The sequence below is a fragment of the Cyprinodon tularosa genome, unplaced genomic scaffold (genome assembly GCF_016077235.1).
Source record: "Cyprinodon tularosa strain WSP-4 unplaced genomic scaffold, ASM1607723v1 ctg494, whole genome shotgun sequence".
Taxonomy (NCBI): domain Eukaryota; kingdom Metazoa; phylum Chordata; class Actinopteri; order Cyprinodontiformes; family Cyprinodontidae; genus Cyprinodon; species Cyprinodon tularosa.
Genome location: NW_024039223.1, coordinates 150,793 through 439,150, shown reverse-complemented (window position 1 = coordinate 439,150; position 288,358 = coordinate 150,793). Strand labels below are relative to the sequence as shown.

The 288,358-nt window shown below is 38.2% G+C and overlaps 1 protein-coding gene and 2 long non-coding RNA genes across 6 annotated transcripts; 1 reads left to right on the top strand and 2 right to left on the bottom strand.

Moving 5' to 3' along the window:
* Window positions 1–48,607: 48,607 nt before the first annotated feature.
* zfhx3 (zinc finger homeobox 3) lies at window positions 48,608–285,712 on the top strand. 4 transcript variants are annotated; one of them, XM_038302537.1, is made up of 14 exons: window positions 48,608–48,889; window positions 68,370–68,404; window positions 97,045–97,116; window positions 135,936–136,287; window positions 193,528–196,044; window positions 196,217–196,796; window positions 198,398–198,891; window positions 225,665–225,896; window positions 257,406–257,513; window positions 266,573–266,709; window positions 267,179–267,379; window positions 270,266–270,389; window positions 270,665–276,166; window positions 279,055–285,712. In XM_038302537.1, exons 5-14 carry the CDS (start codon window positions 193,564–193,566, stop codon window positions 280,785–280,787), a joined length of 11,592 nt encoding a protein of 3,863 aa, XP_038158465.1. In that variant the 5' UTR covers window positions 48,608–48,889; window positions 68,370–68,404; window positions 97,045–97,116; window positions 135,936–136,287; window positions 193,528–193,563; the 3' UTR covers window positions 280,788–285,712. The 4 variants fall into 4 exon arrangements, with proteins under 4 accessions (XP_038158465.1, XP_038158464.1, XP_038158467.1 ...); XM_038302536.1 differs by lacking the exons at window positions 48,608–48,889; window positions 68,370–68,404; window positions 97,045–97,116; window positions 135,936–136,287 and adding an exon at window positions 148,962–149,367; XM_038302538.1 differs by lacking the exons at window positions 48,608–48,889; window positions 68,370–68,404; window positions 97,045–97,116; window positions 135,936–136,287 and adding an exon at window positions 158,307–158,327.
* Window positions 98,969–102,305, bottom strand: LOC119794831. Its single transcript, XR_005282263.1, has 2 exons — window positions 101,825–102,305; window positions 98,969–101,551 (listed from the first exon to the last, which is right to left on the bottom strand). It is a non-coding gene; the product is annotated as an uncharacterized LOC119794831 (long non-coding RNA).
* On the bottom strand, window positions 102,657–150,339 carry LOC119794832. Its single transcript, XR_005282264.1, has 3 exons — window positions 149,570–150,339; window positions 103,326–103,443; window positions 102,657–103,080 (listed from the first exon to the last, which is right to left on the bottom strand). It is a non-coding gene; the product is annotated as an uncharacterized LOC119794832 (long non-coding RNA).
* Window positions 285,713–288,358: the final 2,646 nt, after the last annotated feature.

Below are 288,358 nucleotides of genomic sequence, written 5' to 3'. Positions count from 1 at the left end.
TGGTGGTGGACCAAGCATTCTGAAACCCATGGACAGAACGCAACATACTTGGTGCAAAACCATTCCATTGTGGATCTGACTGATTATTAAAGGCCAATGCCCTGCTGACAAGGAAACTATACTAGCCCTTTGTCCTTTGTAGCCTCTAATACTGTACATGTTCTTCAATGTTTGCTTTCTATTGTGCTTAAGAAGCACATAGCTTTTTACATGGGATAGCTCCCTCATCCATGTGTTTACTGTTTTAACTACACAGCATCCTGTAAACTGCAAGTGAGACTCCATATGGCTTTAATTGAACAACAGTTGTCTTCTTAGGTCTCTTTCACAAAGACCAGATTTGTCAAGCAAAAGTATTTTCCCACCTGAGTTATGAATGTCTGCAGCTCATCCCTAGTTACCACACCTCTTGGATGCTCTTTCATTGCTATTTTTAGGTGGAAAGTGATACAAGTTTGGCTAGTGAAACTGATAAATCTTTTAAAATCGTAATTTGTAAAAGCTAATTCTTGATTTGGAACTACTCAGGCTTCTTTGCACATCTTAAGTTCTCCCATTATAAATGAAGGTATCATTTGAAAACTGTTTTGTTAAGTTTCCAATGCTTACTTTTTTCAGTTTAAGATGATGGATTGAGTAGTGTTTTGTGAGATTTTTTTGTGATTGGTATATTTATTTGTAATCTAACTGTATCCCTTGGTCCTCATTGTGCTATTTTTTTCCCACTAATATTATCTAATAAAGCCCTACAGCTTCCACTTAACAGATGAATCTCTACTGACTTATACAGGTTGACTCCACTAATTAGATGACATAAAGTAATTGGCAGCACTGCAATGAATCCAGGGTGTCTGGGTAAAGGGAATTAAATATATAGACATGCTAAACTTTCTAGAAATTTAAATATACAAATTTTTTTTGGGTACTCTTAATTCTTTTTTTTTAGTTTTTATTTATCTGGTAATTTGTGAGTATAAGATCCTATTATGATAAAAATACCATCCTTATTAAATTTGATACAGTCTCTGCTTAAGATGAAATTAATGAAATGATAGTGAGACTTTTGTAAGGCAGTGATAAAATGTAACATCACAGTTTAAACATCTTGTGCTCAACTGAATAAGATTATGTAAATAGTTCCCTCAATTCACAAGTTCTTGTGATACAGACATTAGGGCATTGGGTGAATTACAATAAAATGGGAAAAAATGAAATTGAGTGTAAATTGAAAAGACAGATAAAAACATTTTAACAACTATGTGGAATTGACTTCATCTGTTTTGAATGGAATCTTCTTATCTCATTTTCTCCTTTCTACGTTGTCCATCTCTGCTGCAGTTAAGATGGATGCATCTAAGCGGAGGCAAGAGGCAGGAAACATTTCTATAGCTTCTCGATGCCGCAAGCTCATTACATCCCTTCCCTTCATAATCACTCCCACCCTCGCTCAATCCCGCTCCCACTTGCCTAAATCTGCCCACAGCCTCAGCCTGAGATCCAGCCCCAGCCTCCATGACAGACAGGCCCAGTTAACAGTCCCTGTAAGCGGGAAAAGAAAGCCAAGCATTGAGGTAAAATGACTGGACCGCAAATGACAGGTGTAGTTAAAATAGTGAGGTGGAGAAAGGCTTGAGGACAGAGAGCCAGGGCAGTGCTGTAATAAGCAGGATGAAGGAGCTCAAGCATTGCCTGAGTTTTTCTCTCTCATCTACTAACATCCTTCCTCAGGCAAACAAAGAGAAAATAAGACAAAGTTAACTTTTTTTCTTTGGAGTCCTCATTTCTTTATTCAGGTATGCCTTACTTGTTAGCCCTATCTCAAATGAAGGAGGCTAATGAGGGGTGAGTGACATAATACAGGACTTTTTAATCAAATTTAGCATCTGGGTGCGGCTAAAGGGTGGCTTAGTATTTGGTAGACAGGAAAATGAATAAACACAATACTGAAAATAGGCCTTAAGGCTTGCTGTTAGACCATAATTGAATGACAATTTAATTCACTTTATTTATATAGGGCCAATTCACAACTGTTGGGAGCTGGAGAAGTTCCACCTTTCTCCAGCAGAGTCCGCCGTGGATCCTTCTGAGGGAGCCTCCTGCACAGCTGCAGCCCATCAAGATCATCAGAGGATCCACTACTTAAACTGTCTTCAGACCTTGCCTCAACGCCGCAGTGTTGATCCAGTTGGTCAGCGCCTAAGCCTAGATCCTTAGTGTAACTTTGTGACTTTGAATCCAACCTGGATTCTAACCGTTGTCTCTGTCTTCCAGGAAACCAGTGTCTCCTCTGTGAAGCTCAGGAAGAGCTACCTGCCGAGCCGACCCTCAGAGCCAAACCTGAAGAATCATAGAGAACCTCCATGCAGCTCAGGACTTAGAGCTGGAAAACCCAAAGCCAAGGTCTGTTCATTATAAGACGTGAGACGCTGAAGCAGCAAGCGGACTCTGCTGATGAACTCCTCTCCAGATCCAACAGTGACTCTCCCAAAGCTAACCTCAAGAACCCTCAAGGTACAATCAGTTATCTTCAGGAAATCAAGCTCCAGCTTGCAACGCTAACCGAACTGTCTCTCACGTAGACTCCGGTGAACCAGTGTCCAGGCCCGAACCAGAACCAGTACATTCTGTGTGCTTGTGCTAAAATAAACTTGTTGAACTTTTATCCCTGTGTCCGTCAGTGGTGTTCTGCATACTTGGGTCGCTATTAGTGAACCCATCATGACAGAACACTGCGGCCAAACTCAAGGCCCAGCAGATCACCTCACCCGTCGATTGGAGGAGCAGGATGCCCAAATTCAAGGACAAACCCAAACGCTCCGTGAGTTATACCGCCTGGTTGATACTCATAACCATATGCTACAGAGCTATGCTAACTATTTGAACAGCGCTAATGCTGCACCAGCACCACAACCATTTCCGGGTCCAGTTCCACCTCCGAGGTCACCAGCAGTGACGTCATCAGAGTTCCGCCCTAGTCTTCCAGAAAGATTTTCTGGTAACATGAAAGATTGCAAAGGATTTTTATTTCAGTGTCGTTTGATTTTTCAGAACTCCCCTGGCAGCTTTTCCACGGATTACAAGAAAATAACCTTCATCCTCTCTCAGCTAACAGGAAGAGCCTTGGAGTGGGCTCAGGCAAGATTTGCCACCGACGATAGCTTAAACTGCTATTACTCCGACTTCATCTCTGAATTTACTCAGGTTTTCAACCAAGAGACAGATCAAACCATTGACTCTCGAGCTCTTTTCAACCTAAAACAGGGAAATTCCTCTGTGGCTGAATTCTCCATCAACTTCCGGGTTAAAGCGGCAGCTTCCGGATGGAACCAAAGCGCTCTGAAGGGAGCCTATTTCATGGCTTTAAATGAGCATATTAAAGATGAGCTTGCAACCCTCGACGAACCAGCTACCCTCGAAGATCTAATTCGTCTTACCATTAGATTGGACAATAGAATTCGTGCCAGAAACAGTTCTAGAAAGCAGGGGACACTTTCTTCTGCCTCACATAACGTGACTGTTTGTTCTTCCTCTACAGAGCAGCTGCCCATTCAGAGACCTAAGTCCCAGCCTCTACCGTTGCCCATTCAGGCCTCTCATTCGGGCGAAAGAGATGTCAAACCCATGCAGGTGGGACACACGAGGCTCACCCCAGAGGAGAGACAAAGACGTTTTCTAAGCAAATTATGCATTTACTGTGGTGAGAGTGGACACTTCATCGCTTCCCGCCCGGCTAAATCAAAAGCCTGGGCCCGCCAGAGGATCTGAGGAGTCTGGCGGGCCAAATTAACACAAAGAAATCTCCTCGACTGTTACTTCCTGCCACGTTGTTTTGTGCTAACCAAAGCCTCTCCTTTTCTGCATTCATCGACTCAGGCTGTGAACGGAACTTAATCGATTCTAACCTCGTCCAACAACTCCAAATTGAAACCATTCCTCTGACTCAGCCTCTTAGTGTTTCTGCGATTGACGGAAAAAGACTTCACCAAGTTACCCATCAAACTCAGCCCCTCGAGCTACTTCTGTCAGGTAACCACCGAGAGACAATAAAATTTTTTGTTTTTCCCTCTGCATGTTCCCCTCTGGTGCTTGGTTTCGAATGGTTGGAGAGACATAATCCTCACATTAATTGGACAGAGCATCACCTGGAATCGTGGTCCATCTCATGCCATGAAACATGCCTTCGTTCAGCTGCCCCCTTGGTGGGGTCTCCTAGAGGTGGGGGGGAGATGGACTCTCCTGACCTTTCTTCAGTTCCTTCCGAGTACCATGACCTAGCTCCTGTCTTCAGTAAGGTCAGTGCGACGTCCCTACCTCCACACAGACCATATGACTGCGCCATTGAACTTTTACCTGGCGCACTACTACCTAGCAGCAGGTTGTATAATATTTCCAAGCCTGAAAGAGAAACCATGGAGAAATATATTAACGAATCATTAGCTGCAGGAATAATCCGCCCATTTTCCTCTCCTTTGGGCGCCGGGTTCTTCTTCGTTGGAAAGAAAGATGGCTCCCTGAGACCATGTATTGATTACCGTGGTTTGAACCAGATCACAATTAAGAACAAATATCCACTTCCTCTACTCGCCTCTGCATTCGAACCCGTACAGGGAGCCACAGTTTTCTCGAAACTGGATTTAAGGAACGCTTATCATCTTCTTAGGATCCGAGAAGGAGATGAATGGAAAACAGCCTTCAAGACTCCATTGGGCCAATTTGAGTACTTGGTAATGCCTTTTGGTCTAACTAACGCTCCAGCCTGCTTCCAGGCCCTCGTGAATGATGTTCTCAGAGACTTTTTAAATGTTTTTGTTTTCGTTTACATTGACGACATACTCATCTACTCCAAGAACCTCGATGAACATAAGAAACATGTCCGCCTTGTTTTACAGAGACTGCTGGAGAACAAGCTGTGCGTAAAGGCAGAGAAGTGCGAATTTCACCAGCCTTCAGTCACCTTTTTGGTGTTTGTGCTCGAGGGCGGCCAGGTAAAACCATATGAGGACAAGATAAAGGCAGTTTTAGACTGGCCAGTTCCAGAGAACCGCAAACAGCTACAGAGATTTCTAGGTTTTGCAAACTTTTATCGTCGGTTCATCAGAAACTATAGCCAGACCGCCCTTCCATTAACTTCTCTGACCTCTGTCAAACGCACCTTTCAGTGGACTCCTGAGGCGCAGGCTGCGTTTGATAAATTAAAATCTTTATTTTCCAGAGCACCAGTGCTAATGCAGCCTGACCCAGCTAAACAGTTTATTCTCGAGGTGGATGCTTCAGATTCTGGAGTTGGAGCAGTCCTATCCCAGAGACTACACTCGGATCAAAAGATCCACCTTTGTGCATTCTTCTCCCGTAGACTTTCTTCCGCTGAACAGAATTAAGATGTGGGAGACCGAGAGCTGTTGGCCATCAAACTAGCGTTCGAGGAATGGAGACATTGGCTGGAGGGAGCTGAGCATCCGGTTCTTGTATGGACCGACCACAAGAACCTGGCTTACATCCAGTCAACCAATCAAGCCAATCCTCGCCAATCCAGGTGGTCCATTTTCTTCTCACTGTTTAATCTCATCATCTCCTACAGACCCGGATCCAAGAATGTCAAACCCGATTCTCTCTCTCGTCTTTACTCCGTCGATCATCCCGAGACGCCTGAACCTGTCCTTCCGGCTTCCTGCACAGTGGGAGTGGTTAACTGGGAGATCACTGACCTAATCAACTTCGCCCTGGCCACTGAACCCGATCCAGGTAACGGTCCCACTAACCGAACCTATGTACCATCTTCCGTCAGGTCACGTCTCATCCATTGGATTCATGCCGCCAAGTTTTCTGCTCATCCAGGAGTTAGCAGAACAATAGCTCTGATCTCGAGACGCTTCTGGTGGCCCACCCTCCATAGAGACGTCAAGGAGTATGTGTTGGCTTGCTCCACATGTGCCCGTAATAAAGCCTCACACCAAGCTCCTTCTGGCCTGCTTCAGCCGCTTCCTGTTCCCTCGCGTCCATGGTCTCATATCGCCATTGACTTTGTCACCGGCCTCCCCGTTTCTCGAGGTATGTCCACCATTTTCACCATTGTAGACCGTTTTTCGAAGGCCTGCCATCTCATTCCCCTTAGGAAACTCCCCACGGCCTTCCAGACAGCCCAGCTCCTCATCAAACACGTCTTCCGTTTACACGGCATTCCCCAAGAGATCCTCTCGGACCGGGGTCCTCAGTTCATTTCCCAGGTTTGGAAGGCTTTCTGTTCTGCCCTCGGCTGTAAACCCTCTCTGACCTCTGGTTACCATCCCCAATCAAACGGACAAACAGAGAGGATGAACCAGCAGCTGGAATCAACCCTTCGTTGCCTCACCTCAAACAATCCCGTGGACTGGAGCCAATTTCTCCCTTGGATCGAATACGCGCACAACTCCCTCAGATCTGCTTCCACTGGTCAATCTCCCTTCCAGGTTAGTCTCGGTTATCAACCTCCACTTTTCCCCGCAGATGAGAGAGAGATTTCGGTCCAGTCTGTAAACCAACACATCCGCCGCTGTCAGAAAATCTGGAGAGAAACCATCGCCACCCTCAACCGATCTTCAGAGACCAACAAACGCTTCGCCGACTCCAGGAGACGTCCCGCCCCCGAGTACACTGAAGGCCAGGAGGTATGGCTTTCCACTCGAGACATTCCCCTCAAGGGGATGTCTCGAAAACTCTCTCCAAGATTTATAGGTCCCTACAAGATCACCCGAGTCATTAATCCTTCAGCCGTCCGTCTCCAACTACCTCAGTCCCTCCGAATCCACCCTACCTTCCACGTGTCCCAAATCAAACCTGTCACCTCAAGCTCTCTGTGCCCACCTTCCGACTCCCCACCACCCGCCCTGGAGGTCGATGGTCATCCGGCCTTCACAGTTAGTCGCATCGTGGACTCCCGTCGACGAGGTCGCGGATGGTAGTACCTCGTCGACTGGGAGGGCTACGGACCGGAGGATCGCCAGTGGGTTCCGGGCTCGTACATCCTCGATCCTGCCCTTATCGAGGAGTACGAGCGTTCCTACCCTTCGACCTCTTCCGGACCGCCAAGGGGCGGTCGTTGAGGGGGGGGGTACTGTTGGGAGCTGGAGAAGTTCCACCTTTCTCCAGCAGAGTCCGCCGTGGATCCTTCTGAGGGAGCCTCCTGCACAGCTGCAGCCCATCAAGATCATCAGAGGATCCACTACTTAAGCTGTCTTCAGACCTTGCCTCAACGCCGCAGTGTTGATCCAGTTGGTCAGAGCCTAAGCCTAGATCCTTAGTGTAACTTTGTGACTTTGAATCCAACCTGGATTCTAACTGTTGTCTCTGTCTTCCAGGAAACCAGTGTCTCCTCTGTGAAGCTCAGGAAGAGCTACCTGCCGAGCCGACCCTCAGAGCCAAACCTGAAGAATCATAGAGAACCTCCATGCAGCTCAGGTATATAATGAACAGCCAAGGTCTGTTCATTATAAGACGTGAGACGCTGAAGCAGCAAGCGGACTCTGCTGATGAACTCCTCTCCAGATCCAACAGTGACTCTCCCAAAGCTAACCTCAAGAACCCTCAAGGTACAATCAGTTATCTTCAGGAAATCAAGCTCCAGCTTGCAACGCTAACCGAACTGTCTCTCACGCAGACTCCGGTGAACCAGTGTCCAGGCCCGAACCAGAACCAGTACATTCTGTGTGCTTGTGCTAAAATAAACTTGTTGAACTTTTATCCCTGTGTCCGTCAGTGGTGTTCTGCATACTTGGGTCGCTATTAGTGAACCCATCATGACAACAACACATGTCATCTCAAGGCACTTTACAGTTCAACCAGATCATACAGTAAAATTGATTTAAAGTTTTCTATCTAAGGAAAACCAGTTGATTGCATCGACTCATTGACTCAAATGCAGCCCCTCACACTAAGCATAATTGTAGGCTCAGTGTGAGCGTCCATCTGCCGAGGTCGACTGGGGTTCAAGAAGACGGAAGCAGAAATAGAAAAAGCAACTGTAAAAGGTGGCCCAGTCCAGGAAACACACAGCCAGGCAGACAAGCTCTGAGCCAACTCCCATGTCAGAGGATGAAAAGAGCACATCCAGCCAGTCACAGTCAGAGAAACAGGACTACACTGGAAAAACGGGCCGATCTCCACATCTATAAACAAAGGTGTGAATGGCAGTAGCACAGCTGATATTTCTCTCCAGGATGGCGTCACAGATCAAAGAACCTACTATGAGAAAAGGCAGAGAGAGCATAACGTTAGAGATTCTGACAATTAACAGATTCTACATTTTGGAGAGTTTTGCATCTCATAAAATCTTGTTTGAATCTAATGAAAAATAATATACCTTTTGTAAAACATACCTGTGGAAGTTTGATGGTATTCAGTTATTTATTTTTTCAATATTCTATGCTACTTAGCATAAATGACCAAATCATTTATTCTGCTCTGTAGAAACCCCTGAGAGAATGAATTGTTATAAGTAACAGAAGATAAAAATTAAGGTTTTAGGGAGACCTGTATTGAAAGTCTGATTGGGATGCTGTGGCATCACTTTATACTGGCTGGTCACACTAGATAGCCTCCAATGTGTGTGAATCAAAAAATACATGTTGCTGCTATATCTTTTTGTTTGAAAAATAAAATTTTCATTTCAAAATTAGATTATGTAATTATTGGGGCATAGCATTTTAGGTGTTGTTTCTAATCTAAAACATTTAAGTGTCAAAGGAGGAACATAAAAAAAAAACTTTAACGGGGAAATTACTCATTCACACCCCTGTTGTTAAAAATATTCCATGTGATTTATCCTTGGGCATTTATAGATAGCTTCACAAAACAGTCTTTTTAAAGTGACTGGCAGTATAGTGTAATGATTTTGATACTATAAATGAAACATGATAAACCAAGAATAAATAACCACAGATTTATTGTATTATCTATGATACTTTCATAATCTATGGCATTAGGCTTATGTTGTGCATTTATTATTTTCTCTGCAATTTCATTTGATGAAGTTGCTTTTTATACTAAAGTGTTTTTCTCCCTCTCCTTTCTCTTTCCCTTCTTGACACAGATTCCCCTGCTTTTCTGACTGGTTTTAACAGGATTATCAATGCTGCAGTCATAATGAAAAGTAATGCACCACAATTACTGATATAGATCTGGGGGATTCAACTTCATAATGCAGAGTTTCCTTTAGGGTAATACATCTAATGCGTTTGGATCTTTGGCTTAGTTGATATCTGTATGCTGCTGCTGTTTCCACAGGACTTATTAGACAATAATTATTGGCTATCAGCCTTGGGTTTTAACCTCACAGATATTGTATAACTTAGTAAATCACTCTATTGTCATATCTGTGGCTGATTTCTAATAAAAGTGTTGTCACACTGACAACTATAAAAATACTCTGATTTACATAGGCTTTTTATTTATTAAAAAGCAAATATTAGAAATAGTATAATGGCCCCATCCATTGTCTTTACTCTACTCCTCCTTGTAGGATTGTATGCGGGTTGCCATCTAGCCCCCATGTTCATCAATAACTGATACACTCTGAACCGGTTGTGGCTTTATCATAGGGCAACACAGAGACGCTGAACATGAAACCATGCAGACATACAAGTATACTTCAGGACAATTTAAATATACTGGACAATTTAAGGATACAAGATCACCTATGAATATTCAATTGATTTAGTTAGGGGTTGTTAACAAGTTTTTTGCATTTTAACAAGTGCGTAAACCATACAATTTTGGAACATCAACTTTGCTAACAAATAAACTGCACATCAATCAGAAAAGGGATTTGTGTTTGTCAGTTTTCCATACACTTTTTTTATGTTCTCTATTTCCATTTTGTTTCTCAGTCTCATTATGTTTCCTGCTCTTATGTTTCAATTTCTCCATATCCTCAAAGTCAATCGATTAAGTACATTGTAAAGGTTCTTTCCCTTAGCGGATGCATTTGGTATCCATAGTTTGCATTCTGACCCTAGGCTAACCCCTCGCTTCGCCCTTTGGCTCCTTCCGAAATTTGATGGCAGTATCCATATCCATGTCACCAGTCTAACACTGTCTGGTCTACATCAATAAACATTTAGGGAGAGAAAATTTTTCAGGGCTGAATAATTTATTGTGTATGATTAGAAACTTTATCTCGAATGAAGTATCTGGTTGCTTGTATGTTTGTCTTGGATCTTTACAATAAAACTTAACCCAATCTGAGGGGTATGTTTTCAAATGTAATGATACAGTATGAGGAAACTCTTTTCAAATCATGGATTATTTTTTTTATTTTTATTTTTTCTTTGTCCTTTCAACAAAGCGAAATTTCTGTGAGACTCCCTTATTATAGTCAACTTAAATGGAGAAACAGAAATAAAAACGACTTTAAATTATTTAATTAATCTCTTTTAATCTATTTGATAATATCCTTTCCTAAAAAATTTGTATTGATGTGCTCTGCACAGTGCCTTACAAAAATGTAGGCCAAAACAAATTAGTGCATGAAGTGGAGGGAAAAGTATAGTATTTAAGGGTCTCCATAGAATCTCTGATTTTATAAACAAGAAAATTACAATCCTGTTATTTTCCTTATACAGTTCCTCACAACACTACTCTTCTCCATTACTCTTTTACATTTCTTGCTCCACAAACTGCACTGCATGTTGTTAAGACTGTACGAAAACACAAAATGGAAAACAGGCACACTTTACAGTGCAAGTCACAGCTTTTCTTCTATGTCTTTTTACTTACTTTGCTAATCTTAACATCTTTTGCCAAACTTTGCTTAATACTGTGTCGGCTTAGTCAAATCCAAATGGGAGCATTGGTGGACTTCATTTCTCTATTGTCATCAATTTTCTAATAATTTAGATCTTGAAATGAACTGTACCATTGCACAAGGATATGGTTTGATCAAATCCAATTCATTTCAGCCCTGGTTGTATCTTTAGGTCCATTATACTGTTGAAAGGTAACCCCCAGAAAAGGGAATGCACTTTTTTTTTTTACCAGATTTTAGCCATGCATACATCAACTGTCTCTTGTCTTTTTTTTTCATAATTTCCACTTGAGGACTTATTGAGGACTTTCCATTTGTATTTTTTGCAAATACAGCACCTTTGTCAGTGTCATCTTAGACTTGTTCTATGGGCTTGTGCATGGTGTGCACAGACTGATGCAGGCAACCCAATGTGTGTTTGGCTGAGACTCGCTGACAGATTATGTCATAGCTCTGCGCAGTGTCCTCTTCGGATTCAGAGACTCCGTATGTGGCCGACAAATAGAGGAACAGTTCCGGTGTATCTTTCGCAGCCTATTAATCCAATGATTCTTTGCGAGTCGAAGCAAACTGGCTCCGTGCTCAGGGGAACAAGGGTAATGGTGATGAACACAGGTGAATATTGTAGGTGCAGTTTAAAAAATAATACAAGTATATGGATGATTCTTTCTTAAATGAATGAAAAAAGTTAATTTAAATGTTATTGAGTCAGATATGTCTTGGGTAATGTTTCGTTTATTGAAAGGTTTTATCTGTCCCTGTGCGAATGGGTTTGGCAGACATTTAAGCACAGATTCCAATATTTGTGCAATGTGGATCGCACTGCAGCTGAATCTTCTCAAAAATGTAATTAGGACACAGAACAACAGTAAGGCATTCGGCATCCATTTTGTGTCTGTGCTTTGTAAATCAACTGTCCCAGTTGCTAGGAGGCAGAGCGTACAGTGAGCGAGTGGCGGTGACAGCTGGGGAAAGGTCGACATGTTTGAATCCATAGCTGAACTTTTCCGGTCTTATTTTAATGGCAGTTGAAGAACCCAACCTACCTGGACTGGGTCCTTTAGAAGACCCAGCCGCCAAAATTGAACATACCCTTTATCTTGGCTTTTAGTAGGTTTACAGCTATAAAATAAAGCCTTTACATAGAGTACCTCTCCATGTTTATGCATTTTAGCTGCTTGGACATTGCAGAGTTCCCTTATTTGTTCCCTTATTTAAAATATTTTAGTATAGCTGAACAACCACATTCTACACAGAAATGAACAATCTCAGCAATCAGCGATGTTAAAACAAAGAAGACAAAGAGAAAGAGAAGCTGAAAAACTTGCAAAGAATTATATTCATTATATTCTTGAAAGCATGCAGTTCTGTATCCTTACTCTTGCTAGCCAGACCGATACGACGGAGTATCAGTCTGGTAAAACGTTAGAAGAGCTGGATTTTAAAGGCGGAACCAGTGGCGGGTGGTGGAGTTTTCTCCGGGGGGGGCTATAAATTTAAAATATATGTAAACCAAAAACCAATCAAATGTAAGTTATCACACCAGTATATTTATATGAATGCCAACAACAAAAACATTATTAAAAACAAAAGATAATTTCATGTACAGGTTTACTTTTCGGACATAAATTTTGCCCTTCTGAGGCTTTGGGAAGATAAACCTGTGTTTCGCATGCTCCAGTACACCAGTTTGATAATGGGGAAGCTATTAGTCAGCTTCATAATTTTTTAATATATAAAAACTATTAATTTTCTGAAAATGTGTTTATTTAAGAGCAACTATGCAAATTAACAAACAACAAGAAAAAGTACACTATATTGTTTTCCATGTGAATCCCAGATTATTCATTCTTCTTTGCCTTCTTTTAAAAAGTGCTTTAAATCAGTCCTACCTGTTTCTATCCATGCTGGGTCAGATCCTGACGTTTGAAAAAGGATGCAGGGAAAGCAGAATAAAGTGGAAGCCTTGCTACATGCTGCTAGCTAAGCCTTCTTATTAAACCAGGTCCTGGAAAACAACGTTTCTTGCTCCATTTCTCTCTCTCTCTCTCCAATGCGTCTTCAACTCCCACGACTTGACCTGTCAGTCACCCGCAAAATGTCTGCGCTGTGGCCGGAGATAGTGAGCAAATACACTTCCTGTCAGCTCTCCTATACCTTTGTATTGCAAAGGAGCCACTGCACATGTACAACTTTTAACTAGAGTCAATTGGCTAAGATTTTTGCGCCCTAGGGCGGAAATGCCTCACAAATCCGACAAAAATTGAATGATGCTTTACTAGTCATTAAGGATTAAATATGTGTCTTGCACATCTAAGAAATGCATATTAATATATTTCAAAATATTATAAATGTTTATTTAAAATTAAATTATTATATATATATTTTGTATGTCCTAATCAGGATCATTAGGTAGATGGAGCGGCACTCTAGTGCCCTCTATTGGCCAGCCGCCACTGGGTGGAACTAACAGTGTCACTCTCATCAGGTTAGAACCAATCAGTCAACCAATCGATAACTCCGGATGTGGCGTAAGCAACCCTTTTTGTTTTTGTGATTTTTTAGTCCGTGAAACATGTCAAGCCATCAAAGAAACTCTCCAGTAAATGATTTCTGCCAGTTTTGCGTAAAAAAATATGAGGTTATAAGGTTTGCTCTCTATTGCGTTTCCTAATTTTTATTTTAGCATTTTTCCATTGTAGTTACCAGCTTGTCGCTATGCCAGCAGAAAAACTCTGCTGCCTTATGGGTAATTCTTGTGCCGAGAGTCATGAATAGTCAAGTTCCGTCTCCTGCATTGTGATTGGTCGGGCATGATCTGGCCGGCGTCAATGGTGGTTTACTAGACTGAATTAAGCTCCATGTAATTCAGTCTCGTTTGCCAGGCTAGTGTATCCTTGTTGTCCTTCACTGACAATTTATCCAAATATGGAAAATAGCAAATCTCTCCTAACTGGTTTTTATGAGACAAAATGTTTTTTTTTTTTACTTCTGCTCATAAGACTTCTAAGATTTTCTTCATCTTATGTGTGTTGGGTACCGTCTCTGTCTGCAGGTGTTTTTCAGTGTATCAACCATAAAGATCTGGGCTGCACACAGAAATCGACAGAGTAAATAAATGAGAGGCACAAGTGATAGTATTTATGTAATACATTTTTTTGCTGTCAAACTGGCAGAAGGGAGGACAACGGAGTAAGATTTTGGCCCCTTTGCTTTTCATATCCATATGAAGGATTTAACAGTGCACCGTGAGAAAATGTGTATTATTGTTTTAGAATTTAGTTCTGTTGTAACTTTCTCAAAAACTAAATCCTTGACCTGTCTGCTTTGTATTTTCTTCTCCATGATGCCTCTTGTTCTTTTATGTTCTCCGATAATTGTTTATGGCCTTGTTTCATAGAACCATTGAGTGAGTAGGGTACTTCATTTAGGGTAAAAGGAATAAAAGGGGTTGAGTTGAAAACTTCTCCTAAATCTTCTTTACAAATATGAACAACTATTTCTTGGTGTAAACGCTAAAATAAATCAGTTATAAGTAAAGAGAAATCTTGTGCCATTACTTTTAACCCAGGACTGCATTTTTACAATTTGTGAAAACCATTTGTCTTTACTCTCACTGTCTGACCTTAAAGATTATGCGTTTGTACAATTCAAGCTCTCACATCAGGTTTCACATAATAGAGAGAAAAATTCAGCATGTTCTGAATATAAAAACTTTCATTTTCATCCAGCTGATAAAAGCAAACATAAGCAAGAGTCTGGCAGGCATTTGTGTCCTTCACTGTGGCCCGCTCTTCTTTGAGGTTCAAAGGGACAGCGGCAAGAGCTCATCATGGATGTCTCATCACACAGCATCTCCCAGTCTGTGTTTTGGGTGGGTAGAAGGGTGTTATGTTCATTAGCACAGTCAAAAAGCCTGGGGGCATAAGCAGAAGGGTAGTGAGTGAAGGGGAGCGGGGAGGGAGGGATGGCTTGTATGGAAATTGACCAGTGTGCTGTAACTGTTCATCTGGTGTAGGACTTTGAAGTGAGCTGTTCAACGCTGCAGCCGGCCTTGTTCTTGATAATTGCCTAAATGATCTCCGTGGAGCGTGGGTTTGTGTTACAACTGAACTAATCCAGGGGCAACCCACTGATTTGACAGAGAGCTCCTCTGTGCCCACCCTGTGCACCCACCCCTTTCACCAAAACAACATGCCTGCTTCAATTCTTTCTTTTTTTTGTTGTTTATTGGACTAAAATACCAGGGGGTGTCATGCTTGTGTTGCGGGTTATGGCAATGGGGGCTCGTGGGGACTTGTGATGTTCTGTTTGTTGTAGGGTTGAAGGCCTCCACAGTCCCATAGGTTAGGCACACGCTTAACCCGCTCTTCTTGACATACCCTACTCATTGATATGGAAATGTAGAGAGGGTCTTATTTGCAAATCAGGGAGGAATAATTAGTCTGGAGCACTTAGTATCAACAACAATAAAACACATGTCTGATCCAAACTGAGCTGCTCTCTCTTTGTCATTTTAGCAGCTTTGGCAATCTGACAATCTTCCATTCACCCTGCATAACTTTCAGTTGCCAAAAACGCTGGTGGGTGGAGGGGCATCCACATCAACTACAGTGTTTGGCCTTTTAGAGCCTCAACAGGGTTTAGGAAGCCACTAGAGCATGGAGGCCAAGCAGAGCCCTAGGCCAAGAGCATGGAGTATAGAGTGGAGCCTGGGTCGGAGACCTTTCTGGGAATCAGCAAGGTCAGAGCAGAGAGCAAACAGCAAGGAAGTAATGTAGGTATCCCGAGACCTTAGCTTTACAGGTCCTGGAGGAAGAAAGCGCATGGTCGTATACTGTAGGTCCATGAAAAGACTTTAGCTTAACTGCTGAATAAAAGTTCAGTTAAAAGTATTAAAGGAACTTTGTTATTTTAAGTTTCTATTGAGGAGAATGTAAATAAAGATGTAAAGAAAAATGGTCATTGAGTAGGAACAAAATGCATTCATTTTGGGAACATGACTCTATGCCTTGCCAGGGAAAAATAGATTATTATGTCCAATTTACATGCAGTGATAGTGGTTCAAAGAGTGGGTGTCATGTTAGGGCTCTGGTGCCAGGCGTAATGAAGAGCCCCCCTCCCACTGTCCCAGGACAGGCCCAGTGGCACAGTATCAGGTAAATGGAGGTCCCATATAAAAGCGGCCTCTATGAATTATAAATCATAGGCCACTGAAGCCACAGCCTCTGGGATACAGAGAGGGTAAGATGGACCATATTCCCGGAACAAAGGACAAAAATGGGTGGGGCTAAGGTGGAGAGGTGGAGGATTATACAGTAAAAGCAAAAGAAGGACAAATGATTTGAGGGCATGTGTTTGTCTGATGTGATCTTATTATTATTATTTTTTTGGATGCCGGCAATTGACACTTAGCAAATTGCATATGTTTTACCAAAAGGTTCTCATGCATAAAGATTTCTGAACCAGCAGGAGTTTGGTCATCCTAACTGGCCACCAGGTTGCAGGCCTGGTTCAGTCAGAAATGATTGAAAAGAAATATTGTTTTTTCCAGTTTTTTTTAGGGGTGGGGGGCATACTGATGAAAGGTTGATTGATATGGTGTCAGGCACTCTGTGATGGATTAAATTGTGTGTGCAGACGTAGTGGCCCTGGCCAGTCATGGCTGTTGCTGCCTTTTCCACCAGCGACTGCTGCGGCAGCTTTAAGAAAATTTGATTTTCGCAGCTCAGAAACACACGGCAGCCCCTTTCTCTCCGCTGTCTGACTTCCATTTAGTTTGAGAGTGCACAAGTGATTCTTTATTGGATGAAATCTGCACCGGATTGGATAAAGTGTTAGGGCGCTGAGCCATCTATCACTATCACCGCCCAAGCTCCAGTTTCATTTAAAAAAAAAAAGAAAACCGAATGAAAGGAGAAAAAAAGACAGCCATAGGATGTTTGAGATTTCAAAATTAACTGTGGCAAAGAAAAAAAGATCTATCCTCCAACCACTAAACATGTTTCCTCTGTTGGAGGATACCAGGGTTTTCTCTGTAGAGATGCCTTCATGACTCACTAGTCCCCCAAGCTCTCATGTCTCTCTGCTCACTTAATGTTCCCTGACTAGCTCAGACGAACACTTCTTTAAACCTGGCTCTTTAGGTTTTGATCACTTTACGCCATTCTTGTGTTTGTTTTGTAGCCCTGAAGTTTACAACATCTTGTGTTTAATATTAAACATAATTTGTTTGTGACCTAGGCCTTAACAAGATAAAAGTAGGCTTATTTCTTCAATCCATGCCAACAATATAATCATCAGTTACTGTGTGATCAGATTTTCTTTTTTAGTTTTTTAAATAATTTTACCAATTCATTAGAAAAACTAAATTTTATTTGTTACAATGTTGATTTCCAGTTGTGTGTGATGAATCGATAGAAGTTGATTTTAAAACTTGCCACGAACATAGATGGGTTATTTCATCCTGTTTGCAAATGTTGTCTCCTGCTTTCTATTAGAAAAAATGGAAATAAAAGCTCTTGTCATATTGTTGCTCATGATTGTTGCTCAAATGATTGTAGCAATGACTAACAGCCACATTCTTCAATTTGTATTGTCTACTTAAACTTTACAAATAGCAGCTTGTCAGAAAAATGTCTATACCACTTGAAGTTGTCCATATATTTTATGTTAAAACCACAAACTTTAATGTGTTTAATTAGGATTTCATGTGTCAGACAAACACAAATCAGTGCATTATCTATATAAAAGTAATATATGTGTACCAGTCAATATATTTAAAAAATGAAAACCTAACCAGCTGCTCAGCGAAGGTCTTAGACATTTTGTTTGAAGCACTGGTGGACAGGGAAAACAATCATACAGTCCTTGGAAGGATCTAGCAGAACACAGCTCAGTCTTTTATCAGAAAAAGAAATGTGTTTATTGTACCTACAAACCTAAAAATACTTGGCCTGCCACATGACATGCCAGTAACGAAAACAAATAATCAGTAAGCATAGAGGAATTCTAGACTTCCTCAGTGCAAGACACAAATTCTGCTGTTGGAACATTGCACATGACACATTTGCTATGTAAAGAAGAGCGGTGAGAAAAGAGCTAACATTAAACAACATTAACAACTTAAAAAAATGAAAAAACAAGGAAAAAAATGTTCTGGTCAGATGAGACCCAACTTAACTTTTTGGCCTGCAGGCAAATTGTTGCGTACAGCAGAAAAGTTACACTGCACATTACCTTAAACACACCATTACCATGGGGAAACATGATTTCAATGGCATCATGTATGCATCATAGCAGTGCTTTTCTTTACCAGAGTTGGACAAAGTTATTGCTATACAACAGAAAGATTCAGATAAAAGTAGCACATGTCTTAGAATGACCTAGTCAAAGCCCTTCAGGGATGTACAGTTCATAAAAATTCTTTGCCATCCGACATTAATGAGTTTTTTTTTTTTTTTTGCAAAGAAACTATCAAATTTGATCTGATAGGGATAAGACACCAAAGTCCTTTACGTGCAGCAAATGATGCTTTTATGTAGTGTTAAATCTGGAGAGCTACATATTAGAAAAATATTAACACCACAGTCATGCATAATTTTCCAATAATTCAGAACTGTGCACTATTTGTGCCAGTTCCAAGATTTCAACCACATAGTTTTCATATTTTTTTCATAGATCATTTTCTTTTTCTTCTTAAATGAGAAAAATGTCATCGGATATGTGTACTTTTGCAAGCAAGTCTAAGATGATTTTCCTTTGAGTATAATTATAAACCTTTTGCACTGTTGAAATGTACTAATGGATACACACGCTATAATGAGTGTTGCAAATTAGAAAATATTTTTATGCATACAAAATAAGCTTTAAAAGACCAAGCAGCAGTAACACAATTTCCTTCATACTTCTTTAAATGAATCTGAAAGATTTCAGTGTCACTGCAGCAGAACAGAGTTTAGTCAGGTCTAGAGTTATGAGTTTGTCGGACTTGTTTGTTTGTTGACCTTTGACCATCCCAGTTCCATCTATATTTAAACACGTTACTTATGTCCCTCTGTCTATCCATTAGTGCCTTGCTGTCTGAAGCACATAGCCGTACATTTGCCTCAAGGCGATGCAGACTATAGCTCTGATGGAAGAAAAAAAAGAGCTCTGGGCAAAATGAATAAAAATAAATAAATAAAGAATCAAAAGTCAGAATAGAAAATGCAAGACATCTATGTATTTCATTTCATCTTACATAATTCAATATGATATGCATCTTGGATGATGTAAATCTGTTCAGAGGCACCTTCTGTTTCAAGTCTTTACTCTTAAATGTCTCTGCGGGTAAAGTGTCCTGAGGCGGTTTGGACCCACCAGCCTTCTCCTCCTCTATTCTTGATAAATCATTATGGGGCAGGGCTGCACTTATCAGAGACCTCTAATGAGCACAGAGACCCCAGACTCTAACCAACCCCAGAAATATTTTATCATGAGCACATTTAAGCAGCCACCGCTCAGGATGTATAACCACACTTGTAAGCTCCCAGTATCATATCTGCATCATAAATAACTTGTCAAAAGAATATGGAGTGTATGTAGATATATGGTCAGTTTAATGTAGCTGATGTTCACTGCACTTGACTTGTGAAGTAGATAATACTGGCTGGTTGCTTTATTGAAAGGTTTTTTAATGCCTATTGTTTCAATGGGGTCTTATAACCTTTGCTTCTTAATATTATAATTAATGCCCCAGTAACAACAATTTAGTAAGTTAAGTTTCAGTTGTATTCAAGAGTTTGGTTCTCTCTTTGGTCCAAAACTCAATTATAGAAATACAAATATTGTCCTGAATCAGAAACCTTGGGCAGAATTTGGCATAAAGGGAGAACCTCAATAAGTGAAGCTCATCATCATTACTCATTCAAAGTTTTGCTGAAATAGTGGCACATTGAATAAAAGGGTTTTAGCATAAGTTTAATTTGCTTCTATCTTACATAGGCTACTATATCAGTATTTAGGAAATATTTGATTAACGGGACAAACAGATTCACCCTTTTGCTTTCCAGTGAAAATGTGGTATTTAGATGGAGAACTTTCAAACTTAAAACTGTCCACATGCACCAATTGTTTCATAAGTGAAAAGTACCTATAAAAGATTTTACTTAGAAAAATTAAACTACACTTGAGAATCTCATTCTTTACATCATCCTTTTAAAGTGAAGTGCCTTCTTGACTGACAGGATTGTGGTCTACATTGTATGAGTGAAGTTTCTGCCATTGTACTTACAAAAAACCCATTTGCTTTAGCTTTTCTATTTTTTCCTAATGAATTATTGCAAATTAAGCCAGCCAGTAAGGCATTTAGAGGTATGATGAGAAGCATAGAAAGATCATATTACAGGTTAAGGCCAGTCTCTTTGATATATAGGCGGGCTATCATTAAAGAAATGCTTTGGCTCTTAGCAACGATTCCTCCATTCAGAAACACCTGACCCAGGATAATGGCAAGTACATTGTTAATGCTTCATTTTATTAATAAGATGGAAAATTGCCTAGACCAATGAACAAAGGCAGAATGAGCAAGAGCTAACTGCCAGTAATAATAACAGGTAAGAAAATCTTTCTTTTACATTCCTTTCAAGTTTTCGGATTGAAGAAAACTGGTAAAAAAGAAATCATTACTCGGTTGTTTCATCTGACTCTTTTCTTTGCAGCTGCAGATACACTGGACTGATTAGAGATGACTAAAACCTATCACTCTTTGTACCTCCTCTCTTTCCTCCTACGTGCAACTTTTATATTTAATGGAAAATGGACCCTGAGCTCGTTTACTTAGAAACAGAAGGGTATAAATGTTTTAAAATTGTAAGTAAAGTATAAAAAAAAGAAAGGAAAGAAAATGGAATGGAAGGAGGAAAGGATGGGTAATATGAAAAAGATTTTAATCTTAATAATGCATAGAGCGGTCTTTCAATCCCCCCCTTTTTTTTCTCTCTGCTGCCTGCTGTTTGATGAAGATACAAGGCTTCCCTCTGCTAAACTCCAGCAGGGTAAACGTTGTGCAGTGAAGATAGGTGTCTGATAAGGCCTATATATGAGACACACACTAGGGGGATCTGGAAACCAACATTACTCTGTCAGAACATCACAGAACTGGATCAGAAACAAGGTTAGATGGCAGGAAAGGCCCCAAGGGAGTCCATTTAAGGCAGACACAGACAGTGGGACCAATAGTGAAAAAGGCCATTAAGGTGACAAATACCATTTATTTATGCTTAAATTACATTGAATTACATTGATTTATATTGTCTTATTAAGGAAAAAAAAGGTTATGTTCACAAACACATACACTTTATATACAGTTATATATAATTCAGTTTAATCCAAGCTCAGTCTTGATCATAAAGTCACATTCACATCCAATGCAATTATTTTTATTTGATCATATATGACTAGTAAGCATTGAGATTCATTTTCAGGGGAAATAAAAATGAAAATGTTTAATATCTTTATGCGTTCGTCATTTGCGTAAAGGAAATGTGATGGGAGAGAGGAAAAAAAGGAGGGAAGAAAAATGGAAACAAAGCAGAAAAAGGAAGAGGAGCTCAGAGGAACAGCCTTTTTTATCCCCTTTTAAGTTGGGGCTCAGCATGCTTCACAGCACAGCGAGTCAAACCTGCGGGTTCCCCAGGGTTCAGGATCTGCTCAAGGATCTCTCCTCTGTGAGTCTCCTCTGCGTAACTGCCAGGCCACAGCTTCTTTTCCATCTCAGTGATCACATGCACACTCCCCCCTAACGGACTTGCATGTTGACACTGAGTTTGAGGAAGTGTTTTGTGATAATGTCCCAGTATTGATCAGCTTACTGTGGTGATAACGGATGGGAAACAGACCTGAATTGAATCAGTTAATGATTGTTAATACTAGATGCTGGTTGGGTGGATAAGCACGTGGTTGGTCATATTGGTGGTGAGTGTGTGTGCGTGTGAGTGTGTGTGTGGGGGGGTTCAAGGTTCACCAAAGGGTCCCTCCTTTCCATCTGCACTCCTGACAGTCAAGTTCAACCACAGGGTCTATGGGGCGCAGAGGTCAGGAAGCCATGTCCATCTGCCTCAATCTGCATAGTTGTAGTCCTATTTGGGGGCAGAAAAAGAGGACGGTACATTTAGAAAGAATATAAAGATTTTATTAAAACTAAATTCATTGCAAATTGTTTTCTAACATAACTAGTTCCTTACATCTTACAACTCTATGTTTATTTGACCAAAATCGTAGGTGCACTGGAAGGATGCGATAAGTGTTGATATCATTTTGAAATTTGTCTGAAAATAAAGTGACTATGTATCCTGAACTTGGAGACATGAAACAATTACAGAAAGCAACTCTCTATTTTTTAAATCATACTTGAATTTAAATGTCAGTGGTAATATTTCTCCTTAAACCACAGATTCTTGTAAATGTTCTGTGCATGTAAATATAAGGCATTCATGAGATTAGCGTGAACCTTGTCCTCCCTGAAGGTGCAAAGGCCAGACACATTGCTGATGCTCATATGCATGTCTTTTATAGTCTATTGTATGTAATCACAGTCTTCTTGCTGCTCAGCACCAGACTTTTGACCCCTTTTATTTAGCTGTCCATTTTCAGCTGCTCCACCACATAACAGGCGTTAGACTGCGGAACAGATGTGAAGGGGAAGTAGGGGGAAGCTAAGAAATGCTAATGAATGCTTGTAAAACACCAAATCTTTAGAAGGGATTGAGAATAGGAGACGCAGTAATTTGAGGTGCAGTTTTGCAAAAAGCTTTCATTTGGGTTCAAAATCAAAAACCAGAAGCGTGCCGAATGAATGTGAATACAAGTGTGTTCTGTCTATCCAGGCTAGAAACACCTTGCCACCCCTTTGGCAGTTCCACCCTGTCACAGCAGAGGCCTTAGTCCGCGTGAACATGAGTGTGTGTGATCAATCTCACATGGACTCGCCATGGTGTCAGGCCAGTAGTGGATCCGACTCTCCCTCCCTCTCTACCTCTCTTCCCCTCGTCTCTCTCCAGATTCTCTCCCACTGCCATCCTCCTTCCTTCTCCTTTACTTCCCTTTGACTGTGGGACAGTGGGAATGCCATGCCAGAGCATTCATCTTTGTGGACGATAATTAATGCATGCCGAGCTGGAGAGCCAATGCCACCACCAGACTACTCCAAACAGGTACCTTTCTGTGAAGCTAGCCTGCTCTGCTTGACTTTGTCAAACTAAGCTGACTGATTTACTGACTGCCACTCAAACAAGCTTTCACTTTCTCCTATCCTGGCTCACCTTCCCTCTCTAACTCACCCCTCTTTCTCTCTCTCCCTCTCTCTCTTCCTAACGCACACACTCCAAACACACACATTTGTACTGTACACAAGGTAATGCTCTAGTGTGTATGGTCCCATCACTGAGCAACTTTTAATAGTATTTGCTGGAGTGAGAATACACAGCTCGGCTTCCCTCTACACCATGTGGGTTTACAGGTTTACAGGTGTAGAGTCAGGGAGGCTCATTTTATGCTCTGAGGTGGCAAATGTCATGTGTTTGAAGTTGAAGTTGGTTGTCTTTACTGCTCTGGGCTGTACCAGGCGCTTCTGCACCTCTGATCGCCTCTGATCGACTTCCACAAAGGTTACAGCTCCTCTCTTTACTGTGATTTTTGTGCATTTGATGTGTTATTCCTTGCTGAGATGAAGACCAAAGTATGTGGCAAACTGTGATGATTTTGACGCAGTTAAATCTGTTTGACTGCTTTGCAACATTGTTACTTTGTAGCCCGAAGTGGTTACTGGAGTGTAGCACATTCTTCAAATAATAAAGAAAAAGTCGCTGCAAAAAGATTATGTTCTATCTTGTTTTCTTAGAGGCTGGGAATGTTGTTTTCTGCCTTTTTTATGGTTAAATTATTTTTTTGTTATTTTTTTTAGTTTGGTTGCAAATATAGTTGCTTCAATGTCTATGCAACCCAATTAAAATAATTGTTTCAAGCTTGTCTTAAAATACTGAAACTTCAGTTTGTTAGTCCAAGTCACCACAAAGGCCCCTTTTTGCAAGCCCTCACACGCCACGACTTTTGATGGACATAAAGGATCAACTTTCAGAGTTCTTTAGGCATGTAGGAAAGCAAAAACTTCACAGATCGGAGGAAAGAGGAAGAGGTGTTTCCTCTAAATGTCACTCTGAGTTTTAGATGAAAAGATATTTTAACTGGAGGGTCAGCAGGAGAATTTATATGCACTGCTGCTCTGAGAGCAATTTGAAAACCACATGCTCCCCAAAAACACCACACACACACCCACATACACACACACTACCACCATGTTCTCTGATATATCTTAAATGCATTGCAATTATTAGATGAAACTAAATAACCCATTTAGAAGTTGTTTTAAACTGAATTTACACTTGGATCCACCGATCCAAAAAGGTTAATGGGTGACAAATTAACCCCTGCAGCATTATCTTACAAATGGCCCACAGCATATGATAACCTATAATCAATATCACCAATTATGTGTCTGACAGAGGCTGTTGGCCATGACCTGTCTCTCATGAAGAGACTTTACAACGAAACAAGATCTCCACTATGCATATTAGAGATACTGTCCACGCTGATGTCATTAGAGACACCTGGGACCACCTATCATGCTCTGACTGCATCTTCTCATCTGACTCTGTTGCTTCGCTGCAGAAAACCACTCTGCATCTTTTTTTTTCCCTTGTTTTCTTTGTCTTTGTGATGTGTAACCTTTTTCGAACCTTGTCCTTTTTCTGATTACTATCTTCTAATTTTATCTGAACTGATATGTATTTGTTTTTCGTTTTGTGTTTTATGCATGCTTTGGATGTAGATCAAATACATATTAGTTTAGTTAAAATAAGGAACCCCTGAGAGATATTTACGAGTTTTCTTTTCATAAAATATTTGAGGATTGTATACATTTGAACATTTGGATCATTCTAAAATTGTTTGACTCAAAATATCTCAAATGCATATGTTTAGGAAGGTAAATCATACAAACTGATAGGTGAATAAATATCTAAAATGTTTCTAAATAAAACACCCTAAAAACGGAAGTCTCTTTTATTTAAAAAAAAATGTAATTATTGTCTCCAAATATATGTGATAATAGGCTCCATCTGATCAGACTTTTTTTAACAAGCCTTGAAGCAACTTAGCCTCTGACCTTTTTCATCCCCTGAAGTCTGAAACTATATAATATATATATATATATATATATATATATATATATATATATATATATATATATATATATATATATATATATATAAACTCATCGTTATTTAGACTTTAACCCCTTTGGAGCAGCAAAATAAATTAAACAAATAACAATGTACAATATCTGAGTACTCTTTGCGCCTTTTAAATGAAAACTTTTCCGTCACATATTATTGATTCTCAGAGTGAAGAACTTCAAAGGAAAAACTAAAATAAAGCTTTTTTTTTTTTAAAGAAACAAAAAAAAAGACTTAATCATAATAAGTTTTTAAATAATAAATGCACAAAAAACTGAAAGGTTAAATAACTCTACCCATTATTTACAATTTTCTTATTCAAATAATGTCTGTTAATATTTAAAATGTTTATTCATAAGTTTAAATGATGTTCTTTGAGTAGCTATAGATAATTATTTACAGGATAATGTTGTAGAATCAAAGATTTTGAACCTAAAATAAAAACAATACCAAAATTAATCATATTAACACCAATGATAATTATTAATTAGTAATAATAACAATTAATTATAGAGAAACACAGTGGAAAAAATACAAAAATAATTCTCCCTCTGGTCTTCAACAAGATGCTGATGAGGATTTCTACATGAAAATTAAAAAGTGAGTTATTCTTATTATCAGTCAAAACTTAAAGAAATATCTGGAAACGTATGGTGATTAATTATTTGTAAACAGTGAAATTAGGTTTAATTCGAAGTTTCTGCTCGTTGAAATTCACCAAACAATGTATTTCGAACATCATAATAATAATAATAATAATAATAATAATAATAATAATAATAATAATAATAATAATAATAATAATAAATTGTTCGTTTCTTAATTGAATCGTGAATGATGTGGAAGGGTCAGACAGAGGGGCAGTGAACCCTGCATTCAGCAGACGCTGCATGTGTCCCCTCTCTCCCTTAATGGTCACTGGCTGCAGAAACCTTGAACTTCACCGGAGCTGACTGGAGCTTCAGACACGGGGGGTAGCGCACAGCCATATGCCTCCAAGAGACTGTTGTTTGGCAGGGGGAATAATGCTCTCTGGATATTTATTCCCCCTCTTTTATTATTATTATTAATATTATTAAGTCCAGAGCTCGTCGGATCCCCCCATGTTCAATTTGACTTTTTATAAACATTCTATTCGCGAAAATTATTCGTAATTATATGCATAAACAACGATGATTATCTTTAGTTTGAAAATATTATTATTGGAATTGTCAGAACACTAGAATTAAATAAACGGGCCTCCATTCGACATGTGGTTAAAACTATTATTCTAATTGTAATATATTTAATAAATACCTCTGGCCTTTAATTTGCCCTTCATGATAGTTAAGGCACAACGATCAACCAGAACATAATTATTTATTATTATCATTATTATTTTTTTTTCAACAAGATGATAGAAAATCTACTTTCCGCTGTTGGTTTTTCCTCCCTGCGCTATTTTGTTACACGACTGTTAATTGATTAATGATCAAAGATTCTCTGTAGTAGATCATTTTACATCCTGCATTGATGTTTCCAGACATCTATTTTTGTTACGCATCCATTTTTTTTTGTCCATGTAAGACAAGGCCCTGCATCCACTTCTATGTCACTGCATGTCACTTTTTTTTCTCCTATGAATATAATGATAGATGTGTAGAACTATGAATAACGCAAATAAAAATTAGTATTTCCCTGTTGAAGTTAAAAATCAGAATATAATAAATAAGCATTTTTATGAGGCAACCTTATTGCCTGTTTAGCTGCTAAATATATGAAAACAAAAACAGTATAATTCCAGCTGTTTTATTATTCAAAACTTATTCTGTTCCTGAAAAAGATTTTAATGTTTTGTGGGCAAGAAAATTTGTAATATATACAGAACAGTTTGATTGTGTAAAAAATAACTGTCTATATTTAAGGAGTGATTTATTATTATTATTATTATTATTATTATTATTATTATTATTATTATTATTATTATTATTTCCCAAAGTTAAATTTAATTATTTTAATTCAAACCTCTATAGATGGATCGCAAAACAACATGTGGGTCCCACCGTGTTGATGTCCCCTAATTGGTGTATTCATGCTAACAAGTGTCCTATTAGAATATAATGAATATTAAATAGACAGAATGAACTTGTCAGCTTCAATCGGATCACGCGCCAAATTCCTTAACAGTTGGCCCCGCGAGGCAATTAATACACGCTATTACCGCGTGATAAGGCCTAATTAGTACCGATTAGCCCAGAAGGGGAGGGGTGGTGGAGGGGGAGTAGGTGGGCTGGGCCGCTAATTGAAAAATCCTGCTTGCATATTGTAAACTTTGGCTTTTTTTAAGCAGCTCTCGGTGTTAAATGCCATTCACATTCAAATGAGAGCCGAAATATTTGGCACAGGAGCACAGGCACACGTCCGCCTCCCTGCCCTTCAGTACACACACACACACACACACACACACACACACACACACACACACACACACACACACACACACACACACACACACACACACACACACACACACACACACACACACACACTCCGCCTTTTGTTACCAAGACACGTGTTCTAGAGAGCTGTTTTGTTGTGAATTCTCCTGGAAGATGGCACTGTGCCCAACAGCATATAGGAGCAGCCCAATTAAGTTGACTAAGTGACAGTAATTAAAATCCTATCAGATCACCTCATTTTTTTAAAATCTTTTTTTTTTTTTTTGACCTTGCAATGTAAAGATCTGAATTAAGCACAGCCAAGCGCGCAGATGAGCCAACAAAAGCAGAACAGAAGAATAATCTCATTGAAATAAAACGAGGGGGGAAGAGTGTGTGCGTGTTAAGAAAAGGACTTTAAATGCGTAAAGCTACAGTGTGCAGAGCAGAGCCTTGCACCTGTCTCCCCTCTCGCTTGCAGATCCGCACCCCTCCTTCTGCCACTTGCATTGAGGAGTCGTGTGTGTGTGTGTGTGTGACTAGTCATGCATGTTATATTTCTGACCGACACACACGCAAACAACGCCTTTCCTGCGGCATCTGTCTCTTTCTAGCGCGTTACAGTGAATATGTGACCTAAATAACCACTTTGTCGTCTGTTCTCCCTTTTAGACTTCTCATAAGAATAATCTGTAACTCTGCACGTTTTGTTGCGTTTTGACATCCCCCCTCCCACTTTTTTTTCAACGGTATGTTCTTTGATGACTGTAATATTAACATGATAAGGAGATGTCAACGAAAAGATCTCTATACCTGACTGAGCAGAAGGGCCTGTGATATACTACCTCTAATGTAATATTAATGCATACAGGGCCTGTTTCTTATATGGAAGGATCTCTCTAAAAGTGTCCTCCACTGGGACCCACTTAGACTGAAGCTGACATAATAGGAAATATCAGTCTCCTTTAGCACGTTTCTGAAAATGTCCTTCCAGTTTCAAGCTTTTTTTTAATTTTAGTGACAGGGATTTAAGAAAAAATTAAAAGAAATATGCTTTTTTTTTCTTTGCTCCATTAAGCCTTTTTCTGTCATAGAAATTTATCTGGTTCTAGTTGTATCCCATAAAATTCCTAGTTCAAATAGGGCGTCAGGTTAAACTGATCATAAGCAACACTTATTAAAATAAATGTGAATTGGAAGCAGAATTAATCTAAAGACGTTTTTCTCTTTTCTTTTAAAATAGTATTAAGAGGTTTAAAACATTTTAATAAATATGAAATTATCTAGTTGTTCTTTTTGTTATTATTTTATTGATTAAACAACAACAAAAAAAGCAGTTAAAATAAATTGAGTTACTGGACAAGACTTGATTTTTGAAGGGATTAATTAGTTGATTTGTGATTGTGTATTTTTGTGCATAATAATTAAATTGTTTGCATATGTAAAATATTTTGTCTCTAATAAGATAAGCATATTAATAAAAAAAAGAAGACCACTTAAGTGTTTTAAGAGATAAAATGAATAAAAATCAGTTTTCAATCTCATTACTCACAACCATATTCATGATGTTTATATTCTTAAGTCTCAAGAATTTTACTTTCTATTTTGCATATGCCTCAAATGATTTTTCTGGTTATTCTTCTCCAGGTTAAGACGGATTTAAATAGAATAGCTCTGCCAAATATACATATAGATCTGTCTTAGTGCCTAATTGTAAAAAGTATATATTAAAAAAAAGTGTTGTAATGCATCTGCCCGGGGAGCAAAGAATATCTAGGGATAATGGGACATATCGCTGCCTGAGACAGGGCCCTCCTGCTGAATGAATCCCAAATTATTCCCCAAACTCAGCGAACATTCTCCAAGGGGCCACAAGGTCAAGTCCAGGACCTCTGACCTCAGGGAGTCTGGGTCTGGAGCTGAGGTGTCGAAGGAGACTGAAGATGGCCATTCATGCGGCTGATGCTGCAGCTGATGATGGTGTTGGCGGGGGAATGCTCAGCACCTGCTTGTTGTCACTGTAGCTCCACATCCTTGGCCCCCATATTGCTGCCTGGACTTGCATTTTAGACAAAGCTCCATCTATTATTTAGCAGGCTTATTAAAAGTGATTTCAAAACTACCAGTACCTGTCAGATAACCCGAGAAGAAGGGGGCCTCCTGAGTGGCCAGACAGGAAATCCAGACAAATAAAGTAAAACTGCTAAAAAGGTATAGGCTTTAAATTTACATTTAAAAAAAATTATTAACAGGCAAAATAAGTGGAGGAGAAATAACAGTTTTTCTTAATGCATAAAAAAAAGGATAAATGACTGCCAGCTTTTGCACATGAGGAAACACAGGTTTAATGAGATGCAATAAAATCAATTAAGAATGCAAAACATTTTAAGATACATATCTAAAATAATTTCTAAAGAAATTATTTTAGATATTAAATCATTATGTTTTAGTAAGAGATTGGAGCAAAATGACTTTGAGAATCAGTCATTTACAAAGCAATAAAATATTTCCTAAATCTTGATGTAATGTATGGTTACATATTTGAACTATTGACATCATGCGGGAAATTATATTGATGTTGATCTAAGATCTGATTTGAACATTGAATATGAACTTTACAACATATAAAAGCCAGCCACATCTCACAGGTATTTGAGCCTCCTTTAGAGCCTGACCTAACCTGGCACAGATTTTATGTTGGCCTCTTTTTGGTTTCTGAATATTTAAAAATTTGGTAAAAAAGCATGACATAACCTTTTCCCCCTTAATGAGATGTGTTCACATGCACTTCCCATCTGTGTCCAGAGAGGGCAGGACTATCATGGGGGTGGGGATGGATAAAGGAGCAAGAACTGGTCGAGGCGGAAAGGTCAGCGGAGGCAGGAGACAAGCAGACTAGTCGACTGCTAACACTTTGAACCTAACAGATGGCGAAGGTTAGGTGACGTCCCCTTGCCTGGCCTTTCCCCAGTAATTGAGGATAATTTGAGTACCAAAGAGAGAAGGGCTGTCCACTGTCAGGCCCAGAGAGGAGAGACGAGGTTAATATGAAAATGATTTTGCATTATAGCTGGCTTTGTGGGCCTGGGTGCAGTCCTAATCCTGGCCTCAGGCAGCAGGAATGAAGAAGTGTCACCCTGGGTCCAGGCGCCACGCCACGCACATGAATACATCTCAAGCCCATCGCCCTGTGCCCTCCATTAACCAGCCCTCTGCCAGGACCGATTACACACTCCCACTCAGGAGCTGGGTAGGCTCTGGGGGCATTTAGGGAGGCTTGGGAGTGAACTGACATCACCTCTTATCCCAGAAGAACAATAGAGGTACAGAAAGACATCAGTGGGGATTTACTAACTCTTACTACAGCTAGTGTTGCTCTGAACCTGGATCAGGATAATCTATATATTATTATCTATATATTATCTAAATATTTTGTTTTTTCAAAAAAATATTCTTTGTATAAGATACAAAAAAATTTTATACTCCGCTTTGCAGCAGTTTTGCATCACAGCTTTAATACAGCACAATTTGCTCAGCTCTCAAATGTGCTGTCTAACCTGTTTTTGCATGTTTTGATGAAATCATTTAAAACTATTGCTCTAATAATCACGCCACACGTCTGGAAGAGGCTTGGAGAGAGTTTCTGTGAACATTCAAGGTGCCATGGGGAGCAGCTCTAAAGGGAGTCGCAGCAGACAGAACTCTAATCAAAAATGTGTTATGTGTCCTAAGCATGATTTTACTCAAGTCTACTTTAACAATTGTTTTTAAACGTACAGCTTCCACCTAAACACAGCAAACCATTTGCATTAATCTAGAGTACACTGTGAAACTAATCTATATCATATATTAATCTCATTGAATGCACAATAAAATAATAATATATATTGAATTTAATTTATAATACAAACTTAATTTAAATGGGGATTAAAGATAGCTACCGGTACCTACAGATAAAATTGAACCAATCACCTACCCAAAAAACAACAACAAAACAATACACTGCTTTTCTACACTGAGACCTAATATTTTCATTCTCTTTGCTTGATTTGTGTTTAATTCAAAATGTGCATCACACTCTATCAATTATTATCTCTGTGGCGTGAGAGGATCTGCTGCTTATTTTGTTTATCTTATTTCTGTTAAATCTGACATATAAAGTGTGTAGTGTTCTGCTCCCACACCGAGACTGAAACTCCTCTTTTTCTAAAAGTGTTACTTAAGTCGTTACTGTGCCATGGAGCTGGGTGGCCCCTGGGCTTCCCCAGGTGTAGTCCAGATGTTTGTGTGAACACATTGTCGGATAGTCCCTGCTGCAGCGCCCTTTGCTAGTCCAACTTGCTCCCCTGAAGCAGCAAGCTTCAAACTGGCCCGGCCTGAGTGACCCCCCACTCTCTCTCCCTGGGCTTTGAACAGACCCTCCCAGCCCTGGAGGATAGTTTCTGGCAACAACTCTTGTCCTCGTCTTTTTCCACCTATCATTTCACTATCTTTGCACACGGGAGCTGACTTTTTTTTTTTTTTCATCAAAATTGAAACAAGTTCAGGTTCATGTACTGAATAGGGCAAAATAATGATTTATTGGCTCGACTTACACCCACTGATTTTGTTAAAAGAGAATAACTGTCGGAAAGATGGAGTTTGTCCCTCTGCCTGGAATGGAGATGCTCTCTTCCTCCATTTTCGTCCTCTTGTCACACCACCCCCTTAGCTTCATGCGGATTGGTCAGTCGGCAGGTCAGTCGCTTTCTTAGAGGGAGAAGACTGGAAAAAAATTATGTGCTGCTTCCCTAAACAATGAGCAAAGCAGTGGTTTTATGCAATTTTAAGCCTTTTTGTTTTAACCAGTAAACACTTACCTGTTTGCCTGTACATACCAATGTCATCATTAAACTTGTTTTTTACATCTTTTTTGAAAATGCAAATACAGATTAAAGAAAAATTACAAAAGCTAAATGCCAATGACATTTAAAATGTTTTATTGTTGAATAACACAATTTTTATGCTAGATTGTTGGGTTTGCATCTGTTTTTCAAATTGAAATTTGGGAAGTTGGAGATGTGCAAGCACAGGTTTAGCTGAGTCTTCTGTTCTAAGAATTTTTAATAATTTAACTATTTTTTCTTTTAGTTTAAAGAAACAAAAAATAATGCTCATTAGTTTCACCACCACAATCAAGGCAGAACATTTGCCTTTGAAAGCTAGAGCAAGAAAAAGAAAACACTTGTAATAAGATCAATCAGTAACAAACCCGGGGTAGTCCTTTGAAAAGCCCTGTCGAGAGATTTACCTTGCCCTGTGGCAAATAATATGTCTTGAGCTTGGTTTATATTTATAGTGTCTTGGGTTTATAGAAAGCTGTAACAAAAGAAAGCCAGGCTTTGAGCAGCAAATATTATCTGCTGGTTGGGCAAAATGTCAGGGCTGCCTTATTGTTAACTCAAACACAGAGCTGAATCTGGCATCTAGCAAATTCAACCTCACGATATACATCACTATTTACTTGAATTTAGCCAGATGCATGTGAAACTGTCTCCATGTTGGTGTCATATATTTTCTGCAATTTCAGTCCTTTTTTCTTTCTCTAACATTTGGTCAGTTCAGATTTAATTGACATACAACTGAGTTTTTCTTCCTGGTCTTCAAAACCAGTTAAAACATTTTTTTTTTAAAGCTACATAACTGAGGTTCAGAGTAATGTTGCGTATTATTACAATAACTTTATTTCTAAAACTTTCCACATAAAGTTGGATTTATTTAATGATCAAATTTATGTAAAAGGAGATGTGCTTGCCTGCTTTCTCTGCAATCTTTCAGGATGATAAACACAGCAATAAGTATTTACCCTTCCTGGGTAATAACAGCACTTGGAAACCAAGTAATGTCCTGTTCCCTTGATCAGTCTCATCCAGCAATGATAAAAGCATGTGGGAATTTGTTACAGGGGCCTGGTGTGACATCCATTACTCTTTAATATCCTGCAATCTTTCCTCTCTCCTCTTTCATTTTTCCTAAAATCCCTATCTCTGCAAGTCTAACAGGCCACCTCAGCATGCATGTTTTCTCTTCTCCATTCTTTTAATAATTCACATTTGGTCTTCTGTTTGTTTGTGTGAACACATTAGAGCTCCGCTGCCCCACTGCTGAGTCACTTTTCTTTTAATTGGATGCAGGTTTTTCCCTAAACTTCCCTTTCTGAATCCAGGGAGGAACACCACTGCTTCTAATTTGGCTTTCCTTTGTAGTGAGACCTTGTCAAAGCCAAATAAACTTACCGAAGCTCACTGACTGGGCAACCCTTACTTGCAAACCGCTGCACCCCAGCAAGAGATCCCTCTCTGTCATCTGATGTTCCACTCTGCTTAAACCAGAGCTATCAGGGCTAGAGGTGGGGGGCATATATAAGGGGTGCAGGGGAGAAAAAAAACTCAGAAAAAAAAGCCAAAGCCCTGCTATCATCATTTTATTTTCATTCTTTTTTTTTCATCCCTTTCTTTAATCCTTCTGATGAAGTCTGGACAGGCAGAGGCATGCTCTCGCAGACAGCAATTTCACTTCACCATATGCGCCTCACACAGAATGGCAAGGAGAAGAGGGGTCTGTCAGGAGGTTTGCCAGGAGAAAGAGGAGAGACAGAAAATGCATGACATGGAATGGAGAATGGACAGCAATTGTGGTGCACTGATATCACATGAGATTCTGTTTGCAGCATCCCCTGATTTTCCTTCAGCAGCCTGCCTCTCAGGGAGTCATAATTTGCAAAAATAAACAAAAACAAAAAAATCACCTCAATATGAAATGCTGCTGAAATGGCACCTGTCTTACAGCTAATGTTAAGGATGTAAATAAATAAAGCAGATACTCACAAAAAGAAAGCCAGGTACTCACACAAAATGGTGGTGAGTGTGGCGATGCTTAGCCCCTCCCTGCACTGTGAATGCTGTGCCGACACCCTGATCACATGACTGCAGAGGATGGGAAATTAGCAAGTCTGCGGTGGCTGCTATCAGTTTGTTCTGATGTACAAAGGTGTTTACTTGAAGATGCAGAAGAAATTCATTATTTTAATAATTTAGATTAAATATTCAATTATATATATTATCATATAGGTTTTTGACTAATATTTCTAACTAGGTCAATAGTGTAAAGGGATATATGTTGCAGAAAATTTCTAATAAATGACAAAAAGGGAGAGAGAGAGTGGTATTGAAGTCATTGTAAAGGGGGGCATGAGGGGGAAAGGTACTGTAGATGGAATGTAAAATAATATAATTTTGATCAATAGACCTTGACTAGTGAAATAGTAGCAGATCTCCATAATCATCAATGTTGTTTGATCTGTTTGCATTTTTAGTAGCGCCCAAGCAGATTTCTCATTAGATCTTGCTTTGGCTTTCTATATAAATAAATAATATATTTATCTCATATATTCCAGACCTGTATGTGGCAACCTCTGAATAAGGTCCAGGCCCCAGGAGAGATGCATCACATTTGATCCCGAGGGGATGGATGGATGAAGGGCTGAACAAACACTAGGTCACACACTTGGAATGGCTGGTGTGTGATTAAGGCTGCATTTGGCAGTTTTCAATTTGGGAGAGACTTGAAAGGGAATTAAGTTGGTCTTGTCTATTACTAAACTCACCTGAAAATCAAGGGACGTGTATCAGTTCCCTGAAACTCAAATACAAGCTGTATACTGTCTTCACACTGATTTCTTTGTTATGCAACTTATTTGAATGATTAGGTTTGATGATGAGGTTTTTGACTAAAAACATACAATGGACTATGAAAGGTCCCATCTGTTTCTGGCTAAACCATTACTGTGAGGCATTGTTCATAGCAACACATAACTATTAGTCTCTATGTCGAGTTGGACACTGGCTCCGGTGAATCGTTTCAAATGTATTTTAAATGGCAGTAATAGGACCCGCTGAGTGATTGATGTTGTCAGCAGATAGCGTGTACCTAAGCAATCCCTAGCCCAGCAGGTGTAGATCAGCAGCACATTAGACAAACAGGGGAAATGTCCCACTTACATGATGATTTTTTTTTGTTTTTTTATTTTTATTTTTTTAATTGTAAAAGGACGTATAATAATAATCGTCCCTGAGCAGTTATGTTTGTTTGCCTACAGTAACAAAGTACCTGTGCCTGGCGATACGACCAGGAAGACTAATTTAAAGCTTTTCATTTGCTCCAACGGGAAACTGAGACATCCAGAGAATATTGATCTAGTTATTGACATAATCCGATGGTGTCTTTTAAGCATATTATTAAGCTGTCAAGGAAATAGAGGGGACATATTTAAAGCTAATTTCCCTGTAATCAAAGAGAAATCTTTATTTTAGAGGGAATTTTCAAAAAGCAAATAAAAACCATTTCATGTCAAAATTCATGTCATATATTTATTTAAATTTTATGAAATTATGATTTATCTTCTTATGCCTGCACGACGGTCTCAGCCGTGTTCAGAATTCCTCGTAGCTTCTGTTACATTCAAACTATTTGTCCGCTCAGGTGCAGGTGCCGACCTTGACTTTGAGCCAGACTCCAGCTCCTCAGCGGCCACGAGGGGTCCCAAGGGGGCAGCTATGTGTGGTGCGCAGACAGCAGATGTTATTCTGCATTTTGTTGTGGTCAGTTTGGCATGCTGTCTCTCAAGACCTGACCCTCTGACCCTTTAGGTTTAACAAGCTGCCCCAGCAGGACTCCAACTGGAAATCTCCCAATCGCAATGCAGTTTGGTACCCGAGTTGGAGAAAAACAGAAAACTTGTATTATGCATATTAACACTTTTTTTTTTTTTTTACATTAGGAATGCATGAGGAATTTGAAAATTCAGCAACAGGAAGATATTTAAATCAAAGGGGATCTGGGTATTTCTTCCTTCCTAGTTATATTTCTCTCTTTAATTTTCATTTTTCTCTTTTTTTGATTATACGTATTTCCATATTTTGTTGGTGGTACCAGTTAGGATTTAAAGTGCAACACTTTCACTCAGAGAGTTTCACCCTTGTCATAGGCAGGTGCTGATTTTGAGATTGCACCTCAGTTTTTAAAACAAGGGGTCTTCTCCTTTAATTCATCATGCATGGTACAACTATGAGGGGCTCAGAGTCAGCTCCCTGCTGACCAGTTTCAGCCCCCAGGGCTTTCTGAGGGGAATGAGTTACTTGCTGACCACCTCAATATATTTCCATCATAGATATCATTCGAAATTCCAGTAACCACGTTCAGACTTTATAATGTGACAGCCTCTGTCAAACCCTATATCAATGTAACAAAAGTTTAACCAGAAATCTTTCCTCATGCAATCCTTTTTTTTTTTTTTTACTTGGTGAGTTTTTATGAGGATAGAGGCTGTAAGAGAAATATGTCCTATTATTATATATATATAAACTTTATTTCACTTTATTAAATTAAAGGTAAAACAAATGAAGACATTTTTGACTGTTTCATCAGTCTGGTATTTGAGTCGAAATAATTTTTCACATTAAGATGTTTCTCATACTGAATAATCTGTAGCTTTTTAATTCTGTGGAAATATATTCAGCAACAATATAGAGTTTAATAATTTAGCTTGAAATGTAGAACATTAACAATTGATTAGTTACATTTGAGATAATTTAATATGTTGACAATATATTGATGTTGGACAATTTTCTGTCCTTTAGATGTTATTTACCTTTTAACAAACACCATAGCATCAAGCGATAAACAAAACAAAACAAAAAAAAACTATATTTATCTGTTCCTTGAAAAGGAAATTTGACACATTTTCTTTCAAGTCTGAAAAATTAGATTTGATAATGAAAGAAAATAGAAACAATTGAAAAAGATCAACAATAAGGCAATAGTTTTTTCATCTTATTTAATCTATTGTGTAGAACTAGTGTGGAATTAAATGTATGGGAACAAAACACAGTTTAAAAAGAGGTGTAGCAATTGAAAAAATATTTTCCCCCTGGCATTAAGGCAAAAATAAAAGACAAAAACAGGAAATGGCAGAAAAATAATACCTAACTTTATCTATAATGAGGTGAAATTATGAACACTGGTTGCATTTCAAATTAAAGGGAAAACTTCTGACTACGAAAAAGAAATACCGTCAACTCGTACTGATAAAATATTTATAATCTCTGTATTAGCTCCACCTGGGCCTATGAGTTATAGTTATTGAAAGCATACATCTGGCTGATTCCCACTTTAAAATGTCTGATTGACAGCAGCTCATGGATGAGCTGTAGCAGCTCTGAACGGTCCCTCCCCTTAAAGACATGAAGCACAGGCTCAGCTTTATTTGACCTCAGCCACTTTGTTGACTTTTCAAATATAATGGGAAGCATCTTATTGTGCTGTCTGAGACTCAGTGATTACTGCTTTCCCCAGGATCAAAGACTTTCTCATGCATTAATAAAGAGTGTTTTGTGAGGCTCTTATTAGCTGTAATGTGCCTGTCTGGTAATTCATGTCTGGTGGCAGCACGCGTCAGTTGTAGGCGGAAGAATGAAAGAGCATAGACAGTGTTGTATTTCAATATTGCTGCCTTTCAAGCATGCTGGGGCTAAATTTATATTGATCTGAATTTGATAATGATTCTATTAAGTCTATTAAATCTGTATATATTCGGGGGCTCAGTTACACTGAAACAGAAAAAGAGGCAAACAAAACAAATTAGTGTGTAAAGGTGGATTGTGTTGCATGTAATATAAGAGGGAACCGATGTGGAAGATCAAGACCTGTCATAAAGTTTGAATGGGTGGTGCAAGAGGCTGTGTTTGTGTGTGTAAATACCTAAATAACCTTCTCAAAGATTGTGGTTGGGGTTGTTTATTTTAACTGTAAGCATTTTTTTAAACTGATTTTTTTTCTGTTTAAAAAAATCCACACAGCAATTAATATTCGATTTTTTTTTATTAGGTTATAGGTGATTGCACTGATTTGAACAGTCGTTTAATCAAAGGACCTTACACAAACATTATACAGTAAGTAAAGAGCACTTTATGGAAAAAAACAAAAGAGGGACAAATTCCGCTACAGTCATTAACACTGAGCTAGGAGACGTTTTTAAAGAAAAGAAAACAATAAAATAAAAAAGAAAATAAAAATTAAAATATCAGAATGTGTGTTTTATATATATGTATATAAATATATTACACATTGTGATATTTTCAATATAAAATATCAGAATGTGGAAAATCTCAATTAAACTAAAGGTATCAATTTTTGGAGAGATTAAGAGAGACTCAGATTTACCTAACTAACTGTAACCATAACTTTCACAGAAATTCATCAAATAGGATGGCTATCAAAAGATTTTTTTATTAAGCAGGAAATATCACAGTTTCATAATCAGCCTCATAATCTATCAAAAATCAAGCTGTAAGATGAGTTTTTGCCTTCTTCCCAAAATAATTCTTTGATGTAGGGTTATCCATGTAGCTCTATAAATTCAAATTTATTAAGAAGCAATAAAAGTTTCCCTAAAAATCAACCAGGCCAGAAGGAAAACCCAAAATTAAAAAAAAAAAATCATCACCCAACAATAGCTGTAAATTCCAATATCTTAACAATATATGTTCAAAAAAAAAAAAAGTAAAGACATACCACAAACCTTATTCTACAAACTACTACAGAAAGTTAAAGGGGAATTTTTCTTACCAAGCAGACAGGAAAAAATTCTACAGTCTTTATAAAATGACTTTTATCTATAGTTTTCTGGTCTTTCAAAAGGCTAAATCTATAACCTTTAAACTTTAATCTGAGAGGTAGAGGAAAAAACGTTGATTCACCTTTAGTATCTCACCATAAAACAGCAGAACTGTGACTAGAGTGTAGACATATACATCGGTAAAGAAAAAACTAGTTTTGGGAAATCTCTCACTTCCAACCCATCTGTACTAGTGGAATTTTGGCATTTAAGAAATTTCCAAGATATGCAAATTAAATATCAGATTTGAGTTATTGTTGTTCTCTGAGATATTTTTTTAAATCTCCTTTAATTCACTTTTTTGTGAGTTTAAATATATTTAAGATGTATTGTTGCTGTATAAAATCAGTAGGTAAAGTAAATAAATTTATCATATTCTCCCTTTTTCTGGGTCATTCCATTACCTCAATAAACCTAAGTTTTCTAAAGAATCTTAGCTTTAGAACCTTTGTTTTGTCAGCAACTTTACACATTTTCCACGTGGATGATGGATGCAAACACACCATAAAAAAAGGTTGTTTTTCCAAATGTTTATGTACATTTTGACAAGGCCCATCCAGTTTTTTTCAACATCCTTTATTCAAAATTAAACATTTTCAGCACCCAGAATTAAAGGTATATTGGAAGATGTTCTTTTTCTGGGTTAATCACCAAAATAAGTGCTCCTCCTAAATGTGAATCATTCTGGTGATATGATTATGTAAGATCATCCTATGTGCTTACTCCCATTTTGACTAAGTGGTGGTGAGTCTGACATAATGGAGAAATTGCAAATCTTCTTTTAGAAAGTAAGCTTTTATGAGTGATACAAACAGCAACTTTTCAACAAAGTGTGAACGGTGAGAAATGGGCTTGTGCTCATGCAAAAAATTGTGAAATTCCTCTACTATACCTTTAAGTTTAAAAGTGACAGCACCTCAGCATTAGCTCAAAAATCCATTAGGCTTCAAAGGCCAATTATTGGCACCTTTGTGCCAGTGGTCAGCAGGTCTGAAAATATTTATCTGCTACTGTTAGACAGAGGTCATCATAAGAGATCTGGGTCACAGTGAGGAGCTTAGGGCCCACAAGCTCAACAGGCCACAAGCAGGGACAGGTCAGGTCCCTCCCAAAAGTGTGCCTTAATAAACTCAGCTTCTTCTTCTTTTATTCTAAACCTTTAATAAATCATCTTCAGTTTCTATAAAGAACACAAACACACACTGATGCTTTTTTGTTTCTGGGTATGCTTTCTAAGATCAGTTTTATAGTGGTATAGGTTATCAGCACTGAGGACCTTACTAAGCTTTGCCTGTGGCTTTTGCATTTACCACAGTCAAAGCACAACTCATCCTTAGTGTTTTCACTTGAACAAGCAACATGAGGCTGATAAATCTTTAAGAAAACCCTTATTTAGAGAGTGTACATACATACGTATACATGCTTCACAAATAACAGCAATGGTATACTTGGGGGAATTACCATCAGACGTTTTGCAGTCTAAGAAAAATATAATTCATGCATAATTGATCTCCAGCACGATTGCCTGAGTTTACTATCATTTTTATGTGCTGATACAAAGTCTTTCCTCTGGCTGTTTAGCCTAATGCAGTTAGCGGATTTTTTTTATTCAGGGCTGTTGAGGAATAGAAACAGGGCTTGGGACTTTTGTATAACATATATGACCAGTCTAATTGCTTTTCATCTTCGACAACTCTATCAAAGAATTTAAAAGTTTTGCCTCACATCTTAGTTTTAGCTGCAGAGAAGAAGAGACCACATCTATATTAAGAGTCTGATTTGCTGGATAATTTTATGTTCAGTGTTTTTTAAGTTTTTTGTTTTTTTTTCTAACACTGACACAGTTTTTCAGGCTAGTTGTTGTTTCTCTCAAGGAACCATAAAATTCTATAGTCCTAAATAGACATTGGCTGTATTTGAAGAAGTTCATAATCTGAAACCCAAATGTTACAGATTAGAAGTACTTTCCCTGGTGCCAGAATGCCAGAAAAGGTGCCATAAGGACCAAAAATATTTTCTCCCACCCTTCCTCTCCTCTTGCTTTTCAAAAATATTTTTTGCTAAAAAAAAACAAACACAGTTATAGCATGACAAGTAAACCACATACAAATAACTATGTATATGTCTTAAAAATACATATATTTCAAATCTACAAGTCTTGCTTTTCATTAGTGATTAGATTTACATCTCAGGATAGTCTTGTTTGAAATTGAGAAATGTCTAAAAAAAAGTGTTTTTACCTAATTGAAAGTCATGAATTAATCACAACACAGTGATCATTACTTAAAAACACAGAATATGTTGCTGTTGGGTCATCTTCCTTCCCTCCTTGTTGATTCTCTTGTTTTGATAGAACTGCACTACAGTAACATGGATGTTAAAACACTTTCCTAAAAGATACTGTCAAACTATTCAAACTATGCAAGCATACAAGTCCTTTAGAGCCTTTGTTTCTGCTATTTTATTTTTTCCCCAACAAACATCATGTATGCCCTAGAATACCACTGTAAGCAAATGTTAGCAGTTTGAGTTTACTCATACCCAGTCTCAGATCTATTTGGCTTATATGGCTCAGACAAAGAAAAAAATAGTTTCTTCTTCAACTGTCTTTTATGGATAACCATGTAGGGGGTTGTTTGAGGAGATCTATTATTACTTATTTATTAACTTAATCTGTGGACAGAAGCAGTGGTATTGTACTGAGACAACACACACAATAGTTAAAAACCCCAGCAATTAAGATTTTATCTTTAAAAACTTCCTTCCAATTGTATATCTTATTGGTCTGGCTGTTAACTCCCTGCTCAAGTTTTCTGTACAGTAATTATGATTACTTTCCTTCATTCCAGGACTGCAATTGTTAGAAATAATTTATATCATTTATAAATGTCATCTTTCATTTAGAGTGTACCTATTTTGACAGTGTGATGAGACTGCTATTTTTGTTTTTAGAAAAAGCTTGATTTTAATTAAATGTTAAATGCTTTTTCTTTTAAGGGTTAGTGACCCTAGAATATAATATGCTGGTTTTATTAATTAAACTAATGCTTTTATATTTTAGGTTTAAGGTTGTATGGAAATGTTTTGATAGAGTGAAATAGTGATATTTAACTACTCTTATCAAGCAACTGGAATCACATACTGGCCTATGATTTGTCTTAACATTGATAACTATACTTTTGAATTCTATTAATGCTTTAAAGTTTTTCCTGTAGCAAAAAAAAAAAACATTACATTAATAATCCCTGTTTCTACTCTTCTTTGTGGAAAAGCCATTTATGTTTTAAACTATTATTTCTTTGGGATTTAAAGAAGTGTATCATTCACTTGTATATGTCTATATTGAGAAAAATTCTAATTAAAGACAAAATATCTTTTGCTACAGCTGATAAAAGCATTTTGATGTTGTACATCAGGGGCTATTTGAATCTCATGGTCATAAAATATGCCCGTATTGGAACTGAAGCAGGGCGTTGATGCCCTTCTTTGGTCTAAATACGGCTGTGTGCTTTGAACAAAATTGTTTGTAGGTTGCTGAATTTGGTGGCCAGGTTGTTAAAGTAATTTATACCTGTTGTGAACCAGATAGGCTTATATTGTCAAAATGTCTTTCAGGAAGAGAGGCAAGATTAAAGATAGGTAATGCGTGGTTATGGTAGTCTTGAAAGGCTCTTTCTGAGAGCTTTGAGGAGTTGAAACAGGCTAGTGTCTAGTAGCAGACAAATAAGAAGATAAACAGAACATTAAAGGCTGATCATTTTGATGTATTTTCACACTTTTCAAAGAGCATATACCTTATGTTCACTCACATTTAACAATGGCCCTATTACACCTGCCTGGACACGGTGAACGAAACATAGCCAAACCTCTGGCTGGTCGCTGCTTCATTATTCCCTGGTAACCATACACATCAGCAGCCACCACAGCCTGCTGGGGCCACCACTACATTGACCACTCGCCCGAGACGAAATGCAATGAACTCCAAACCATGCCATTTGTCTTCCAAATCGGGGGGACTTACCGATTTAGAGCAGGGTCTCACCCTTGAGAGCCAATAGAACATTTCCCTCTCAGCTGAATATACATTTATAATCTTTAACTTGATCTTCTGATATTAAAGAACATAGAAATCAAGCAGTCACGATGCATTTTGAGCTTTACCGACTGATATTTAAAATTGAGAAAAATGACACTGGGAGAATGTTGAAAAAAAAACAAATATAGCTGATCGGACAGGACAACTTGTAGGAGATTTTAAATCCTGATGAGGAGGAATGGAATTAGAAGCTACAGCTTTTCCTGCTGCATTGCACAAAAAGAGGAAATGCATACTTGCCCCTGTTTGCATTTCCTTCCACGACATACAGTTGTCTTAGAAGCTTGACAACACTTATTAATGTCTTATTACTCTGATGCAGCTATGTATCTCTTCCATTGTCTCTTGCATAATATGCCTGCATACAAAGGTAGCGCCGGACAAGAAGAGTGACCAGGAGGGGAAAAGAGAAAAACAAAAGGTGCTTGCATTGTGCGTGTGTGTGTGTGTGTGTGTTGGGGTGGGGGTTACATAGGAGAAAATAGCTGCAATAGAGATATGCGAGGGGGAGGGAGGGATGTGTATTAAATGATGAGAGAGGTGACCTTTTTCTCCCCCAGCTTCTTTGTGGCCAACGGTAAGCAGCCATGTTTGAGAGGGGACGCCATTTTCTTGCGGCACTTATTACAGCATTATTTTTTTTTTCAGCGATTTTGGGATTCGGTGGAAACTGTTGAAGCACGCAGTCATGTGAGACATCAGTTGATCATGTGCAGAGTGTGTCTGTGTCAGGTTAAAGTGACGGGCCGTACGGGGGGGGGTTGAGTCAGGGATGGGTGGGTTTGTGAGTTCAGATTAAACAGACTTCCTTTCTGACCACTGCTAACGTTCATAACAGCCGACAGTCGAAAACGTCTTTGTTTTGGGATATATTTTTCCGCACCTGCTGCAAAACTGATCTTACATCTAACGTCATGTCCATCTTCTTTTGGGACACCTGTGTTGACCAGATTTCTTTAGCCTCCAGTCACAGGCTGTTACCTTGACCAAACGGCATGCTAACTACATGTATGGCTCCTGGTGCTGTTTTTTCACCTGTGAAAGATAGAGGCGCTGTTTTACTGGGCATGTGCACCATGTCAGACTGAGCTCTGAGCACAATACAGAGTGACAGAACAACACACACACACACACACAAAACACCAAAACCCTCAGTCCTCCTCCCTCCTGCCCTACTCCCAACACAACCTCCTCCCTCTTTACACTCCTTCACGAGGACATCTGCTCCCCAAGCGTGGCTGCCATTGTGGCACTCCAAACTAACAGAGGTTTTAGCCACTGGTGGTGTGAAATTAAACAGCCACCTCGTCCCTTGATGATAAGTGGCATCCTGTCTTCATGCTGCGGCTATCTCCTGTCACACAGCACAAGGTCATGCTTTCAAGGGTGATCATGGGAATTAAAGTTCACCCTTGTAGAAAAAAAAGTTAAAGAAAGAGTTTAACAGAAGGGATAATAGTTGTGGAAGCTGTCATGCAAGGGGAGATTCTGACTGTTGAGTTCTTTTGAGTAAACCTCATTTAATACTTTGCTGTTCAACAGAAATGTTACCTTAATACATATCTTCATACACCACCCATGTTCATTTCATGCTCAGAGTTGATAAAGGTAAACACACACAGGGCTTGCTGATACTTCAAGGTACATTTTTTGCAATTCTATTTGATTCACAGGTACAACGTAATTACACATTATTCATTCATAGAGCAGTACACTTAAAAAAGAAAGAATGTAATAGAAGTAATGAAAAGGCTTCTTTTCCTTTCTTTGGCAAATTATCTTTTTGAAATTAATACTTAATATTTCAGTATTGTTATATATTTTTAATTCACTCTTTGCATTTTTGCAATCATAATGTATCCTTCCACATTCATTGCGGTGCTCAGCCTTGATGAGTACTTCAAATGTGAATTAAGGCACTCCATTTAAAGAGGAAAATGAGTAATAATTCAAAGATATTAATAAAACATAATAATGCTATTCAGGAAAATTGAAAGTTGAAAAACAGGGGAGAGAAGGAAGGAAACATGAACTCTTTGAGTGTTTAGTGATGTTATACCGTTGCATGCCTTGAATATGATTTACGCAGCTGGTGAAGCAGGTCACTTGAGTAAAGGATGTTGTCACTGTGTTCTGATGGAGAGGATGAGGTCAAGGAGAACTCCTAATACGGCTACTTAGTCAAACCATATAACCCATTAATATAGATGCTGTAGTTTATATAATCCCTATTTTCTGACTTGATACATGATGGGAAAAAGACACGGTGTAGACAGACAGAAAAGCTGAGCAGCATGAACATAAAAGTGGACAGATTAAAGCTTACTTTTTCTATCTTTACCTCAAAACTCTGACTTTCCTCTCCTTTCACTCCCTAAACGTAGTCTCTTTCAAATTAAGATTGTTAAACAATGGAAATGAGTTTTTTCATACTGGGGCTTTAAAAAATAATATTAGAAGTTTTTTATGATCATTATGGTGTTAATATGAAATGCCCTGGCAATATCTGAAGTAATTTTCTAACTCTACTTAAGCTCTGATGTCAGTGATATAATGGTTTGTTATGGCCTTGGCTCGTATTATTTCCCCTTGCACTTATAGACAATAAAAGTAAAATGCAACACAGCATGAATCAACCGATAGTGGATAAGTTGTCCAATATTTGTAATGAGGTTGAATGTACAGTACAGTACTGTATTGTGTAAACTTGCTTTTTTGAAGTACTTGGGGTGTTGTCATACATTTTAGATACAGCACACTACATAAGGGTTATTTTCCAGGATAGATGTATTTCTGTCGCGTTAGGCTGCTACTCCGGCTGCAGGAGAAGGGGCACTGCTGATGCCCCTGTCATGACTTCTGCCTTAACGTTTACTCCCACGGGGTACCACTGCAGCAGCCTGTTGACCAGTGGGGCAACTCAAGCTGAAGTAGCCGCTTTAAGCCTGCGTGAGCTCCCATTTTTCAATGTTCAAGTCTATAAATGATGCTGATAAATATTTGTCAATTCCCATTTTATTTTATTGGGTTCAAAAACTGTACACAATTATTACTTTAAAAATGTTTCATATTTCCTTCAGAATCCCATAAATACCAATTAATAACAAATGGGGGTTATTATTCAGAAGATAGCCTGGTTCTTGTTATTTCCTTGTTGATATACACAGATGAATTAAAGATTTAATTTTGAATTTAACTACATGCATTCAGTTTAGGAAACTACTTTAACCAGTTTTTGCACAGTCCTAATGCAGCCTTTAACCACCTTTCTTTATTCTAAATAGAAAAAGACAAAAATATAAGCTTTCCAAAAGGTCATAGGTTTTCTTTCACCTCTGTTCTAATCTTAAACAGACTAAGCCAAAATAGTAAATAGTTGGAAAAATCTGTGAGTTGTTTTTCTGCTAACAATAGGGTTATCTTAATATGCTCAAACTCTTCAACGTTGTTTCCTCAGTGTTCTAGATTTAAACATAGTTGCATATATTAAAATAATTAATTAACAATAAAACACCTACCATCTTTGAAAAAAAAAAAAAACCCTATAAGAATATTAGGAATGAATTAATAAATCGATTACAGGGATAAAGGCTTAAACATTTTGCAGATTCCCTTTTCACCAATAAGAATTCCTCGTGGAGACAGTTGAAACCTCATTAACTTTAAGAGATGTGTAAATAACGTTTAGACTTTAAATCCATAAACCAAAAATCTGCACTTTGTTAATAGGAAATTAAATTTACACAAAAATATTCACACAGAAAATGTAAAACTATATGTTGATGTTTAGTTTACTTTGATGCAAGAATCAATGTGCTCAGTTAGCAAGCAGGTGACTTTTTTCCCCATAACTGTTGCTCACTGCCTTTCTCCTTCTGCAGTCTAGCTTTCGTATCCACTATGTTTGACATATGACATAAAAACAGAATACAAGGGTATTTTCTTCGAAAATCTTTTATAGACTGAAATATATAGACTGATACTTAAAAATGGAATTTTGTGCCCAAGTATAGATTGATGGCTTGCAATGCCTTGGGCTGTAGCTGCAAAATGTAAAATACATATATTTTTTTCATTTTGACAGTGTTCATAAACCTTTAGCTAAAACTAATGAAAGTGTTTACTTTCTGAAATTAATATTTAGATTTTGACAAACTTTATTGTTTAAATAAGAGTCTTATATTCTGTGATTTTTATTTTATTTAAAGTCATTTTTAATAGATATCATACATTTAAGATTAGAAAACATAATGTATAAAAAAAATCTCTTTAAGAAATAAGTGCTTTTTCATTTATTTTTAGGACACAATAGCTTCTCTTTCACTTTATCTTTGTTTCTCTGTCACTCCAACAGCAGCACACAAACATATAATCAGTCACAGATCATTCGAAGTCATTTTGATGAAAAATGAGTAGCAGTGTAATTTGGGATAGCTGGGAGCCAGTGCTGATGTCATTAGGCAGCACCTTGGATGATAAGGCAATCCCAGCAACTGAATAACTAAATAAATTAAAATCATTCCTTATATATTCTTTTCACTTCCCTTCAGAACCCTCCTCTTCCAAATCCTGACCCCTCATCCCTACCCCCTATTGCTTGCCTTCCCTAAGTACACATATCACAAATACACCCCTGATGCAGTCGTCCCCACTGCTCCCTTCCCCCTGCGTGTCCACCGGCATATCAGGGGGAAAAATGAATGCAGCTTTCTAATAAATAATGCATTCTACTAATACACATTCAGGTGGAGACAGTCTTTGGCCCATCTTGTGTATACCCACAGAGGGGAAAAATATAAAATCCAAGATGGGAAAGCTTTCCTCCTGATCTGAAATCACTGACTGCTTGATAATAGGCTAAAACAACGTGCACAAAAGTGAAAGAGTGAGAGAGGAGGATAGTGATGAGAGAGAGGGAACCGGGGAAGAAGAGGTGAAGGGGGGGTAAGAGAGAGGGAGAGAGTGGCAAGCATATTATAACTCATCCATGTGGATCACCCTAGTAGATTGGGAGCAATCCCTTGTTGAAATTGTCTTCTAAACACTTAGAGAGAAGGAGACAGAACGGAGCGGCCAGCCCATCTCAGTGTGCCTGTGTGTGTGCTCTCACACTGCCTCCTATCCCAGCCAAGGTAGAGAGACCTCTGACAGACTGCCTGCCTGTGTGTGTGTGTTTCACCTTGCTTCAGTGTGTTTCCTATCTTGTCAGCCAGCCAGCAAGGGTGTGAGTTTGTGTATGTGTTTGAGCAAGATGGAGAGAGTAGACGGATCTGTGTGTGGGGTGGTGGAGGAGGCGGTGGGTATTATGCACACTGGATGTTGACTCGTGCTTTAAACAGTTGCCTACGAGCCCAGGTAGGGTGTGCTGGCTTCTAAATAAGCAGCACATTCACCGTCCCCTTCAGGACGGGAGGCAAGGCTGCAGAGTGTGAAATCAGACTAATACAGTGGCGTAGGACTGAGCAGGAGCAGGAAAAAGCTCCCGCATGACTTACTTAGACTAGAAGGGTAGAGAGAGAAAGACAGAAAGAGGGGGAGAGAGAGAGGACAAGAACCAGCAGAAGATAAAAAGGGATTGGACATCAGAGATAAAAGGGGAAAAAAGGCAGTAAGGTCAGTATTTTATTTTAATTGATTTTATTCAGTCATTTCTCTTGTATGGATGATTCCTTAAAATCTTTACACTTTAGTGGAGTTAGTGTGGGACTGGGACCGAGTCTCTGACTGTTGTGATTTGCTGGAGAAAGTATTGATTGTAAGTTTGTGGGAGGTGAGGGCAGATGGAGAGAGTAGAGGTAGGGGGACTGGTATAGAGTGGCCTAACTTTTTATGTAGTATATGTTTATGTAAGGGTGGAGATTATATATATTTTTGTTTACATATCGGCTTATGCATTTATATTTGGTTTACTGAGCAGGATGTGAACTTGCATTCTAGGTAGTTTTGCTTGCTTTTTGATATATTTTTTTTTAGAATTTTAGTTAACAGAAAAGGTGGGTGTTCACACAACATGTAACTTTAATATGGCAGGGTATAAAATAGGTCATGATCAGGTGCAGAAAAATACTTTTTCACCTCCAGTTTGCATAGATGACGTACTGTAAAGAAAAGATTCTAGTGACAGACAGACAGAGTAAAGCTCCAAACACAGTGAACAGTCACTATGTCATGCGGAGGCACGTTATCCAATCAGACACTGCGTGCATGGATACAGGAAGATCATGTGACTATGGTGCACACATGAAATGGGGTCCAAAGCCTCAGTAAAGAAATCTCTGCTAATAATATTGTCTTGAAATGGCTTGTTTATTTACTTAAATGTCTGATCTCAATCTTTTTTACATTCTAAACATCATCATGAAATTGACCATGTAATAATAGTTAATATAATCCCCTTTTACCTAAAAACATTTTAATAAGCAGGAGCAAAACATCGTGCTAAACCACACACAGGCAAAGGAAAAGTGAAAAAGCCTGGACAACCAAATTGTCAGCAATACTAAAGACATCAACACAAAAATTTCAGCCATCCATCATAGCTGTCGGCCTTTTTCTGTGGCGACAGTGATTTATTCCAGGGCTGAAATCATTTGGAGACTCTCGCTCCCTAACTCACCGGCTTTCTCGCTTACATTCACTGACAAACACACACACACAAATCTACAATGCACAGCAACTCCTCCAGTGTCTAGGTGTTGGATGTGTCCTGTTGTACATATCTAGAGTTGAGATTGGATGAATGTGGAATTATATCTGACTTGGCTTATATATTCTATGGATTGTTAAATGTTTGTTTTCAGCAGTGTTTACTTCCAAAAATATGTACTTCATATCAGTGTGTCACATCAGACAATCAGAAGAATCACAATGTCTCTTTGAAGAAATGCTTGGTCAATTTTTACAATTCATAACAGCCTATGAAACACCTTTAAGTTTAGATCTCAGTTTCAGGGAAAAATGTAAACATTTTTAGCATTAATATGTTAAAAATCATATTCTTAAATAGAATTAGTTATGATGCATAACATGACTTATATATTTCTTCAGTTGGTCACAAAGAAAAAGATAAATATTAAAAGGTAAAATATACATAAAACATATTTCATGGATGTTATGGTGGAAAAGGTTAGACTTTGTCCCAAATTGAAAAAAAGATTAAAACATGTTCAACTATATTTTATTTAGCTTAAGTTACACCAGAATTTATGAAAAAATCAGTCAAGTTTAATCACTGTCAATGTTTTTCTCTTTTTTGTAACACTTTAATGATAAATTAGAATAAAACTGTCAGACGGTGGTGACCCACATTCTAAACGTCCCTATAAATTCCACACAGGAAGTGGCAGGAATTTCTCTAAGACTATTTATGACATGTGTATTAGCAATGCATCTAGCAGAGTAGATGTGGAGACATTAATTAAAATGGATATACTGTGTTTTCTTTTTTATAATGTCTGTTTATTTGTGAAAATTATGAGCAAAAATGCCTACTTGAGGCAAAGCTATTTTGACTCCCTTCTTTATTTTTAATACACTGTCATTTCATTTCCTTTGCTTTCTCCACCACTTCTTTGGTGTTTTTTTTAATATGTTGGATGATAAACCAGTTCCTTTGTGCAGGGACATTTATAAGTCAGTGAAATGCCAGTAATAACCCCACTATTTTCTTCGCCTGTGCTTTACCTCTAAGCCTTAGTCAATTCCATATAGCTGCATCCTTAGATTGGCACGTGCATTTCTTTGTTCAAGAGAGTGCATGCATACAGTATGTAGTCACATAATGTTGAACTTACTGATATTGTTCCTGGGGGATGGGCATATTGTTTGATTTGCTTGAACATAATGATGTCAGTTTTGCAGATGCATGGTCAGGAGCTCTCAGCTCTCAATGTTTTCATCTTTGTTGCTGGTTTGAGTTGGTCTGTGTGCTGCTGGAGTTGAGCAGAGTAGAGAACGCTTTGTTTTGTGTCAGCTCTGCTCTGGCCTTTTGCATATCTAGAGAAATTATGTTTGTGCTGGCATTGAAATTGGCCAAGGAGGTCACTCTGGCTCGAAGACAAAACTCTGAACGTTTCTTAAGTTAACAGAACCAAATGCATATTAAAATTGAAAAATTTGGTTCCTCCGTTAAGCAAACTACATTTATGGGGAAAAAGTAATTACCAGAAGATGGTCGTAAAAAGGTGGGTAATTAAAATTTTTAATTTATCTTGATTATATGATTTAATCTTGAAGTACATTAACATTCACTGATATGAATTTAAAATGCCAAATACGCCCATAAAGATTGGATTTAAAGTATAAAATAAACAGGTCAATCATTAAAGCCCAGTAGCATTGGAACTTATACATGTATGAGGCATTTGTGACCAAGGCTGTCAGAGCTTCTGCATAATGATTGAACAGAGTCTAAGGTATGGCCCTTGCCATGATAAGGAGCCAAACTTAGCTTTGCTTCTAAAATCCTGGATTAATGCTGGCTTTAAGAGCTTAACATGGTCATTCATTCAGACATGCACTGGATTGACTGGCCTACCCCTGCTGCCTGTTATCTTCTTTGAAGTTTTACAAGCACAGTAGCCTGTGAAGAACCATCACTTACTATGGGTCTCAAAAGTGTCCAATGCTAAGGCTTTTTACCATACATAGTTTCTAATTAATCTATAATTTTATCAAAAAAAAAAAAAAAAAAAACCCCGTCATTTTAACATTTCATTTTAATGCCAATAGACTGATTCATGAAGTTATGCTAAGTATTGTACCACTACCAGCGGTGTCCAATTTAGGAAGATGTGAGCCTCTAAAAATGACAGCCAGCCAAATTAAATGAAGCACAGGAATGAAGAACATGGTGCAAAAAAACACTATTTCCTTATTTCCCATATTTGAGAATCTGGGCCCCTATCTCTTGGTGGTCCACTCCGTCTAATGGTCATATGCACTGTGTTTCTGATGAGTGAGTTTTGATCTATTTTTTAACTTACTGTTGTTGGTGATTGCAGCAATTTTATTCTTGCTTCTGTCTATTTTTAGTAGCATGTTTTTGGGGATTGTCTCACCCTGCTGCTCCAGGCCACTAGGGGGAGATGATAATCAATTCATATTGACCAGACCCTTGGAAAGGTATAAACGGTATGCTCAGAGAGATTAAATGTTTAAAACTATTCAAAGGAAAATTTAACTTATCGTTTTCACCTCCAAATGCCACATGGATGGCATCCTGTTCATGTTTTTTTTCGCAACCGATCTTTTCCATAGACATTCATACATAGTAACGTCTATGATCTGGTACCATATGTGTAGATGATTGTTTCCCCCAGTGGTCTGGAACAGCTTCATTTGCAGCATTTCTTAACTTGTAACTGTTTTTAATAGTTTTCATTTGCATGTTTTTTGTTTTTTTGTTTGTTTTTTTTGTGTGTGGTAGCATTAGTTATAAATTGGCAGCAGTTTTGTGTTTGCAGGGCGTTTCCACTTTTCTCCTGACTTTCTCCTCCTATTTTCTGATTGCAGTATTTCTCTTGCAGCAGTTTCCTTTGCATATGTTTTGTATGTTAGTTTTTGTGTATGAAAGTCAAAATTTTCCATGTCCCTGTCTAATTTCTGAGTTTGTGCTCTATTTTCTGTATTATTTTGAATTTGTGCTTTTGCACCACCCCACCCACCACAGACTTAGACTTAGACAGACTTTATTGTCATTTTGTACACACAGAGCAAATACAAAAAAGACATTTCTTTCAGTACAGCTCTCAAGACATTTCCATTGTAAAAGTGCAACAGTGATAAAATGTAAGCAGCAGAAAATAGTATAAAATCTTGAGTATCTTTCATTTTTTCTTAGTTTTGTACAGACAACATTTTTGGGCATTGTAAAGTTTTTGATTTTTACAATCATACAAATTACTATATATTCAAAATATTAGAATAAACAACCTAACATTTAACCAAGCAGTTAACTATTTTTTGTGTAGTCCAATTTTGATGTGAAATTAAATCTTCAGAACTGCACTTCCCATCATCCTAAAAGCTTAAAATCTGATAAAAGGCATTTTGTAAATATGCTTATATTGCTTCTTGTCTAGATCAGATTTGAAAAATTGTACATTTTTATGCTATAGCTTTGTGGAGCTTATGCTCAATATATTGATGCTATAGTGTATGTGCATATATAGATTCCCTTTTTTGTCTCATCCTACTCATCAGAGCATTAATATTAAAATACACCAGTCAGATATTTGTTGGTGTTATTAGTAAAAAGGGCAATAATGTTTATTTTATTCAAATTTTCTTTGTATTGAAATTTCAACAGAATTCTTTTAAAATGCCACTAATTTTACTTTCTCATTGTGAGACAAAGTGAGGAAAAAAGCTTTTGACTGAATGATATTATGAGCCGATAATCAGATTGAAAACATTATTTTTCCATCTTTTTTACATGATTTCTAGTATGACTTTTCTTTCAGTGACTCCGTCTGCCAATAATTGTGTCAATCTGTGTTTTTGTATTTAAAATGTCTAATAAACAGTGAATAGGGATGAAATTTTAACATTACGTGAGTGCTTAAAACTAATTCATGTTTTTTGGTTTTTATATATATTTAACATAAAAGGGTCTAAATAACATTGAATAGGGGAAACATTTCAGAACCACAATATGCCTGATGAGGACTTTTGAATGTTTTCAATCCAGTTAAAATAATTTTAATAATTTTGTCCTATATTTCTGTACTTAATTCTGCATGTAGTCAATTTTTTTTAATTTAAATCAGTAATACTAGCTAAATATACTTTTTGGGAGGACAATAACATAGGCACTTAATAAAGAAAATCAAAAAGAGTGTTTTATGGTTTACAGTTTCACCCACAGAAGTTTTGAGTGGAATAGCTCCTGATAATATGCAGGCACAGTGTGCATCTCATGCTGTGCTGTCCGTAAGAGTAATGAGTGAGGGGTTTGGACCTATGTTGGTTCCATCTTGACTGTTCTGCAATAATTCAGGAGGGAAGGAGAGGGCGGGGTGGTGGGCAGGCACCATTTTACTCTTTCAATCCTCCCCCCACTACCAATGGAATATAATCCACTGTCTCCTGACCTTCAAATCATGCAGCGCTGGAGCCATTTCAATGGGCCTATCCGACATTAGTGTGAAATGTCCTCTAATCACTATGCTTCTGCTCATGGAAGATTTCCTTTCTTCCAGCATTGCTTCCTCCGTCATTTCTTGCACCTTCTTCCTATCGCCATGCAACCCCCCACACCCACACCCACGCACACACACACTTCCTTTACAGTGTCTGGTCCTTCTGATCTCTAACATTAAATGGAACCCTCTTGCACTAAATAAATATACCACAAGAAGAGAAGCTGCTGGTCAAAAAAGTTTATAACAAACCTTTTGTTGTTTTTTAGCATTTCTGCATTGCAAAACATGCACAATTAAAAAAAAGAAATAAATACAAGATGTATACAGCTGGCACACACAAAAACTTGCAAAAGTTAACTTTTTGGTGCAGATATTTATTAGCTTATGTGGTTTTTACTTTTAAGACAAACATACATTTATGTTTGACTAAAATATGAAGGAGGCAGCATGCGCTGATTAAGGCATTGGAAATCTAAATCCATAGCACAGCATGTTGTCTTTTAAGTAAATAGATCCAATATTTAAAGAGAACATATTTAAGGGTATTTGACCGACAAAAATATATCAGAGGGCAAATCAGCTTTTATTGCTGTGGTTCAGCCTTTTTGCTAGGAATATTTCATAGGGTCTACACCTTGATATATAAAATCTTTAAGACTGACATATATTAGCGCGTTGGGTTGTCGCACTGGTCTGTGTGCGCCATGCGTGAGCCCACAGAAGCGCTGTGCCTATTATAGATGATGTGGATGAAGGTGCAATACTCTCAAAAAAACAAAGGGGGGCAGTGATCCACATAGCAAGAAGCAGAAAAAAGAGAAGAAACAGTTAAAGTCCCACTTCCAAAATGGCAGTGCGCAGTATTACTTATTTAAGAATGGATGATTATTCAGGAATAATAGGTGTGTTACACAGAAATGCAAGGTGGAAAAAATGGTAGATTTACCTGCGGCACACAGAGAAGCCATACAGACCTATTTGTTTTTTTATAAGAGATATGAAAATGTCATTTCACTAAATAAAAGCTGATAATAGAACAAAAATAAAAGATTTTTACAATTTAAGTTAATTTGGTACAGTAGTTAGTAAACAGTTTCAGTGTTATCATTATAGCGCTCTAGATCAGCAGCACTGTCCGTCTCCCTGCCAGTTCGCAGGACGGCTTCCCTGATTGGTTGATGTTGTGCGTTGAGCAGCAAAAACAAAATTTTTCCAACTCCAGCTTCTGCTGCTTGTAAAACTTTCAACATAAACAAGACGTACAATTTGTAATTTTTTAGGAAACGGCGTACAATGTATACCTGTACCCATTGCTAATTAAAAGCTTAGTGTCTTCTGATTTGTGCAACCTGATGTATGTCAAACCTCAAAAGAGATGCTGTATTAAGCAAGGTCAAGGGGTTTTCTAAGTGCTACATGAGATACAGGTAGTTTTATTTTAATTATACGTCGATTTCTTTTTTAGCCAATATTCACTATTTAAAATCATCTCTTTGGGCTGTGACATTTGAACATGTGACCTAATCATGACAACTGGCTAATCATGCAATATCACAAGTGAGGGTTGGAAAACTTGTGATTCTGGTTAATATACAAAGTCATTTTTCTTATGTCTTTCTTGACCACATATAACTCCTCACCTTAATCCTTCTTCAAGGTCTATTTCCATGCATGGTTGTTATTACACATGATAAATGTATTTATAATTAACGGCTCCACTGGGGTTTATCCATAATGCTATGACCTCAAGGTAAAATTGAAATGCATACACTGCATGTACAGCATTTGTATATTATTGCTCAATATACTTAGCAGCCATTACATTTGTTGGCCCTGGTGAAAATAAAATAGAAGGCTATGGGGTTTCAAATCAACAGGGCCACTCTAAGAAATGGACTTATTGGAATTGCATTAAGTTGATTAGACTGAGAAATGAATACTGTTTACATTGAAGCAGTGTTAAACACTCTTGTTTCTGCCAGCTATGGTAGTGCATCGACAGTCGGTCAGCATCAATTAAAGCTCCTGATCTGTATATCCTGAGAGGCTGGTCCTGTTGTCTTCTTATAAAGCCAAGCCTGTGGCTGCAGAAAGTTTAATTTCCTCTCAGAGATTGCCCTCAGTAATGCCAAGCACTTATCATAGTCCAGGAAAAAGGCTGTAACGACACAACATTCAGATGCTTGATGCCCAGATTAACCTGGGGCCAAAGCAGAAGGCACCTTTGAGAACCACATCAACATTTTACATTTAAAAAAACCCTGACATTTCAGACAAAGATGACCTTAAATTTCATATTTTGCTTTAAACTATTTGGTTTTAAAAAGTCATTTTTCTTTTATTTAATAAGATTTGTTCGCATAATAGGTTTTTGTTGTACTTGATGTTTTGGAAATACAAGGAATTTGGGTAGGATTATAGGCAGCTGTATGTGCCTGTTTGTTCAGATGAAAATGAAAAATGGGGTCTGCAAAATACAGGGTTGTGAGGGGGGCCAAGCTGTCCCTGGCCATTCATTCTCTCTGGCCCCTCTGTCTAATTAATGGGACACATTCATACACGTTATTGCACCAGAGGGTCTGTCACTCATTAATCATGTGACCTTCTGTGCCACATTTAATGACCTTGGAGGAGTAGATCAGCTGGAGATGGCTGAAGCTGTGGAATTAAATTGTTTCTGGAAGTGGTCATGGTCACATCAGGCACTTTAACAGCCTCTATGCTTGGACCCTGTCCTTTGCCTAATCTAAAGGATATTTGAGGGCTCTGCTACCAAGATGTGCCGCGAAGCTCCAGGGCTCAGGGTTAGATTATGGAGACAGGAAAAAAAATAAAAACATATTGGCCATATTTTAAGTGTGGCTATAATATATAGTCTGATTGAACCTTCATTAACAGAAGGTTTCACTCATTAAACAAGCAGTGTTATTTACAAAGGCTATAACGTTAACTTTTATAAACCATAATGCTAGAATGCTTGAACCAGTCTTTAAATAAAGTAAAAACTGATGTTAACCTACATCAGCCGCACGTTTAATTGAAACTTGAAGGATACTCCTTAGGTGGCTGGGTCAATTTCCTCTTGCAGGAAAGTAGCCATTAAAACTACAAAAACACAGTCAGTCTCACCATGTTTTTTTCAGCAGAGATGACATGAGTTGTATATTTTCCAATTTTGCACACAATCGGTTATTTGTGTTAACTCAAGTATAAATCCTTTTATATGTAAATATATCTGACCTGAAACAAAGAAAGGTGTTATAATGCAAAAATCTAGTATTATAACTCGTGTTTTGTTCAAATAACTTTATAATCTATTTTTCTAATGCTACAGCCACCATCCTTGGAGTGTGTTGTGAACTCTTAGTTACTGCAGTGAAGGATTGACCATTATCAATTGATTCTGTGATAAATAGAGTAGATATGAGCACTGATTTGAGGCTCCAAACGGCATTGTATTATCAATGAAGAAGCAAAAATGTGAATACTAATATTTTCACAAAGACTTATTCAGAGGATTCATTAAAAATTCCCTCTAGGCTAAAGATGGTTCAAGGTATATTTAGGATTTTCTCTCTAAAACTGGAGGAATTTCCATATCATGAAAGTCCTTGTTATTATTTTATACAGAAGGTCTGCAAATAATGTATGTCGGGCAGCAAAATGAAAGGAATAATATATGTTGTTGTTTTATGATAGTAAAAAATTAAAAACAAAATGTTAAAACATCAACACAACACAGCCTACACGTATTGACAAGACTGACAATGTTGTGTACAAACACACTCTAACAGATGGGTTTCTGTGTGTATCAGTTTCTCAGGAAGCAACTCTTTGCATAAGTTCTCAGTTCATTTCACTGCCTTGCTGCTCATTCACTGCTGAAAAGCAAAGTGACGATAAACTTTGTCTACGTCTTAAAGTGAGCTTCAGAGGTTTTTCTTCTTTGTTCTTCTTGTTTTTAATGATGTGATAAACAGTAGCCCTTGTTTAGACCTACTGACTAAAATGTATTATTTTCTAGAATATTCAAACTGAGTTCAATAGTTTTATATTGTAGTTGTTTTCTAAGCTTATGGAGGTATATCCAAATCTGACTTACTTAAAAGAAGTAGAAGCTTCTGCTTTATCAAGTGATATTTTTACTATAAAGGCAAAAAAATAAGACTATCACTGATACACCTGAAATTTATTGCAAAATTTACATGATTTAATTTTGTTATGGTGGTCGATGTGTATTTCTTAAAAATCCTTTTGAGGGATCACTGTATATCCTACAAAGGATCCTTAATTTACAGCAATATATTAGAGGGAAATACTATTTTATAAGCTTTATAAAAATGTAATTTGAATTGTTTAAGAAAAAAAAAATCACTATTTCTTTGTGTCCAAAGTTTAAAAGCGGATCTCGTTATGGCTGCCACCTTCTGTTCACAACCGCAGTGTAAAAATGTTAGCTTTCTTCTCAGTGACATTGAAATGGAAGGATTTTGTTTATCCCTGTCTTTGTTTATTTAACATTTTGCTCAGCGGGGGGAGTTTCAGATTGATTGTTTTTAAGACAGTCCCTGCAGACAGTGAGCAAACACACTACAGCTTCATCAAACAGAACAATCTTCAACTTTCCCCTTCTGCAGCGCGCAGGAAAATGTGACTGAGAGAAACATCATAATGGAATATGATTGAAAATGATCGGCAAAATTTTTGCATGCATCTGTAACCGTATGCCAGCGTGTTTTTTTTTTTTTCAAGGATTTATTTAGAATCATGTGTAAGTGTACCCTTACACAAAAAAGGAAAGTGATAGATGAAAACATTTCATTTTCATGTGGCAAACATTTGCAAGTTGGGTTATTAATGGATTCATGTGCGTGTGATGGATTGTAGATGTGCAAGGATTGTTTTATTTCCTTGCCAAGAGAGCGTCAACAAAAATTGTGGCACATGAAATTCAACTTGAAAAACCGGGAAGGAACTAAAATAAATCTCTCAGAGCTGAAAAGTGAGTTAGCACCCCCCCACACCCCCCTATGAAATGAGTTTGGAATTGAGTTCATTTCACATGTTTGACTCGTCTTTGTGTAAATGTGAGCAGGGCTAGCGCTGATGGAAGCAGGGGCGTTTTGAAATGTATTTATAACAAAAGCGAAGGAATCTGTTGTCAAAAGTGGCATCTTCAGAGTCAGCATGCAGATGTTCAAAGCAAGCAAGGGACAGTTATGAACTTTTGCAACTTCACTCATTAAAATGCATCAAATCAAACACACAGAGGCAGTGCCATTACCCTCTCTCCCTGTGTCTGCTGTCGCTCGTCTCCTTCCACCATTCCATTTCTCCTTGTTGTAAGCACAGGCCTGATTAATATTTTTCACCATCCTGTAACCATGGCAATAAGGTCACTGCATATGATACTTAATTGAATCTTCCCTGGGCTTTTGTGTATGCCTCCACTGTCCGGGCAATACAAATCTTCCACTGATGACTCCAAGACCCTCTTTTGCTCCTCTCTCCTCCATCTTACTTTTCATATTGTGGCACATGAATTTATTCATTTGTTTCCTCTTTTTGCCCCTTCTTTCATTCCTGACCCCTCTTTGACCTAGTTTTCTTTTCTTGGTATGGTATTTTATTTCCTTTTTTCTCCCTCAAACACTGTTTTTTTGCAAGTTGGTTACTCGAAATGATTTCAGTTCAAATTTGTTTTTTTATTTTGCTTGCCAAGAACAACACTTGATGGCTTATTGCTTTTTAATGTCAGCGTAATGCACAGCATGTCACCTCTGCTTGGCTTTTCACTCCCTAACTCCAGTCTTCTTAATGCTTACTGCTTATCGCCCCATGTGAGCATTTGCATACTCAAATCAGTCTCAGTCCCAATTGTTAAATTGATTTCAAATGTCACTGATGACTGAAGTGGTGAAACAAAGAGGCCAGAAAACAGGAAACCACTGGGTACACAAACTAATCCACTGGCACAGGTCGCTCTTCGAGCAGCTGCTCGGAATAATGCCTAACAAATTGGGGTCCTCTAAGATCTGGACATAAGTGGAAGACTGGTTTCCTCTTCACACAATTCGTAAACCAGCACATAAACACGCCCTGATTGAGTCTATGTTCATGCTGGTAGGTGGGATAATCCACAAAAAAAGGGCATGCGGGGTTACACTGGGGAAACACTGCAGTGGGCAAAGAGTAAAAAATTAAAGAGAAGGTGGGGTCTCTTTCATAGGGAAGCTGGAATAAGATGTTAACACAAGATATTCTTCAATCATGTCTGATTACCTTAAAAAGGATATATTCTAACTTAATTTCTACCTACATATGAAAACATAAGATCAAATTGGTGTCATGAAATATAAAACCTTACTTTTTTATAGATCTTAATGTAAATTAGTTGCAACCAACATACTCTTCCAATATTTCCGAGTGAACAGGGCTTTCAAGATCATTACCACTCTAAGCAGTGTGCATATTTGAACAGTGCATGCTACTTTTTCTCTAAAGATGTGATGTAAACTGCATAGTTATATACTTGTCCTGCATTTGACACAGCAGGCTCAGCACTTTAGAACAAGCTTATGTGCATATAATGGAGCTGTTTCAGGTAGTCAAACTTGTCATTAAGTTAGAGTCGCGTTAATAGAAGTAATATTACTCTAGGAAAATTAGGGCTTCAGAGAAAACATTGTAGATAATTACCTAGCAACATGGCAGACAAGTCAGGGTGAAAGTTATGTGGAAGTTTAGAATGGGCCTTGTTGGCTAACTTATATCCCAAAATTTTATCAACTTACAGAGCTCTGTTCAATCATTTCTTGAAAATGGAAAGAACATACCACAACTGTAAACCTATCAAGTGATGATGATTGACAGAACAGACAAGGAAATCATTTGGAGCGGGGGGTGATGTACAAATCAGATCTGACACATGCATTATAAAATAACCATTACCATTAGTCGTTACCTGCAATATGAAGTGACAGTATATCAATAATGTCGCTTAGAAAATCGGACAGGTTTGTTGTTGTCTTTAAATCACCTGGAAATCCATGTAGCAGAGGAGTATGCAGCTAATAGAAGTGCATTAATGCTTGATGTTAATGTGTACAGCAGGAGCAGAGGGACACAAGGGAAGCCGGGGGACGTCATTCACTCCTCACTTGGTCTCAGACTTCTATCTTAGACCTAGCTACCTTTTATATTCCACATATGTTTCTGTTTTTCCTGTTATATGAATAACTTAAGTTGTTTAAAAAAAACATTTGTTTAATAAATTTCTCTTCAATTTGCATTTTATAAGTAAACAAAAACGAAAAAATAATCCAGCTTCGGTTTTTGCCATAAGATGATAAGGTACAATAAAGTTTCTGGATATTTCAAAAAACTGTGGAGATAAAATATTTTCTACCAATCTATTAATTCTACATTGCATTTTCAGCATTTACTGCCACAATCAAAAATACTTAAGCACACATTCAAACTGTGCAAATAAATCCCCCCCTCCCTTTACTGATGGGGCGTTTGTGTGTAATCACACTTAATGTTGCATATGAATAGGACTCTTAATGAAAGGGACATGCACACGGGCTCTGCCAGCTTTGAGCGCTGAGAGCCCAGCACGTGTATTTTCTGCTGTTTGTTATGGAAGCACGTGGCGGCTATGGTGTGCCCATCTGTTTTCCCACACATGCTCTTCAGCCACATAATTTCTGCCATGTGCTAGCGTAACAGGCAAGCGTTGTAACAACAAGTGTCTTTACATTACCACGCTTGCCAGCTCCCCTCACTTGGCAGCGAGCCCACTCTGCTGCCCTGCCCCCATGTGAGAAAAAGGGTTGATTGTGCCAAGGGAGAGCATAGAAGGGGCCTCAATGGGAATGAGGGATGAAGAGGAGGAGGGATTTGATTTACGCACTCCAGCTTATGTGCTACTCATCTGATTTTAACAGCTCAAAAGCAATTAAGGGTCATTAATCCTTTTGTCTGTTCCTTTTTTTGTTTTGTTTTTTCCTGAAGGCATGATGTTGTGGTGACAATATCTGAGGCACAGTGCCACCTGTGGGGGCTCCATGTGGGAATGTCAGCTCTAGACAGGGTGTTTCTCCCAGCCTTTCTTCCCATTCATGCTTACTGACACAGCTGTGCTCTGTGTGTAAACAAACACAGCACCAGCTTGGCAATGCGAGGGAAGGTACTTTGGCAAAGACCCAGATCTGGAGTGTGCAGCTGGTGTTGGTGTGCAGGGGCCATGGACTGCTTATCCTAATTGTTCTAATTATGACAACAGTTTCTTTCATTTGATATAATCTGCAGAAGTGAAGCACTTAATTAAATTTGTATAAGGGCAGGGTAAGTGGTTGAATCTGTTTCCATTGGAATTTTTGCTGGTTAACTGTAGCTTTAAGGGCTGGACCTAGTGATTTTTACTGTACTATAACATGATACCACTATATGATATCCCAAATTATCATCTGTTATCTAAATAAAAGCATTGCAATGATTTCTATTCTGATTTAACTATTTATACTACTGACCACGAAGGGAAATTAACATAAAATTATCTAAAGTATACCCTCAAATCAGTATTCTAATAAGAGGATGTAATGAGGCAGGTGTTTTAAAATAAGATATAATGCAGAAAATAACATTGCCTCAAGGTCAATTGTGGTACATTAATGAGGGCTGGCTTAGGGTTCATTCTTTAAATATTTATTTCTGCATCATCCATTACTCACTCAGGAGGCAGTGCTGTGCTAAGAGACCCTCACGGCTGTGTAGATGCATCACAGAGAGCAAAAGGAAGACAGGCATGACACAGAATGTGAATTTTCACGTCCATTTTTGTGGCTGAACGACCCTCCTCACTTAATATAGAAAAACACTTACTGGTAATGTAAATAGCAAGGCAGCATAAATCAGAAGACACGGGCAACCTGGGAGAATATTGTGTAATAGTTATAGCAAAATGAAGTGGCATTGGGATCAATATCCCACTATATCTCACTCTGGCGTAATGGCACAGAAGGAAACTGGAGGCCAGGGGAGTCTGATCCCTCCACTCCACTATGGGCCTATAAATCTGCCTGACCTGCAGATTGCTTATTAAAGTACATACACAATCAACAGCAGCTATCCAAAATAGCAAACTTACTTACTGACCTAAAGTCAGGGGAATAGATGCCTTTACCTTGTTAAGTAGCAGAGGTTACAGATTGATTGGAATTGTCTCATTGTGCTGCACTGGTAGGTTTGGAGGTGTTGCATCATATAAAAACCCGAGATAACGTACTAATGTTATGAACTTGGCAAATATTGCCATTATGTTATTTTATTGTCTTTTGAGAGTGCGTCATGCCTATGTTTCTATTATGAGCAAGGTTCTTTTTTTCATGATATTAATAAGTTATGTAAATTATAATCCTGTATATTTTTCTAGCCAATTAAAGGCTCAATTGCCGAAAAAAGGAAAAAAAAAAAACAACAAAAGACATGATACATTTAATAGAAATCTGACAAAACAAAGTAGACTGAGCAATTTAAAAAACGTATAAAGGGGTCATTACCTCATAAAAGTTTTGTCTATATAAACCTCATACTTGATCAAATGTTATGGTTGTTGTGTTGTAAATCTCTTTGAATAGGCAAACTGGCATGGTACTAAAAGTTGGTCTGGTTAGCTTAGGTTTATAATGAATAGAGAAGTACTGTATGCATCATGTTGTTGCAGTTGAACAGATGTTTAAATGCATTTACACTCTAAATAGACAGATATTTCTCATTTCCTGATGTTAAAACAGACAAAACCTTTGCTGTTGTAGAAAAGCCAGGATCATTAAAGTTAGTTTCCATTTCCTCCCGCTTAGTCCTTGTCAGGGTCTTGGTGGTGTCAGTGCCTATCTCCGGCATCCTATGGCCGAGAGGTGGGGTACACCCTGGACAGGTCGTGAGTCTGTCGCAGGATAACACAGAGACACACGAAGACACACAGCCATGTGCACACACGTTCACACCTAAGGACAATGCAGAAAAGCCAATTGACCAAACAGTCATGTTTTTGTGGTAGGAAACCGGAGTACCCAGAGATGCAGAGGGAGAACATGTAAACTCTGGGCCAGGAATCAAACCCAGAACCTTCTTGCTGCAAGGCAACAATGCTATCCACTATATCACAGTGCCGCACACTGAAGTTAGTTATATTTATGAAATACCAGAATTACTGTTTGAGGGACATTTCTAATACTTTTTCTAACTAAAGGAGACTAGAATTGCTTAATACTTGGTTACCTTAAAACTGTATGACATTGGTCAAACAGTTTGGATATACTTTCCAGTAGATTCAGCAGGGCTCAAAACAGCACCTTATACTTTTAATCTTAATTTGATCATGTCACACCAGAACATGTTTATTTTTGGGGCAAACATCTTACATCTTAACATCTTTTTAAAGGACTGTTCTTTTTTACACTCATGTTTTGAAAGACAAAAGTATGCACCTTTTAGCATCTGCAGGATCTGATTCATTTAACCAGAGAGTGATCCAGACTTGTGGAGGTCGGCAGTTTTGTTTCTTGGCTGATTGTGTTAGCTGAAGAGTTGGAAGTAACTGTGTTACATAACAGAGTTAGAAATGTAATTACTTTTTTATTGAGCAAGTAATCTAACTAGTTAGTATTCATTATTAGTAACAACCGGAACTTAACCTGCAATCTAATGCTTCTCATCAGTCTCCATCAATCAATTCAAGATATATAGTGCAGAGATGAGCAGGGAACTGAGTTAGTTGGTTCAGAGCCACTGATTCAATGACAGCGTTACTAAGGAAAAGTTCTTGATGAATTCATGGGTTAAATTTGATTTGCTCTTTATGTTCCTGAACAAAGATTTAAAGGCTTACAAGCATGTAAGATTTAGAGAAGCCCTCACATCATCCCAAACCTGACTGACAGCTGGCTCCCCACGTGTTGCTGTTGCTGTTTAGTTTCTGTGGTATTCCCTTTTTTGTAAGTGCTCCTCCCATTTAATTCTATTGCAAAGTATGTTTTAGTACATTATATATATATATATATATATATATATATATATATATATATATATATATATATATATATATATATATATATATATATATATATATATATATATATAATTTTTTTTATTATCATAAACCAAAGATTATAACCTCTACATAATTAAATTGCAACTCACTTGTTCCATCACACACACCAAATGGTGCAGATCCTTATGTTATTTTCAGATGTACAATCTTTTAATAATTTACTTATATTCATAGTTTAACCTCTGATTTTATTTGACGTTCCAATAACAGAAAGTTATTAGAATTTTTCAGCACTTTAAATTATAAAAGTAACTGAACAGTTACTTTCGCTTGTAAGTCCTTACTTTGATTGAGCATCAACTAAGTTACTAGCAGTTACTTTTTTGATGGGGTAACTACTATCTATAACTAGTTACTTTAATTACGAATGTGCCCAACATTAATATTTTAAGTCATACCACTGGTTAGCAGTGTACCTTAAAATACAACAGTTATACCTCCATGTCTTGTCAAAACCTATGTGCGACGAGTCTGGGGCCGCCCAAATCTGATATATAGCTTTTTAAATTTTTTATACACAAGCATGCCCATGCACACCTACCACAGGAGATTGGGTTCCAGTTGTTCATAGATACACTTTAATACTAAATGCTAATATGCAGCTACAAATATATAGGCTACTACCCTAAATAACATTGTGTAAGTACCATACAGTAGCTTTAGTTTAGCCTTAGGTCTTTTTCTTTTTTTTTTTCTGAACTACCTTTACGTCTCTGTGACCGTGACCGCCTATTTTGCATACCCAAATGGAAAAGAAAAAAAATTAGGAACTGTTAGCACAAATTAAATGTGTGATACATTATTTGAAAGCGAACAGTTTCTAAATTATGCATGAAAATTGGGTGAGTAAAGGGTGATTATACTTCTGCAACCGCACACATCAAACGTCGCTTGGGTCTGGCCGCGAATTAGTTTTGATAGTATGCTTCTGCACCATCAGTCTGGAATTTCTATGGACGCATAGCAGTTTCCCACCAAAGTGCAAGGGGGATCCTCGCGAGAAGTTTGGCGGATAGTCACGGGAACATCTTCGGTGGCTCTGGCGGGAGTGTTTATTTTCCAAAACAACATTTCTGAAGCATCATACAAGTGGTTGTAATTCCGAAACCTCCTTGATCAACCTTTCGTTGTGGTTATCCATTGTCTTTATTACTCCTCTGTTTTTAAAAATTGTGCGCCCCGTCATTGAATCGATAAGGGTGACCAGACAGACAGCTGGAAAGGCATAGCAAGGACCAATCAAAGCTGCTTTTTGTCTGCAAACTTCCTCTTCAGGTCTCTGCGGGTTTGCGATGTTTAGTCAGGATTTTTTTTTAGGTGCGCAACGACAGTTGCAGAGCTTCTGCATGGGGGGGGGGGCGGTCACGCACGGAGACAGATTTAAACGTTTCCAGGGGCTATGCGTCAGAAGTATAAATTTGCCTTAAAGCACAGCCCAAGCTGCATCAGTTCAAACATGAATCAGCGTTGTTTTTTTTAATAGTTGAAAATAATAGGTCTTTTTTGAACAGCAGTAATAAAGACAAGCTTGCTTGTTGTAGCTGCTTTCTCATGTTTACATTTTGACATGCTGTTTTATCTGTTTTAATTGTGCTTTGGTGCTCACTGTGTCCATCAAATGAACTTGATGGTTGAGTTGTGTAGAATGTAAGATTTCAAACAATTTCTAACATGTCTATATTGGTAAACATTTTACCCGTGTAATTTTCATGCATTCTGAATGATTTGTTGTAAACACTTTAAAACGGTCGCCAGTGACCCGGTGGGTTTTCAGAGGATATGATTTTACTCCCTAATTAATTTTCAATAAAGTTTTATATGCAAGTACCAAGCAGAATGCCAACAGTCATAATGGACTGCTTGTGAAAGTAACGCTATTGGGCTACCATCTAACTCTGGGACATATATTCCCAGAGCTTTATTGGCAAAACAGGACTCATACACACAAAAATAAAGTGGTATAAGGTTGCTAATCCTAACTGAACTAAAGCAGTAAAATTTTTATCTCATTTAATTTCAGAAAATGAGAAACAAGTTATTGTATTTTATCTAATGTAAGTACATTAAAATAAATTTAGTTGCATTGGTATCTTTCTTACCATAATGGAAACAGAAAAGGATGCCACTGCATGTTGCACATTTACAATAAACAGACTGTTTGATCACATCGTTTTGTCATGAGATGTTTCAGGACAATTATTTGAGGAGGAGAAGCCCATTTTGAACAAGTAAGGGACAATGTGTTGGACTGTCTGAAGTGCTGCAATAAAGTGGGCTAAAACGAGAATGCCGTTGGGGTATGAAAGAGTAGTTTTTGATTTACATTTAGATTTTCTCTGACAGAGTATATTTTTACACAGCTTCTATGGGTTTTTTTGCATAATGTGTTTTTAGAGTGTCCTTTTATCAACCTAGGGTTATAAAATAATTTTATAAAAAAGAGTGCAGAACCTGAAGGCAAAAGGAAGTGCAAAATAACAATATAATGGGTGTCTGTGATATTCCAAATTATTCAGGTTTTATCCATTTACTTATATGATCTTGTTACAAGCTTAGCAATGCCCAGAGGCATAGGGATGTAGGCAAAAGGTTCTGAATTATAATTGTGATAAAATAAAGAAACAACAAGAAACAATGATTTGCTTCTGCATTATCTGAGACCCCCCCCCCACCACCACACACACACACACACACACACACACACACACACACACACACACACACACACACACACACACACACACACACACACACACACACACACACACACTAGATTAATTTATAAACTCCTAAAGACTTTGAACAGTAAAATACATGTCTTGTATTTTTACAGGACTATGAAGACTCATTTTCCGTCTTTCACTGTGGGTAAGTGATTCATCTATACGTCTTCAGTCAATAAAATCTTTTTGTTTTTCTTATGGAACATTTTATTTTTCGAACAGAGAGGGACAAGATATTTTGAGATAAGTGAAACAACATACAGTACCAGCTAAAAATTATGAATTTGAATTTCGAGTGAGGCTTTTAATTTAATTTCAATTCAGCTTATTTATATGTTACCAAATCACAGCATCAGCTGATTGCATTGAGTCATTGGCTTTGCTCCTCCTGGAAGAACATGTGATGACAGTAAATATTTGCTTGCATTGTGCCATTGACTCAATAGCTATCCATCACACTGAGCATCTATGCAGCGACAGAGATAGATATACTTCCTTAGAATCAGGTTCAGTGTGAGCAGCCTTTTGGCGAGACCAACGGGGGGTTCAAGGAGACAGAAACAGACATACAAATGGAATGTATAATTACTGATCTATGAATACCTGCTAGGTTAGAAAATATAACAGTAAACTAGCTTCTTTGGTGGCTCTATCTAGGAAATAAACAGTTTATTAGCTGTGTTATGAGTCGGTTCTAAATTGAAAAGGGATCAGAGAGCACATACAGTTAGTCACAATAACAGCTAAACCCACGGCTTTATGTAGTAGATAAACAGGACTAAACACAGAGAAATACGCCCAGCTCTATAATCTTTAATCAAAGGTTATAATGGCATCCGCCCTGGTGATATTTCCCTCCAAGATGGTGTCAAAATCAAAAAGAACTAACACAAATGAAGCTTCTTCGATGAGAAAAAGCAAACCTTTGGATCTTACCAATACTGCAGAATGGAATAATAGAGATAGAACCAGTAAAAGTGATTAAAATTGGTCCTTATGTCTTCCAGCAGCCTAACTATAGAGTTTTCTCAGGATAACCTGAGCCTCTCTAACTTAAGCTTTATTAAAAATTTAAGTTTTAGCCCTAGTCTTAAAAGTAAACAGGATATTCTACTTTAATATATTTTAGAAACCACAAGTAAATCTGCAGAATGAGCGTGAAGTGCTCTGTAAGTAACAAGAAACAATCACATCTCTGATTTAAGATGGAGCTTATAGCTTTATACATGAGAAGGATGATTTTAAATTCTATTCTAAATTTAACAGGAGGCCAATGAAGTAGAAGAACTATTATTCCACTTTTTAATTTCGATGAGGATATTGGCTGTAGCACTTACTGATCAGCCATAGCTTCTTCACTACATTTTTTAGACTTTCTGATTACTAAACATTAAAAAAGTCCAGCCTTGAGGTTAATGATTCTTGGACTAGCTTCTCAGCATCACCGTTGGACAAAATACAGTTGTGCTTGAAAGTTTACATACCCTCCGATTAAAGAAAATAATAAATTCACACAACTCATTTAAATAACACAAAATTGATAAAAGTTATAATAAATAAATATATCAAATGATAATTTAGTAAAATAAAAATACTGATTTTGATTTTTTGTTTAAAAATCATTATAAAAAACAAACTGTCTCTTACAAGTTAAAGTACCTTTCTCATGAACTGTGAACCAACATACCGATCAACAGGTGCAGAAGTCTTACTGAAAATTTCCTGAATATTATAGAAAACACCTGATTTTAGTAATTAACTGAACGTTATACTCAACAAGCTTTTAGTTCAATAGTATCACAAGGCTTGTTTATTTGTTTTAAATAAATCAATATATTAATTACCCAGGTCTTATACGTCATTAGGCCAGGCAAAGATTATTTGGTCAATCAGTGTTTTTTCATGTGTTGCACCTTGTGACAAACAGTAAACACAAAGGCAATTCATTTCTACTCCACAAATTAAGAGAACATTTCCTGGAAAGACTTCAGATAGAACTACATGTGATAGACAGAGGGAAAAAGCAAGATAAAGCTGGAAAACTTTCAAGCAAAAATGCCCTTGATAGAAAAAGGAACAGCAGTGATAATAATTGCTAAGTAAAATCAGTTTTGTAGAATTCAAACCTAAACTGCTGAATAATGAAATATATTTTGACATAAGATCTGGTGTAAAAAAATCTTATCTATCATTGTCCCTATTCAGCAGAAGTAGTCCAAGAGGCAGCACTTTGTAAATCTAATTCCTGGCTAATTGTCAAGACCCTCCAAATCCTGAGAGAAAATAATGTTTTATAAGACATTATTTCAAAAATATATATTTTCTTAATCCTGAATAAAAACCAAAAGATTTTTTTAAACATTTACATCTAGTGATTTGGAAAAAAAAAAGTTTTACTTATCAATAAAAAATGTATTTTGAATCTTATAAAGCATATAATTTTAGCAGGATATCCTCAAGGCTTAAGCCAACATTCACATGACTAGTACTTTTTATGTACAATACTTTCTTCACCCTGTTATAGCAGTAGTTTACATGATGTCCTGGAGATGGTGGTGATAAGATGGTGCACTGAGGGTGGTGTCTAAATGTTATCATGTGTTGCAGATGTCCTACAAAACAATGAAAATATAATGCATTTAAGAAGAACCTCTTTAACTGTGTCAAGTATGTGTTAAGAAATCTGAACATAGAGCAATTTCATTTTTTAATTTAACTGCAGTAATATGCACAAGTCAGAATGTAAAACCTACATGATAAACAGTCACAAACTAAGTTAAACAACTAGCTCCTTTGTACAATTATCTTAGAAATGATGAATCAACTTATGGGGATCAGACTTAAATTGGAACTTTATCATGGCATTTCTTTAAAGCGGCATTAGATGTTTTTGATGACACTGCCTATGGCCTCAACTTATGCTCGAGCTTATTCTCTTACTTACCTATTTTTTTTGTTTTTAACTTTTTTCAACACAAGTGGAGTTGCCATTGTTATTTGACATGAGCTGGATGCCGGTCACTTCAGAGTATCCAACTAGAATAGATGCTTGTTTGCTATGTTGGACCCATTTAAAATGGAATCACTTGATGTCACATCCTCCAAACAGCGCAGAAACTTCCAACCCGAAGTAAATTTAGGAAAAAAAGGCTCCAGACTTTTATAATATACGTATCTGCACTTAACTACTGAGATATCAGTCTGCTCATCAAACCATGTTTAGTCATAATAGGATAAAATAAAAGGCTATTTTAAAGATATTTTTAAGTATAAACATACATAATGTCTCTTTAAATATATGACAAAAACAAAAGTAATATTTCCATGAAGTAATACTGACTGTAGGACTATCTAAATGTGTACTATTACCATAGCTTTATAAAAATAAACCCAATAAAATTTCTGTTAAAAAATGACAAATCAAATAAACATTTCTAAACTTTTTAAATTACTTTAACCAAATCCACTAAACTGCTTTAATAGTTAAATGTTTTATTTAAATGTCTTTAATAAATAAATATTTGAGACTATCCATGTGGATTGATATACAGTGGGGCAAAAAAGTATTTAGTCAGCCACCAATAATGCAAGTTCTCCCACTTAAAAAGATGAGAGAGGCCGGTAATTTTCATCATGGATATACCTCAACTATGAGAGACAAAATGAGAAAAAAAAAATCCAGAAAATCACATTGTCTGATTTTTAAAGAATTTATTTGCAAAATATGGTGGAAAATAAGTATTTGGTCAATAACAAAAGTTTATCTCAATACTTTGTTATATACCCTTTGTTGGCAATGACAGAGATCAAACGTTTTCTGTAAGTCTTCACAAGGTTTTCACACACTGTTGCTGGTATTTTGGCCCATTCCTCCATGCAGATCTCCTCTAGAGCAGTGATGTTCTGGGGCTGTCGCTGGGCAACACAGACTTTCAACTCCCTCCAAAGATTTTCTATGGGGTTGAGATCTGGAGACTGGCTAGGCCACTCCAGGACCTTGAAATGCTTCTTACGAAGCCACTCCTTCGTTACCCGGGCGGTGTGTTTGGGATCATTGTCATGCTGAAAGACCCAGCCACGTTTCATCTTCAATGCCCTTGCTGATGGAAGGAGGTTTTCACTCAAAATTTGACGTTACATGGCCCCATTCATTCTTTCCTTCACACGGATCAGTCGTCCTGGTCCCTTAGCAGAAAAACAGCCCCAAAGCATGATGTTTCCACCCCCATGCTTCACTGTAGGTATGGTGTTCTTTGGATGCAACTCAGCATTCTCTCTCCTCCAAACACGACGAGTAGAGTTTTTACCAAAAAGTTCTATTTTGGTTTCATCTGACCATATGATATTCTCCCAGTCATCGTCTGGATCATCCAAATGCTCTCTAGCAAACTTGAGACGGGCCTTGACATGTACTGGCTTAGGCAGGGGGACACGTCTGGCACTGCAGGATTTGAGTCCCTGGCGGCGTAGTGTGTTACTGATGGTAGCCTTTGTTACTTTGGTCCCAGCTCTCTGCAGGTCATTCACTAGGTCCCCCCGTGTGGTTCTGGGATTTTTACTCACCGTTCTTGTGATCATTTTGATCCCATGGGGTGAGATCTTGCATGGAGCCCCAGATCGAGGAAGATTATCAGTGGTCTTGTATGTTTTCCATTTTCTAATAATTGATCCCACAGTTGATTTCTTCACACCAAGCTGTTTACCTATTGCAGATTCAGACTTCCCAGCCTGGTGCAGGTCTATAATTTTGTTTCGGGTGTCCTTTGACAGCTCTCTAGTTTTGGCCATGGTGGAGTTTAGAGTGTGACTGTTTGAGGTTGTGGACAGGTGTCTTTTATACTGATAACGGGTTCAAACAGGAGCCATTAATGAAGGTAACGAGTGGAGGACAGAGGAGCCTCTTACAGAAGAAGTTACAGGCCTGTGAGAGCCAGAAATCTTGTTTGTTTGTAACGGACCAAATACTTATTTTCCACCATATTTTGCAAATAAATTCTTTAAAAATCAGACAATGTGATTTTCTGGATTTTTTTTTCTCATTTTGTCTCTCATAGTTGAGGTATATCTATGATGAAAATTACCGGCCTCTCTCATCTTTTTAAGTGGGAGAACTTGCACTATTGGTGGCTGACTAAATACTTTTTTGCCCCACTGTATCTAGTGCATCAATTATTATTTCATGGATAAGTTCAGTACAAAACTAAATGTGGAGCATGTAAGGGATATGTGAACTTGACCTATCACAAGTCTTTTTCCTTATACGCATTCACATACAAGCATACAAACACACTCAACAGAGAGCCCTTCTCCTTGCTTTCACAGTCCATGACCTTGAACCTGTTGGATGTCATGGCAGTACTCTGGACAGGGATGATATTGACATCTTTCTCGAAGTAAAAGTTTCATTACAAGAACTTTTGAGATATTCCACCAGTCTGTGGTTGCCAATGTCCTCTTCTGCACCATGGTGTGCAGGGGGAGTAGCACATCCATGAAGGACTACTCCAGACTGGACAAACTAGTGAGGCGAACCGGCTCTGTGATTGGCAAGAAGCTGGACCCTTTGGGGACGGTGGTAGAGACAAGGAAACTTAGCAAACTGCTGGACATTATCAACAATGCCAGCCATCCTCCGCACACTGTATTCACCACTCAGAGGAGCCTGGCTAGTGAGAGATTGCTCCTCCCCAAATGCATGACCAACAGACTGCTGAACTCCTTTATTCCTCAAGCCATCAAACTGTACAACTCTTCACTGGGGGGAAGGAGGAGGTGATGGGAAGAGGGACAATGGTCAGCACCCCCCTCCTTGGACATCTTATGCAAAACATTACCTATTATCACTACTGTGCAATATTCTTCTCTCTCACTGTGAATAAAACATGCCGACTGCTGTGTAGTCTGTATAATTTTCACTTATTTATATAGCCAGTACAGTTCTGCAAGACAAGTGCAATAACCCAAGTCAACTACTATGCATTCTTCCTTTACCTATCTACTGTGCATATTCTGGGACATTACGACTTTTTCTTTTTTAAGCTTTTTTGTACAATATACTCCTTTTATATTGTCTGTCATAGGATAAATACATTTGACTCTAAGTCAAAGTCTGATCAGAAAATGCAGCACTGTGTAAATGCACTCAGACCAGACTGCCAATAAGCAACTTGCAGCCCTGATAATTGGAAATCATATGTAAATGTGCAGCACACCTGACCCAGACAGACCAAAAGGTCTGCCTGTGGTCAGACACCATCGTGACCAGGGTCTGACCTATAATCGCCTCCTAAATGATTTGACAATAGAGAGACCTATTGATCTTGCCAGCCCCCTTTGGAAAAAGGGTCAAGAGCCTAATGTGTCATCTGGCTATTCTTAGTGTGGTTAGGTATGGTGTCACCAGTACTGAATGAGACACCTTTGTCTTTCCACAAGCAACAGTGTTTGTGCTGCTTTATAAGTAGATCAGGCTTCTGTTTCCATTCTTGGGGCAGAGAGGCTTCATACGTCAGATCCTACGTCACTTGCTTTGCTGCATTAGTAATGATTACAAAGAAGCTCTGTGTAAAAATTGAAAAAATAACACATTAGCAGTCATGTGGCAGGCTCAGGAAATTGCTTCTTTTTTTCTTTAACACAGCACAAATTGCTTAAAGTAAAATGTATGCCTACAAGCTCTGGTTACCCGTGCTATTAAACATGCTGCTTTTAAAGATATAGAAAAAAAGAAAAGAAAACCTGCATACTCCCTCTCAGAGCTTTCCCTGCTGCCCCTGGGTGGCTCCTCTGTGTTCACAGAGAAATGCTTTGCCAGCTCCCACATCTGGCCAGACAGAGAAAACATGAAGAGATTCTCTAGCTGACCACTAGTCTTCCAATCTTGCATAATACACCATCCCTTTCTCTTTATTTTCTCTCTCTCTGGCTTTCCTGGATTCTTTTGGAGTGACTGCTGGTGGAGCAACATCTGGAATGAGCAGCAGTTTTCTTTCCTTGTGTTTTTTGGGGGGAGATTTAGGCCCCCGATAATCCGTCTCCCTCCTCATTAAAGGGGCTGAATAAACACAGGCCTCTTCCAGTTGTTCCTATGAATTTCCTTACCGGGCGTCAGGAGACCAAAGTGGGGGCTACTGGATCAAAGCTGCTGGCAGCCCAGTGTGTGCAAAGAGTGAGAGTGTGTTCCGGGGTTGGGCCCATTACCTCTCTGCCTGGGAACCCTGGAGACTCCTAGGTCACTGGCTGTCAGCTCTTTGGCCCAAAACTCAGCAAAGAGAAGAAATACTATAGGAGAGAGGGAAAAAAATGTAAAGAGTTGCCAATTGGAGATACGCAGATGCTGCAAGCTTTAAAAAACTGAGAGCAAATTAGGTGATACAATGCAGAGAATATTGTAGGAAACACATTTTCAGTTATGTTGGATAAACATTCCTAATGTTTTTAAACAAACGCTCAGTGCTAATGTCTACCAGGTTAGATTTCAGTCTTGGAGGCTTAACATAGGGTCTTGTGTGTACTTGCGTTTCCTCGGCATGTTTCACTGATGATTGATGATTGATGATTGGAATCTGGAGAGTTCAGAGATCTGGTCAAACTTTTTGTGTCAATCAAGTCATTCATGAGTAGTTTTGTGATTTTTGAGTTTGCTCTGTTCCTCTGCAGGAGGTCATTCTTTCGTTGTTTCCCAGAAGTTGATGATTTACTAGAATTTCAAACCAAAAGGCTTCTCGCATTTTCATCAGCGTCAAATAGGATTTATAAGCTTTTATTTTTTCTATATGGAGTAAGGTCTGGAGTAGAAGACCCAAGTTAGCACAGACCAACCCAACCATTTGAATATTTACTTGATTTTTCCAAAAAGAAACTAAACTTTTTGGAAAAATCAAATAAATATTCAAATAGTTAGGTTTTTTGTAAAAATGTGTTAAACACCATCAAATAACATGGTGTTGTATGGAAGCCGGACACATCTCTTGTTAGACATAACTTTTTTGACAAAATCAACAGCCTTCTCGATTATTTTTCCAATCCATCTCAAAAAAATGTAACAAAAGAAACTTTCAGTTTGTTCTTTAACATTTGAGATTTACCTGCACCTATGTGCTGTGGACTGATTGAACCAAGACCGGTGATGGGAGTAACACCGTTGAAAGTAACGCCGTTACCTTTTTTTTAGTAACGAGTAATCTAACTAATTACTTTTACTGTAACTATAACGCAGTTACCATTGCAGACACCCCGTTACTGGACGTTACTCAGGTCGCACAATGAACCTTCTTTTCATGATAGGACTCGTGCGCGCCTTGTCATGAGAGCGGGGAGGATGAGAATGGCTGATGTATAGTGAGATTATGTCTGTCAGTTGGGTAGGTGGGTGTTTCCGCTGGCGGGTGTTAACGTACAGCACACACAGGGAGATGGAGAGTGAGGAGGACGCAGCAAAACAGCGTTTTCCAGATGGAAATACCGGTGTTACGTCCAGCTGTGTTTCCCCATCAGATACGGTTTCCCCTGCATCTCCGCACAGCGCAGGCGGCACGATTCACCGCGCAAGCGACAGGAAAGCGATGGATGTTGCAGTATCTATAACAACCCAAACACACAGGATTTCAGAAATAGACATCCCGAGTATTAATTTCATACACTCACCAGATCTGAACGCCCTGTTAAAAAACTTCACACCCATAAGTAGAGGTAATGCAGCCTGATGATATTTACACCGCATCAGATAGCGTTCCCCCCATGTAAAGCAGGGGGAACGCTGTCATGTACGTTGAGTTGCAATAAATGCAAAACTTTCTGCAGGTTCTTGTCTTTGTCATCCACTCTATTCAGCTGGCTTTTGAAACACACGACGCAAAGGTGGGGGCCGGGTGGTGAGGGTTACGGGGGCGAGAAACGCAAAAGTAACGCAATAGTTACTTTTACTAGTAAATAGTTACTTTTATTGTGGAGTAACTCAGTTACTAACTCAGTTATTTTTTGGGAGAAGTAACTAGTAACTATAACTAATTACTTTTTCAAAGTAACATGCCCAACACTGACCAAGACAGAGCTTTACTAATAATGGATACTGTGAAATAAGGTGGAAGATCTGTGATGTTGTGAGTCTATTTCTCTACTGAAGACCCTGGAAATCCTGTTAGATTGCATCACTGTAATACATGATCTTGGAATAAAATACAAACTATCAATAAAACTAACATGACTTGGCAGTGGGTATCTTAGCAGGATTAAGATCCAGATCCAGAATTCCTTGTAAAATCAACACACATTGGTTCTTTGCGTGAAAAGAATGAACCTGTGTGACAATGGTGAAAAATGCATCTCTGTCCCGAAAGGATTGGGACATCTTCTCACCCTCTGCACAACAGGAGCCAATATGCAGGCACTGTAGTGAGTGTGATGGGGAAAAGGTTTGGAGGATGCACATTTCGCTTTAAACCATCCAATGTAGAGATTATGTTAAAGAATGGTAAAAGATCTTTCCTTCCTTTATATGAAATTTTGTCTTCATTAAATGAATGCATTCAGGTTTAGGGTTGTGAAAGAAAATTAAAGAACTCCTTTTTTAATAGCCCTCTAACATTCTGAAACACATGGTGAAATTTTATGGCTGCCTCACAGATGCAGTGACCCCAGAGTGGCATTCATTTTCTAATTCCCTAACACCCTGGAAAACCAACTTATTGGTTTGCTTCAAAAGATTGCAGCAGAGGCAATTAAAGAAAAACCAAAAAGCTAAGAAATAGTAGCAGGGTAACTAACATAGGAAAAAGCTGATGCCTTGCACTGCAATTGTTACTCACTCACACAGAAATATGATAAAATTGATCAAATTGCATCCCCCATGCTCCAAAGGTAAAAAAAAAAAAAAAGCCTAGTATTAAATGGTCAATGTAATTAACTTGCTTGGCCACTAGCTGCGTGAGAGGAGCAGCTGCGACTGGAAAGAGCGTTTGTGTTGGTATATGTGCACTCTGCGTGTATGTGTACAAATGGCCCTGTGGTCGTCATCAGGCCCCCATCAGCCCCTCCATTAGTTACTGAGCTGTGGGTCTGTGTTGCTGCCCACCTGAACTGAATACAGATTAGGATAGAAGCATGGACTGCAAGCCCAATGAACACAAACATGCACGTGAGCTCTTACCAAAGACAGCATTACCATATTATCTGCTTTGACACTCCATGACATATTTTGAAACACAGGCTTGCAATTAAAACTAAGACAGAACTGTTGCATCGTGGGCTTAAATTAACCGCAAGACTATTCAACTGCTTCCGTATATTTCCTCTGGCTGACACAAAACATCTGTCACTGAACAAACACCGAAGCTTCTTGAGACCACTTTATCTGACACGAGCACATCATAGCTTACACATTGTGAAATAATGTCACACACAGCAAAGTACACACGGCGGCAGCCATGCACAAAGGCAAACATGCTGCATGTCTAACGTTTTCTTCTGGAGTCGCAGGCTTACACACTCGTGACAAGAAATCCGCTGGCGGTCATTATGCCAGGCCAAGCTAACCAAGGGATGCTCCACTAACAGACAATGTTTTCATGTCCTCTGCTCCTGCTATAAACAGATGTTTTTGACTCTTCAGGTGCAGCCTAACCCCCCACCCCCCCACAAAAAAACAACACAATTTTGTTTTGCATAATGTGAAAATACACTTTAAGCATTGATCTTATGTCTTTTCTTATGCAGATCCATATGTGTTAAGATGAAAAAGGAGTGGCCGTTAAAATTAAGATCAAGGTTAGAGATCAATGTTCTGTCTTATAGCAGGACCTGTAGGGCATGGGGACAGAGGGAAAGAGAGGGACTGTCTGATGGCTTCTGTGCGTCTGTGTGGCAGTGCAATGGGACTCTTGGGAGACCCAGGTCAGGAGCCCTCGCCTCCAGCACCCCCCACCCCCTACATTACTGTGCCATTTAAAGCCACCCAGCATCTATTTCCTCCAATAAAAACTAATAACCTTTTCTGTCGGAAATCACGGCCGCTCTTGAGCGCTGGAGCAGAGGCCTGGCTGGATGGCCTGTAATTGCGGCCCAGTAGTTTCCCTTTGGTTTATTTTTTGCACTGTTTTGGATTTGATTTTTTTTCCCCCCTGTCCTCTTGGTGCTCGGTTCTTTGCGGCTGATTGCCTGCACAGCTCACCCCACACTCAGTAATCAGACGGGAGCTAGAGAGGGGGCAAAACAGCAACTCAAGGACCTTTTATAATTGGGAGGGATTTGGAGGGCAGAAGGACTTTACATTTGGTGACAGAAATGGTTGTGATGGTGACCGCACATGGCAAAGCCCCCTCTACAGTCCAGTCATTGTGAGGTGGCTATGAATAGTCTGCACATGCCATTCTCTTGTTCTACAACTGTTATTTTGCCACTCAGACTGACATATTTAGTAAGTGACTAAAACAATCCATCCTCCCAATCTTTTAAATATTTGCACACATCTTCACCAGTGCTTAAATGATTCTCCATCAATCATTTATGTTCATGTTTATGAAGAGGTTTTTATTTAGTTTAATCTATTTCTTAAAAAAAAAATAGGTTCAGGTGTGGGTTAAATATTTAAGTTTGTTTATTTTAGTTTGTGGAAGTGGATATTAAAGTGTTTTTTGTTGATGCATCTTTCCATACCAATGGTAGGATCCATTCTTGGAGTAGAATCTTTGGAAAAGCTGCAATATGATTTTAAATCTGACTTTAGCATATATTTATATAAATTATTTCACCTATAACTCATATTTTTCACATAGAAAAATAGCTTCCCAACGTAAATCCCTCTTGATCAGAACAGGACAGTTGTGGACCCCATAAAAAAGTTAATAAGAATTATTTCTAAAACACAAAAACAGTCTGAGGTACATGAAAAAAAGTGTTTTTAAATCCACAGAAAATCATCATATTCAATATTTAATAGGTTGTTAAAATATTGTAAACCTTCTCATAGTTAAGAATTGATAATAAAATAAACCATCATCCATGTTGGTTAATTGTGCAGGTGGTTGCTAATTGCTGTACTTTTACTGCATTAAAGGTATTATGGAGGATTTTCGTGAATTTTTTTTAATAACTTAAAATAAAGAATGCACATTTAAAGTTGCTGTTCTTATAACTCATAAAAAATTACTTTGACCGAGCGTCCACCCTAACCCGTAAATCCCTCAATCACTGTATAGAGTGGGGACTATATAGTGGACTTTATAGCAAACTCAGTTAACTGATCGTTCGGAGAAATGATCACAGCTTTTTGCTCCCCGTTGGTAACATATCTCCTCCACCACCGCACGGTGCCTGCTCCATCTTCGATATTACAGTAGATGGTGCAGGCCATCTAATTTGACAGTAAATCCCATAATTCTTTGTAAATAAATCTTTGCGAGAAGGGCTCTCCTCACAAAGCATTCCTGGATATATCTGCCTCTTCTTAGGCCTTCCTTTTCTTCTCATACACTTCGTAGACACTTTTTCTCTTAAGTGAAAAGGTAAGGTGAAAACTGATAGAAACATGAACTATAAAACTTACACCTATAATTGTAATAAAAAAGTTTTCGTATACCAGAGCGTGTACAAATTAAAACTAATTTCTCCCTCCACCAGCTGTGTTTATCGGTGATAAAATTTCCCAATAATACAAGATGCTTGTATTGTTCTGTTGCAAGGTGTGGAGTTTTAGGGTGGAATGAAATTAAATGCTTTAATTTGTTCCTTTTCTTCTTTACTTTTTTTGTTCTATAAAATATAAAAACATCACTCTCATTTTGCAGGTATAGTGAAGTTATATATAACAGTTTTCAGAAAAAAAGAAGATTTTACTTTTTGCCATTGATATTCAAATAGTTCAATGCGAGAATCTCCTCAAGCGGAGTGAAGGTCAGTGGGTTCATGAAGATTTGGTGCACAAAGAAAAGCTAAGTTGTCAAAGAAAAATAAAATTCTCACTTCTTAAAACTACTTTGATTTTAATTATTTAAAAAAAAAAATATTTCAGTGGACTTTTGCTGTATATTATCCAAATACGGTTACAAACGTCTGCAGTTTCAGAGCTTTCTCTTTGGGCATATCAATACATACTTATAAGGCTACATGGTGTTTGTGCAGTAGAGATGTTTGGCGAAAGAATCCACAGAGAAAGTTTTTTTTTGCTACTGACAATAAAACAATATTTAGCTAGCGTAAAAGAGAAGCCTTCATTTTTTTCCCCCACAATGTCCGGTACAGTGCGGGCAAATCCCTACTGTGTAAAAGGGCAAAAATGCTCTTCCATGTTATTTTCCTCCCTTGATCTTGTAAAGCAAGGTATTTCTTGGAATTTAAGAAGTGCTGCAGCCTAAGAATTTGAAACACAGATGTGAATGGCTGCTTTGTTATTTGTCCACTACAGCATGTGGTCAAATGAGTTAGATTTGTAGCTGGATATTTCTTCACTTAAAGCCCTAAACTTGACCAGAAACTTAGAGAAATTCAATTTGTGAGTTAAACATTGTAATGATAGATCAATAGTAATTATGGAGCCTTCATGCCTGACAAAAGACAGCACTGTGTATATAAACTGTTGCTTGTGACCCTTTTGAACGCTGTTATGAATGTAAGTATATATGCTCCTGCCAGATTGGTTTAATTAGAATTAAAAGTGTAACATAGATGCGTATATTTCAGGTGCATGAAGCCTAACACTGCAGTGATGTTTTTTGGGGTTTTTCTTTTACATGGAAATGTTCTTTTCGTATTTTCTAACTTAGTCCTCCATGCAAAGAAAGTATTAACAATTGCACTTAGGGGAGCCTAGAGAGTTTAACTCAGAAATGTATAATAATTAAAGATATATCATATCTATTTAAAAGAGGCACTATGATGTGGCATTTAAGGTTTTCTTACCACTACAACCTGATGTGCGAAGGTGTTGTAGGTAATGCTAAAATAAAATAAAAAATACTAATTTCACAAGGACAAGCTTTTCACTTTCAAAACGGCTGCTGTGTTATAAAGCAGCATTGTTTCATTCCTTCATCCCATCATTGAGTGCTTTTAATCAGACTAACCGGTTTTATTTTTAATGCATTAAAGTCCTCCCACCTGAAAAAAAACTTTTTAGAAAATACCTACTTTAGCATGTGTTTCACTACTAACTTCTTCAGCTTTGCTGCAATTACTTTCAGAGAGCATTTCTAAAACAAAAGAAAGCCATATTAAATAAATGCTTTTTGAGCTTTCCATATTTATCTCAATAAATCCCAAATAAAACATGTTCAACAAAATAGAAATCTTTACGGGTTTTCTAAAATCGAAAACAAAAAAAAGAAATCTATCATTTGTTTACAGAAGAAACCATCTGTTTTCACTGACTATATGTTTTATAAATATTTTCATCCATCCATCCATTTTCCGTCACGCTTATCCCATGCAGGGTCACCAGCTATCTACTGTTGCCAGTCCATTGCAGATACATATGTTTATAAAGAATGTAATGCAGTTTTAGTCCTAATACCTTACAGTTAAGTTAGTACTATAATAACTTGTTTAATAAGCCCCTATGATGTTAGGTACAACATTTAATTTTTCATTTCAATTAATAAAGTTTAAGTATTTTTTAAATATTTGAATTGATATTGAAACTGTAGCGATTTGATCCTTTTTGAAAATGAACGTTCTTCCTAATATTAGTGCCATCAAATGCAGCTTGTAATCTAGCTTGCTTAAAACAGTCGGGTTACGTAGATTTTCTTTGATACAATCTTTTTTCATTTTTTTTTTTCAATAGCAGACTGAGGTGACTCACCTGATGGTAGAACCCTTGTCCGCTTTGTTGTTGTCTATCTCATATCATAGGTTTAAGCACAGAGAAGTCTGTCATGCAACAGTTGGGGTTCCTAACCCTTGGACTTTCCATGAACTCTGTTAAAGGTTATGTTGAGCACAGGTAAAGAGGTTCAAGTTTTCACATTAACCACTTTCACTAAATATAAAGCTGGTCAACTTTATTGAAACATTTACCTAAATAAAATGAAATCCATTTTTTTTTAACTAGAAATATTGGATAGTCCAATCTCTTTCCTACACAGTTCTCTTTTCAGCCCAGCCCAAAGGTTTTCTAAAAAAAAAAAAAGCTGGTTGTGGTGACTAACATGGAAACAAAGGAACGTTGATTTTGTGTCTGATTAACTTTTTCTGTGTTTATTTGCTGAAAAGTCTCAATCATTAACTAGTTGAAATACGTGGCATATTTAAGGTTTTCTGGTATAGATTACTGCTCTCTTAAACTGTGACAATATTTGGCCTACTTCTTAAAGCTGCACACAGTAACAATGATCTCAGTATCATTGAAAGACAAACTGACCCACAGCATCACAGAGCATCTGCCATACTTTACAGTTATCATGAGGGGGTGCTCCTCTTTATTTTATGATTGTTGCCAGACCAAGCTAGAGAAAAGCTTAAATTTGGTCTTATTCATTATGGTTCCAGTTGATGTCCCATTAGAGATTAACATGTGTGATCATAAGGCCTAAATGCTTGTTATGAATCATCATTCATTGTTCACCAAGATTGCTTGTTGTTTAGCAAACAAAGTTCACTTTTGTTTTCTACAATTTCTGTCTTATTTTACTGAGAATAATGCTGACATCACTTCATCATTTTTAAGACTGAACATGTTTCTTCAATTACCGATGCCTGTTTAATTAAAATAAATTAATAACAGACATTTTTCATGAGTGGTAGAATCACTGGGAATTGGGTGCAGCAACAATTAGACATTTAATGTGTAATTACCTTTAATACTTTAACTGATTACAAAACAAAATAATTAAATTTTTGCTTGGGTATGTTAGAGAGAAAAACAAATCATTGTATCACAAACTTTTAACACCATATCTGAGATGCAAAACCTTGGCTCTGAATTAAACATAACATGTGATCCAGATAAGTAAAAGGTCTGCTTTGCCCAATAAATGGACCTTTTCAGCTTGTTTTTCTGTGCTTTGTTCTCTCTTTGTATTCCTGTTTTTGTGTTATGCACTACCACTGTATGTTTGTGTGCACACTTCCTTAATTGCATTAAGAGGATGACGTACTTTCTTACTCTGTTTAAGCTCACTTTAATTGCCTCTGAATGGTGCTCTGGGGAAGCAGGGACTGATGGTACAATGTGGACATGCAATTAGCTAGCTTTCATAAGATGCTCCAGGGAAAAAGAGAGGGTTTTAGTTCATGGAGGAATTTCACACACAAGGCAGAAAATGCTATTTTGTGTTACTGATGTGGCGGCATCTTGATGGAATGACATTTCATTCATTAAAAAATGAGAATTATAGAAGAGGCAAAAAGGAAAAACCATTCAAAAAGAAAAGGAAGAGAAAATGAGCTGAAATACACCAGCTTGTCTAAAAGGTTAGTGGATTTGGAAAAAAAAATCAAGAAAGAGAAGGGGATGTAGGCGGGAATGATCAAACAAAACATAAAAAAAAAGATAGATGTATGCTAAATTTTGACTCAGTAAAATAATGAATCATTAAAACAGATTGAAGCACATTTTATATCATTCAGACTGTGTTTGATAAAAAAGTTCATAAGATGTTGACAATATTTTACCAGCTGAAGATTAAAATAGTCATGGAGCTGCAAGATATGTAATAATTTTGAAATTACATGCATTTTTCATTAAAAAATACAAAAGCAATAAAGAATTTTATATTATGTGTAAATACAAAATAATCATGTGCTCAATTTGTGAACAATATGATTTATCTGGTTCAAAATTCTCCTAAATGTAATTTTTCTGTACACAAAATCATAAAACATAGGTTACCTTGAATCCTCTTTGCTCAACAAAAAAATCACAAACTGCTCCCACAATCCAATCACAAAATGGAAAAACTTCACCCAAAGAAATCTAAAATGCAGAAACAACCATAACCCTATATAGTTATTTCTTTAACTCTTACTAAACATAGAAGTACTGATTCTAGTCTCACTGGCCACGCCGAGGCTGATTCTCGACATCTGTATGATCAAGAGATCACATACATAAAACCTATCTGATAACATGAAGGGGGCTACACAATCTGAAAAAAGCTACACATGATGTCCCAATCTCAAGGTATTAAATATTCCGAAGTAAATTTTAATCCTCTGAAAATATGTGTCCATACAGTAGATTGCAGATTGTATTTTTAATAGACAGAGCTGAATTCAAACCTGTCATAAAATCAGTACACCTGAAAAATATTTTTTAATACAAAAATACACAAAGCTAAGTCTCTTTTTTCCCTTTTTTTTACTATAACTGTTACACCCACACATTATAGTTTCATATCATATCAGGCAAAAATTAATAACATAATAAATAATTTTTTCATTGAATTTTTAAATCTTCTGTGTATGTTCCTTTATCCAAATTTTGACAAGCTTTACTGTGCATTTTTCATATACAAGCCTTAAATAAATGGCATTTAAAATACAATACGACATGAACTGAGATAATGGCATTGTTGTGACGCAGATCAGATACTTTTAATACCAGATAATGTAATAGGTACCTGAAGCAGCACCACTGTCTCTTTTCTTTTGCTCCTGTAGTCATTTTCTATGCCATTCTCCACACACCCCACCCCCCTTTTATTTCATTTTTCTATATCTCCCCTCCACACCCCTACCCCACTCTAATACCCCTTCCCCCTGTCTTGGACAATCCTTCCCTGCCTATTGCTGTCTTACTGTTCTTCCTCTCTCTCTCTCTGTCTGTCTGTCTAATTCCAGCTCCTTTCTCCATGTCCCTCCCTCCACTCTTCTTCATTTAATAGTGGACCTCGGAGCGGTTGCCATGTCGACCAGCCGGTATATTACTATGGCAACCACTCCGAGCAAGACAAGGCTGCTGATTAGGGAGAGATGTCTAGTGTTGCCTGGCCAGTGGAGGGTGGGGGGTATGGGGTGAAAAGGGGGGAAACTGTGCTGGGGGGTGTCAGAGAAGGTGGCGATGGGGGTTTATTATAGACCTGATCATTGTGTGTATGTGTGTATTCGTTGAAGAGTGTGTGTTGTAGATGTGTGTTTCCCTAAAATAGAGATAGAAGCTGCGTCAATTTCTAGTAAGTAAAGAAAAATGTTTTTTGCAGGTATATCATGGCTGCCTCACTGCAAACAATCATCATATTTGCTTTTTGTTCTAATTTTTCTAGATTCTACAAAGGCATAATTATGATTTAAAATAAAATTTGACAAGAATTGCAGTTTATGGACATATTAAAATAATCTCAGCTTGACTTTAGGTTCCAGACATAAACTGGCTAAACCAAAGTAACATCCCTGCTCTGGTTGTATTTGAGCAGATTCCCGCCTAGTGTTATGAAATATGAGGGATGCAGCAGGGAGGGCTTTTTAAGAGCTGCACCTCCAAGAACACTAATGAACACTGTAGAAGATGCCTCAGACCTCCCAGATCTATAAGAGAAACTAATTACAAGATCCAATTAAAGACAGAGAGAAAGAAGAAGGGGATTGGTAGAAAAGAAGGAGGGGTAGAAGATGACGAGGGTCCCTCTTTACCATTGACCAAGCCAAGCTGTCAGCTCATTCAAGACAGTAATTATTGCTTATTTATTATTCATCCTTGATTTGAATAAGAGCATGACATTTCTGATAACAATAAGGGCAGAAAAAAGGCAGTACAAATTAGTGATTCACTAATTGGTGTATTCAGAGATTAAAGGAGTGGAAAAATTTTGTTATTTAGATATTAATGACATTGAGGCTAGTCTTAAGAGAATAGTGAAGTACCTTGCTTGAAATGGGTCTGAGGGTTTTCCTCACAAAATCTCCCACCATGAACATAATCCTCAAGGAAAACAGAAATCCCCTCTCCCCTTGCATGCATCAGCATCTCAGAACAAAGCTGTTTTCTATAGTGACTCAACCTTGCTAGTCTGAGTGGAGGAATCTTGTAAAATACGGACATCATTTTTGAATAATCTAGGTGATAACTTAGAAAGGCTGTCTTATTTTTTAGCCATTTAATTATAATTTTGTTTACATATTTATGTTATAAATATTTCTGAAGTTATACATTTTCGTTCTCATTTGTCCTGCCCCTGAATTTTTAACTGACACTTGTTTTACATCAATAATTGTTTATATTGTTTCGATTGTGCAAATAAGTGTTAAGGAGTCCTCTTCCTTAATTTGAACTTGCAGACCATCTACTGTATTTGCGTTCACACTCTGGGCCTCTTTAGCTATGACACAGGTGAACAGCATCACATAATCATGAAGTGGAGAAGGCATTACACTCATCACAAATTATAAAAGAGTTTTACTATGTGGCAGCCTAGTGGACAGAGGTTCAGCTTAAGCAACTGTCATATGGGTATGCCGATTCTCACTCCCATCCGTGTTTAAAAAAGCTTCAATAACTCACTATAAAACTGTTTACTGGCTACCCGGCTTACATCTTGAATCTGTATTTAGCCTTTTCTTCTGTTTCCACTGTGCATAAGGATTTTCTTTAAGATCAAATAATATGGGTCTCAGGACTGTATCACAAATTGAAGGACAATTTTAACCTGATTTAAGGAACAATTTCTGTAATTCAAGGTTGGTCAAAGTATAGCTCATATAGGACATTGAACAATCACAATTCAAAGGGAAAAGATAATATCTATTACACATTCTTGATATCTATTATCTATCTATTATATGTTCTTAAAAATTATGCAAAATACTGTTTCAGTTAATTTGCTGTCCAGAAACTGAAAATATAAATGTTTTTACAGGGATTTTATGGTAGATCAGTAGTAAAATTAAGTACTTGATAACCCCTAAGTAATAGGAAATGATGCCGTGGAACATGCATCTACAATTTTTTGGAATGTACTAATTTCTTTGCAGTTACATACATTACTGCAGTCATCCCAGACGCTCTAATGGAGCTTTAGAACACTAAACTCTAGATTCCAGTGGTCAAAAACACCATGAGTCATAAAAATCAAGTCTTCACTACATTGTTTATTTCCTTGCTTCATTTATAACTATAATGCTTTTGTCCTTGACTTTCTTAAAAGCTTTTTTTAAATGTTGTTAGTTGAATAAAGTAGCCACAGATCAAGCTGTCTAAATGAATAGTCAAAAAAAATTTGCAAAAAAAATTGGTCAATGACATATTCAGAGAAACCTTATTATTTTTATTTTATGAGGAAAGTTGTAAAAATTTAGTATATTCCTAGAGTGATTTACAAAAATGTTCACACACTTCATATTTTTGTATAATTGCATATTGTGCACATTTTGACATTCCAACCTCAAACTTAAAATTATGTGACAGACTACCCGATAAATATAGAATAGAAATACACATACATGCACTGTGTCCTATGCATTGTTCTGGTCCTCCCCTCAGTTGGACGTGCCTAGAACACCTCCCATGGGGCATTTAAAGCAGATGTCTGAGCACATCAGCTGACACCTTTCAATGTGGAGGAGAAGCGGCATAATCAAAATCTTATGACCATAGTTGAGGGAGGGTAGGTACACCAACCAGTAATTTGTGAGTTTTGCATTTTGGCTCAGATCTATCCTCACCACAGTGGACCAGTGCTGCATCTGCATTATAACAGCAACCACATCATCTGTCTGTCGATCTCCCGCTCCATTCTCCACTCACTGGCGAACACTTGAACTGCTTCTCCCCCACTTGAGACTGGGAACACTTTTCTGACCTTGCCTACTGTTTTAGGTCAAGAACCCTGGACCAGATATGTAAGAGTTGATTCTCATCCTGGCCACTACACACTTGGGGTTGAGCTGCACTAAGCACATGCCTTAGATCTTGGAAGGCTGCAGTCTGTAGAACCACATCATCCTCAAAACAAAAGGACAAATTAAACTGGTCCCTAAACCAGAATCCTTTTGGCCCTTGGGTGTACCTAGACAAACCTGTCCATATAGGTTATGAACAGGACCGATCAAAGAGGGAGATCTCTTGGAGTCCATCATGCACCAGAAACAGGTTGGATTTAATGCTGGCACAACAAATGAAACCCCTGCTCCATTTGTTTAGCGACCCTATGGCCCCAAATAAAGGGCCTCCGAGGCTTTACTCCTGGGATGCCCCCCACTAGTCACCATAAGGGACACCGTCCCCAACCACCATGCAGTGTTGAAGAGGCATGTCAAACACGACAGCCCAAGAACATCTAGAGGTAATAAGGGGCGGATTTCATCCACCCATGAAGCCTTGCCGCAATGGTGAGTTTAGCCTTAGAGAAGAACAACTCTGGATCCAAGCAACCAGAGCAGGAATCATATATATACCGGTATGTGTGTATATATATATATATAATTCAGAAATTGAGGAATGCTTTTATTGTCAGCTTACTTTTTTCAGACCCCCTGAAATTAATTCTCCGAAAAATCTTCAAAATTGAGCACTGATTGAAGATGCAACCAAGGGTTCCATGATAACACTGGAGGAAACGATAAATTCTACAGTTCTGTTGGCAGAAGCAGGGAATCAGGTTGGAGTTTACTGGAAGATGAATGAAGAAAAGAACAGGGAAGTTTTGGAAGAGACTGCAAAAATGTTAGAATTTGTTCGAGGTTCCCTTTTAGTAGGACATTTACCATCAACTTAGATATGAGATCATATTTATGTTAGATCAGCTCAGTCTAACTCTAGACCGAAACAGCAATACTACGATTATGTTTTATGTATATATTTTGTTTAACCTATTGTCTTTTGTTTCTGACATTATGTTTTTTATGCTTTTAGTACGGTGACCTTGAGTGTCCAGAAAGCCGCCTTTTTAAATAAAATGTATTATTATTATTATTATTATTATTATTATTATTATTATTATTATTATTATTATTATTATTATTATTATTATTATTATTATTATTATTATTATTATAAATGAGATTCAGTCATATTATAAAAGACAAATTTGTGAAAAAATGGTCTCTAAATAAAAAAAACTGAGTGCAATATCTCATAAGGCTCAATACTGTTACTGAGCACAAGCGGGTTCTGCAAAGTGTTGTTTTAGGGGATCTGAATATTCAAACGATCAAATTTTTCCCCCAAAAAAAAAAAAAAAAATATATATATATATATATATATATATATATTAATTATTTATTTATTTTATTTTTTTTCCTATGTTCTTGAAATATACCAATATGCAGAAATGAAATTGAGGGTTCAAAAGTATTGTTAATATGAAGGAACCTTAATATGACAGGGGATTTTACATTTCAAGCCAGGAACTTACAGAGATTTAAATGTATTTTTAAATATTTATGTAATGTTCTTACCTTGTTTAGCTTAGTTGGGTATTTCCTTTTTTTTTTTTTTTAAACTCCCCTGTGCCTGGAGGAGACAGCTGATACAGGACATGTCCTCAGACAGAGCATTGATTCTATTGATTTACTAATTTCTGCTTTTCCCGTACAGTTACCTCACATTTTTCAGCTGTGGTGCTGTAATGGGAATGGGCAATAAAACAAAATCTAGTTTTCTGAGATGCAAAAAAATGACAGTGATGTATCTTGATTATTATATTGTATTATTTAGTCAGATAAACAGAGCAATGAAAAAAAAACAACCTGATAGTTTTCCTTACTATAAATAACTTCCACTTTATTCGCATCGCTTTTAATTCTCTGTCACTGAAATTATGTTGGAAAGCATCCACATGATTACACCCATTTAGGTCATAATTAGGCAATCACATCTAGAACACAAACACATTGCCATATTGCTTTCTCAACACTCTTAGTAAAATACATCCACACTGACCAGAACCCCCTCCCCCCGGAGCGATGGGGCAGTGCTTGAGCGATGTCTCCCCAGGGGGCTGATATTTTATAGTTTGTGTCCATCAGGGCTGTAGCCTAGGGCGCAAGGGTTGACAGTAAGTGCTCTCAACACCGGTGACACTGATTCATCTGAACCGTGACACACATGAGTGGGGAAAAAGCGAAGGAGGGTCAGCCAGAAAAGAATAAAAAAACAGGCTGATCCGGTATTACCATGATTATGATGCATATACAGTACACCAAATCTTGTTTAGGTAGAGTATACTGTCACCAAGGATAATTTTTTTTTATATCTGGTAGGTTCTGCTTTATTTACCAAAATTCAAAGGTTTGTATTTTGATGTGGTGGACTAATATTGGTCAACCTTGACTAGACTAGATAGATTGGCTCCAGGAAGAGACTCCAATCTAACATGGCATTTCAATTTCTCATTCTCCCTTATGGCTGTGCTGTTCACTGCTGAGCCTCTTCTACATATATATAGGAAGGACGCCTCTGAACCCCTGCTTTCTAGATGCGCATATTAAGCAATCAATGTGTCACCTCTCCCTGACAATCCTCTTTTTTTTTTCTGTATGGGGGCCATGCTCATTTTTTCTTGTCAGCAGAAGGTAATTTGCTGTATTGTGAATCAGTCCTAAAACTTGGGGACGAGGTGTCTGATAAGTCACTACCTCCCTTCGGTATACCCCCCCAGCCTCTACCCCCATCATCTCTGCCTCAACCACAATATGGAAAATCCAAACAGAGCATCCCAACCCCCATTCTATACAAACCCTGCTGCACCCCCACACCCCTGGTCCGTTCTCTCTACTCTGAGTCTAACATAGTTGTATCAGGGCAGGCTTCTAAATTAGATAAGCAAGGCTGTGGTGCATCGGCCCTGATTAATAAAAGATGCAGCATTCCCTGGGGATGGCCCCTCTCAGGGCCGAGCTACCCACAGACAATGGAGGTTCCTTCCACACAATAAACAGGAAACGGAGAGAATGAACCAATCATGGAAATATAACATTTAAGACAGAACTATCCTGTGACCCTCTTCAACATTATGCATGCATGATAATAGATAATAACTAAAATTGAAAGTGAGAAAAGAGCAAAAATAATAATATATTCAGGCTTTTTTGGAAAGCATGTCCTCCCACTGACATGCTGGATAGAACAGTTGATTTCCTGCTGTTTTATGGTGTTCTACACGAAGCAAGTCCTTCAGAAAACTGCTGCAAATCTGTAAACAAGGTAACTCTTGCCCAAAATATTGAACATGGAAAAATTACAGATTGGATCGTTATTGAACCATAACATTCAACTATATTGCATATTTAAAAACTGAGCTAGTAAGACCACAATTGTTCCATAATATTAATGTATTATTGATACAATGTGTTAAAGGTGCCTGACTAAGCCTTTGCTTTTCATATAGGTACTGTTTCTAATTTAGCCTCATTAATGAAAATTAAATACGTTACAATTTGAAGTCAGTTTAGCTATTTAAAGGTAAAGGCGTTAACTCCCATGCAGCAATCTATTCATTCTCATACAAAATTAAGAGTTCTCTTTTTTTTTACCAACCTATTAAAGTGACATTCAAGGGCAGATAAGTAAATAGTATTTATCCAAGTGAGAGGATTTAGACAGATGGAAACAGAAAAAGCTAAAGAGAGCACTAAGACTTTCGAAAAAAATACCTTTCATTGGGTTTAAGAAAGGATTCAAAAACACAATTAAAACACATATTCTAATGCAGTAAAATAATCACTATGTGGTGTGTATTTCAAAGTGTAGTTTGTCTACAAATGATTGTGTGCAAAATCAGCCTATGAATGTTATAATGATATGATGCAAATTAGCTCATATGAACCCTAACCTTAGCCTGTAAACCTGCATCAAACTTTAGAGGTGCAAAAAGAAAAAAAATATGTGCAACATTACAAAGACCGATTAAATAAGTTAAAATTTCTTGGATGCCGTGTAAGTATAGGTCTTACCAAAATACACTTATTAATTATATCGTTTAATAGAGAATATATACACGCTCTTTGAACCAATAAAGACTCTTAGGGGCTTATTTCATGGAGAAAAAGAGTTCTAATTCCAAAAGAAGAAACAGCAGATGAAATGTAAAGAAAAAGAAAGAAAAAGAAGCCCCATTTTAAATAAAGGCTGAAAATGATTCATACCCATTGCAAATTAAGATGAGGAGGCAATCTAACCAATTCACTTTACCAAGAAGTTAGAAAATAATCTTTTAAAAGAAAATAAAACTATGTAAAGGAGAATCATGTTTGTTGATTTAAAAGTGGCCTTTCAAAAATTATTCATTCTCTCCTCAGTAATCGACGGAATTTAGACAATGGTATCATAGTAGTCTAACTCTTTTTACACTTTAATTTTAACAGTTTAGATTTGGTGATGAGCGTTCAGGTATGAAAGCATTTTTTGCCATCAGCCTAATCCAGAGCTCTCACCACACTCTGTCAGATTCAATCAGGACTTTGGCTGGCCCACAATCACTTCCATCATTTTAACATATTACTGGAAGCAACATGTTAAAGAAACATGTTAGTAAAATACAAAAAGTTTACCTTGAATCTAAAGAGGTTTGTGAATTTTGCGTTTAACAGCAATTTTATAAGTATTTGGAGAAATTTAAAACATACAAATAAAACATAAAGACTTCTTGACATTTCTTAAAGTCGGTATTGGATACAAACATGGTCTTATGGCCAGTTAATTTTAAATCATACATTTTCTTTCTTACTTGTTTAGTCTTAGAATAAAACAATCAGGGCTGACAAAACACTTGCTAATGTTAAAAAAATGCACCAAACAGCCCATTTTTTCAGAAAATTATAGAAGCTTAATTGCAGAGAACAATATAGCCACTGCCTTAAAAGTTCAAACAGGCTTAAATCGGCAGCAACCAGACTTTCTCTCAGTTTTTGAAAATGTTTCTACACCCGTCCAGGAGTCTTTAGTGACTCTGCCAGCTCACACATGAGCAATCTTTATTAAGAGTAATAGTAGTTTTTTAATAATGTGTACCATAAGATAATTTATAGCCCTTTATACAGTCATCACAAAGAAAAAAAATACATCAAACATAATTTTTAGGTTCAAAATAAACACATTTTTTTGCCAAAAACTAAAGTCATATTATCTCTATTTTACCTTGAATAAATACACTATTACATACTTTATAAATAAAATATCCACTAACCTGCATAAAATATAAATAGGATTTTTTTTGTTACCTTGTAAACATGCCATTGGTCCTCAATAGTATTTCTTTTGGTAAGATTTTCCTACCCCTGGAGATTATAAAAAGCCTAGTGTCATTTTTTTACACCCACAACCTTCGTGTTGTCATGTAATTTCAGCCCTTCTGAGTCCTATTCATATTTCTCACTGGCTTTGGCTTTGTTACTAGGAGGACATTATCCCTCTCCCAGCTCATTTTTATACGTGAGCCAACAGTGAAACAGTTGCCTTTGGAGACCAGTGAAATCAAGAGTGTGTAACTACCCGAGTTTCCTTTCTGAAGTGAGCTTAAATTTTGCATTTAGTTGCTTTTTTATTGCTTTCGGTAATACAAAGCCTTGTGTATGACAGACAAATTTACCTGCAACATAAGGAGCCACTTACTTGCTAAACATTCAGCATTAAAGCTTCACAACTAAGCTTTGTTTGAGCTCATTTACCACATACACTGAGGCTGAATGTTTCATTCTGCACATGTGATTCCAAGATAGATCATGTCTACTTTAAATAACCTCTGCTACTGTCCTGAACAGTTGACACTAGCTAACAATAGTGAGATGTGTCTGATTTTTAGCAAGATAATGGTAGACATTTGAGATGAAAAAGGTGATGGGTTGGCTCATGAAGTTGTGATTGGCTCTGAGTATCACTGCCCCAGAGACAAAACGAAAAGTGATATTTCACTTATCGCCCTGACTTTGTATATTCAATAGCATGGACAAATTTTGATTTTAGAAGTAGGGGGATGCAAGTATTTTTTAATGCAACTAATGGTCTAAGGTCAGGGAAGTGGGCTTCAGCTTGAGCCATGTTTTTCCCGCATGGTCCTAGTACTCGACGAATGTCCGTGTACTGTACCGTAACATTGTTTTTGTACAGTAAAACGTGCAGGGGACCAAACTGATATTTAAAAATTGCAGGGGACATGTAACCCCCATCCCAGCCAAAAATTACGTCCATGTTGGATAGCAGTTTTAGGTAATGAGGGAGACGAGCAATACAAATATGGGAGTGCAGACACTAATAAAAAATGTAAATACCAAAAAACTGTGACTCATCCCTTGCATCAGCAGGGTTTTTATTTATTTTTTTGTATGTCATTCTTTTTTTCTCTCCTTGACAGAAATATGGTGAAATCTTTTTTTGTCTGTTTTTAATATTTAGTGACCAAATATCCTATATGCCCCTTAAACCCCTGAAATGCAGTTGAACCTGACTTTGACCTTTGACATGACTTTGACCTTTTTCAGCTTATATAGCGACTGAGCTATATACAGCACTTTTTATTGCTCTTCAAAAAAAGATGATTCTTTTGAGTATACTAGATAAAGAAAGCCGAAGTTAGTTTAATAATCTCACACAAATCCCAACTCATAAGAAAGTATTTAACATGCCACTTTATTAATGCCACAGCAATTCAAATTTCCCAAAACACTAGGTTGTTTTATACCCTGCTTGTCAGCTTTTGCTCATATCTTCCTGGCCTGGTTTTTACTCTACGTTGATTATCTTGTTTTTTGCTTTAATATCCACCCTGAGGGCCAGATGCATCAAATTATGCAGTGACCCAAGCTGTATTTTCTACTGAACAGTTCAGCCAGTAGGAGTGGCCTGGGCTTGTTGAGGAAGATGCCCTTTAAGGTCATTACAACGGTCATGTGATAGGCCAGCGGACCCCCCTGGGCCACATGACAAACCGAGCTGCCAGACCGAGGTGTGTGTCAGGGGTGTTTTTCCACAAAGCTTTCTATAAAACTGTAACTGGGCTGTATTTGCCCTTTTCTCCTGCTATGCATTCAGCCAACAGGCCCCTGAAGATCTGTTAAAAAGTGCTGATCCACAGAGCTGGGTTGGTGCGCTTGTAATCCTTCCAGCTTAGCCCCACCTCCATTTATGTTCCCACCCTCTCCACCCCCTCCTCTTTGCTTACATTCCCGTACTCTCGCCCAGCTGATGCCTTGTGCTGGTGTGAGGGACTAGGTGATGCTCTAATGTAGTCAAACACTAATGTGAGCTAATTAGCCCACATTAGAGCATGACTAAATAAAGCATAAGTGTTGCTAATTGGTTGGCAGTGAAAACAATAACTGTTGTTTTTGCCCAGAGGCTCTGAGGTACAGAGCGGCTGGGACACTGGGGACCTGGGGCCCCTGGCACTAGGCCAGCAAAAGGCACCAGCTTCATCAGTCAACTGTCTTTACGCTTGAGTCACACCCTGGTTGGCACTGCTGATCAGGCTCTCCCTCCACCCCACACCCACCACCCAGCCCTACAGTTACAGACTCTCCCTGCAGCTGACACCAGCATAGAATAAGCCATACATGAAAATCAGAGACAAACTCAGTCTGTCTGTGGAGCCACCATACATCAAAGCATTAATAAACATGAATTAGTAATGGCACAATTAGATGGGTCTGTTCTGACATTTACTGGTACAATAATTGTGTTCTCCTCCAAATAGCCGCCTTTGGCCTTTAGTGGAGTGGCAGCAGACCTCAGACATTTAGATATGATGGGTGGAATGCTTAGAACTGTCTCAATCAGTTTATATCTTAATCACACTTTTGGTCCAAAGTTTATTACTCCAGACTGTTTTTTTATACTCTGTAAAAAAAAACAATGATTAACACAGCACTACTCTGTCTACTTTCTCTATATAAATGCATTCACATTTCATGCTTGTTTCTCCTCAGGTTGCAGCCTGGTCGGCTTGTGAAGAAAATATTCAAGCCTGTTCTTCCCCCTGAAGAAGCTCTGGACCATAGGTATGTTCAGAATTGACAAAACAGCCCTATTATAAAGGCTATAAGGCTCAACTTAGAGTTTAACTCGGTGAACTTCACCAGTAAGTTGAAAAATAAGTATCTTCCACTTCTTTGAAGAATCTTTGGTGTATAGTATTTAAACCATTATGTCAATAGTAAGAGATCACTGTGTTGTTTAACTTAATTCAGTTGCACCAACTCTTTTTGAAACTTGTACAAATCAAGCAGAAAAAAAAATTCCTATTATGTTCCTATTATTAGCACATTTTCTTTGAAATCTTTTTGTAAGCCACTTAAGATAAACACAGATTTTTTCTCAATCTACTTTACATATCAGGTGGAACTGGCCTTAATTTTAATTTAAAACTGATCAAATAAATGCATCAACACAGTAATATTTACAATTTACAGCTTAAATGTACACCAAACGTTTGGTGGCTTTTAGTTTTTTTCCCACCAAAACCAGTTGCTTCATCCTTGCTGTCATTCTTCCTCTGGATTTTACTGCTTTCCCAGGGGACTCATAAGCTTTTGTTAGCTTTTCTGTGTACACACATGGCCTAATTAGTTGATTAGTTCAGCTCAAGTGGCTTGTTAATTGAATAGTAATTTATGCTTGATACGTATAATGAATACCCTAATTTACTGCTTGGCGCTCATCCAAAGGTTTGTTTTTGACAGAAGGAATTCACCAAAAACGATGAATAGAAAAGGGAAAGTGACTCTGCGTGCAAATTTCGCTTTAATAGCACATGAATTAAGTCTTTATGAGAAATGGTAATGTTCATTAGCACATTTTTTCTGCAGTTATACTGTATATAATAATTATAGAAAACAGGCAACACCAGTATTGGTGAAAGGCAAATGGCGTCTAGTAACAAAAAACTTTTTGAAAGTTTTGTTCTGGTTGCTAGTTATTCTTACCTTATTATGATCGTTTATGGACTTGCCACACTGAGAGGCAATGATCATAAAACAATGTGCAAATGATGCTATAAATGCCTTTTTGAGTTGAATAAAGCTACAGATTTTTTTAGACTGATTAACTAATCCTGAAATATTTCTTTAAATTAAGTGAAGCATTTTCCACAGACAAAAGATAAAGACTAGTTATCCTTATCTGTTTTCAGTTGGTTATTAAAGTTCTTTTGGGTTGTGGATACTAAACCTTAATCTAGATCAGTTAAGAAGATTTGCTAATTGATTTGTGTTATATGTGTTTATATGTGTTGTAGCTCAGCTCTGCAAAAGAAATGAAGAAGCACTTCATTTTTTTCTTCATAAGTCGGTTTCATTTCAATTCAGTACAGTTTGTAATGAAAAATAAAAATGGAACCATGATGATTTACTTTAAGTATGAAAGAAAGACAGCTGTCACTCTGAATTAATTTTACTGGTTTTGCATTATGCTGCCAAAAAAAAAAAAAAACAGCAGTACTAATGTGCAAATAATTTTCTGTAATACATATTAATACTTCAACAACAAACATTTAAAAAGTACATAAAGTATGACAAAACCTTACTTCTTCCTAGTCATTTGAAATGTATAATTATCAAAAAAAAAAGAAAAAAAAAAAGAAAAAAAAAAAAAAGAAAACAGCCCTTGCAGAGAGTTTTTATATGGTCTAAGTCTAAATGGCTGCCAATAAAAACTTTTTGAAGTTATAGGGCTGGACATTGTATAAAAATATCTATAGATTATATTCATGTTTTAACTTCATTTGTTAAGAAATTGTCTTGTTGTAGAATCTGTGGTAAGGTTTTTTTATTGGAAGTTTGGTTTGAATTGTTCAAGCCCTCTATATGTTTATATTGTTGGATCATCAGAGGGTGTAGCTTCTTTTTACTGTGACTAACTATCTGTTCTTTCCAGACGTGTTATCTAAAATCTTTGAGCAATTAATACCTAATTAGTACATTCTAAGTGTGGAACAAATGATATAGGTATATTGCTGGTCTTAACTTATGGTGCAGCTGTAAGTTACATGCTTACAAACCATGAGGGAGTTGCATAGAACCACAGCACAAATAAGGGCGTTCATGACGACTATCATTTTGCACTCTACTACGGTAATCTGTTTTTTATAGGAAAGTGGCAAAAGTAAGCTTTTTTTTACAGGGAGGGAGGCTCACTTGCTCTTTGCCATAAGCTGAAGGTTAATTTCCCATTTCTTTCAGGGCATGGCAAATTCAAAATGTTTGAAATACATGACTGTATTTTAAATTCGATTATTGAAGAAAGGTTCTTTCTGTCCAAACAGCTGGTTTAGAGATGGTGAAGGAGTAGCTCCAAGCCTCAAGCTGTTTGGGGAAGAGCCATTCTGCATGTTTCCAAATGACATGCAGTCTTTCTCAGATTGTACAGCAATCACTTCTGAAACAGAGGACTTTTCTCCAAACAAAACATACTGATCTGCTTGAGAACCATCCAAACCCTCAGACAGAGCCAATGTTATCTCAAGGACCAATGCAGTTAGTGCAACCACGAATGCCCAGAACTCTATTGGGGAAACTAAATTTGGCTATCCATAGAAGTATGGCTCATCAGTGAAAAGCCAGACTCTCAGGAGAAGCCTAAACTCTGCATCTACAAATAGAATGTTTTAAAAAGGATATAATGTCATTTATGTCAAAAGAGAGAAATAGACTCTAAACAGTGTCGAGGACTCAGATTTCATCTTTCAAAATCACACAGCCCAGTTTAGAGCCTGTTGCTCAGTCAATGTCAAACAAATACACATACTTCTTCAGGGGTTAATAATACAATGCTTGATTGTATAGGGTTGTCTAAGATGATTGTAAACTCAAATATTTAGAATGGATTTTCAAAAGAGTCTAAAGCTTGAAACTTCCCCCTTTCTGGCTCTAAACTATGAAAGCTCTTCAGAGAAAGAGTAAAACATCTTTATAAGAATTTCAAGTTCAGTTGTGTTCTTCTAAATCTAAAATCTAAAACAAATCGAGAAATATTGCTGTGGTTATTGTGACCAAAACTGACTATTTTGGTCTTGATCCAAGAAATTGAATTGTGAAACCTCACAATTCAATTTCAATTCAAATTTTATGTAACACCAATTCACAACACGTATGATCTCAAGCCATTTTACAGTGACAATTCAATCAGACCATACCGTCAGATTGGTTAAAAGTTGTCAAAGGAAACTTAGCGGATTACATCAAGTTTTTAACTTAACTGCAGGATTCGTTCACAATGAGCCACATGTTCATCCAGGAGGAACCACATGCTGTTATTGAAAAGACCTGAGACTGAGCTTGATGTTCATCTTTCAACAGAACAACAACCTCACATAGCCAAAGCTACAATAGAGTGGCTAGGTCAAAGTCATGTGACCAAGCCACGTGTGTTGAATGATAAAATCCTAAAATAAATACAAATAGAATATCTGGCTTGTCATAAAAGTTTTAATGCTTCCACCCCGAGTTAGTAGGTTTCAAAAGATAAATAAATTAATAATTAATTTTATGACTTGGAAATATGATTTAAGTGAAATGCTGTACTAAAATTAATGACTAAGTATTATCTGAACACAAATGCACTCCCCAATTTACAGATGTTTATTTGGTTAAATATTTTTCTTTCCAGTTCATCTGCTTTTCCAGTTCACAATTATGTACATTTAGTTCAATTTAAACATTGTAATGTGTTTATGTACCATGAGAAGGTGTGAAAAATGTGAATTGATAATACTTTTGGAAGGCTCTGTAGGTGCTTTGCCCTCAAAGATTTGCATTCAAGTGGTTCCTTTCCTCAATGAGTACATCAATAGATGCCTAGACAGACTTGAACCATCAGGCCTTTTTTCAATGGCTGCTTCCGCTTCAGTGCAACATGAGTTTAAGTAAAGAGCATGATCTTTTACCACAGTTCATGAGAGGATTTAATCTTCTTTCATCATCCTCAATTATGCACAATACTTCTTACTTAAACAAATATCAATAAAAGTTGATTTCTTCACAGAAAAAAAGGGATAATGCCAAAAGCTGTTGACTTGTCCTCCATCCAGGGGCAGATTGTGGCCTTGAACCAAGCAATGACTCATCCACTGAGTCCTTGCTTGAGTAAATCTCCTACTTAATTTAAAATGTAAAACAATTAAATCCAATTCTGTGAATTCCCAGTGGGTAAAAACCATTCCATAGGCCAGTAATTTCTCCATTTGTACAAAAGAGCAGCAATCCTCTACACTGAAGGATGTCCTCATGTTGTCACGTTTGTCTTTTAGCAATAATATTGACTTTACACTCAGTTCATTTGTGCAGTTCTTCATCCATAGTGGTGGTGAAAAGAAGTTTTCTTATATATACTAAACACTTTGAATGAAATATGTTCTAAACCTTCTTGCAGCAACAGATTTTTGAGAAGTAGTTTTCATTCAAACTCTTTTTTTTCAGCGTCTTCTTTCGCAGCGTCTGTCTAAAAAAGAACAGAAAAACAAAATCAACCTGCAGTTAAAAAGAAAACCATGAGAACAATCATTTATTGTATAATCTCTTACGAATCTCCTTCAACCTCATGCAGACATGCACATGCAGCAGCATACCTTTTAGTGTTACATGCTATAACAGGCCAAACTAGAGACAGAATTTTACCTAGTAATTGACACTTTTTTTCTGTCATCGCTCACTTTCACTCAGTAGTTATCAGTTGCCCTCACCCCTTTCACTCTGTTAATGAGAAAGCAATTACCATTTGTTTTCCTCAGCCCCAGCGGCCTGGCAGCATTTCCAGCAATCTCTCTCCTCACCTGCCTCCATCCCTGCGTCCGCCTCTCTCAGTCTCTTCCAACCTTGCACCTCTTCTCCCTTTTACTGTGGCTACAGACTCGCTCTACTTCTCCATCCTCTATGCAGCCTCTCTCTTTTGCTCCTCCCACCTCTGAGCTCCAGGCTGTTCTGGGGTTTAGACGGATTACTCTCACAATGCCTGATCAATACATGTATTGATCTGCTGGCAAAATGTTTATAAAATCATTATGGGCAACAGCAGTTCAGTGGGAATGCAAGGCGGGGCCAACGTTCCATGCCATTCGCCTGTGAGAGAGCCTGCACAGACCTGATTGGGTAGCTGGCTCATGCCATGCCCGAAACAGGATTGGTACATTTTTCCTTTCTATGTTATCTTTGGTTCATGTACAACAATCCATCTTTGCTTCAACAACACTTTCTAGACTGCAAAGTTTTGATCAGTGCTTTAATATATGAGTCACTTCACTCTCACTGCCAACAAAGTAATTTCACTTGCTTCCATTGTTTAGTTAGCAGCAGGAGACTTAAACTTATTAATTCATAGCCATTGTGGATATCCTTTTTTGGTTATATATATGTAGGAAAACTTTTTGCAGCACCATATGATTATTGTCCAATGTTTCTGTTGTGACCACAACTGAAGTCTTTTAATTGCAATGTATACCTCCCCACACACACACATTGCACCACAGATGCGTTATTGTTGAGTTTTATTGAAGTTTTGTCTGTTGTTAGGCTGCCTTCTGTGCTGTCGTACAGCAATCCTGATGTGCTGCTTTACTCGGGAGGAACTTAGAGGGCAGCCAATTCAAACAGCACAACACTTCATCACTGTGAAACTAGCAGATTCATTGCTTTCTAAAGGCTTCATTATCCAAAAACATGCTTTTGCTTTTCTTCTTGATTGGCGGATTTTTGATGTATGGATGATAAATTATGAATTTATAATCTTCATTAAAAAGAGCAGATTATTGCACCACACAGCACAAGATGTTGTAATTTCTTCCAGAAACATCACTCTTGCTGAAGCAGACAAACATCTGTGAGCCATAAGGCCAGTCAGCCAGTATGACCCAGAGTCAACCTTACCACTTTGGGATTTCAAACCGCGTCTGCTCTCCTCCCTCTCTGGCACCAATCTGAGACCCAGATGTCCAGACGGTGCTTTAGACCACAAGGTCTAGTCCAGCCCATCTTCTATTAAAGAGCAATGTTGAACAAAGTATGAGAGATATTATATACCACACCTACTGCCTTAGAGTTACGTGTTTTAATTTTCATGCTTCTGATTTGACCAATGTGTAGGAAAGCATATCATTTTCACACTTGCCTAGGCAGACACATGCATTTGCAAGCACATCCAAAAAGTGTCACTCACACATTATGCTACAAAGCGGTGATTACTCTAACACGTTCAGAATCGGCCACAGACCATTCATTACCATAACATGTTGCAATGAAGTTTAATCCCTCATCATGTTGTCTGTGGTTGGAGAACGGCATGTGGCTGTTATCCTCCTCTACTCCAGATGTCTCCCAGGCTGTCTCTTCAGCGCTGCACTAGATTGAACACATGAAATTCAGTATGGCATATTTAAACATTTCCTTCCAGTTTTTTTTTTTCCCCATCCCAGATTTTCTTTTCCCTCTAAAATTATTTTGACCCTATCCATCTTTGTTTCTTGCCTTCCTCCCTGATCCCATTTTCCACCTTCTGTTCCTTCTTCCACATACCCTCCCATCTTCACAAGAGTATGTTATTTATTTCATCTGAAAGCAGAGCTCTTTGGTGCATGCTTCTCACAGAAATCAATTTCAGCTCAGACAGCATAACCAAACAAAGCACTACACTCATTTCAGCACGGGCAGAGTTGTAACCCATCTCTCTCATTTTCTCCCTCCTGCTCCTTTATTGGAAGACATTTTGTTCTCACTCTGATGCCATTATGTCAATCACTGCAGACATGTCATGATGTGTGGATGCAGCTGCTAAATGAGTCATGGCAACCAATGATCATTAGAGACTGCAGAGTTTAGATATGCGCTAATGTGTTTTTTGCATACAATTGTCACCTTTTTTCTGTATGAATATTTTAAAATTCTTTTTTTTTTTTTTCTGACATTGTGTGTTTGTGGCCCTTCATGCCAGATAGTGAGATACTCTAATATTGGTCTTTTAGAGTCCCCTCTTCCTTACAAGATATTGTCATATAGTGTAAACCAAAAGCAGAATCCTTGCACCGTACCATCAATGAGAGACAGGAGCTTCCAACTCTCCTCTGCCATCAGCCCTATTGTACCAGTCAAGACCACCAGTTAATGCAGCTGTTGGATTGGCCTCTCTCCTTGTGCTGCGTTTATTGATTTCAGTCAGACACAGAGACAGACAGAAAGAAAGAGCCTTTTCAGGAAGAAGTTAAATGGTCAAGTAGCGGGTGGAGGGTGGCTTTCACCACTTTATTGACGAGGTGGAAAAATGTCACTATTATGGAGGCCCTTGCAGCAGATAGCGAGCTGATTGGATGAGTGCCCCCAGGTCAGAGTGGAGCACATTCCCCCCGCAACCAAACGAGAGCAAATAAAAGGGCAGAGTAATCCGCTTGAATTGCAGGTGAGCTTTCTCTCCACCAGGCCTCTCTTTATGCCACATTTCTCTGGATTCATGAGTGTTTGTGAATATGGGCAGAGGCCTGATCTCTGGTGAACTTACTTCTACAAACAGCTCTGAAGGTATGGTGAGAATTCACCAAAATCTTATGTATCATATCTATCTCTGTGGGAAATGGGAAGTAGACGAAGACCATGCAACTTGTGGATGCTTTTTTTTGCAGCTCCTCAAATGCAAATGAGCTTGGAAGGACATAATGGGGCTCTATACTAAACCAACATGGATGTGTTCTTTCCAGAACTGTCTTCAAGTGATCTGATGTAGCATGCGCTGCTGCGATGCTATAGATATCTTCAAACAAACCAAGCATTCCTTACTTGATTATTTTTTCTTTTTATCTTCTTGTATCTCTTTCTTATGCCCTTATGATCCTTTAAGGCCTTACGTGGTTCTTGTGTCTACTTAGGCAAACCCACACTGACCTCGTTGTGTGCAGATTTGCATTCATGCTATCTTAGAACTTCAGTAAATCCCAGTGGGAACCAATATTCTGAAATGAAGAACATATAGATATAATTGAACCGTTATTTACAGCTTATCAAGCCTGTTACAAAAGAACGTAAACAACACTGAATGCACGGTAGAGCCAAATAAGCGTTTGAAGGCATCTTGAAGACCAATTCTCTATGAGGCCCTAAGTAAAAATTTATTTTGATATGGATTTCTGCAAATAACAGTTGGATGATCAGATCACTTGCACACCTATCATAAACTCATAGCAGCTTTGACAGTGCTGTTTACAGTCTGCTATTTGCATGCATCATCTAGTGTTACTAACAGAATAAAAAATTAGCAAGTATGCTGTTTATTTATGGTAAAAGAATCACGTAGTTTATACTTTTTGTTTAATCTGCAGTGAAAGAACAACGCATAAAAAAGATTCAATAAGTTTAAAAAATAAACTCAGCTCTATAAAAACAGACATAGTTAATTCAAATGAAGTCAATCTCTATTCAAATGAACAACTAGATATAAAGCTTGCTTTTAAATAATGGAAAAAGGATATCTGATACAAAGTAGAAAATTAAATGAAATTTAAAGTTGAACAAATAATTCTTAAAACTATGTAAGATATGTAACTATATGAAAAAGCTCTATTTAAAACACAAGCTACCTTTACCCACACATTTGATTTCATTATGTCACACTGTTCTTCCGTTGTACTTCCTAGATTTCCTCTTTGTAAAGTCATTAATGACATCAGTGTAAGAGATCCTTTGTTGTTCATGGTAATCAGCACCAGTCCACCTCACTTAACATAGAAGAACTCAGGTGGTTCTTCATTAATCTCAGCTTGAAAAAGGCTTGGATATGCAGATGCAACAATCGCAGGGAGAGAACAGGCCATCATCAGAGCTACCCAACGATTTGGTTTAAACACAGATCTAATTTTCAGTGAGGTAAGTGGATAAATTAAGTCATTTGTGATTTGGTATAAAAACAAGCACATCAAGTTTTTAGTCGATAAAACCAGCATCCAATAACCGAGCTGAAAAAAGAGGCTTTTGAAGAAATTTGATTTTAATACCTTCTCTACATCAGTGCAGCTTACAGTCAAAATGGTGTAAGATTTTAAATAATTGGTAAGGATCACTAAGTAGAAAACCTTCTACCATTTAGTTTTTTAATATACTGATAATATTTTAGCCCAAATAATAGGTTAACTAAATTATTCAATACTTGAATTACTTAAACTGAACCAGGCACGTGCAGAGGGGGGGGGCTAAGGGGGCTTGAGCACCTGCCCCTTTTGCTCCATGATCCCAATGTGCCCTTTTGGTCCTGTTGTTTTTTTTTTTTTTTTTTTTTTTTTTTTTTTTTTATTTGACACATGTACTGAAATTATTATTATTATCTTTTTTTGGCAAGAAAAACAATACAATAAGCCCTCCGGTCACATTGTTACCTTTGACCTTTTGCCGGTGACGACGCACTTGCCTCTCGCATAGTCAGATAAGGCGGCTAACTGCGGAGCTAAAGGTAGCGAACATTTCACATTACACTGTGGCCGCTGCTCATTTGGCCGTAAGCAAGATCAACCATGATCGGACGGATGGCTATGTCTTCAGTCTGCACCGCCTCTCCAATGTCAACCTGAATAGAGATGTAAGTGAAACCAAATGAGCCCCATGGATGATGCAGTATTGTTTGATCTAAAACACTGTTTACTCTGTGCTTTTAGTCTTTTACATTAGCTACGTTTACATGGTCACAACTAATCGGATTGAAGGCCTGATCAGATCAAAAATGTTTCATGTAAACATGTCAGACTGAAGATTCTAATCCGATTCGGTCCGATCGGATCTAAATTTAATTCCGAATGAGAGAGGTGGTTTTTGCCGATCACCATTCTGATTGGCGTCCATGTAAACACCCATTCGGATCTTAAGAGTAAAATAATCTTCACTGCGCATGTGTGCGACGTCAGCGTGACGTTTTTCCGCCTTGTCAACAACAGGAAACCACCAGTCGCTCTCGCTCTTGTTGTGAACAACATGGCGGGGGGAGTCTAGGATCGCTGACTTATACACTCAAGTTCATTTAAAGCTGCAGGAAGCAGGAATTTATCCTCCTCCTCTTCCTCTTTTCTCTCTCCACAGCCCACACTGCAAAAACAATCCAGAAATAAGTAAAAAATGGCTTAAATTAAGTATATTTAGCCTTAATTTGAGCAGGTAAATAAGATGATTTGCCAATGGAATGAGTATTTTCACTCTTAAAATAAGATAGTTAGATAATATTTACTTGAAATAAGACGATAAAATAGTTTTTTCTTATTTTAAAAGGAAATTGTCTTGTTCCATTGGCAAAGTGTCTTACTTACCTCCTCAAATCAAGGAAAAACACACTTATTTTAAGAAAAAATAACTTATTGAGATTTATATTTTTTGCAGTGCACTCGCTCTCCCACGCCGGTTCAATCGCTCATTCTCTACATTTTCTCTCGTACATTTCGCTGCCAAGCGCTTTTTTCCTCCTCTCTCCGTTTTTCTTTCCGCTCGCTCCGAGCGCATCGTTTGTCAGGCCTCCCAAAAACCAGACGCAGACAGAACTGCCAAGTTTGGCAGGAAGTTCTGCGCATGCTTAAAAGATTTAATCTGATCCAACGCTTGGTACATGTATACACACGTCATGATCGGATCATTTCATTTAGTGTCCATGTAAACGGAGATTTTGAATTTCCGATCAACCAAGGTTTGGATCGGACCGGGGACATTTTGCGCATGTAAACGTAGCTATTGAAAATTATGTTTTTTAATTCACAAAAAACTGTTCTGTAATGATTACAGAACAGTTTTTTTGTGAATTAAAAAACATAATTTTTGGTGAAAATACTGGAGTAGGCTTGCTCCTTGTCAGACAACGGAAAACTTTGAACGTTGTATAATTTCTCTACTTTAGCAAAGAGTAGCGGCTTAAACGGAGGAAAGTATAGGACGCGGCGCGCCTTTCTCTGAAGAACTACTGAGCGGGAGGAGACAGCCAGGTGAGGAAAAGCTGTTCTTATCTATCGATTCAGTATTTTTATCATACAGACATTAGGCTGTTGTTCTTGTGTTTCCCTTAGCTATGATTGTATGTCTCACAATTTTGTAATTTATCATTGTTCATTAAACTCTGAAAGCTATGTGACTTTGTTAATATTCTGTCCTAAAATGCGATAAGATGTGCCCTTTTTTTTTTTTTTTGAGCACCTGCCCCTTTAGTGGTCTCTGCACGGCCCTGAACTGAACATCTACCTGTTGATATTTGCTTATTTTCACTCAGCTAAAAATGGTGAATCCATCAGTATTTTTGCAAGATGTGCCGGTAGATTTGGGTAACAGCAGGGATCTAATTTTCTAATAATCTAGTTAATCAATATTCAGAGTTAGTTTGACTAGCTTAATGTGATCCCATATAAATATGGGTAAGATGTAAGAGAGTTACTTTTTTTTTCTCTTTTAGGAAGTAATTATTGAGGTTGGTGAACAATCTGAAAAAAATCTCTCTGTATTGGAGATGGTACAGTTTAAAAGATTAATGTTGCACAAGAGCTGTGGTCAAGCAGAAAGATGGTGGAATCGGAACACGCTTTCTAATAGGAGGGGAGGAGAGAGAGAGTTGTTGCTGCAGGCAGGCACTTCAAAACTCTAAATCAGGAACATGATTTAAGAGCTTCCAAATAGAATATGTATGAATGATGTGCATTGTTTTTACAACTTTTTAAAGTTGGAGAGAAAGCAATATTTGCTCAAATACTGGAAGACCCACAGCAAAATCTATTTTTCACTAGCAAGCAGGTGAATCATCTTTTGATTTCCTCAAAACGGGAAAAAAAGAGTACTAAGCAGAAAAGATAAAAGCAAATAATTTGATAGGAAATATACAAAGCAAGAAATGTTGTGCAGGATATAAAAATTGAATTAGAGTGACTTGTGAGTCTGCAAGTCTTTAACAGAGATGCAGTTGTGCGTCCTGACAAACGGTTCAAATACAAGCCACCGTGCCTGCTGACGTCAATCAGTCTAATTAGCCCAGCATATCCTCTGTTTGGCCCCGCCTAGAAGCACAAGACAGACCTCTGGAAAGGTCAGCATGCCACAGCAGAGACAGAGCTGTGCTTAAACAGAGGCAAAATGGTTTCTTCTCCAAATTGATTCCAGTTCAAATCAGACAAGACTATATTGTGAGCCACTTAAATACTTAATGGAAAGGCAGCAGTCACTATTAAGGGGGCTTTTAAAACAAGACATTAACAAACAAAAACTGCTCTGGTGACATCTGGACCTGGGCCCAAAGAGCAGCTTGTCACATGTAGGATCTGCCCATCTTTATCTTCATCTCTTTCTGGTGCCTTTCCTCTCTGCTGTGTCAATGGTATCTTCTGCTCTGCTTTAGACCGAGTGTATGTCCACATGTTGAGAGACAGACTCAGATGAACAGATGAAAATTCATCATAACCCCCCTGACACACAAAGTCTTCTCTTGAGTTGACACAAAAGTCTGTGAAATAAATATTTTCTCTTTGTTCTCTCAAAGTAAACCAAGTACCATTAACACTGGACCCCTGGGGCATAATATCTGTTTCAAGACCAAATTTCTTTTTTAAAACAATAGGCATGTCACAGTCATGTACACATAGAGGGAAACGTCTCAGTTTGCCAACACCCACACGCCGGCATCTGCATAGTGCGCATTCACCACCTCCTTTTTGCTGAATGCATAATATATGTAATGAAATAATGTTTCCAGTGGGGATGGTTTTGGCTGGGGGATGGAGATGTGTGGTGAATATCAATTTGCCTACCCCCAGACTCCCCGGTTCAATTGGCATGATGGTAGGGGGTAAATGAATATGTGAAAGTCGGAGAAGCTTTATCCCTCTGCCCAAAGCAACAGTGGATGGAGGCGAGTTCCTCTACAGGCTCTCTCCAAATTTCTAAACCAAAGATTTTCAGAGTTAAAACTGATGTTGTTTTCCTGTGATTAAGTTGTTTCTTAAAAGAAACTGTTTACACTTTACTACAATATGACAACTACTTTTTTATGGCATATAGAAGAAGCCTGACATGTATTAGTAGGAATGCATGCAACAGCTTCTTGGCAAAATATTCAATTATTTTCAAATTACAAAGCCTAAAATATAATGTATTATATCTGCAAACAGTTTTAAAGTGAATAGTGGTCGCATACTAAAAAAAAAAAGTGTCAAGCATTGATCCCCTTTACTTTAATGCCCTGCACAAAATGTAAATGAAAAATTAAAGGAAGGTCAGCTGTAGGTATTTTAATTATAATGTAATCACATTTTATCCTTGAAGAACTAAGAGGTCTGTCAGATAACATTAGTGGAGTATCGGTTTAAAGACAAATAACCATAGGAAAAGGTTTAGGGGCAAAATCGAATATTTATTTTCCAATTAAATCAAATCTTACATTGTCTTAGTTTTGTCTTAACGCAGGACAATTTCTGGTGTGTTTTGAAGGCTAGTAAAGCGTTCATGCACCCAGAATGAAAGTTGATTCCAGAGAAGAATGGCCTTCGTATGTAGTGGAAAGAATTTGTGCTAAATTCCTGATTTCCCTGGGCTCCAATGTTTTGATGATTATAAAGGAAAAATTTTAGATGTTAAAAAAGGAACCCTAAAACTATAAAGGAGCATAGCAAGCAGGTCAGGAATTAAGTTAAGTTATTAAGATAAAAAAAATAAATATCCTAAAAGTGGAAGATCTAATTAATTACTATTGAATACATTATATGAAACATCACCAGGAACATGCAGCAAGACATGTAGCCAAGGAACCTATGGTAACTCTGAAGGAGCTGCAGAGATCAATAGCTCCAGTGGTTAATCCATTAGTGCTTTGAATGTCAGTCATGCACTTCACAGCTTTGACCGTTATAGAAGGTGGTAAGAAGCAAAGCTATTCAATCAATTAATCTTCAATCAATTCTTTACTTAAGAAACTGTTTGCTCCATATAAAGACAAAGACAATGACGAAGCATAAAAAAACGTCAAGCAAAGGCAATAATATGTCCTGTTCAGAGTTACAACAACCCATTTAGTATGACAAGGAGAACATTAAAAGCATATTGTCAAATGATACCAAAGTCTGTTGTATTGGTCTATATGAAAACCCGTATGTGTTCTTCACAGTGAAAAGGTGGTGGTGGCAGTATCATACTTTATTCTGCATATCTCTGTCATAACAAATGATTGACTTTTGTCTTTTTTTAACAGCTTTAAGCAGTCTGGTCATTCTCCTCTAACCTCTGGCATTAACAAGACAGTTTCACCCACAGAACTGCCACTTGCTGGATATTTTTTCTTTTGCAGACCATTCTCTGTATACTCTAGATATGGTTGTGCGTGAGAATCAGCAGTTTCTGAAACACTCAGACTAGCCCATTTGGCAGCAACCATGCCACATTCAAAGTCACTTAAATAAACTTTACTCCCCATTTTGATGCTTGGTTTGAACTTCAGCAGATAATCTTGATCATTGCTACACCCTTAATGCATTGAGTTGCTGCCAGGTGATTGGTTAATTAGACAAATGCATCAATTTTAAGTAGTACAGGTCCATCTAATAGTAATTGCCATATTTTAGCTAACAGAATATAAATAGTTTTTAACAAACTACCTCTTGCTCTAAACCAGGGAAGTCAAACTCAGGTTCTCAGGAGCCAGTGTCCTACAACTTTAAAAAATGTCTCTGATCCAACTCAACTGATTCAAACTGCTGAATGATCTCCTCAATAGGGAGCAAAGTTCTCCAGAGTTCTGCTTATGAACCAGTTATTTAATTAAACTGTGGTAAAGCAGAGACACAACTAAACTTTGCAGGACACCCACCACTGATGACAGGAGTTTGACACTTGTGCTCTAAACATTCCAGAATAAGTGTTTTAGGAGTATTTAGTTCACATTGGGGCAGCCAAGGCAGAGGCATCACATTCAGGGTTATGGTTAGGGCTAGGGTTAAATTAACCCATCCAGGGCTGTGGGATTCTGGTGCAGCAGCACACCAGGTAGATGGGGCAGCAGATCTTCTTATGAAGCTTCCCCATTAAAGGTCACTACTAGGTGAAGTGACAGCAGCTGCAGTTCCCTCAAAGTTTGCCAGCACTGTGCCAATTTTTTAACATTTTATTGCATTTCGTTGTTGGTACATTTTCCATAGCAATGAAACTAAACACATTAGCTTATAGCAGCACCAGCAATTGTGTACCCATTTGTTTAAATCACGACACGACCAAACCAATAAGTTTTTTGATGGAAAAGCTTGCTCGCTCTTTGGAAAATGACACTGCTGCTATGCATTAAAAAAAAAACAAAAAAAACAGTCACATTTTGTTTGTATATTTCAAAATTTATTTAGATTTTTAAAAAAATTTTAAAAAATCAAAGTAGGTAGGGGCGCTGCCCCACCGGCTTTACTGGTTCCTCAGTCCTTGATCCAGGGCTATAATGGAAGAGCTTAGATGAAAGCAGATTCAAGTCTTATAATGACCCATTAAACTCCAGACCTTAGTCCATCTGCGAGTCTTTATGTGAAAGCTAAAGCTTGCCCTGTGTCTGCATTATATGGCCTGAATAGAATACGCCACACTTTTTAGATTTTTTCGTGATCAAACTTTTCAAAAGGCATGTACACTTTCTCTTCTCTTTACGCTATTATGCAATCACTGTAACATAATACTTCGATAACAAGTAAGGTACATTCTGCAAAATGAATAAATATTTTTTCAAGACACTGTATATTACTAAATGCTTTGTAAAGAAGTTAAGAACTGTTTCAGACAGTAAATTCCATATCTCAATAAAAATCTGTTAGTGGTAAAACGACCCACACCTTACATTGACAGACCCCAGTGTGCTCATCTGTTCCATTTGCCTGACGAAAAATACTGCAGCTTTCCGTCAGCTAAGGCTTTGATGTTTTAAACATTACCATTAATAATATTTTCAGCATCAGAATTAATTGCCCCTCTACTGTGTCCTGGTCTCTACATCCTAAGTCGAGGCATGCATAAATCAAGCCTAACAACCTTTGTCTTGAAATGTTGAGGTCAGGAATTTGGAATGATACCAAACTTTTACATGCCTGTAAAGATCTGTCAGGAGCTTTAGGGAACTAAGCAGTCATGTTGCAAATTGTATTTGGCGAGTCTATTGTGCATTGAAATATCTGCTATTTATTGATCCTATGTTACCCAGTAAAACAAGCGTGGAAGAGGTTTTTTTAGGAATTTATTTTCATTACTACAATTTTATCAATATCTGGCCAAAATCTGAGGAAACAGTGTTGCTAAATCCAGAATGCTTTGGCCTAAAAATCTGCTCCACATTGTGGGGCTGTCAAAGCTTTTTTTCTGGGATGCCGTTCAAAGTTGTACGTGGCAACATTTAAATGACTTTGAATCAGTCGTCGTAGAGGTATTCTTGTGACTTCCAGATGTTCTGTTATCTATAATTCCCAGCTGTGTTCTGGGGAGCTTAAATTAGCCGGAAAGTTCCTGTTCAAGTTCTGTTACACTCATCAGGCTTTAGGAGATGTAATTACTGCCTTTTTGAGTTCATGTTGCTTAGCAACTCTCTCCTAAATAAACACACACATAAAAATCTCTTCCATATTCATTTAGCCACACGTCTTATACACCAAACACCTCCTCAAGAGTGGCTTTGGCTGTGTCCATGCTGTGGGGGCCCTGTAATCTGAAGACAGAGTGAGGAATGTGTGAAGCATCCAAGGAAACATGAACTGCTTTTTTCCCACAAGTATGAAAAAATAGAGGTTATGGCTGTGGAATCTTTCTGACGCAATCGGTTAGTGGGATGGCCTTGGTACATTTGGGACTTGGATGGAGGGCTTAGGCCAGTGTGTTGTTAAAGTCTAAGAACTTAAAGATCTACTGTAAACAGGTTAAGCAGGATAGCTGCTGACAAAGGTGAAAATCAAAGGAGCAATACTGGATGAAAACAATGCTTAAAATGCTGGTTGGCCCCAACTGGAAGAACTCTATTGTTCCTGCTTATTTCATGATTTGCAACAGACACATGTGGAGTACCAAATTAAGTGTGTGTTGGTCAAACAATCATTAAAAACACAGACACCAGGGTGGCTATTGCAAAGCTCTAAGTGGGAGCAAAGAGCTATACAGGAGAAAGCATCACTGAAGAGGCCCCAAGGGCTCTTCTTAGAGACCCAAATGATTACCACTCTTCTGCTGGCTGTGCGATTCCTTATGCATTAGACAGAAGATGAAATTCCCAAACACAGAAACGGAGCAAACTTCAATGGGTCCGTTACTTTCCTGATCTAATTATGCTGCCCCCATAATCACTGTTATATTCATCACAGTGGTGCGTATTTATAGGGTCTGTTTTCATCATACTCCAATCTCCCTCTGGAATTCCCAAGCAGGAAGACAAAGCATGAAATGGAGTATATATAAGGAAATGCCCTCATATTTTTCAGTGATAAAGATGCCATTAGGGTGAGACTGTCTCTTTCATTATTTTCTGAATTTTTCATATAGTACAATGCAGATAAGATCCATTCTGCTTGGTTTTAATCTTAAGCTTCTCAAGGTCTTGGTCTCAGCTAAGTCTTTTAGCAGGCACTGAGCCATAACCTCCAGATGAAACCAAATGTTTACATACATTGTATAAAAAGACGTACCGATGCCAGAAAATGCCATGTTTATAAGTTCAAATATTTTGGTGAAATTAAATACATCATAAGAGATTGTCCTGTTCAGGAAGGAATCTGCTTGTAACACGAGAAATGAATATGATTTAAAAACTGCATGATCTATGTATCCAGCCAAAACAAAACCTTGTGAAGAAACGGGCAGAAGAGTTGTTAATAAAGCGAAGAGTGTATTAAGAGAGAGTTATTATCATGAGTCAAAAAGTCAAATTAAATACCATGAAAAAATTGGATGATTGTATAGAAAGTCGCAGCTTTCTGCTTAAGCTTTCCATTTAATAGCACCACGATGGCTGTCTATTGTTGGATTCAAGGTTCTACAAGAATACAGAAAACTGTGAATTATAAATGTGAGCAAACTCCACCTAAGCACCAGGCGTAGATAAGAATATCTGGCTAATATTGAGAAAAAACACAAGAAATCAAATATGGAACAAATACTTATCACTGAATAAACAGCAAGGACAACTCCAAATGTTTGAAAAAGAGGGTGTAGCTTTAAAAATGTTTAATAACAAATGAATGAGTCAATGAATAAATGAAGGAAAAAGTTAACTTTACAAAATCCAGTAAAAATTACAAATTAACCTCATACAAACATTATGTATAATTAAGGATATAATTAATGCTATATGTAGTTTTAAGGCAAATTTAGGTATTATGTCTACTAAGGGGTATGAAGAAGTGACACAAAATAAATGCAAAGCTACATCCACTGAAACAATGGAAAGCAGAAAAAAAGCCTAATTATTACATCTGTTCTCAAAAATCTCTGTTGTAATTCAGTATTTAACATCAAGACAATTAATGAAGATTATATGTGCATATAAGACATATAATTGAATATCAGTGACATTGGTAGGAGAAACATAATTGTTTACTTGTTATCCATTTTGTATTTGTCCAGTTAGTATGGATCTTTACTAGGAACAGTTGGGGCTGAACAGTTTCGCCAGAAATCAAAATACCAAGTTTTTAACTACTATGGATTATGATTTTTGTTTTTTCTTATTCAAGAAACACATGTATATGTTTTACATCACGGTGTCGTGGTTTAATGACTGAAAGCTTGCTTGTCCTGAGTCCATTGTTGTTGGACTTTGCTCTTACTGTTGTGTGGAAAAGTGCTCACTTTAACTTACATGATTGGATCTGCATGCTTGCTGAAACTCTCTGTTCTTTTCTGTCATTGCAAATCCACTTTAAGCGTATAACAAACAGCTAAAAAGCTGGATTGAGAAAATTAGTGTCTTACTCTTGCTAAATGGAATGTGAACAAAATTGAGTGCCCCTGCAATTTAAAAAAATGTGTTTTGTTAAATTGTATCTAGATTACAAATACAACTAAATACTCTAGTAACAGTTGAGAGAAGAGAAGGGGATGCTTGGAGGGCTTATGGCCCCCCACCTAAAACACCACCAGTGTTGATGATTACTGGTTCAGATTTTTTATATTTGTGTTCTGAAGTCGGATCAAAAGACAGCATCAATTCCTGCTCTGTGCACTCATGCCTGTCAAAGTGTCCCTGGATCTGCACAACAGGTTTTGTGGAAAAAGGAATTCATAGAACCTGCAGCAACATTTTCTTACGATTTGATTGGTCAGATGACAAACTGCGTAGTACTCAAGCTGCTGGATAAGCACTATCTACAAGTGACGGGAAAGTCTGAACAAAATTATCCGCTTTATTTACCCACTCCGCCATAACCTGACAGTGAATCAAAAGAAAAAACAAACCTTAAAAAAATATATTTGGAACATGCAGCCCCGTGACTTCAACTATGTGCAGAGGAAGGCTGGCAGCCTTGGACTGTTTTCCTGCCTCATCATTACCTGAACAGGACAGCAACAGGGTACATCCCCTATTTCAGAGCATCCACCGAGCCCGACAGAGAAAAGCCTAGCAAGTGTGTGTATGCAAAACAAAACAACGACAAGAAAAAAAAAAACAAGTAGAAGCAACATAACCCAGGCTGAGCTTAGCACTAAAACCTGAATGCTGACAGCACAGTAGGCCGATTTAAATCTACAGCTAATCACTGATATAGTCAACCTGCAAGAGATGAGACAGGTTTAAGCAGCACCACTGTCATCATAAGGTACAGACGGCAAAGAGACTTTCATCTGTTTCATCAAGACATTGAATTTCATTGTTTTTCATTATTTTGTTTTGTGGCTGCCATTTTGTTCCCCCCTTGTGTGACATTAGTTTTGCTAAACCAGCATTTAATTTCCCTAATGTGTGAGTTCATGAGGTCAGTTTGTTTTATATTTTGTTTAAAGTCTTGTTAGTTGTGATCTTCTATCTAGATATTAATTTGACCTTTATAATGCCCAGCCTGTTCATTTAGTGTTTGTTAATATTTTTTTTTTCATATTTTGGGGGTAAATAAATAAAATATCTTTTAAACCATTTCTTGATCCCTGACAATTGCCAACATAAATTCTGCCTTTCTTATTTTTCTCTCTCTAAATTCATCTTCACTTGCTCGTTCCTTGTCCAAAAGAACCCGCTGCCTCCTGTTTTTTGCCCCCACCGTGTCGCTCCCAGTATTTGGATATATATATTTAACACCCACATGTGGTGCCTGGTAGAAGTGCCTTGGGAATGGAAAGGAAAACAAGCATGCCCTCTGTCCTGGCCCTTTAGAGCTGGCCTGCTATAAATACCTCCGGGTGGCGCGCCATGTTCAGCACCAGTGGCATGGGAACTTCTCCCCCTGCTCTGCTTGACCACTCATGTCTTGTCTGGGAAGATTGGAGAGCTTTAGCCAACAGGCTGGCCTGAAGGGCGGGTGGGTTAGAAGGTGTGTGTAATGTCTTCAGTACAGAAAATAGGAAAACAGAGAAAGCAAGGCTTTGCATTGCATTTATGGTCCTTTAGGTTGCTGTCTGTTCCTTATTGGTGCATCCCTGTGTCTTTCTGCTCTCTCTTCCTGCCATCTTCCTTTGCAAAAGCCTTCATATATACTGCATTTATTCTGTTTTGCTTTATAAAAATTGTAAGAATATGAGCTTTTCAAGGCACAGACAAACATTGACAAGCTGTAGTAAAGCATTCATTTTACTCCTCCAAAAATTAATTTGGACTTTTCAAAGGTTTGTTCATCACAATGCACAACAGACTTAACTCATAATCTAAGAATTTGAGGTAATAGTTTAAAACTGTCAGACTAAACAGATTTCCTGACTGTTCCACCTCTATGTAGTGAAGAGTTGTACCTGCAAAAATGTACAGAGGAAAACTGAGTAAATTATTACATCTTTTGAGAATTTATTTTAAGCCCAAGAAAGTTAGGAGGCTTGAATTTTACATTCTTTTTTGGTATTTTCTCATCTAAAAATCGTATTACAACCCTTAAGTATATTATGTACAAGAAACAATATCCCTATGAACTGTATCTTCTAAATTCGTTCAAATATACTTTTTATGTTTGCATACATATTGTGTTTTTTATCTGTTCATTTACCAAACTGTAACTGTGCAGAATGTATCAGCTATCCCTCCCCCCAAAACCTCCCACCATCCTAGATCTGTCCCTTTTTCTCTCTCCTCCTCCTAATGCGGCACATTTTTCTCCTTCCCTTGCCCCTACAAGTCATACTTGTTGTTTTTTTGTACAAGGTCCTTTAATTAAGTTTGACATAAGCACAGGGATTAAATATGCGGTCGAGCCAGGAGAGAAAGGCGCTCTGTTACAATTTCAAGGCCAGCTGTAAAATGGAACCAGATTGCAACACTTGGAGCTGGAAAGTTTGTGGAAGGAGGTTTCGACCACAGCCAAGAGACTACTGACTGTCCAGCCAAAAACACTAATATTAAAGCTCCTTAGGCAGAAAACTAAACTAAATCAGATCCAATGATTATTTCTTTTTCTGCACTACACTACCATTGCCTTGAGAAATGTGTTAAAAGTTTTCTGTCCGGCCAGATGAGTGATTAACCTACATGTCCAAGCTCCACTGCCAAAAGCTGTCTTGAAAGTATATTTAGCTGCACATTTATGGTCTATGGGTTTAATGTATTATTTCCGTCTGGAAACAACTCCTAATTTGTCTGCTAGATTGTACATAGTTATCCCAACCTGTAAACAAAATCATTTGAACAAAAACAGATGTCTTTATTTAAAGTCACAGCTTTTACTTTTAAATAGGAAAATAAAGTATTTTCACAAATGAGAATAAGACTTTATTCTTTTCCATCAACTACTTCATGAGTCTTGCCTGAGATTTTAATTGTATAATTTACAGGATTATTCACTGTCATTGCAATAATTGTACTATATTAAAAAAATAAGTAAATATTTTTTCTTTAAGTAAACAATCTGCTTTTTTCAACCCTTAAAGGGTACATTTATTTTGCGATCCACCATTGTCCCTTCTACAAAAAAAATTAACATAAATGTATGCCAACTTGTGTCTTTTCATTAATTTCTTTTACAGATGCCAGATTGCTGTACTTTAAAGATCTTCCTGACTTTCCTGGTTTCTACCCACTTAAGAAATATGACTAAATGCATAAAAAATAAACAACCGAACAAAAAAACGTTAAAAACATTTTTGGTTTATGAGATGTCTTTGGTATGGAAACCAGGGATGGAGCTCTAGAGACCAAGATCGGTCTGGACTTTTCTTTGAGGAAGTGTTGGCCTAGTGGTTAGAGCAGTCCGCTTGTGCTCTGAGAAGGTTGCAAGTACCCGGTTCAATCCCCACAGCCTGCATTCTGGGTTCCTAAGCAAGACCCTTAACCCCACACTGCTCCCTTGGTGCTGCACAGTGGCAGCCCACTGCTCCCCAAGGGGATGGGTTAAAGGTAGAGAGCTAATTTCTCCAGTGTGAGATCAATAAAGTTCTTGTTTTTCCATTCTTGGGCTTGGTCGTGGATCTTTAAGTCTCGGTCTTGATCTCATTTTGTCAGACATAGACAAATAGTTTTTTTTAGGTTATTTCGACATTTTGTATTTTTTTGAAAGGAAAAAATAATAATACAAAATGCATGTGAATTAAGTTTTGATCAATTGCTGTAAAAAGGGGAACATCCATCTGCAGTCTTGCTTTCATTTAGAACAATCCTGATGTCTCCCCTCCCAACATGTCTTTGGTTTTAAAAATTATTACAGCTGTTTTTTTTTTTAAACCACTAACAGTTTGAAGAAATTCTTCCCATCTTCAGGTTTTATCATATGTGAAGTAAGCAGGATGACCTCTAGTCATGACATGAAGGGAAAGTAAGTGGCTAATTAACTTCAACCTTTGGTCAAATGTGAAAAAGTACCATAGGCTAGTAAGTGTTCAATCCTTATTTCACCAAGTAGGAGGGATACAGCTACATAAAAAAATTCTATTCTATTCACCCAATGCAATCCATGATATCTTCAGTTCTTTATATATATATATATATATATATATATATATATATATATATATATATATATATTAACTTGTATATTCTTTCAGTTTTACTCTTTGAAACTAGTAAAAAGTTTCAGTGGGTTTATGCTTGTGACTTTTTCTCAGCTTGAAAATCCACGTTTTTTCATGTTCAGATGTTAATCAAGAATGTCCTGAGAAATGTTTTCCGTTCATCTTACCTTATATTATATGGAGCCTGTAAGTACCATTTCCTGTAAGACAGTCCCCATCACAATGTTACCACCTGCAAACTTCATTATTGGCACATCCATCCATCTACACTTGCTTACTCTGTCAGGGTTACAGTGGGGCCAGTACCTATCTCTTGCAGTCTATGGGAGAGAGACTGGGTACATCCTGGACAGGTTGCCAGTCTGTCGTAGAATTTTGGGAGAGGGTTTTGAATTATATACAGAACCATTCTTCCACAAAACATGATGGTTTTGAATGACCTCCAAGGTTGAACTTTGGTCTCATCTCACCAGTCTGTTTTCTCTTTATTTTGCTTGCTTGTCCAGGTCCTCTGCAATGAGCTTTAAACATACCATCAGTACATTTTGCCATAGTAAGACATATTTACAAATGATTCTTGGCTTTTACTAGTTATATCACTGCATATAACACTTTTGCAATCGGGGAACCTTTTTATTGGCCATGTGTTTATTTTAAACAAGCTAATATCGACACAGCATTTTGAAATACTTATAAATAGTTACAGCTTTCAGCTGGCTTCTTAATTTCTGTACATCAAGCTCTTCATCTTATATATATATATATATATATATATATATATATATATATATATATATATTTTTTTTTTTTTTTTTTTTTAGGATTAAAAATGAATAAAGAAGAATAACAAAAAATACACGACGTGGCCAAATCTAGCACTCTATATTAACTTAGCAAATCCTATTCTTAAAATATACACAGAATAAATTTTTTGTGTATACAAAATTAATTGTTAATTAATTTAGATGCTAAATCTTTAACATAAAATTAACACCTGCTGAACTTAGAGGCAGTTTTTGAATTTTATTCCTAAGACATATGAAATAATATATTTAGCTTGTAAATAGTGGTCTATACAGGGAGAGTATAACTATGGCCTCTCATTTATATCTGTATTTAAATTTTTATCGTTTTTTCACTTGTAAGATTCTATTTTTATATCAAAAATAAAACCTTATAATCAAGCCTATAGTATAATATCCTTTCTTCATCCTGCTGATCTGCAGAGGAGGCAGCACTTCTGGGAGGGGCAGTGCTTTGTTACTCCACCTTTCTCTCTGGCATCTCATTAGAAGAATACACAGTTAATTTATGATAAAACATTTTGTCAGATTTTAATATGTTTCCAAAATCTTAGTATGCTTTCATTGGCATCAGTCTTCAATTTATGACATGCACAAAGTGATCACAGTGCATTAGTGAAAACACATTCCACATGCTATCTCTCAATCATTGACACCAAATATAGGAATATAGGCTAAGATCAGCCCCAAGTGCACCAAGCGTGTCAATAGGATTCTTCTGTTCTGAACTCTGCGAGGTCTCACATGAAAGTTTGCATTCTTAAATAACTCTAGAAAAAGGCTTTATTCTTAATGAGTCTGAACAGCAAATCTCTCATCTGCAGCAAAAAGGATTAGGAATGCAGGGGGGGAAAAAAACAGAGGGACCAACGTTCCACTTTGATGAATTGTATTTAGAAAATCCCTGGGCATAAAGTTTCCCCAGTGAACAAAGCGTAAGGCGAGAAAGGATGCTTTTTTAAACAACACAATTTATCGCTGAAAAACAGAACATGCATTTAAGTTAAAACACAAAAGCGGAGCTGATTTCTCTCCTCTGCCAATGATAAAAGTGACTAACTCCTTTTTCTTCAATCTGCTTTCCTACTTTTGCAATCCAACCTGGAGTAGCTTTGCACAAATTATTGTGCATTGTGTTTTCTGTGCCTCATCAGTGTTTATTTATTCTGCATGAAGCATCCTGGCATTGTTAAGTGTAAATAAATGACTTTATAATTTTTTGCCTCCTGGTAAAAGCTTAAAATGGATGATACTGTGATGAAAAAGGAAGCTGATGAGCTCAGGCAGTTTAAGTGCCAAAAAAAAAAAAAAAAAAAAAAAAAAGAATGGGGCTTCTGAAACCACAAAACACTGCTGCTGCTTCCTGTAGTCTGCAGTGGGTTTCTGTGTTATTTGAAGAGGATGAGCTTTTCCCTTTTTGTTTGAGACTTAAGCTATTTAAACATGCCACTATGCAGAGGTGTTTATTAGTATTTGATTTATGCATTATTGATTATATGTTAATGTAATCCAAATCAAAGCAGTTTGGTGTTTACTTGATTAATTATTATGCTGTGGTGTAATTTCCCCAAACAGTCTCACTGAGCGGTTGGGGTTAGAGCAGTAGGCCTCTGGCTTGTTCAGAATGCTCCAACTACAAAGAGCCTTGCTGCCCTGGGACCTGCTCTTGGTTCCCCCCTTCCAACCTTACACCCACCCTCTTAAATGCCCTCAGGCCTTTAGAAATACCCTAGCTAATGTCTGCTGCATTAATGTTACCTTTCCTTTCAAATCTGCTCTTCTTTTTGTTCCCTGTAATAGATAAATCCATGTCTTGCCCATGCAGGTCAAATGTGTAATTTATATCCTTAAAATTTTTTTTATTATCTATAGCTTTTTGTCATCAATGAGAATATTAGTAAATGGTTTTATTAGCTTACCATCAGCAATCATTCTACTTTTCCTTGTGCTATAAGATACCATTGTGTTTGCAGAGTATTTGACCAGTATTGCCATCCACTTGGCCTGTATTGATCTTGTACCAGGATGCAAATGCTCTGTACCACGTTGAGCCCAAACACCTGGTCTCAAGAATGTTGTGAATGACAGATAGCATCAGTAAAGTATTCTGCTATCACAGGAAACATTGTTCCTATCTCCTCCTCGATGCCCCCTTTTTCCCCATGTCCTGCTCATAAGCACATCCTTCTCATTGATTTCCCATTAAACCCCTTCTAGACTGTGAGTATCTCCCCACCCAGTCACGCAGACATCAGCAGATTGATTAACAACATAATGACATCACTATGGCTGCCTCTTCTCATCAGTCTGACCAGGTCTGCAGACAGATCCTATTCCTTTCTTGCACCACTTCTTCTGAGCTATGGTTTCAGGCCTATGTCCTGTTTTGGTTTCTTTGATACTCTGTGAAAGCTTTGCAGCTCATACTCTGCTTTTTTTGTTGTTTTTATTTTTATTTTTCTGCTTTTAGTTGGCTAAATGACACCAAACCTCGGGGCTAGTGATGGCTTTTGATATGGTCGACAAAGCTCATTGGCCCAGGTTGAATGTCCAGAAGAGGAACATTCATGCAAAAGATAGAGAGAAACATTTAGCTATTTATGAGTGTTCTATTGCCTTTTTGGTTCCTCTGCTACTCTTGAGTCAGTCTTCCCCTCTGTCATGTAGAGTAAAATGCTGTCACAACTGTAAATGCATATAACCATTACCCAACACCGGTAACACTGAACTTACTGTTTGACTTGTTACTGGTCCCTAATAGCTCGGCTATTTCTATATTTATAGTCTGGAAAGCATTTGATTATCCATGATTATAAATCTGAAATATATTAACTGGTTTATCATTCCATTTATCTGTCTGTTGAAAAGTCATTTAGTATGAAAAAAAAAAAACAGGAAAGATATACATATTTCTGTGTGCAGACGAAAAATAACTCCCCAAGGCTACAGTTCATGCAAGACTTACAGCTGGGAGCATATATCTTCCTATTTGCCTTCACAATGCCATGACAAAAACCACACATGCAAATGTTTGGAGGCACTTCACTGGTACTGCTGCATGTTATTAGCACATTTATCAAGAGTTAGCTTCTGTGATCTACGTGTTTTGGTGCAATAAAATTGCTGCTGAACTTAGACGTAAAGTACGGTAAAAAAATTGGAATGAAAATGTGTTTTTTTGGATTTTCTCTTCTGTCTAACACTGTTAAGAATGTGCTTATTTGAGGAATGATGCATCTTTTTTTAGTTTGTTTTCTCTTCTATTATTTTCTAACAATGTTGTTGGCAGAATAAAGTAAATACATAATATTTACATGTGTTTGTTCAGTTATGTTGTTGTCAGCCACAATGGAGGTTAGGAAGCTGTCAGTCCCAGTCTCTCATGTACAAAGAGCCCAGAGGAAGGAGCTTCACAGCTGTTTGTAAACTAGGAGAACAGGAAAGGTCAATAAAATAATGCTGTGTGCTTTTTTTCGAACCCATTTTTATTTGTCTACTTTTCATGGTCAGTATGTCTCACCTTTGAATAAAAGGATATTATTGAGTGGATGACATGTTGTGTAAATCATATGATTTCAAATTAAATAATCAAGATAAAAAAGAAATGGACTGCTATGAACTTCAGAGTATCAATATCATACAATTTTAATGCAGTATGTAGAATGTTTTGTTTTGTATACATAATAGATTTTCATTGTGATTTGTTTTAGCAATGCTGATGAGACCCACAACAGAGAAAGGAAATATTACTTTTACACTTCTGTTAAATTTCAGTAGCTAAAGGTTTTACAAAAAGAAAGTCACATTTCATATTTAAACCAGCATGATTAAAACATTTTCTCGAATCTTGTGAGTCACTCGGCTGTCAGTTACAAACACTCCCTTGTTTCAATCTCCAAACAAGTTCACCTGTGTTTGAAATGAGTCAAATAATTTCAACTGGAGAGCAGGTTTGTTTTCTCTTGTCTTGTTTTAAAGTAAACTGCACTAAATAAGTATTGTAATATATTTTTGCTTCAGCAGGAACACATTTTAATCCGTGCCTGGACAGTGAACCATACCTACTACTGCCATCAGATTAAGTGGCCAACATCTTCAGGCTGCCGTCATGTGGGAGGCATTGCGTTTACCCCATATTTCTTACAACCTAGCTCTGCAGGGACTTATTTTACAACCCCCATTATTTTCAATCTTAAATATTCAAATCCAGATCTTAAATCCAGAGCTTAGTGAGGAGAATAGCCAAAAACAACATGCAGCTGTTCAGCTTCCTCCAACTCCCACTCCTCAATAGGAACTCATTATAAAGATTAATACTGAAATCAAACAAAATGCTGGGACAAGCCTGCAGGCCCCGGTCAAAATAATACCCACAAAACTCTGAATGGTCACCTCTGGTTGTTTTCTTCTGTATTTGTTTGAGATTTTTTTTGATAGATTCTGCATTTTCTTTTTTACAGTATAAATTATTATTTTTGGCTTGAAAATTAATCCTGATTCACAAGTGGATTAGTCTCCTATTGTGCCATTAGAGCTGAGCCCTAAATAAAGGCCCTGACATAGAGAGGAAATCTATACCTTTGTGCCTCACAAACAAAGTTCTCTGCACCCGGAGATAACACATGTCCCTGAAACAGACACCCCCCTGCCACTGTACCCACATACAAGATCCTTCATATTCTTTTCCGCCTTCAATGCACTGATCCAACATCCTCCTTCTCCTTCCCCTCATCACTCCTTTCCTTCTTTCCCCTTCTCTCCCTTCAGAAAAAAAAAAAAACTTTGCCATGGTAGATTTGCAATGCAATTGTGCCCTTAAACCGTGCCTCTTTCCCAGCTTATATCATGCATTTTCCAGAGTTTATCAAAGAATACAATGGGGTTATGCTTTCACCATTATTCTCCAGGCAAGAACAGTAATTTAAATGCACCAGTACTTATGAGGCAGGGCACAGCCCCGCTGTCTCAGTATGGAAAAGAGAGAGATGAAAATGTGTTACAAAAAAAGCGCACTGCATTACTTTGTTGACCTTTCCTGTTCTCATAGTTTACAAACAGCTGTGAAGCTCCTTCCTCTGGGCTCTTTGTACATCAGAGACTGGGACCAATGGAGGCATGCTATGCTTAAATCATCTGCCTTTTCTAACTTACTTCAACTGCAGCTGGCATCAACATTACCAAACAAACACACACATACCATATTCTACCACCAAAGCTGTTGGGAAATGATGGCATAAAAGCTGTCTGTCTTTCTGTCTGTCTGTCTGTCTGTCTGTCTGTCTGTCTGTCTGTCTGTCTGTCTGTCTGTCTGTCTGTCTGTCTGTCCGTCCGTCCGAGGTTCATTATAGGGTCATTCTTCATCTTTTCTCCTTATGTCCTGTACAAGGACCCCAGTTTTTTCCAACTATCCAAAAATCTGTTTCTTAAGGTAACTGGTCTCTCTGGCAGCAGATTTATATAAACAATAAATAGATGTATTATTGATGATTTTTTTTTGTAGCGTTGTTTGCTTTAGAAATGTATCAGAAACCTTGAACCTTTGCTGTTATTAGTCTAAAAAAGTATGGAATATCAATATGAAAACTGTGAATCAATAATAAACCTGTAATTGTCCAGAAAAAGAGAGAATAAAAATTTTACATAAGATTGGCTCTTCCATATAGTCTGAAAAAGTGCATCTCTCCATGTCCAAAAACACACCCGTGTCTGAACACACACACACACACACACACACATAGGCACAGTAATCCCACACTGGGGGGTAGAAGCCTGTTGTATACCAACCTACAAAAACTATTGTGATGTTCAAAGGGGCTTCACGGAGGCTCAAGCCATTGATAAATTATTTTCTAAGAATAAACTGTAAACGTCATCTTTTATACATAGTAACATAATGTGAAAGGTCATCTTATCTTAATCCTCAAATCAGCAACATCCAGGCCCATGCCCCCTCCTCATTTTCCATGAAGTTAAAGAAATAATCTTAGAAGGCACTCCAAAGAAAGACTGTATTATCTTCTCCACAAGGTCTAATCAGAGCATGTCAATAAAGTGTGCCATGAATGCACTGTCAGGAATGATTATTTCTCTTTTCTGATCGGCCTCAATCATATCACAGAATCAGCTGGACTGTGCACTCATGGTGAGAAGCTTTATTATGTCCAGTGATTAATCATCAAGCACTACCTTAACCTTCTTAGACACACAGCAGAATGCTCTCATCTTTGCAGAAAAGAAAATAAGAGAAAAAAATAACTTTTATCTGATTGATTGTTTTTATTTTTTACTATATGTATTTCATATGGTGCTGTTTTGTATTTAATGCCTCTTATTGTACAGCACTTTGCGACCCTTGTCAGAGAAAGTTGCTATATAAATAAACCTTACTTACTTAATTACTTTTATCTACACACTTTTGGCTTCACTTTCTTTACTCTTACATCTGGCCCTTTAAAGGTATATGGGCAATTTCTGTGAATGCCTGTACAAAAAGCAACATTAGGATTAATGGAAATTTCAAAATCGCACCATTTCAATATGACTATCCATGTAGTTTTGTGTAAATTAGTAATGTGCTTCACAGCATCCCTGCCATACCTTCCAATAGCAAGTTTATTAAGTTAAAATAACAGCTCTACAGCTGAGGACAAGCTATATTCACAGTTACATGCTGAATTAATGCAGGTCAGGTAAATGCATATAACCATTACCCAACACCGGTAACACTGAACTTACTGTTTGACTTGTTACTGGTCCCTAATAGCTCGGCTATTTCTATATTTATAGTCTGGAAAGCATTTGATTATCCATGATTATAAATCTGAAATATATTAACTGGTTTATCATTCCATTTATCTGTCTGTTGAAAAGTCATTTAGTATGAAAAAAAAAAACAGGAAAGATATACATATTTCTGTGTGCAGACGAAAAATAACTCCCCAAGGCTACAGTTCATGCAAGACTTACAGCTGGGAGCATATATCTTCCTATTTGCCTTCACAATGCCATGACAAAAACCACACATGCAAATGTTTGGAGGCACTTCACTGGTACTGCTGCATGTTATTAGCACATTTATCAAGAGTTAGCTTCTGTGATCTACGTGTTTTGGTGCAATAAAATTGCTGCTGAACTTAGACGTAAAGTACGGTAAAAAAATTGGAATGAAAATGTGTTTTTTTGGATTTTCTCTTCTGTCTAACACTGTTAAGAATGTGCTTATTTGAGGAATGATGCATCTTTTTTTAGTTTGTTTTCTCTTCTATTATTTTCTAACAATGTTGTTGGCAGAATAAAGTAAATACATAATATTTACATGTGTTTGTTCAGTTATGTTGTTGTCAGCCACAATGGAGGTTAGGAAGCTGTCAGTCCCAGTCTCTCATGTACAAAGAGCCCAGAGGAAGGAGCTTCACAGCTGTTTGTAAACTAGGAGAACAGGAAAGGTCAATAAAATAATGCTGTGTGCTTTTTTTCGAACCCATTTTTATTTGTCTACTTTTCATGGTCAGTATGTCTCACCTTTGAATAAAAGGATATTATTGAGTGGATGACATGTTGTGTAAATCATATGATTTCAAATTAAATAATCAAGATAAAAAAGAAATGGACTGCTATGAACTTCAGAGTATCAATATCATACAATTTTAATGCAGTATGTAGAATGTTTTGTTTTGTATACATAATAGATTTTCATTGTGATTTGTTTTAGCAATGCTGATGAGACCCACAACAGAGAAAGGAAATATTACTTTTACACTTCTGTTAAATTTCAGTAGCTAAAGGTTTTACAAAAAGAAAGTCACATTTCATATTTAAACCAGCATGATTAAAACATTTTCTCGAATCTTGTGAGTCACTCGGCTGTCAGTTACAAACACTCCCTTGTTTCAATCTCCAAACAAGTTCACCTGTGTTTGAAATGAGTCAAATAATTTCAACTGGAGAGCAGGTTTGTTTTCTCTTGTCTTGTTTTAAAGTAAACTGCACTAAATAAGTATTGTAATATATTTTTGCTTCAGCAGGAACACATTTTAATCCGTGCCTGGACAGTGAACCATACCTACTACTGCCATCAGATTAAGTGGCCAACATCTTCAGGCTGCCGTCATGTGGGAGGCATTGCGTTTACCCCATATTTCTTACAACCTAGCTCTGCAGGGACTTATTTTACAACCCCCATTATTTTCAATCTTAAATATTCAAATCCAGATCTTAAATCCAGAGCTTAGTGAGGAGAATAGCCAAAAACAACATGCAGCTGTTCAGCTTCCTCCAACTCCCACTCCTCAATAGGAACTCATTATAAAGATTAATACTGAAATCAAACAAAATGCTGGGACAAGCCTGCAGGCCCCGGTCAAAATAATACCCACAAAACTCTGAATGGTCACCTCTGGTTGTTTTCTTCTGTATTTGTTTGAGATTTTTTTTGATAGATTCTGCATTTTCTTTTTTACAGTATAAATTATTATTTTTGGCTTGAAAATTAATCCTGATTCACAAGTGGATTAGTCTCCTATTGTGCCATTAGAGCTGAGCCCTAAATAAAGGCCCTGACATAGAGAGGAAATCTATACCTTTGTGCCTCACAAACAAAGTTCTCTGCACCCGGAGATAACACATGTCCCTGAAACAGACACCCCCCTGCCACTGTACCCACATACAAGATCCTTCATATTCTTTTCCGCCTTCAATGCACTGATCCAACATCCTCCTTCTCCTTCCCCTCATCACTCCTTTCCTTCTTTCCCCTTCTCTCCCTTCAGAAAAAAAAAAAAACTTTGCCATGGTAGATTTGCAATGCAATTGTGCCCTTAAACCGTGCCTCTTTCCCAGCTTATATCATGCATTTTCCAGAGTTTATCAAAGAATACAATGGGGTTATGCTTTCACCATTATTCTCCAGGCAAGAACAGTAATTTAAATGCACCAGTACTTATGAGGCAGGGCACAGCCCCGCTGTCTCAGTATGGAAAAGAGAGAGATGAAAATGTGTTACAAAAAAAGCGCACTGCATTACTTTGTTGACCTTTCCTGTTCTCATAGTTTACAAACAGCTGTGAAGCTCCTTCCTCTGGGCTCTTTGTACATCAGAGACTGGGACCAATGGAGGCATGCTATGCTTAAATCATCTGCCTTTTCTAACTTACTTCAACTGCAGCTGGCATCAACATTACCAAACAAACACACACATACCATATTCTACCACCAAAGCTGTTGGGAAATGATGGCATAAAAGCTGTCTGTCTTTCTGTCTGTCTGTCTGTCTGTCTGTCTGTCTGTCTGTCTGTCTGTCTGTCTGTCTGTCTGTCTGTCTGTCTGTCTGTCTGTCTGTCCGTCCGTCCGAGGTTCATTATAGGGTCATTCTTCATCTTTTCTCCTTATGTCCTGTACAAGGACCCCAGTTTTTTCCAACTATCCAAAAATCTGTTTCTTAAGGTAACTGGTCTCTCTGGCAGCAGATTTATATAAACAATAAATAGATGTATTATTGATGATTTTTTTTTGTAGCGTTGTTTGCTTTAGAAATGTATCAGAAACCTTGAACCTTTGCTGTTATTAGTCTAAAAAAGTATGGAATATCAATATGAAAACTGTGAATCAATAATAAACCTGTAATTGTCCAGAAAAAGAGAGAATAAAAATTTTACATAAGATTGGCTCTTCCATATAGTCTGAAAAAGTGCATCTCTCCATGTCCAAAAACACACCCGTGTCTGAACACACACACACACACACACACACACATAGGCACAGTAATCCCACACTGGGGGGTAGAAGCCTGTTGTATACCAACCTACAAAAACTATTGTGATGTTCAAAGGGGCTTCACGGAGGCTCAAGCCATTGATAAATTATTTTCTAAGAATAAACTGTAAACGTCATCTTTTATACATAGTAACATAATGTGAAAGGTCATCTTATCTTAATCCTCAAATCAGCAACATCCAGGCCCATGCCCCCTCCTCATTTTCCATGAAGTTAAAGAAATAATCTTAGAAGGCACTCCAAAGAAAGACTGTATTATCTTCTCCACAAGGTCTAATCAGAGCATGTCAATAAAGTGTGCCATGAATGCACTGTCAGGAATGATTATTTCTCTTTTCTGATCGGCCTCAATCATATCACAGAATCAGCTGGACTGTGCACTCATGGTGAGAAGCTTTATTATGTCCAGTGATTAATCATCAAGCACTACCTTAACCTTCTTAGACACACAGCAGAATGCTCTCATCTTTGCAGAAAAGAAAATAAGAGAAAAAAATAACTTTTATCTGATTGATTGTTTTTATTTTTTACTATATGTATTTCATATGGTGCTGTTTTGTATTTAATGCCTCTTATTGTACAGCACTTTGCGACCCTTGTCAGAGAAAGTTGCTATATAAATAAACCTTACTTACTTAATTACTTTTATCTACACACTTTTGGCTTCACTTTCTTTACTCTTACATCTGGCCCTTTAAAGGTATATGGGCAATTTCTGTGAATGCCTGTACAAAAAGCAACATTAGGATTAATGGAAATTTCAAAATCGCACCATTTCAATATGACTATCCATGTAGTTTTGTGTAAATTAGTAATGTGCTTCACAGCATCCCTGCCATACCTTCCAATAGCAAGTTTATTAAGTTAAAATAACAGCTCTACAGCTGAGGACAAGCTATATTCACAGTTACATGCTGAATTAATGCAGGTCAAAGAGGTTACTGTATCAACTTTAAGTTTCTTCAATTTGTTTCTCAGGAATTCTTTGTTCTTGACTAAAAGTGTGTCAGATGTAGACAGACTGTGAAATATTTATTTCTTGACTGCAAATCTTATTAGTGTGTTGTTTGTTTTCGTTTTCTATCCAGCCCCTAATTTGCCAACAGTTAAAGTTTTTTGGGGAAAGTCTCACAAAGGCACATCAACTTTAACACATATACCCCATCCTGTAGCCTTAATTAGAAAGAAATTGTAAACAACCGTGCCTGCCTTTTCTTTTGCGGATTATCCATACTTTATGACTGAGCGTTTGAAGTTATGAGGGATTCTGAATCAGCACTGCAGGAGCGGTGCTCTTATAGGACATTGTTGTCTTCAATTATTTTCATTCATATTCCCGTCTGTAAGAGGCAGAGGGTCATTTATTATTTAAAGATGCAATCGTTGCTGTTTATCTGGGATTTTTTTAAACCGGGTTATCTCTTCACATAGCATTTTTTTGATTAAACGTAACAAAGTGCAATAAAACGCAGTTCTAAATAGACGCCTGTCTCTCCAGAGCAAGAGCTCATCTGCCATTAATGTGATTTAATATGTACGGTGGCAAGCAGTTGCAGAGACGAGAGTTAACGAGCAACAGAGATGCTTTAGTATGTACATAAAGGGGCACGCGCAGACACCAACGGGAACAAACACACACAAGTACACACATAGTTACTGACTAACAATCTTATATATTTGTCTCCCCATGTTGTAGCAAAGGAAATGGCAGGCTCAAAGAAGTGGTATCAACTTTAGGAGTTATAGAGCGCTGTTTGAACAATGACTGAATACTGCTGTTTGCGTTTACCTTATAAATATTGGAGGCATTTATAAACAAAAGTTAAAATAAATAAAATATAAACTTTTTTAAATAATCTGAAGGACATTTTCGGCTAAATTTAAATTTTTTTATCTAGTTTTTCTTATGCTATTTTCTGTAATCTGCTACAACAGATTGTGAAACTGCAACATCCAAAATACTGATCTCTGATTCATTTATGAATAAACATATGCCAATGCTGAGTCCCAGCCAGATATTAATGTTATTTCAATGCAATGTACATGCCCGAAAACTTATAAGTGCAGAAAATAACAGCATGGTGCCAATGATACAGTAGATTCTGGACGCCTTATTATGTTCTTTCCCTAAAAGAAGCCAATATTTCATCAGTAATGCTTTCACCCCCATATGCGCCCCATCAGTTATTTTTTCCAAATATATTATATGCAATAATCAGTTCTTCTATTTATTCACTTTCTGAGCAGAGAGCTGAGGGAAATAATGAAGATCAGTTTTGCCTCCTATTTGAACATAGCTAAGAAAATAGGGTACCGGCTCAATATGTTGAACTATGTTTTTATTTTTTTTATTTATAATACCAGTGGACAACAGAGTGGCTGTAAAGGCTATTCGGTTGCATCTTTCTTTTTATCATGCCCATTGGAGTTTTGGGATGTAGCACATGGTCCAGGTCTGCTCCCTTTGTAAGATCAGGTTCTGATTTTCATGCGTTTCGCATCACAATGAATGATCGAGAATGCATGACAAAAACACAACTAGATGTGTGGATTATTAATGAGATAAGATTGATAGACTTTACTAAAGTTCTGAATGACTGAATTACAAAAGTCAACTCCACCCCTTGACTCCAAATGTCAGCATCCATCTACGTCTATGCCACACATTTCAGAATTGAACAATTACTGTTGGTCTCGCTGCTACATCTCACTCTTTACACAATGTTTTTCAAAATCCCAAATTCCCACAGCTCTTCTGGTGAACTCTCTTATGTTCACTTGTATCCGCAAGCTGCACTATCACTGCTGTTAGTTCCGATGCTTAAATTTTCACCAAAGTCTCTGCCCCCTGGTAGTGTGAGATTAGTCCAACCTTAGCTGAAGCAGACAAACTGCAATCAATACCTGATAGGAACAATTCTCCTCGGTCAGCTGACCTTGTTGTACGCCACTGACGGTACCCTCAGTAAAGTCCTAACACTTCCTGGGTGGCTGACCCCTAACGACCTGGGTAGATAAGGTCAGTCTGGCCTGAATGACCCAGAGCTAAAAGGCCACTGTCCAGTTAGTCTAGCTGTCTTATAATAAAGAGTCAGTATTGCCTTTCTGTCACTCAGCAATTACCAGGAGAGATATGGAGTAATAGATACATGCTGAATGCTTGCAGAATCAGTAGCCACAGAATTACATTCATGAGGCAAAGTAGCGGTAAAATGACATGTAAACTACTCTAATATTGGCTTGTAATGACTGGGAGCAAAATGGATCGAAAGAAGTCTGACAATTGCAGCAGGGCTCCTCTGAATGCACAGGAACAGGAACACTTGCCTCTAAAAGTCTTATCTAAAAGGTGCTTTTAGAGGTTGTTTTATTTGTTCATTCAAAAACTATTTTTTTCTCTCTCATTATATGGTACACATTTCTTAGATGTTAGTACACAGCAATGAGTACTAAACACCTGATGAATGCTCAGTCTAAATAGTGCTCTTAAATCAATGTATGGATGAGGCAGGTGCAACCAAGAGACGGAGCTGTGACCAAAGTAAAGGACAAACAAACATGTGCCTCCTCTGGTCGTCTCTGCTCTTTTGACACAGGACATGGAGAAGGGAAATCCCTAAAGCCACCCAGCTGCTGCCACCACACTCTTTGTGCATTCTTGTATCTGCTAACTATTTAGTTGTCAGTGATTTGGTTAAGTGGAATTGACTTTTATCTGCGTTGTGCTGTAGGGCTGCCACTGGCAATTCAGAATCCCCCTTCCTCAGCTCCCGATTTAGCCCGGTGTCACATCCAGCACATTGCTATTGGCAGCCGAGGCGGCCCTAATCAATATCCCAGGTCAGGGATCGCCCGCGGCTCTGCTGTGGGTGGGCTATTGATCTGACACACACACACTCCCACAGGTTGCCCCCGACAAACCCTGTAAGTCGTGGCCTTGGATGGAGCATGAGAGACAGGAAGGCAGGGGTGACAAATTAACAGCACTGCTCCTTTTCTGCTCTAACTGCTGACATAATCATGTCATAAAAATAATTAAGTTATTGATTAGCAAGTGAGACACTTTACCCTCTCTATTTAAGAAAGCTTGAAAGAAAGATTGTTGAAACTGGTATTTCAAGTAGATTCTGAGAAGCTGAAGTTAGGAGAGACAAATGCAACATGTAGCTGGAGCTCACACTGACCCTAAACCTCTGCTTTTATCAGCCTGTTTTTTTTTCTCCCATTCTAACAGATCTTTTGTTTTTCTTTGCTTTGTGGATACTCTATCGTCACTCTCTCTATCAGACCTGCAGCCAGAGACACTAGATATTCTTCAGCTGTAGTTTTAAATGTTGCTCCCAGAGCTCCTTATCAGAGCCACGTTAAGAACTCTGGGGAACAATTAAACGCAGACTTTAACTCCAGCCTAACCACCGAGGTAAAAACCATTGCACAGTGCTTCCAAATGGATGTAGCTTCAAAAGAGCTGTTCAGTTATCACAAGCTGTCTGCTGATCTCGAATGTATTCCCAAACTAACTCTCCGTCGCTGTGGAACTGTTGGAACATTTGACAAGCATATTTACCCAGCCTCACAAACTAGGCCCTCGTGGAATTCAAAGTCTTTTTTAAGACACGTTTTTATTATTATTATTGCTGGAATTGACAGTTAAATAAATAAGTTTTGTCTATGAGACTATGTTGTCATATACTGGAGATCCACTGCAGAACAGACAATTATATATGCAATTACAAGAATATGACTTGTTCGTGTTACAGGGAAATTAAGTTACTCTTCAAATCTCTCTTTCTTTTTCATTTCTCATCTGAAAAGTCTTCAGTGATATGAGAAAAGAAATTACTCACAGCAGTTCAATTGCTATTACATATAATCTTGAAATCATGCGAAGCTGTCCAGCAGTGGTAGCATCCAAATAATTATAGATTAATTTTGTTGACTCTGAAAACAGATGATTAATTTTGAAGTCTTGATGAAAATCATACTGCTCTGGTTTTCCTCCACTGAAAGACATCTATTATGTGCTCATATTTCTGGGATGAGGTACTGAAAATGGGCCTCTAGGAGGATTGCCATGGAAGTTATTATTATTTTTATTTTTTTTTTTTGGTAAGGGTTTCCAAGTGTTAAAAAAATATTTCTAAATCTTTAATTTCTGTCTCTTTTTTTCCTTTCTTCTTCTAGGCGATGGCAGCATCTTGATATGATGTTCATGTGACCCGGGAGTCCCTAAATCCCAAACTACATAGCTTTAGAAAACCTTGGAAATACCTGGAATTCTAGGATTATCTCACCAAAACATATACAGGTGCCCAGGCACCCAATCAATAGCTTTACACTCTACATTTTTCTGCAAACAAAGAAGGACCATCTGAATATTAGCAGTAGCTGCTGGCCATCTATGTCCACAACGAGCATGCTGAGACCAAGAGGGAGCAACTTTTCTGCATGCTGACTTCAAACAAACAGACCCCTGAAAGGAAAGAAGTTAGAGACGCTTCGCTGAATCGGACACTAGGACCAAAACCTCCATTAGGTAAGGCTGTGATGACCTCATTGCTCCTGATGACCCTGTAACTGGGCTCTTTAACATTGTCAGGGCTTTGAGGTTAACTTTCTCCAATGTGGTGTTGAAAACATTCTGGTTGATAAATGCCCTAATTACATGCTCTGTTTTATATTTTTTTTATTCTTAGATTAGAGGCATTTATTATGCTGGCTTTGAGTGATTGAAATGCCCTTACCTTGGCACTTTAGGCTTAGAATTTTGAGCGCAGGTTGGAGACTATATCTGCTTTGGTCATTTGTTTAAGGAAGCAGTGTTTAAGATAATCACTGGTTACTTTGACATTAATCGTGTTCCCAGCTTCATTCACACATATCTGTGACTATAAAGAACCAAGCTGCGGTTTTCACAGGTTTTCTATCACTTATTTTATTCCAGTCAAATTAGCTTCACAACCATGCTGTGTGTGTGCAAAAATCCATACATTCACTGGAAAAAAAAAAATCTCACTAATAATTCACTACATCTCTCCCAATCAGCTGGTTTGATGCAGAACTCCGGAATAATCACTATGCTTACTTTCATTATTATTTTAGAGCAAGTAAAACAAGCTTTTCACAGCATTAAAAATTAAAAAAATCAGTTTAGATAGTTTTCAATATAGGCACTTTATTTTGTATCTCACACAACCATGAGGAGGAATAGTGACATGAGTTTTCAATCAGTAAATAACACCATCCACAAGAATTGTGAGCAAAAAGAACTGTCAATGTTACAGATGTTGGTTTATTTCTAAGCATATTAACAAAACAAAAACAAAAATGGGGGAAGGAAAAAATTCTGTTATATGAGGTTGCACTAGTAATATGGATCACAATCCTGTTAATTGACCAATCCTGACCCAGAGACCATGAGAGTGCTTGGTCTGGGTAAAAAAGAAAAATGACTTGCCTGTTGCACAAAAACTCTCTTTAAATATTTCTTTTGGTTTCTTTTTATTAAAAAAAAATCCTTAAAAGAGGAGCTGAACCTTCACTGGAGCACATTCCAAGCTCCTTGAGGTTCAGTGTGAATTTCACTTATCAGTGATGATTTGGTGAGCCATCTCATCCACTATTCTCCCAGTGTGTTTCAGTAGGTCCAAAGTCAGCTCAACAGTCAATATTTGAGCACTTCATGCTTCCCTCTGCTTGAAAGCTTTATGCTGAGGCTGATTTTGATTTCCATCTGTACTCAGTTCCTGCTCTCACTATGACCAGGGTTGACCATGACCTGGTTCAATGATCATAGTATAATTTAGCTGATTTTTAAAAATCAAAATCCTGTCACTAAGAATCTGGTTTATATTGTTTGAAAGTCAACTGGGGAACACTAAAACATATATGCTTAAGGGACACTATCTCTCTCCTTCTGCAGCTCTACCACTCTAATGACAGTATCTGTGAGACCAATTTTACATTTTTAAATTAAGTCAAATATAATAGCCACTACTTTTCTCCTCTCAGTATCAGTTCAACATCCTGCTTTATTTTAAGCTTATAGCCTATAGATAAAGTAAAGGAAGTTACCATGACCCCCATCCATTAGAAATGAGAAAGGAACACATGTTGACATGCAGCTAGCCCAGGCAGTTTCCACCTGGTTAGTGTAAAATAAAGTGTCCTTCTGCAGAACGTTATGTTTCACCTAATGTAGACATTTAAACATAAATGTCTTCCAATGGCTATTGAAATGACATCACAGTTATAATGAGAAATTACATACTGTCTGGTTTGCATTCTGAATGGTAATCCGTATGATGTCATGATTGGATCTTTAATAAATGATTAATGACTTTAAGATCTTACAGAGGACTCTTCTCTAAGATAAATTGTGAAATTGAACCTCTATCAAAAATGCTTATCTGATGCGGAGACCCCCAATGTCTGATTTAGTTTACCATTATATTACTGTCACCAATCAATGCCTATTTTGAGACTGTATCCAATCACTCTTCTTTTGCAAACACAATACATGTTTCCATTCTTCTGCAGTGACTTTGACTCAAACAATATCAAGTATCTTAATTCAAAGGGCAAAACTTTTGTTGAAGATTCAAATGGGAGATTTAATTCACTTTAAATTATGTCTAACAATAAGAAAAGATGGCTTATAAAATCAAGGGATAATATTTTCACAAATGAAAATATGTGGCAAACCAGCAGGAGATGATTCACTTGGATTTAGGATGCTTAATTTGATAATGGGATAAGAATAAGAATAATTAAACAAATGCATTTTTTAATTTCATTTTAAAATACCCTAGTATTAGTTATATAAAAATTCTGAACACACAAAAAAGTATTTATTAATGCAGAGATGATTATCTGGAGAAGCATTTTCACTATCTAAATTAGAACCAAACAGACCAGCTGTTTTACAAAGAAGGGAGCAATAACAAAGCAAAAGTCAAAGTGAAAAGGGTTTCCATCTGGAGGGAAGCATCACTCCTCCCACCAACCCTGCGTGCTGAAGGAGTTGTGTTCACTCACTCAGGGCTCCGACACTCGACCTTATTTTCACTGTTCTTCCGCAGCTAGGATTTCCTCCTTTGTTCAAGCCTTGTCCATTTAGAAAAAAAAAGACATGCATGATTTTATACATGAAATAAATAATACAGTGGTACCCATGATATGAATTTACAATTCTAAACAACCAGTATTAAGTAGATTCCTCATCCTGGATCTTCCTTCCTGCAGATTTGTATTTCCACACATTAAGGAACATAACATCAAAAGTGGGACCTAATACAGGTTGATATTGTTGCAATAACTCATCTGAATGAACAGAATCCTCAGGAGCTGCCAGCATATAGCTCATAACTCTACATTATCAAAAGGTGGCTCTGACAGATTATGGTACTGTACCTTAAAGAAAAGATGGTGGATTTCGATTTGTTTGGAAATCGGTCTTTGCAGATTTTAATCGAGTGAATAACAGAACAATACATTTAGGACCACTTATAATGTTTCTCTGGCAATACAATATGTTTAATATATTATTATAATTTTATTTGCTTTCAGTCTGCTTTCAGTCAGGCATTAGATTATGTTTATTATTTCAACAAACCAGAAAAATCTACTCCAAAAGCATGCAAACATAAAATTTTTAGTTTAGAGATTAATGGTTTCCGGTTTTAAATTTAACTATACATGTTCCAAGCCAAAAATGGAACATTTAGACATTTATCCTTGAACTTTCCATGTGCAACATAACAAACACTAAAGTGTATTTTATTAGGGTTTGTAAGTGAAAAGTGAAAGGAAAATGCTTCTCTTTTACAGATTTACATATATATATATATATATATATATATATATATATATATATATATATATATATATATATATATATATATATATATATATATATATATATATATATATATATATATATATATATATATATATATATATATTCATATATATATTCATATATATATTCATCCAAATTGTAGCTTTAATAAGAAGTCACCTGTTTGGGAATTTTGTTTTATGCATTCTAAATACAATTGTTATATAAAGTCTTTAGAGGTTTATTAGACATCATTAATGAAGATAATAAATCAATAAAAAATCTACAATATAAAATATGCAGACATGCCAAGCATAGTTACCATATAAAACATTATGACAAGCAATAAACTTCTCATGAAACTGTGTTAAGCTAATTTCTTACATGAAAAGAGTATGTTCAACCCACCAAGATATAGCAAACTACCTAAGTTGATAGTGAATGTGGACACAGACTTGTGCCTCTGGAAACTCTTAACTCAGAAATGGGAAATTGGCATCAGGGTTGTTCTTCAGATGAGACTTGGTAGCTGGTCAGATATGAAGGGATAATGGTTGACACTTAACACAGGGTTATCCAGTAAATAAGTATGTAAGAGGCTGCAAAAGAGTTGACACCGGGATGTTGTCACCATCCAGCAGAGTTATGATCTGAAATATACTGACATTTGATCAAATGGCCAGGTCAAACTCAATACCTACACCAAATTGTGAATAACAACTTAAACTAATGTTCATAGATTCTCTTGCTGAATTTAAGCGAGTTTAAGCTATTTTGCAAAGCAGATTGGACATTTTTTTTCTAAATGCTGCAATTACGTTGACACATAACCTAAAATACCATAAGCTGTAATAGCAGCAATACAAGCGTTCTATAAAAACTTGAATTTACATACAATTCTTAAGAAAAGCCATGCATTTCTCTCACTTAAAAATGATACACCCCTTTATGTTGCACTATTAGATAAAATACCAACAAAATGTATTTAAGTTTGCTGTAGCATAAAATAAAAAACATAAAAAAGGTTGAAGGGGTTATAACATTTTAAAACAATGTATTGTTTAAACTTTAAAAACTCTGCATGAACATTGATACAAGATGTTCTTGTAAAAGGTTTCAGAATTCACAAAGTCCTGCATGACATTATAAGAGTTTTATTGATTAAACATGTACAAGATTTCTAAATAATCTAAACAGAGGTTTACAGCTTGATAGAGCTTTCATGAGGGGGAAAAAAAATTGTTATTCAATGCACATATTTGATCCTGTCAGCTGTGAAAGAATATGAAGTTGCTGCTGGTCATCTGACCCGGGGGAAGGTGTGACCTTTTTGGATCAGAAAGGCAGCTTTTCATGTTGACATGTTTGCACTGTTATACAAAAAAATAATAAAACCTCCAGCTTCTTTAGCTATGTAAGGTTTATACATGAAAGATGTATTTTTCTTTTACTTAATTTTGACTTAATTTCAACTGTCATGCTGTCATCCAAACCAATGTCATCATTTGATGCATGTTGTTATAATCAATGCACTGCTGGTGGCAAAAATATCCACTTCTATACACAACAGACAAAAAAATAAAATAATTGTTTTCGTTTTTTCAACTGGACACTCTGACATTCATAACTCAAGCTCATTTTGCAGAATAAAAGGTCATATAAGTTCAGGCTGCAATATTGTATTTCTAATATTTTATTTATTAGAATATGTTTCTAAAAAAAAAAACACATCATATGAGATCTAACTTCATTTTCTGTTTAAGCCTCAGTGTTTACAATCAACTATAACATGAAAGGCAGCATTTTATGGACTACTGCAGACCTCTTGACTTTATGATCTTACCTCAACCTTCAGTACCTGTCATGCAAACGTAAACACCTGTTCCATTAACCCCCTTTACACGTTTACACCCTAAAAAAGAAACAGCGTTTGGTTTTATTGGCTGCGGGAATACTGAAGGGGGCTCACCTCTACTAAAGTATTTCAAACTCAGAGGCCAAAGCAGTTGATTGACGACTGAGACCTCCACCCTTCCACAGATCACCACACACATCAAATATCAGTGGGACTTGCAGGGCAGCCTGAGCAAAGTTTAGAGTTTGAGAGCTTACAGGTACATGTACCTCAGTTACAGCCACAAAAGTGGGGAAGTGGGTTTCCACACTACCTGAATATTTGATCCTACAAAGCTTCAAAAGAGCTGCTCTGGACTCTTTCTCAACCAGTTGCAAAGTCTGTTTTATTTTTATTTTTAATTTTTTTAAAGGAACAATTTTTGATATGATAGAAAACCTCACTGCCAAAAGGCATCCATCAAAACGCATACAATTAGATAGCCTTTGAGAAAGATTTGATGTAGAATATTGCACTGATTCGGGTATTGTACAAATTTAGTGGCTGTTTTGTCAAACTTCAAATTATACTGAAGTGCTGCACCACCAGTGTCATTAACTGTTATTCTTGTGTCATAAATTATTGATTTTCATTTATTTTAAAGCATTCATCCTTGTTTGGCCCTAACAAGACAGATGACATCATCCATATATCATGGAAGGATTTGGATTTGACCTCAGGGGAAATTTTTGGATCTGTAGAGTACTTATATTCTGTGTCACTTCCACCTGTCATCTTTCATCTCATCGTGTTTTCCCTGTTTCTTTCTTTTTCTTTCTTTGTTTTTATTTATTTTTTTATTTTTTTATTTTTTTTTCTGTGGTTTGCTCTTCTTGACAAAATTAAAATAGGTCGGTAAGTTTATTATGTTTCCGTGCCGTGCATATACAGCAAGCAGGCGGCTTGGCCTTTGCAGAGGTCTGCGCTTCTCCCTGTCGTCCTCTTTGGAGAGGTTTACCAGGAGCGGGTGCAGAGCTGCTGCTTTAAGTGTTCATATGGCTCTAGTTTGGGATCCCTCAGTCTCAGCGAGCTGCTCCAAAAGCGCATAAAACCCCACGGGTCTCAGTCGGAGGCTGAGACATTATTTCCCGCAGCTCTTCAATAGCCTAATTACCGTATCACCGACCTGAAATGTGCATTTTTTTTTTAGATTTCTACTCAATTTCCTTTCCTTTTTTTTTAAGTAATCGCTACATAGATATAATTTAAACATTAGTTATTTGAAAGATTTTAACAACCGTACTGTGATCAATTGCAAAAATGAAAGAAAAAAAATCCAACCTTAGATCTTATATTTTTATTCATACTTTTTAATTTTGTGCTCGTTGGTTTTGAGTTACACCTTTAACACCTGAACACTAAGATCTGGCGGTTTCCTATATTTTAATGTTTTTGACATATAGAAAAAGATGCTAGGACGTTACTTACACATTTTTTATGTCCTATTATGACAACGACATTTAAGAATACATGTTCTTAACATTTCAGATTTTATTGATCGCTTAAGTTTTATATATATATATATATATATATATATATATATATATATATATATATATATATATATATATATATATATATATATATATATATATATATATATATATATATATATATATATATATATATATATATATATATATATATATATATATACAAATAATATACAAGGAAATGTGGCATAAAGAAGAAAAGAAGGCAGAGGACTGGATTCTAAGATTTTTGCATATCCAAGTTTAATTTTATTTTTAGATTTCTACATTTTATCGTAAAGCTTCAGACCAATCAATGTTATAATACAAATTATTTTATTTGTTATCAATATATTGCAAAACCGTTGTGGATATATATATATATATATATATATATATATATATATATATATATATATATATATATATATATATATATATATATATATATATATATATATCATGCACTGTAACAGACGCGCGGGCACGAGTTACATAGACAATGAGCATATTGCACACACATTCACAGACACAGGCACTTACACATGGAGAGAGAGGATAGGGTCAGACAGACAGGGGGAGACAGACAGACCCTCACGTTGCTGCTTTGGGGCAATCTTTATGTGTGCCTTTAATGTTTATTCGTGTTAATCGCAATGATCAGGATTGAGCAATCTGCAGAATAAATTAAAAACAGTTTTTTTTTTTTTTTTTTTACATCAAATTATGGTTTAACACATCTATTTTCCTGAAAGAGAGAAGGAGGGAGGAAAAAAACAGACGTCAAATGTGTTTTTTGAATAATGCATAGGATCTTTAATAAGGTATTACTGACAGGGCGAGGAAATGCATGAGAGGAAAATTGATATGACTTCTTGTTTCTCATGTAAATTAAGCAGACTGACCAGACGGCCGGTCCGCATTTATTCTATACTAAACTCAGAAATCAAACACACCAACTGCACTGGGAATTTTTTTTCTGCTTTGTATTTTTGCGTTTGCCTTTTCTCCCAGCCTCTGCTGAATTCACGAATCTAAAGTCAGGTTTCTCTCTGAGGTGCAGCTGTACTGCCTACTTTATTCCACATGAAGCAATTCCACCAATCTATAGCAAAAATAAAAATAATCAAGAAATGAAATAATGATCAGACCATGCGTCATCTTTCAGAATTATTTTTAATATCAAGATTTTTATTTGAACAATTTTAAGCAATGGCAACAATCAACTTTAAACTGCAACTCAACAAACTGGGAACAGATGATACCGTAAAAAAAAAAAATAGTAGGCCTACTTTATTCACAAAAAAAGTAGGAAACATGAAAACAAAACAAACGGTTTAGAAAAATAATCAGTAGAAGAACGAGATAAACACGGGAAGAGGTTATGCGTCTGTAACAAACTCAAAAAGGAAAAAAAATATTAAAAAAGTCAAATGAAACGTTAAAAAAAATAAGAAACGAAAAAAAAAAACCTTTCGATACATAAAAAGCTCAAATTTGGCAAATTTCAAAATTCTGTATTCACCTGCTATATATATATATATATATATATATATATATATATATATATATATATATATATATATATATATATATATATATATATATATATATATATATATATATATATATATATATATATATATATAATTGATTAAAAGAAACTCAGGTGAGTTGAACAATTTGTCCTCATTTCATCAGAGATGCTCTTGAAGCATCCTAGACGATGCTTTACCAAACACATTTCTAATATAGCCTACCATAGTTGATTCTTGCAAATAAATTAAGACCCATATTCGTGGAATATTGTTTGATTTATTTGCATTTCTGCATGAAGTACGGCGCTGCCTGTGCTTATCCTGTTTATCTCAGTCAAATTGAAGCTTGATCAATGTTAAACTTCTGCAACTTTTTTTTCCATTACAGTATGCTCCTTACTAACTATAAAACTTTCAACCACGTTTGACGATAACACGCCTTTTTTTTTCTTTTTTAAATACATTCCAGTGTTAATTGAATTGAACTTCCAAAATTGGTCATATGTCTTCTTATATCCTGCTACTGTTTTAGATCTTTTGAGATGCTTCAGGTTTCAAGTTTGCAAGGAAGGTAAAGGTGCGCTTTGCAGAGAGCAGTTAGTCCGCAGGTGGAACAGCTGCCGCTCTGCTTGATCCCAGTGGTCAGGCTGAACATAAGAGGGCGCTGCCATTGCACCTGGTTTTGCTGCCCTATCCACCCAGTCACAGGGAGAGGAGTACGCCATACTCCCATGTGTGATTTGGGGGTAAACAGCTTTTTCTGAATCACTTTGTGGGACAGATTTTTTTTTTTTAATAAATAGGGTGAATCAGTAAGGAAATAATAGGAATTTCAGCTTGAACATTGTTGAATATAATTAATTTTGAAACTGTATTAGAATAGAAAAATTATGAAACCTGCATTTCTTTGTTTTTCAATCACTTAACAAGTTTTCATTCTCTACTTTTTATCCGAATATTTCCAAATTCTAATCTTAACCAAAATGTATTCTAAGAAAACTATAATGTCCTTTTCATCTCTGTTTACCACAGCCTGAACATGCAACCCAAACTGTGCACTCCTTATTATTACAGCCTATGATGATCCTATATCCCCTTAAATCCTTCGAAATATATTAGTCGTTATCTCTTTATAAAGTTATAGGACTGTTTCTTGAACACAGCTTTTATCTTTAAATACTTTCACCCCTGCTCATTTCCTCTGCTTCCTTTTGTGCTTTGTCTTGGATTGCGAGAGCGCGTGCAGACGCACACAGGCTCGTGTGCGCGCGCCCGTAGCCCTTACCAGAGAATAACTTGTAATTCAATTTGAAAACATTCAAATAAATGTTTCTGACAAGTCGTGCACGTGGGTCTGCTTGCGACAGCCTCCCCTCATCTCTCCAAGCAGTGACTGTATGGGGCTTGGCCCTATGTCTCAGTGCGCTATGATGGTCAACCACTTCCACGCGCCTTCGCATCTATACAGCACTTTGCATTTTTAAGCCACTCTGGCTTTCTTTGTCATATCCACGGGGCTGTCATACCCACAGGTTGCGTTGAATTTGCAATGCCACTCATCGCGGCTTGCCTATTGAGGCTGGCACGTGGACAGTTAGCCTATCCTTCCCACTGAGAGGCGCAATTGAATGCTGGCAACACAAAAGCCCCAGACCCTGTCAACTCCCCCCTTCCTCTCTTTTCACTCAAGCATAGGCCCTAAAAGCATGAAGGCCTCCGTCTGGCAGCTCCTTTTTTTATTTTATTTAGCCAGCACCCTGCTCAATATGGCCACTGATGGAGTAATGTCAATCAGGCCTTTGCATTAATTTGTAAACTGAAGTTGGCATTGTTGCAGGCATGCGACTGGCTGAAAGCTGCCTCCATGCAAGCCTCAAAGTACACCAGACTCGTTTATTATCTGCTAGCCCCCTTTAACTCCGCTCGCACGCTATTTCCAACCTATTCATTTTTACAATCTTCCGCTTCCAGAGAGAGCAGACGCGTCGCAAATCCTCGAGATTCCTGCAGTCTCCTGCAAAAGGGGGTGCGCAAACTGTTTGAGTGGTTTGTTTATTTACTCATTTATTTATGTTGCTTTATTTTTGGATGGGGGATTCTATACAGCAGGTGCTGCATTACTTAAAAACAGGTATCAGTGCCAGTGGACTGCCGAGGAAATGCCATGTTACAGCACCCCATACATTTTAGCAGCAGGGAGAGAGGGGAGAGGACAGTGAGGGAGGAAAGGTGAGGGAAAGAGGGAGAGTTTTGTGCAAAAAGGGGGGTGAGTTGGTCATACAGGCTACAATGTAAGAAGTTTGAGTCTCTTCAAAGGAATATAGGCCTATGCTACTGGATCTGTAGAAACTGCGCGTCCCGGGGGAGATAGAGGGGTTGGGGGGTTCATAACCTATCTAACCTCTAAGTCGAAGGGCCCTTAGAGTACATAAAATATGGTCTACTTATTTCATCAGCTATCGTTCTCAAGCAAGAACATCATGAAGGTTTTCAACCGTTAGAAGTTGGTGCAGCCTTAAAATAATAAGAGAACACAAATATACATAAATACGCACACGTCAGATTTTTAAAAAATCCAGTTATAACTTAGCAGAATTTTCCTTTTTTTCTTAGATTGCTAGGGTAATATCTAAATGTGAAAATGTAATTCATTTAGTATATATTAAGATCAGCCACGGAATTCAGCCTATTGACGCCACTAACAAATCCGTGTTGTTTTAATCAGTGGAAGGCGCTCAGTGAAAGCTGCTGCTGCTTGTATTCGCAGAAACTTGCGCTCTACACACAGAGCTGTTTGCACAGTAAGTGTGTGCAAGACAGGCAGGGATTGTCCACGTATCAAAGAACCAACAATAGAATTCTGATGGAGAGAAAAAAAGAGCAATAAGAAACTCAAATGTTTTTTTCCCCCCAATATTATCAAAATCAGGAAACGATCAAACTCATTTTGTGTTTAAAAGAGAAACGTACAAAATGAATGTGTTTATCTGAATTCTGATCACCTTATGATACGATCTCAGAGTGATATAATATGGTCATAGATCTAAATCCAAAACAGTCATCCAGGAGCTGGATAAAACATCCTGGTCAGTTTGACTCACGCTGTTTTATACCGTTATTATTGTTATTTACGAGAACCCACTTGTTTTGAAAACGTCTTCTTACAAGTTTGGAACCAGATGTCACAAAGGCATGCTGGTTCATCACACCTACACTTACATGCCTTTTACTGGCGTCTCTTCATATTTTACAAGTATTTATTCTCACATCTTGTTTATTCTCATTTAAATCATGAACACATAGAGAATGCATTGAGGCTTAAATCGGTCATTCCAGAACACCCTGAAATTTGAAACATTGTGCAAACAGATTAACTTAACTGAGAGTAAAAAAAAAAAGCTAAAATTGTGCTGCATTCCGTAGGATTTATTTCATTTTTATGTGTTCTGAAGTAGCAAAATATCCGTGAGCTGGTAATAAGAGGTAAATAAAACATGCACTAACGCCCCCTTTTAAAAGTAGGCATATCCATTTCTTAGTTAGGCCTACTACATTTTATTATTTTAAATAAGGTAAATCAGCTCGAATTTTACTATTTTATTACTTCTTAATTAAATTAATGTTTAAAAGAGCCATTGGTTTGAGATGTGTTTTTTTTTCTTTTTAATAAAGCCTTATGTAAACAAAAAAATAATAATTTTGCCGACTGCATCCATCCAGTTATGAACTTTATCAAAGTTAAAGCTGCGCAATCAGAACAACTACATATTAATTCTCTGAGGTATTTTTTTTTCTTAATGCTTAAAATATATATTTACCTGTCCAAATACACAGTTAACCGTGATAATATGCAGGTGGCACTGTATTTACGGTAAGCTCTGGTCTTTGCAGATTACAGCAGCCCTTGCAGCGTGCCAGCTCATGTGTTGCTGCTACTGTCCAGCTCTGCGTAAAGGAAAAGCTTTAAACGCGCGATAAATGAAACCACTTTTACTCACATTCAAAAAAATGCATGGTTGTATGCGGTTCAGATCGCTCATTTATGTTAGTTTATAATCCCCTGTTATCAAAAACACAGTTATAATTTTTAATAAGTTTTTTTAAAACGATTACAACTCGAGTTTTTGAGGCGAAAACTATAAACGGCTCGATTAAACTAAGTAGCGTCGCTTTTTGCTGAGGCTGCATTAATTATAGTTATTATTTTTTCAGTTTAAAATAAAAGAAAAAACGCTTTAAAAGTGAGGAGAAAAAAAGCGATCTAAAGGGAGCCTGTGGCTGGTTAACTTTCAGCCTTCCGTCTAATCAAACTCTTACTTTCCGCTCTTCGTAATTCCATATTTTCAATTCCTGATCATTACTTTCCTCTTTTTCCACTTGTATCTATCCATCCATCCCTCCCTCCCTCCCTCCTCTATCTCCCTCCCTCCCTCTCTCTCCCGAGCCTCTCTCCTTTGCTGAATCTTATTGATCCAGAAGGCGGCTAATTAGCCCTTCCCTTCGTGCCTGTGTAATGAAGCACATGCGCACTGAATTAATCACAGCCATTTTTTGCAGGAAACTAATTAGCAGGAATAAAGATCCAAAGAGTTTTTTCTTTTCAATCATCAGATCTCACTTTCACCTCTTCCTCGCTCCCTCTAACACGAGACTCATCGCCTGCTTTGCATCCAAATTATTTTTATATCGCCTTTAACAACTAATAGTAGCCTACCTACTTCGGTTTTTTTGTACACTCCGCAACAACAATGATCTTTCTTTTGCCACCCTAAGCGCAAACTGACCAAAAGGAGACTGCCTTGATGGGATCTTTAGCTAAATCACCACAATACTGGATTAAAAAGCGAGGATCACAAAGCGGCAGCGAGAAATTGTAAGTTTCAACTTTGCGTTTATCTCTTTTTTTTCCTCCCCTCTCTTGTTTCCACGATCCTATTCTCTCGCTGTGTGACTTATCTCAGCCACTCTGTCCGTGGGGTTTACCGTCTCTATTTTCTTGCTTTTGGACCACCGATCACAAGTTCATACTTTTGCTTTTATTCTCGATCTCCTGTTTTGATGATCCGTATCGTTACCTGTGTTTACATGAGCGCTCCGTCCTCTCCTCCTCTCATGAATGGAAGATAAGAAACGGGTGAGACAGCGATCCACTCCGGAGCAGCTGGTTGTAGAAAAACACGCTTTTAAAAACAGATTCGGTTTGTTTTGTTTTTGTTGCTTTGGTGGGATCGGGGGAAAGTGGTATGGAGGGCTAATGGATGTTGAGAGACGTGTTTTTAAAGCACAAATGCAACAAGGAGGTGGGGTACAAGCTGTGGAGATCGGACGAGGGGCAGCGGTAGCTCCTGGTGAGCGCAGCCCAGGGAAGGAGCTCCAAGTCCAGCCTGTGGGGTCCGTGGGCGTCCGGGGAAAAACGGGGAGCATCTTTCGCTGGTTTATTTTATGGATAGTTTTAAGACTTTCCACATCCAGAGAGTTGCGCCACCTTCGTTTTCTTATAAAATCCTCTTCTGGCTGAGGACAGTTTTGTTCTTCTCCGACGTTTCTTGCGTAAAATGTGCAATCCCTCCGCCCTGCCTCAGCTCCTTCTAGCCGAACACTTTTCTCTCTCCCCCCCTTTCAGTTTTCCGCAACACTTTGTCCGCGTTACAGCTTTTTTATTTTTCCAAATTTTACATCAGCTGTTTGCCTCCTTTCGCTGATGTTTTTCCACTTGATTCTCGCTCATTCACTGACGGAGTCACATGCAGATCGATTGACACGCGTGTGTGTTGTGCGTGCGCGCGCGCGCATGAGGGGGGCTCTGCGTTGAGTTGAATGTTGTGTTGTTTGAAAAAAAAAAAAGCACCGGCGTGACAGGAGCGGATCAACAAGACCCCGAACACGGACAGCCTCAGAGTGGGTGCTGCGTGACGAGGGATCAGACATGTGGGTTCAGGGAAGAGACAGGGAGGTTGGCTCTGCTGTCTCCAACTATACTCGGCTACCGAGTCTAACTTTCAAGAGAAAGAGAAACAAAACGCTGCCTTAAACATTGGCCCCCAGGATCCTATAAGGAACGGACAGTTACCAGCGAAAACTTTAGATGCATCCGCGGGTCGCTTTTACCTACAGCCTCGGTTGAAGTGAGGAAAAGGGGTAAAAAAGCCAAAAATACGCAAAACCAGAACGATTCAAACAACTAAAAAAACTATCTGCAATGCAAAAGAGGCCTTTTCTGACAATAACCCCCCTAAAAAAGGCAAAAAAATAAAAAATTTAATTGAGAAAATATACAATTAAAATGCAAAAATGTCAATTATCGTTATATCCAAGTAGTTCTCTTTTCTTTTTGTAAGAGAAAAGCTAAATACGGTCATTTAAACACGGTGATTAATTTTTTTTTTTTGCGCATATTAATGTAAGAAAAGAAAGTAGGTAAAATGTTTTTTGCAAAATGAGCAGAGACGTTGATAGGATGTGTGCACTGTTGGGGGGTAAAGCAGAAGGATGAGGGGTGGTGGGGGTGGCAGTTGTGAGAGTGTTTGCAGGGAGTGCAAGGGGTCTGGGGGTGTGGGGCGTTTAGGTCAGACAGCAAGAAGCAGAGGGGAACAGGGTCATTGAGGGAGTGCAGAGATAAAAAAGAAAGAGAGGAAACCCCTCCAAACAGCCAAGAGGATAATGGGCAGAGAGGTGGTTCTGGTTGGGGAGGAAAAAGAAAAGGTTGATCTGAGTTGTTGAGTTTTATTTTTAACATTGTTTAAATCATTATAAATTTTTGGAAGGGGGTAACTCAAAATTGTGTTCATAATGTTGTCAGCGTCTGCAGGGGTAGGGCTTTTGATTTATTTAAAGATGTGAGCATCCACATTAGACCGGCTTTAATGAAATTAATCGGCAAACGGAGAGAAACTCCATCCACAGATGAAGAGGAGGAGGGGCTGTCAGGGTGGGAGAGCAGAGAGGTCAGATAGCCATGGGCCATAGAGGAAGAGGTCAGGTAAACAGATCCTTGCATTTTATACAGGAGATAGAAGTATAAGGAAATCAAGAAACTTAGTCTCTTAAGAAGTATTCACAAATTTAAAATACTTGTTATAATTTAGTAATTGTGCTTTCCAGTTTTTCTTACACACGCCTTCACACTATAGCTTTATTGGAGTGCACAGGACACTTAAGATTCTTGTGATCAGAAACCTATGGATGCTCTATAACACAGGAAGGCTGCTTTGACTCCCACCCCCCCGAAAAAACAAACAAACAAACAAACAGAACCGAGCAATAGTCTCCCTTCCTGTGCTGTTTGACAGTGAAACACCTCTCCTTCTCCTCCTCCTCCTCCTCCTCCTCGTTCTTTTCCCTTTCTTACAAAACAAAGACAGCACAAATGTTTATTTATTCCACCTGCCTGTTTAATTCTCCTACCTTGCCCCTTTTTCATATGTATATTTAATTATAACAGTTCCAGTAAAAGGTATGGGGATGTCACAGGTTGTATTAATTTCTTCACAAAACCAACTTAGGTGTTCTGTTTATTGCTGGTAGCTGCAGTTTTTAAATCTACACCTCTGAATCAAATTCATTCCCATCAGTCAGTCTAATGAATTAGCTTGATTTTTATTTTGTACATTTTTTATATTTTTATTTATTTGTTATCACAGTCACATTTTAAAGAAATATTTAACAAAATTTTGGTACATTTTAATTTCTGCCAAAAAAGTAAATATTTTTGCAGTTTTTTCTCTTATTTAATTTAATGCTGTGATGTTTGTTTCAATATTTTATTTTATTTTTGTTTGCATGCATTCATGATTGCAAGGGGCATGCTTTTTTGCAGTTTCTATGTCCTACATTTAGTAGCTCCATTTGAAGTGTTATTTATCATTGTTTTCAGTAAAAAAGAAAAAGAAATACTGGTTATGGTTACACGCTGTCCAGTAGCCATTTATTCTGTGCTGTGTACTGTTTGCACTTGACCCACGTCTGTAGCCACATTTGATTAGCGGTATATACAGAAAATTTAGATGCCATTTGTCTGTATGAGTGGGAACACAGCGTCCAGCAGTTTGGCAAATGAGATAAAGGGGGGAGCCGCAGTCGTCACGGATTGGCTTGCATTTTGGTTTGGCGTGAGGCGGAGGTAGGTTGAGGGGGGGGTTATACAGAGAAAGGAACAGTGCCTCTGGCTGTCATACCCTTCGCCTCCGCACACTAGTGCGTCTCCTTCTTCCTATCTTACTCTTGGCATCTCTGCATATTTTCCCTTCTTTAACGACCTCTCCTTGTTTAGGATGTGGCACTGTGTGTTTTGGGGGTGTCTGTGCCACGTCTTCGGTTAGAGGGAGCCCTCTTTGGGTGAGGATCTGGATGGGTGCATACATAGAATTTTCAGCACAGAGACAGAGATCTGCTGGAAAACCCACACATATAGGAAAAATAGCAAATGCTTATTATTTATTAATGCAATTACTATAAATCCCTTATTTGCTTTATTTTAACTCTTCATCCTCCCTGTAATTACCAGACATTTTGCATTAATTTCTGTCTTCGGATACACAGCTCCACAAATAAAGATATGTGTGTAATTGTGCCGAGTGTGTATTCTCTGAAACCAGAAAGCAACACCAGGAGCCTCGTCTCCTCCGCTTAATGGTATGAATGTTTAGAGGAGTGCAGCTGACAGATTTCTTTTGGTCGTTTTGCAGCCGAGTCCAGTAAAAACTCATCTTGGCTACCAGGAATGGTTTGAGCTGCAGAGGTGTGCAGCAGTGCTCCTGCTCAGCACTGTGAGTGGGAAGGATTCGATGGTCAGGTGTGTGTGTGAAGGCACCCAAACAGGGTGAATGGATCCTCCACCTGATCCTTAATTCCAGTAGTCCAGAGTGTGTCTTCTTCATCTGCAGAGAGCACCCCCCCTCTCACACACACACACACAGAAATTCCCCCGCCTTGTTTCCATTAGAGTTCGCCTATTTTTTTCCCTCCTCACTGTGGACCGTTTTATCTATTTGAAGTGAAGTTGGCGGGGTTTCTTGTGGTTTGTTCTTTCACAACATGTTATCGTGTTAACAATCATGGTTAAATCATTGTGGTAGACTAGATTTATGACACAGAAGATGCGCATGTGTCACAGTTAATGTGTGTGTGTGTGTGTTAGTGTGTGTGAGCAGTAGCACCCAGATTTATTTGTGTAACATTTTCTTAAATCTGATTTCTTTAAAAAAAAAATTTTATGTCTCTTCACATCATTTTGGTTTTAATCAATATTTTGGCATGGGTACAGAGAAAATCTGACTTTAGGTGTCATGCAGCAAAATGATTCTGATTTTCTGCTATACATAATGGGGAAAAAAGCTTAAGCTCAAAATATACTTCCTTTTTTCACCCTAACACTGATATTGTCGAGGTGACAGAACAGGGCTGAATAATATGTGAAATATTTATTTTAAAAACTCTGTTTTTTCTAACAATGAATTAAAGCAGATACAGTCAAATAAGGAGAGTATAATGTTCCTCTGTATCCTTGAGGTGAATGTTATTTATTTAATACATATATTAGTTTGATATCAAACCAAGTATTTTGCTTAATACTGCTCTTGTAACATTGGTAAAGTCAGATTTTTCTCTCTGCTGATGTACTGACTCTGAGTCAGAGACCTGTGTGATGCGTGCACTTACATGACTGGCAGTTTTGTGTGTGTTGGGGTTGAGCAGGGTGCTGACTCCATCCTGTTCGAAGCAGCAGGACCAGCAGCAAGCTCATGTTCAGGGATGTGTCTGCAGAAGCTACACATGCCCACATGAGAGCCAGGCATGAATGTCAGCGAGAGCTGCAAAATAAAAACAGAGCTGCACCCCGGTCACCCTCGTACCCCCTACCCCCATGCTGCTCCTAATAAGCCCACCCTTCTTTCTGGACCCTGGAGGCCAACATTCCACCCTCCGTACTGGTGCTTATCATCACAAAGGACAGAATGCATAAAACATGGAGGACGCTTAGATAGAGGCTGCCCAGGTCGCCTTCTTCTCCGTATGCCGAGCCGGGGAACAATGTGCAGTCCCCTCTGGCCTGTGACTCTGACGACACACACGCCATCTTTTTTGTCCTCCCCCTGTTTCTTTGTCATGCTCTTCCTCTGCGTTACTGTGCTCTGTGGAGTGATAACTGGCCTCGCATTGTTTATCTGTGTCTGTGAAATCTCCATTGTGTAACCAAAATGTAAGTGTGCGAGAGAGCGCCTGGCTGTTTGAGGGAGTCACAGCGTTAACAAATTGACGCGCTCTCAGTTGCACTACTCCTGTTTTCATGCTCCGTATTATTTATTTCTTTATGGAACAGAAAAATATTTTGGATCTAGATATTTCAGTAAAAACAAATTATTCTTTATTTAAGTCACAAAGATTCAAAAGTCTTTTTTATATTTTATCCCAGCCTTTTTGCTTTTAAATAATTTAGACAATATTTGACATTTTGGTCAACAAGTGTTGCACCATTAAGCTTGGTTTATATATTAATATTTTTGTGTTTACTATTATATTCTGTATTTCAGTTGGAAATATGGAAAATAATTTGTAAAAATAGTAATAATATAATATTTTCATTTAAAATATTTTTTATTTCCATTTCTACTAGTCTATAACTTGTGTATGCTTATCATTTATAATGAGGCAGATTAATAATTAAATTAATTGCTATGTGATTGATTATTATAATTATTATTATTATTATTTTTATGTCCAGGCCAGAGCTCACGTTTGACTTCATATATGCCACTCTAAAAATCATCTCACAGATTTTGTGTGGTGGTTCATTATCACCCGGTCTCTGTCTGATGGGTCACAGCTACAGGAATGCACTGCTGGGATGTCCTGGATCCCAGCAGGTCTGTGGCACTTCCTCTCTGTGTACCTCACAGCTTACACTCCCCAGGGTTATAGAGAGAAGAAAAGAAAAGAGCGATGGCAGGGGCACTCCTTCTCATACAACCTCTTCCCCATTTTTTTTTCTTATACACATGCACACACATCTTAACAAAAAGAGTGATTCACTTGCAAATGTGTAGTACCCTGTTTGAGGAGAGAAAAGGAGAGAGGGAGGGCCACATATGGAGAGATGTTGAGAAGAAGGCTGGCGTGCAATTTGGTGTGAAGCAGGGATAAGATATAGCTGTTCAGAAAAATAAACAAAAGTGCAAAAAGTATTCATTTTTCCTTATTTATTATTTATTTTTGATTTTGTAAAAATAACTAATCGTAGTTATGTGTCCTAGAAGCTGCTACAAATAGGCAGGGAGATGCTGCAGGACGGGCGGTCGCTCCTCTATCCTCCCCTGAGGCATCTGATGCTGTTGGCTCAGTATCGTAGGCCACTGATCTGCCAGCAGGGAAGGGGTTAAGAAGCAAGGATAGCCCTCTTTTGTCTCTGTGGCCCTCTTTCCCATTGTTGTGGTGGAATTGAGCTCGGTGCACCTCACTTGACCACAGCAAAGCAATAAAATGGCCTCTAAGTGCTGCAACCTCCATAGTCCTCTGAAGTGAGCTCTCTTTCAGCTTCTACCGCTTTATTTTTTTTTCCTCTTTTATTCCTGTGTCAGTTTGCAGGGTATATGCAATGCATAACTACATAACCTGTACATCCTTGCAATCCCTATTATATGTCTTTATTACTCATACAAGGTTAGTCTCTATGATAATAGGCTTACATAGAGCAGTCTTTTTTAGATATGCACACATCTGCACAGTGTTTTCATCAATTATAATGTTAATTTAAAGCAAACAGAACATAGGCATATCAGAAAAAATTATGCAGTTTTAAATAAGGTAAATGTAGGTGTCCAAATAGGACATGTTCTGATAAAAAGGGATAGATTTAAAAAAATAAACCTGGAAAAAATTATAATAATTAACTAAATTAGGTAGAATGCTAAAAACTTTGTGTATATATTCAGTTAAGTCAGTCTGACACTCATGAATACCTGTAAATATCAGTATCTATATAATCTGACCAACCCCAACACATGTTTGTCATTATACAATCGGATGAGAACTGCTAAGGCTAGCAAATGAAAGATAGCCCGCAGATTTGAATGCCTGACCTATTGACGTCTGTAAATAATTTAGAAATTTACTTTGAAAATAGCATATAACCTTTAAGACTGACATTCTCCAAATAATCAAAATGTTTTCTGTTTTAGAATGAGCTTCTATAAAGCTGAGTGTTGGTGCTATTGCTTCTGATTGCAGAGATGATTGTTTATAGCAGACTTCCACCTCTGCAGACATTGTAATTAAAAAGAAGATATACTGCATGTGCGCCTGTCGCCATCCCGCCCCATCTCATCTTGTCAAATAAGCATCTAGCGCTCGCAGTGAGCATGATGGTGGATTTATGAAAGATTCCTCATTGGCTGAATTATAATTGGCACCGTCCGGAGCGTAAACCATTTTTGCCAGGTGTCATGTAGGTCGCATTAAATGTTACGCCTGGCCGCAATTAAAGACGTATTTCCTTAAAGCCACATCATTACACCTTTATGTTTCACTGGTAGGGGAATCTGTCTTTCCACTTGGTGTGCCTCTATCCGTCCCCCTATCCTCTTTTGGATTTTTATATTCTCTCACAAAGCATATATAGTTTTTATACTGGGTCCCACCACACCAGAAACAAATGTGGTTTCTCATTTTCCCTGTGTTAAATGAACAAACATAAGGACCTCAGTCTCTCATAATAAATTGATTAGATAGGAGGAGGCTCCCACACAGCAACAGCAGAAAACAGATATTTATGTATGTAGCCTGAGGAAAATGAGACGTCCTCATCTTCTCTGCACAAAAATACATTGATTTAAAATTATATTTATATATTGAAACAGTTGGCGTACTTAATTCTATAGCTGATGTCTTATCAAAATTAATGTAATAAATATTTGACACCCTGCCCTTCTTGACAGTTTTCAATCCAATTTTCAGCACCACAGAGCTTAGCTTGGACAAGTTGGGTGTGGTGGGGGGTGAGGGAGGTCCCAAGGGGCCAAACGAGGGCTAGACGGTCGCAGCAGACTGGTGACCTCGGCTTTGTGACGTCATCAGCCTCGTCTGGTCACCATGGCGTTCATTTTCTCGCTACTGTTTAATGAATGAGTGTGAGATCCCCAGGCTAGCCTTTGCATTTTTTTCTGCCAAATGGTGACTCTAATAGATGCTTAAGAACATGTTATACACAATAATTATGGTGGCTTGAGTTTAAAGCATCCCCCTGTATCACTTCATCAACTGCTCCATGGCCACAAACCTGCTACAGCTAAGTTTCAGTTTAATTAAAGGCGACATTTTCCAGTGAAGCTCAACATTTGACATTTCAGTTTTACCCAGGTGGTAACGAGTGGTGTATATGCATTGTCGAGTGAAGCGATAAAACAATACGCACACTGACCACACATAGGAAGTCAGCCTGAGGTAAGAGAGAGGCTCAAAACGGATACAGGCTGTTTCAACAGTTTCTCTCCTCTCTTCACATGCTAAGTGCCAATATTTTGACCAGATATGCCCTGCTTTTTCCTTCCGCTCTGCTATCATTACACTCTCGCTTAGAACCTTTTTTTTTCTTCTCCACTGAACCATTTTGGGTAGCTCAGAACAAACAGAAATGGAAAGAAAAAAATCTTTTTTTTTTTCCTTTTCTGTTAATTGCACCATATGCTTTTTTTCCAATGTAGTTGTCCATGTATTTCACACAAGCTTTCTGTAAAGCCGTAAAAAATAAAGACTCCTCTTACTGCATGCTTTTTTTATTTCACCCAGGTGTTTCTTCATGTTGGGTCATGCCCTGACAGGGAACAACAGGCCATACGACAGGTGAGAATTGGAAGTTTAGCTTAAGCTTTGTGGCTGATGGCACCAAATGATAGCTTTTCTTGTTTTGTGGTGACCTTACTGCAAGCAAAGCAGGGTTGACCAGTAAAGTTGCTCCTTGTGGTAAGGATTACCACAGGAAGCAGCCCTAGTATGCATCGGGAGCTTTACACTTTCTCACTCCTAGCGGTGCCTGGAGCAAGATGAGTGTGGGGATGACACAGCTTCTGTTTACACTAAAGAGAATCTGGGCTTTTTGAGGAGGGAGAGAAAAGAAAAGGAGTTGGTCGGAGGTGGGGGAGGGCAGGCAAATGTTTCATCACTTCCTTCCTTTCTTTAAGTTTTCACACATATCCCTTATGAAAACAACACACAAGAGGAGGTTGATGAATCCTGGGATGCAGATAACATTTGTAAATAGGTATTTGTGTACTAGTTGCACCTATGAGGATGCAATACTAATACTAGCCTTCATGTTTTAATCCTGATCAAGAACTAACGTTTATTTCACACACTGTGTGGAGACTCCTTGCTGTACACTTCATGCTATTGCAGACTTGCACAGGTGTGTGGTTGTTAATGTTCAAATCTATATATGTCCTTTACCATATTCCTGTTAGATTTTTCATACAGATATATTAAAAACAGACTTCCACCTGCATTGTCTCGTTGTACCTTGTGGTCTGAGGAAAGTACACTTTCACATGACAGATGGGTATGTGGGCCTTCAACAGGAAGCCTGGCTACAGTGTTTCACAATCTCTCTAGAAACAAGAACTGAGCGACCACACTCTGGTGTGCCATTTGTTTTTGTTGATATAGATGCCAGCTTGCATGTGCTGGGTACAAGCATCGGGTGGAGGGAGGGGGCATCCCCTGTGTAAGTGGACCCTTGAGACCTCCTGGAGGGGTAGAGGTGTGGCAAACGTCTGTTTTTGGCATGGCTTGTGTCAGCATGTTCAGCGTTTGCCTGTGAGGGCATTTATATGCAAATGCTAAACAACCTATTGGGGTAGCTAATTACAGCGGGGGCCTTTGTGTATGCCAGGCAGTGAGAAGCAGGGAGTTTCTAGCACACCGGGCCTGGACTTCCCCTGCTTGTTTACTCATTGTCTTTCCTTATTACCCCCTCATTGACACTCCCCTTTTATGTGGCTGTGCTGTTAGCCTGCTTGCTGGCTCCTCCCCTTGTAGTGCTGGAGTTAATGTAGCAGATTAAAGAGGCAGCACTCTGGCCATGTTCACTTCCTCTTTTATCTGGTGGCCCAACTCCGCTTTACTCCGTTGACATTCTGCCTGCAGCTTTTGGCTAGCCACCACCCATTCAGGGAGGATTCAGCTTTGTAGTACTCTCAGTCTCGCTTACAACTAATGCTCGGCTAATTACTTTGGGTGATAAAAATGCATTTAGGTCAGGTTCTAATGCGATGCAAATTTATGAGCAGGCAGAAGCAAATATTAACTTGTAGAGTGATGGATAGTCTCTGGATGGGGACAAAGGTTCACCTGCATCAATTGTCAAATATGAAAATTTGTGTTTGCTATTATTGTCAGAGTGTTCTTTTATGTTCTGATATTTTTTTGTTTGTGGGGGCCACTGAGACTGATAAACCAGAACTCCTTTGGCTGTTATTCTCTTCTGCTTTAACCAGTATAATGATATGCTTGCTTACAATACCATGATAAAAACATATTGAGAAGTGAGGCTTTGGTTTAGACTAGATGTAGAAGTTGCATTAGATCCAAAGCTGAAAATCCGACAGTTTATCAAAACCGGGTTGACCCGCTAACAATCAGCTTTTGACTCTTTTCCCAAATGTCCGAAAAGCCGCGTCTCACCCCCTACTGGCAAGTGTGTGGCCATTACCCCTTACCACTCTAATGATGGCATCACGCTGAGTGAGCAAGCGATGATGATGTCGACAGTGTGATGGAAATCAGGGAAGTAAATGAGGTAGAGCAACATGGAGGGGAGCCAGGGCGTAGTCAGTATTCTTTATTATTTCGCTCTTTTATCCGTCAGAATCCCTCTCACCAGTGCTTTGCCATGTTTATTGAATATAAATAGAGTTGTTTCGGCTTGTTAGATCAGAAGCTACTGGCACATGTGTTGACATCCATACGTTGCGTTCAATGGTGTCACATAATTTAGCGGGTCAACCCGGCGCTGTTGTTCCCACGGCATGCCGATCAGAGCCGTGGCGATTTTAATGCGGGTCGCTTGCCGAGTCGTTTGACCTGGGTAGACTAGTGTCATTAAGCTTTTCCCATTTCCTCTAAAAGCCAATTGTTCTCGGTTTTAAATGTTTTTTTTCAGCCAGTGTACAAGAAAGGCTAAAGCTGAAACATACATTAGAAGAGATTAGAAACAAGCTATTTATTTGAATAACGTTGAGGCGTCTTCTCTGAATTGGGGTATAGGTTTGGCGCTACATAGGCAACAGAACTTTTTGATTTGGGCTGGTAATTAAAAACAAATGAAGATATTTTCAACACATTACAGGAAAAATCTTGATTTAAAGTTTATATTTGTTTTGGTAGAAAAAGGACAATGCTGTGAGGATTTCTGTAAAATGCTTCATAGTTTATGGAGTTTTCAATCTTTGCCCATCAGAACAATAAAAGAAAAAATATCTACATGTAACCTAACTCCTTAAATACTTAGGGAAACCCCCACTGGAGAAGAGCCTGTATGTGAGAATGACTTCTTTATCAGTTTCTCCATTATATTCTGAAAAACTGTTGAATACATAGAGACCAGCCCAGCTACATTCCTGTGAAATTATTTGTCTTGTCTAAAACAAAGAGAGGGGAAGAGAACAAAGGTCTGGTTTCGTGTTTCTTCTCAGTTTGGTTTACCACCTAAGTTTCAGAGTTGGTTCCATGTTTTGCCACTACTCATGTGCCTTACTATGCAAGTTAAACTTTCGTTTTACATAAGCTTTCACATGAATACATTCATATAGAAATACTTATAAATATGAGATGGGGGTTTGGGGTTTGTTGCCCAATGAAACTAAAATATATCAAAGGCCATGTGTGGGGAAGGGCAACCTCCCAGAAAACAGCTGCCCCTTGCTGTCTCTACCTCTCACCCTGGACTGACAGCAGCTAAAAATATGAGGCCTGCCCAGACCTCTGTGCTGGGAAAGAGGGAAAGAACAGCAGATATACCCTCTGAAAAGCTTTTATTTCTCCCTCTCTTGCCCTCTCTCACTCACGCATATGTACAAGGCAAAATAACGCTATTTGTCTTTGCTTATTCACTCACTCAGCTACAAATAGCAATTTTCATTTCATAGGATCCCTTCCTGCAAACGTACTTCATTATCGTTTGCTTAAATTCTGGTTGTTTTCTTTCTGTTACACTGTTTCATTATCCGTTCAAGGCAGTTTTGCTCAGTTGACCTTTCAATCTTACTCTTTGCCTTCTATACTTTTGTGTTTTAATTTAGCATGTTGCCTGCTCTTTCTGTTTGCATTCCTTCTACTACTCTTATGTAGCACTACCACACATATTTTGCCTTGCCACATTTCAGATACATAACTGGAGATTTTCTACATCTTCCTGGCTTTTCTGGCACGTTCAAACCCCGACAGAGTTTAGAAAGGAATCCAGCTTTCTAATCCAGGATTCCTCTCGTAGGATTGCTAATATCCATGACTGTGTGACCCGAAGAAGCTCAGTAACATCTGCGGTAGCCTATGGCAAGACCCCTGCACTCCCACACCCATTGTGCCCCCTGCTTTTGAGCATTCAGTCACTGCCATTATTTCATTGTTTCACTTTTTTTTTCAGGCCAACAATTTAGCAGTGCAGTTAACCCTCTGCTGTTCAGACCAGGCTAGCTTCCATACTGCACACAGAAGTAAAGGGTAACATAGGAGAAAAGTGGTGGTGGATGGATGGCATTTTTATCTAGGAAAAACTCCTTTGCCCCTTATACTAATTAATTTCTCATTTAACAAAAAAAATTTAGTTGCTCATCTATTTTCTTTTATTCATTTACTTGAGAGTTAAACCCCAACTCCAGAAAAAGGACAATAGAATATATGAACATTTTGATTCTGTAGCACCTCATTAGAGCGAATCACAAGCAGTTCTGAGAGGACTGCTGTTAAGGCCAATGAAACTAACTTTTTGTTTATTTTTTCACGACCTTAGACAGGTATCAGGGTTAAAGTAAGATTTTCATTGAGGCTGTGTCTGTTCACAGGACCTTGAATTACTGCTAAAGCACAACTGACAAAGTAAATCTGTGTCATGCTGGAATCCAGCTAATTGTATTAACCTTTTTTTTTTAAACTGGCTGCCATGTCGCACATGTACTTGAATAAAGCTCTATATTTATTTTCACATTACTTTGTTACTTAATTTAGTAAAATCATGAACAGTTCTTTTGTATCATATCTCATAGAGACAGCTTTAGGAAATTATGGGCATTGGGTAAGTTGTTTTGAAGAAGTAACTTTGATTTCTAAAATCAAATACAGGATTCTATAAAAGTACCCTTAACAGAAGCAATGGCAAACAGGAAACACTGTATGCTAATCTAAAATTTCATATGTCATTGTGTGACAATGTGACAGTAAAATTACATTGATAATCATTGGTACAATAATCTTGACATTTGGAATGATAAGACGATATAACATAATGTCAAAAAAAGAAAAAAAAAGAAAACAAACAGTGCTTTTTAACATTTCCTCTGCTTGTATTCAAATATAAAACAACCAACCTTCTTTGTTACTGTTTAGCCTTTGAAACTCCATAATTAATCCATATTTCAAATAATCGGTGACTTGGATAGCCTCCTTACATCGCCTTTATTGAGACACTTACACACACACCCACAAGAAAAAAACTTTCTCTGTTCAGAGTATAATTCACATTTCACATATAGACTCTTTCATCTTTAAAATCTTGCCTCTGAATTAACTGTACTCAGTGTGAATGTATGATTGTTTGAATAACCACCTTCTTCCTCTGGTTGGTTTGTTATTGTTATTCATCATAAGCCAATCAGCAGAACTTATGCAATTGTTTTCACCCCTTAAGACAGATTTAAAGGAAAATCCACTGTAATGCAACCACTTACACAGCGGGGCAATTTATAGTGATCAGTCATGATTACATACATGTATTTGAATGTGCGGATGGGGCTTGAGAGAACAAAAACATGCACAAAGACAACTGGCAAACTTCACAATGTGACAATCTTCTTATATGCTGTTAATACCCTGTTTTATATTCATAAACCAGGAAATGAGGGGACAGTATAAGAAGACAAATAGCTTAGATGCTTTGATTAAAAGATAACATAGGAAACAATTCACATAGACCTAAGGAACAGCATTTTTTGTGGTTGTTGAATGCTGTTTGTTTAACATTATCATTATGATTATTTCAGTACATCGATAGTTTATATGATACAAACGTTTGTCGTGCTTGTCAGGTCAGATATTGTGAATGTTTAAGTGGAGTTAAGGCTGAGAGGCTTTGGCCATTTACAATCATGAAGAAAGAGGTGGGGCTTATTTCTATTTTTTTATTTGTATGCATATGATGCTCTTGCAGTCACTGGAAAGTGTCCTTAGAATGTTTGGAAAATAACTTTCAAAATCAGAAAATGGTAAGAATATTCAATATGCTTGCATAACATAGAAGGTTTATCCAGTACCGCAAACAGTAATTGGCGGTCTCCTCCACAGTTCGAGCTGATCAGGTTGGTGTTTGTTGGATGGATCTAGAAACGAGGTTATGTTATGTACTGTATAATGCTTTAATGTATATTATAAACACTAGCAATCCATATCTAGTAGCTTTCTTTTCACTCCATTTAACATAAAACAAATTATCTTTTAGTTAATATCAGACAAGGAATTTGTGCATTTCTATAACTGCTATGTTAATAAAAATCGACTTTAATAGAAGCGGCTTTTAAGGTTTAGATCTATCACTAACGACCAACAGCTTTTACCTATGGGCCAAGCTTTTTCCATAGGCATAGTCTTTTTTCAAAATGTATTCCATACCCTCTACATTCTTTGTCTTTGACTGATTTCAATAAAGGTTTAATTGAATTAATTGTAGATTCTACTTCCCTCATTCCTATGTTTAAAGACATGTTTCAGGATTTCACAATGGTTTAAAAGGGCTGGGCTCCATAGAGCCAAATTGGATCTGGGTATGTAAATACTCCTTTGATGTTTAATGAGAAACAAAGTTAGCTAATTATAGCAGCTCTGAGAAACATGAGGAGGACAGTGGGAAATGTTTCCATCACTCCCTAGCTCTATAGATTACTGCCTAATTGCCTCAATCGAATCAGGCGGAGACATTAGCCAGAGAAGCAGGGAGTGAGAGAGAAACATGGGGATGGGGCTGATTACACATATCCGTCGGTGGCTCTTTAGATAATCCAGCAAAGGACCAGCAAGCTGGCCGCTCTGACTTCGTATGAGACTGTCTGTCTTCTTTAGACAGCACGTCTCCAATGGTTTGCATTGCACCCCTCCCCCACTGCAGTTATGAAGGTGAGGATAGCAGGGTACTGTTTTCTCTCCTGCCACGCCAGCCAGCTGCAGAGGTGATTCATACACTCATGCGGAAGTTTTTCCAACTATAATTACATGTAATTCTGACACATGTTTATGCCTGATTTTACCAGACAGCTTTTCTTCTAATGACAAAGTAGTGCAGAGCTTCCGCTTAAACATTTGTTATGACAATGTTCTTCTACTTTATGATTGTATGTGGTAATTTTAAGTACAACCTGGAAAACATACTATCTTCGTTTGTCTGGTCTTTTCACAAACTGAAAAAACAACTGTGTTTTACCATATACTAAATGTAGGCATGAGAGACTTAACTGATAGTCTTGTTTATTCTGGGAATTCCTTTAATTCCTGTTAATGTTGGTGCAGGAACAAAAGCTGTAAATGTGCATCCTGCATATATTTTGGCAGGGGGCACAGGGAATAAGATCTTCTACTGGATCCGTTTCATTCTCAGAGCACAGTAATATTAAGGTCAGCTGTCCAAAATGATCTCATGTTAAGGAATTGGCGAGTCAGCAGGGTCAAAGCAGAACCGCCATGACAACACTTTCTCCACGGTGATAACGCTTGCCCTCCTTTTCTCCCCTTCACTCCTTTTGCACAGGAACAGCAGAGAGGGACTAGACTATATCTGCCCCCTCTAACTCTTTGTAAGAATGACAGTATATTTGTCTGTATCGAAATCTCACCTTTCAGCTCTGACAAGTCAGTCAAATCTTAAAACTTCTGACTACAAGAGTCAACATGAAACCTGTGGATATGGATGTTATATAGATGGATCTGTTCTTGAAAATTTCTTTGCTTAGTTTTCAAAGAAGGATTAAATGGACCATTGCATGAGAGCTAGTAACACTATGGAACCCAGATCCTAGTAAAATCACCTTTTTACAATTCTGTAAAATTAGACTTTAAACCATTAATGGTAATCATGCAGAAAGAGCCTAAAGTGTTAGGGTGTTTCATTTGTCTTGGTACTTAGCATTGGTTCTTAATCTTTTGACTCTCACTAAGTTTTTGTAATTTAAAGATGTTTAGATAGACCAAATCATCATCATTAAAGCAGCTGAAAACTAAACTTTCTATGTCTTTGGCTTGCACCTTGGTCATGTGCAGCAACCTACAGTGGGTGTTAGCAGGCTACAGCTTATCTTTGCATTCCACACTAAAAATCTTCTAAATATGTTCAGTCTATTTAATTTTCTCCTTCTTGCAGTACTTTCACACCATATCATTTTGCCTCCCTCTCTCTAACTCACGCACACACATGTTCCTATAATTTATGGCTGCCGGGTCCTTGATCAATTGATAGCAGGGAATCCTTTGGTAAATAGAGTTTTAGACACATTGCCAATAGACCTGTGCTATTGATTGGTGTGTAAATTAAAAACTTAATCAGGTCTCTGAGATAAGATTTATCTGCGTTCCAAGCAAATTACAGGGCTGGCTTGGAGACATAAAGGAAGGGCCAGTTGGCAATAGAGCACTGCCCCCTTTTTGGTGCCAACACTTGGGTCTTGATCCTCAAGCAATCACACCATAATTGCCAATGCTTACCAGTATAGGCGGCAATTTACCTCATTGAATCCTGCTAACTTTCTTATGTAATGTACCTCATGTGTAACATGGCAACTTTGTCCTTATTCAGTAGATTAAGTCTTTACTTGTAGTTTAAAGAAGACCAGCATGTTGGTTTTGTATCTAAGAAGCAGTATAAGGCCAAGATGTAGATTTAGTTTGGCTGACTAGGTTGTTCATTCATTTCTTGATTACTAAGTTCTGTTTACACTCAGTCAATAATCTTTTTCAGCCCTCTATTTCTGAATCTGATGAGAGATGCAAATAATGAAAAGCCATGCTTTACTTTTTTGATTATAATCCTATCTCCTTCAGATTACTTTATAGCACAATACATTCATGGATGTTCATACAAGCCCATACTGTTATCCATACTTTATATGTATTAAGACAATCCTTGGGATTGTGTATTGATCATTTTATGGATTTTCACAGTAATTGCTAAGGGGGAAATTTTCTGTCTCTGTTCTTTTTCATTATTAATATTGGGAAATCTGTATTTATACAACACGTCTGGGTATAATTTAATATTAAAACAAACAAGTGAACTTTCAGTTCACACCAGCAGATACAGAACAGCATGTAGTAGAACATGGATAAGACATAATTAGAGGGACCTCTACAGGTATCTCTGCAGTCTCTAATTAAAACATATACTTTTTTATGCTATGTGATTAAAACCAGAATTAGGCTCCTCTCCAGAATTATAGCACTTCTAATTAATACTGCCTTTTTTTCTTACATAAGGTAGCCATAAAAATGACATTGACCCCATGAAAGAAAGAGAGATAAAGGTAAATGATGATGGAGAGCAGATTGTTGATGAGCTGTTTATATAGATAAATATAATAAAGTGTGCAATACCCTTGAGGGGTGTCGTGTTAAAGGAGACTATTTGAGCATCTTTCTGGTTTTGTGTCTTGGATAAATATAGGAGGTCTCCAAAAGTGTGACAATGCATCTCATGCAATGGCTACATAATAGTGGCCAAGATCTCCTTTTGTCTGTTTGTGGGGGAGGCCGAGAACATCAGTAATAGGCTTTTTGCCTGATAAGCCCGGAAAATACTCGTTTAGTTAGTAAAAGTGCAGAGGGATCTTGGCCTGATAAACCCACTGTTTCCTTCTGTAATACCCAACAGCTAAAATCAATAGTTGGGATAATTCTCCTGCTAGTCGCCCAGTCTTTTTTGTCTGCAGCCTTCTCAAACCTGCATGGGTGCTTTAGAGGGTTGTGTTTATTAATTTCATAAGATCCTTGGATGTAACTTCATTTTCTCTGAGTTAGCACAAATTTTACTTAATTACAATGATCATTGCCACAGTAGTGCAACTGTAATCCACCGTGTACAAAGTTGTTCAACGCGTGCTGCAATACCTGGCAAGTGTTTTTGTTATTTTGTTTGCTCAAGGGCTCATATGATTTGAATGAAACTCTATGAATTGGTTCAGTTTTTTCCTCTGAGTAAGTGCATGTATAAATCTGGTGGGAGGAAGTATCTGTCAGCACTAATTCAGCGCTGCATAGAGTTTTGTGCTCTGTCAACACACATGCTCTATTTTCTGACAGAGGTGCTTGATTAGACTTAAAAACACAGCACAGGTAGTGCCTTGAACAAAGCCACAGGATTGAAAGGATCCAACTGGAAGCAAGAGAGGATTGTAAAGACTTAGGGTGGCAAATGCAATGGGCTGCTGTTGTTGATGAGACATATCATTATTTCTTTTGCAAAATATCATTCTTTAAGCTTAAAGTTTGAGTATTACGCTCCTCTCCATACAGCCCGTGGCAAAAGTACATAATCAAACCTGGGAATACCTCAAAACTCTGCTTTTCTACCTTAGCTAATGTTATCATTTAGCTGACATGCTTTTACACAGTTGGTTTATCCATAATCTTTGTAGCCATCATAGCGCTTCTGTAACACATGGCTTCAGGTGTTAGTCCACTTCGGTGGTTAGCCTGCGACATGGTTACCTAAAGTGCAGTGTATTAAAAAGCAGTCAGGGTCTGGGATCACAGTATATCACAAGAGGAGAGGCAGCGATAAGGCGGGCCTACCCGCTAACAGATCAGTGAAGGTTACTGACATATCACAGAGTGAAAGCAAGTGCTGCACCCATAGCCATTTATCAGTAGTGGGTCCAACATAAAAGGGAGTGAAAGGGAGGGAGGGGATAGGCATCGCATCTTCCCAGTGATGTTTGGGGCTCCACTACTGACTCCAAATATCCAACCAGATCGTTTATGGACAGTAGTGACCCTCATATGCTTAGATACAGTATTAAAATTGGATAGCTTTTACAGTTAGCAATGAAACCTAATTCGAGAATTGCATAGTATCGGGTTTTTTTCCTATTTTTCATTAGTTATTTTTACTGTTACAGTAAGTCAGAATGAAAATTTTAGCAATGAAACAGCAAAATAAACATGTTTTGTTGTAATACCTTCTCTGTTTTCCCTGCTTTAATGGTCATTACAATATGTTTCTTATACCTCTACTCTCTTAAGCTTTGTCTGCTTTACTATTGTTATATTAAGCTGTTAATTTGCAAAAATATACCTTTCGAGGCCCATACCTAAGAGATGATACTTACAGGTATTGTATGAGTTCCATTTATCAGCTGCCTGGGGCACAGTGTGGAGGATTTCCCCCAATGGGTTAGTGTGTAACTGCTCTGTCAATACATGCTTGTCAAGTCTGGGAGAGTGTGGAGGAAAAAAGGCCCCTTACTTCAACACACTGAAGCCACTTATTGAGCAGCCAATAGCTATTTACCTCTTGACGGTGGCAGGCAAAGAAGGAGGCTCAGTGAGGCAGGAGGAACTCTGCGACTCACTACACCACCACCAGGATTATGTTGCTGCTTCTGCAGGTTGCCCTGGCCAGTGCCAATACAGTGTGAGGAAGCAGAACCAGTGGCTCAGACAGGGACAGGGAGGTCTGTGTTTACATGGAGCAGGTTGTTCTCTCCTGGCTCCCGGTCTTTGCAGGTTCTGGCTGTGTGTGTGTGTGCAGCTTGCTGCTGTAAAGCCTTTCTTCCTCTCTGGAATCTTGGTGTTGACAGAGCACATCTGGGTCCTGGGAGAGCTTCCAGCTTGCTGGTTTCTCACATGTATACATAAAGCAAGAGGGAAGGTAGGGCGGTGAGAAAGAGAGATAGAGCACAGACTTCTGTTAAAGAGCTGTGTAAATCTACCTTTTTCTCTGTTCACTAACTGACCCATGGACACATTTTTCAGTCTGTTCCCCTCTGTTGTTCACCACAGGCACCCAGGAGTGGTATTTTTAATAATGAATAGTTTATTGCACGCTTCTCTTATCATATCCGGCTTTGATTCAACAAAGACAAAAATGCTATCAATGTTTTTTCTTTCTTTTCTCACTTTGTTTTCTTAGACCTTCTTGCTCTATTGAAAGACCATCCTTTTTGTTGGCTGTGGAGATCGCTGTCGGTGTGTTCGGAGTTGCCGGTAGCCTGTCAGAACTTGTCCTGTATAACTGAGTCAGAGCGATAAGTTAACTCTCAAAGCACTATTTTGGAAGAAGAAAGGTTAGCCTAATAAGCTAATGGGTGCCAGATATGCATATATAACTAAAATTCCACACTTTTTTTAAATAAAAACTGTTTCCTCATAAAGCCCACACGTTAATGTTTTCCAAGCATATTGAGTTAAAGTGATATGTCAGTTTTGCCCAAAGTAAGCTATACAAGAGAAGAACCGTGAGATGACCTGCTGTTAGAGAACAGCTGTGCAAACACTGAGATGGGGGGGGAGAGAACAAGAAAAACACATTATATCAACATTTAAAAACAGTTGCTCTGTAATCTGGTATTACTTCCACAAGCTAAGGAGGGGCCTGTGTCAAGCCAAATTGATCTTGGATACTGTTGTGGCAGGAGAAAGCCAAGTGCTTTGGAAAGGTTGGCCGAAGATGTGAAGGTCTGCACACTCTTCCATGGGGCTTATACCTAATCACTTTTGTGCTTGTGAATATGACCTACTGCAACAATCTATTCCTGAAGTTTAGATGACATGGGCTAATTTGAGCAGAGAAATGATATTCTCCCTATAAGCTACCTTGAAAGTCCCTACACTTTCAAACTCCTTTTGCACTAAACTTTAGTTTGTGTGTGTATGCCCTTACATTTTTTGCACACACTATAAGTAAACTGACTTTTTATTATGGGAAATTCCTGTTGAAGTTGAACAGAGAAGGGTCTGTATAATGGGTTTGTCGCTGATGGCATCATCGTGCATAATTACTGCTCAGAGTGACCCCGAGGCATGCCTCTGTTGCAGTCTGTTTCGGGTCAGAAGATGATGGCCCATAGAACTCCTAGAAAGAGCATTTTTTTGTCTTGTGTTTGCAGAACAAATTGTGGAAGTTTTAGCTGAGGTGGAACATTGTCAAGCAAGGTTTTGGGTGACTTGGGAAGATTAAGCCGAGACAGATTTGGCAGCCATCCAGATTGACACGGCACAAAGATGGGAAGGGAATATGGCTAACAGAGAATTAACATATGAGAAGACATGACTAGGCGCCTGTTAGTGCAGCACAACTACACTTACATACACTTACACAAAAATTCCACAAACACACACTAATGTAGAGGGTATAAAAATCTTGGAACTTTGTTAAATCTTACAGAAGCATTGGTGTACAGTGCAAGCTGTGCACATGCATGCCTCTTCCTGTTCGGTCCTCGTGTGTTTTTATGTGTTTGTGTGCGCTGTAGAGTGGTTCAGGTGCGGTTAATGTTGGCACCAGATCTTCACGCCGGCGGCAATAAACAACAGAGCAGGCAGGAGGCCAGATGCAGCTCCACAAACTTTTAACCTCTCCCTCAGCTAATCCCTTGCCACACTAGTAACTCTTTCTTTTTTTAACTCCTCCTTTCACCTCTCACTTGCTCTCTGTTCTTTATTTCTCCTCCTACTGCCTTCTCCTCTCTCTTTCCCTCTCACCCTTTAGTCCTTCTCCCCTTTTAACTGAAGTCAGCATAGTGACCTCTAAATAAAGGCTGGAACCACTACAGCTGTTACCAACTTCAAACAGCCAGTGGCTCAGATTGGAGCCAGTGCTGGTGTTAGGGGGAGAAATAATGTGCCTATTAAAACTAACAGATTTACTCTTTAGGTTCCCTAGGCCTGAGATAACCACACCAAACTAGGATTTATACTCTCATAAGCTTAACCAGAACAGTCTTTGTGAAGCAAGCTGTTCTCTAAGAGAAAGTATAAAAGAGTTCTGTTGTACCTGTGTGATTTCCACATATTGATATGATCTTTTCATGGTTAAGGGTTGTAACAAAGGGTGATTTGGTGCCAGTTGCATCATTTGACTGGACATCAACTAATCTAACTTGCATGCAAAACCACTGAAGCCTCTAAAGGATAAAATAGGGCTTAGTACTCAATTCAGCAATGTTTTTTATGGTGATTTTTTTTTTCCTGGCAACCACAACAAGAACATGCTGAACGGCTAAAGAAATGAGTAGTTCAGCTGTGTACACTATAGTTTTTAAAAACAATCTGCTGCTTTATGAATTATAACCAACTCCCAAATAATTATCCACACCAAGACTGCACTTATAAAACTTATAAAAATTGATTTTGGCCCCTTTTAAAACACAGCCCCAATGTATTTCATTTGTAAATGTAGGACTCAAATCTATAGTTTAATAATTTATTTGTTTTATGTGTGTCTTTCACTTTAGAGGAGAGGTTTATTTTTCTTCTTTAACAGTTTTTTTTTTTTTATTATTAAGTAGACTTCTATTTTTAGAAATGAAACTTAGAAAAGTAACCATCCAAGAAAAAAACTTTTATATACTGGGTCATTCAACTAAACATACGCTACCAGAGGATCAAAATGCCCTTTTTTGTCTTATTCCCATTTAAGCATCAATTATCAGACGTGGAAATGTTGTCTTGACTAGAGATTGACCGATTAAGGTTCTTTTAAAACCAATTAGATATAGATTATTTTGACATCAGTCAAACCAATTCCCAATATGTTCTCCTAATTTTGTAATTATTATTTAGGCCCAGATTGCTTACTCTTCCTCCATTTACATGATAAAAATAGCACAATGATTACATGTTACACAAGTTGCAATAAAGAAAAATGGTTATCAACAAATAAAACAAAATATTAACAATGGAAACCAAAAGGAGAGAGCAACAATACATGCGCATTACATTGTTTAAAGACATAGCTGATGAATGCACTTGTGAATCGGCAAACACGTGCTCTTATTGGCTGATACTTATACTAAGGTCTCAGATATCGGCCAAAAATATCGGCTAGGCAATTAGGTCTATTCTAATCCTCCAGTTAACATCCAAGGTATTATTTACAGAGGAGATCAAAGGTAGGCAATTCAACATCAGTGTTTTGTTTTGGTAATCCTTGTACCTCTGAACTTTAACAGCTCATAGACAAAGCCTAATTTCAGTAATGAAATAGCAATGCTTTGGGGCTATAAAAAAAGTGTCTCTCTGCAGTGAACCCCAGTAAGTTTATATTTTTGGTGAGTTGTTTTGACTTGAATTTCATTGGCTTAGCATATACTATCATATACCTGCGGAAATTTTTGTATTTGTATTTTTTTATTTTTTTTGTAGGTTTTTCATTGTCTTTTTCTAATCTGATGCATAAAAAGGAACACTTTTCAAAATTTGAAAGAGTTAATGAAAGACATGAGGTATTCTTATCTGGCTGTGTTTCTTCTGAAGCAGAGGGAGGTATGCACAGAATGCATTCCAGCTTGGAGCAGGTGAGGGAGCAAATATAGGAATAGGCATTCAGTTCCCTTTGTTACACCTGAGAGGTTGGGCACATGGTGACTGCAAGCTAAGGGAATGCAGAGTCCAAATGTCTGTCGACAAGTTGTTTCTCTTGCCCTTCTCCTCCTGGGGAATGTGTTACTTAATGGGCCACAAAACTGCCTGGAGACCACAGCCCTCTTATCACTGATATTAGATGACCCTGCAGAAAATACAGAAAAAAAACAGGAATCCTTTGCACAGAATAAGATCCTAGCTGAAAACAGGATAGGATTTTCTTTCCTTTTTTTTGGACATGATGAGAGAATGGTGGGTAATGTTATCTCGTTCACAGTTACAAGAATCCTACTTGCAGAGTCTAAGGGTTTCAGGTTTCTAATATGTATATAAAGTTTCATTGCACAATAGCTCTTTTGTCTCAGGCAAACTGAACACTCCCCCTCCGTTTTCTTCCCTCTATCCTCTTGTAAAAAAAAATGCATTCATGACTTGTGAGGCTTTGAGGACTCAAATTTCTGCTATCTTTTTGTGCTGTGTCGTCACTCGCCCTCAAGAGCTGAAATGTGCATCTTGCACAGACAGGCGTACAGCCAGGGCTGCTTCCAGCCGTGGATTAGGGAGAATCCAAGAAACAATGAACTCTTGACAAAACAGCAGCATGACAGGTAACTGAAGTTGCACTGTGGAGAGACAAGGCAGACAATAATTACAGAGCTTTTTGTTTTCTGGGCACTCTTCTCTGGCTATTTAAGTGCCTGATCTGAAATCTGTGCCTTGTAATTACAGTAGTGGGCCCCATTAGGACAGAGGTCTTGTTGGGCATTATTCCCCTTCTCTTCTTTCCACAAGTGTATGTGTGTGTGTTTGAGACATGAAGAAAAAGAAGGGCCTCCCTACCTCGTAATGCGTCATGCACAAACCACAGTGGCCAAAGGAGGAGGAGGAGCAGGAATTAGCCTTACTCTTGTCAGCTTGCTTTGTGTGCACATCAATGTTCACACTTGCTGTTTGATCCTGTATTTTGACCTACACTAAGTATGCCTTTCTCTCTTGCTCCACCAACTCCATCATTTATCCTTTCCCAATGCTGATTCAGAGAGATTAGTGTTGATTATAACAGAGTTGTGACATTGATGGGCGTGTTACTTGCCGCATGTCATGTTAAGGTGACAGAAACTTTTTGGCTCTGTGTCTGTGGAGATGGACTGTGGCTGTGGATGAATCTGGCTTGAACACCTCCAGAACTAAGTCAGCAGGTTAATGGAAGAAGGCCAAGGGATTTAACAATAAAGGTCAGCGGATAAACCGCCGTTCATTCTTGACACATGACTGTATTAGCAAATAAAGAAATTCGTTGAGCATTAAAACAAAAAGGACACAATATTCAACTTAAAACCGGTCACAGAACAAGTGGTCAACAAATACCTCCAACCTTTTTGCATGCAAATGTAGATTTAGCAGGCAACTTTAGACAGATCCTGTCTCTTTAAGCTTCTAATAGTTTCTTAAGCACTGGCTTTAGTGCATGTTAAACCGGGATTACCCAATCAATTATGGTGAAGACAAACAAGGATTACTTAAAACAGTACATTTTTCATGTTAAGAGACTAAAAGCAGGGCAAATGGAAGAAACGGCACTGGTGCTGATAGAAAAATCACTCGTGAGGGTGTCACCGGGACCCCAAATATGGGTACCCCATAAAAAAGAAGCTCTCTCTCTCAACATACATAGGTGTGCACAAGCATATATGTGGCTAAATATGGACATGAGTGTGTACACCCTTGACAGGTTGCCAGTAATATATATTTGTACATATGTGTATATTTATATATGTGTGTGTGCGTGTGTGTGTGTGTTTTAGAGCACTACATGGACATTTTACAGAATTGTAGTTTTGGGAGGCATTGAGAACTGAAGTTCTTCAGTACCTGAGTACACACATTCGCCCTCTGTCCGAACTCTTTCTTTGTTTACATTTTAATCATAATCGACAGCTGTAACCTTCGTCACAATACCTAGCAAGTAAGGGCATATATAGTTGCCAAACCAGATTCATGCGTTCATGCATGACTCTGTTTACATATTTGGTTCTCTGTGAGCTACCACACACCTTGAAAGCTAGTGACTTGGGATAGCAGGATGAGTATTATAATACATAATGCTTATGAGACGACATGGTGTAGGATTTTGTAGGATCACTTGTCTCTTTAATAACTTTGTCCCCCTTTTTTCTTGCTGTCACACAAACATATACAACCACACACACACACACACATACTCATTCTGCCATCGTAGTGAGGACCATGTGTTAACTCCCCTTGACTTCCATTGATTTTCAGCCATTTTCAACCCTTTCTATGACCTAAACCTAACCATTACCAATGCATACCTCACCCTAACCCTAACCAATTAATAACTTATCCCTAAACCTAACCATTAGCAAAATAGCACTTGAGGACCGGCAAAATGTCCTCACTTAGCAAGAACCGGTCCACAATTTGATCGTGAAATTGGAAAAAATGGTCCTCACTCTGACAGCTAGACAGGTACATACACACACACACACACACACACATATCCATTCAGTATCCTTGTTGCTGTCAATCAGTCCAGACTTATAGTGACTAACAACTCTCATCCTCATAAAAGGTCATCATGCTCCTTGGAAAGAATCAGCTGTCTTTTTGGAAGACAACTGTTGTAAGCCAATCAGTCTGTCACTTGAATCAGAGAAGAATTTTTTTATTTATAAATCAGGCATTAAAAAAATATGTCCTCTACCTGATGGTATTAGTTGCATGTACTTGCATGTACTACACACACATACACACACACACACACACACACACACACACATACATATATATATATATATATATATATATATATATATATATATATATATATATATATATATATATATATATATATATATATATATATATATATATATATATATATATATATATATATATATATATGCTTTCCTTTTTTTTCTTTTCTAACAAAAGCTTAACAGCAAACAAAATCAATGTTGCACCCTCAATCAAAAACATCATGCTTCCACCCCATTTTGAAATGAACCTTACTTGATTAAGAAGCAATGAGAGTACACAGAAATTCATTAATTAGCTGAAGCAGACTGCTGTAACCAGATCCACTGCATTAATGACAACAGCCCCTGTGAAAAGCATCATTGTTCTCTGGATAATTGTCCTTTTAGTTAACGTGGCCCGGGAAAGCTCTCCTTGTTAGAGAAGATGGTTGGAACCAAGGACAGCCAGAGGCAGGGAGGGGACTGACACTGGCCCAGTGCCCAATGTGTGACAAGCCCACTTGTGTACCCTATGCTGAAATCCTTTTGGCATGCAGCGGAATTAGAAGTCCCCAGGGTGTGGCACCAGGGGGTTGGTCATTAATTATATACCCTGAATCTTAACGAATGAGTAGCAATCAATAAAATAAAGGAGATGCATGCAAATAAGCTGCTGATTATACTGCCTAATGACATGACATGCCGTTGAGATGAGGGGAAAATAGGAGGGAGAGGAAAGCAGTCAGAGTGGGTGAAGAGATTTTGCGAAAAACTGTGTTATTTCTTAGGCTTGTTAGATTACATTTCCAATCTTATCATTATAGTTTTCTGTTCCTCTGTGAGAGGGAGTACAGCACCTGCCAGCAAGGAAGCAGTGTAGGACCTGAGTGTTGGTTTTCCTGGAATTTGGGAAAGCTTTGGTGAAGCTGAAGGTGTGTCAGTAGCACCACTGGGAGACCAGTGAGAGCAGCAAAATAAAGGAGAAAATGTTAGTTAACATGCTTGAAACTCTGACCCTTTTCTAAAATCACATTTTTAAAATGCTAGTTGGAGTTGTTTGAAGCATTATACCTGCCTTTAAGCAGAGAGGGAGACCAGTAGGGATGGGAATCGAAAACCGGTTCCTGTTAAGAACCGGTTCCGTATTTTTCGATTCCATGGCATCGTTTGGCAGCTCGCTGAACGATTCTTTTTTCGATTCCCGCAGCAACAGAGCCTAGCGCGCCGGCTCTGGGGAGCACGACTTACGTCACGTTTTTTTACGTACGTTACGCAGCTTACGCAACTTACGCAAGTTACGCAAGTTGGAAGAACTATTCGAGGAGGAAGACAACGAGCTGCGGTCACTTTGTGAATCAAAGCCCCGTCTTTCCTTAGCCCAGAGGGTAGATCAGGAAATCCAGCTCTATAAAAGCTTGCCCTCCATCCCCTGCAGGGATAGCGCCACACTGTGGTGGTGGAACAAGCAAGATACGCTGCCCTTGCTATCTGGACTGGCTGAAAACTACCTCTGTGTGCAGGCTTCCTCCACCCCATCTTAGAGGGTGTTCTCCACGGCTGGAGACACCTTAAGCCCTGAAAGATCCCGTATCCTTCCGGAAAAAGCAGATATGCTCATCTTTCTGCAAAAGAACTGTTAATTTTCCCTACTACTGTTTTATAATTAGTACTTTTTGTTATTTAAAATAGGTTATAATCCCATCATTTGTTATTAGACATTGTTTGTTATTAAGTTTGTTCTTGTATTCATTTTTCATTTAAACACAGATGTTACTCCAGTTTCACATTTCCTGTGGACATCTTGATCTTGTTGATTTTGTAAGATTGTGCAATAGTTAAGTAAACAAAGTTGATTCTGATAATCAAACTGTTTGTTCTCCTTTTTCCCCCAAATTGGAATCGAAAAAAGAATCGATAAAGAATCGAATCGTTTCATAGAATCGAAAAGGGAATCGGAATCGTGAAAATCTTTTCAATTCCCAACCCTAGAGACCAGCCAAGAATTAATCACTACCTCATCCTACTTGTCCCCAAGGATACTGTCTATCTCCATTCATAGAAAGCATGAGAGGGCAAAAAGGAAGACAGATAAGGTGGGAGGAGAGCATTCTCTTTATGGCTATCACAAAAAAAGTTAACACAATGATAAAGAAAGTGTTATTGGTTGTAATAAGGAATGCTATTGTCTTGGGTACCAATTTATCCTTCATTTGTACAAAATATATCAAAATAGATTCTTCTCGTGATGCCAGCTGGGATGGAAAATGGATGGATGGATACATTCTTCTCCTTAAAAAGATGAACACAAGCTTTAATGTGTCAAAATGGTGATGATGGAAATTGGAAGTTTTAACCAGCTGCACCTTTACTTGCTGCAAATTTGCAAATAAGGAACAGTGAAATCTGAGTCTTCGCCACTTAAATAGGATAGGACAGTCCAAGGAGAAGACAGGGAACAGGTGGTGACCCTGTACAATCGGGGAGTATATTATTGACAAGGGTCCAGCACCCAGATTGATTACTTTATTGTATTGCCATGAACCTCACCAGCCAGAAACCTCAGATTGACCCTGACTGGACAGAGTATCACAGTGACCCTCACCTTAGCTAAAGAGTTATGTAGCTTTGACCTGCTTCCTAATGTGGAGGTCTTGACCTGTTCATGGGCTGCTCTCAGTAAACCGCTGAAATGGGCCCACTGCTGTCCCGCCACCTTTGTGTCATTGTATGTAATTTAGAGGCTTGGTGGTACGACCTATGGTAATGTCTCATATAGGGCTGCCTTACTTGATGATTGTAGCCACAAATAAGACCTTTTTCTGTTCTCACACTGCTTTCTGTGTGAGCGAGTACAGTAGAGCAAGGAAAAATTCTGTTAATCTTTACCAAATTATACCCTAAGGGTGAGGGAACAATCTTTTGCTACCTAATATTTGGATTTCCAGCATATGGCAGATCAATAACTCATGATAAAGTGAATTATAGCACTGAATTGTGAAAGTGAGATGTATTATAATATTAATGTCAGAAAGTTCTAACTAGATTCTGATGATGATTGTCTGCTTTCCAAACTATCAAAGAGATGGTGGAACTTAGCGGTGCATGTGTGGCGCAGCTGCTTTCTGGGCTGAATGCCATTTAGATGAACCTTGTGCCCTGTGAGAACAGGGTGAGACAACAGGCAGCACAGGGGAAACAGCCTTTACTCTGGTGGAGGCTGTTTCCCACCACCATTTCCTACTTCCATTTAGCTGACAGACAAAATATCTGTCAGGCAGGTTTTTCCTGTGCCTTACATGATTTTTCTAGTTGTCGGCTGCAGCTCCTCAATAGAAATAAACAAGCATACACTTAGAATGTTGTGTAAACATTTGAATCTGAACTGCATCGCCTTTCACCTCCTTTCTCTTTGTTTTTGTGCATGTGTTGCATTTGTTTCTTTAGTTAAAATTACCTAAGATTACCACCCAAATGTGCAATGTGCAAAGGATGGGCAAATGTTTGGTTGTAGCTGTCTTATTCTTTTAACAATTCATGATGCACTGCTGAAAAACTACAAGAACAACTTTCCACTGTATTTCTCATCCTAATCTTTAGTGATTTTCCATCCTCCCCACTAGATAAATTGTAGGTATTGCTACTGAGTTGATCTTCTCTCTTTAAATCAACTCTTCAGATCCTGTTTTAAGTAGGATGCAAAGCTACCTTTTCTATAGAAAAAACCCCTGTGTGTTGGCTGAGATCATTGTTAAGAGAATTTCTTGCAGCACTTTTCAAAAAGCAAATATTTGCTTTCAGTGCTGTTTATTGATACATTTTCTCTTGTTCAAAATTAAGGCATCTTAGAATATAAAGGACTGCTCTGGATGTTAGAATTATATATTATGATTGTACCTTGATTGCCTGTCCAAAGAGGTGGATGCTTGATTGCGCTTACACAACTGCATAATAATTACTGCCCATGTGAAGACGATGGCACGGACAAACAGATGCTTCATTTAATATCACCTTCTTCAAAGGGTGTGTAGCACATATTTTTTGCTTAGAAAGAAGCTTACTAATCAATTAAACTATTGGTCTTGCTGTCGACCCTTCACAGCTTTCATCACAACACCGTACAGCATTTCTGATGCTTCTGCAAAAAGCACTTGCGCTCTATCACCCATCCTTCTTTAACTCTGTCCCAATTAACACTCAGCCCCCATTAAATTGATTGGGAGAAGTGTGTTATTGGCTAGGTGGGCCATGAGCACATTGATCATATTGACCCACTACATGAACCATGAGAAAATGTTGAGCTGCAGAATTCGTATTGCAAGCAGCATAGTGCAAATTTACCATTGAACATGAAGTTTAAATAATGTAGTGTGTGTACTGTTGCTGTGTTTGATGGAAAAATAGCACTACACATCACCCCAAAAACAAAGGACCAATTAATTCCAGCCATTTCTTTTTGGAGAAGGAGCATCCCGGTGCATTGCACTGGTAGACTTCAAAGGACAGGAAGGATAAATTGAAATTTTTTAAAGAATATAACATGGTAAATTTTTATCAAGATGATCCCAAACATAAAGCCATGTTAGCTCTTAGTTTTCAAGGAGAAAATAAAGGTGTCAGAAAGGCCCAGTTAATCAGAGGACTTTAGTTGTTAAAAAATCTATTGAAATAACTTAAAATCAGAGTGCACCACAGTGGCTTACTGAGACTTAAAGTTTTAAAAACAGTTTAGATTGAAGATTAAATTAAACTTACTCCTGATCAATGCATAGAACACATTTTTTCTATAACCTTATTATTGAGTAATTTGTTTTGTCATAATTTCTAAGCATGCATGGAATGCTTTGGTTGTTAGCAACACCAACTATCAGTTTCATCTCGACTGGGCTATTTCTGCCAAGTTCAATACCTCTATATGTTTAGGCTTATTCATTATGGGTGTGGTTGTCCTGCTTCTGAATACAAGTCCCTGGCTTTTATGTGGTTTTGCGAAGCTAATAGGCACATGTCATGCTTAGGATATATATCCTTTGGGGACGCTTTGCTGTTGAAACGTTGCTTCCCCCTTTGCAAATAATCCCTGTGCAATCCCTCATAACCCCAAACACACAGCTTTATAGCCAGGCGAAAGGGCACAGCACTGCCCAACCTCTTTGAGACGCACCTGGCATCTGCCAGTCCATTCCAATTACTTCTCCCCAATTACAGGTTATGAACCAATTAGCCATCCTCTCATTTTACATTGGCCCTATCATCGTCTATTTTCACAAACTAAATATAGGGGCATCTGTTAGTGATGGGTAGAGAACCTTATTAAGCGGGACTTGGCTAATCTAGGGAATCTGGTCTTCAGCACAGTTTAAATTATATTGGGAGTTTCTTATATAAATCTTTTGAGTCTGTTTGAGTTTGGGTGTGTATATCTGATGCACGCATGTGTGTGTGTCTTGAAGATATAATTGTGACATATGAATACCTCAGCAACAACAGCTGTCTGCATGCATTTGCCTTAGCAAACTCCAACATGCATCTACATTGTAAGGAACACATTCCAGGGACAGTTATAACTGTCAGCTTGTAATTTGTAGTAGCACTCAACTTGAACTTTCAGACTGAGCCAGTTGGCCCTGGTGTAATTCTCACCTCCTTGCTGACATGTTTTTTTTTTTCACTGTGTATGTTAAAGGAGGTGAGCACAAAATGTGGACAAGCAAGTTTGGTCATGCTCGCATGAATGAGTGGCTTTTTTGTTTTGCTTTTTTAAAATTCTTTTTATTTTTAGAGCGTGTTTCTGTTGTAGAATGTTTCTTGTCATGTGTCTCTTGTATCTACAACAATCACTGACTCAATATTAGGCCATATCTCACCCAGCTTAGCACATCGAGAGAATAACACATTTGTCATTTGTCTTTACAAAATAACTCAACCTTAGTCAGACTGTTCATAGAACATCTGTTAACAATTATTATTTCTTTCATTCTTGCCACAGATTTTCAATTCGATGTTGAAAATCAGATTTTCAATTGCATGAATGTCTACTAGAGTCCTGCAACGGGTCGGGTACCCGCGGGTCCCCGACGGGTCACCCGCTAAAATGCTCTTTTGCGGGTGAAAAATACATAAATAAAAATAAACGGGTACGCGGGGTCAGGCGGATATTTTTTTAGTGCGGGCGGGTAGTTGGTGATTTTGTTTATGCGTGTGTGTTGTTATGGACATCAGAAATGTTATATTAATCAGGCACTGGGGTCACACTTGTTGTAGCTTAAAGCCCTGCCGGCAGTGTGGGCTTCCCTCCAAAAAGGCCACAGTCAGTGCATACACATCTGCTTAATAAACTAATTTAGTCTTTAAATTTTTGTATTAGGATCTACTTTCTTGGTATTCACCATTTTACAGCTCTCTAACCTTTTTAGGTGATATTTTGTGAAACACTCAGAAATATAGGGTGCTATACTTATAACTACTGTTACATGTAAACATACTTATGTCTCTATGAGAAATTCTCTGTTGCTGGCAGGCTGTAATCCTAATGCTAATTACTAAGGATTTTAAACATTAATATTGCAGGTTGTAGTCAGTGTAATAATACCATGGGTTTGCTTGAAATTAGTAATTTGCACATTCCCTTAATTTAGTCTTGTCTCAGGACTTCAATTTTTCAAACTTTTTAACTTAAGCCTCCCCAAAATCCAACAGACAAAATTAAAATGAAAGATAGCCTTCTTTCCCAATAATCTAACTGTGGAGGGTATTTTGATAAAGTTGAGGAGTTGAAAAGAAGTTCATACTACTTTGATTTGCACACACATGCATGCAATAAAGTTTATGCAAACTTCAGAGTACCCTGGCGCTAAAAGATGTGTGCCTGTCCTCTGAGGAATGTGTGGGTTCTCCTGCAGCAATTGACCCTCAGACCCTAGGCTCACGTGACTGAAATTCCATTCACATACACACACAGACTGCATAGATGCAACACTCAGACACTCAAATGCTTTTATCTGGCTGTTCGGAAATAGAACCTACACCTCTTGAAAATACTGGAATAATACCCACAACCACCTAACAGCCCACTGATTAGAAAAAAAAATGCATCCAATTGCTAGGAAACAATAATTATTTAAAACTGTTTTTGATCCCTAAAAAAGGGAGGTTTACCATAAAACCATGGTAGACTTGTGCTCCTGTGCTCTGCAGCCTAGCCTTAGTTTGGCCATGGTTTGTTCAGGAGTCTTCCCAGCTGGAGCCCAGATGTGTCAGCCATGTCATGCAGAGCTGCAAGGCAGAAGATGCCGATGGTAGGCCTGCTCCCTGGTCTCGGGTCTGTTTCGGAGCAGTTCAACTAGATGTTGCGGTTGGTACAATGTGAACTTTGACAGCTTATGTCATGCGTAATGCCTCACTTCCCAAATACAGCTCACTAGGACTGATTTATATCTACCAGGTGTTACGACGTGTAAGCAACTCGAGGATGAGAGGAGGCATGTGGCCTTTTCATTAAAGCAGATGAACAAGGGCTGTAGTGTGTGTGCGGGAGGGGGGGTGGGGGGCAGCAGCATGCTGCTCTTTCTCAAATATAGATCCACACCACTGTCACAAAACTTAGACCAAGCTTGGAGTGGAGAGGAAGGAAAGAAATTTCTTAACACACTCTACAACTCTCTGAATATCCCGTTTGGATTTTGCTGCTCTCCTTCTCTTATGTGTTGTCTCTTCCTCTCCATAGAGAACATCCTTGATAGTTTTTTCTTTGTTAGTCTTTGTATGCTTGGGTGTAAGAAAAAAATGTGTCAAAGTTTAGTGCAATCACTGGTTAAGAATAACCAAATTACATTTGTTTTATTCTGCGCAGAATCTTTTTAGGCTTGTTTTGTCCATCTGCACAGCATTTCACTAAGGTCTATCTTCGCCACCACTTTATTCACTATCTGCTTATATCACAAATACAAACTCCTTGCAGCAATAGGGGAAGATACAGTTTTGGTAGTAGCCTACTGTGCTTACCTTTATGTTCATTATTACCTCCTTTTTTTCTGTTTTGGTGTCTGATGACAACAGCTTCAGCTTTCTTTGGCCTCAGATTTTGTGTATGTGAACACATATTATGACTAATGACATGAAAAGTGCAGCAGCAGTGCTTCTCCTTACACACGAGTCTCTGTGCACTGTGGTCTGCTTTGTCATTGCTCAGCTTTGCTACAGAAATGGTGTTTTATGTTTATTGCACACTTCAGAGTCAAGAGCTGAGGTGTCTTTCAGTATTGCCCTCCAGGCCAACTTGTTATACACTTAACAAGTTGTTTTTTCTTTGTTTTCCTTCCCCTTCCTATGTTGACAGTTCCTCATCCAGCCCTGCTCAGAAGGCATTGACTTTAGTTTTCCTTCTCCTATAATCCTTCCTTATAAACTGTACGGAAAGCCCTGTCCTCCTTTTAGGATGATGATTGTGTCAAGTTGTTTATGAGTTTAGTGTTTACAAACCACTGGTATGAGGTTTTGGAATGTCTCTAGCATGTAAACTAGTTTTTTATTATTCCTGTGAAATAATAGAAGATATACAGTCTAGTAGGATCAAGTTGTGTAGATATTTCTTTCTTATAATTGCAACAATTTTACGCTAACCATGCACTATTTTGAGATAACAAATGCACAGGCTAAAGCTCACTCAAGTGACGTATGCCTATGAGACATGATAACAGCTTTGTATGAGTGTTTGACTTCTCTCATCCTTTAACTTTTTGGCAGACCTTTTGTTTGTTACTTGCATAAATATATATTTGTGTTTTTAATGTGGTTGACCAAAACAGAGGTAGGGCTAATGATCAGTGAAGTGAGGTGATTAATCTTATTTAAACATAAAGTCTGAAAATCTGGGCTGCAGTTATTTTTGTTCCCTCTTTGCTCTAATACTGCTGTATAAAATGCAGTGAGAGAAATTCAACAGTCTGAGCACAATATTTGATTGCATGGTGGCAGTCTACTTCTACAATAACTCTAAACATACAACTAAAGCTTAAATCATGTTGATAACTGGCAAAAATTGCATGGCAAATGCATTAGATCCCTATTTGGTAGAGTTTTCCTTTTTTTCCCAAACATATATGCTCTATTTTTTCCCAGTGTCCTGTCTGGCAATGTGGCCATAAGAATAATTGTCTTGATGCCAAAAAAGGGCCCAACAGATTTTACTTTCACAAGTGAAGCAATACGGCTATCACCATAGTGTTCCGCTTGATTTACGCATATAAATAGCTTTATGATGATTATGCAGGGAGTATTACAGATTATATGGGCACAGCAATGTAAATAGAACAGGAAAGGAAAGACAAGAAAAAGGAGAAAAGATGGAAGAAAGAGGAGAGGAAAGGGACACAACCATAAAAGTCTGCTTCAATACCTGCAAGGAGAGATGTAAAAAGAACAAAACAACCAACGGATATAGCATAAGAGATACAATAAACTGGCACCATGATACTATCGCTGAAGTATATGTAGTATTATTTAATCTGACATGTATACTGTGGTAGCTGAAGATAAGAAAATAGACTTTCTGTATGGAAGTTAATCTGTAAGTACCTGGAACCAAGCACCTGTAGTTGTTTGAGAGAATGCACTTGTGCATGTAAGGTTTATCCAATGGAAAAATGCTCAATAGTGGTTGTGAGGAGCCAAAGACCCGCCCCTCAGAGCACAGAGGCAAGCGCCGGGGGACCCAAAGAAAAGAAATCTAAAAAACATTGTCAGATTTTTCCAGTTTGTTTTTTCTCCATTAGCATTTACAATATGCATTTTTCCTTTTATAAACATAAGATAAATAATCTTTTATCAGATGTCAAGCAGAAAACTGGGGCAGAGGCAAACAGTTCCCACCAAGGTTTGTTGTTTGAAACAAGAGCAGTCCTTTCCCAGGATAAGGGCCTCTTCTAGGCATAGGGGATTTTGGACCAGTCTTAATATTACAAAGAAAAAAAGAATTTGTGTAGCAGAAAGAGTTTTCCTTTTTCAAAGCTTTGTCATTAATGACTTTAGCAAATGTGAAGTTTAGATTTGGCAGTTCAGCCGAACAAGGTCTTTATAGCAACCCTCTAATTATTTATCCAGGATATCCTACTCTAGAATTAGGCTTTCATGTTTTTTTTTCTGCTGCAAAATAATTTCCACTGAATAGTTTCACTGGGACACTCTAATCCATGCTTTATGTGCATGTGAGTCATTAGTGTGTGTAGGTCTGGATATGTGCTTACTCACATGACATCGTATATGCCCACACAAGCTTACAGAATGTGGATGGGACTGCACTGGTTCTTGGTAAGAGGCGCGTAAAAGAGATAGTAAGTTTCCATTTTCCCCACATAACCCTGCATGAGTTCCCCGCTCGCTGCTCTCACACCAGACCGCTTTCACCCACATTACTCGGGTTTCCTGGTCATTTGGCCTTCACATGCCTTTTAAAAGGGATCTTATCACCCTGCTCAGGTTTAGGCACTTAACCGAACACTGCCCCAACTCTCTGAGTTTCTGTCTGATCCAACTCATTGTCCTCCAATGTTTTCCAGCTTATCCTCCTATGTAGATGTTTATATAACATAGTATATGTAATATTTTTTTTTTGCTTGCTTTCATATTCACAGAAATATACAAATTTCCTTACATATATGATCAACTCATATAATTTATAAAAAATATATGCTATGTATTCTTGTTTCTGTCCCTTTAAGTAACCACAGCAGTGGATATTTGCCTAATTCCAGGTGCCTGTGAAGCCTGTGTTTTTCCAGGTGCATGACTGGGTCATTACTAAGGTATTTGTTTTCCAGATTACATGGTTACACCAAGCATTAGAGACATGTCATCCATGTACCCATTCTATACGTCAGGGCATGATCCTTGCAACATCTCTGCGTCCTCTCCATCCGCATGCTCCTGTTCAATGGCTTAGATTGTTCCTTGGTTGATGTTAGGGGGGTTACTCTGTATATTAATCCATTTCAGTTATCCATAATTGATGTAGAGATAATGGTAATGAAATTTCTCCATTCCCCAGTTTTTGGCTGGCAAGGTAACTAAGAAGAGCAGTGAGGTGTCTGGGTGGTTTTGGGATTTAAATCAAGTCATTGCGGAAGGGCAGCATAAAAGCCCCCCCAAAACATTTACATAAAGCCTTAATAAACCATTTTATCACTAGGCTTCCAAATCAATATTGTGGCTTTTTAAGGTTTAATATTTCAATGGTATTGATCAACTTAACGGCTGTGTTTGTGGTTGCCTTGCATAAGCTGATGTGCTGCAGAACGAGTATGTGCTGTAAGTGTAGCATCAGCGTTTAGTTTTTAACAATGACTCAAACGAGATTCCCACAGTCAGAAATGGGTTGATAGATTACTTGACCTTGATCAGCCTTACTTCTTCTGTGCACAGTGTTCTGTCCCTGCTTTTCTAACAGCATTCCCAAAACCCAATCAGTTTAGATAAAGAAAATGGATCAAAACAAAGAAAATACAAATAGAAGGCCTTGAAAGTGCTTTAAATTGCAGATTTCACTTCCACCTTCTCTGAGAAGAGTGTTTGCTTGGAGTATTTAAAAACAGTGGTCGATCCGATGATTAGCCAAAATCGAGGATCCTTGTCTCCAAGGATTTGATCAGCACATATTCCCCTTTCCTTGAACTTTCATTGGACATGTTCCTTCAGTCTCCTTGTTTTCTGTCTAGCTCCATTTCACAATCAAATCTTACGTCTTTTCTTTTAATTTGCAGACACACAGAAGCCCGGCCATACACATCTTTTTGAGAACGTTTTTTTTAAGCTTCCATGAGTTCAGAAGCATTCAAAAGAATTGAAGATGATCTCCTGAAAGATAAAAGCCCAGACTACGACTTTTCCCTTTTACCCTACTTGATTTCACTCTGTGCAAAGATCGGAGGTCCATTTTAAAGGATGTGAATCTCTGTGTCCAAATGTTTTAAATCACTCAACATCTATGCCTGTTGGTCTTGCTTAAATTGAGGATATATATCTAACCAATCTGATGAGAGTGTGAAAACCTCTCCCACTTTCTACAGCAATTTTACAGAAACCCCACTGTGTGGATGTCTACCAGTGCACTGTGTATGGGGTTGCCTGGGGGTGAACATTAGTTTGTGCCCAAGAGTTCTTCTCTGATTTTACATCAATATCGTAATTTCAAGGATAATTTATGCGCTTATAAATTACAAAGCTTTCTATGTAAACCACATGAGACCAAGGAGAAAAATAAAAGTGCAGTCTTTAAGAATGAAAAGTAGTGAGATTAATTTTTTTTTTGTAGCATTTGCAGAATTTCCTGGCAAGTTTTCATTCACGTTGGTTTTGCTTTAAAAAATAAGGACAATTTAGCTCTGATTTATTTACATTACTTTCCCCAGATAGTAGGGAGAATTCTCTTAGAATATAGGCCTTTTGCCTGCCTTTTTTCCATTTCTTCCCCCATATGAGAGGTTTTCACATTTGTTCATGAAGTGCACCAGAACACAACACATCCTCTCCTCCTTGTTTGCTAATTGGTGGAAGACTGGGAGCCTCCTGCTGTGTGTTCACAGCTTCTCTCTTTGCTTTGCCACCCCACCAGGCCTTTCACCATCACTCTGTAGAACCCTGTAATTAACCCTCAGCTAATTAACTATTTCTAATTACACCAGCGAGTTGTCTCCATCACACCTTTAGAAACCAGACAACCTCTGATGCTGTATCAGTCTTTTCTGCAGGATTTTAGAAGTTTGACTCACTCCTGTTACCTGCACCCCTTTATGCATCAGTGTTTTAACAGATTTGGTCTCGTTTGTGTCGGAGTTGGCAGCATTGAATGGTTTAGTACAATTTGGTAGCTTTGTTTAATAATGCACATACATTTCAAAATTTTGCTTTGGGGCCGCTGACAACAGAAATAACTAAAGCGACAATTTAAATAATATGTCAATTTCTGCTCAAATTGAGAGATGTTGGTATTTTAGACAGGTTAGACCACCATCAGCATTAACAATTATTTTTATTTATTTATTTTTTTCTGTTTAAAACAAAGCAGCACAGACATGCATGATGGAAAATTACATGCAGTACTTGAGAAGTTCTCCCAGAAGTGCCAGGGAGCAACCTCCGCCACATGCATGCTCTGCTGTAAACACACGAGTGTTCCTTCATGCCTCAGACTCGACACAGCATTAGCTATTTCTGTTTCACAGACTGATAGCTCCTACTGAACATCATTGATTTTACGGGAAGCCCTGTTTACAGGCTGAGTGCCATCGACCTGAGGTGACTTTTTACCTCCTGCAGTTGGAGCATCCTTATGTCTGCATTAGTGGAAGAGAAGGCTAAACAGTTACAGAGCACAATTAACAAAGAGATGAGATTTGTCTTAATTTTTAGTTTTGGGGAAAAAAACAAAACAAAAAGGAAGAACTCCTCATACCATGAAATCTATCTGGCTTTCAATGATACACAGCAGTAAAATATCTGAAGATATAATACAGTTTTTTTTAACTGTTCCTTTGTCAAAAAATATTTTCCAGAAATGTATTTTTCTTACTCTCTCTGTTCATTCATATGTTCCTATATTTCTCATTCTTATATTTCTAATATTAAAAGAGTTTTTTCCTCAGGAAATTATTTGGGTAGGCAACTTGCATACTGGTGCAACAGGTTTACATCTCCTCATTGATAGTGTTCTGTGTTGGAGCCGGAATTCTCTAAGCTAATGTTAAAGTGAATGTATGCCTTTATTGGTGATTAAGTGGAACAAACCTGGGAGATAAACCCAGGCTTCTCTCTGCCCGAGGACTACAATAGTTCCCTCGTCAATGAGCATGTCCCTGGTGCAACATCAAAAGCCTTCCCCTGCTTTATCAATAAGAATCCTTCCTTCCCACATCTTCCTGTAACTTGCTTAGCGTTCACGGCATTGATTTTTCAATAAGCGCCCCTTACCCTGCGGTGGCTGGCCTGGCTCTGTGATTGCTCAGAGACTAGACACAGACAAGCTGAGGAACAATTGAGAATCAGATCTGTTGTATCGTTAGTGGTCCTTGAGGCATATTAAGTAGCTATGTCTTTTCCATTTTAAAGAGGTTGTCTCTTATTGCTGAAGCATATGTAGATAGAAGTGTTTTGGTCCCTGTCCTACCTATAATGTTTGACATTTAAGTCAGAGCTTATTCTCTTAGGACACCCTGGAAAGCAGGGTCCTCTAGAGGCAAAAGCAGAGCTTTAAAAAGAAAGCAATCATATAGATTGATGTTTGTTTGTTTTATTCTGACTAAATCACACTAAATGAATACACCTATAACTGGAAAAAAGTATATATTTTGGAGTCATACCAATAGCATCCAGATTCTGCGATGTTGCTCATAAAAGGACAAGGTGATTCAAAATAATTCACTTTTTTTGTTGTGAGAAAATGTGGAATAATGATTTTCAGTCAGGAGAAAAAGAGAGTAAAGCAATTCTGGCAGAGTCATTGAAGGCAGGTGGCAGCAGAGGGTGAGTTCTGTGCATCGGCATGCTCTCCTTTTGAACAGCTCAGGAATCCAGCCTTTTCTCCCTAGTGATTATCTCATATTGTCAGCTACGGCTTGTTTTGGCTGCACACAGCCTGCTTATTGTGAACTTAGTAGGCCCCACATTCAGAATTACAATGCAACACAGGCTGCTGGGGCCATGGCTTAATCACTTGTTGTACTGCCAGCATGCAAAAACAATAGTTTTATTTCTGGATACAACATGATATATCTGTCTATATTAATACTTGGTTGTAGTCACCTTCAGTGGGCTCCTCCTTCATTTTGATTTGTGGTTATTAACATAGTCAGCACTCAGAGACTCCAGCCTCCTCCACTTCCCCTCTACTTCGACTGCGTCTCCGTGTCTGTCTCCTGTACTTGTTTAGTGCCTCCCAGAGATTAAAGCTTTTCCTGCTTTAAACAGGTGTCACTGAGCCAGGCAGACATCCAAGAGACAAACAGTTTTATATCAGTTGGCCCCATCTGCGACTTTCTGACTCCAGACAATCCCATTGCTCATCTGTAACCACTGCAAGTTATTGAATTACACCATCTTGATTTTAAAGGGCAATTCTGTTTTCTGTAAGCAGTGGACACACCAAGCTAGCTCAGAGCTTCACCTCTGATCAAGAGCCATTGTGTTACCCTGACTACTGCTAATTGCTTGTGGTATCTTAGAGCTTTAATGGGAACTAAGCGCTACATATTCTCGGTACAGTAGCCTGCACTATACTCAGCTTGTTCAAACTTATCAAGGCTAAAAGCAGGTCATCGTTAAGCAGCAGTCTCTAGCCTTGCATATGTGCACACTTCTCTGTTTTTGCAACAACTGGAATCTGAAACAATGAGCAAATAGCTTATAACAAAAAATGAACTATTCCACACTTTGATTTGGAAATATATTCTGGCGAGACATCTTATTTCAGGCAATTCCCCTTTCTTCCCTTTTTCTGCTTAATTTCTCACAATTTATCCTATTGCTTTTAGCTTGAAGAATAATTTTGTTTAAAGCAGCTTTTCTTTTTTTTTTCTTTCACTCTCTCAGCCATCTGTCTATTTGTGTGAAATGGCCGTTGAGCTCATAGCCTCTTATTAATGGAGCAGATAATAAATACAGACCAGTAGGGCTAGTATCCCCTCACTCAATATGGCAGCCATCTTTAAATCATGTCTGGTTGTATAAAGCAATCTTGTTAATAAGCCAGCCAGTCTACTGTCTCCAATATCTCATCAAATTATATGCAAACTAGCTCAAAGTTCAGGGTTAGCTTGTTCAGCATTTAAAAAACAAAAACACATGCACATCGTATCACAAAAAATAGGATGTTCAAATTTTTCACAAAATCTTTATTTGTTAATTTTTTACAATTCTCTCTGTTTTACTGGCGTTCATTAATTATAGAATTTTGAGATTTTTATATATATACATATATGTATGAATCTGAAAAAATATATATATATATTCATACATACATACATATTGCTTTTTGATCTTTTACCTGTAATAATGAAGCCTAAACACAAATTCACGTCTTTAAAATAGCTGCACATTATTTTTGAAGTGGGATAGATTGTAGGTTGAAGAGGTACTTTGCACAAGAAGTACTTTTCATCAGACATTCATGAATAGGCAGACAGACATTATCAATCTCTCCTCTTGCTCAGTGCTTAATACCTTAGGCTGTGGGGGTAGACTCCATTCTGATCACAGCTGAAATTTGCATCTCTAAGTAAATAAGTAAATAAATCAAGTGCAAGCACTGAATTTGCTAATCAACCGGGACATTGCAGTGAGCTTGGTGCCGGGAAACTTTACTCATGTAATATTCAGCACTGGTGGGTTAAAGGGCAGCCCAGAGTTATTGGCTTCGGCCCGATTGCCCCCTTTAATCAATGTTGGCTGCATCCCTTTAATAAAATTATTAGCTCAGCAGTATCTTGTGCTATCATTTTATCTCTTCTGTGCTCTAAATTGCAGCCTGTGTTGGGCCTCTCAGATGCTCGGGGCATGGCCAGCTCCCGAAAGCTCAGCTCCCATTTATTATTTCAGAGACGGATGATGGCTAGAGTGTTTGAAACCAGGCTAAGCTCAGAGGTTATTGGATGTAAGATCTAAACACAGCTGGAGTGAAGTCCCAACCCAGCCTATATATTTTGAGCTCCTAAAAAAATACAGTCTTTAATACTTAGGCGAGTTTAGGCATCTCTTTCTCAATAATTCTCATGAATACTATCTCTAATGTTCAATTTTACCTCAGCTCTAGAGGACTTAAAATTGTAATACTGCTAAAATATTTTTAAAACAACACATTTTCACCTTTTCCTTGAGTCATATTAATGTGTGATGTGCTGATGGGTGGCTTCTCTCAGTGTATAATTATCTCACAAGGAATCTATTTGATCTATTAAGTTAGTTTGACTGCAAGTTAATTAAAAACGGATGTAGGATATGCAGAATATAAGATTAAGGGTGTTGTTTGGAGGTTGAAGATAAAAGATGGTACTTTTCTGATATGGCAGGAAGATGAATCATGGACGGCTTATTAGTGCTTGTCTCAGGTATTGTGTTTATGTGCCTAATCTAGCGTAATGAGTAGGGTGTCAGCTTTCCAATTATATCTCAGAGTTTTTGCTATGCTTTTGATATTTTTTCAAGGGTGCCATGTATACATTTTAATGCTGTGCTTTATTGTTGATTTGTTAAAATGAGGAAGTAATATTGATTCAAATGTAGACATTTGTTTCTATCTTCGACATGGCAAGTAATAAGATTTGTGTGAAGATTTGTCTGTACCAGTCTATCCGAATTATTTGATTGAATTGTTTTAAGATGATGTGTGTTATACAATATAAATACACTGGACTGAAGTCAGTTGATTGGTAGAAAAAGTATAAATTAGTAACCTCTGATATTTATTTTTACAGGCCTGGATGCGATGAACGCCTCATGTAGGCATCAGCATGGAAAGCTGTGAGTCTCCCGTGGTTTCTGGGACAGAGGATGGGCTCAGCTCCTCCCAACAGCAGCAACCACCACAGCCCTGGAACGATCACTCTAACTCACAGGTTACTTGCACCAAACAGGCCCCTTCTCTGGATGCCCTGTCCCTCTCTGGATCTTACCCTTCTCAGCCCACGAACTCCATTGCCCCTCATGACGGGCTGAGAGACCTACAGTCACAGCAGTTGCAGCCAAAACAGACATTACCTTTGGCCCACCTTGATAATTCTGCCATTGGCCAACTGCATTCCAGGAGAGAGCGTCTTGAAGGCGTGGAGCAGGAGGGAGCAAGCTGTGGAGAAGAGGAAGAATCAGAGGACTTAGATGAGATGGAGATTGACAGCTGTTTTCCAAGTCTTCAACCTTTCCCTGGGATGCCAATAACCTCAGGGGGAGGAGGAATGCCCACTCTTTTGCTACATCATCCCAAGCAACAGCAAGAACCACCTGAGAGTGGAAGTGATGAAGGAGAAGAGGAAGAGGAAGAAGAGAGCAGTGATGTGGAAAACTTGGCTGGAGAGATAGTTTATCAGCCCGATGGCTCAGCCTACATTGTAGAGAGCCTCAGTCAACTGATCCAAAGTAGTGGTGGTAAGGTACCTGGCCTGCTCCCTACAAACTCTGTCACAAGTGGGGGGAAACCGGGAGAACCGGCTGGGGCTTCGTCCTCAGTCTACCCACAGATCATCAATACTTTCCACATAGCATCCTCTTTTGGGAAGTGGTTTGGTAATTCAGACCAGAGTTTTCCCAATACCTCAACAATGGCAGGCCTTAGTCCTGTCCTGCACAGTTTTCGTGTCTTTGATGTGCGGCACAAAAGCAACAAGGATTACCTGAACAGCGATGGGTCTGCAAAGAGGTCCTGTGTTTCCAAAGATGTTCCCAACAATGTGGATTTTTCCAAATTTGATGGGCTAGCCCTTTATGGCAAGGGTAAGCCCATTTTAATGTGTTTTCTCTGCAAGCTGTCCTTTGGCTATGCTCGTTCCTTTGCCACTCATGCAGTCCATGATCACCGCATGACACTGTGTGAAGATGAACGGCAGCTGTTAGGGGACAAGCATGCCTCTGCCATCATCCAGGGCATTGGAAAGGACAAGGAACCCCTTATTAGTTTCCTGGAACCAAAAATTAGGAGCAGTCCTCTGCCACCTACCCTGCTACCCATTAACTCTGGACAGAGCTTCTATGGCACATTTAGTGGTGTCCATCTAGAGCCTGGAAACAGCAGTGGGGGCAGTGAGACCCTTCTGATCAAAGACTCTGACTCTGGCCTCCAGCAACAGCAGCAACAACAAACACCACTTAGTTCAGTTCTTTCTATAGGTGGACGAAGTGTTTCCCAAGCATCCGCTCTTACCTCTTCTCCAGGCTCTGCCAAAGACTCCAATGCCCTTCCCAAACAGGGATGCAGAATAGAGGAGCCTGTGGGGAAAGAGCTGGCATGCAAGGGAGAAGATGGAAGAACTGAGGGACATGAAAGCAATGTGCAGCTATCCAGCCAGTTGGGGGGCTCAGAAGAAGAGGATGAGCTGTTATTAGGGGAAGAGGAAGATGAGGTGGAGGCAGAAAGCACCGCAGTGGCCTGTGGGGGTAAGAGTAGCAGCGGTGGGAGTGAGGCGGGGGAACAAGCTGTCTCAAACCAAAGCAATTCCAAATCTCCTTTATTAATGCCTAGTAGCACTCTCCAGCCTTCTGCCTGCACCTCTGCAGTTGGTTCTGCGCTCAACAGCAAAGCCCTTGCTTCCATTTCCTCCTCTGTCAAGGAAGAGGCTTCAGCTGCAGATGGTGGGGGGAGGACATCAGAGCTCCCTCTGAGCTTTAACTGCCAGGGACCAACTGTTCCCATGGCTCTAGCGGCAGCTGCCGTCAGAAGGAGCGAGGATGACAATGCTGGCACTTCTTCCTCACCTCTGTCCACCAATGCTGCTGCTGATGAAAGTGCCAATCGAGATAGTGCCACAGCTCCAGAACCAAATGATTGCCCAGCAGAAGGAGAGGAGGAAAATGGAGCCCTTCTGCATCATCACCACATACACCATCATCATCATCACCTGCACCCGTCATCTCATGGTCACCCCCTCCCCCTCCCAGGGGGTTCTTGTGATATAACAGGGATGGGTGACTGTTCACAGAACCACGGCCAAGGTGGGAGTGGAGGAAGTGGAGTAGAATGCCCCAAGTGTGATACTGTTCTAGGTTCATCACGCTCCTTGGGGGGTCATATGACCATGATGCATTCACGCAACTCATGCAAGACACTAAAATGTCCCAAATGCAATTGGCATTATAAGTACCAGCAGACATTGGAGGCCCATATGAAAGAAAAACACCCAGACTCTGGGGGCTCTTGTGTGTATTGCAGCAGTGGTCAGAGTCACCCTCGTCTGGCTCGTGGAGAAAGCTATACCTGCGGATACAAGCCCTTCCGGTGTGAGGTATGAAGACATTTAAGGTCCTAGTGCACATTTTTTAATAGATGGAAATAATTTTATATTATGTTATATAATATTATTTTAAATTACTATATATAAAATGTAAATTTGTATCTAAGAATTAAGCCTCAATTGCATTATTACACCTAATGAGAAAACATGCTTTGTTCTGCAGGTGTGTAATTACTCCACTACCACAAAAGGCAACTTAAGTATCCACATGCAGTCAGATAAGCACCTGAACAACATGCAGACGCTGCAGAATGGAGGCTCTATTGGCTCTGCGCAGGAACAGGTCTTTGGACACACTCCAGGTGGAGTGGTGGCTGTGCCCTCAGTGACCCAGGCCAGCAGCCATCACAGTTCTCACCATCATCCAACGCAGTCGTCCTCTCATTTGTCTGTACCATGTGGAGCTCCATCACCGACCAAGCCGAAGAGCAAACCTACCTGGCGGTGTGAAGTTTGTGACTACGAAACCAATGTTGCACGGAATTTACGCATCCACATGACCAGTGAGAAGCACATGCACAACATGATGCTCCTCCAACAAAACATGACTCAGATGCAGCATGGGCGACTTGGAATAGGAGCCATGACTTCGCCATCTGAGGCTGAGCTTTACCAGTATTACCTGACCCAAAACATGAGCCTTCCACCAGGCCTTAAGATAGACCCAGCTGGACCTGAGGCCCAGTTCTTAATGGGGAGTTTTCATCTTGATCCCAGCATGGCTACCTTGGCTCCTGCACTTGGTAAGTCACATCTTGCCTCTCTTGATTTTAACATTTTTCATAATCACGGTCAGTTAAAGGACAGATAAGAAGGGAAAAATTATATAATTTATTCTGTTATAAGTTTATTTTTAATTACCTAATGCTGAGAAAAGTAATAGAATAGGCAAAAAGGGTATTATGTATATATATATATATATATATATATATATATATATATATATATATATATATATATATATATATATATATATATATATATATATATATATATATATATATATATATATATATATGCAAAAACCCAGATTGTGTATGTCTTTCAGCTTTATGGTTTGATATTAAAGAAATGTGTGGTAATAGGTGCAGAGCTTTCATTCAGTGCCTTAAACTAATAATTCATACAACCTCTTACCAAATTTTGTGTTTAAAGTTAGCCTTTATGAACTTCATGGGCATGAGCTATGTTGTTAGTTGGCTGCAGATAAATCAGCACCAGGTATAAACAGATTTAATCTGTTAAGATAATATGAATAAATGCCTATTATTTAATTAGTAATATTAAACATACATTTGACAGTAGGTGTTTACATACAGAGTATAAACACCTACATACAGAGTAGAAAAAGAGAAATAAACCTTTATTTTCCTAAGCTTTCCTGTTTCAGTTGAAATAGGATTACCAAAATTATATTTATTGGCTATTTAACAGTTAAAACTTTATAAGGAATGTTTTATTACGTTCTTCCAAGTCAGAAGTTCACATGCAACAACATTGCTAAGCCTTTAAAATATTTGAGAAAGCACAGATGATGAGTTCATGGTTCTTTAAATCTCTGACGGGTTATTTCACATTTAATTGGTGCCACAGCTTTGGTTGTATTTTTAGACAGCACTTCAAACATGCTGCTTCTTTGTGCTGCATCACTGGAAAATCGAAAATAAAACCAGCAAAGATACATCAGGGAGAGAACTGTTGCCCTCCAACCTTCTGCTTCACCCTTTGGTAGAAATCCCATTGTCCGAATCTACACAGTAATGTGAAGCCTTCAAACCATTAGGGAAGCCGTGTGTATTTTAATGCAGTTACAGACAAAGGAAAAGCAAAAGACCTTGTGAATATATGGGCAGAAGTTAGTGTTTGTTTGAAGTGTACTTGACAAAAAAATGCATAATGGGGAAAGTAAGTTGTAAGGTTTAATGCAAAAACACCTCAAGAGATGGACCAGGAAATTAAAACTTAGATATAGTTGCATCTGCTGAATGAACATTGAGCAAAATCACATTGCCATATTTGTTACAAAGGAGTTAGGACAAGAAGGTTAAAGTTTTGGAGTTACAATTAAATGTCCTAACCTCAATTCTTCATGGAAAAACATGGGTCCATGTATAAATTATTGTACCACACAGCTAAGTGAGCTAAGCCAAGTGTACCACACAGCTAAGCCAAGTGATGCAATGATGTGTAGGGAAAATAAAGCATGTGATTTTTCTTTTCTTACACAGTGTATGTTAAAATCTGGTTTAAACAGCATCAAATGTAATCTGTGTGTTTTAGCTATCAGTGTAATAATCAATCTGTACTTCCACTTTTTCATTTACATTATTTTATTTTTCTCGAGGTGGGGAAGTCCCAATGGATGTGCGTCTTGGTGGTGGGCAGCTGGTATCCGAGGAACTTATGACCCTTGGAGAAAGCCTATCACAGACCACAGATCCATCCCTCAAGCTCTTTCAGTGTGCTGTGTGCAATCGCTTCACCACTGACAACCTGGATGTGCTAGGCATGCATATGGGTGCCGAACGCAGCCTGCCAGAGGAGGAGTGGCGTGCTGTGGTGGGAGACTCTCATCAGTGCAAGTTGTGCCACTACACCACACAACTTAAAGCCAACTTCCAGCTGCATTGCAAAACAGACAAGCATGTGCAGAAGTACCAGCTTGTTGCCCACATCAAAGAAGGGGGCAAAGGCAATGAATGGCGACTAAAGTGTGTGGCAATAGGCAATCCGGTGCACCTAAAGTGCAATGCCTGTGACTACTACACTAATAGCCTGGAGAAGTTGAGGATGCACACAGTCAATTCACGACATGAGGCCAGCCTCAAACTGTATAAGGTTAGTGGTCCTTTTATTGTTTTTATAACATCCTCCACTCATGTTAGACTTTTCTTTTCAGGCTGTTTTTAAGTTATAAATGTGTACATTTGTTTTTCTTAATATGTTCTGCCAAACAAATTTTTTTCAGGTTCAAATTGCTTAGAGGAATATGGTGGTTCTGCCATACATGAAATTTTTTTTGTTCTTTTTGAGAAATGGTTGAACATTATGGAGTTTTCACAAAGGGTAAAATTCTTATTCAGTACCCTCCATTCTATCTTAGTCTTTTTCAGCAAGACTTAATGAATGTTCTTGTGTTGCCAACATCACTGTGGCTATTCTTTAGAGGCATGAATAACAGCTTTGTTGTGAAGCTTTCATACTAAAGCCTTGCACACTGCTGCCCTCAGAAGAACATTGCAGGACAAGTTGGCTTGGAAGCGCAGGACTAAATCACTTGGTAGACGAATGAAGAAGTGTTAGGAGACAGAGGTTTGGTGCTAATACTCCTCTGAGCGGGAAGGGCTGAATTGTTCTCGACAGCCTTATTGATTTTTGCTGGACTTGGAGCTTCACCTTCTCCTCTAATCATTCCATAATAGCCAGTGGATGAACACTCTCGGAACAAATGGCCATAAATCTAACAGGCCTGATTCCACTTAGGTGCCTATCCTGTATGTCTGCGGCTTTGGCTAGTCTGCGCTTAACCTTAACTGGCATAGTTGCACATACTGACAAGACAAAAAACACTGGTAACATGTATGTGATGTAAGCTTAGGTGGCACTTAGAAAATCTTTCTACAGCTGTTGATAGGTTGGTAGGAAGTTTCTTATCACCATTAAGCTGTTTGAGTTTCTAAAAGTAGACAAGAATTTTATTTTTCTATTGCATTCCTTTGCACCTCTGGTTGTGTATCTTATCCAAGAAATATTTAAAGATGATGGGGAAGAAGTCATGCTTACTGCCTGAGGCATGGCGTTTGAATTACATAACAAAGGGAGCTGGAATCGTTTCAAACCTCTTAAAAATTCTATTTATTTGAAAATCTATTGGTATGACAAATAATCTCTTAAATTCAATGGCGTGACAGACATAATTTGTTCCCCAGTGTTTTTGTGCTGACAAAGTGGTAAAATCCGGAAATCAGTCTCAGATTTTGTTAGAAATCTAGGTGAGATGGAGTGTTTTGACTGTATATGTCACAGAAAACCAAGAGGATGTTTGGTTTGTTATTTTATAACCAAATCAGGGTTAATGAGAGATATAGATCTTTCAGTGTATTGAACATGTACATCCTTTTAAACTTTGGAGTAAGAATTAAAATGAGTTTGCAGCTTTGGATCAAATAGACAGACTTAGGCTTGTAAATCTCAGAGCTGCACTTTGGCTGACAGAATAGGCCACAGCTTCTTGTCTTTGTCTTCTACTTTTGTCAAAATCAGAAGGGATTCTGTTTTCTTTCTTTCCATAGATTTTTTTTTACACAAGCTTTTAAGGAGAGAGAACACATATGTCACACTAGAGTTCAGGCTGTGGAGGATTAAATATGTACAACACATTCAGGCATGATCATTTTTTATGACTTAAGCCTCTTAAGATGGCTCCATATTTTTTAAAACCAATTGGGTTTCCAACTACGACTGTGTGCAGTTTTACTGAAATCACCTGCTCCATAAATCGGTGAAAATGTTAGCCCTTGTAAGCTCTGCTTTATCCCCGACACAACTCAGAAACACAGATGAGCACAAGTCGCAAGATTCATTACACTAGTTTATGACTTAACAAAGTGACAAATACATGGTTGTGAGGTTTCTCGGCTGCACAGTTTTTTACTCCTTTTTGATTTACAGTTTTGGGTAAGATACAGACAGGCAAAAATCTTCCTTACCCACCAATGGCTGCAAAGGGCTCTCAGTTAATGCATGGATGGAAAAAGACTAAATGAAAACAGACACAAAATAAATCATCAACTCAGCATAAACAAGCTGTAAGATGTGGGATATGCTTGGGACACTTCACCCAAATCAAAGTGGTTTGCATTAAACAGTGTTTTTGTGTGTGTAGCTCCATATAAATTGGAGCCTGTAATTACTGGAATTAAAAAGGAAGGTTTAAACTGGGAGCTAAGTTAGATGGGATAATTTCAGAGTCTGTGGTATGTGGCCCATATTAGGGCTTTCTAAAAATATTACCCCCACCACCCCATGTATTGGAATGTTTTTGGAGGCCACAGAATGATCCAGCAACTTATCCCAACCACTGGACCACCACACAGTGGAGGCTGATGCTGTCTACTTTAAAGACTGCACTCTAAATTGACATAACCTTTTTGAGAACTGTGTATTTCCCACTCGATCATGTGATCCTAAGCTTCCTTTTACCTTCTTCTTTTCCATAAAATAATGAGGGATTTAGTGGTTCTGATGAGAAAGCATGATGGAAATACTTCTAGAATGGCCACTCCTGAATTCAGGCTTATGTTTTTTGCTGTGCAGTTAACATTTTACAATGATCATCATTTGCACAACTTCAGAGAAAATAAATAGTCTACTCAAAAGAGCATTACAAAATCATGTTTTCCAATCTTAGAGGTATGGTCTGGAACTAAGGTGCAGTGTGTAGCCCATATGAAGTTCCCAATATTACTATAAAACGGAGTTCAGCACTGGAAAGAAATGATTTCAGATTCTTTTTTTTGCCAGACGCTGCTGGAAGATGGCAGTAGATATTCAGAAATCCCATTCTTCCAACAGAAAACTGAGTATATTTGCCCAAAAACCCTGGTATATTAATGCATATACAAGTATTGATTGAATGGCTTAATTGATCTCACACTGGAGAAATGTACTTGTTACACGTTATATGGGCATATATTATCAACTGCACAATTAACAATAACAATAACTTGGCTGCGTATATTCAATTAATTTAAATTACCGGTACGTTGATTTCTATAGCGCCAATTCACAACACGTCGTCTCAAGGCACTTTACAGAGACAATTCAACCAGATCATACAGTTAAATTGATTCAATGTTTCTATCTTAAGGAAAACCAACTTATTGCATCGACTCATTGACTCAAAGGCAATCCGTCACACCAAGCAATTCTTGTAGTGACAGTGGAGAGGAAAAACTCCCTTTTAACAGGAAGAAACCTCCAGCAGAACCAGGCTCAGTACGAGTGGCCATCTGCCGAGGCCGACTGGTGTTCAAGGAGACAGAAGCAGACATAGAAAAATAAGCAGAGATACAAAAGGTAACTGTAAACCAGCTCCACAGACAGCATGTTAACCTATTAACGTAGGTATTCAAAACCTAACTTTTGAACATTAAATGTACAAGATCCAGACTAAGTGTAAATTGGAGGTGACACGTCATCTTGAATTTAGCTGCGTTACATTTTTATCTCTCTCTCTTTCATCTGTTTTTATGTTGTCGTTTGGTTTTAAAACACCAGGTTTCATCATTACTTGTTGCACCAGTAACCTTGACAATAACAATAAACCTGCTTTGTACTTGGTCATTTATATGTGTAGGGATCGTCTTTGAAAATATTATGAGTATGTGGCAGGCTAATCCATTTCCAGAACCTGGTTACTCTGACAAGATGGAAAGGATGGATCCCAAGCAGGCCTAGCTTTAGGCCTCAGCTTGCATTTGAGGTTTGAGGAAAAGAAGAGAAGCATGGGGAGTGGGGTGGGGGGGTTGCTGGCTACCTTCCTTGTCTCGGGGGCCGGTACAATCGGCAGTAATTGAGATTGATTGGATGTTATTTTTCCTCTTGCAAATGTAGTCCATTAGCTTGGCACATGCATAATCAGTTTAGAGCACAGTTAGCCGAATGTAATCATGTTCTTTGGTGTCTGCTAGCACAAAATCCACTCCAGATGCCAGTTGGCTGCGGAAAGATGGGGAGAAAGTGCCGTCACTATCAAACGTGGATCTTAAACTGAGCAAGTCCTGACATCCTTTCCTGTGTCATGGTCCTGCTCTATTTAGCTGAAAAAACTGTGAAATACATTCTTCGTCCTTTGTTATCCATATGAACTTATACTCTCAGACAGCACCCCTTTTAAGCCAATGTTCTGTCCATCATCAAAGACAACAATTTTAGCAGTTCCTTCTAGTTACTTTATCTATTATTATGATTGACATGAGGCAAGTCAAACCAAAGCAAATATAAATCTTTTGCAGAGACCAAATAATCATGACAAATATTGAGGAAAAAAAGGGTTTAACATAAATTAGGGAATTAATTGTTACATACATTAAGTGTTTCCTTGATTATGCTTTGAGCAGACTTGATTACTTTGCATTTTAATGATGACGTGTGATGATATTGACTCTAAACCCTTAGACTTACTGTTTTATGAAGTTTGTTTATTGTTGTATTTCAAACTTAGTTCAATAAAACTACAAAAACAATCATTAGATACAGTGATATGCTATGACTTGCCATTTAGTTAGATTTTTAGCTTTCCTTTCACAGTTTTCTACTTATCTCCTCAATAGTATTGCAATAATAACAGAGGATGTAATTCAGATATATTAGAAATTGAATGAAAGAAATATATTTTTCTATAAAAAAGTGTAAAAGAATCAGAATTGCAACCTTAAAGGAATATGATGCAATGCTCACTGAACAAGTTTAAATTCATAGGGTGTAAATTGTGAGTCGAGTTGCTGTCTGAAGAGACAGCATTTTAGAGGACAAGGGCTACCACTGTTACACTAGCTTCATTAAGACAATCCTAAACTAGTTACATAAGAATCAACTTACTTAGAGTTGGTGTAAAAAGGAGTGGACTATTGCTTTGTTGTCCTGAGCCCTCTTTTTTATAAGTATATATTTGAATTTAATGTCTAAATCAAATTCCTTAAAGTCTCAAGGCAAAGGGAGAGGAAGACAAAAGTGTTTCCATTTAATATACAAACTATGCAGTGAAAGGAAATCCTATTTAATAGGTCAAAATTTAGTGTTGCTAACATTTATTAGTTGAGTTGTCCTGAAAAATAGAACATCTCAGATCATACGAATTAACATTAATCAGTTTGTAATAAATCTAATACAAATATATATTCAGCATTTAAACTTCTTGAACTAAATTAATGAAATAAGTCATCTTTCAGTGATATTTGAATTTGAGACACACCTGTAGACTTAAAGTAGATGTTACTCTGTCAAACGTCAAAGGAAAAGTTGTGACAGGTAATGTGAAATGTCCTCAAAGTGTTTCCCTGTAAGAACCTTGTGTTAATCACTTAGATTTCTAGCAAGATAATGGGTAGAGAGAGGATGGAGAGACACAGAGGAGGAGGAGGAGTAGAGAGGGGGGTGGTTGTGGGGGGTTACAGGAGGGTTCAATGGATAGATGCTTTGCTAATTATCATGGCTAGCCTATGATTGTTCAGTAATAGTGCTCAGTGGGAAAGGTTGTAGCCGTTCCAGGAAGAGCTGAGCTCTGATTTACTGGTACTACTGCTCTAATAAAGCGTGAGCTGCACATCCTGGGAGACAGCCCATTCTCTTCTTTCACATGCACAAGCGTGTGAATGCAAAGAGACAGGCACATACTCAAAAGTAGTCTAAAATGTCACAGGAATTATAAAATGTACTTGTAGAGGTGTCTGCCGCTGGACTCTCAAACAGAATGAAGATCAGTGGCCATAAAGGGGACTATATTTTAAAGAAAGGCAACAGCAGTTTTTAGAAGTTTTTAACAGGTCTCACTGGTATCAATTTCTGGTATGAAATTCACAGCATCAGCAGTTTAGGCAGGAATACTGATTGTCTAATAATTACAGTTTCTGTTACACCATATATATATATATATATATATATATATATATATATATATATATATATATATATATATATATATATATATATATATATAAACTACTCCAAGTTAATGAATTTCTAAGAGAAACCAAACTCAAATCAGACTAAAGCTTCAGTCAGCCTTTTCCCTTTATCCCAGCGGTTTGCCCCAGTGAGCTACTGTACATGATTGCAAAGTGCCTGCATGGTGAAGTCATTTGAATGCCATGTGTGCACTAAAGGAGTCTGTTCTTCAGGAAGTTAAACTAAAATAGTTAAAAGATAGTGGTCTGAAAAAATCAAAAACAAAAAACAAACATCCTGCTCTCAGATATAAGGCTCTGCCTCACCTTAGTGAGGAGAATGCTACCCAGCACCCTAACTGTATTTTTTAATGGCTCATAGCAAATCCAAATTTGTGAGCACACTATACTTGTTGAAAAAAGTAGGTACCTTTATGGCTTATAGCCTGAGTGCATTTACCTGCAGTGAATTGAACTGCATTATCCTACTTCAAGCCAGTCTCAGTCTCTATCAAAGAAAGACTGGCATACATCTTAATGTCTAGGGGCTTCAGAAAGAGGAAGGAGTAAAGGACGGCTGGTAGGACTTAGTGTTTGGTGTGGTTCAGGTGTTTTACAACCTTTTACGCTCCAACCCGTCAGGAAGCCAAAGGACAAAGTCAGTTTTTGACCCTTAACACAGCTGTTGTTGCTAGTCGTGTTATTTGTACACACAAAAGTCAATGTAGATTACTACTGAGATAAACACATTGAAGTAAAAAACTATAATATTTTAATGCTTTTACATTTTTTTTTATGTTATTTTCTTTGGGGAAAAGCACCAGAGTACTCTGCTCTTTGTTTAATAGTAAGAATTCAGGTAACCTGATATCAGTTTGATCAGCAGAAAGGGGAAGCCATATTTAGGAAAGGAATAGGAGGCCATGTTATATCAACTTTCTCTGACTGGGATCATCATAGTTCAAGACATATTTGTGAGGGTAGTTTTTACACCATCAGAAGTGATAAGTAATACAGAAATGGAGTTTGTAAACCTCACTATGTTCTTCTTCATTTTGTTTTTGCTTTTTTTTTTCAATTGGGTACCTTTCTGTTTTTCCCTTCTCATTCTCTTTCTTTTCACAAAAGTAAAATACAAAAAGGACACTTTACACGAAGAAAGCAAGTTTCATTCAATCATGCTTTAAAACAAATCATTGTCCTCTGTAAATGTTTCTTTGTCCGATATCTTCAGTTGTTTCAGTAAAGGAAAGTGTCAGCATTCAGAGGTGCATGGGAGAAAAAAAAACTGCCATGGGAAACATGTCACATACTGAATGAAGAGAGATGAGTAGTCTGATGTGTCTGGGATTAAAAACTTCCAATCATTGTCACCATGCTCTGATCTGAGCAGTACAGATGCATCTGATTACAGCAGAGTTTAGCTCCTCACAGCAGACTGACTGCTCTGATGACAGTCCCACATACAGCAGAATACATGTTTGTCTCTTCTTTCAGAGCATCAAATAAAGATTTTGTAAGAAACTGATGTCTCCATGCTGTGCTCTTTTCAGTTCTTAGAAACATTTGTCTGCTGGTTAAAGAGGACAGTTAAACATGTTTGAAATATACATTTTATTTCATTAAATCAACAGGTTTTTATTCCAATTAGAAGCTATACAATGCTGTCTACTCTGCAAAAACTGCAAAATTAAGTTCTTCCTTTTGGGATGTTTGGGTTTTATTGAGGGGAAAATTACACAGAAACTTCTTCCTGTACCTACTGGAGGCTCTCTGTATCTAATCTGGTACAATAGCTCTACCTGATTCTATCCTGTAAAGATGATATTACAGACATGCTGTATCAGTCATGGTCTCCTGTTGTTAAAACCTCCACAAAATCCCCACAGCTAAGATCCATGAGAGATGGTGTCCATGCTGTCTTTAATATGGGACCAAAGGGTTTCACCACATATAGCAGCCAATTTAGATCACTTGAAATAACTCGCACATTTGCAGACTTTATCAAAATAGAATAAACTTTAAAGAAAATTCAAACTATAAACTAAACGAATAATTAATAGACAGCATGAAAATTCAGTTCAAATCAGTTTCTACAGTGGCAAGAATTAATTGATTAATTCACCAATATAATAATATCCACAATATAATATATGGGCTTGGGTATATGTTTTGCCTAATAAACCTTGAGATAAATATTTTAGCCATTACTGTGATTCACTTATTTCTTTTAATTGCTTTTTGACCAGTTTTTAATTAATTATTTTGGATCAAAAATGTTTTTACTATATTCAGATTGGTCAAAAAAAATAAATAAATAAATAATTATATTATAGCAAACATAGTTAAGATATATTTAAACAATAGACATTGCTTTTCAGAAACTGCATTTAGTGGACAACAGTAAAGCTTGGTTGACATAGTTAAATATACATTTTAAAGTTAATCTCACAGTAAAAAAGCCGAGAATAAGCCTTTCTAAAGTTGAAGGTTAATATCACCCTTTTTTGATATTTGGATTGTACACGTGTTCAGAACAGGTAACTGTACAAAGATATATTCAAGTGAATTCAAATGTGTATCAAAGGAAAACTGTGTGGGAAGCTTGTATGATAAACCTAAATTGGACTTAGAAACATGAAGAGGATGTTTTAAGAATAGCAATAATCTTTGTTTAGTTATTTATTACAGCATGACTACAGCTGCTATTAGGTGGTATTGCATGCCTATCGCTCTTAAGAAGCTAACACAAGCGATTTGCAGGTAAATGCTGCCCTGATGAGGCCAGGTGGAAGTTGCTCGGAATCTATTTACCTACTAAACTGCAGGGTTGGAGAAAGTAAGGCAGACAAGCCTCCCGGCTCTGTGCCATCAATACATCAGTGGCTTAGCCACCAGATTAATGGCCTCAGAGTGGTCAAGGCCACAAAACTACTCAGTTCTGAGGACTGTGTTCAGTGGAGCTGTACATAAAGGAAAGTTTGGTTTAAGAGATAGATAAAGAGAGGAGGAAGTCTTGCTGCAGGAATGAGTACACAGAGACCCATTCTCTCTGGGTTTGGCATTTTGGGTAGCCTCATGGGAGGAATAAATCTTACATATGGATGGATATGCTCCCCTGCTTTTTTCACTTCCTTAAACATTTCTTAATCCGCTTCCGTCCACAAAATTTCTGTTACTAATGAGCTCAAACCCATACATTTTTAAACCAGTGTTTCAGCTTATATGAGTGGATGATGATGTGATCCCATCCACTATCGAATGAATTGGAAAATCTTTTTTGCCCGCCTGTGATGACCAAACACTGACCCCTGAAAACGTGGTCCGAGTCAAGAATCTTTATATGAAATTTGGAGCCTCTGGGTTTTGCTCTTGTGTAAGGGCAGTATAACCTTCTCCTGGATTTCAGCTTGGGTTATCCATTCATGTTTTGCCTAATTGCTGTGTGCTGGACTCCAGTGCTGGGAGTTGTAAATCTCTCAGTGTTATGCAGACAATGTTTTCACCAGATGGCGAAGAAAAGATTTCATCCTTTTGTAATTAAGCGGTACAGGCCAGCGTGTCATGCGGTTTTTATTAGGAGCTCTGAGAACGATTATTTTCCCAACTTTCTTTTTTCTTTAATATCTTCAGTTTCTTAAACAAAGATGGGTAAAATAAAATTCACATGTTCATAATTGAAAAGCCAGCAAAGAATGTAATAAATATTGCAAGTATATTTAAAAATGTACATATTTAATTGAGATAATAACCCGATAATATTAAGGACAGCTATTAATAGCGGTTGGGTGGTGACAAAGGGCAGATTCATTGGCACCATCTTTTTACAAAAAAGTGTTTTTGATTAGACACAGTTTTTCATATGTTAACTTTATCGACAATATTATCTAGACCTTTACTGAATATAAGATTTAGTTCTGCATTTGGATGAAAGGGTTTCGTAAAGGTCCGGGACATGAATGTTTTACAGCTTCTTGAGAGCACTGATACTTTATGGTTTGAACATTCCTTTGTGACACATTGATGCCCAGAATAGACTCATTGCTGTTTGAAGAAAAAAGAAAGATTAACTACCCTGCCTCAAAAACCTCCCCAACATATCATCTCTCATTTATACTTTCCTTAACCTCAGCTTGCTTCATTTTCCTGGCAAACTTCTTAATAATGCCGTGACACTGTAGTGTAGCCCTTTGTCCTACAGGTACAAGCAGCTTTAAACATTTGTCATTTATTAAGTTCTTTTCTATCTTGTGCTCTGTGGAGATCTTGAGTGATTCACAGCCACTGGATTTACAGGCTCTCTCCTCACACTTAGATAGCCTCCTCTGCCCAACCCATAAATTGCTTTTCGTTGAATGTCACCAGATTCACTTGTCAGTTTTGCATTAAACTCAGATTTCCCCTTTAGGTGGCCAGTTTTTCTCACAAACTAGGAATTTCCCAAAAGTTATTCTTCCAGAGGTGAATCATGTTAAACTAATCCCAGCCATAAGGACGACCTGTGCAGCTGCAGCTGAAATGAGAACTCTGGCAGCCGTAAAGTTTGGACACGAAATTGTGAGATCTGGAATGCAAATGATTATTCAAATAATCAGTGTTTAATTTGCATGCAGAAAGCCACAAGGGAGAGAGAGTCTTATTGGGTTTTGTAAAGCAAAATATTGTATTATGTGTTTATGTTTCAGAAGCGAAAATGTATTAATTTTCCTATTCCAGTGAGACCAGCATATATTCTTTCTGAATATCTCTCCCTCTCACACACACATTAATAAAGATTTTACTGATGTATCCATGTTAATGTTCAAACCAACAAATAATTCATTTTTGATAGGTAATCTCAAAAGTTTTGACTAAAATGTTCATTTTTGGAGAGCTTGATGATACCAAATATGATTCTTTTCCGTTTTTTTCTGTTAACCTTAACTTGTTCATTTCACATTTTAGTATGAATTAGCATCAGATATTTTGGTGTTTGGTATTATTTGAATCATTCTTTTCACATTAAATTGTCAGATTAGGAATGAGGTTTAGCTGAAGATTTAAGTATGATTTCTTTAACTAGATAGCAAAAAAAGGATCAGAGCATGTGTTATGAGACCTGTTTTGATAATTTATCACTTCAGAACAGGCTGGCTTGCAGTATTAAACTATCCACAATCAGTGCACATAGTTCAGAGATTAGTCCTTCCATCTGGAAGGGAGGTTAGGGCTTTTTTGTAAATGAGGGTTCCAGCATTGGAGAATTCCCTGTATTCAACTTAACATTTAAATCATTAAACATGATGAAGCCATCTCCACAAAGTCAAAGGTTTATATACAAAAATCAAACACCATCTGCCATTTCTGATCAGACCCAACAGCCATCAGACCAGGGTTACCAAGGCAGAACAGGAAAAGCCATTAACTGCCAATCACTGCATCGATCGACAAGCCAGTCCACCACTACCACCCCGTCTCAACCCCAAGCGCCCAACCACTGCCCATGGACACTCACACAGAGTTTATCAGCATTTACTGTACATTGAACACGTGCACAAGCAGCTTTACAAAGGCCTGCTTTCTGTATTGTCTAGGTCCAATTCGTATCTGTTTTTTTTGTTATCTCGGAATTATCGGCTGTCTAGATTGCAGGATCAACATTGTGCACAGTAGAGATAAAGGAAACTGGACTTTTTTAAAATATCTGATCATCAAATGCAATGCCTACCTGAAGGACAGTCAAGTTGCTTCACAAGGGGATTTTATTTCTGGCCATAGTTTGGTTGGCTCTTTCGAACAAAAAAAAAATAATAAAAAAATCTAATTCCTCTACCTGAAAAGGAATGTCTGATTTGCTTTGCTAGAACTTCATCCACTTTTTTGGAGTCCATCTGAAAAAAAAAAAAAAAACCAAAAAACCAAAGACTTAATGGGCAAAAAAAGGGAAGAATAATTTCAGTTTTCAGTGCTATTGCCAGAACTGAGGGTCAGTATAAGAATATTTTCCTACTTCACAGTTTAATAGTGATGCTGTTTATTAGAGTGATCTGGATCAGAGGTCATGGCAGAGGGGAGCAATTAAAGAATATGGATCCAGGAGCTCGGAACCTGATCAATTGTTTATGTGGTTTTGTAAGGAGAAAAAGGTAGGTGAGCTAAGGAAGAGCCAGAGGCTCTTTGCATTGAACATAGTGGAATTAGTTTAATGAACTTTATTATTGAGTAACTAATAGTAAGCTCGTTCCAAGCACAAATGATTACGTGTTGTCAAACAACATTTCTACATGCACAGCTTTTTGTCTATGCAGTATGCTCTTGTTCCGTCAATGATTATTTATGTTTTCCCATAAATGGAATTACTGATCAGTGATTTTTCCATCTAGAATTGTTTATCCTTTATTCATAGTAAATGTGTTACCTTTTTGTGTGTCTTGGTTTTGGTTGGTTCTCCCCTCTTTGGGGTCACACAATATCCAGAGATAAAGCAGATATGATGAATCTGGCCTGGGGCTTATGTGTCCGCGCTGCGTCTGCGGTGGCCTCATCATCAGCCACATAGGGGGAGGGAGGGGACTGAGGGAGGGGGAGAAACATAAACCAGACCAACCATTTACTTCATTCTGCTCATAAATATTTGTGTAACCAATTTATAAACAGCGATGTAAGAAGAGAGATGAAAGGTAACTCCAGTTCTTATATCTAAAACCAGGGTTTTTCAGTTACTTGCACACAAAACCCATAACTACTAAGGCCAAAAGCTATTTGTTAAAGTGTGCAGTAGCAAGAACTGAAGAAGAGGGCTGGAGTTGGAGCCACTTTTTCTGTCTGTTTATGGACCCAGTTCTCTTTTCTACAACCATAGGTCTAATTCAGAGCCAAACCATGCCATCCCTATACAGTAAACCTCTCATTTATGAAACAATTAATTGGTTAAACTTTTCTATGCATTCACCACTAGTACAGTTTGACTTCACAAAGCACAATATTATTACTCTTTACAGGAGCATCCTTTATCAAAGTTTTCAGCCAAGAAATGGAAAGTGATGGAGAAGGGCAAAGACATTCAGAAGATCCCAAGAGATGAAAACGTTCCCTGGAAGGCTGCTTAAGAAACATAAGCTTCTCAAAACCAAAATAAATACTTCATGTCAGTACCCCCATTAACAGGTGGCCTGATATCACTATTATAATTTACTAACAGAAAAAAAAAAAACATGCAGTCTCTTGATAGGCTGATCTGAGATTTGCTGCAGCAGAGCTGGAAAGGGAAGTTAAGCACAACATTATCAGCAGGAATTCTTAACGCTATCTGATGATATTAAAATATGTTTTATTTTTAGCGATCTGAGCAACAAATGACGAATTAAGCACAAAGGTGCAACTGTGAACTTAGTTCAGCACTGGATGTTGTCCTACGCAAATTTTGTGAGAAATCAAAATAAACACCAGTAAAATAGTTGACTGTGAGTTCATTTGTCGAGAGCTAATCCATTTCTTTAATCTTAAAGTTATAGGTTTTCCAGTGGTTTATTTTGAAATTAACAATTCAAAGGGGAAAACTAAGTCATTTGATTAAAACTTGGTGGTCGTGACAGATTCTGGTCTCCGCTAAGTCCACTTAACTGTTGATGAAATTGGTTTTACTTTTGGCCCAGCTCAAGTTTGTTAGGGTCTTAAGTTTGTACTGGTAGAACCCAAAAGAACTGGTAATAAATTAGCAATGGTACCAATTTAGTGCTTGAATTGGTTGGTGTACAAAATGCCTTTAAAGAGGTCAGTCTTTATCTCCAACATTCTTACACATATCGTACATTTATGCCCCAAGAAAAATCGTATCCCAGTCAAATTTAGGTTTAAAGTAATTCACATTTAAACAACATTTTTATTCTATTAGTTTTGAATTTGCCTAGTAAGAAAAGCCTCTTGATTGTAACAGAGAATCTGTGAGAGAAGCATGGCAAGAGGTTTTCCAACCTGGAAGATACATTTACAGAACTCTGATGGAAACATGCAAAACACTGGTTTCAATTATAGTTGAAGTTTGATTGGTTGGTCTGCAAGCTTAAAAAAACAACAACTATGTGTTACTTTTGAAGGTGTCATTTCACTAACCTTACACTTCATGAACTTGATGTCCCCTTAGTTGGGTTTTAAATGCCTTAAGCATTACTTCACCTTTAACATAACAGATAATGCAGCGATTTCGTTCATTGATTGTATATGTGTTGATGCAAGAAAACAGCCAATCAGAGGCAGTGAGAAAATCCAAGGATCCTATAAGGAGGAAAAAAAGCAAAGGATGTGGCTTTCTCCATATTTCAGGTATTAACATAGAGGAAACATATGTACCTTTCATAACTTTACATTTGCAAATGCGGGGAGACAGAATGCCCCATCTTCCTCGTCCCAAAATTGCATGCTCATATACATTCTGTTCTTTCTAAATATTTTGTTTATACGTTATGCAAATACGACGCAGCAAAAACCTTCTGCTTTGCTTAGCTAATTAAAAACTTTAAAGGGAGGCCAATGCAAAAGATGGCCATGGAGAAAGTGTATGTTACTACTTTAGGATAGATAATATGTTAAGAGATTGAAGGAGGTATTATTCAGCAGTCCCCAATCTGTTCATGAAAATATTTAGCTTTGTGTTTACACAATATTTTTATTTTGTGCATTTCTTCATGCATTTTTTTTTTTACTGTGCGGTTTGCCGGGATAGTAGATAATCTGAATGTGCTGTTTAAGTTATGGCTTTCTTCACCAGAACTTTATCTGCCTATTTACTAGCTGTCGATATTTACAACCTCTTTTCTCTGCACCATCTCTTTAGTAGTATATTCCGATTTGTACGTAGGCATTGTCGCAGGGCATTAGACTGCAAGAGTTTTCCTCCATGATGTGTCTGAGCTTCTGTGCAGGGAGTTCAAAGTCCTGCTGAACATCAGAGGGCTGATGTTGAGTGAGGCTGACTAGCTGCAGCCTGTGTTCTGGGAAGGGTTACTGAATTATTACTGATGGTTTCAGGGGTAACTGTCCGACCACATGACCGGGGAATATTAATCATTTATTTGATTGTCCGCATGTGCTGATTAATCAAATCGAGTTGGATCTAGAGGATTAACTACCTTATTATTACCCCTATAAAAAAGATAAGAGGTAAGACTATAAAATATATTATTCCATTTATCATTTATTTTTAGATCCCTGCTGATGATGGAGAATTAAAAACTGAGGCAAAATTAGGCAGAACAGCAACACGAGGAAACTGCTCATGGACGTTTGATGTAAAAAGTTGAAATTTCCCGCTGCAGGGTTTAGTATTTCTGAAAATTGGGAAAAGAGGCATGGCCTATTACTTGAAAAATGGCACAGAAAAAAAAGGTTATGCAGCTGGGAGGGAGATGCTGGAGAGAAAAAGGGGGCGGAGAGATATGAGGAACAGGAAGTTGATGGGAAAGTGATAGCTGTCTCCACCTGGAGTACAGCCTAAGCTGTGTGATAGGAGGGGAGGCAAAGCAAAGGAAAGCAGGGAGCTTCTGCTGCTGACTCCTTTCCTGCACTCTGGTTTGGGTAAGTTTGGCTCTCACACCACCTATAACTACTTAAACTTGTCCAACAAAGACACTTTTTCCTGTTTATCCCACTCACTATCTGTGCAGTATATAAATTCTCAGTCTGCCAAGAGTTTAATGTGTTATGTCATGTGGTAATGCCTTTGATTCCAACATGCCTCCGTTTGTAAATACAAGAGGCACTCAAAAGGCTGTGGTTTCTTTACAAGCATGGTGCCCCCGGCACTTTGGTTGGGAATGCATTGAGAGAGGAAAGGATTGAAAGAGTGAGGGAGGGAGCGAGAGGTAGTTGGAAACTGTATACACTTCCCGTTGCTCCTCTGCCAACCCCTCTCCCGGCTGCCACTGGTTGTGCAGGCAGGCGCTGAGCGAGAAATGTGAGAAGGAGGAGTATGTCCTCTCTCCTGACTAAACACGACACCCTAATTATGCAATTTTCAGCAGGTTTTACCTTTAACACTTTCCTCCCGGGGTTCAGATTAGTGCTCACCATGCTTGATTTACTGCACAATTACTGAACAAGAGTTCTACCTAATCAATAAACAGGAAGGGGAAAAGTGGTAATCTTTGAAGTATAGTTTAAGATTTTTTGCACGATTGACCCGAGTATAAGGTGTTGAAGCTGAGAGGAAACTTGGCTGCAATGCCAGGCTGTCTGTCTATTCTACCAGATATGTACCTTTCAATTACACCACTGAATGTCAAATGTCTTATGACATTTACACCTTAGTGGGTGCTTTAAAACAGTATTACCACAGTTTATTCACATTAACAGGTTGTAGTTTTAAGTCATAAACAAAGCAATACATTTTTACTGTGATTATGTCTGTGTTTAAATGGTACGCTGTATTTATGTGTTAATTTTTCTTCAAAGTTGGGATTTCTGAGCTGGATGTTTGAAAACGAGAAAAGTGGGAATGTCAGCTGTTATGGATGCTGACTAAGTAATATGGGAGCCTTACATACAGTCTTACAAATGGCAGTAAAAGTTATGTTTATTTGCTCTTCAGAAAATTAATTTGCCGTTACATTTTAGACACATTAACATTACTGTGAAATCCTTTTTGAGTAGCATGTTGTTACGATGTTTGGAGGTAAGAGCAGGTAGTTATTCACTGAGGTGTGTGTGTGTCCTTTCAGCTGCTTTCTTATTCAGAGGGCGCCACAGCAAATCATTATTACTCATTTAAAACTTGGCAAAGTTTTCATGATGGATGCCCTTTCTGCTGCAATTGTGATCCAAACCCAGGTCTCCTGTATGGTAGTTAAATACTTCAAACTACTACGACATGCTGACTCTCAGATACTTATTGGGGTTGGTCATTATTTATACTGTTTCCCACAAATACTTCTAAAAATAGCTCAAAAAATACTCCGCTTTCTGTTTCTTTTTTGAGATAAAGCAATGTCTTCAGAAACTTTGTTCCCAATTACCTTGCAAATAGTACTTATGTTATACTTTGGAAAAAGACAACTCTTATGATTGCCCAATGTATGTTAAAATGCTGAAAATGTTGAAAAGACTGCCAACACTATTGTTTTGACTTGTTATGCTCTACATATTGTGTCCTGGAAGCCAGTAGAGTGACTTCTATGATGACACTTGCTAATGGCGAGTTATTTTAAGAACTGTTCATCAACACTATCTGGCGCTTAAAAAGCTTTGGCCAGTCTGGCCAAAGCAATATGGCTCTTCCAATTAGCCTTGTTTATGTTCGATTTTTAGTTATGACGACTATATCTTAGCAGCAATTATACAGCACTGGGAATGATGAGGGTTTAGGTTATTGATGCCTTATTGATTTTTCTGATCAATAAGAGGTTTCGTATCTTTTTTGTATATAAAGTGATTTTTTTTTCCCACTAATGAATGAGCCAGGCAGTGATTCTATAAAGATATGTGTTCACAAGGCAATGTGTATTACATAAAGAGCTGGGTATGCTCATATAAAGAGGATCGGCACTACAGAGAATGCCATTTTTCAACAAAGGTTAAACACTTCCTCTACTAGAATAAGTTTATTCTATATGCTTTTAGCAATCAGATAACATGTTTTATGCTGGCCTAGGTTTGGATCTTTCTAGTTTGTGGATAAAATAAGATGAAAGGATCATGAAGTGCAGTGCAGAATGAAGTGAAATACTCTTAGTTTGCAGCTTTTTAGTTGAAAGTAACAAGGGGTTAACATTTGAAAGGGTGGGTGTTTGCTTTCTGATCTGCTTGAAGAACCCTTAACAGCAACATTTTGCTCCTGCACCGTGCTTTTCATACCACACACAGTAGCCCACATATCCACCTACTCTGTATATTCACCTCCACTCAACCCCGCTCATTAATTTTCATTTTGAGAAGAAGACCTCTCAAAGGGCACATTGCTCCTTTTGTCAGTGTAGTGCTGCTAATAAAGATAGCTGCATAAGTCTGGGTTAAATATTGACACTAGCTGAGCACATCATCACTGTTTTTAATTAGCTGGTGTCTCTAGTAAGGCTGTGTGAGGGCAGTGCACGAAAAACGAAACATTTCCCCCTCACAAAATTTCACACCCACCCTCCTTTCCCCAAAACATATTTCTATGAATTTTACATAAGAAAGGATACGGGATAGTCAGAAAACATACAGTGTTACAGCTATCACAGCTTTATTGCATAGCCTGAAGCTGCAACCAATTATGTGTTAATGAAATATTTACACTACCAAACTGAGAACGCCAGGGGTGAGAGCAAGATAATACAAGCCTGAGGAGACTGGATTCTGTGTCTTCTCTCTCCTGTTTTGTCAGTGTGAAAGGTAGAACAGGAGATTTGCTAATGACAAAAGGCTCTGAGGAAGAATGTAGGGCAGCTGAAGGTTTTTTAGTCTCGACTGCTGTGGCAGCATTTGAGACTGAGAACACAATAGGTCTAAAGTAGGAGTTGTGTCTGTAATAGTTATTTACTGGACGTCCTCATCAGGCATGTCCAGTTTCATTGGCCAGTAGCTCTTACATGATGACATGGGATGTGGATCTGCATTCACTACAGTGGGATGCATGTTTAGGTAAAGTTGCTCTAAATTAATATTCTAAAGACTGAATTGATCATTACAAGTGGAGTTTACTTGTATCTCCATCCCACAACTCCCCATGTCCCTTTCTATTCCTTAACCCCGAAATCCAACATCCTTCAATAACTGCCCCACTCCGCTCCGCTCCGTTCCAGACCGCCTGCACAAAGCAAAGCCTACAGCCTCTGCGGTTCCTCCGGTCTTGCTCCGCTCAGACTGCATCAAATAATTTAATTAAAAGGTATTCGTTTTTGCAAAAATTTAAGAATTATGCTCAAGTTTGTAGTTACCGATCTGTTGTTACCATATTTTAATTTGACAAACTGGATCTTCTCTATGTTCTTTTTCCTGTTTGGTATGATTGCAATTATGGATCTTGACCTGGCTGGTTTTGCCCTTAAGAAAGTTTAGTGGTTTGTCTATTTTTTGAGTCTCACCTAGTCAAGATATATGGATCATGGCAAAAAGAAAAATGTCTTGGATATAATTGGCTAAGAATATTACTCTAAGGTCTTAGAGATTAGAAAAGGAAGAGCTCCGCTCTGGTCCTATGCACTGAAAGGAGTCAGTTGATATGGTCTGTGCGCAGCTTTTGTGGTTTTTCCCTCCAAGCACCAAAAGGAAGAGATTCAAAGACAGGCCCAGAACCTGCTGTAGAGACTATAAATTCCTTTTAGCTTGTAGATGTCTAATAATTTAGCTAAATTAGTTGGAGACCTAAGCTGGGAATTGGGATCTAAAAGGATAAGTTTATCTCATTATCACTTGGCTGTGCTGGGCACATAACTATTTTGTACAAAATCAATGATTGTTTTGTCTTGGCTTTTGGTTTTGTTTTGTTTTTTTCACCTCATTTGGTTTCCAGGTGGTACTTTGTTGCTACATGTGTCATGAAATGCTTGCAACAGTTGTTTTGGTACCCTATTACCCTGCTTACCTCACCTACAGGTAATCCTATTGTACTGCAGTTTTGGGGAGCCCCTCCCAGCATGCATTTCATAAAAGCTCCAGGAGGTTAAGCTGTTAATTAGCCACTGAAAGCAGAGACCAGCAGCTTTGTTTCACTCGCCTTCTTCTTTCAAAACTTGCATCATTTCCTGCCTGTTTTGGTGTCCTTTCTGTGTGTCACAAAAGCTCATTAAAAAGAGAGAAATGTGTTTATTCAGCTATGATTAAAAGTGTGCATTATGTATGTAGAGCCATGCTTATCCAAATGTTCTTAATAAGAGAGACCCTGGGCGCCAGTGTGGGGCTCCTGTGGGCATAGACCCAGGCTCGTTATCACTACACAGTGCATTGATCTCTCAACCGCCTGCTTGCTTATCCTCCCTCTCCTCAGCCTTTCAAAAACAGCGAGCCACACATGAATTATGTGGACACATTGATCAGCTGATTGAGAGCTATTGTTTAGAGCCCTGGGTCATTATTGAAGGAGGGATTACCCAACCCCTGTTTTGTGCGTGCATGTTACAGAGTGTATTACTCATCTCCTTGTCACAGCACACGCTCCCTTTGGCTCACCTTAGATTTGCAATGGCTGCACAAACGTTTGCACACACTTGGGCACGGGGAGCACATATGCGACAGCCTACACAATCAACATGGCCCAAATGACTGGCATTGATTGCCTTCCATCTGCAATTATGTTCCTATTGTTTACTTTCTAGTATCTTACTTATTTAAATGGAATTCAATAATTATTGCTTTATTTAATGTACAAGTTAGTAAGAGTGGTGGGTGTGGAGAGCCAATTACTCTATAGTCTTTAAGTGTATCCATGACCACCCCTTTTGAAACAGGACTGTTTTGTCTTAATTGCTTAGTAATTCTCTACTAGGGCACCCATAGTTATCAATTTTCACTTTTCTAACTTTCCTGAAGACAAAGAGATCCGTTCGGTTTCTGTATCCTTTCCAAGAGGCAACTATGCAGGCTTTTTTTTTTTTCCACCGGTAGTGATGGATCATTTCTACAATAAAGGAAGCCACATAGCACATTATGGGCTTTGAGACACAGGGACAGGATGCCGTAGAGGGGTGGCTGGGATTAAAGAGCAAAGGGAACGAAAAGACACAAGAGGGGATGAGGTTCAGGAAGCGGTAGGTATGCAGTTTGCGCCTGGAATACATAGTCCCCTAAAGCCACAAGCTAACTTTTAGGCATGTTATAACTCGCTCTGCCTAATTCAAAGCAGCCATCGCACTTGGCACCCAGTGGGGGCCTCTGTGGTTTAAGCTGTTGTTCCTGCTGCTAGCAGACAGAGCATCACCAGCCAAAACTGCAAGCACTTACCGCTCCCAGTCACTGCTTTCCTAAATAAACGGCTTGTGATCCAGGGGAATCCCAGTGAACAAATTTATGATGACCAAGATTCCAACATGTCCCTTTGCTTGAACAACTAATTTGTTCATTGAACAGTGTTATCTCAAAAAGTTATCTTTAATTTAGTTCTAATCAGATCATCTAAGTCTAGATGTAATTTCTACTTATAACTTTTGAACATTGTATGACTGGCTGACTAACATTAATGGTATTTTCTTTGGTTAAACTACTCTCAACACTGTTTCTGTATGTGGCAACGCTTGTTACTCAGTGAATCACCATTTTTTTTTTGTTCTTGCTGTTGTGAGGTTTTCACCAAAACAGGAAATGTTACCTTATCTTTACTCAATGAGAAAAACAAATATGTCATAGTTTCTAAATATTACTGTGACCTCACTGGGGTTGAATAACAGAAGGTGCTATATGACTTATTCCTACAGGAAGCAACAACCTAGGATTTCAGTGATATAAGATTTCCATACCTGTCCAGTTACACTGTTTTGCATGGCTTCGGGTGTGAATTGTTGCCTTCTAAACCATGTATGCCTCTGATAAAGTGCATGCATGCACGTACACACACTCACACAGTCAGAGGAGAGCTTTTAGTGGAGAGAATCAGGGAGACAATTACAAAGCAATATCCAAGCAGATACTCGCTGCCTCTCACAGGGAATTTGGCAGCTCTCTTGGAATTGATAGCTATTTAGCTCACAGATAGTAATCTGTTTTAATGCATTAATTTTGTATTAACAGCACTGCCAAATTTAATGGTGGAAATTAGGCTATGATCATAATGGCATGTGACTGTATTTGTGTGTTTGCTTGTCTGTGTGAGAACATTTTTGATGCTCTTTTTATCTATACTTTTGCTTGGGTTTGTTGCATTTGTGAGCTATATTACCGGCTCCTTTGGGAGCCATTCTTTGAAATTACCGGCTTTCTTTCTCCCTTCCACCCTTCCAGTAATACCCCCTTAATCTTGTATTAGCTGGACTCTCCCGGCAACCACACTATTCTGTGTTAAAGGTGCACTTTTACTTTGCATTTAAGTGGATGGAAATGCAGATGTATGCCGTGCCCTGGGTGGGTGTTGTAACTGATATAGGCATGTGTATGCCCACTCAGAGGGCAAGGTGCAGCATAGAGTTGTGAGAGAGAGGATGGGGTTGTGCCCACACCGCCCCTGTCCCTCTTTACCTGAAAAAGCACAGAGCACTTCTTCAGCCTCCACAACGAGAGGTGAGGCCCTTCATCAGGGAGAGAGGTTTAAAACGGCATGATTGCAATTCCAGAACACAAAAATACAAAAAGCTGGGAATCAAACCTTTTAGCACTATTACAAATACGGTAGGTTGCAAAAATGTTTACACTCCTTTAGCTTTACAACTTACATTTATTTTTACATTAGAAGTTGAAACGTCAGTGTGTTAACTTGGAGTTTAGTTGATAAACACAACATAGCTCATAATTCTGAAGTGAAAGAGAAGGAATGCATGGTTGTTAACATTTTAAAATGAAAGTTGGTAGAGTTAAAAAACACAACATACAAACAAGCATCTGAATAATTAGGCTTGCACTTATTTAGTTTACTTTGGTCCTTATAACCTCTGTTAAAACTAACTAAACTTCATGCACAAGTAACCTAAATGTAACTTTATCTCAGTAAGAAAATATCATTTTTACAACTGCCTCAAAGGTTGGTATGTAAAAATGAATCAACAAATGGCATTATAAGAATTAAACAGGACTAGTCAGAAATCTAAAGTTGTGAAGAAGTCCAAAGCATGATTAGGTTAGAAATCATTATCACAAGCATTGTTTAATCTTTCCCCTGAAAATAGAAGAAATATATAGTCAATGCAGACCTACCAAGATTGGTTATCTGCTTATGGAAAGAGTTAACCAGAGAAGCAGACAAGAGGCTAGGTTTTCCGTAAGAACTGGAGTGTATCAAAGCTCTGGTGTAATAAAGCTGCTCATGCAAGAGCAATAACCAGTACACTTCACAGAGTTGGTTTAAATTTTGCTTTAATCTATGTAGGTAACAGAGTGGAAGAATGTGCTTTAATTTAATATGAAAAACAATTGACTTTTGACCCACATGCAGAATGCTCTATGTGGAGGAAAACCAAAACCACACATTGCCACTGAGATGTACTATCCCATGAAACATGTGGCAGCATCCTGTATGAGGATGCTGTCCTTCAGCAGAGAAAGCAAAATGGTCAGATTTGATTAGATAATGAACAGAATGAAATACAGGCTATAAAGCCTATTCAACAAGTGGAACAAAATATATATGCAATTGAGACTTACACTGTATACACCCAATCTGAATGAGTGCTTTGCAAATAAAATGGAGAATACATTTTTACTACTGAATGTGCAAAGATGGAAGAAGCAAACCACAATACTGTAGATCTAAACTTGTAATTTCAAACAAGGTACTCCTGCAGAGTATTAATGCAGAGGCTGAATACAAATGCATGCCATGCTTTTCTTATATATACCCAGAAATAATCATGAAAATCATGAACATTGTCCAATTTATTTAACTTTGCAATTCACATAAAATGCAATTCACATAAAATCTCAGTTAATATATTGAATATGTTGTTAACCAAAGGTTAAGAAATACACTTTTGTAATAATTTAAGCATAATAAAAAAAATGTTAGGAATATTTTAATTTTGTCTATCTGAAATTTGTCCCCTTGGATTTGAATAAATTACATTTAGCTTAAAATAATCATTACTTATCAACTCTTTGTGAAGTTTTGTCTTTTATTAAACCAGACATAAAGGATGGGTACGCTCTTAAGGTGTCTCACTTTTTTTGCATTACAGTCAGTCCTACATTAAAATGTTTCAGCCAGACTCAGTATATACATTTTGTAAATTCCCAAAGTTAAGTGCCACTGAAATTATAGCAACCAAGGCAATCAATGAATCCAACCCAACCACCCATCCTCACCCACCACCACCCCTACTCTTCCTTTGCTCCACCCCCCACCCCCCTCCATTGGGGCCTTAATAGGGAATTTGGAGACCCCAGAGTCAGGCAAGACCTTCAAGACCAACATGACTTTTTCATTAAGCTGCCAAATTCCTCCTCTCAAGTTGGAGGTGATTTATCAACCAGGGACTTCATTGCAGGTTCATAGGAAAAAGACACAAGCCCTGCCTCATGCATTATTATGTTTCACATTGAAAGTATAAATGTCTGAGTGAAACCTGGAGCTGACTTAAGAGAATATCCAATATATATTTGTTCTTTTAGACATGATCTCAGGAATCACGCTTGGATAATTCAAGGAATCCTCTCAAAATCAGAGAGTAATGATCAGAGGGCTGCAGGTTGTCTTTCTGCCACTCTTCTATGCAATGCACAATTCTGCCCAAGTTGTAAAAAAACGAAATGAGCAGCAACCACCTTGCTCTTCATTTGGCAGGATCCTCTTGTTTCGCTGACGCTGAAATGCCGCAGACTGCTCCAGGTCACGGCCGTCGCTGAGATAGTGAAAGTGTTGGTTTACAGGTGTAATCATTTGAGATAGTAGACAGAGCTACAAGTACCAGGGCAAGCTGCTTTTGGCCCCACTGAGACCATCTTCCAGACCAGTCAGTTTTATAGTGAATTATGGTCCCTTGTGGGGCAGGCGGTCCCTAGTTCACTCCTATTTAAACCTTGTGCTTTTTATAGGGAACTATAAAACTCCCAGGATTTTTTTTTCCATCCTCATGTGACTGGCTTTGAAGTTAGAGTCAGGTGCTGTCATTTTTTTTTTTACTTGTCTTCTCATAGATTTTTGGAGCCTTAAGTCATTTGCGGCAGCAGCCGTTTTTAATTCAAGACATCTGCTGTGACTAAAAGCAATTTGACTGATTTGCTGTCATCTATAACTGAATCTGTCTTAAATTTCCTTCTGCCTTAGTTCTGATGCAATATTTGTGTAGAGAGGAAAAGAAGGAGAAAGAGGAGGGTCCCCACAGTATCCAGCAACACCTATTCATGACATCATGGATGACTTAAAACGAGGCGAGAAAGGAGAGCACGCAGAGCCTTATACAATCACCTAATAACTCTATTACACCGAGCTGTGGGGCTCACAAAGAAAAAAAAATCTCCTATTCCTTTTCCTGGAAGCGCTGTCTTAATGCACATTTTAGGTTTAGAAGAGAGAAATATGAAACCAAAGAGAATGAAACACAATAGCTCAGAAAACCCCATGGCAATATTACAATATTGCCAGAAAATTAAACATTAGGAGAAAGGGACAAGAGCATTTTTGGGAGGCATAATATTGTTATGACTTTTTTGAAAACCAGGCTGTCAACACCTGAATTTAAGGTAATGCACTTAAATGTGTGATATTTCCATTACTTTTATGTCTTATAGCCAGAAGAGGTCTCAGCTCAGAACAGGATAGTTAATTTTTTTCTTCATAAGTAGAAATGTATTTTGGCCAAGCAAGTAAACGTTTAAGGCAAATAATGTAAAAGGATTATATTCTTTAGGTGTTAAAAAAGAAACACTTAGAAGTCCGCTTGAAGCATTCATTTAATTATTGTGCATTAAGCTGCTTTTGAAGCAGGGTTGGTGTTCTTCTGTTCTTTTCACCTATTTATCTTGTTTTAAACTGAGCCAAATTTTGTCTAAGTGAAGACGCTAATATTCAAGTGTTTTATCAATATTTAGGCAACAATAAGCATCTTATTAACACGCAGCACGGAGGAGGAAATGATAGCAATTTGGAGATCTGCTTAGCCAGAATTGGGACTCAGTACTCCAACAGAAATACTGATAAAGCTTATTAAATGTTCCTAAACTTTTTCAGAGATACATATGATAACACTGTTTAATGATGAATAAAGATATTTATTCCCGCATTTATCTTAAGAAAAAATGACATCCAGCTTTGAGGTTTTGAAATAATCCCAAAGGATTAGAACATTTTGAAGTTAAAAAAGCTATTTGTTTTCCTCTTAAGACATGCTTAACACTTTGAACACTGAAACCAAGAAAATTATAGGGAACAGAGAGAATCCTTGGGATTGACATTGATTGTAGACCTAGAAATTCACAGCAAGACATCTCAGGTTCATCTGAGTGTGTCCAGTGATTGGCGTGACACATACTAAGTGAGGGACTTTTATTGTATACATGCATTAGTGTGATACTTTAGGATAATGGTCAATATCTCCGCTGCTCACACCAGGTCCAGCCATATTGTGTTGGCCTTGCATCATTGATTGAGTCATGCAGGAGGTAATTAGATTGGATCTCGGCGGTGTGACGAGTGGTTGTGGTGGCATGGTGTCCCTATGGGGTGTTACGCGTGTTATGACTTAACAGAGGGACAGGCTGAAGGCTGGACAGGGCATGCTGTTAACTGTCAGGGTCAATACTGATGCTGATTTCCTGTTTTCAAGAGATTGTCCTCCTGTTGGGGAATGTTCTGTTTTCCCTCAGATTACACTCAGTCCCTCCTCCTGCCTCACCACAGGCTGGGTTTGCCTGTGCTCCTCTGTGAGAGTGAGAATTTAACTCACTATGATCAATATTTAGTATCCCATGCGTGAAACAGGCAGATGTTTGGAGTTTCCTTTTTCAGAGACGGGAAGCTTCTGTTGAGTGAAGGGGATCAATGCTTCCTTCCGACTGTGAGGCTGCGCACCCACGGCTTCTGAAGGATGGCTGATTCTATTCCTGCTCACCCTTGGGCCCCTTGAGATTTGGCGTGCCTCCCTAGCTTCTCCTGTCCTGTTAGCCGACGATACAGACACTCACTCAGACAAGTGTGCAGTCCAAACAGTTGTCTTGAAGTGAAAGAGGTCTGGATGTTAAACAACAGGGCTGTGATTGGGAATTGATTTGTTCATTTGCCAGCTGTGTAAGTGAAAGTGAGTCGGTGGTGCCTGGCCAGCTATCTGCCATACACAATAACTTCTTTCTTCTCTCTTTTTCCCATCTCTCTCTTTCTCTCTTTCACTTCGTCATCCTGCTATTTTTTCCTCCCTCAGCACCTGCAGCAGCACGAAAACGCTGTGGAGGGTGATGCCTGCTACTACCATTGCGTTCTGTGCAACTACTCGACCAAGGCCAAGCTCAACCTCATCCAACATGTGCGCTCCATGAAGCACCAACGCAGCGAGAGCCTCAGGAAGCTACAGCGCTTGCAGAAGGGCCTGCCGGAGGAGGAGGAGGACCTCAGCTCTATCTTTACCATCCGCAAATGCCCTTCTTCAGATACAGGTCAGGACAAGAACCTTTCGCTTCTTATAAATGAATGAGTCTATGTTTTACTTTTTATGCAGCTTTACACATAGATTTTTCTTCGGTGCCTCAGTTGAGAAGCTGCGCTTTTGAACACTAAATATGTTTTTATTCTAACTAAACCAAAGGACAAAAAAACAAAAAAAAAAAACAACTAATAACTAATTGGGTTTTAGCCGCAAACGTGATTCACAACAAACTACTGTATGTCTGCAAGGGCACAACTGTATGTTAATGGAAGCTGTCATTTTTTAGCCATTAGAAAAACATTAGGATGAAGCATTATGTATGAAGAAGGAGGGGCTAAACAACAGCATCAGCTTTCTAAACAAGTACACCAAAAAACAGACACTACCCCAACTGTGGATTAGATGAAACAAAGTGCCTCCACTGTCCATTTATTATGGACTGATTAGGAGGAGTGAGCTGTGGTCAATTAACACGCTTTCTTAGTAGAGATTTGGTTTTCTAATCACTTTAACTTCTGTGTCTTGACAAAGGGCCTCTATTGTGTGTCCCTCCAAGAAGGAACCATTTACTTCCCTCGCACACATACTCGCTGTCTGTGTTATGTGGGTGAAGAAAAAAAAAAAGGGCCAGCCTGTGAAGACGCTTTGTTCCAAGGAGGCAGGGATAATGAAGCCAGCAGCCGGGAAATTGCGCAAAAGGCAGTCACAGATCTGAAGCAAATCATTAGAGAACATATTTAGCTGAGCAATTAGGGACAATTAAGCTTTCTGCTCAGTGCACTCCAAATATGTTAATGACTACAGTACAGTGGACAGGCGAACATGCAAAGGCAAGAGGAAGGGCCTTTAAGGTTAAAACAGATTGGGGTGGGGGAGGGGTTATGTTTTGTGTTTAGGATAAGAGAGTTAGATAAAGAGTTTTTGCTGTTAGCAAATTGTTTTTAGTCAACGATATGGCGTCTAGTTTTCTATTTACTTTCATGTTTCATATGGCCATGTCTTTATCTAAACTAGAGCTTCAAACATTGAGTCAGGCAGTGTGCTTTACACATGTACAAATCCTTACAGCCCTGAAGAACCTTATCAAGTTACCACAATACCCCCTATTTAAAATAGACCAGACACCTCACAGGGTCTTTTCTAACCCAGGTGTTTATAATTTAGTTTGATGATGTTCCATTGTTAGTGAGAGCAATTTAATTTAACATTTTTGAAAGAAATTTCCAAAGTGAAGTTTTTCAGAAAGCATTCACACAAGCTTAAACGTTTAGTTTTCTTTTGAGAAATAGTCACATTGAAGCATTCTTTGTGGACTAACTGTTTAGCTTTTTAAATAAGACTTGGTCTGTTGTGTACAAGTTCAGAGGCTATACCAAGCATTTGTTAATAGTGATCATTTTCAGCAACAGTTGATTTACACAAAGTGAAAAAAAATAAGCCCTTTCATCAAATTACCGTCGTACGATGTTATTAAATAATTTTGCGTTTGTAATATCAACATCTTCAGCATTAACTGTATTTAGCATTTTCCTTAGTAACAAGGCAAGTAGACTTTGGTAAATTGCATTTTCTTCAGATGAAATTAGTTCCTTTTCTGTATATTCTTTAAGTACACAATAAATAGATTTTATTCAAAGAAATATAATTTACCAAAAATAATTTGTAGTTTAATGTTTGATGCATGTAGACACTGGATTGGTTCATTTGAAATATATTTTAAAGAAATATCTTAAGTAAAATAGTTGGGGTGTGTTATATTCATTTTTTTTTTTCAAAATGCGGATTATATACATGGTCATTAAATGGCCAAATATTTTTTACTATTGTCAGTTATTTCTGTTTGTTTTACACAGACTATAGAAATAATTATCCTTGTTAAATTACAAATTCACAGCCGTGGGTTTGCTTGAAAATACAATCCTGTAATCTCCCATTACTTTTACACTTTGGTGTTTTAGCCTATCAGCTATGGCGGATGCATTTGGACTAGTTTGAGAGTTTTACTCAGACATTTTCAGTCATCTTGATAGTTCATGTATCCATTGAATGTGATGTGGGAAACATTTCTCACTGCTGGCTTATGTTTTATGTTTGTATGCCGCCTTTCTTTTCAAATATTATAAACACATGTTGCAGAGATTAATCATTCACTTTCTTAACACCTAGCATCTTTTAAACAGAAACCAGGATTCTGAACTAGATCATTCTTTGACATAATGAAATACTCTTTGCATATCATGGTGTCTCATTAGAATGCTTCATGTGTGGATAGCAGGGAGTTGAAGCCTCTACTGACCATAGTCTAAAAAGAGCAAGGACAACATTTATTATTTTCATTCATATTTAATTTTTTTTCCTCTTAAAATACATGTAAAAAATTGTATTTTTATTGTTTAAATACATTTTAGACTACAGAGTTGGTGTTTAGGAATGTTAATCTGTGGCTCCTACCTCCATTTGTCTTCTTTAACCCTTTATCTGAGTGAAAACAAAGGAGGTTTCCAAAGGACATCAGCCCCACACAGCTGCCATGAGCACAGAGGTCACTGAGGGAACCCTTGCCTTTACTTACCCTAGAACACAGCACAGAGTTTGCTTCAATAAGCACCTCAGCATTAACATAAATTCAGTAAAGATGGTGACCTGCAGGAGCTTCTATGGTATGATGGACACTTTACTTGAGATAAAAGCTGATTCTGGAGTGAGCAAAATGTGTGTCAAAATGCTGCAATGTCAGGCAACCAGTGCTAGCTGTTAGTGTAGGTTTGTTGACTTTCTATTCTATTGTCATATTAAAGAATGAAAATGGATGCAAGACAAGATTGGGAAAAAATTTTTGGGTGGCTCATATGTGAGGACTAGTGGCACACTCATGCCTATGATGACTCTTTTTCATTTGAATGATACTCACCAGGGCACATTGCTCTGTGAAACATCTGGCTCTCTTAGCACTTCATTGATTGCCTTTATTTTTCGAGCAAAGAACAGAATAAGAACATGACTCTAAAAAGGGAGAAGTGGTGCGAAGAGTGAAATCTTGGTTTGCTTTTTACTATAAAAAGCATTCAAGGGGACAAAAGCTGGGGTGCAAAGAGTTTTGATTATTGTGTGTGGACATGTGCATTTTTATACATGTGTATGAAGGAGGCAAAGATGGAGAACAAACATGGCTGACACTGAGGATTAGCTCCTGCTGTAAATCTGCCTCAGTCACAGATGGCAGGCCCTTGATCGCTGGGCTGTGACGGCTTGCCTCTCCTCACAGAAGGAAATCCCTGTCTGTGAGCTGTTGAAGCTGGGAGGAAGACCGGGGCTAAGGCCACCTGGGAAGCCACCAGTCATTGTCTCTTGCCTGAGTTAATGTAAAAACTTGAATATCTTATTGTGGAGGAATTTTCTTGGAGGTGCTAGATTTGCTTTTGTTTCCCTACTATGGTATGACTGCTTATACCTCTAGTTTAGGTCAGCATCCCTGGTCCTCATTACTTTAAGAACCTATTTACAATATTGAGATAAAAGGATGTCTGCATGCATAATCTAATTTTACTTTAATGAAATTAAGGACAAAAGTCTTTTTTTCCCAAATGTAATTACTTTAAGAATGTTGTTGCTTTGCTGAAAAACTTAATGTGTAACGCCTATGTCCAAGAAGACTGCATACGTCTTCTAAGAAGCAAATTTTCATAAAAAATGAATAATTCGACCATTAAATGATTGTAAGAAATGGAAAATTAAAAAAACCCACCCATATACAGGTTTTAATGATGGAATTTTCCCTCTTTTTTCACTGCTTAAAACGGTAAGGAAATGTTTCAAACTCTTAAAAAATATTCAAATAAATAGGGAAAATTTACATAAACAAGAAAATAGAGCTATCCTTTAAAATCTGATATGTGTGTTATGCTTTTGTTTTTATTATCTCCGTCTCATTGTTTTTGCATTACATAAAAGACGTAATTTTTTTGCCCAGCTTAGATTCAATCTTCATGACCTCTAGCTCTTGTACAGCACAGCTGTGAAATCCAGGTAAAATCAAAGGCGAGCCAGGCCACGCTTAAGGCCCATTCATACCTCACGTTTGGCCTGCACGTCCGTATTTCTGTCCGTACGTTCTATCCGTTGACTCCTTCATACCTCCGTCCGTTGAGGTGCGCAATAACCCGTATTTCCTCTAGGTGGCCGTGCTGGGCGCCAATGATTCGTCATTGATCAAAACATGGCGATGGTCCAAGACCTGATTCTGTTGCATTTTGTACTAAAAACTCAATAGCGCCCCCACCGTTTCCGGTAGTATTGCTCCGTATTGATCCGTTTCGTCCGTAAGCGTAAGCTCCCAATTTTCGTGTCAAAGTACGGACGAAATCGACGGTTAGAACGTATGAAACACTCCACACGTATCCGTATCCGACTTTTACGTGAGGTATGAATGGGCCTTAAGATGGCATGCATGGTCCAGAGTCTGTGCTTTTGCTCCCCACAGGCAAAGCTGACACAGAGGGCAGCCATTTCTGGAATGTCCATCTTTATTCATGCTTCTTAAAATGCAAAGTAAACCTTTCCAGAAACAGGATATTGTAGCCCCCAACCACCAGACCCTTTCTCAATGCCACATTATGGGAAATCTGAAAGTATGTTGTATGGAGATATACTTCTGCAATGCGCTTTTAATAAAGACTGTTATTGCCCCACTGATGCTGAGTGGATATGAGGATGAAGGCTGTGTAGACCTGGATGAGCAGAGCCCCAGAGGGCCCACAACTCACCCAGACCTCTGTCAGTCGCCTGCCTCCTAATCCTTGTCCAAAGGGCATCAAGGCAGCAAAGGAAATTGTTTGCTTTCTGTGAAACGTGCCAGGAAATTCATAAATACATTACTTTCATTCGGGCAATATTACAGAAGACTGGACATTTATTAAAAAGTCAAAATGATGGCTTTATAGATTTTCCAGTGAAGGATTTTAGCATTAATGTGACCCCTTTGCTAAAATTAACAGAAGGAAGACTCTTTCCTTCTCTTTCGCTGGTTTGTTATAAAATCTTCTTTCTACCCCTCTGTTATGTCAAATTGACCCAAAAGCCACTACTCTATTCTAGGATACCCAGCACATAATATTGTCTGGTGTCCAGATTATTATTACCACTTCTGACTGACATACTGTTCTGAAAAGAGAGACAATTTTCATCCCAGGGTTTAAACATGGGTAAAGTTGCACTGTCTGACAGATGTCCTTTTGAGGACAACAAAAGATGAGCAATGCAGCGAATGTAGAAAGACACAATCAGAATATTTGTGAACCAATGTAGAGAAATGGATCTGTTTAGCAGCTTAACATGCAAAGACCTCCCTATTGTGCTGTACACTTTTTCTTGGCTGCATGTGTTTTCATTGTGAGTTATGTCATGTGGGTGTTATGTATGAACTACATGTCAGACTGCAAACCCTCATACCTATAAATGAGACACACACCTTGGTGTCCACACTGGAATTTAGCTCATGTATGGCTGCTAGAGGCTCTCCCTGTCATCAAGACCATTTTCAGAGGAGGCCAAAAGTACATTATAATATTGGTTTCCCACTCCCTTGTCATTACTGCATGCTCTTTGAAAACTGATCCAAAAGATAGACAGTCCATCAGGAAACTGTCATCTCATTTGTTCTTACAAAATGTGTTAACGAGTTCTATTTTTGGAGGCCAGAGGCTTTTCTGCTGGATATTAGAACAGAGGTGGCGATCATTGGTGTGAGATGCTGGATTGAATGATTCGGAGGAGCTCACAGGGAGGGGAAGGGGGTAATGCAGCAGCCTTGCTGCCCCTCTTGTCAGTCACTAAGAGTGACCACAGCCTCCACAGGGTCTGTCAGTCAGGGTCAAGGCAGAAAGTCTGTGGTTACAGACAGACAGCGAGGGGGGAGGAGGGAATAGATTAGGTGCCAGACACATAATGGCTGTGATGGGTTTAATTATAGCAGCGGTCATGTCTCTGTCACAGGTGGATGAAATGAAGAAGAAACGCATTTCCACCCTCAATATGAAAGTTAGGTTTTTATGTATGCATTATTTTTTTATTCCATAATGCCATATGTACTTTTAATTGTTACTTTGTAAAGCCTATATATGACCACTCATTTCTTAATCCTTAGCACAAAAAGAGTCTTGAGAAATATTCTGAATCATTGTTCTTCAAGTTTTCTTAAAATCATTTTTAACTTCCTTCCTTCCTTTTCTTTTTCCCTGACATGACTGTATATTATGCACTGTGTTATAAAAGCATGGAAAAAGTAGAGTTGTGAAAGTGTGTCCCAAGAACATATTTATGGAATACATAATGTCTGATAGTTATGAATAAATTAAAACCAATTGTATGTAAGGCTGGACAATATATTGCAAATATATCGTCATCGGAACATTAGCATGTTCTATATTCACGTAGCAAAGGATTGCTTGGAGCACAGTAATTATTCATTAAAGCGTGGCAAGTTTTATGAAAATATATCTTACATGACAACCTTATGTTTAGCCTGTTGGACAAAGTTTCCTGGCAGCAGATGCTCAAATCCAAACTCAAATAACATACCCTGAAAGCAGGTTAAAAGGGATATAATGAAAGACACAGATGAGAACAAAAGAAAATAAGAAAATAGCCATACTGTATATCCCAGCTGAGGTTTTCAGCATAATTTTTTACCTACAATGCCGTTGCAAAATTCTCTATAGTTGTGTGTCCCTCCTTTTGAACAGTATCAACTTTAAACTTATATCTGCTTTTGCCCAGACCTTTGCAAGAACATAGTTTTGCAGAAGTATTTATACTGCCTCTTTTTTTTTGGCTCTCAATAGAACCAGTGACTTCTGTCTATTATATAGGAATTTTCAGTGATTTCTTAATAGGCCACAACTTGCATTGCTTGAAAACCACAGATGGTTTAAATCCAGTCAACAAATCACCAAACTCTGATATCTGTATAGAGACTAAACATTTTTTTTAAAAGTCGCCTTTGTATACACATTTTGTTTCTCTCTAAGCATGTAATAATATTCAAGAATTTATAAAGTTCCTGGTGTTGCTTTTATAGTATTACGTTTTTTTTGCTTCCCGCTGTATTGATTTGTTCCACATAGATGTTTTTTCCCCCGTTCGAATGGTACTATTAGTACTATAGTACGCTTTTGAAAATACTATCTTTATTTCCAAATATGCTCACATGTGCACAGTCTCTTTCGTCTTTTATTGCGCTTAACATGCCAGTGAGTTTTGCAAGCGACTTTCCAACTGAGTTACAATCCTGCTAATTATAGACACACAACTATACTCGCTGTCTGTTTTAGGTTTAATACATCACTTTACAGGTTGCAAGGACTTACATTTGCATTGTCTTTGCTAGTTGTACTGATCAGCTTATGTTCTTTATATTCATTAAAACAAACAAAGTGAAGAGAATGAGTCTTCTATTTTACTCCTGTCACAGACAACATTAGATTTGAACCTGGTCAGTAAATCAGCTTTGCCTGTGCTAACAAGTTTCTACATGTTTTTATACAAGCAAACCTTTCAGATCAGAACCACACTGTTTGTATCTTTGTTAAAAATAAAATACATTTGGTCTTATCTTAAAGAAGCCTCGTTGTCTATATGCATCCTCATCCATATATTTATATATTGCTAAACTTTTAATATAACTACTTATGTTTCTCATGCTGTTTCAGAAATTACTTCCTTCTTGCTTCTTAACTCCTCCTGCCATAGCTGTTTCTCTGCAGCTACACTACAGTTAAATAGAGGTTGTGAATTATCTGATTTATGCTCTCTTTGCCCAGTGTGGCAGTTCATTTGGACGGCCATAACCCTGCTATTGTGCTAAACTAATTTCATTTTCTGATAAACTCATTGCTCTGTGAGATGTTCCCAGCTTGGGATGTTGTCTTATATACTAATCCTTGTTCTCCAACAACAGCAACAAACCTTTGAGTCTTTTAAGGAAAAGCTGTATAGGGTGAATTCAAATCATGATTTATGTGTAAAAGAAAAAAGTTTGAAAACGATGTACCCTTAACTTTTATTTTACAGCAATGCAGTACTTCCACTGAAATACCTTTAACATCTTTCTTTTTATTATAGGCAAATTGTATATTTTTCAAAGTTGCCATAGCTCATTTGAAATCACCTGATTGGTGCTAAAATACAATTTTTTGTCATACTGTGCCGCCTACATTGATATTCAAATCTGACTAAAGAAAAACTATATAAGGTAGGCTTTTATTAATAATAATCTTTTAAAGATCTAATTTAAGTTACGATCCGTGCTTATCCGTCTGTGGTAATTGTCAAAAATGTAGCTGCATTGTTATGCCTTAGTGATCCTAAATAATAAATGTCGCACTCTAGAAAGAAAATTAGAAATTGTTCATACTGGAAAATATGATCGCTTATGTTAACGCTAAAGCACCAATACGCCCTTCTTGTTTACTCTTGTATAGTAGTTGTAATATTTCATTTTTTAAAGGTTTCCTACATAATCCTTACTTGAATTCTCCCCTAAGGCTTGCATTATCACTGAACATCCAAACCCTTCTCTATGATATTGATTGTAGTGCAGGTGTATGCCAGGTAATGTAGGAATTACAACCAATAAATTGTTATATACTCGGATTGCTTCATTTGTTACAGTGTTTTGGTATTGGGTGTAACAATGCTGCTCAATGTCAAAATGAAGCGGCTCCGTTTGACCATAGGCAAAATAAGGGTGGAAAAAGGGGGGGGAGGGGGGAGTTTGCAAACTATTGAGTCTAGGCAGAAAAAAAGTTTTATTTAGCCATTTTTAATAAGGCTGTTTTTGGCCCCTAGAGATAGCTGGTGGATCAAAGGGCGTGATCTGTGCTGCTTGTGGTCCAGCTGAGATGATCAGCTTTGCTGACAGAAAAACAAAACCAGAAAGAGAAGGATGCCCTATCTGGCCCCCATCTCCAAAGGCTCCATTAGAATAAAGCCAGATGAAACAAAGACTGACTAACCGCGCACATGTTATAAGTGATTATCTGCTGTTTTATAGATAGACACAAGTAGAGAACTGAGCATGAATAGTGTTTGTGTTAATGTGTAGTTTTATGTTTTGGTAGTTACATTCAAAGAAAACATCATTACGGTCCGAAAAACATTTAAACAGGAATCACACAGACACAGACACACATTCATGTTTCCGATGCATTAGCAAAGAGTCCCCTCCAGTGCCTCAAACACATCAACTAAAAGCAGGCAGGCAGATGGCAGCAATGAGAGAAGTGCAGAAATAATTCAATAGTGAACCTCTCTAACCTTTACCTGTGGGCGTGAGCACCAGTCATTGATTCATGCAGTGCTTGACAGCACACTACACACCACCTGAGGAGGGTGAGAGGAGGATGGATGAAGAGAAATGGATGAGTTTGGTGAAAAACACAAAAAGGATAGTGTGAGTGGGAGGACAGCTGTACAGTGTGTTGGTGTTGTGACATTAGGGGGAACTTTCCACTGATGGATACTGGAAATTATTCTGGATTTGACTAGTTGCCTCCAAAATCCCACTGTCCAGCTCTCCCATCAGCTGGATGTTGGCAGCGAACGAAGATCTTTACACCAGGATTGTTGTGGTAGTGACGCCACAGGAGGATGCCACTGATCACACATCAGGCTTTCAGATGACTGCTTTTGGATTGAAGACATAGGGGCCTAAAAAAATCCTCATTAGTAGTACACATTGCAGATACTGTACATATTAATAATTTTATAACAGCAATAAGATATCTTAAGATAAGATAATTCAATACAAAATGTGTTTTTTTTTTTTTTTTTTAGATCAATCTTTTGGACTTAACACGTAATTCTCTGTGTTACTTGGTCCATAAATCTCAAAGTTCAGTGTCTTTCTGTGTCTGTTTTTTATTCGCTGTTCTGTTCTTTTGAAAACAGCTCAGCTTAGCAAAGAAATGAATGAATAAGAATGAATGAGATTTAAAGTGTACACTTGAAGTTCCAAAGGGGCTTCAGTGCATTAACAAATAATTAAACTGATCATATATTAAGATTTCTCGTTAAAATTATTTTTTATTTAGCATCCACTCTTTGAAGCACTTTTAAAAATAACCTTGTTTTAATGTAGACCTGCAAATTAAGAAATGGCATGCGTGGATTAGTACTTCTTCTTTGATCGCCTCTCAGATCGTATTTATCTAAGAAGTGAAATAGCAAATTGAGCAAAATAAATTTTTTTGAAGTTAAAAAATTATTTGTTTCTATTTAGCTCCCTGGCAAAATGTTTTAATTTTTAGAGAAAAAGTTATTCATTGTTGAATTTCTTGTTGATATACACATTGCTTTCCATGGGTCTCTGCATATTTAGGTATTTGAAACAGTAAGTCAAATTGAACCACTATCTAAAAAGCAACAACATTTTCATGCTTGTCGCCCAGTAAGCATGGTAGAGCAAAGTGGATCTGACCCTTGACTGACTCTTTTTTTTTTATATATATATATACATTATGTTAAAGTTATTTGGTGGTTCAGTAATTATTTTAAATAGCAGGATAATGGTTTGTCTGGAAAATGTATATTTTCAAAATATAAAACAAAAAAAAAAAACGTTAAGCTTTATTTTAATTTTATAGATAGTATTGTATAATGGGCTGTAATCATGCATTATGATGTTTGTTGAAAACATATATAAAAATCCAAATTCTTCGTCAGTTTCTTGTTGAAATATTTGCAAACCTCCAAGAAAACTTAAATGTTTTAACACTTTCTTTAGAATTTTTATATATTAAAATCTATCAGTTAGTGCATAATGACCTCATAATAGTTATTTAGTTATGCATCTGTGGAAAAGAATTATTTTTCAGGGACAAGGATTTTGTAGATGTCCTAAATAAGCTTTGTTGCATATAGAAATCATAAAAAGATGTGCAATGTGATAGAAAATACGAAAGATACTTGTTTTTAGTAGGTATATTTTTGTCAAAACTGTCAATTGAATGGGGGTTTCTAGGGAAATACCTGCCTGTCATGCATATGGTGAATATTTCAAGCACTTGGAAAAGTTACGATGTGGCACATATTTTTGTGTGAAATGTAAAGCAGAGAACACTGTCGCTGTGTCTGAGTGCATGTCACAAGTCGTTGTCAGTCTAACAGATGAGCCTGCGCTCTGAGGCTTTACTCGATTTAAGGTGATAGAGGGGCCAGGAAGGCAGCCAGAAATAGGAAAAATGGCCCGGTTTTTTGTCATGTTAAACTGGCCAAAGGAATCTAATTAGATGGGGAAGAGTGAATGGCAATGGAATCTTTGTTTAAGGGCCCTATGCAGTCACTTTTTAAGGCTATTGTTCATTCACCACAATAGCATTAGTTTGTGCTCTTGTTCTGGGATCTTCTTTTTTTCTGACTCTGCAGTCAGCTCCTGTCCGTTCCACTTTGTCTCGCTTCACCTCCATGCTCTAGTACACAAATGGGTGGGGCTGTAAAATGTACCTCCCTGTCCCTCCACTCTATCATAGCTAAGCCTGTACCTCCAACTCTTCCATCACCATCATGTGAATTTATCATCAGGTATTGTTAATTCTGTCTTAATTTACTTTCTCTTCTACTGTAAAAGGTAAATAGTGAGGCAAACAATTTTCACATCTTTCTTAAGATTTAGATGATTGGTTGGATAGTTTTAAGAGTAAGCTTTTAAGGCATGTAAAATCTGTAATATATTAAAAGACGTTTTTTTTTTTTATTTGTTTTTTTTATTGCTATTACTCAAAATCCCTACCCAATAATTCAATAATACTCCAAATGGGGCTACTGAAACTGACTCTAAATGTGCAACCCTTGAGATAAAAGTCACCTCTTAACAACAATCCCTCTTTATTCATAATGGTTTCGTTCCCTAAATTATTTTATCTCAATATGGGGATCATTTTGGAATTATGTGGGCCAAGCTACAAAGAGAAGCACTTACTGGTTCATTACTTCTAGGAACATGTCAAAGCAAATCTTTTGTTGCCAGGTAATCTGGCCTGCTTTTAGTTCTTGGAGATACTGCATAAGATAAATTCTAATTTAAAATTAGTTTTTTTATGATGTAGATTATACATATCCTCTCACCAGCCACTCTGTTGGGTACACCTGCTCAGGTGCTTAACAAAGAGCCGTTCACACGGCAGCTACTCAGCCTATTTAGGCATCTAGATGTGATGAAGTTCAGGCAAGGATCATAATGGGGGATATCAGGAGAATTAAGATATCAGGAGAATTAAGGTGTCTCTGAATTTTGGAAAAGTTCTCAGGGCTATGAAACACCATCCGAGTATTCTCAAAAAAGTTCTTCTCTGCTTGTTATTTATTTTCTCTGTGTTAAACAAAATGGTTAAGAAAAAGGAAAAAATTCTGTAAGCTCCAGTTGAGTGGGAAAACTTGTGGCAATGTCAGAAGCCTTTGGCAGACTGGTCTAAGATAATAGAAAGGCAACATCAGCTTAAGTAAGCAATTGTGAGAACCTATCTATGCGATCAAAAAAAAAACAAAAAACAACTCATGAATGAAAGATGATTTGCAGTAGTGCACAACATTGATTGGCACATCTGTCATCTAAGACAAGCAAACTGAAGCTACAGATAATATAGGTCACCAAAACCTGACAATAAATGATGTTGTTTGATCTGGTGATTCTGGTTTTTAGATGCAGCAGTCACATGGTATGGTCAGAAATTGGTAAAGTTTAGGAACAGTTTAGACTGTGGATGGTGGTGTAATGCAGTGGGGATATTTTCTTGGCCCCAGAACCAATTGAACATTGTTAAAATGTCCATGACCATTTCCACCCTCCTGTGACCACACGGTCCACATCTTCTGATTGCAAAAAAATGAAAACTACCATAAAGCTTAAAACATCCGAAGAAACTCTTTAGAACATGGCACCAACTCTCTGTCCTGTAGAAACCCCTAGGGATGTGGCTGAACTAGAGATGTGTGTCTTGGATGGGCAGCTTCGATAAATCTATACCTTGAGCAATAAGGGCAGCTCCATCAACAAACAAGTATCTAATTGGTTCTAGTACTGTGTACATAATAAAGTCACAGGTGGGAGTAGAACTGTATGTACTGTAGCTTTATGCATTAAAGGATGGGAATCACATTTCTAAAGAGGCTTTTAAGTTATGGTCTGTCAAAAGCAAATTTTTGTTCAACTGCTCTAACAACTAACCTCAGTGTATTGAGTTCTCTGTTAACAGCTCTGTGACTTATGAAGGTGTAATCATGCATGGTTAAAAAGAGGGCCCAAGTCACTAACCAAGGATCTTGTGTGCATTTAAGTGTCCTTTCTTGTAGCAAAGGTCATTCATAACTTACTCACGCTACTGATGTACAGTGAAAGATATTGATTGATTAATGCATTAAGTGCTCACAATCCATTAGGTTCTGTGAAAGAGACTGGAGAAAAGACTCATCTCACCATGTATTTTCACCTCTCTGTGTTGTTCAAAGGACATAGGGTTTTTTTAATCTCCTGGCAACTTTGAAAGGACAAAAGCCAGAGTATCTGTCAAGTAATGTGTTTAAAAAAAGATTGGCTCTCATAAGTGTCAGTTCAATTAGTCTGAACAGCTTGACAAGAGATTGCGCTTACATTAGCCTCCTGCTAATGCTGACCCTTAAAAATAAGTTTATGGACTTCACTTGAAGTATAACTAGTACAGCTTAGGGTTTAGAAAAGCCTCTGCATTTAAAACCATTAATTTAACATTACCATCTGCTACTTCAAGGTGTAATGATTGTGCCTTATATCAATTAGAGGAGTTACAATAACTTCTGGACAGACTTAGCGATCATTTTGAATGATTTTAGCTTATCAGATAAGTTAAGAGTAAACCCAGAAATGTGGTTCACCAAAAACATCCCATAGTGGGGTTTTGCACCGAGGGAAGGGTAGGGAAAGTGTCTTCTATCTTACAGCTTACTGACAAGAAAGAGGCGACCTATATTGCCTGTGCGCCGAGCAGGTATGTGTAAGAGCCTTGAGAGTCAGTCATTACCTTAGAAACATGGGCTGCATTAGAGATTCATAACAGTGTGCCATCTCTGCACCTTTCATCTCGACTAGGGCCAGCTCCATTAGGATCTTTTATCTTAGTGCTGATGGCTGATGTTGATAATGGGGCTGCCGAGAAATCCCAAAAAGTAAAGACTCAACTGTATTGGGCCACCTTCTCCTCTGTGTACAGTAGTAGATATTTAACTGTGTTTAGGCAGCCTTAAAAGCTGAACTATAAGATGCTGTCCTGCTTCAAGATATTTATCTTAAAAAGACGACATGTCATTTGAAATTTCCTCTCTAGTTTGAATCTATTGTGATGCTTTTCTGCTAACATCCACCACATATGAAACAGCAGGATAATCATTTGATTGACTTGAAAAATTTTTTTATATGTAAAACAAAAAAAAAAGCAACAAAAAAAACAACCCTTTATCAGCATTCCATGAGGTTGATTTTCAAGTGTCTGCTGCCATCTAACTGCCTGAGCTTTGTAAGGATAAAAGTTGCTAATATATTGGGATTATCCAGTTGCCTCTGCAGCTAGTTTATTGATATCCCTTGCAAAGCTCATTGAAAGCTTTCCTTTTGGGCAGACGGACGCGCTTTTATAATGGTATAGTAATTCATGCAATCCAATGTTTTTCAAATGTTACCGTAATTATGAAAAATGTTCATACGTTTCCCCTACATAACTGCTGCGGCACAGATCTCATTTCCAAGGCGAAGCGAGGAAGGAACACACTGAATAATCATTGTGTTTAATGCTCTGGTCATAATCCCAGGTTTCATGATGGTTTTCTAATGATTTTCTAATGACGTTAAATATTAGTAGAGAGCAGAGCCATAATTTGAACACATGTGGCCATTTTTGTTTTTTCCCCAGCGCTCTATCAACACACTTGATTGCAACTACAATGAATATTGCACAGGGAATGAGATTTAAGGGCCATCCCTTTCTGTGTTTTATTTTGCCGTCTCCCTGCTGCCATAAATCCTCATTGCTGTGCTCCTGAAACCTCCGCCCTTGTCTGCCTTTCCCCGGTGGGAATACAATTAGTTGCAGGGGCCATTTCATTCACTGCCATTGTCTGTCCACTGCAGTCATCCATTTCTAAAAAGAAATAAAAAATTAAAATCAAGCCAGTGAGAAATATTAAAAACAATGGAAAAAAAGGGGAAGCTAGAAAGAAATGTACCAAAGGACTGAGAAAATCTTGAGTTGTTTTCAGGGATTATCCAAACTTTGTTTGTGATAAGTACCAATACTGTGCAAAATATGTATTGCAGACAAAGGCTTTGTCTCCTTCCTGTGCTTTTTCAATGAATTACACCTCACCACCCCCTACCCCAAGCTTTTTAATTAAATGGCTGCAGCTCCATCTCTCTATCCGTAGCTCCCCATTACAGGGGCTAGATAAGGGATTGCTATCTGTAGCATGTTAAGAAAGGCTGCTGGGCAGCCAAGCCTCATGAAATTTGTCACAAGATCTCATTTTCCTCATTGCCAGACGTGATGCTTATAATTGATGTGGAGGCAGCAGTAATTTATTGGCCGTCCGCAATTATCATCCCCTTCTAGCAGGGGGATGTGACTGCAATTTATAAGTCTGTGCATGTGTGTTGTTGTGGGGAGGTGGGTGGGTTTTGGGGGTGACACTATATCTTATAAATGAACACAAAAAACATGTTTCTTCTTATTGTGTAGTGACTGTGTGAGTGTGTGTGCTTCTTCTGAATGCACATTTGTAAGGAGCTCATTATAAACAATATGGGGGTTTTAATGCAGCTCCCGTTTGTACATTGGAGGTGCAGAGACTGTCAGCGTGCCAGCTGGACTTTCACACTCAGGCAGGGGGTGGAAAGCCCCGTAGAAGCCTGGGAGGTTAGGGGGGAGGTGGCGGTCAATGAGGACAGGCCAGAGGGACAGAAGGTACTGCTGCAACCTATTGTCCACAACTAGCCATCATGTCTTTAGGGTATATTTTCATGTTGTGATGGCAAGACTCCCTGAGGTAGTTTGTCAATAATGTGGTTTCCAGAGACCAGGAGACCTAATGCATTCATTTACCGTACCCATTTGTTTTGATTATCAAAAAAATCTCCTTTGCTGGAATTGCTAATGTATAGCCACCCTTTAAGTGTACACCAACCCTTATGAAGAAAAGGACCCAAAATGTTTATATTTCATATCAGAATCAATAAAAGAACTCAAATTCCACACTTTTTCCAAAAACCAAAATAACTTGAATAGTATCACACTATCTCCTAGTGTCTGGTCTAAATAATTTTCTGAATAGGGATTTATTTTTAGTGCATAGAAAATAAGTACCTGAATGAGATCTACCAGCATTTATGATTTGATTTATTATGTATAACACAAAATTTAAGATCTGTAAAGTTTTCTTAAACGAGCCTTGTCAAGTACTGTGGCTCTATGGATTACTGTACCAGTTAGTCACTCTGGTTGCATACAGAGGTGTTCCAATAAAAGTATCACTCCCTTTTGACTTATTTTCTATTATATTTGGCTTTTTTTTTTTCTTTTTTTCAAACATGATGCCTAGAGTAAGGATAAGTGATTAGTGCTCTAAATACAAAATAGGCCTTGGTTTTTCACTGAAGTGGAAGCTAAAGCTGTGGAAGTCTTCATATTTTGCTGCTGATGGAAGCATGAGTAGGTACTGTCAGTTGATACCATCAACCTTTATGTCTGTTGATATCATCTGATGCAAAAATTCTTTTTAGTTTAAAAAAAGGAAAAAGTAACTATCAGAATGAATGCTTGTCGTGTATTTTTAATTTTTCTTAAATGTTAGCCATACTATGGGACTCTGCATCTTTGATGCTTTGGACTGCTCAAAATGCAGTCTCTATTTTTGTACAGATTCAACTTCACTTCCCCTGATTCATATAACTACTTGCATGTCTCATGTTCTTGCCCTTTGATATTGTCTGCTCTGAACATTGTTGCTGATCTAGTGGTTGGCACACAGGCATTCCTGTTGCATGGTGTTGAGCTTCATGGTCAAAGTGGATTGCTGCTATGCCATGTTGAGGGGGAAAAAGAAGAAGGGGCTGTCCCCAGAATTTAAAGCAAGCATGCTTCAAAATGGAACAGATTTGTTTTGTATACCTGCATGCCTGTTGTGTGCAGCTACCAAATTAGACTTTCAAATCAAGAAGCCAGTGGGAGACCAGGACTCTAGTTTCTCTTTCCCTTTAATAATCATCCCTGTTTACTCTTCAGGGAGTCATCTTTATATATTTTTTTCTTAAATGCGCCCTCTAAGCAGGGAGACGGTCTTTAATAAAGCAAGCAGGCAGTGCACCATTTCAACATGTGAATTACACAGGAGAGAATTGAGAGATGGAAGCAATAGAGGAACACCAGAGGATGAGGGGGAGTAAGGTGGGGGGCTGCTACACCCATCATGCTATTATCTTTATGGCATAGCAAAACACGCTTTAGGCAATCAGCATGAAATTGTTAATTGCTCAGCCCACTTGTGTGCCGCTCAGGGGATAGGGGCATACAGGAGGTCCCACACGGAGTAAGTAAGGGCTGTCCTTCTGACTGCCTGCTCATCTGGCCCCCCCCACTCGACATTTAACACTGTCCGATTAATGTGTTCTCGTCTCTGCTCAGCTAACTGTGAACTCAACATGCCAATTTTTATTTTACCTTATTTATATATATTTTTTTTACACATGGTGTTTTCAGATATGTTGGCGTCACAGCGCAGTGGTTGTAGCTGCCGATGTCTGCCGAAGTCTTTGTTATCATCCTATCCACATTTATTCATCTTGCGGACATATAAAAATGATTCAGTAACATTTCTCCCATGGATTCAAGGGTCTATATTTGTTGCCTGTGCGGAGTGAAAGTGTAATGTGGGATGCAGGTTACTTTAGTTCATAGTAGAACTAGAACTTAGACATAATAAAACTTAAACCCACCCCCAAACATTTGTATTTCTGGGATATTTGTGAATGAAAAACCTTTTTCTACCTACACACTCCTAGTTTTGAAGAGGTGGCTCCAGGTGGCCAAGAAAGAAATATTTAAGGCATCTTTCCAAAATGAACACCGCCCCTCTTGTAACACACTCCTATAATGTCCCTCCTCCCTGGCTATCAGTTTTGTTCCTGTTAGAAGAGAGAGGCAAAATGAGCAAGGTTACACGGGCATCACATTAATGGGCCCTGTCATGCGCGTGGATCGTCTTAGACTTGGAAGAGGATGAGCGCTCCGAAGGTGTTGTCTTCAAATAGGATTTTTGCAAGTGAAACATCCTCGTTGGTTGATATCCCCCTCAGAGCAGCCACTTTCTTATAGAATGATCTGTTATTAGGCAAATGAAGTGCTGCAGGCCCAACAGTAAATCCCTCCACTTTGTCATGGTGTGCTTTCAGTTATCTCACCGACTCCCTCATTCATTGCCGATGTTCTACCCACTTCACCACATTATAGCAGACAACCACAGCCTTGTGTTTGAAGCCTGTCACCCATTTTTTAGCAGGGATGACATAGAAGGATTCTAAGTTGTAATCTATGCTTTCCTTAAAGGGCGCACTGATCGTAAAAAAAAAAAAGTTTTCTTTAAGTCAAAACCTTGTGCAATGACACCACTATCTATGAAAGAGGTGTTACTTTATTTGCATTTTACGCCATTATGAGTCACACAAAAGCTGGCTTCCTTTTCTTTGTCTAGGATTGATAAGTTTAATTCAAATATTTAAACTGTACTGTGCAAAACTTTGTGATTTATTTATCAGATATTACTTAGCTAAATAATTTCCCCCCAAAAGCTTTGTTTTGGGTCCTCCTTTATTTGAGCCCCTCATGATAGAAGAAAGCAAGTTGTGATCCGAAATGGGTGTGGTCAAAGGGAAGCGGGTAGGATGCATGGTAACTGTTAGACAGGAGTTGATTGCATTAATTGATATGCCAATATGTAAGCTTGTTACATCCATCATTGCTTAGGATGATGGCTAACAGGTCCGCCTGATCAATGGAACCAATAAAGGCTTCATCCATTAATGAGGAATGTGGTAGTTAATGTTATCCCTAAACCAATTACTTCAGGCAGTGCATCTTTAGGAGAGCCTTGCAAATGGTTTAACCAGGTTATATTAAGGCAGTTTTCACATGTACAGTCTTTAGTGTGCTCTGAGTTAGTATTGTCGTAAAACTGCAATCTTCCCAATAGTTATCACAAGGTTTATTTTAAAAAATATTCTTCCTAAAAAACACATTTGAAGTCATGCTAACTGATCTTTTGGCTCAGCAATAAGGTAATATAATCAGGTAAATTTGTTGCATTTATTTTCCAGCCAGGTCTGATTTATCCCACATGTCATTGAGAGGGAACATTAAGGCTAAAGCTATACAGTTTTAATTTTAGTTCTCCTTGCTCTCACACTTTAAAATGCTTAAATTTTTCTCGACATTATCTAACATCTCCTGTTGATAAGCAAGGTTTAAAACACCACCCTGCCTTGGTCACCCTCAGTCTGTTTGTTTATTTCATTCATAACACATAGATGAAATAGAATTTTGAATTTCATAGCTTGATCTGTTCCTTTGGTCAAAGACTGCTCTAACTGTAGCAGTTCCTGCTCTGTTCACAGTCTAACTTTTGAATTCATTTCAAGATAAGTCAATATAAAACTATGCTGTTTGCCGTTTTCTTTAAAATCACTAAACAACTTTACAAGTAGCCCTCATTAATGATCTATTGTACGCTTGCACACAAACATACGCTTATCAATTTATCTCTTGGTGAAAAGCTTCAATGAAAAGTATGAAAGACTGTAAGGCTATTTTTATAGCTTCCCCGTTTCACCTCCTCTGCCTTAATAAAACAGCAAACCAAACAGTATGTGAGATAATGACTTATTAGTTTGGACAAGCCCTTCTGACCAAAAGTTTATCTAATTAGTGCTGCAGAAGTGCAGAAATGTCCATCTGTCTCTCGGGCCATTATCTGAGGCCTTAATCGGGACCTACAGCAGGGGAGGCTAAATAAACAGTAAGTAAGTTGTCTTGGGTGGAGGAACGTCAATGCCTGCAACTTGCTCAAGCCTTCCCTTTGAATGGTTCTGTATTGACCCCTAAGGACCCCATGAGAATTCCCTAATTGAAAATTAATATTGAATCAATGCAGCTGGCTATTTGCATATTGATTATAAACATCCAGGAAGGCACCAAGTATGTCTAGGATCAATAGGGCCCTTCTGCAGCAGGCCGAGAGCACTACATCACATGGCAGCTCCCTGCTCCTGAGGTTAATGACTGCTGCTTGTTAAAGAGTTCTTGTCAGGTAGAATCCAGCTGTGTGGTCTTTTGGCCAAAACTGGCAGCAGTTGAACTGTGATTCAAGAAGTATTCTTTAGATGATAATTATTGGTGTGTGCAAAGGATACATTATTTAGAAAATGAGACACATAATCTTCTACTATGAGGAACAGTTTCAGGTTAAACTTATATTAACTTCACTTTCCCCCTGTTTTTTTCCACATTTTAAAGATTTGATAAGAAGTGAAGGCAGGAATGCTTCATATTCCCAAAAAACAAGCTTATAATACTAGTTAAACTAATGGTTCTATCGCTACCTGGATGATTCTCTATCACTGCAGGAACAAGCAAACCTAGTGGAAAAGGTGTTACAGCAGTCTATCCTCCAGTCTATGAAAGACACAGACTTGAATTAATGCCTCTTTGCAGTTTATGTCTACTCGTCCTTTGCTGTAGCCCACCCCCCTCAAACCAAACCCCACGATCTGCACTGGGAGATGGGGTCTGGTAGCCAAGAATGGAGTGTTAGAGCCCAGGAAACCAGGCTGCATCTGATTGCTTTATTACAGGCCCTTTCATTGACTTGGTTGCACTGAACTGATGAACTGAGGCAGTGGACAAGAGCACATAATGGGTAGAAATGAATTCTCATCACATCCTTCTCAAGAGGCCACCGGTCCTGGCTTGAGCCAACAAAAACCATGGCTGAATGAAAAGGAAGGATCTGTATTGGTGCCTATTCATGACTGGGGGACAAAACTGAGGCTGAGGGCATGATGGAGCTTTAGGATGCTAGATCAGTACACAGGAAGGAACCACAAATCCTCAGAGAGCCATATTATCGTAGGCAGGGTGTTTTAATGATTAGTTTAGTGATTAGTGTTTGCTTTCTTCTGGTAACTGACACCGATGGCATAACATTTTCTCAATTGTTTACTCCAGCAGTTTTCCAGAGACAGCCTTTTGCTAGTTAGAGGCCTTGCCTTAAGGCCCTGCAGCAACAAAACGCCAACCAGTGAGATGAATAATGAAATTTGTACCTTATTGGGTTCTCTCTACCCTGTGCTAAAAATGGTTGTAATGAGTGAGAAGAGTATTTTACAGTAAGGTAAATAACAGCTCATTTTATATAAAAAAAATAACTATAGCAGCAATGGCAAAAATTGCAACTACACAAGAAAACAATAAATCGCAAGATGTGGTAAAATACGGTACCAATTTAACAGGAGGCAACGTCTCTCAGGGAGAGGTTGTTAATTCCTTGACCATTCCTCTGAGAGGGTATGAACTTTACAGCCCAGACCATCTAATTTCCATAAGTCTGTGCTCAGTCAGCATTAAACACAGCAGAGGCTGGACTGGGAGAGTTGGTGTCCTTTGAGTACCTACCATTCTCCAAACACCAATGGCTCTCTGTAAAAGTTACATTTACATTAAACAATGTTGTGCTGTATCCTCCTGATGTTCTGCGAATAAGCACGACTCGGAAATCCACAGAGAATAGAATTGGCTTGCACTTTTCCGAGAGTGTTTTCTGCTCTGTCCTCTTTATGCCCGCTACCATGAAGCCCCCACCCCAACATTCATACCTGTTCACTCAGCACAAATTGGATGCTGCAAAGCCATTTAATTGGCCTCTACTTTAGAATCCAAGGACATGTGAAATGTCTCTTTAATATCTGCTCCCCTACAGAGTTGTGCTCAGATGTCGTATAAAAAAATATGTTTGCAAAGCCAGGCATGTGTTGGAGCCACCAGCCCCCCACCCCAAACACACATAAACAAAAACAACGACAGCAAAAATATATCTGACCTCAGAGATTGCTGCTTTAGAGTTTATTATTTTCTTTCTTTGGTCATCTGTAAATTATAGAAGAGCAGTAACAGACTCAACAAGTATTTTAATTTATTTATTTTAAAGCTTGTCTGTATTTCAGTAAGAGCATCTGTTCCTATTTTTTTTCTCTCTTACCTGTTCTGTCTTATCTCTCTCCTTTGGCTGAACCAAACTTACCTGAGTAGTAATGTTTGACTGTGATACCATGGCTCTTTCTCTGGAGAGTAGCTCAGCTGGCAGCACAGTTCTACCCCTCTAGGATATTTCATCTCACTTTCTAGCTGTACAGCAAAGCAAAGTTTACTTGCACAATAACACCTGTTCCAACTTATTTACCTTATAGTAAAAAAATGTCCTCTTTGTTTATTGCAATATTGTCCAGTACCAAGATATTTGTTCTCTGCATTAAATCCATCCCTGCTGCAGAGCATTGGGCCTTCACTCGGCATTGGAGCTTTCCAGGATTAAGGATCTGGTCTGTTTGGCACTCTGTGAGATTTGAACCAGGGAAATTGGAGCCTTAAAGGATACATGTACCTCAAAGTCCAGTTGTCTATGATTTAAGGCTGTTTGGTGGTTCTATAATTATTGCATTTGACAATTTATCCTCTGATATTAAGCAATAGTCTAACTGTGGTTTCGATCAGGCGAACTGTGCTTGTAGTTAATGTCAAGTGTCATGCTCAGTCTTTCTTGTCATTTTTTTTGTTAAACAAAAATTAATACCTTAACCCTTTTAATTGGGTAAAGTGTGATGAAAATCTGTGCACTGAAAAATAGAAAAAGTCATCCTGCATTCCACCATTTTAACGTCTTTCATTTCAGCACCAGCCCTCTGCCTTTGCAAAAAGATTGTTAGTAATATATCTAACTATACCTGAATCAGCATTTAGTTTGGATATAGGTGTACACTCATTGGGGATAAACATTGTGAAAAAAATAAAACCACTGCCTGTAATTCCCAAATTCCTGCAAAATTCTGGTGCCAATTTTTTTGTTTTTCTATTGCTTTTTGGTCGAGTTCTAATATCTTCATTCCCATTAACATTCATACTTTGATTATTCTACAGCCATGCAGCCCAAAAAAAAAACTTGTGTGCACTGTGCATCGTTACACCTCCCAATAGGAATAATCGTTGACTCCTTTAAAGATTAGAGCTCTTGTAATGTAGCTTTTAGATCATATGGGAGGAGCCAGTTTTTGCTCCCACCATCACAAGGATAAGGCTGCACATGTCCTGTCACTAGTTCACCTCTATTTCTTTCTTGGATGACTTTTGATAGAAACTGACCCCTGCAGAATGGAAACACCCTTAAAAGCCACAGCTGTGGAGATGCTCTAAATTTGACTCTTGTTAAACTCACTCCTGAGACATGCTCATTCCCCCCCAGCCCCCTTCCACCAAAAAGTACACTATGACTATTTTAGAGTTTGGCTTCTTTTTTTTTGCCCGGACCAAGATGTCTCCTAAAATGCTCTTGTGAAATGTGTCGCAGTGGATAAAATGATTCCTTTTTGTGCAACTTTAAAATTGAAAACCAACTGCCTGTTACCAACTATTTGGTAGTAATGTATAAGGTAATTACTATTACTTGCTTGCTTAGAGTGAAAATAAAGATTCTCTGAATTAAAAGACGCTCAGACTATATCTTAGGCTAATTGTGTTGGATCTCTTACAGATGTCTAGTTGTAAATGGTTTGTAAGGACTAAATGCTGATCAGTTAGGCAGGTCTTTACAAGGCGTGTCCTGAGTATGTGTTTTGGGGACTGCTCTGCTGCCAGAGAGTCTGATAGCCCCTGAATTATTTATTTATCAGCCTGCTGGACGGTAGTCACAGCGACCTGTGCTCCTTGGTTGCTGTCTGGCGACATATCCCCTCTGCAGCGGCCATTAACTGACATAGGAAGGGGTGCTAATGAGTAGCGTGCACTTTGTGCCGGGGAATCTGAGTTTCCAACACTCCAGTTTTTTGTTCCTTTAACACACAGACCGGCCATGGTGAATAAAGACAAAGATTTGCAAAGATCTGAGTGCAGAACTTTTTAATTAGGTAAAAGAATGAGGAGAGCTGAAGAAAAAGAATTGGGAAAAAAAAAAGAAAGATAGAAACAACGAGCCGTTTTCCTATTAAGGCGAAATGTCAAGCGCGGTGGTGGAGCAATAGTCTATGTGCATCCCTTTGTTGTCCTCCCTGACATTGAAGGCTAATTTTTCATGGTTATTTGAACTGGAAAATGAAAGAGAGGTTTGTGATTATTTCCTATAAATGACAACACAATCGCATTACGCTTCAGTACAAACACAGAGAGGATATTGCCTTTTCATATTTCATGTGAAAGAAATAGATGGTCTATGCAAAGAGGAGCAGAAAGAAAGACAAATGGAGAAAGAAAGCTCCCTATGTTTGATTTGTGTTATAAACTGAATAGATGGAGGTAGAGAGAGCTTTTATTTTTTTTTTTTCCTTTTGCCCAATATGTGGCTGCCCTATCAGGATGTTTTAAAGTGCCTCTGCATTGTAATCACCGTTTTTCTGTTGCAATTAGCTTGGAGTAACCAGGCAGTACTGAAAAGAAAAGTTTCCCTGCACATCCACTACAGTCTCTGCGAAAAAATTTAGATCAACTAGAAGATATCCTCATGATATTTCTCCATCTATAGATGTATAGGGGCATGATGTAACAAACAGAAATAAGTGTAATAAATGAATTAATAAGATGAAACATATCACACCTTTCTCCACCTTTCTTTTCTGCTAACATAAAACATCTGAACTCAGTAGGCCGTTCGACCTTTGAGAGCAAACACGCGTCAATGCTACCCTACATTTTAGATTTGAAATAAAATTGATTAGCAAAATTGGTATTCATAACCTTGTTGGATTCTGTTTTATCTCTGCTTACGCTTTCATAAACAAACAGCCGGTCAAGCTCAGGACTTTGGATGGAAACAGGGAGGCAATATGACCACAGCGGAGGATGGCAAACCCGCCTACTCTAGGGAGGCATGCTGAGAAATATGTTTGTGCTCTTTAAGTTTACAAAGATTTGAAGAACTAAAGGGAGTGTGTGTACGCATGTTGGGGGGTCTTCTTCCAATAGGGCTGTGGGAGCTATAAGCCAGACTCCAAGCATGAGGATGGGGCTGTATATATCCCGCCATTGCAACATTGATTTTCTGAGCTAATACCACCACAGAACGGTCCACAGGCAGATGGAAGCACTACAAAGATATGCAAATGGTACATTCGATAAATCGACAGACAGAGATCTTTTTCAGGCAGTTCACTGTACTGGTCTGCAGTGCCTAAAAGGAGAGATAAACAGATAAGTACCTGTTAATGGGCACAGATATACACAAGTGTGCACACTCAGGGAAACATAGGGGGACCTATCTGCTACCTGGATAAACTTGGATCAATAGGAGAATTTCATGTTAAGCAGAGAGGCTTCAAAAACACCATGAAAATAAGTGCTTGGATCATTCAGGACTATCTTTTCATATGAAAAGGCCCTTTTAATGTGTCATGCCATATTTTTACGATACCTTTTGGGGTTCATAGTTGTATAATAAACAAAACAAAAAAGAAAATACTGGGTATAGTCACATTCAGTGCACTTATTAGTTAGATATGAAACAAAAGCTGCTTGGTGTATGTCATATATAATAGATGTGGGCTGTCTTGTTAAGCCCAGCAGGCTGTATGTGGCTGCGTCTCTACGGGGAAAGGCTCTGAAGCTTACTATACCTGGTAATTAAACAGAGTTTGTGGCAAAAGCCAAACATCAGGAGAGATGAGCTATGAACAGAAGAGCTGTGACAGTTTCAGGTTATGTGATTTTTGTGTGTCCTTTTTCGCCAAATGAAAAATCAATACATTTTCCGGGTTATACATATTCAGAATGTCCACCGTCCTTCCGCCCTGATGGAGAGCAGGGCTGGTGTGGTGGGGGCTGAGTGAGGAGTAGGGTAGGGGGGACGGGGGCTATAACGTCCGCCTGTCATAACTGTACCATCACATTTTCCAAGCCAGTGGTGAATATTTCAGAGTTGATGTGATTGCCCTTTGTGACAGCAGTGATGCCTTTTTTTTAAGCTATCCCCCGTCCATGTTGTGCTTGGACCCTCTGAATAGCAACAAAGAAGTAAAAGGATAGAGCTTGAGGAAAATAAAGAAAGTAAAAACACATTAACAAAAAATGAGTAACAATGCTTGGTGAGACGGGGTGGGAGATGGGGGGTGTAGTTAAATGGTGGGTTGTGGGGGATGGCTTGCTGTAGCAAGTAACTAAAGAGGCAGAGTGACTCTTTGTACAGGACAATGTCCCTCAGGCGGTGTAGATAAGAGAGTATTGCCCAATGATGCTTTTGCCCCATCCAGGCTTTTAGCCTGCCGTCCTAGCAGGGAAAAGCACAGCCTGCATCCTCCATTGTGGGCATAATATGTGTTGGTTAGTAGCTATCATCGTACGCATTGAACAAAGTCAGGGTTTTCTGGGCAAGTTGTGTTTATCAGATAGGGGAGAGGAGTGTGCAGTTCTAGTCTGCTCAGTCCCTGTGTACAGCAATATTAACCTAGATCCTGCCCTCCTTCATCACCCGAGTAAAACACAAAGGCAGAAAAACTGGAGCAACCCTCTACTTTCTTTTTGTAATGTATCTAAACATGTCATTATTGCGAGGGATCTTTCTAATTAGAAGAGTTTCCCATGAGGTGATATATCAGGGATTTTTTTCTTTAATTGACCAAGTATCTTACCAAGTAATTTAAAAAAATTACTTGGTAAGATACTTGGTAAGAAAAAAAAAATTAAAACCTTAAACTATTTTTTTAAATCTCTGAATCTCCTATAGCATAGGAAAAAATTGACTTTGAGATGCAAGGGGATTTCAGAATGAGGCCTGGAGGGGTTTCCATTATGTATGGATTAACATAGTAAAATTTTTGTTTATATTTATTAGCTGCCCTTACTCTGCCCTTACTCTGTACCCCTATGCCACCTACTGCCCTTTTTCCTCCCTTGCTCTTGCACATTCATCCAGTGCAGACAAAGTATTCATTCACATTTAGAACCTGAGGTCAGAAGTAGGCCAGCAGGTGGAGGCTGGAAACTTCCCCCGCAGACAGGTCAGGAATCTAACACGTAACTCTGACAAGCAGCACAGAGCTAGCCTTACACCTAAGTTCTTTCAAAATCTCGATACTGTGTGGGAGGGCAGGCAGCGAGGACATGTGTGAGTAAAGAACAAAGACAAAATAGGCTTTCATTTTGCATGTGCCTGTGCGCTTCTTATTAGTTGTGAGTTACAAGATATTCCTATATTCTTTGGGTGCTTTAATGTGCTGAAAATCACAGAAGTTGTATTGCAAGTTGCATTTAAAATTTCAACAGCTATCTGAAATGTATATAGCCTAATGTTATTTTTCAAGTATTATAATGTAAATGAATATTGTAACAAGATCACATCACTTTTCAGTTTGTCAGCAAAACCTATTGTGTCTCCGTCTAGTTTTTCTACGTTGCAGTTTTACGAGGTGCACCTTTTGACGGCTCAAGGAGAGAGCTTCTAGCAGCGTTGGGAGTGAGGGATGGTTACAGCTAGAGTTAGGAGGGTTTTCCTGTTTATTTTTGCTTTTGAAGAGGGAGGGGGTACTGTGTATGAAGTGCAGAGCTGTTGATATGAGGAGCGAACAATGAATGAAAGCCCTCAGCATGGGTCCTGTGTCTCATTGTCCCATGGTACCCTCCTGTCACTTTCATTTTGCGCCCCCTAGTCTAGAGTCAGGCCAACTTTAATACAAGGAGGACAGCACTGGGTGATGGGGAGACAGAGGGGGATGCTTAAAAGACGAAGAAGGGGAGAAAGATGGAGTCTGTGGAGTGTGAAATAAGATTGCTTTTTATCCAACAGAACAGTGCTGTAGAAAAGGAAGCTGTTCACCCTGGGATAAAGCATGGGGGGGGCTCACACCTCCCCGATTTACAGTATAACCCTGTGACACCTGGTTGAAACCGACACCAGCAGCTTTGATAATGATAATGTGAGTAATGAGAGCGTTGAGACAACCAGAGGAAGGTAGAGCACAACCTTCTTTTCAAGAAATCTGGAATCTGTGAGAGGAGGAAGCTCATTTCATCCCTCTCAGTGGCGATTCAGGACACATGAATGTCAATCTCTTGCAGACATTTTTTTAAGTGCTGAATATGCAACATAAAATACCTTGAGAACCACAGGAGCTGATTTCAGGTGGGATTGCAGTTCTGCACCTTAAAAAGGCAGTTACCATCATAGGGGTATATATTCAGCTGAGGCCGCGGATGGAGGAGGAGCCTGACCCAGTGAAAGATATCCAGAGTGACTATTATTACTTGCTGCTGCTCTTCTCTACAGTCTGTGAAGAAACACTGGAAAGTGCAGTGGTTACCATCAATTATTTATTAGGCAGTTTGTGCTTGTCAGACTGATTAGCGTTAGTGTAATCACTGCTCTTTGGAGGAAATAGGAAGACTGCTGTCTCTCATCTGAAGGTAATCTTTCCATTTTCAGTGTCTCATCTTCATCGGACAGCTTTTGCATAGCATCTGCTTTTGTCGTCTCCACATTTCTTCCCTTTTTCCTTTCCCCATGTGTTTCTGTCTGATGCTGCTCAGCCCCTCCCCCCCCAGCACCTCATTAATGTGTGAGAGCAAGTTACTCTCTCCCAGCTTGTATAGAGTGACACCTATGGGTCTGAGTAGGCCTCTGCAGTCACTGGCAAGAAGGAAAAGCTTGTGAGGGGAAGGCTGTAAAGCGCCTGGATCATGTCTCTGTGTGTGTGCATTTGCGTGTGTCTGTCTGTCTGTGAGACGCTGGAACAGAGAGTCCATGAACTGTCCCCACTGACTGACTGGCAGAGCAGGGCTGAAATTTATATGCTTAGAACAGATGAGTTTAATCTTTGTTTCGGCAATGGGCTTATTCAGCTTGCATGATTAGATTAATGGAACTGTTTCATATCAATGTATTAGAATGGTTAATGAAGACAATTAATTAGAAGACAACCTTCAGGCTATTGTCCTTTACATCTTTCAGATTTGGGTTAGAAATGGCTCTGTGCCATAGCTTTGAGTGTTTCTCCTAATCTATTTCCAGAGTTAATCTGCAGCTGCAGTTTTAGTGTCTCTTCCATTTGCAGCGTACTCTTAGGCCACTCGTGACCTTTCATTAATTAAAGTCGACCTAGCTTTAATCATTCTGTAATGCAGTTGTAGATGAGACAAGAAATGGGCGAAACCATTTTCCTCTTAGAGATGTAAAAGCACTGCTTGAATCATATATCTGCATTTCAGTATAAATTATGCATGGAACTCTGTGTTGTGCAGGCTGAAATTGTCATGCATGTTGATTAAACATCTTGATAAAGCGGAATAAAAAACATGATGGGGGAAGAAACACAGTCATACATATATGTGCGGTAACGTGTTTGTGCTCTATTTTGGAGGCAGTTACAAGAAAGTTAAATAGCTTTAGAATGCAGGCTGCCTATCACAGTAATGTTTGAGAACAAAGTAAGTATTGATGTGTGGGTGGGGAATTAGTCTCACTACATGTGTCACATAGCAGGAAAGAGACACCTTGCCCCATTTAGGTAGGTAAGAAAAAAAATACCTGGGGATTATTTTGTAATCTTAGCACCTATGCCGCTGTACAGTATTTCCTAATTCTCTGTGGAGATTTATGCAAGCAGGAGATAGATGGGATTTGAGAATCTAAAGAAAGTCTTGGACTCTTTTTGGGAACATTAGGTACATTTTCAGCAGCCAGGAGAGTGCTGTACGGAAGTTGGATATAAAGAAAACTTGATAAGTACTTATTTTCTAGATCTCCTCCTTTTAGTATCTTTCTCAAACCCTTGATTACATGATTATCTTTTAGCAGTAATATTTTATTAAAAAAAAATCCATACAATCTGACAACTCTTTTCTACAACATATGTGTTGGCAAGCAGGAAGTGAAGGGTTCTGCTCCTGCCTGGTTGGAGTCCAGTTCAGTTATTGTGTGTGTGCATGTTGCTATTGTTTTTTTATTTATTTTTTTCTCTCTTTTTTTAAAGAAAAAAAGTTTTTGAATTTAAACAGTTAAATGATAGTTTTTTTTAATATAAAAAATTTTCTTGTTGATTTGAAGTAACTGATGATGCACAGACAGCACATAAAAACTATTCATGTAGTTATGAACCTTACTTAATTTTCTTGATGAGCTGGACTTTTTTCCTTACTGAGCGAATTATAGATGAGTGATGAGGGACGGTATAACATCATAAAATTGGTTTTGGCTCGTGGTATCCCTGTGGTGAGCTCAGGCCAGATGGGTGATGACTGCAGGGCTGAATACTTGACCAGGATATTTCAGTAGCTGTTGTAGGTTTGTCAATATATCAATAGATCATAGAGTAGAGACCAAAGCAGGAAAGCATTTTCAAAAGAGCATTTAAGTACATTTGCTGAGAATTAGCTGACTTGTGTAATAACTGATAAAGCCTATCGACTGCGGCCTAGTTTACTGTTGTCAAATCAATGTTGTTGCATGCAAGTCGCTCTACTTTTAAACAAACTTAACAGGCAGAGGGGATGTTCACAGGCCACTGGAGGCAAATAAAGATGATTGATGTGCTTTTTATTATCTGTTTTTGCTATCTTTTCCTCTGTGTGTTACTTACAAATGGAGTTATTGGATATCTATTGTTTGGACTTTGATGCTCCTAAATGGCCCTGATATATCGAACTAAGGCTTTTAAGGTGGTTACAGGGGATTTCTGAATTTGACTTGGCATAAAAATAAATTGAATTTTAGGCCTGGAAGATTTAAATATTTATGATTTTTTTTAACAGTAGACTACCAAAGGAGAAATTAGGTTATTGTTATTGTTAGCAATCTAGCTGATTGCAATAAGAGACAGTAAAATGTTTCTGAGAAAGAAAAGAGTCTTATATAAGGTCTTTTTTCTTGAGGGATACATTTATTTTTCCATATGCTAGAACACAACTCCTTTTGCAGTTTTGTATACTTAAAAAAACTTATCTTTATGAATCAAAATGTATTTTCCATTATCATCATGGATTAACTTTGATTCAATATTTCAAGTCTGCCTAAAAACCGGGGTGTTATCAGGTAGCAAAGCAATAGAAAGCAGATATGGTCTTTCTCTGCTAGCCTTGCAACTATGTGTCAACAAATGAAATTGTTGCAGGCTCCTATAGAAAAAAAAAAATGTTGCCGTCCCTTTAAGTGCTTCCACCAATTCTGTTGGTGTGTTGATTTAAATATCCTGGTCTCCCTCCCCCTTCAGGAGAGCTGAGCGAGGATGTGGAGGCTGCTAGTGAGACCACCACAGACCAGGAGGACCAAACCAAAGACAGAGAAAGTGGGGGGGAGAAGGAGCTCACCAAAGGGACAGGTAAGGCCAACATTCAATCCCCCTTTTTTTGATGGAGCACTATATAGAGAATTTACGGCCAAGCAGGGGAGAGATTTAACCAATGGGCTTTATCAGCTAAGGAAATTAAACCTACTTAAACATTTCTTTTTAAATGTACAAGCTTTACAAGTTCTCTTTAAATTTCATGATGCTAATAAATGAAACTGAATACGGCAAATTTTAAGGGAAACAATTCAGATAAGGGAAGCCATCAATGCTTGTATTACGTTCAGGCGTCATGTGACTCTTTTTTTGTTTTAGCTCAATAGATGAGCAGGAAAACTCCCTTGTGATCCCCATTCTGAACATATTTACACACAAGACTTACAATACTGAATATCTAGCATTTTCTTTTTTAAATGCAAGGATAGATATTCACATCTCCATCTCATAGGTTGTACATTACATGCAGGGAGCTTTTAATGGCACATCCCATACGTTAGAAGCAGATTGAGAATCAAAAGAGCTGATTTTGATCTACTGTGTTTTGGTCTGCCTTTAATATTTTAAGTTTCTCAGTTTGAGGGGAGGAGCTTCTGGAAGTATAACCTGATCAACTTGATGCTTTGTCTATTTAGGTTGTTAAATATTTTCAAAAAGACCGTTTATAAGTGTAACAGCTTATATTTTCATTGTTGTTTCATCCATCCATTTTAACACATTTTGCAATGCATACAGAAAGTTACTCTCCCAGTGTGATCATTTGTCTACAGACTTACATGCTTGATATTTTATATATCACTTCAGATTTTTACAAACCGTGCAGGGATTTGTAACTTTTCATAAATCTGAAAATCCCAACGGATAAAGGGTCAATTGCTGTCTCATTTAGTGATATCAGGAGCCCCCAAAGGCCTAATTTCAAACCATATGGCTGAAACTGTTATTTCTGCTGTTTCAGTTCTGTGTTCTGCTGTTAAATTCATAAAAAAATACATATTACTAGCATATTTGAAAATATGATCAAATGAAATCATTACATATAATTTAATCATAGCTACAGCAAATGCAACTGGTGTACTAGTAGCCTTATTTGTAATCTGTGCATATATTTGTTGATCAGACTATATGCAGAGAAAAATTCGATCTTTTAATACTTTTAGCCTTTTTTTCTCTTCAAATTTGCAGCACATTTAGCTAATTCTTGCTAGTATTTTTCTCCCTTAAGAAAATAAACTTTTAACCATGTGACCTGCTATACCAATACATTGTCCTGTGAATTAATATGCTAAAATAAATCTACACAAAATCAAGTACTAAAATTGTTCGGAGTAGGCATTAAAACAAGATTTCTTTCTCAAAATTGATAGAGGTGAGAAAAATGGATTCCCATGAAATGAGAAACAAGTTCACTTCACTAAAACTAGGTTTGTTCCCATTATGGTATACAATGCATGTGCATCGGAGCATCAGAGTGCATTAAACTCAAAAAGCTTAATTTTATGTACTGATTATGTTGCTTTTCATTGTTTTGTTTTTTTAGATGTGAAAATTAAACCTTGTTGCCGTTCCTTTTTTCATGCTCCGTTTAATCTTAGTGCTCATATTACCAGAAACAGAGCTGTAAGCTTAGACTCCATTCAATGGAAAGTATTTTTGATAGTAATAGCACTGAACAGTAATAGGCATAGAAAGATGCTCTTCACTTGTCTAACTTCTTCATGTGTCTAACATTCCTTGTCTGACTGTGGGGTGTTTTGATTTACACGAGTCAGGTTAAAAGCTGCAAAACAATCTGCACCTTTTGCAAACCTAAGTTTTTATAAAGTACAGATTTAAAAAAAAACTTCATCACAGTGTTTGAAGCCTTGCCTTTGTAAAATGTCTTTGATATTTGAACTTCTATTTTAAATGAGGCTGAGTTGTTTGCGCTCTTTGAAAGGGCGACACTCCTCTTTGATGGAGGAAATAATGATATGCATGCCTGACTGAATATGGCTAAAAGTATGTTTTAGCACATCAAAATAAAGCACTTTAAAAAGCATTAAAATGAGCTGGCCGATTAATAATTCACTCATACCTGTGGTGCACAGGAAGACGACTCCTTGCATTAGGATTCCTCCTTTTTGAAAGGCAAGCAATTTGATACAAGCATATTCAGTTCCTTTCCTCCTCTCTGTCAGTCACTAATCAGCAAATAAGAGTCTTACTATGTTTTCACAAAGGAAATATGTGCTTGTATATGAAACATTTACAGCTTCCCTGCAGTTTATTAGAAACACTTAGTTAAAAATAGCATTGCATTAGAAAACCAGGACGGAGATTCTGTTTGATGTCAGTGGAAAGGAGGGTGGTGGGTTGAAGGCTGAGTTAGGAAAAGTAGACAGGTGGAGTATAGTAGGAAGGGCTCCTTTCTGTACTTTGAAACTTCCTTATAATTTTGAAATATTGTACAAATTCAGGAATAACACCCCACAATGCACTTGGTCATCAAAGAAACACTTGTTTGAGTTGTCGAATGTCTAAAGATGTTGCATCATAAGAACCTGGCATTTGTTAAATATGACCAGTCGGTCAGAAAGGTGCTCAGTCTGCCACTGTCTGACCCCGATCCTCTTCTCAAACCATCATTAGAACAACCGAAGTACTTCTTCTTATCCTTGTCATATTGCTGTTCGAACAGAGAGCAACATTGTTCTCTTTACAAATGACAGTCACTGTCAGACAGACAGCATTAGTGAACACAAGGAAAAAAGGCTTCCGCCGTTTTTTAAAGCCACTGTCAATCTTGTTTTCTCTTTCTTGTTGCACAGCTCCTCAGTATTCATTATAATCATTTAGAGGTACACCACAAGCTTTGAAAATGCATATGTATTTGGCCTGTCATCTCTTGAAAGATTCCTTCATTATTCCATTGCGTTTTATTTGTCTCAGGGACAAAACACAGATGCGCATGTAAAGGCATGTAATTTATGGAGATTACTTTTGCAAGAAAACACAATATGTTCTGCAATGTTTGAGTTATCATAATTTCATTTAAATTCAGAATAGAAAAGCAAAAAGTAAATTTAAAAGTAATTCCAAATGGCAGGTGCATTTTAACTGTACTCAAGACTGAAAGGTCAACTTAAATGAGATGTCTAAAATATATATGAATCTATAACCATCCCACTTTACTCATTGCCCATCCTTCTCCTAACAGCGAATCTGCGGATTAAGGCATATGAACAGAATCTATACCTTCATTAAAGTATTTCTGCACCAATTTCATGAAACCATGAGAATACTGCTGCAAAAAAGGCAGTGTGTGTTAAAGAACAAGGTGATGATGATAGCTTGACGTCAGAAGTTGGGGGAAATAAGATGGAGATTGTTAATACACCTGCAGGCCTTGACTCGGCGTGATCTGAGGTATTAGCATAAACTGTATAGTGAAGGTTTTTGCTAAAATTTATTAAAAGTATAGCATCTCAGTTCTGGGCTTTGGAGGAAGTTGATGAATAATTTCCTTCCTTTCGGCTTCCCTGTATTCAATTTAGAAAAGTCGGTATAAGGGGATGGAAGTAAGAGGATTTATACAATTATATTTCTGTGTTGGTCATCTGCACGCTGTGAACTGTAACACCTCAGGGAACAGATATATGAGGAGGGTAAAACAAATAGCTCCAAATGGTTAACATGGAGCTCAGAGTAAACTGTTTTCTGATATTATGTAAAATACAATTTCATAATTGAGATTTAAAACTATTTAAAACATGTTATCAGTTTGATTAAAATGAATATGTGTCATTATAAAAATAAATAAACAAATGCGCAAGAAGTAATTTCCTCCCTTCTATATGCAGCACTTGGAAGTGTGTAGGTGTATATTCACACTGTCGTGTATCACCAATTAAATTTGACAAACAGGTTCTAATTTGGTCTCTGACTGGCTAGAATATACAGTATCGACACAACCTGTGCACAAATATTTATACCCTTTTTGAATCACAATTCACCATGTCACCTCTAAACACATCTCATTGAGAACAATTTAAATCAAAATAAAAAGACATTTATGGAACTTGTTTCAAGTTTTTGTTCTTAAAATGACACTGTGTGGCAGTAAACTACCTTTCAAAAGAGATGTTTGACCTGTTTAAATGATTGCAGCTGAACAAAAAGAAGGTTTCTGGTTTATTTTCTCCATTTTTTTCTACAGCTGTCTAATTCAAGACTTAGCAACCGGAGTCACATGCTTACAATATCCAGCCTGTGTGTTTGAACATATCTGTGTGCGTTTCTGGCTCTACATCCACCTGCTGTTTATATTGATGTGCTTCAGCGAAGCCATGTGAACATTCAGGTGTTCTGTGAGTAAGAGAAGCAGATGTCCTTTACACATTGCAGTGGCTGCAAGTAATGTGGATAATGAAGCCGATGATTAGCATCCCCTAGACGCAACACTGTGTTATTGCAGCCGTCTCATTTTTTTTATTCGGCTCTGCTTTGTGCCATCAGACTGGGCATATTTAGAAATACAAAGATCAAACTATCTGGGTTGTTCTCCTCATAACAGAGTGTATATGCAGATATTATCAGTGTGCTGTTGGAATCAAAATTGCATGCCTCAGCATAGTTATAATTCAGTTATTCAGGTTAAGATTGACCACTTTAAATTGTGGGTCATTTAGTGCTGTTGTCATTTGTTATTGCAACCCTCAGTGATCTAGGAACCAAGGAGATGAAGCAGTGGAAATGTTTACATTTTCATGTCACGTCCTTCAAGTGTTTTTCATCCCTCAAATTATAATTCCTTTTGTCTTTGAAGATAATAGGCCATAAATTGTCCTTGTTTGTGAGGCACCTCCCTGAAAGCTCAGTGTTTATGAGTCTACCACAAGGTTTCTAACATCCTGAGCGGTGTCCTATTTGGTGAATAACTTCTCTTCCTATCATTCATTAAACCATATAAATCAGTGCCAACTCCTAAAAATCTCCCCATAACTGAACATTTTCATTTCTCTTTGGCCTAAAGATTTAAGATTTTTGCTTTATGGAATGGAAATATGTTGATTTTCTTTTTTTTTTGCTCCCATATCCCTAGTAGAAGTCTTTTCTGTCTGTTCTTGCTGCATTGTAATTACCACAGAAATAAAAGGCGAAATGGAGCACTGCCCTTTATTGCTTTGGGCTCTGACTCAGGCCGTAGATTAAAACCTCGGCTGAAAGTGGGGAAAAAGAAAAGGCAATATTATTTGTACAGCACAGACAGAAAATGACTTGTAGCAACGTGGGAGTTGAATCATCTCCATATTAATAGCCAAATCGCCATGGGAATAGAGGTGAAGATTTCACACAGTGTAAGAAGCTGAAGGGCGTCTCAGGGTCTCAGTGCTTTGAAGGTGACATATTTAAGCAGGTGTGCTATTCAGAGTGTCCTTAGGTTCCAACATGCAGGTTAAATTTTGGCTCCACATTTACTCACTGGTAATGATATGAAGAAAATTTATAATAATTTATAATGCTGACAACATAAAGCTCCTAGAGCTTGATGAGAACAATGGTAATAAAGCAGTTTAGCTGCAGAGAAGATGTCCTTTCGGTTACTAGCAGGGAAATTCTTTAAAACATTTTTCTCTTTTTTCTATGTTAAAACCTTACTTAATGTGTACTTCTAATATTGCTAATTTTCTTGGTCGGTGGTTAGGGGGAGCTGTAATTGTGCACTCATGAAAGATTTTAATGGGAGATGACCTATTGTGGTTAATCCAGTCTGTGCTGTATCAGTCACTATGTCCAGCAGCCATTTTTGTCCCCTTGAAAACACAACAAGGCAGTAAAGATATGTTCAAGAGACTGATGCAAAACGCTGGCAGCCCCCTTTGCTGCTTGAATTATACAGTCCAGCCACGAAAGAAAGACAAGGTGCCAGAGTCCAAATCACTTACGGGACTCGACAGCAGAAAAGCCTTTGGTTTACGGAAAAGAGACATGAATTAATAATTACCTTATTGGCTCACTGGTTTATTTGTTCTTCTCCTCTTCTTCTCTGCTCAACGTGTTGGTCTTTTCACAAAATGACAAAAGTCATCCTATTTTACTGTCAGATGTTTTGGAGAAGACAAAGGGTCTCTGTCAAATAAAAGGACAAGAAACTAAGAGGAATATAAATTCTGAAATACCATTACGATCTAATCTATAATTACTTTCATGGTGCAGGTAAGGAATTTGCAATGACTTAGTTTGAATGCATAAACATGTTACAGATAATTGTTTTAACTATACTGTAAATAAATAGTACTGCACTAACTTATCAATCTTGGGAAACAGACAATAATCCTTGATCTTCTTTCTTTAAAGCTATTTAAGGAATTTTAAATTCTCCTGGCCTGTAGGTGGCACACCCATGCTTGCCCACTCCAGCCTTCAGTTGTGCCGTTTTCCACACAGCTACCAGGTTTTGCCATTGCAAACATTTAACTTATCTGTCCAGAAGATAAGTGAAAACCTCTGTGTGGTTTCTGAACCCCTTCACTTTTTAAGTCAGAAACAACTGTGGAAGTAAACAGATAATCAAATTATGATCATTTGTCCATTAATGGTTTATTAGATTAGAGGGCGTTTCTCAGTGCTATCGCAGAGCTACTACAATCTGATATTGCCTGTGCTCCGTGTCATGTGACTTCAACCCACAATTCCTATTGGTGCAGCATCCTTTTTAACGTTGGCTACGTAGCAGTGTTTATCTATCTCGGACCCATCAAAATTTATAAACCAGATATTTACAATATTTATTTGTTTTGATGAGAAGTTCGTAGCTATGACCTTTAAACATTTTAGTGTTTCTTCCATTTATGTACATTTACATACATTCACTACATCTGATCTTTGTGTTACCGTTCCTGATTGTACTGATGGGTTTTTTTTTTTTTTTTTTTTTTTTATAAATGTTTTTTATTTTTTTACTTTTTAACTAGAGACTAAGACTTCCTCTCAGCCTTTGACTTTCAGCATGTTCCTCTTGGGACTCTGATTATTCCTGTTTTCAGCATTTTAGCACTTTCTTCTGAACCCACTCTTATATATCTTCTAACAAAAGTGAAGGGATATGAACTTACATTCTTTTTATTCTTTACATTCTTTCTATTGCCCCTCGAAAAAATAAAAATTGAAAACAGTAGTTATACGTTAGTCACGGGTTGCTAATGAACGTGTTGCTCAGTTCCTTAGAGATACAAAGTCCTAATTAGCCGTGACAGAGAGACTTCACCAAAGTGAGGCTTGTGCAGCCCTCTGTTTGCCCTCACTTTACACGCCTTTCTCTCACCCACACTTAAGCATGAAGCACCTCAACCATATAACAGGGTTTTAGCAGCTTTCAGTGCAAAAACAGCCACTTGTTGCACCTTTCTGGTGCTAATTGAGCAGCTCTGAAGTCATAATTGTTAAGCTTATTCTCTTAACCATGAGCCTGAGAGAGGTTTGATACTTTCTGTGTTGCATTACAGCTGCACATTCACAATTTGACTCTCCTGAAGTTCTCTCTCTCAAAAAAATGCTAATTTATCATTTTAAATACAAAAAAAAAATATCTCCAGTTTCGTAGATTAAGATTTATCTTTAAGAAACAATTCCCCTGAAATGGAATTTGGATCTCAAAACCTAAGTGACCATGTATCATTAAAGCATGACTACTTGATGCTTTTTCTTTATCTAAAGAGAGGAATCCAGGGAGAGGAAAAGGAGAACTGCAGTAGAGTTGGAGGGTGAATTGGTGAGCACAGTCCCATGACTTTGAGGTTAATGTCCATGAATAGGAGGTTCTTTTTGTTTAACATTTCCTTTGTTTATTGGCGGATGTGTTTAATAGGATTGACTGTGACTGAACCTTAATAGGGTCTCCATAGTTGATCTCTGTGTCTCTGGGAGATCTTACAGACTTCTCTGCCCTAAGCCAGGTCTCCCACTGGGTAATCACCTCAACTGCCCTCCTTCTGATTGAAGCTGACATTTTAATGTCTAGAGTAGGAGTATGGTCAGCATTGTTTAACCTGGGCCCCCATTGCCATACCATCCGTCCATCACCAGTGGCCTCTCTTCTCAAATTGCCCCTCAAGAACTGTACGAATGAGGCCAAATTTGCCACTTTATAGGGTTGTTAGGGGTTTGTGAGATAACTCCTTAAGTTTCACAATAAACCCTTTCCCATGTAGCTCCTACTGCACCTTCTCTTTACAGTTCCTCTGTCGTATTAGCTTTTCACTTAACACATGCTTAGTTGTTCAACTAAAGTTTCACCTCTAGAGTGGCAACTTTCAATTTATCCTTTCCTAGTTTAAGTCGAGTAGTTTTACAGTGGCTTGCAGGAGCTCTTTTGGGAGGACTCCCTGCAGATACAGAATGGGGAAAAAAGGCATGTTATTTGGGGTAATTCTGCATTGTTTGTATTACAATGTATTACAGGTCAATTACATTACAGTCACTGTAGCCTTTTCTATTACAAGTAAATCAGAAGTTGAATATGAGTATGTTTGTACTGTATATGACTAATCCCAACCCTGCTTTATGTAGCTATGTCTGGTGTTGAAAGACTTGTTCTGTGCAAAAGAGTTTTGTGGAATTGAGATTTGTGTTGCTGTATTAGAACAGATTTTCTATTTATTTTGTATTTAAATAGTTGTTTTGAGTTCCTTTCTAGTATTATTGACAAGTCTTAGAATGTAATTTTTAAGAATTTAAATGTAGTTGAGAAGATGGAAAGCTAATGTTGACTTCTTTTAAACAATAAGCAAACACAGACAGTTTAAAAAGCTTTTATCATGCATCTGTGAAACTTGATTTATTTTTATTCTTGAGGGGCCTCATGACAGATTTATAATAATTTTAGTGAAGCAAATCTCAGGATGTTGGTCAAATCTCATAAAATTTAAATGCACTTTTCTTTAACAATATGATGCTGAGGACAATCATTTCCATACACAATTCCAGTTCAATGCACTTTTATCAGATCTGAGAAGTTATTGATCTGATAAAAAGCTGATTATTTCTTTGATTGACATTTCTGCTATTCTCTCTTAAACATTTTGTTTATGTATTTGTGTTTCGAATATTTTCAGGTGTGCCCGGCCACTTGGAACGGCACCAGTCGGATTCTCCTCTTCCCTCAAAAAGGCCCTCTTCACGCTCAGAGACCTCTGAGAGCCCACTCTCCTTAAAGCGTCCAAGGACAGCTGAGAAGGAAACTGTGGAGCAGGTCAGCATTACCAAAAAATAAAAATAAAAAAAAAATTCTCTTTAAATTGATGCTCTGTGATGTTTATACAAATCTGCATTTCTTTGAATTAAAGGCATCAAACTAAAGTTATCATTAATTACCAAGACATGATTAAAGGCTCAAGCTTGAGATTCAGTTCAATACAAAACTCTGAAAGTCATTTTCAGGGCTGACCTTTTTTTTATATTATGCAGATTTTCTCTTTTAGATCAACTCAAAATTAATTTAGTAAATCTGCTAAACTAGCACAGCTAATTGTATATAAGCTGGAAAATCATTATATCATTTGACAGATGAGACTACTTTGAAGTAGGTGTTAAGACCAAATGCTGCTCACTTTTCCTGTGTGATCACAGGCGTGTGCTGAAATAGGGAGAGGGCCCCTACTTAGATCTTACGTTAACTCACGTTAACCCTGTAGTTTCTCTTTGTCTGCCTCCACCCACAGATGTACCAGTGCCCCTACTGCAAGTTTACCAACACCGACCTGAATCGCCTCAGAATGCACGTGATGACCCAGCACTCTGTTCAGCCCATGTTACGCTGCCCGCTGTGCCAGGACATGCTCAACAATAAGATCCACCTGCAGTTTCATCTAACACACCTCCACAGTGTTGCACCTGACTGTGTTGACAAGCTAATAGCCACAGTAAGTCCTAAATTATTATTATTATTTACTAAGAATGTAACTCGGTGTAGAACGATTTGGAAAGTGTAGATCAGTGTCAAGATATGCTCCAGGTTTTTATATCAGCATCTGCAATGTCAGAGCTATGTCTTGCAGGTCATGGATTGGACGCAGTAAACTAGCTTTCCTAATCGAGATGACTTGGTGCTTTATAAATAAAGTTAATTGATTTGCATTGAATTGAATTGAGTTGGACCACTCTGAAATCTGATTGGCCCTACCAGGTGTCCCCCAAGATGACTGACATGTCACAGTGCACATCACTCCAACCCAGAGCTTGGTGCTATACACAATTTGAAAGAGTGCAAAATAAATAACTCAAGTACAGCAACTTAGGTAAAAAATTTTATCAAATACTTATTAAGTTACCAGTGTAAAATGTTGCTTGGATATAAGTCACTCTTGCGTCACATGCCGCTTTGCTGACATCATTGTCAACTGTGTTAATACCTATGTGCTGGTCAAAGCAAATTTGTTTTCTCATAACTGTTGTTATATTTGTGACAAGGATTAACCAAAGTATTTTGACAACTGAATTACTTTCTGATAATTTTCTGAAATAAATTGAGATTTTTTTTTGCTACCTATTGTAAAAAAAAAAAAAAAAGTGAGCATGATGAGTTAAGATAAAAAAAAAAAAAGTTTAAATCAGTAATGACTTTTTTTTACAAATCTTTTAGCTTATCTAGTTTTAAAACACACCAGGCTCGAAAATCACTTAAAAATTGTGCCAAGTCAAGAAGTAAATCTTTTTCCTCTTTTATGTTCAGAAGTTAAATAACAGGCTCAACAATCACCATATAAAACATTTCCCTCTGCTCCCAAGTCATTTTTATCCTCTATCTGGAAAGTAAATGGAGAGAACATTATTATGGTAGATAGCAAGATTTATTTCTTTTATATAGCTAGTAATGTACTGAATCACTACAAGAGCAGATAGAACAGAGGTAATATAACACACATTAAAGCCAAAACCTCTTTACAGCTAGTGAATACAGATGGAAATTTTCTTCACCCCATTCACATATCTTCCTTTGTAGAATACTCCTAATTAATTCTGAGATAGGTGACTTTTATTTCTTGCCAAGAGCGCATACTGATGTGTTTACTCTGCTTTAAATCACTTGTTGTCTTCACACTTATACTTTTTCTCTTATTTTTCCCGTCCGTCTCTTTTATATAAGATGCATTAACTACTTTAGTTGTTTTTTACTCCTTCATTTCAGTTCTCATTTTCTGTCTGCATTAGATAGGGGTGATGAAAATAATTGTCCATCATTAATCTAAACGTGACTGGATGATAGTCATTTTAACTGTTTTCCAATTAGATAGCCTGAATTAAATGTGACTTTAGGCTTCTTTTACCTAATCACCTAATGAAGCAACTGTTCAGAAGTTATCAGGTTTCTTGTAAAAATCAGAATTAATTTGTCTTGATTTGTGAGATTAATGGCTCTTTGGATTTTATACATTTAATGTAGAAAAGGTCTAGATTTCTAGGATTTACTTTTACCAGTCGAAGTAAACTTTTAAAATGTTTTTACATGTCATGTTTACAACGTTTTTTGTTTCGTTTTGTTTTTTTGTTTTTTTTTGTTTTTCTCCAGGCAACCCAGTCTCACTACAAAATGTATAATAACCACTAGGGCTCTGCAAAATTGACTTAAAACCTTTTTCTAGATTTTGGGGTAAAAGAAAAAAACGTTATCTTTACTTCTATGCAGTTTATCTTGATGGCGTCACAATCACAAATGCTGCTCTTAAAAAATATTATGATTTACAAAAGGCTCCTTCATGACACAATTTGTCAGTCCCCTAAAGAAAAAGAAAAAAAAAGAAGAAAAAACATTTTTTTTTTTTTACTTTGCCCATCATTTTGGGAGTTTTTAAACAATATTCATTCTGATTTATGGTTTAAAAATCAAAATTCTGATCATGAGGAGAAATTTATCATGATACAATAAATACCCGCCCCAATACCCTCGTTGGTCCACAAGGAAATTTTACGTCGTCATAATTTGACCCTATAAATGACCCTAATCCCACATTTTATTTGGGCTTTTCATTTACATTAACTTTCAAACTGGTTGCATTTCTTTTAAAAAATGGCAATTGTTCCTCCAACTTCATGTGGAAAAAACTTTTTAAAGAAATAGTCTTTATTTATTTAAATTTTGATTACATTTCTAGCAATAAGTATGCATCAAATTTTAATAAGGAGTTGCTGCAATTCCTATCTCGGTGACCTTCGCCGAGATTCCCTATTGTTCGTTATGTGTAAAACGTAACATTTTAAAAGAAGCATCCACTTTTATATGCATTTTCAAACATTAAGCATGAAAGATGGGCTGTCCAGTGGTGCAGTGGGTAGCACTGCTGCCTTGCAGCAAGAAGTTTCCGGGTGTGATACCCGGCCTGGTGTCTTTCTGCATGGAGTTTGCATGTTCTCCCTGAGCATGCTTGGGTTCTCTCCGGGTACTCTGGTTTCCATCCACTGTACAAAAACATGACTGTTAGGTTAACTGGCTTACCTAAATTCTCCTTAGGTATACATGATATGTCCATATGTATTGGTACATTTCCATTTCTAATGGGAGTGTGGCGAAAAAAAAAATTTGAATTTTATTTCAGAATCAAATTTGGTCTGAGAAAGTTAGGGTTAAATATTATCTTTTTTCATAATTGAATGTAAATTTATGTTGTTTGTGCTGCTGAAATCGGATGTTTTTTATATTAAATGTTATTTTATTTTGTCTTAAAATTAAGCCTTATGGGGTATTTGAGCTTTTAAAATAAAGACAGTATAAACCTGGATAGTCACAGTATATATGTTTTTTGTCATCACAGGTAACGGCCTCTGAGGTTCTACCAGCAAGCATGTTTATACCGGTGCCTAGTCCAGACAAAGAGTCCCACAGCAATCCAATTGCTACCCCCAACTCCAACTCTGAGGATACAAAAAAGCAGCCTGGTTAGTATGAGACGCTTTAGTTTTTTGTTGTTTTTTTTCTCCCTAAATGTATTAGACACATTTATATGCAGAACAATGTGTCTAATACACATTGAGAACACGCCTGGATAAAAGATTGGTGTTTCATCATCTGTTATTAATCTCAATCTTCATCTCTTTGTAGACATACATTTCATTAGAAGTCCAGTGAAAGTATTATTATCCATTACGTAACTGAACTGATAAATAACTGCAACTGTTGTTGTCCAGATTAATAGGTGTTTATTTTTTTACAGATGCCACAGATGCTGAACCAGAGAAAGGAATGTCTCTCACCACTGACATTGCTGAATCGCGCAAATCACCTTTAGAAGATCAGCAATCAGAAAAGGAAGACGCCACAGGATTTCTGTGCTGGAAGAAAGGCTGCAGTCAAGTTTTTAAATCTTCCAACTCTCTCCAAATGCACTTCAATGAAGTTCATAACAAAAGGCCGCAGTTGCCGGTTTCTGATCGCCATGTCTACAAGTACAGATGTAACCAATGCAGTTTAGCGTTCAAAACTGTGGAGAAACTGCAGCTTCATTCACAGTACCATGTGATCAGAGCAGCAACCATGTGCTGCCTTTGTCAGCGGAGCTTCAGAACTCTACAAGCCTTGAAGAAGCACTTAGAAACAAGCCACTTGGAGCTGAGTGAAGCTGATATCCAGCAACTTTATGGAGGATTGTTGATGAATGGTGACATTATGGCAATGGGAGATCTAGCTCTAAATGAGGAACATGGAAGTTTGGGAGAAGATGACAAAGAGGGAGATGAAAGTGATCCAGACGAAAAACAGAGTCCAACAGGCAGTGATTCTGGCTCACTGCAGGAAGATTCTGGATCTGAACCCAAACGTGCACTACCATTCAGAAAGGGCCCCAACTTTACAATGGAGAAGTTTTTGGATCCATCTCGTCCATTCAAGTGTACAGTATGCAAAGAGTCTTTTACACAGAAGAACATTCTGCTGGTCCATTATAACTCTGTCTCCCACTTGCACAAGGTTAAAAGAGCTCTTCAAGAATCTACTACTGGTCAACCTGAATCTACCAGTAGTCCTGATAATAAGCCATTTAAGTGTGGCACATGTAATGTGGCATATAGCCAGAGTTCAACTCTGGAAATCCACATGCGCTCTGTTCTACACCAGACCAAAGCAAGGGCTGCCAAACTGGAAGCAGCTGGATGTATCACTAGCTCTGCAAGTGCTACTGGTCTAATTAGTGGAGGCTCCAGCATTAGCACTTCATCAACTAGTCCAAGTCCAGCCAGTAACTCAACTCCTAGCTCTGCAAACCACAGTTCTTCAGTATCTCAGGCACCTCAGAGTATTCATGGAGGAAATCACATGAACCAGGCTCATAGCATTGAAAGTATGGGGAATTCTTCAACAAGCTGCCATTCTTCAACAACTGAGAGCCATGAAGTGAAAAAGGCTAAATTTACAGAGATTCTTTCTGCAAGAGGGCAACAACAGCAGTTTCAGCAACAACAGCAATTAGCTCAGGCACAAGCCCAGGCTCAAGCTCAGCTTCAGCAAGAGCTTCAACAACAAGCTGCTCTCTTACAATCCCAGCTTTTTAATCCAGCACTTCTGCAGCACTTCCCAATGACAACTGATGCACTTCTCCCACTGCAGCAGCAGCAATTGCTTTTCCCTTTCTACATCCCTGGAGCCGAATTTCAACTTAACCCAGATATCAACATCAGCAACTCTGTACTTGGCCTTGCAGGATCTGCAGCTTCTACCCTGCAAGAAGAGTTAAAAAACTCAGCCCAGCAGGCCCAACAGAGTTGCCTGCAGCAGCAATTAATGCATCACCACCTTCAGCAGCAGCACCAACAGCAGCAGCAGCAACAACAAGCTCACTCACAGGTTCAAGGCCAGATGGCTTTGCTACAGCAGAGTGGATCTCTTCTCCAGCAGGCTGAAAAGAAGCAAAAGATTTCTTCCTCCAAAGATGAAAAAGAGAAAGAAATACAAAAAGAGAAAGAGGCAACTGAAAAAATTGAGGACAATGTGAGCAAAGATTCAACTGAAAACAAACCAAAAGAGAAAAAGGACATACAGAGCATTTCACTAAGCATTAACCAAGATACTGGTTTGCTTCCACCCAGGATTGCCTCAGATGCTCGAGGAAATGCAACGAAGGCCTTGTTAGAAAATTTTGGATTTGAATTAGTTATTCAATACAATGAAAATAAACAGAAGGCTCAGAAAAAAACAAGTGGATCAACAGGATCAAGTGGTCTAGGTGGAATACTGAAGGTTGTGGACCCCATCGAGGGATTAGAAAAACTGGAATGTGAGGTGTGTGGCAAGCTGTTTTCAAACATACTGATTCTAAAGAGCCACCAGGAGCATATCCACCAGGCTTTTTTCCCTTTTCGATCCTTAGAGAGATTTGCTAAGGAGTACAGAGAGCATTATGATAAACTATATCCGCTAAGACCTCCAACACCAGACACCACTCCTGCTGTTCCTCCTCCTCCACCACCACCACCTCCTCCTCCACCCCAAAGAGCTCCAACACCAAATATTCCAGTCACTACAGCCTCACTCACTCCTCCCACTGTTCCTCCTCCACAGCCCCCAGTTCCAATGACTCAAATATCCATGCCAATGGATTTACCCTTGTTCTCTCCACTTATGATGCAGCCCATGGCACTGCAGTCTTTGCCCACTCAGTTGCCACCTCAATTACCATCTGTTGAGCCAAGCCTGGCCTCAGACTTGGCTCAACTCTATCAACAACAGCTAACCCCTGCTATGTTGCAGCAGCAAAACAAGAGGCCACGGACACGGATCACTGATGACCAGCTTAGGGTTCTGCGACAGTACTTTGATATAAACAACTCACCGAATGAAGAACAAATTAAAGAAATGGCAGATAAGTCTGGGCTGCCACAAAAAGTGATAAAGCACTGGTTTAGAAATACACTCTTCAAAGAACGGCAACGCAACAAAGACTCTCCATATAATTTCAACAATCCTCCAACAACAACTCTAGAAGAAACAAAAATTGATTCCAAACCTCCTTCCCCTGAACCTCAGAAACATGAGCTCTATGGAAGCAAAAGGTCATCCAGGACCCGCTTTACAGACTACCAGCTGAGAGTTTTACAGGACTTTTTTGATGCAAATGCCTATCCTAAAGATGATGAATTTGAGCAGCTCTCAAACCTCTTAAGCCTTCCCACCCGTGTTATTGTTGTGTGGTTCCAAAATGCTCGACAAAAGGCAAGAAAGAATTATGAAAACCAGGGTGATGGGGGTAAAGATGGAGAAAGGCGAGAACTGTCAAATGACCGATATATTCGTACATCAAATCTGAACTACCAGTGCAAGAAATGCAGTCTGGTTTTCCAGCGTATATTTGACCTGATAAAACACCAAAAGAAACTGTGTTATAAAGATGAGGATGAGGATGGGCAGTATGACAGTCAAAATGAGGATTCTTTGGATTTTTCCCATGACAGCTATACTCCCTCTGGGTCTTCCTGTCACACACCAATGCCCTCCTCTTCAAGTCTTTGCCCTCTTCCTCCAACAACATCAGCTTTTTCACAACTCTCATCTGCTGAAAAAGAGGAAGCTTCACCAGCATCCACCTCAAACCTTTATGATGAAAAGCCAAAACAGTTACTAGAAATGTCTTCTGAATCCCGAGATACTGAAACTTCTATTAAGCAAGAAATTGTGCTTCAAAACCAGTCTGAGCCACAACTCAATAGATCTCAAAGAGATGAAAAGATTCATACTGTCTCTAAGGCTGTCAAGCATTCTTCGTTGTCTCAGCAACATCAACAGTGTGGCCCTTCGTCCTCCCAAACAACTCAATCATCACAAAGCTCCCATTTGGGTCTCAATCCACACCTGTCCTCTGCCACACAGCAGCTGGCACAGCAGATGATACCATACCAGTGTGAACAATGCAAGATTGGCTTTCCTTCCTTTGAGCACTGGCAGGAACACCAGCAACTTCACTTTCTCTCTGTGCAAAATCAATTCATCCATCCTCAATTCCTTGACCGCCCCATTGACATGCCTTTTATGCTCTTTGATCCCAGCAATCCTCTCCTTGCGACCCAGCTTCTCTCTGGTGCAATGCCTCAGATACCTAGCAGTTCTGCCACCTCTCCTTCCACGCCAACCTCCACCATGAACTCCCTAAAAAGAAAGCTAGAAGAAAAGGCCAGTACAAGCCCTGGAGAAAACGACAGTGCAAATAGTGGAGAGGAACCACAGAGAGATAAGCGGCTCAGAACCACAATTACACCTGAACAACTGGAGATCCTTTATCAGAAATATTTATTAGATTCAAACCCCACTCGTAAAATGCTTGACCACATTGCTCATGAGGTTGGGTTGAAAAAGAGAGTGGTGCAAGTGTGGTTCCAGAATACTAGAGCTAGAGAGAGAAAAGGGCAGTTCAGAGCTGTTGGGCCAGCCCAGGCTCATCGCAGGTGCCCCTTTTGTAGAGCCCTTTTCAAAGCAAAAACTGCCCTTGAGGCACACATTAGATCTCGTCATTGGCATGAAGCTAAACGTGCTGGATACAATTTAACTCTTGCTGGTTTGTTACCCGAGCAAGAGAACATGCAAATCAAAATGGATGTTTTAGATACATCAGGCTATTCCCAACTAGCCACAACAGTGAATAGTGATGGCCAAAGCTCTTCCATGTCTCCAGTAAACAAAAGCATGGATCTGTCTCCTAGAGGTCTGCTGAGCCCTTCATCCATCAAAGTTGAAGGAATGGAAGATTATGAGGGTGCAACAATGTCTTCTGTGAACCTTAGCTTTGATCAAAACAAACTGGACAATGATGACTGTTCCTCTGTAAACACAGCAATTACAGACACAACTACAGGAGATGAGGCAAATGCAGATAATGACAGTGCTGATGCAAAGCCTAGCCAGAATAGCGGTGATTACCTTTCCAAGTCTGTAGGTTCTGCCACTATACTCGAAACTGATGACCAAATGTCATCAGGGCTAGTAAGCCCAGCAACAAGCTTCTATGCTAAGGACTATGAAAATGAAAATATGATTGACCATAGTGAAACATCCAGCCTGGCTGATCCCTGTTCACCAAGTCCTGGAGCCTCAGGTACCAGAAGCATTGACAGTGGAGACAGACCAGGCCAAAAGCGCTTCCGGACTCAGATGACTAACCTCCAGCTGAAAGTGTTAAAGTCTTGTTTTAATGATTACAGGACACCAACCATGTTGGAATGTGAGGTGCTCGGCAATGAAATTGGACTCCCAAAGAGAGTGGTTCAAGTGTGGTTTCAAAATGCTCGTGCCAAGGAAAAAAAGGCAAAGCTTAATATGGCTAAGCACTTTGGAATAAACCAGACATCTTATGAGGGACCGAAGACTGAATGCACATTATGCGGCATTAAGTATAGTGCTCGCCTTTCTGTGCGTGATCATATATTCTCCCAGCAACACATATCTAAGGTGAAGGATACCATTGGGAGCCAGATTGATAAAGAAAAAGAATATTTTGACCCAGCTACTGTTCGTCAGCTAATGGCCCAGCAAGAGATGGATCGCATTAAGAAGGCCAATGAAGTTTTGGGTCTGGCACAACAGCAGGCCATGCAACAGCAGGGGATGTTTGATAACTCTGCTATGCAGACTCTGAATCTCCAATCAGCGTATCCAAATCTCCAAGGCATCCCACCTGTTCTTTTGCCAGGGGTCGGCAGCCCTTCTTTATCCAGCTTTAATTCATCCAATTCAGGTATGTCGTTATTTCATAGTAAGTATACTATGGAATTTACATGTTATACAAAAAATAACTTAATGTCAGAATTCAATTTAATAAAAACTATGAAATACCCTTTCCCCTTAACCAGTCACTTGATTTGATACACATGTATAGACAATATATATCTTTTTTTCAAAATTGGCCTTTGTAAACCCTTTTGCTTTGGAATTTAAAATTATTACCTCTTGCTTACAGATTTTGCAAGAAATTAGCATTAGAAAGCTAAGAATCTTATTTTAGTTCATATAAATAATATGAGATATTGTCATGCATACAGGTGCTGGTCATAAAATTAGAATATCATGAAAAAGTAGATTGATTTCAGTAATTCCATTTAAAAAGTGAAACTTGTATATTATATTCATACATTACATACAAACTCATATATTTCAGATGTTTATTTTGTTTAATTTTGATGATTACAAATGACAACAAATGAAAATCTCAAATTCATCATATCAGAAAATTAGAATATTACTGAAGACCAATAAAAACAAAGGATTTATAGAAATGTTGGCCAACTGAAAAGTATGAACATGAAAAGTATGAGCATGTACAGCACTCAGTATTTAGTTGGGCCTCCTTTGGCCTGTATTACTGCAGCAATGCGGCGTGGCATGGAGTCGATCAGTCTGTGGCACTGCTCAGGTGTTATGATAGCCCAGGTTGCTCTAATAGTGGCTTTTAGCTCTTCTGAATTGTTGGGTCTGGTGTATTGCATCTTCTTCTTCACAATACCCCATAGATTTTCTATGGGGTTAAGGTCAGGAGAGTTTGCTGGCCAATTAAGAACAGGGATACCATGGTCCTTCAACCAGGTACTGGTAGCTTTGGCACTGTGTGCAGGTGCCAAGTCCTGTTGGAAAATGAAATCTGCATCTCCAAAAAGTTGGTCAGCTGCAGGAAGCATGAAGTGCTCTAAAACTTCCTGGTATGTGGCTGCGTTGACCCTGGACCTCAGAAAACACAATGGACCAACACCAGCAGATGACATGGCACCCCAAACCATCACTGACTGTGGAAACTTTACACTGGACTTCAAGCAACGTGGATGAAGTGCCTCTCTTCTTTTCCTCCAGACTCTGGGACCTTGATTTCCAAAGGAAATGCAAAATTTACTTTCATCAGAGAACATGACTTTGGACCACTCACCAGCAGTCCAGTCCTGTTTCTCTTTAGCCCAGGCAAGACGCTTCTGACGCTGTCTGTGGTTCAAGAGTGGCTTGACACAAGGAATGCGACAGCAGAAACCCATGTCTTTCATACGTCTGTGTGTGGTGGTTCTTGAAGCACTCACTCCAGCTGCAGTCCACTCTTTGTGAATCTCCCCCACATTTTTGAATGGGTTTTGTTTCACAATCCTCTCCAGGGTGCGGTTATCTCTCTTGCTTGTACACTTTTTTCGACCACATCTTTTCCTTCCCTTCGCCTCTCTATTAATGTGCTTGGACACTGAGCTCTGTGAACAGCCAGCCTCTTTAGCGATGACCTTTTGTGTCTTGCCCTCCTTGTGCAAGGTGTCGATGGTCGTCTTTTGGACAACTGTCAAGTCAGCAGTCTTCCCCATGATTGTGTAGTAGGGATGGGAATCGAAAACCGGTTCCTGTTAAGAACCGGTTCCGTATTTTCCGATTCCATGGCATCGTTTGGCAGCTCGCTGAACGATTCTTTTTTCGATTCCCGCAGCACCAGAGCCTAGAGCGCCGGCTCTGGGGAGCACGACTTACGTCACGTTTTTTACGTAAGTTACGCAAGTTACGCAAGTTACGCAAGTTGGAAGAACTATTCGAGGAGGAAGACAACGAGCTGCGGTCACTTTGTGAATCAAAGCCCCGTCTTTCCTTAGCCCAGAGGGTAGATCAGGAAATCCAGCTCTGTAAAAGCTTGCCCTCCATCCCCTGCAGGGATAGCGCCACACTGTGGTGGTGGAAGAAGCAAGATACGCTGCCCTTGCTATCTGGACTGGCTGAAAACTACCTCTGTGTGCAGGCTTCCTCCACCCCATCTGAGAGGGTGTTTTCCACGGCTGGAGACACCATAAGCGCTGAAAGATCCCGTATCCTTCCAGAAAAAGCAGATATGCTCATCTTTCTGCAAAACAATTGTTAATTTTCACTGTTTTATAATTAGTATTTTTTGTTATTTAAAATAGGTTATTATCCCATCATTTGTTATTAGACATTGTTGGTTATTAAGTTTGTTCTTGTATTCATTTTTCATTTAAACACAGATGTTACTCCAGTTTCACATTTCCTGTGGACATCTTGATCTTGTTGAGTTTGTAAGATTGTGCAATAGTTGAGTAAACAAAGTTGATTCTGATAATCAAACTGTTTGTTCTCCTTTTTCCCCCAAATTGGAATCGAAAAAAGAATCGATAAAGAATCGAATCGTTTCATAGAATCGAAAAGGGAATCGGAATCGTGAAAATCTTTTCAATTCCCAACCCTATTGTGTAGCCTATAGAACTAGACTGAAAGACCATTTAAAGGCTTTTGCAGGTGGTTTGAGTTAATTAGCTGATTAGAGTGTGGCACCAGGGGCCATCAATTTTGAACCTTTTCACAATATTCTAATTTTCTGATATGATGAATTTGAGATTTTCATTTGTTGTCATTTGTAATCATCAAAATTAAACAAAATAAACATCTGAAATATATGAGTCTGTATGTAATGTATGAATATAATATACAAGTTTCACTTTTTAAATGGAATTACTGAAATCAATCTACTTTTTCATGATATTCTAATTTTATGACCAGCACCTGTATATTGGCAATTTGCAATCTCTTTACATGCGCATTTATTAAAAGTTCTTGTTTTTCTTGTAACATTTGTGTTTTCTTCTAAAAACTTTTCAGCTTTAACTCCTCCAAAACCTTCTAACCTCCTGAACATGCCGGGTGCCAGTGTTCCCTCACCAAGCCTGCCCACTTCTGGATTACCTAATAAACCTCCCTCTTCAGCATCTCTTGCTGCATCCAGCCCTGCCCAGAACAACACATCTGCTTCCCATTCAAGCCCCACCCCCACATCGACCTCTACATCATCAACAACACCGTCTGGCTTGCGACCTGGACCTCACAAGGAACGTGAAGTTGAGAGTTTAAGAGAGAAAGAAAAAATAAAGGAAAAGACAGAAAAATCTTCAACCCCATCTTCAACTGGAAGTACACCAGCTCCTTCCACTTCTGCTACCAGTGCCAAGAAGGAGAAACCAGACACAGCAGTCCCTGCCACCTCTATGCCAACACCTGGCATGGAGTATGTGGTAGACCCTGCCCAGCTACAAGCTCTGCAGGCTGCTTTGGCATCAGACCCTACAGCTCTACTTACTAACCAGTTTTTACCCTACTTCATGCCAGGCTTTTCCCCTTATTACACCCCACAGATCCCCGGGGCTCTTCAGGGAGGCTACCTACAACCAATGTATGGTATGGAAAGTCTCTTCCCTTACAACCCAGCATTATCTCAAGCACTCATGGGCCTCTCTCCAGGGTCATTATTGCAGCATTACCAGCAATATCAGCAAAGCTTGCAAGAGGCGCTACAGCAGCAGCAGCGGCAGCTTCAGCAGATCCAGCAACCCAAATCAAGCCAAACTACAGTTCCAACCCAAAATTTAGGGGATCGCAAAGAGTCCACCAAAGATTCTGTCAAAACAGAGGAGCAAAAAAGTAACCCCCAGAGAGAAACCCCCATATCATCTTCGTCATCCTCCTCCTCCAATAACAAAGTACCCTCTGAACAGAATGAGATAGATAACAAAGCTATGGACCTTCATCTAGACCAGTACATTGTTCCCAAAGTGCAGAGTAAACTTGCCTGTCGCAAGTGTCAAGCTGTTTTCACCAAGGAAGATGCGGCTATTACACACATCAAATCTAACTGTTTCTTTGGTCAATCTGTGGCAAATTTGCAAGAGGTGTTGCTGCGTGTCCCCGGTGGCGTAGGTGTTGGGGGCGGAAGTCTATATGACTGCCTGGCTTGTGAAACTACGTTGGATGGGGAAAAAGCACTCAGTCAACACTTGGAATCGGCATTGCACAAACACAGAACAATCAAGAGATCAGTCAGAAATGCCAAAGAGCACGCTACTAGTTTATTACCTCACTCTTCAGCCTGCTTCCCCAGTCCTAACACCGCATCTACCTCGCAGTCTGCCACTCATCCCATCAGCAGCCCATCTCCCCTGTCATCGACATCAGCTACCATGCCATCCTCTGCTGTGTCTACTTCCCTGTGCTCCTCCTCCAAGGCCCACCTTAATACAGCAGCTGCCAGCAAACCCTGGCCACAGGCCCCCTTCTCTAGAGCTTCATCTGGAAAGTCCAGCGCTAGTCCATCCTCATCTTCCTTTCCTCCAGTGTCCTCACCCTCAACGGTTACCTCAAGTTCATTGAGCACCTCAGGAGTTCAGACCTCGATACCAACAGACGTCTTTACCGACGAGTCTGACTCTGACAGCAGTCAGAAGTCAGCAGACAGGCAGGGCAGGTCGGCAGAGGAGCTACAGCAGCCTACCTATGTCAAAGACAGTAATAGTTGTAGTAGTAACTTGGCTAGCGTAGGAACAGACTCCATCAGATTGTAAAAGAGCTTTCAGTGATTGATATTTAAAAAAAATACAACAAAAATGACAAAAAAAATAATAAAATCATAAAAGCAGCAATGTTAAAATACAATTAAAGTATACAAACCAATTTCAGAAAAAAAAGATGTGTAAAGACTTACTGCAATTCCAAAGCTTGTAACCAAAAAATTTTAATGTCAGTGGATTGTTTTCCCATAACAACATGCTGGTTTTTATTTATTTTTTTTTTCTTCTTTTGTTTATCCCAACTGAAATTCAAATGTACTAAGGTGTGAGGACATAAGAGATCCAAGATCACTGCTGATATATGTAATGTAAAGGTAGAGCAATGCTGTACTCTATGGCAATGGACTGCCTCAATGTTGGCAAATGGCCTAATAGCCCTTGTTAAGGAATGCAAATTACCAACCTAACACTTTCTACTTAAGAGCACAGTCACAAAAGCCAGTATGTATTGTATGGGAGAATAGTCTGTTCATTCAGTTTTCTTGCTACTTAAGCATTCTGATACCAATGGCTTGCAAAGTAAAAAAAAAAAAAATGTAATGTCTATTTTATTCTCAGGTCAAGAGCTCAACGATGTTTTTTCTGTTACAGATATTCATGTTTGTTTTTTTTCTCCAACAAGATGAGCATCTTGTTCCTTCAAGTTGATTTAACCACAACATTTTAAGTTAAATTGAATTTTAACAAGGCATTTTGTAATGGGCATTTTAAAGAATTGATTTGATATTCCTAATTTTAAAGTCTTCTTAAAGTGATCAAATCCAATTATATTAAGATAAAGAAAGCATTGCAGACATTGTAATGGGCAAGTAAAAAATGTTTTGATAAAAAAAAATGAAATAAAACCTGTATTTATAGATATGAGCATTTTTGGTGTTAAGTAGATTGTTGCATTGGAAATGAATTTCAACAGTATGGTAGGTTGGAAAAAAAAAACTTTATGTACATTTAACTTTTGTATTGTCTAATTTTAAGACACTTCATTTGATGTTGACTTGGTCATTCCAATAGTCTAGGTTATTGAGAGGTAACTTGTCAAAACATTGTTTCTGTATTATTCTCAAATTTTTGTGAAATATTCTCTGGAATGCCCCTCTTGATAAGGCAGGATCCTTTTTTAGGATCAAAATTTATTTAATTTTGAGATGTGGTTGGTGTTGTTCAAACCAAACGATCGTGGGTGAAATACTGACAGATTTATTTTATTTAATTTTTGTTAACTTTGTGCACTTATCATTGTCTGACTCCTACTTTTAACTCCTCTTGTTTCTCTTTTCGCACTTATTTTTTTTTTTGTCCTGTATTTGTAGACATTTATCCTACAAAACAGGTCTTATTTTCTTCATATTAAGTGACTAAGGTGTTCATTTTTGCTTTGTCTTTTTTCATAAATCAAAAAAGATTACTACTAATAATTCTCACGCTTTAAGACAAAAGAAAATCCAAAGACTAAACACTTTCACCATTGGTGCATAAAGATGAGAAGAGAGGCTTCTTTATACTTGAGAATTTGTTGCCGTCTTTTAAGGAAAGAACATAAAGTTTTAAAAGTTAAAGGAGTACGTATCCAAGTTGCCGTTTCTGCTTGTTCGCAAGCAAGTTGGTAGCTTTTTTACGTAAATAACCAAAAACCAAAAAGGGCCCTTGTCCTTGCATTGTTGAGTAGCACCGTTACAGAGCCATTGCAGTTTGTAAGATAGAGGTTATTGATCTTTGTTTGACTTTTGTCACATTTAAATGTCCATTTTTTAAAAGAAAATGTATAAGGTCTGGTCTTCAAGGACATACGTTTTGCTGCTAATGTAGATTTTTGAAAAAACAAAAAAGAAAAAAGTAATACCTAGATGCATGCTCATTTTGCTTTTGGCTAAGCTTTAACTAAAACAAACAATAAACCAATTTCTTGCCTCTGCAACACCTTTTTTTCTTGTTGCAAAAACGGAACTTTGAAGACTGTGAATATATGTTCCAAAGGACATTTTGCGGAGTTTCTTTTTGAACAGACCAATGTTTGAAGCCAATGATCTATAACGTTTGTAAAGAACAGTGCATTCCAAATATCACAGTGGATTTTTCTTAAGCAAGGACTGATCAATCTAATTTCATTTGATTATTTTTATTTTGCTATCTATTTTTCTCATTTTTTAATGACTTTAAACTGTTGTGTATATTTTTTGCATCATTGGTTACTTAACACAGTGACCTCTACATGTCCTTTGTGCTGGCATGGAACATGGCTGAAAAATCCCTCCATCCAATCAAGGTTGTTGCTTACTTGTTAAGCAAGTAACAGTGGTTACCAAAAATGTATATAATACATCTGGTACTGATGTGTCTCATAGTTTTTTTTCTTTTTCTTTTTACATTACTGCCATTCAACGTCCTCCTAGTCTCAGAGGGATTCAATGGCTTGTTGATGAGGTCTTATCGCTCTTATCCATGAAGTCTACTTGTGAGTTGTTTCATCATTGTGCAGGGTACCAATTCCACTCTTAGATTACAGGTTACAGGGCATCTTCAGTCCAAAGCATCTTCTGCAGAAGAGTTAAAAGTTTAGTTGTTTTTTTTGGTTTTGTTTTTTAAAGATGCCCCTTGCTTTCAAATACTCCGGATCCATTCATATCCAAAGAAGTCATCTAATTATTTTTACTGCAATGGAAATAGTTGTGTATAGGTGCCCGCATCTTCTCATTGGTGACGTTAAACTCAATATTTTCTAAACCAAAACCAAGGTGTCTTTAATTTTTTTCTATTTTTTTTTTGGGGTGGGGGGGGGGATAAACAATTTTTGGCCAATATTCAACCTAATGAATACAAGGCACAATCTCTAAAGTATTTAAAAAGTGCTACTTCTGCCAGAGAAATGTGATACGGTGTTAATACCATGCTGTGCTGTTCAAGTCAGTAGATCTGGTCTGCAAACTTGAAAATTCTCAAATCCAGTTTCTTGGAGTACTGTTGACGTGTGTACCTTGTTATTTTGAAAGCAATTCTTAAGTTATACAGTTTACTGTCTCACCAATCTTTTGTTTTCATATTTTATTTTTCAAAGATTGTTAAATATGTACTGTATTGTTTTTTTCTCTCTTGTGTTTGCATTTTGCCTTAGTTTCTGTATATTACTTTTAATCATAAATTAACACTAGCTTTAATTTGAAATGTTGAAATTTAGAAAAACAAACAAAAAAATGACAAGACCTGGCCACTTTATGGTGTGACAATGTTCTTTATATTCAATGTTTCAATGTTATCGTTTGTTCTCTGTTTACTCAAATTGTAATCATTCAGGCTCTTTTGTGGACCACAAAGTCAAGGTCTCCACAACAGATTAATGCCAGTATGGGTGTGTTTTTGTGTGCCTGTGTGTATCTGTATGTATTTCAGAAGAGCCAGCATCAATTCATTTTGTTTTTCCTTGTTACCCTTTTTTGTTGTGTTACACACCAAATAAACAGAACCACAAAGCTGGATTGTGATTTAAATTATAAACAAATGAAAATGAAACAAAATAGCTCTTAATGAGAACAATGAACCCAAAGCACTGAGCAGTTTTAACTTTGATTGAATATGTTAATGTGGCCAAAGCTTTATGCAGTTGTGACAAAAAGAGACAATTTCTGCCCTTTACAAGTGCATATTTTATTGTAGATTCAATAAAATATACGTGAGTAAACATTGGGATAGACTTAATGGACGCTTACATGAGAAAGACAAGATTTTGTTGTTGAGGTAATTTTTTTGCCCACTGTGAAACATGTACCTGTATACAGATATAGATATATTTAAAGACATCTTTTTCTGTTCTTTTTTTGTCTTTGAGATGAAGAAAGAATAAGTAAAACAGACTCTGGGAAGCTTTGGAGACCTCTTTAGGAGGATGTAAGAGCCTATGGGCACCACAAAACTGGGCACGGGAGCCAAGGCAGGCTCAAAACAGCTTTAAAAAACACCTCCTCATTCGATAACTGACATCTCTGTAAAAGGAATGGACTCTGGAACCAATGGACTTGTGTGACTACGCAGAGAGGGAGGTCACTAAATGAAACTGAACTGAAGTGGCTCCAGCTGCCTCTAACCCCCTCCCCCATCGGTCCTTTGTTTCTCTAGTTCTCCTTCAGCTTCTGCTCTTTGGTGGACATTTTTCAGATGTCAGGACAGTATGGACAGAGATGCTTGCGTCATTTCTTCCTTTTCGTGTTGCTACCTGTATAATTTCCTTGTGCTTGTCTCTGGCTGACAAGTACAGCTCTCTAGTCAAATGGCGACTCACCCCTCTCTATGTTACTTACATAAACTAAATAGGGAAATTGATAGCATAGTGAGGGGATGAGTTATCAGAGCTGTTATTCCTAGAGGCAGACACAGAAAAAAGCGTAATAACCAAAATTACCAACCAAACTAACAACCAAACAACCATTTGCTCCAGCTTCAAAGATGAACTGTTACCTGGAGTACTCTGTTCCTTTTGTGACTTCTGGTGCCACAATGTTTTTTTTTATGTTTTTAGTTTTCCTTTCTTTTACTCCTCTTCTGAGCCTCATAAGCATGGCTCTGTGGCTCCAGGAAGCCCATCTGAGGGTAGAAAAAAACAGCCTTGCAATGTACAAAAAAGAGCAAGTTAAACCAAAAATGTTGTTCTTGATGTCTTTTCTATACTGTAGTCTTGTTAGTTTTTTTTTGTTTTGTTTTTTGTTACTGTAATCATATGAAGATTTCCAGACTGTACCAAATGACATGGAAACTAACATACATACAACCACATGGAACTTCAGACTTTTAAAGAAACTTTTGTCACAAAACCTTGTTGTCCTAGTTAAGTTGATTGTAGATGGTAATTGAATATACTCCTTTGAAAATATTTCATCAAGTATGTTTCTTGCTCATTGTGATACATTAAAAAAGTATGAGCATTAAATGGACTGTTTGGACTCATTTTTCGCTGTTCTTTGGGTTGAACCTTCTGTATGTGGGGCGAATATTTTCTTTACAAACTTTGCTTAGTATCTAATCATACCTATCTAAATTGACCCAAAAAGGGTCCCAGATAATGTTGTATGCCTCTGTATATCAACATAGCTGACTGATACAGGGGCACACTAAAAAAAAAAGAAGAAAGACATTAAAGTGGTCAATATTAAATCTTTTATAAAAAATATATTTTTCAGTGAGATCTTCAATTTTTAAAAAGCAAACGTGGCCATTTTGGTTCATTTAATTTCCTTTTTCTAATTGCATAGAATAAACTACAATATCAGTAAAGGCCAACAAAGTTAGCCCATCATACTAAGAATTATGTATGCCTTTATTTTAATCTAAAAACCATGCAGAAACTGATTAATATATTTGTTTTAAAATTTATTCTTTATTTCTATTCTGTTATTCATTAAATAAGATGGCAGAATTTAGATCTGTAATCATTTTTAACACATTCACCTACTGATTTAAAGGTGTCATTAATAAATTGTAACAGCCAAGTCTGGTAGCCCCAAAGGACAAAGCAGGTGAAAGCAGGTGTGCGGTTGATGCACACAATTTTAAAAGTACAAAATTTGAATCTGAAATCTGATCAAAGTCATAAGTAATTTTACTTGGGAGAAAAAAGGAATATATCAGATGCTAGCGAACAATCCAATGTTGTGTGCCATTTTAGAGTTCCGTAATTAGGTCTGGTTAACATTGAAGGCAAATGTGACCCATATGTGAGTCAGATTCAACTTTTTATATAACATTGTCCAGATTTTTATTTTATCGTCTCCATAAAAATCTGAATTGTGGCATGTGAATATGTATCTGAAGCTTATTCGATCTAAATGATCATGTGGCATTTCATCCAACTCCTCATTCATGCAGACTCCACTCTGCGCAGCAGTTAGTGCTCTCAAGAACACATTTTAAATAGGCATTCCTTTTTTCCTACTTTCCTATCTGTTGTTATGATGTGATCATATCATTCTCCCCTACCATTGTTCAACAACCTATAAATACATAATCACACTTCATATAGTTTTTTCCTATATGCAGTAGCAGATCTAGAAAACGTTATATGGAGAGGAAAATGAGACATAAATTGTCTCGGCAGGGTGGCAATTTTGATTTAAGTATGTTAGAAAGCTCTTATATATAAACGGAATTAAGCAAACATGAAAAGGATCATTTTCTCTTGTATAAAACACAGAGAACTTTTAGGTGTAGGATAAGTAAGGAAAAACAAATGTTCCACAAAATAAATAAATAAAAATAAAGACATCAATATTTTAACCTGTAGTAGTTTGTGTTTATTGTGCAGGAAACGATTTATCACTCAGGTCAGACTCGCCCTTCTCTGAGGAATATTCAAATAAGAGACAGTTTTCTTTGGTTGTTGATTATTAACTCTGCTGATAGCCTCTGTCTAATTTATTACATTTGTGAAGACAACTGGATTTTAAATAGCCGATCCAGGAGTCTGTTATGCCATTTGCCATGATCATACTTTTTGGACAGTGGGAACCAGTGTCCATATTTCATCCTGATAGGATGACCAGAGAAGAAAACGCAGCTTTGGTGAATAACAGCTGGGGGACTTCAGCAGCCCCCCTTTTTCAGCCAAAGCAGTCACATGGAAGTCACAGAGGTGTGAAAACCTACCCCCCTCTGTGAGGGCAGAACAAAACCACAGAGCACACAGGATTCTTTCTCTTCTCCTCTTCTCTCTTTCTCCCTCGTCTGATCCAGCCTGCTTCTGCTCCTGCGCTCAAAGCTGGGGCCCACTGTGGCCCACAGTGGAGATGCAGGCCCCAGGGGAACCAGATCCCCAGAACCATCAAGGATGAGTCAGAACTCTTCAGAACCTAACTGCTGCAAACAGAACTTTTGAAACACATTTCTCTTGAGTTTCAGAACTTTTAGAGCCAAACTGGATGAAGACCATGCCCTGGGTTTGAGACTGAGGGGACCCCTGCTGTGAGACTGAGACAAAGAATCCCTGACTGCAGAGCTGCAAAACTGGATGAAACTCAAGCTTTCCAAATGGACATGGAAAAAGGTTTGCAGGTCTGGCATGATTAGGGACAGAACAAGCAATGTGTCTTTTGATGATGCTAATCATATCGTGTGTTTACTGCTCAGTAAAGACAACGCTAATTGATGCTAAAGAATGGACTGCATGCTACGCTATACTACAGGAATATTTGTTGAGCTGTTGCTAAAGCTTAGACAAGCTTTATTCACTAAGGATTTAACACTGATAGAACATTAGTGTTCACGTGTTCCTCAAATGCTCATTACATTTCCATTGCCAAGTATGACCAAGAGTCATTTAGTGGAAGCCTGATGTCCATTCGCTGCTAGCTATTTCAAAGAGGGTAAAGAATCATTTAGCTAAAGGTTATTGGTTCTTGATTAAGCAAATCATTCAATAGAACATTATTAGGCCAAATAATGTTTTATTCACCTCATGGATTTGCATTGTCAATTGGTCTGAAAACATTCCAATGTCCTTAAAATTAGTGAAAAGCTAATTTGATCACATTCCAAATTCTTCCAGATAAACTTTGGTTTCAAACACAGAATCCATCTTAAACTGT

What these genes read in the sequence shown, in the direction of transcription:
- zfhx3 (XM_038302537.1), top strand. Translation starts at nt 193,564, where the DNA reads ATGGAAAGCTGTGAGTCTCCCGTGGTTTCTGGGACAGAGGATGGGCTC. An exon ending in ATGCCCTTCTTCAGATACAG is followed by an intron (nt 225,897 to 257,405) that starts GTCAGGACAAGA and finishes CTCCCCCTTCAG; the next exon opens with GAGAGCTGAGCGAGGATGTG. An exon ending in TTGACAAGCTAATAGCCACA is followed by an intron (nt 267,380 to 270,265) that starts GTAAGTCCTAAA and finishes TTGTCATCACAG; the next exon opens with GTAACGGCCTCTGAGGTTCT.